Here is a 259,785-nt window from a genome sequence, read left to right on the forward strand (position 1 = left end):
CCCCGCTTTCGCACTTTCTTTATGCTTTCGTTGTGCCGCCCGGTTGTTTATTCTTCCACTTCCCGGTCTGTTCGTACCCTTTGCGAAAGAGTACTGTTGCAAGAAAAGGAGGTCGCACACGCGCGAGACCACAATTCTTCGGCCAGCCCCTGTAGTGGTCGCTTCCCCCTCCGTGGGGCAGCGTAATTCCTGTTTGCGAGAGGCCCCTCAGATACGCCGTTCCCGAGACGCACCTCTTCTTTATCTCTTCTCTCTGCAATTCCTTCGGAGGCGCGTCCACATCGCCTACTCGTTCGTGGAATTTCGGCTTTTTTGTTCTTTTTCTTTTTTCATCGGGCTCTTCTTAATTTCTTGTTTGCTTTATTTGTCGGGCAAACAGATCGACGCGGGCACCGCGCACTACGTCTAACTAAACTATAGTCGAACAAGTCGAGAATAAATATGTATATCGGCAGTCGAATCGGACGGGCACTCGGTTAAAAAATTGAACGTTCGAGTTTATCCCGCCTTACCGCTGCAGTCTCGCTTCCTCGCCCGTGCTAAAATTGGTTTAGCCCCTCCTTGTTTGTTCGTTGTTGCTGTTCACGTGCCCGTGTAGAATCGTTGTTGCTTTATTTCCACCTCGAACTTTTCTCTCAACGAGATTTCCTGCTGCAGTGGCTGCTTCCGGCCATACAGTTGTCTCGAACTCGCCCTTATTTTGTGTTTGCGCACGTCCGAGTGCGTGAGCCTTCAGAACACGGGAGCCAACAAATATATATATATATATATATATATATATATATATATATATATATATATATATATATATATATATATATATATATATATATATATATATATATATATATATATATATATATATATATATATATTAAGCATTCTCGCGGCTTGCCTGCGCAGCCTGGAAAATGAGGTTCGCGCTGTGGTTCTTTTAACACGGAGTATAGGCCGAACCTTTCAATTCTAGAGATGACGGATCGGTTACGAGGAAATTTTGCTTTACTCTAGGGATTCGCGTGTTTGGTTAAGCTCCACTGTAGACAGCGCGTCAGCAAGTATGAATAATGCCCTTAAGCGGGCCACTCTAGATTTATAAATGCAAAGTTAATCACTGCACTCGTTAGAGGCGCACACGGAAGAAAAACAATGAAAGAATGAGAAAAAAACAAGAAATGAGCGTGTTAGTTAAATCAATGTGTGCTTTGACTTTCCCCCCTCTAACTATAACCTGCGTGTTTGATGCATATAACGAGCGCAGTATTGGGCTTTAATTTGATTGGCCGCCGTCTCGCGATGTCCTGAAAGTCTACTTTCAGCCTAAGAAACCAAAACTGTTCGCGCGACAAAATAGCGACATCGTCGTTAACTTTAAAACTTCCGCTATTTTGTCATGTTCTTTATTTTTTTTTCTTTATTTCCTTTCTTGAGAGTAAGAGAAACGAAATTTTCCGCCTTTCACTTCCTCGTTGCCACTCGTTCAATAAAAGATGATCTTTCTGTTTGTGCATGATTATTTTCTTGTGTGTTCGGTTGTTGTGTGTGTGTGTTTAACGGCAGTGCTCGACTATCAATTCTGTTCGTTTTATCATTTTCCTTTGTCGTCTCTCGTGTAATTCCTGCCGACTCACGGTTTACCCGATTCGCGTCCGCTCGTTACAGCGAGTCGAACGATACTGCAGCAGCGAAAACCCCGACCCTATGCTGAACACGCTGAATTAAGCAAGGCTAACAGCGGCGTTTGCTTAGTCCGTGCCGCGCTTTTTCTCTGTCTTTCGTGTATCTTCCTTTCTTTTCTTTTCTCTTTTTTTTTGGTTCTCGTGATCTACACGCCGTCCTGATTTCTCGCTTCACGCTCCGAAGCTCAAAGCCCGAAAGCTGAAAGCTCACATTTTAGGCACCAGTAAGTAAACACAATCAACTCGCGTAGGCCTTGGCGTGGGTGGGGAAATGAGAGACTTGTTTGGGGGCGAAGAGAAAAAAAAAAGAATTAATGAAGGTTGAATAAAAGTACAGCCGTTAATGGAAATTAGCGCTCGGCCGTGTCTGGCATTTACTAATGAGCTGAAGTTAAAGGTGACCTCGCTTTCGCCTTTTTTTATTTATTTACTTACTTTTATTTACTTATTTCGCCGCTTGACCCCGTGGGTTTTACTGTACGCGATTTATTCTCGCCCTTAGCGGCGAGATACATTAATATCGGTCGAAATGCTTCCGATATTTCTCTCTGGTTAAGTTCCTTTCTATTTCCTTTGTTTCGCGGATTTAGGAACTGGACCACGATGAGAAACGACAGAGAGCCCGCGCGCCGGCCCATGGTCCAGCAGCTAAAGCGGTCTCCGCGCTTAGTGCATAAGGTGCCTCGAGTAGAAGCTGTGTCCCAACGCGAAACTATGTGCAAATCTCGCTGTTTGCCCCGCTGGACCCTGAACTGGTGCCTTTTCGAGGTTCGCGCATACTTTCCGCCCTTCCATACTTTATTCTGAACGCTCCCTGCAGCGACAGCTTAGAAAGAAACCAACATATTTGATTAGAATTGGAAAGGATATCCCGAGGACGTCGAGACTTTTGCATTTATGTTTAAACTTCTTGTTTCCTGATGTGTAGTAAGTGATACGTGTACTGCTAACTTTTGATGACTTCTTCCCTTTTATTTCCTTTTTTTTTTTTTGCTGGAGCGAGTCTCGGCTCAGATTAGAGCTTCGTGCCAGTGTTTTAATGGCAGGAACCAACGTATACTGGTCGTGTGGTCACATCTGAAATAAGCGGATGGTAAAGTTCAGCCCTGGCTGCCGGGTATGCGCTAACTGACCTGTGATTATTAACCTAACGTGTTATTCTTTCTTGAGTTTCCCTTTATTATTGTGCAACTACCCCTTAAATACTGTTTTATTATAGCCAAATATTGTCCGCTCGTATCTGTAATTCTATTGGTTATATTTTAGTTTGCGAAAATTTCTTGTTCACTGACCTCTCGCGTTCAAAAGCATTCGGCCTGTCTTTTGTACAATTTTTAATGCCACATTACTGCATGTTAGCGCATTTCTTACACTGCATTTTTTGTGTATGTATTCACATATGTATTCTAGTTATTGTATAATCTTTGAGTGTACTCTCCCCCCTTACACAATGCCTCTAGGGGCCTGTAAGGTGTCCTAATATAAGAATAAAAAATATCCACTTTTCCAACTTCCTAGCTACATTTCTTTTCCGTGTGATCACATTCGCGATGACTATCTCTGACTATCTCACCCGCGCACACTGTAATATCGATTATTGAGCATTTCTGGTCCGAATTTCCTTAGCGAAGTGAAAAACTTATATTAAATACATCTGAATGACAAAAGTCAAGCGAGAAATAAAGAAAAAAATAAACAGCAGTTTCCGCCAAATAATAATCGAACGTTTGCCTCACGAAGAGCCAGAAAGTCAATGTGTTATAAGCAGTGTGTGGTGCTTTAGACCTCAATTCAGAATGTCAGAACTTCAGAATTTTTTTATTGGTAAAAATACACAAATATTGCATGTGTGTCGTGTACATGAGTAGGTCCCACAGTCGAAGGCTGTATCGTGACCTCCTGTTAAAGACACTTGTGATGGTTTACGATGTTTAAAGCAACAGCAGCGCAGATGAGAGCTAAGAGTAATATCGAAACATATTTATAGCGTACGAGCAATAACAACGCTTGTTAACAGCATGACAGTCTAGAAAAAAAACAGAATAAAATTAGAAAAAAAAACGGACGCTATAAGTAAATATGCATTATAAATGCTTTCCATTCTATTTTAAATTGGTATAGATATCTTGCATTTTTTATTATGGGTGGCGGATTTTTCCAAAGCGATATCGAGAAAAATTATGCAGTTTGTTTACCATAGTTAGTACGCACTTTAGATAGAAGGAAACTATACTGAGTGCAAATCTAGTGACTATGATATCAGGTCACAGGGTGGAAAGCAGATTTATGGTAGTTCCTTAGTCATGTATTTATAAAATAAAATCCCTAGATTATATTTGGTGAGTTCTGAAATGGTTAGGATGTTGTTTTCATGTAGTAGTGACTTTCTATTTGCAAAGAGTGAACTGGCTTGTGTAATTCTTATGGATTGGTTCTGGATTACCTCGAGGGATGCCGCGTGAGTGTTATTACTCCGGCATATTATGTCGTAGTTAATATGAGTGTCAATGAATGAGTGATATAGCGAGATTAATCTACCATGTGTAAAGCAGGAATGAGTTTTAATTAGAACGCGAATACCGTATGTTATTTTCTTTTTTATGTGAGAAATGTGATCTTTATATTTCAAGTTGCAGACAAGATCAACCCAAGGAAAGATGAGGATGGACTGGGGGAGATAGAGTGTGAGCTAAAAGTTAAGGAAAGTAAGGGTGCCGAATGTTGTTGGTGTCAGGAAAATAGGAATGTAGTTTTGGTGGCATTAATAGATAATAAGTTAGCATTACACCAACTTAAAACATTTTCTAGATCAGTATTTAACTTCTTAATAAGAAGGGACATGTTTTTATCAGAGGCAAATATGGTAGTATCATCAGCGTACAGAATGGCGTTAAATATAGCCACATATTATTTGAAGACCACTTTTGTGCCACCCAAGCCACGTTATGTGCATTAGGCAGCAGGTTTCAAAAATAGAGCGCAGAAAATAGAGCGTACAGGCCCAAGTTCAGCCTGACATTTTGAAAACTTTAGGGAGAGCCATATTTATCTGCGGCACAAAGTCGACAACTTATGTGATCAGCATTGCTGATACTCGCATTTATCAAGCTACTTTTGGTGTTTGTTTTACTTTATGTCGGCTATTTTCTGTAAAACGTTACGATTCCTACCGGAACCGTTGAACCAGAAAGTAGTAAAACCCCAATAAAAAGGTAACGCAAAGCCTTGCCTCGTCGTAACAGACCGGTAACATACGCTCCAATATTTAGTAGAAGACGGCTCTGTTATTCACGAAGATTTGCATTACCCCAACTCTTGCTTCACTCCAACACACTTCGAAAATTTCGCGAATTCGTAATTACTCTCGACGCGCTTGTTGCGGGCTCCACACCGTGCCTGCATGATACTGTATGCGCTGTATTGCTGTGTTCGTGTGCTGGAAACCCTTGTGCGCTTGTTCGCATTGCTACACCTTTCTTCTTCGTTATCCTTTCTGTCATTTCATCCCTTAACTGCCTTCCCCATCCGTAGGATAGCGAACCGGACGCGCGTCTGGTTGACCGCCCTGCCTTTCTTTTCTCTCCTTCTTGCATGGCTGTCGTCACGTGCTGGTCACGTGAATCCACTTGATGAATTAGTAAATTCTTGAATCGTTTGAAGAAATAAGATCGCTCCAAAGGATCGCTTTACTGCTGCAAAGCGGGCTTCCATCTGCTCCAAGAGGTGCTACAAAAAATGCTACAAAGTGATTACGACAAGCCACATCAATGCAGTGAATCTGGTTATCGCCTAATTGAAGCTTTAATCAGCCTCATCTTACTCTCCGTACTTTCGCTTTCCACGTATACTTCACAGGCAAAGACTACCACATCACACAGTGTCCATTTCACCATACCAAAATGAAGGGGAAAAATCAGAAAGGAGAAAGGAGAAAGCGTTTATCACGGACGCAAACTTGTTCTTTTGCTGCATGACTGTTGTGTCTCATGCCCGGGAAACTGCAGTATGATTAACAAAGCTCTATTTTAATAATTTGTCCTTGGTCGTGCACTCTAGAATCGTGGTCGTGCGCCTTTCATACTTCGTTGTTCAGGCATTTCTTTGTTTAGCGGTTCATCCAAGAGAGCGCAAATTTTCGTCCAACTGTCGCGCTGCCTTTTTGCAGACAGCTGGCGCCACCCCTCGAGCGCTTTGCCAACTTCCCTGCGTGCCCGCCATAGTATCGATCTGACCCGCTTGTCTGGCTTTTTTCCGAAATGGTCTTTCCTGATTCTTTTACTTTAACCGCGCTCTCTTACTTCACATACTGGAATAAGTTCAGCTTCTTTTTCCCCACGAAAGCTGTAATGGTGAAATAAAGCCGAGCGCGTACTGAAAGGTCAACCACACTCGCTATAGCTGTGAATTTCACAAGCTTCGTCGTGCTCGGCCAGCGCATAAAAAGTTCTCGCCGGTGTCAAGAAGCAGCGCCTGAAATTTCGAGGTGTCTGGCCAGCTAAGTTTGCAACAATGAAGACAAGTCGTCATACCAAGCGACTCCTAAAACGGACGATCTTTTTTTCCATCGTTGTGAAAGTATGGCTGTGTACCCGCTGACTTGCATGTTGCAACCGCAGGAATAATATGGAAACGGAGTCATTTGGGGCAATCTGCCTAAGTAGCTAAGAGCGGCTAAGAGTCTAGCGCTGCGTTCAGTTTTTGGTCTTTTCTACGACTGCATGGCCCTGAAATTCCAGGACGTTGTCTTGTATGCACACTGACCAGGAAGAGAAACGTGTGCTGGAGAGGGTGATAGGTGTGAAGAGGAAATTGGCCATGTCGTAATGGAAGCTGTGATTGCTCGAGCCCGGCCCTGAATAAACGGCTCTACATCGAAAAACCAGTTTCGCGCCTACCTTGGTTGGGATAGATCGCAGTCGGATTATTACAACACTCACTTTACACATGCTCTGTGTACAGGTGCTGCTGGAACACCGCCCCCATCGCCCGTCGGCCCATAAAGCGGTGAAGGCACTTTTGTGTTTCTTGAGGACGACGGGTTTGTTTGACCGCCTGTGACTATTAAGGCAATTTTTGTAAAACCACACGCGTCAGCGAACTTGCCGCAATTTCCTTCTTTCCTTCCCTCCTCTCTCTCCCTGTGATCTTTGCTTTCCCCTTTCCCATTCCCCCGGTGTAGGGTAGCAAACCGGACGTTATTCTGGTTAACCTCCCTGCCTTCTTTTCTCTCTTTCCTCCCCCCCTCCCCCTCCTACATAATATGAACGGATTCGTTAGTCCGCGAGACACCCCGAAGCCATGAATTCAATCTATTTCTTTTGGGCTGTTCTTTCTGAGAAATTAGGCAGCGTCTGAAGTGCGTGCCTGCTACCCTGAGGACACTAGCTCGGGTGTCTGTGATCGTCACGTTGTGCGCTCGTCGGGAATCGAGCCTGCGACCTCGTGCTCAAAAGCAGAACGCTGTACCCACTGAGTTTGAAATAGCCGGTCTTTCGGCGGCCTATTTTCCCTGGATCTCTCATTTAATAAGCGACAAAATAGCCACAGAGCCGCCACCGCGATGAGTATTGACGCAGTACGGTCGAGCGCATAAGCCTGATTACGTGTAAGGAAAGTGCGTTGTCAAAATAATGCGGCTCGGCAGAGGTCATCCTTCTCGCGCGATTATCGCTCTGCGCTTGTCGCGCAAGCCGCGTGTCACTCCGCCGTCCGATCGTCGCCTGCTCATTCTGGCGTTCACTCTTCAACCCGGCCTCGCACACGTGCATCTTGTGCCGGACCACGCCTGGACACTCTCGCTCCAGTGAGTTTGTTGTGAAACCGAGTATCGATGAAGGCTGAAACAAGACGAAGGCGTTCAGTGCAGCACAACTATAGCGCATAGACACAGATGAAGATGCGTGACAGCGCTGTTTGTGTCTGTCCTGTTTCTCCTCTGTGTCCGTGTACTAGTTGCGCTGTATACTAAACGCCTTCGTGATATGACATACTAGCCATACCAAATTGCAAACCTGATCGACTAAACTTAGAAACTGGCTTGAGGTAGAAGCTGCACAATGAAACTTAGACAAAAGAGAGGGTATATAGTGCTTATCCTCATTGGATGCTGGCAACACCCTAAATTGAACTATCGGTTGAGGGAATAATAGCTGAGAGAGACATGTCCATCATAGCCGCTCAACAGCTGGCACCATACCGAATTTACTCCTTATATCTTCAGTATATTCACATGTAGACGTATATATTGTGCCACAGTTCCTCTGCATCAGCATTCGTCATTGCAGCAAATATTTCAATTATCCCTAGTGACATCTTCCACCATCGCCGAACTTATTACTATACTGTCGGCGTTGCGCTTTATAGCAGCTTCATACCCAGACGCGCATCTTCATACCGAAACGAAGATGTGCACCACCTCCTTGTCGATTGTCCAAGGCATGAAACTGCAGCATGAACTTTAAGGCGTGATTTAAGGCTATTAAATAAACGACTATTCAGTGCTAAAATATACTTGGCCCATGACCAACAGCGGGGCTTCCGAAAAAAGCGCTTGTCGTGTTAAATGCTTGTTAGAAGATAGCACTACCTTAAGTCTATATTACATTTCAGTGTCCGCTGAAAGATGCATGTATGATGGCAAGTCTGTGCTTTTTACTTTGTCAAAAGTTTATGTAGTATGTCATGTATGGATATACTTATACATACGGTTTGTGCACTCGTCTGTGATACTCAGCTTTCTTGTCTATGAAATCGAACTTTTTTATGTGTTCTCGGACAATATGGAGCATATGTGTTTACGTACGCAAATGTATACCTTCTGTGGGTCACTGGACTTATGTAGAGGACTTTGTTATATTGCTGACTGAATGTTTTTTTCTGATACTTTCGTGCCGCATTTTGTTACAAATTTCGTGACATTTGTCTTTGCCCAGCGACGCAAGGGTAATCGGTGCCACCTAAAAGCACCAATCTTTCCTATTGTATTACGTGAATAAAGAGAAGGAAAGAAAAAACTAAGCGCCCTTGCACTCTGTAAAGAAGGAGGACCAGCGAAGTTGTGTATGTGGGCCACTTAATGCCTAACTGTACCTGCGCCGCGGATCGGCCCGGTATTGCACTATCTTCGGGATCGGCCCAGGTATGAAAAACTGTTGGTGTACGCGCGGATCCGCCAAATCCTTGCCATAGACAGCATCGCTGTGAAAATAAGGCACAAGAACGACAGACGCGAGCGCTGGCTTTCAACTCTATTCAAGACGGCGCTCCAAGCATATGTGCGAAATGCAGCCATCCCGAAAGAGAAAGGCAAAACAATAGAAAGTCGTTTTATTTTTAGAAATTGAACCCGCGGCTGCATGTTATAACGTGAAAGTTCGCAACAAAAACGGAAAAAAGCGATGGCTAATCTTTCGTTTTTGTGTCTGCCTTTTAACGCGATGGCATTAACGGCCCTGTGTCGAAGAAAACCCGGCGCCGGTGTTTTAGAAAAAGATTATTTCAACAAATGACAGTATACGAACACTCAGTCACAATGACGGCACAATTCACTAGGACGACGACATATATACGAAGTACGAAGTATTGCATACACATCACCTTTTGAAAAAAGTGTCCGAGTCCACACTCACTACCATATAACCACATAGACCTACGGAAACGCACAGTTACACATAAACTAACTGTCACATTACACGAAATGCTGTTCAATATATAGTGTACACAATGGTTATGTACAGTGATGATGTGACTTTACATAGTTTTGTAGCGTTGCTATGAGATGTGTATACACAAAAGATGATAATGCATACGAGAGCACACAGAAATCACGGGCACCTGCATACATGTATATTCAGTGAATACTTTTGATGGCGTGGCTGCAAGAACCAGGCTGGTCGGAAATTAAACCATACGCGTCCATCAACCACTGACCGGAAACGGCATGACCGCTGTCGAAGGAATCGCTCTTCCCCAACCAAGAACAACTCCTCTGACAGGAACGACAGTAGCTCAAAGTAGAGCCTCTGCAAAAGTGAAAACAGAGCGCAGCGACGATGTCCCGCGGCAACTGCGTCCCGCGTCCGGTGTCCAACGCTGGACGTCGCTTCGGCAAAAAGAATTTCGGACCACGCATATCAAACCACGCAGGTCATCCATGTGGCACAAGAGAATTACTGAACGAATTGAATTCCTCAAGGTAAAATACGTAGAAAAAAAAATGACTGTGGCTTCGCTCAGCTAACGCTGGATACGCAAAACGAAAGCTTGGTTTAGTCTGGTTAAGTCTTGGTTTCACTTGGTTAACCTTTGATTTAGGTGTAATTATTATACTTAGGTATACAACCATCGTTAAGTCAGGTATGACGGCTGTGCCTAGGTCGGTGGCTAGACATTACTGTGATTAGGCTTGGGTAGGCATGCATCGTTCGACGGTGCGACGCCTTGCTTTTCACCACCACCACCTTTGTGCCACAGGGAAAGCGCAAGTGCTAGACATGCAAAGAGACGCCGCGAACATGCGCAGCGTCGAAGCACAAACGGACAGGGCGCGAACGCGGTCGCTACATTGATCTCGACGGTGCGACGCCTGTGGCATTCCGGACCCTCTCCAGTGAAGCAGCTCGCCAGGTGATATCCGCGGGGTGGTCAGACGCCGCTTGGCGACGGCGGCTCAAAGCCTCCCGCTCCCGCGCAACGGTCAGACAGCAGCGATCAAAGGTCGCACTGTAGGCGAGCGCGGCGCTCCAGGCGCTCGGCGAGTCATGTGCTCAGGCGGAGACCCAGCTTTGGAGAGCGCATGCGCCAAGCCGGCGGCGAGTCGCGTGATGCGTTGCGAAGGCTACGGCGCAACTGCGGTCAAATGAAGGTCAAATTGCTGGTAACGGCGAAACTCGGCTCGACGCAGTTTGTAAGGCTTTCGCTTTAAAATCGTAAAGCATGAACACAACCTACAGACATGATAGCGTCGGATTGTAATTTGAATATAGGAGAAAACTTAATTCTGTTACGCGTAACCTAAAAAAAATGGCTGTGGCTTAGGTAAGGTTAAGCCCAGGATGCGAAGCATACTAGCCTTTATTTTAGTTGTTGAACCACTGTTTAGCCTGGTGAACTGCTGTTGCTTGGCTATATTTGGTTCGGCTAGACGAAGAAACAACTCATGCATTACTGCTTCGCCTTCAAGAGTGGAACGCGACAGCGTTCCCGTCGACCCGCCAAGGGGTGTAAGACAATGGGCTACAGGGCAGCGACTACGCCCCGCATTGGACGCGGTGAGCGTCGAGCAAAGCAGCGTTCGGCGCGGCAACGAAATGTGCGCCTGAGCAAGAGACGCACGCCTTAGAAACAGCTCGTTTCTAAGGCAACACCGCATTCACTAGAGGCGCTTTTGTACCGCTTTGAAGCATCGTACTCGTGGCTCAGTGGTAGCGTCTCCGTCCCACACTCCGGAGACCCTGGTTCGATTCCCACCCAGCCCGTCTTGCAAGAGTTGAGCCAAAGCCACTTCTCCTCTGTCGTGACGTCACGGTGTCACGTGGTTTCAAGGCGACACCGCCGCGCCTGAGGAGCTGGGTTGAGCTCTCGTAATATGCTTCGCATAAAAACGTTTTCCAGCGTTTCTACCATTCATAGAACTACCATGGCCTCCCAGATTTGCGTGCACAAACCTCAAAGGCCATAAAGCGGCGCGCCCGGTCCGTTGCAACATCTCCAGCTCGCGCTCGCCTCCGCCGCATCGCGGCCCACGCAAGAGGCCGCGTTTCTACCGGAAAGCTCGCCTTCGTGCATGCGTTCGCCGCCAGCGTTTCCCGGTAAACATTACAGCTGCCGGGAAGCGTGAGAAGCACCCAGAACTCTTTGAATACCATCGCGTCCCACTCTTAAAGGCGAAGCTTAAGCGTCCTCCAAATTTTCCCCACATTTAATTGCGCACTTTTTATCTGATGGTGACATGTCACCGACTGGCGCGACACGAACTTTTTTCATTGCAAGAAATCGAACCGTTCTGTACACCGTAGTAACCCCAAGCCGCGCTGGTTTGCTTCCCCACGTGCCGGCGAAGCAAGGCGGGAGCCAGCTAGCTGTGTGCAGCGCTCCTTTTAACAGGTTCAACTCTCCGCGTGCTTTGTTTCCCGGCCATCTGTCTTGCAGGCCTGACTGCTCCCGCTTGTGACGTCTGCGCTGTCCATGCTTCTTGCACCTACACGATAATTCGTGCGTGTGTCGTCACAAGGCATCAACTCGAATCCTGCTCATCCCTCCCCGCGGCTCCCGAGAGAGTATAGCGTTGCAAAATAAGGGTAACGTATTCTAATTTATTCGTGAAACGTGAGTTGGCAGATTAAGCAGGGATCAGGGCTGGTGAAAAAGGAGCTGGGGAAAATTAAACCGGTCTTAGAGATGGCGGTGGATGTTGCGCACATCTATGTGTTGCGCGCCTAACTCTAAGACACATGATAAATTGCTCTCTCTCTCTCTTTTTTTTTTCCACAGCCTGTTGCGAGACCGCTTCCTTGCACTTGTTTCGCGACGCTCGCTCTGACGTTTAAGGTTTCTTTGTACTTGGTGCTACGTGCTTCATTTCTATCTGCCTTACTTGCGACAAGTGAACGGGAGCGGGAACAGGCTACTGCGATTTCTCAACTATGCTGCTCTGAGGAGGCCTTTTTTAAAAGATTTGTTCTCGTTTTGTGTTATTCGTGTTCTTTTTCTTTCTTTCTTGGAGTCCATGGCGAAATGTGTAGAAACAGTTCGGCGATTTTGTTAAAAATTAACTTTTGAAATTTTACGTGCCAGAGCCACGATATGATTATGAGGCACGCCGTATAGGGCGATTCCGGAGTAATTGTAACCACCCGTAGTTCCTTAAGATGCAACCACAAATAACAACACGAGCGTTCTTGTCGTTCGGCTGCATCTAGGGGAAGGGTAATTTGATTATGTTTGACCACATGTTCTTTTCTTTCTTTTTATTTCTTTTTTGTGTCTGAGTGTGTGTGTTTGTAACGTGCACTTACATCTAAGTACGCAGGCGCTTCTACATTTCGTGCCTCTTAAACGCAGTGCTCAATCGCGGGGGGAAACGAATTAGCATGCCTAAAGTTTAGTGCTGGTTTTCCAATGTACGTGCTAATGGCCGACTGCTTTGTCATGTGAGACAACAGCCAAAGTCAAACCTTTTGCGGTGAAAGCCCTTTGTGGTTTTATTAAGGCTGCGCTATCAATAGCAACGCCCTGGGTCTCAGGGAACACGAATGCAGGCCGATCTAACCGAGAAAGAAATAGTGTACATGGAGTTTCGGTGGCATCTCAGCGCCGTCTGCACCGCGGTTCGCGCATTCGCAGTTGCAGTAATTTTTTACGCAGTATTCCTGCAACAGTAGTGGCGTAGTGTAACGTTATAGAATGATGAACTCCGGGTTCCTCTTGAAACCCCATCCTACGGGGTGCGATGTCTCATCTCTGCCTCAAAAAGCAGTGTATGCTTTCAGTGCTGTAAAAAGCAATTTTTCAAAGTGAATTTTCTTTTCTTGGGAAGGGGTGCTATTAGAACGGTCTCAGAACACTGCTTTGTGTTATTCTTTCTTTCTTCTGGAGGGGGGGGGGGGGGGGCAGGGAGGTGAGAGGGACTGGGGCGTGTGACTCAACAGAGCTTTCGCTTTTAGGTACGCCGCGCAAAACAAAGTTATTGAGGCATCGCTAGAAATAAAGCGCGAGCTGTAAAGTTAAATTCAAGAAAGTAAAGAAAACAGCGAGAAGAGTACCAGCGGAATCTCATGCGCCCGAGGACAAGAACTATATACACGTTAGTGAGATGGGAGCAAGGAAGCGCGCACTGGAGTATACTTTTCCGAGTCTTTGCCTCGAAAAACAGTTCCGCGGGTTCCTGCGTCCGACGCGGCGCTATTTCTAACTTTCCCGCTTCCACAGATTCACGGCTACGCCTCGAGGCAGAAACTGCCGACTTAGAAGCGAGCGCTCTCTCGCGAGTTGTGTTTGCTTACCGAGCGGAGAAACAGGAGTGGTGTCCCGTTCTTTTGTACGAGCTGCTCGTCCCAGCATGCGCTTTGGGTGCAAGACACGCGCATAGCGAAAGCACTCGTTGTGCGCCCTTCTCTCCTCTTGACTTTGTATTGTCGGCCCCACGAAAGCCGTGCAGGACGCGCGGTTAAATACCCCGCTGATATCAGTTTATTAAGAACGCAATTTCATGTAGCAGTGGTCGCACCTGACTGCTCGGGCTTGACCGATGTCTGCACCGTCCGTTGAACGCGATGCCCAACTCCGCAGCGATCGAGGCTGCCTTCAGTCAGGAAACGCTCGCAATGAGCGTCTTGGCATAAATTGGGCTCGTGTGATTAGCTGTCGCCATCCGTACAACTCTTAACAGTGCTGCGCAGTATTAGCGAACGCCGAGTACAACACCGGCACAGCCGCTCCGGCTGCGGCCCTTCTAGCGCTGTGGGCAGTTCGCGGTAGGCGGCGCACTCGCATTAAGAAATACTTCGCCGTTGCGTATGCGAAATGTGATGAAAGTGCGCGCTGTGTGCGATCCGGATGAGCGCAGTTGTGGACTTAAGAATTCCTTCTCTCGCTCCCTTCTTTCGCGCGCCGCTGTCGCCCGTCCGCGCTGAAGAGGAATCGCGAGCACCCACTAGGGAAGATGCACGCCCCCTTGTATGCTTCGCAGGGTGCGTGATCATCATAAAAACTAACCATATATGTATATGCAGCAGCGCTCTCTACTCTGGAGACATCCTCTCAGCCCACTCCTTTCCGCCTCGGGCTCTTCCTCTCCTTTTGTTTGGTTCCCTTTTCTTTGTTAGTTACTTGGAGCAAGAAGAAGAGCTCGCGTTCCTCGCTAATGCGTTCCGGGGGTGCCGCGGGCGCAAAAATTTTTCACCTCGACAGGCGTGCGCGCGCTTCTACACGGCGGGGTCGTTTCGTCCGGTGCCGCCGCCGGCTGCCATTGTTACGCCAGACGAAGCGACGCAACCACGACGGGCTCGGGTGGGGGGCGTCTGGGCCGCGGAATGTGTATTTATTATCCGCGGCGCCGACGGCGAACGCAGTTTTTCCTCGTTTCTCGGCCGTTCCTTTCTCACCTCCACTCGCATTTCACGCGTTATGTCCGAGCACCAACCCCGCTTCCTCCTTATCCTCCCCTTAACCCTTCTCTTCCCGCGTCCATTTGCCTAGCTGTCCTTATACAACCCTTCTCCGGCATTTCCGGCGTTGTCTGTTGTTGTTACTCTACTGGTGCTCGCGCTTCCATCGCGCGTGAATCCTGCAGGGTGGCCTGCGCCGCTCCTTTCGACGCGCGGCTGGAAGAGGGAGCGATGGGGAGCGCGCGCTGCGCTGAAGTGTCCGAGGAAGAGAACTGCGCCACGACGGGTCAGGCGGCCCTGCATGCGTGCGCCACGTGGCAGCATGCCGCGGCATCGCGGCACGTTTGGTGCGCGCGGCGTGTGGCGCTCACTCGACGTGTCCGTGTGGCGTGCCACCTGTCAGCGGGGACGTTCCGCTGCCGCATGCCTCGCGCGCGCTTGCTCGCATAGGTGCTTGTCTTCTCCAGTGTAGCGCTTCTCGAGCACGCGCGCCATGAAGTGCTGACTGGGTGACACCGTCCACGTCGGCTCGAACTAAAAGCCCCTTGCGACTGCGTATACGTGCGCCCTACGCCAGAACGAGTTAGGGCGCACCCACTCGTCCTACATAAACCACGCGCTCACGAGGGGCTGCATCACCTGGCTTCTTTTTTAATTGGAAGTATTATTTGCCTCTTACCATACACGTTGCGATACGTAGGTAGGTTGCACGACTGCATCTGCTTCTTTTGCACGAGAGGTACGCGGACAGTGTACATATCTATACTGGTGGTTCCTCAAACAACCAGTGTTCGTCCGGTGCTGTGGTTGTCCCCGCAAGAGCTCTTACCATCAGCTTTAGGACTGACCACCCAACGACACCGACATCTGCAAAACTAGCTGCTCTTCGCGCTGCACTTTGTTTCGTCAATCGGGAACCACCTCGACAATGGTCAATCTTCAGCGACTCAAAGGCAGCCCTGTAATCTGTGCTATCAGCTCTGCGCCGCGGGCCATTCGAACAGCTCGTATTCGATATTAGATGCCTACTCCTCAATCACAGGGGAAAGGACACCACGTGACGTTTCAGTGGCTGCCAAGTCCCTGCGGCGTTATAGGAAACCAAGACGCCGATAATGCCGCTCGGACAGCTCTTGAAGACGCAGAAGAAGAGGCCACACCAGTTTCACGGTATGACGCAGCTAGCAGACTTCGAGTGCTGGCACAGGAGATCACGCTCTCTCTATGGTGCACACCAAACAGTCAGACCAACCGGAATAACCGTCAATACCACCTGCCCTCTTTGGTGCATCTCTGTATGCCAACTGGACTCCGCCGATGAGAGGCCACTCTGCTTTATCGCTTATGGCTAAGGGTGGCTTTCACGTAATCTTACTAATTTTGCACTGGAATGCCCGACAACGCTCTCTGCAATGCCTGTCTTTGCGAGGAGACGCTGGAACATATTCTGTGCGACTTTCCTGAATATAATGTTCAGCGACAGTCCCTGGCATTTGTTCTAGCGCACCTTGACACTAGACCATTGTCCCTCGAGACGATTTTCACATGCCGCCGACAGAAGACATCGCAGCTGAAGGCGACGAAGGGACTACTTCTGTTTTTGAAAGAGACGGGATTGGACAAGCGGCTGTCACAGCGATATCGCGTACCACGCAAGAGTGAAGGACTTTCACTGACAATGTGTGTGCTTTGCTATGTGCTCTCTCTTTCTCTCCCTCTCTCTCTCCCCCCTCTCTCTCTATCTCTCCTTTCCCCATCTTCCACCCCCCATCCCGCTCCCATGTGTAGGGTAGCAAACCGGTTAAGCTGAACTGGTTAACCTCCCTACCTTTCCTTCTCCACTTTTTCCTTCCTTCCTTCGATCCTTTGCCCCTATATTTTATTAGCCAAAATAAGGTATATGCAGGTCATTACAAATATACGTACTATTCTACGTACCTTACACTTTTTTTTCACATATCCCACACAAGTTCAGATATTTCTCTCGTCGCAGCACTAAATTTGAGATGCCGCTGTGGTAGAATTCGTCCGGCTGACTGTGGAACTACTGTCGGACTGCTGTCTTGGCTTCATCGTTGCACATGAGTCGTTGTCCTGCCAGGAATTCTTCAGCGGACCGAAAATGTGGAAATCACTTGGGGCGAAGTCCGGACTATATGATGGGTGGGCCAGACTATCGCAATGAAGTGACCGGAGCGATGCACGTGGCCTCCCCGAACGCTAATTGTCATGCAAGTCGTCACGGTTTTTTGCGGCTTTTGCGAACTCACAACTACCTCACATTTCTGAAAGCGAGACTCCTTTCCTCATACGTGGGCTGAATGTCCTTGTGTATTTCGACTGGCGTTCGTCCCTTGCTCCGTAGAAAACGCTGTGCCGCGGAGCTACCGGCAGATAAGACCGGGCCGTTCCAAGTTCCACAGCTGGGAATGGATATGTTGACTTCGCATTCACAGCCGTAATTCGGCTAAAAGAAATAAGGCAAAGACTTTCTGATTCGCCCTCCTATGATATTATATTTTCAGAATACTTGCGCAGCACATCTATTCAGAGTCGCCAATAGAAAGCAGAAAAAATGTCTTTCTTGCCATACGCACCTATTCGCGGTGAACTGATTTCTAAAAGGCATTTGCAGTCCGAGCTACGTCTCTCGCTCCTACCTAGGATGATCGGCGAGCATAGTTGAGCAGTACAAACAAACAACAAGAAACGTATGGAAAAAAAAGAGAGGGGGGAAAAAGCCAGAAAATCCTGCCTGAACTCCTTGCGCCTGCTCTGCGGATCGTTCAAAAATCTGCGCTAAAGTTTCAACGAGCACAAAACGTGGACAAAGCAACGGCCGGCCCCGTCGTAGTTGCAGGGCCGTGGCTTTGTGACCAGTGTCGCAGAAAGTGCCTGGTGCGGTGTCCAGAATGGCAAACCTGGCCGCCCACCGAACCGTTCACCAAAAAAGCGCTCGACTGAGCCTCTCTCTCAGCGGGGACACTTTCTTCCTCGACTCTTCGCGCGAGGGAAAGCTTGCGCAACGACTCCGCGTGTTTGTGGCTAGACGGCACCGCTCAGGGTCGCGCGCCCGCTGACACACGCACGTGCGCGCAGGCGTCTCAACCACCGCAGAGCAGTGAGCACGGACGCTCGAGTGGCTTTCCGGCGCTTAAGCGTCTCAACTCGTGAGAGCTGAAACGGACCACACTGATTTCGCCACACGCCATCTCCGCCGCAGCATGGAGATCCCGCTGCCCCTCCCAGCCCCCGCCTCCTTCTCGTTTTCTTAAAGAGGACCACGGAGCGAGAAGAGGACGTCGTTCTAGGCCGTATTGCGAAACGTTTCCCGCCTTAAAAACCGCTGCGCCGGCCCGCTCATTTCAATGTCAAATGAGCGAGAATCCGACGGCACCAGACGCCGCGGCAGTTTTCGGGGTCACAAACACGGCTGCTCGGTCGCAGCGCGCGCTGTCAGAGGTGGGCGGCGTCTCTTCACTCATCGAGACGGCGTTGACCCCCCCGGGCTTTTCTCTTCGCGCGTGGTATAGCAAAGTGGGCGTAAATAAGAATGGAAACCCGCGGTTCGCCGCTTTTTCATATCTGAATCGGGTGTGGTTCGGTGGCTTGTGCCTAAGAGGGGTGGCCGCACTTCTATCGGTTTGTCTGGCATCGCGTGGAGAACGTCATGAATAGCGGATAGTTTGCGGCAACACCACCGCTTAGGCAATAAGACAAATGCGTTTGGACTTCTGGCTGCAATGGCTCTTACAAGTCGGTAGTTTAGGTGACATTGTTCTTCTTTCTTTTTGTACTAAACATGAATATCAATCGATCCATAGAAGTGCTAGCCACTCGCTTTTCTTTATTTAAGGTAAAGCGAATCGATAAACGCATATATGTCTTACTCGTTGTGAAATGTATCAGCAAATGAGCAATTCCGTAACTTAATGAAGTTTGACCTTTAACTGAGACTTATGTAGGGAGACGTGACAGCGTCTCTATTTGCGCGCGCCAGATGTATAGCAGGCCGCCCGCCTCTTCGCACTTTGTATCATCCTTCCTCTATCTTTCTTTAAAACCAAGAAGCTATATTACCTATATATTACCCGGCGCCTGTTGTGTCCATTTTCGGTCCACGCTTTAAAGCCGCTCCCAACTCACCCCTTGCCGCGTTACTACGCACTAGGCGTTTATAAAATATTACGAGCCAGCAACTGGATGAAATAAGTTAAGCGATACTGTCAACTCTTCGCCTGCATGGTGCATGGCTCCTGAAAGTCTAGCGGATCACACCAAGTTTTTCTTCTTCCTTTGTTTGTTTTTTTTTTTCGTTCATACGTTGGCAAAGTGCAGAACCTTTATAACATTGCCCTTATCCCTTTTATCTTTCTACTTAATTTTTATGGATAATCAAAGTGATCTCTTATTACAAAGTATCTCTTCGTTTGTTAGCTTACTTCTAATTATTTAGCTTATTTCTAATTACTTGCTCCATCCCATCCTTGGGTTTTCCCCTGCTCTTTACTGTATCCTTCTGCGTGTGTGCGCGCGCGCTCTGTACTTGTAACGTAGTTGGTTCATTGTTGAATAGCATTCGCTCTATTATGTTATTTCAATACCGTCCCCCCCCCCCTTATGTAATGCACTGTTAAGGGTCCTTAAGGGTTAATAAATGATGAATGATGATGATCTGTGTTAGGAATAAAAGCTGTGCGTATACGGCAAATCAGCGCGCACTGCAATATGGCTTTCACAAGCGCACGCCTTCGCTGTGGTTTGATTGTTAATGGTCCGATGCGCGTTAATTATTTATTTCCTTCCTTCATTTTTTTTTTCTTTTCTCTCTCTCTGTCTCTCTAGTTTCTTTTTTGCAACACTCAGGCTTCAGTCGGCATACCCTTGCGTTAGCGACTCAGTGTTGCACGTATCTGTAACAGCTCCCCGCACGGTTCTCTGCTTTAATAACTAGATAAATGCTTGAATTAATTAAGCGCGCGGTTGTTCAGCGGCGTATAAATATGTAATGCTCCAGGTGCAAACGACCCAAGCTGCACGGCACGCCTTCGTACAGGCGTCCCACGTGCAGAATGGCGCGGTTTTCCACGTCAACACACCCGGGAACTCGCACTTCGCAGCACACGTGCCCGTCCATGCACGAAAGGCCGCGTTGAGTCGTTAGGCGTATACTCACATTCCCGCGCGAACTCTTTGAGATGGGCAGCGCAGCGCGGCAAGCACTCGTGGCGTTGTTTACCGCGTGGTGTTTCTCGTAGATGATCTGCGGTGACAGTGCATTTCCGTGCAACGTAACCAAGACAGGGCCAAGTGAGCGAGCGAATATGGCTTTGCCGCACTGCACAGCCCTTAGCGCTGCATCCTGCCGGCTCGTTTGGCGTAACACTTACAGAAGACACTAATATGTCACACCTAATGGCAAGCCTTCGTCGATACGCGATTAGGCAGAGAGAAAACAGTGAACGACGGCGTAGAAGCGTTCAACTCTGACGCGGAGTGATGCATAGTTCTGACCTACTTCTCTGGCGCGACTAGATGAGCCGTGGCGGCTCCTCCGTGCCACCTCTGGTGCTATGCATGAAACTATGCCGAAGCGAAGTACGGGCACAACTGTGAGCACACGCCCACGGCCTCTTCTATGATGGGAAAAAATGTCAACCGCCGCGTTTCATAGTTGGCGGCGCCTGATAGCCGTTGAGTGCTGGCCTAACCGTCATTTGCGACCCGTGGGCGCGATTTGTTACGCATTAGCCTCGGTCCGGGGGAGCTGTTTCTCCCTCTCGGCCCATCGAGCGTCCCTCTTTTCCCCTTTCTGCGCGAGGGCTAGCAGTTCCCCCGCATTTAAAGCGCGAGAGCGGCCGGTTCTTTCGCGTTCATTAGTCCAAAGTTGCGCATCATTAGACCGCGCGCTGCCCCTGACTGCGCCGCGGCCGCCGCCTGCCTTGCCGCCCGACGACGACGACGACGACCCGAAGTTAACGCTTCACTCAACAGATGGCGCCGTGTCGTGAAGAGAGGGGAGACACACGCCGGCCATGTTGGGGCACTGGCGATTCTTTCTGCCTTCCCCCTCCGCTCGGCCCACCGACTCTTTCGGCCTTTCTTTTCGGGATTTTCGCAGGCAACGCCGCGAAAACTTCTGCAGCAGCCAGCTAACCACGTGTCCCGAGGCCTGCGAGCCGTAGAGAGAAGAAAAGAAAAAGAATCCGGGAATGAGGGGGGGAGGGGGGGGGGGTAGGAGGGCAGCGCGTAACCTATACAGGACACGCTTTTGCGGGAAAGCACGAGCTTAATCTGCCGGCTAATTACGTTATTTATTGTAATTAGCGGCTGAGGCAAGTCGGCGGGAAAAAAAGTTTTGGACTTGGGTGTGCGGCCGTGGGGGGAGAGGCAGGGGCAGCATCCACAGATTTGCGGGCACGGAGGAAATGGTAGGGATGGGTGAAAGGGCAGGGGATCGGGAGTGAAAGAGGGGAGAACGCGACGCCACGGCGACAGACCAGGCAAAACAACGGGCGGCCGCGTGCTAACCCTTTTGGCCCGTCCTCCTCTCGGTGGCGCGGTGCTTTGAAGCGGAAGGGGGCAGGCCACCGGCGCGATGCTCTTTGCCGGCTCCACGGTGCGCGCTCAATGCAAGCGCGTCGAGAGCCGCCGCGCGGCCACTCTCAGGCCTCGGCTAGCCGAGGTTAGGCTGGCGCGGTTTCCGCTACTGCAGCACCGATGTCTTGCTGCTCTTTTGTCGGTGTCCCTTTTGCCGCGACACGCATGCAGTCCCCAGAGTGCATGCGCCGAGGCGGCGAAAGGGCAAAGTACGCGGTTCTGCACTAATTATGTCGCTCAGCTGGTGCCGCTGTGGAGCGCCAGATGCTGCTTCCGAGAGTCCTCTTTCTCTATATTTATTGTTTAGTTGCGCTTTTTTTTTTTCGAGCACCGCTGCGCTTGTGACTCGTTTCCGTCCTTTGGGTCTCTCGCTTTGCGTCTGTTCCTTTCGACGTCTTTCGTTCTTTTTTTCCTTTCCGGGTATTACAGCGTAGCATCAGCCGCTGCCGACGGCATATTTCGTTATGCCTGTGCTCTCTCTCTCTCCCTCTCTCTCTCTATCTGGGTCCCAAGTGCACACTTCAAACTCGCCTGCCGAGATTGCGTTCATAAGGCGGTCGGAATGCCCCCACCGTATTCTCCTCTCTTCCGCCTCTCCCCTTTCATATTTTTTTTTTATTTTTCTGCCGATCGTGTCTGTTCTCTAGCTCGCTTGCTCCGCGTCTTTTCTCCGTCTGTTTCCCCGTTCAGCCGATAGCAAACGCATCTGTTTCGCGCCCATACGCGTCGCTTCCATTTGGCGCGCGTTGGCGCTTTGCTCGGGGACAGCGCGGGAGGCGCTTCTTATTTTAAAAGGCGCGCGTGGCGCCGACGTGCCTATTCGGGAGGCAAACGCAGCGCGATCGGGACGGGCGCCTTAGTTCTTTGCGTTCCTTTAACTTCGAGTCGTTTACAGCGCCCGCGGCCTTCCTTTGGCAGCTCAAAGAGCAGCAGTAGTAGGCGGCTGCAGGCAGCGTCATATTCGATTTCGAACGGAAGATATTAAAAGGGAGTTCTCTCTTTAGTTGCTGGAAATGAGGCTTTTTTTTTAATACGTGCTTCTCCGCCGCGCTTCTTCTTGAAACACAGCTGATTTGCTTCTGTGCTGTATTTGCATTCTTTCGTTTTTCTCTCTGGCAACAAATAAAATTGTGTTAGCTACATTTCCACCAGCAACCGGGTGCTCTTTCAAGAGCATCGCCGCCGATGAAGAACCAGTCCGGCATTTTGGCCGGATGCCTGCCCGCAGTCGCATTAACAGCCGTTATTCGCCGCTTGAACACTCGCACTCGCTCGTCATCCGCTGGCAATTCGAAAAGAGGATTTCGCTTGCAGTTTGCTTCTGTTTGACTGGCGCACAAGCACACGCACGCACACGCACAGGCAGAGAGAGACGCACATGAACGAGAAGAAAGGAAAGGAAGCCGAGGGGCCCGATTGTTTCTTCTGAATTGACTGATATATATATATATATATATATATATATATATATATATATATATATATATATATATATATATATATATATATATATATATATTCATTATACACCCACGTTTTGATGCAGCTGTGGGGGCAGACGCCGTCTTATATAGTGCGGGGCCCGAAGGCGCCTTATCGTCCGATGCGGACGGCCAGTCTCCGAGAGCTGTCAAGTGATCTCTCGCCAGGCACAAAGAAGGACAAAGACGGCGCAAGAAAAGAAAGGAACTGGGCAGTTGGTATGGTGCCTGCGGGTCGATTTAAAGATCGAGCGGCCGTCTCTCTGTCCAGCTTCTCTCCCGTTGCTGTTGTGGAAGGGTACATTTTTGAGGTACGCGCTGTCAACCAAATCTAAGGTGGGAAAAGGGGAATGAGAGGGAAAAAGAGAAGCCTGGTTCGATGCGAGCGCTGATGTGTTTGTTTAGAGCATTCCGTCGAGCTTTCGGTTGTGTCTGTTCGCGATTCTTTTCACGGCACTGTTCGTGCAGCTAGCCTCCCGAGCGCGCGCGGTTCGCACGTGACGAGACTGGCGCGGCCGTTATTGTTTCGCCTTCGAGGGGAGCCCTGCTGAGAGCCGGCAGGCGCGTGACGCCTCGTTCTGCGCCTTGTCGACGCTGTCTGGACGAATGGGGTAGCAGACGGGCGTCGTTCAAGCCGTCGCACCACCCTTCGTCGTGCCTCCGGGGTAGATAGGCCTGACGCTCGAAATCTTATGGGCCCGTGGGGACTGACCACGGCGTCATTTGTTCGAAATGGTGCACTTCTTCATGGCAACGTCTCCATTCCCCTCCTTCATTCGCTGTCCCTCGACTTCCTCTCCCTCCTTTAGAGGAAGGCGGGTAAAGAGTTGGTTATCCTGAGTCCCTCGGCAACCCCTTTCCCGTCTTCGGGAGTTTTCCTATCCCCAGTGGCGACTATATGTGCGCTATGCCATAGCACTATACAAATGACAGAGCACAATTGGGTCTGTCAGCTCTGCTTCCCTGTTTGCTTTTCTCTATTTCGTGTATGGCTGACGCTGAATGGTCGTCCCCATTGTTCTCGGCTGCCTTTAATGCGGCGTGTGCCTTCCGTCGTCGTTTCTTTCCGCCCTGCCTTTCGGGCCTTTGCGTCACTTAGACGCGTTTATCTTCGTCTTCTTCTCTTGTGGAATCCTCTACCTCTACTGCTCAGCCTTGCACGTCTTCCACTAAGGAATTAAGCGAAGCATTGCAGCTGTCGACTAGCTGTGGAGTTTTATAGCGTCCAGTCGCGAGTACTGGGACCGAGCGCCTCCATGTGGTTGTGCTGCAAAAGTTCGGCCAATGCTTTTCCCTCGGTGTTCATCAGGGGAAGAAGGCGGCTGTGTGTTGGTTCGTATCTTTTCCTGGGTCTGCTTGTGTTCGCTATTACTCTTTCGCTCCTAAAAGCAATTTGCTTTTGACATGCATGGGATGAGAATGCCGAGAAAAAGCAGCTCGACACATAAAAAGCTATAGGAAAAGAAAGAGGCGACTGCAACTGGTGTTGAATAACATTACTATTATTTCATTTATATACGTTAACTTATTTTATCAAAATTCTTGACAATATGTTCATCACACGTCTAAATTACAGGTCTAGTCCCACGCTCCACTATTTAAATCTAGTTTGGCTTTACTTCTAAGCATACGGAAAACCGCCTGCTTCTTGGCCAATCTCCCATAGTGGGTATGCGCCACTGTCTGGCACACAAGACAAGACAAGACATCCTCGTAAACGGTGACGCTGTCACTTGAGTAGTCACTGCCGCTGACAAAGTTTAATAAGACAAGGTTTTCAGTCGCCCTGAAGGCGAGCAAGCATTGTTTTTTTTTATATTTCTGTCCAAAATTCCTTCTGGAAATTGGAAAAGTAAAAACACACTTCCGAGGCTGCGAGAGGCACGACTCGCTGTCAACATTTCTTTCTTTAAATCGCGGTAGTTTCACATTGATTCCTAAGACTTAAAGGGGTGGAGACATCAAAATTTTCGTTCATGCGTTTGTTGATTCAAACATTGCGTCATGCTTCAGGGAGCACGATACACACAGCGGGATTCATATATATCCGATAAATAATTTAATAATAGCATTATTATACCGAGCGATTTCGGTTTCGGTTTTTGGGCTCCGGGGGATGCTATGACGTCACAGAGGAGGAAGCGCAACATGGCTTGGTCACGTGGGCCACAAAAAATAGTGACGTAAAAAGATGCTGCGTCGTCTGCTCGCCCATACGCGTGCTCTGCCAGCAGAGGTCAACTGGCGATTCGAAGTGCATGTTGCGATTATTATAATTATAGCGAAGAGCGACAACAACGGTAAGAAAATATTGCGGCTTGTGAGAGTCGGTGATTCATTCCGAAGCGCCGTAAGTTTTAACTTCGAAGTGAACCGGAAAAGGCCTAGCCACGATATCGGCGGCGCCGAACGATCAGAGGCGGTGAAGCTGCCGTCGGTGCACAGAGTGACCACTCCTCGGACGCTGATTGGCCGCTTCGCCGTACGGCTGCCGCACAAATGGGTCCCGGGCCCGTGCTCGCTATGGCTAGGAAATCTCGCCGTTCGCGAGCAAAACCGCCGTCGCACGGGGGCCCGCGAACGGCAAACGGCGTGCGGCGAGTTTCCGTGCCGGTAACGTGGACGGGCCTTCACATTGAGAAAGGCCAAGCGAAGGAGAGACCGCTCCGAGCTGCCGAACTATGTGACTATGCGAGGAGAGAAGCGGACAACACGAACGCCGTAGCTCCTGGTCCCTTTCGGAGTCGGCCGGCTACTGTTTTACACTCAAACGTGCAAAGGCCCGTCGGCACGGCAACTCGCCGCACGCAGTTTGCCACTCGCGGGCCGCCGTGCGGCGTTCGTGCTGTCCACTTCTCTCCTCATGTGTCCGTGTCTGCACGCCTTACCCCTTCTTTGCATTAAGGATTTCTATATGCCTGTAGCTCGGTCATAGTGGAGGCTATGCTCGGTTACTCGGCTCAGCAGGCTCCGTAATCGGCATTTCATCGCTACTCATCATACGTCACGTTTTTGTGCTGGTGTGCTATGACGTCAATATTTTCGTTCCTCCTCTGTGACGTAGTAGCTGCCGCGCTAGCGATGGGTCTCGACTACGAGAAGGAGTTTTTAATGACTTTTTGGAGTTGAATTAAAATTATTTTGAAATGTTTGTAGCGTCCAATACCTCGTTCTGGGTGTCCTTGCATACGGAAGCAGCCTACAACATGCTTTTTATAGCCTCAAAATTTGGTGTCCCAACCCCTTTAATAATAATGCATGTAAAAGGCTATTTCTTCACTGTCTTCTTTTTTTTTACTTTTTTCCTATATCCAAGTTTACCTTTCGAGATGACGCCGCTGTACACTACCCCATGAATTCAACGTCCCTGCAGAAACGTCGAACAGATTGTTTTTCTCGCCTTCATGCAGTCTCTATGTTCTACATGCAATCACTTGAAGTGTGTGTTGTGTGAAAGATTTTACGCTATCTAATCAACTACAAGCCAGCGAAGCTCAACTAGAGATGTAAGGGCCGCGAAAAAAACCGTAAGGATTGGGGGGAAAGCTTTCTTTTTTTTTTTTGTCTGCACTGAAAATAAAACTAAAGTGAAAAATACCGATTCAAATTTTCACATGTAATGTTTGTCATTTTCTGCCGCGCAGCGCAGTGTTCTAGAAGTGGCGGCGAGGACGACGAAAAAGGCTAACACAGTTTCCAAGTGTATTGATTATATATCTTCAGTTTCGGTTTGGAAACGCAGCGTATACTTTTCAAACATAGCGGAATACAGGATACCCTCCGAGTCCGAGACTGGCGTCTGGAACTCCACGAAGTGCATGTAACCGTCAATATGGTGACACGGTATTTGCACTAATTAGCAACTGACACATAACTTCTAGGACGGTGCAGACACCTTCGCCTTTGAACGAAAGTGATCTTCGCTTGTAAATGTTCGTAACAAGCGTCGCAACAAACTGACAAGTGAACTTGTTCGAAAACTTGTCTATGTACAATCAAATTTTAATGGAAGCAGCCGCGAGCAATTCTGAAACGAGTGCGTCCTGCGAGAGTGAGTCGGACACTGAGTGACTTTTCCCTCATTTATAAGATTTGCAATCTTTCCTATAATTTCATGTATTTAGACATAATTATTTTTATTGCTGCAATAATGAATACAAGCAATTTTTAAAGAACTTCTATCTCTCTCGAAATTTGCAAAATTTTCTGAAGAAAAACACAGTGGGAAAAATCGTTTTTTTTTCCTTCCGCTCAATATTCCCGAAAATGTTGCATCCCTAAGCACAACGTCGATCATTCTTTGTGTTAAGTAGGGGTGTGCGAATATTCCAAACTTTTTAATAACGAATTGAATAGTCACTATTCAAAAATCTGAATATTTTCGAATAGCTTACGTTGTCGATTGTGCGTGATCAGACACGAAACCGAAACAAAAATGGTATAACCTTCATCTGTTCCATGGTGGACATAACGTAATGTTATCGCTATCGATCACGCACCCAGACATTAATTTAGACATCGTATTCGACAATGGGTATCGTTTGGTACTACTTTCAGATGCAATACCCGTGCCCTTTCATGAAATTAAATGTGAATACATTTGACTGCAACAAACTACTTGACACAACAATTAAGTTGCACAATCTGCCGGGACTATTGGGAGAAAAAAAGCGTGCGTGTGCGTGCGTGCGTGCGCGTATATATATATATATATATATATATATATATATATATATATATATATATATATATATATGTGTGTGTGTGTGTGTGTGTGTGTGTGTGTGTGTGTGTGTGTGTGTGTGTGTGTGTGTGTGTGTGTGTGTGTTTCGCCCTGCTGTCGCCGCATGAAGGCACGCATTTCTGATTCGGTCGCCAAAGTATAAACACGGCCAACAAGGCTGTCTTCCTAAAATTTACATGATAATGTACGACCGCGTATCTCACGAGGAGCCCCGAGTTTGCAGACAATCATGCCTAGTTGCTCCTAACTCTCCCGTTGCGCATTCAATAAAAGCATGCTATATGACGCGCAGTGCAATTAGGATAACTTTCTAATGTTATGAATGGTGAGAAGGCTGTACATTATTCCGCTAACTGTTTGTAAAAAATATTCGACATTCTTTTCGATTCGCTCCTGCCACTATTCTATTTGTATTCCATCCGGTTTTAAAAAACCACTATTCGCGCATAGTTTTAAGCAGCATATTTTTTTTTTAATATGCACTGTGCAAACGCAGTGACGGCAGTGTTGGATAGCAAGAAACTTCGGCTGCCAGTGTTTTGGGCCGGCGTAGTTTCGTCGTTACGTCGATAATGTGCTTACGTAATTCTGTCGCAGCACATGCATCGTCAGCTGACTGGCTCTCGCGTTTTGCTGCTGGATGACAAAGTCGTTTGATTCCCGCGTCAAAGCGACCGCATTCCAGCAGGGACTGGATTACGAAAAACACTCGCCGAGCAGCGAGATTCAGGAGTGCGCTAATAAGCGCAACATAGCTGAATTTATTTTAACGCGTCAGAATCAATTCGGAGCCCTCCAGATTGCATCTTTCATAAATCTCATTGGCTTGTATCTTTGGAACGTTGAGCACCGTCATACAACCATGCAGCAACGTGATATCATACGGGGTCGCTGTACCTGACACAGCATGTGATAAAAAGCTTTGGCTGCCTTTAAATTTATAATGAACAACCGGAGCTTTCGACAAATTCAGGGAAAACATGTTTATGTAATTATAGTGCCCCTGAAGTTTGTGACGGTGTATTAATTGTTAGTTGCCCGTTCGCTGCAGAAGCATATACGCGATGTTTTGTCTGATCTCTAGCGGATGTTTTTAAGAATCACCGTAACATGCAGCAGAATTCCATTTCTTGAGCTATATATTACTCTCAGAGTTAGGCATTTTTTGCACCAAAAATGAAAGTGCATATTTGACTAATTAACACCTTCTTGCTAATTAACATTCATACTAATTAATTTACGCTATACATATTGCAAATTACGAATTGTAACAGGCGTCATGTCCACTTGGAACTAATTCTGAGGATGACACCAGTTTCGAGATATGCGTTCCCAAAGTTTGGGACGAAATGCATCGGTGTTTCAGTAACTTTTGAGCTTTAATGCATCAGCAGTGTATTTTCTCAGCAGGTTTGACTGCGTTTATCTCAAAACTGGTGCTTGTTTCAAAATTCGTTCCAAGTGAATGTGGCTTATGAAATCCCTTGCTTCGTCTATTGCAATATGTGCGCTAATTAACAGGTTGAAAAGTTAATGGATGAAATTATGTCAGTCAATTGTGCGTATGGATTTCCGAATTGTGCAATGTGTACCTCTTTGACTATTCCTGCTCAATAAGTATATGTGTTCCAAATGCGACAGGCAATTGCGACACGCAAATACCGTGTATATAGCGCAGCTGTTGGCGCATCCGTCCGAATGTACACAGGCGGAACGCAGAAACGCGAAGCGTTTTCACGGTAAACAATGTTTCCTAACGTTCGCATGCTGTATACCTGCTGTTCGGTTGTCGCCACGAACACCGCGAGCGTGTCCCGGCCGTGCATACGTGTACAGTAAATGGGAAGGTTGCGCTGCGCACGCTGTATGCCGCATTACTTGCTTGGCTCGTGTCCTGAACGCGCGTACACACAAGTGGAACGCTCAACAGTTATTCGATTGGCGACTCTCGCGCCTGTAGTTGGTGAGCTCGCAGAGTCGCCAATTGTCGGCCGTTAAGTTTCCGCTCGAGCTTTGCGCGAACGCAAGATTAGGAACAAAAATGAACATTTTGTGCACCTTACTGTGGTATGGTGCATTTGTTGAGTAACGGCTGCCAATAAGGAGCTGAAGTCCGATATATGGTACGCGTTGGAGCCACGGAGCGTATAAATTGTCTGCTATATCGAACGCGTGCGTCATTGCCTCGGCTTTAGCTTTCGATCATTACGCGAGGCAGCATGTACGACAGCTTCAAGCGGAATATGGAAACGGGGAAATTGCTGCGACTGTGTAACATGTTTTAAGTAGCGATTTCTGATAAAGTTGTTCCGTGATGAAGTTTCCTGAACCGATGTGTGGAGCTTATCGACGCAGTATAATCACCGTTATACAGTTACCGCTGCCGCCGATGAGCATGCGCAGTTCGTGACAAGCGGTAACGGTGTAAGGGCCATCAGTATGACTGAGCTTAATAACTAAAAATTAAAATTTGGAGTCTTACGGGCCAAAATTGCGAGATGATTATGTGACACACGGGGGACTCCGGATTAATTTTGTCCTTCTGGGGTTCTTTACCGTGCGGAACTTAACAATAGTTAAGCAACCATGCGCATTATAAATGTGTAATTAACTTAATCAAGAGACCTCGTCTCAAAAGGCGTTCACATGGAGGAAGGAAAGAACTATACGAGAAAGCATTGCGCAACATGTATGACGCCAGAGGAGTCGGCCCGACACGTGATCGTCATGTCAGAGCGAGCGGTGGGTTTTAGTGCTCCCGCTCGGCGTGCAGGGAGAGCCACGGCAGAGCAGCCTAACAAGTTCGCATCTGTAAAAACTACTGGGAGGCAAACATTCTCGGCCAATACGCCGAGTCTCGCAGGCCACGTGTGAGGCCAACTTTTCGAGGGAGAAGGGCTTGAAGCTCCTTCTCTGGATCTGCCAGTGATACTAGGTCTTGTATTTGCTTCATTATTGCAAATTCGATTGGCACCGCAGCCACATGGCGCGGTCATTTATTTAAATCATGCATGTGTGTTTAATCGACTTTGGGAATAAAAATAAACTTGAGGCCAATACTTGTACCTGCCCGGGTATGTCGCCATTTGACAATTTCCTTGTCCTGTGAATTATCGAAAAATGAACCACTACATAGCCTGTTTTGAAACTTTCCTTGCTCGCAACACAATGGATGTTTTTTAGCATGCACTAATATAGTCATACTCTGCTTGCGACATGCTTGCGATACAGTGTAATGCGTACAAACGCAGTCTGCACCTCTCCGAAGCTGGTAGCAGTATGTGTTTTGACAGCCGTACGCTAAATAACATTATATACTCGAAAACCGTTCGAAATATGCTGTTTCGCCTTCACTTTCAATAAAAAAAGACTGCCTGCGTGAAGGTCGCAGGCCCGTGTTTTGTGCGTGATACAATTGTGCTGCAACTTCTTCATTTCTTCCTCCACTTTTTTTTTGTTCCCTCTCTCTGCTGCGTTGTGCAGCTTTATACTTTGCTAGATTTAGATTGAACGTCTCTTTCTACAAATTAACTTGCGAAGGGAACAAAGAAAAAGGAACGCACGACGTCAACGACCGGCGGTGAAATGCGGCCAAGTCATAAGCCTGGCCGCTTTACGTGTTTCTCCAAAGAATTAATTTTCACACGGGAGTGGCCGCGCGCGCGTTTTCGCCGGTCGGGGCTCAAATCGAATTCGCCGTTTCCAAAGGCCAAAAGCGCGCGCGCCGATGCCGCTGTAAGGTCTTTCTTTTCTTTTTTCCTGACCTGGAGAACGAAAAAGAAGAGGGAAATACACATAGCTAAAGAATAAAAGTGAGAAACGTAGCGGCAAAAAAAGAGGTCTATACCGGGTGAAGGAAAAGACGACGGGTCCGTGCGAGGAAGGCAGCAGGCGGCAGTGGACAAAGCGCGCCAGCCAGCGATATGCGTGTGGAAGGAAGAAAAATCGCCGCCGCCCGTATCCAGTGACAAATGGACGGAGCCGATAGCGCCGTCGGGAAGGGGGGAGATTTGGGAAGGAAAGGGGGCGCCGGAGAGGGAAATCGGGAGAAAGGGCGTCGGAGGCCGTTATCGGGCACCTTCGCGAAATAAACTGTCGCCCGAGGAGGGAAGAGAAGCGGGAGTTGCGCGGGACGTAAGGGAAGGAAGAGCGAAAGCCCCGGTTTGAGGGAGAGCGGAATGGAGAGGTCCAAGGGGAGCACTGGGAGAGATTGGCTGATAGAAAAGCAGCAAACGGGGTGTGCGCGGCGAAGTACAGAATACGAGTACCCTATACTTTCTGTGGTATAGTCGGCCGTCTTGCGCCCCTCCTCGACGTAGCCGAACCGAGAGCGAGAAAACTTTTCCTCTGGGGTCGCAGCTGGAGCGCGATACAGCAGAAGGGAAAAAAGAAAGAGAGAAACAAAGAAATGGGTGCAGATATAAGGTATGGAGAGAGGGGAACGGGCGAGCGAGAGGAGACAAGATGTGCCAATAACAACGAGCCGCCGGCGAAAGTCCGACGAAATCAAAGCGGGGCGCCGAGTGAAACAAGCTTTGTTCTTTCTTCCCCGGTGTGTAGTCGGCGTCGTCGCCGGCCATTTTTCTTTTCTCTTTTGACGACGTTTCCTTTGCTGGGTGTAGAAACAGTTCGAGACGGGATTTGAGCCTGGGCGCGAACACGTACACACACGGCCGACAACGAGGCCCCGATCGCGTTCCGTTTATCGCGCGGGCTGGGCCGAGATTAGGGGCCGATATACGTGGGGCGAGCCGCTCGTTCGATGGCGGCGTGAATGTTGAATGCCCAGGAGCGTGCGCGCACTTTAGCTCGGGGACTTGGACCCAAACGAAGACACCGCGTTTGCCGGAGCCATTCTGGTGAGGGCGGGCTGCGGCGGTCACATTGATTTTGCCATCAGGGAACGAGTTCGGGGATCGCTGACGAGACGAGTGCTCTTTACAACCCGACCTCGGAGCATCTCTGGCTTTTTGCTCCTCGACTAGGCATTCCTTGCAGGAGAAGACGCCACCGTGGAGGCTTTCATCGCGGCTCTTCTTTTCTTTTTTTTTTGTTTTTCCGCATAGCCGCAGCTCCTTAATCGTCGCTGGCCTGTTGTTTCCGGTAGATGTATCCCTACTGCACAGATAGTACGGTGTCATACGTCTGGCTTCTGAACGAAGCTGCGTAGCTCTGAGCGTTCCGTGCTAACCACAATGCGTGTCTCGCAGCCGCTTGCTCGCTTGTGCGGATATACAGGCACATAAGGCCACCATGCCCTCGAAGCGTCCTCGATAGACAAATGTTGGCGCCAATTCGTGATTTCAGTTCGTAGTATCAATATCCCGAGCATCAGTTCAAAAATCTCTATTATTACAAATGCAAATTATTATTATTATTATTATTATTATTATTATTATTATTATTAGTAGTAGTAGTAGTAGTAGTAGTAGTAGTAGTAGTAGTAGTAGTAGTAGTAGTAGTAGTATTGCATCGCTTGCTACTACTAAGCGACATATCTAGACCTTAATTTTAGCACAGCAAGATTGGGAGTTATGATCTCTAATAAAGAAGCAAGTAATGACTTGCTCTCAATTTAACAGCAAGACAAGCAGATTTAAACATTATAAATACTTGGAGGTATAAATAAACGAAGTGCTGCTAAGACATCCACCAAGATAACCGGAGGAGGAAGGGGAAGCGGAATTGCAGCTTTAATGGAACGTAGTCCATCTTAGGCCTTAAATAAACATTAGCTAGAGCTAGAAAATTTTCAATTCCCTAGCTCCAGCCAATGCCAATTCTCTAACAGCCACATGAACATCTGGGAATAAACCTTCAAGATTTTCACGAATTAGAAGTTTCAGGATGTCTGCCACAGAAGAACAGCCTTCGTTCCTCGCAAATGAAATAACCTGTTGAAAATAAATTAAATTAAATGAAATTAAAAGCTGAAATAAAATGAAATCACCTGTCGGAAGGCCGGACGCCTGCGGCCTTCCGACAACGCCACGCTACCCTGTAGTAACGCCAGTCGAGGTTCAAGTAACAGGCGTCGCAACACTGGGTTGAGCTTCTTTTGAAGACCGACATAAACTGAAGCGCTGAGCAACCTCAGTTTTGAAGAAAAGCTCAGAAACATGGATGAAAAGAAATTGGCGGCACAGTGCACAAATAAATCTACCCTAAAGGTGTGGACACGGAATGGAAGAAGAGGTCAAGGAAGTTGGTAACTATGTACTGGAATGTTGTAATTCAGTGCAAGTAGACAACCCGAAATCATAAAAAGAAAGAAAGAAAAAAATACGGGTGGGAGAAACAGAGACGGTAAATTGGGTGCAAGGGATAGAAACAAAAGGTCTATGCAGATTTACCAAAAAAAAAACGGTAAGCAAAAGATCAAAAGAAAACATAATTAAGGGGTAGTAAACAGTGGAGTTTGAGTTCTGGTGGAAAAAAAGCAGGGATGAGATCGAGAGTCGTTACAGGCATAAGTAACTAACTATACAATGTATGTAGAGATAGGCGTTTTAATGAAGAGAGAGATCGGCAAAATGCTAGAGTGAAACATACGAAGTAAAGCCTGACTAGTTCAAGCGGGCTAAGTGACCGTATTTGTCGCCACCCCATTCCAAAGGCGATGCCAATAGAAATCATCAACATCAGAGTGACCGAAAGAAGATCGTGAATAACACATTGATATCATATACCCAAAAGGCGGGTGACACTGACATGAAATGTCAGTGTCACCCGCCGCGGTTGCTCAGTGGCTATGGTGTTAGGCTGCTGAGCACGAGGTCGCGGGATCGAATCCCGGCTATGGCGGCCGCATTTCGGTGGGGGCGAAATGCGAAAACACCCGTGTGCTTAGATTCAGGCGCACGTTAAAGAACCCCAAGTGGTCGAAATTTCCGGAGTCCTCCACTACGGCGTGCCTCATAATCATAAAGTGGTTTTGGCACGTAAAACCCCATAATTTAAATGTCAGTGTCTCAGCGGCAGGATGTATGGGTTCTGGACGCTCTCCGTTTTTGCTATTGCCCTCATTCCCCTCATGTAAAAGCATGTTGTCGTCCCAGGTGCAAGACCTGCGGGCACCTTAAAAATGACATTAAAATTAAAAGCACCACAAATAGTAATGCCCACGAAGTGAAAACTAGATTCACTTGCACTAGTTCCGATGTGATATATATGCTTGAACGACCCTTCTGTAAGAAACAATATATCGGTGAAACTGGACAATCAATGAATGTCAGGTTAAACGGACATCGCGCGGACACAGCTAAAAAGCTTCACAAAGCCGTCGCCGAACCAACCAGGTTTTCAATTTGATGAACTTAAACTTTACACCCTGTACAGTGAAATTTTTGTTCTTCGCGAGACAGAAAATACAGAGAATCATACCACATTCATAAGTTCAAGACATTGTAACCAATAGGTATAAACGGTTCAAAGGGAGCTTTTGAATATATTCGCTATGATAAATTTCAAGCTATAGGCAACAGCACTTAGTTGCTTTTCATTGGGTTACTTGGTGTTTTTCCCCCTCCCTTTTTTTCTTTTTTTCCTTTTATTTATATACTCATTATATTTTAGTATTTTCTTTTCCCACGAGCACTATTTCTTGCCGCTTCATTTTTCTCTCTTTCAGAGTGACGATAGCTCACTGACTACCAGCGGAGCAGATAATCCTCCCCTCCTCCAGGCTCCTTCCACGAAAACACACATGGCCGGCTGACACACGGCGCTACCTCACATTCCTCCACCGATGTTGAATAGCACACTTCTTTTCTTCAATTCTGCACCCTCACCGCTAACACACCCTCGATCGTTGCCTCGCCCACGCGCCTTACCCCCTCTTCCCTTTAGAAGAACCCTACCTATATATACTGTGCCAAGGAAAGCATATGTCACCTTCAAAAGGACAAGTCCACTTGTCGAAACGTTGGCTCCCGGTTCTACCTTGTTGTTTTACTCATCGTCTTCAATTGCCATCTCCCGCCATGCCAGTGTTTTCCTTATTGTCCTTAAAGTTTATTTTTCTATCTGCTCTTCACGCATATTGTCTTTAGGTGGACGCGCGACGGTGCAACAAGAGCACAAGTTACAGGGACAAAAAAGAAAAGAGATCAAAAGCCGACGTATATTTGCTACACAAGCGTTATCTTCCAAGCGATATTTACTGAACACCATACGCACAATTTATGTAGAAAATAGTTTCCCACAACAAATATTTACAACGGCGATATTGAAACCAAGAGTAAACGAGACTCCTGCATCTGCTCGTCAAGCGGGTGTTGTGGTTTGAAGCGTGGCGGTATAACAAGCGCAAAGGCATCGCTATTATGCTCTAGCTCACGAACAATGAAGAAAATGGGGACGTTCGTCATTCAACCGTTTCTGCGATCTCGGGCGTAGTTTTGTTGTTGCTTTCCCCATTACCTCTCTGCTAATATTCATCCAACTTGTTTGTATCTGCTCATGCGACAGTGCTTATAGAAGCATGGGACTCTGTGTGTAATCGTCCACAGCGTCATGGGTGGGTTTGTGACATCGCTATATATGGTATGTGCCCAATGAATGCTATTTACGTTCATCTGCTCAATTCTCTTTCCCTTTCATTTAACCGAAGTCAACACACACACACACACACACACGCACACGCACGCACGCACGCACGCAGAGAGAGAGAATCTCGCGCCTAGCTCGGATACGAACTTCTCACTTAGTGTGTCGGAATCACCCGTGCGCCTAGACGGCGACTCAAGGGTCGTGGCGACTGTCTCTTCGCGTCCAGATCCTGTAGGGCGATTACCAGAAACACTGGCGGATTTCTGAGCGCCATCACCGCGCTTATGTTCAGCGCGTTTAATTTCGCATATAAATGTCGAGTCGGTATTGACTTCGAATTCAAATTTGGATGTTCTCTTTCATGCTGCAGCGCGTACGGTGGCCTGTTTTCTTTGAACTTCCTTTTTTCTGTTTATAGCATATGTGCATAGTATTTTTTTTTTCCTTTATATTGCGAGGTGCGCCGCCAATGAGAGATCTCATTGTCGCACAAAGAGTGTGTTGAGAAAAGCTGCCGGTTTCGTCGTAGGCTAACGCTCCCACACCTTTCTCCCGTCGCAGGTCACCCGAGCGATGCGCGGCGGTTATGACGACGACCGCCGGAGGAGCGGCGGCCCGCTGACCGCCGGCGCGTGTCCATGAAGCGCCGTGCGGCGCACGGCCGCGCCGCGGCCGCTATGCCTTCAGGGTGGCAGCTGCTATGGCTCGTCGTGGCTCTGTGCCAGCTGCCGCCGCGCGCCCAATGCTTCACGTGCAGCGACCGCTGCAACTGCATCTGGCGCAACGGCAAGACGTACGGCGAGTGTGCGCGCCAGGGGCTCTCCGCGCTCCCCTCGGGCATGGATGAAAGCCTGCAAGTGCTCAACCTGACCCACAACCTGATCCAGGCGCTGCCCAAGCGCGCGTTTTTCTCCGCGGGACTCGTCAACGTCCAGAAGCTATACCTGTCCCGCTGCGAGCTGAGCCACATCGACGACTCGGCGCTATTCAAAGTGACCAACCTCATCGAGCTCGACTTGTCGGACAACAAGCTGACCACCGTGCCGACTGCTGCTCTCAGCAGCACGCGCAACCTGAGGAGCCTCTACATTAACCGCAATCCCATCACAGTTCTTGCGGACATGGCTTTTGCGGAACTGACCGAGCTGGCCCACTTGGAGCTGACCGAGTGCCGTTTGGAGTCCATTGCTGTTCGCGCGTTCGAAGGACTATCCAAGCTAAAAGTGCTCAAGCTGGACCACAACCTCCTCGAAACGCTGCCAGGCCGAGCCATGGCGCCGTTCCCGTCTTTACATGAGATCGCTCTAGACGGCAACCAGTGGCGCTGCGACTGCGAGCTCCGGGCGTTCCGCATGTGGCTGGAGAGGAACAATATCTCCCTCTACTCGCCCACGTGCCACAAGCCACTTCGGTTGAGCGGCAGGCCGTGGAAGACCCTGTCGAGCGAGGACATGGCCTGTCCGCCGGCATTCCTCAACACGAGTACGAGCACGATGGGCGCGATCGTGGTGCAAGAAAACAACAACGTGACGCTCGAGTGCCGCGTGCGCGCTGACCCTGCGGCCCAAATCTCCTGGCTGTGGAAGGACAAGCCGCTGACCAACCAGAGCGAGCCGGGCCAGGCGTTCGTTCTCACCCAGGACGCCGGCGACCGCGAGCGTCTCTCCTGGCTCACGCTCAGCTTCGTGCAGGAGCCGTTGGCGGGGCCGTTCGCGTGCGCCGCGCAGAACGCGGCCGGCCGCGTCGTACGAAATTTCACGCTGGCGGTGAACCGACGCCCGACCGAAGTTCGTGCGTCCGCCGGGGGCTCGACGGCCGAGGTGGAGATGACGGAGCAGGCGCGCGAGTCGACCGAGCTACAGCAGCGCTCGTACACCGAGAACCCCGTGCTGGGCATGGTCATCGGCATTTTGGTCGGCGCCCTCGCCGTGCTACTCGTGTTCGGTCTTACGTTGTGGCTGTGCCGGCGCCGAGGCCGCCGCCGAGGAGCGCCAACGGGCTCGCGCAAGTCCAAACGCACGGAGGCCAACAGCAATCACAAGGCGCTGCACAACGACAAGCAGCAGCAGCAGTCACAGCCAGGGGCTGGCGACGCGGCTGACGTGAAGCTGCTGGTGAACCCGATCCAGAAGCCGCCGCGCCTGCTTATGACCAACAGCTACCAGGGTCTGCCGTCGGAGCTGGAGCCTCTGGACCCGGGCCTCTGCGTTGAGTCTTCTTCGGGCGTCTGGGTGGTCAAAGAGCACGACTACTCGACGGACGAGTCGGTTCTCTCGTCCATTCCTTCTCGCGCGGGCACCATTGACCGTCGCTCACTGGCCCGCAGCCCGATCCCGGTGCCCATGCCCGTCGTGCCGCCGCCCACGGACGACCTGCACGCGCGCTTGCACGGTGAGCTGACGGACACGCTGCGGCGCACCAAGGGCGACAGGAGGCCCCTGGTCGAGCGACCCGATGCCCAGAGTCCGCTCGAGCCGTACGCGGGCCTCGAGACGCTGCGTGTGCGAGACCTGGAGCCCCGCGGGCCCGACCTCATCGACCAGATCGGCGGCGCCGCCCAGCCCCCGCCGTCACCGCGATGGACGCCGTACGAGCACCCGTCGGCATACTACCGCGCCGCGGCTGGCACGCCCCAGAGCTGCTACCCGCCCAGCATACCCGAGGCGCCGGCGGACGGCACCGAGGTCTAGTCAGAGCGCCCCAACGCTTCTCACGGACAGGACAATGCACGCTAAACAAACACTCCGGGGGTCACGGAAAGGCGCGTTGCTGACTCGCGGCTAACACCCTTTCACTATCGTCTCTGCGCTGTTTCTAAACACTGCAGCAAAGATGTTTACTCGCACACATTGCTGCACCTTCAAACAATTGTGTGTTAACCAAAGTGGGGAAGTGCATTTGAACATGACGTGAATGGTTCATGGAACATCCCATGCTTCTTAGATTGAACTACAGCTTAGGTATTCCAACTTCCTTGTCAAAGCAAGTCCTCTGTTCAACGTCCCACCTCATTAACTGCACTTTCCCAGAGCAAGCACACGAAGCTGTTATGCTATATGATTAGATATTACATTGAGAACAATGCAACCAACAACAACAAAAAGCACAACTGATTTATTGGCTCTTTCGAGGGCTAAAACCATATTAAATCCAGGAATTTTGTATTCGAAGGGCCTGCAGGACTCGCAGCAGCAATGGAACAGAAATGTGATTGCAACAACATTATCTTGTCACCTCTCAAAGCGCCGACAACAGGTATTCTTGTCTTGTCATAACTGACGGACAGCACCAGTAGGATTTGCCTTCGATTTATGCAGTCCCTGCAATGAGCCCCGGTGATTGTTTTTCGTTAAAGGTGTTAGCCACGAGACACTCATGCACCTTTTCACATGTCCAAACTTCTCTGCGTGAACTCATAGAAGGTGATTTGATGCGGCGTTCGACACTTAACTTTTTGCGGCCGAGGGTGGGAAATGAACTTTCTCCCTCTACATTTGTTCCTTGATTGTAGTCGGCATTCGTTCGTGCATGTTTCGTTTTGGACGTAACTCCCTAAAGTGAAGCTGTGTCGTTTCTGTTCCCAACACCACACAACCCGTCACATACTGCACATAGTATTGCATTGTGTTTGCACGGAGCTGATGCCGCCACCAAGGATGTGGGTACATCGTCAGTTGCGACCGTCCCTCACACCGCTGTTCTCATTTTACACATATGCTGATCGTGCCATGTGGGGTGGGTCACTAGATTAGCCTCATTTACCTTTGCAGTGGTTGACTAGTTGCAGAGTTTAAAAGCGCCGTGGCAGTTCAATCAAGACGAATGGTGACTCGTCTTCATGAGAAGCTGAAGAAGCAGATTTTGTTCATTTTTGTACAGCGACAGGATGTTGCACTCACTTCTCATAGGGCGCGTGTGTTTCACACCTGCAAGTGAGAAATATGTTTCGCATCGACGTGAGATTTTGGCATGGTTGAACAGTGCTTCACTCACCTGCTTCGCAAGGAAAATGAACACTTTATCATATGGGACCACACATTTTTACGTCCCCACTTCAGGAGTTCCGCTGTCGCTGCACCCCATGATGGGACTTCAGGCTCGATCTAGCCACCTTCGGTGCTTTAAAATGCTCTGAAATTTCAGTAGACAAGCATTTTGCATTCCCCTCTCATTGAAATATGCCTGCTACTGCAGGGAACCAAGCCCATAGCCTCATACTCTACAGCAGACCCACCATAGCTATTGAGCCAGCACTGCGGGTAGAATTGCACAATTTCCGCTATTTAAAAAATGCAATGAATTTGGATGGCCAAGTCAGTTGTTTATTTAATTCATTCTGGCTGTAAAACGGCCTTTTCTTTAATTTGCTTTTACTTTAGATTACATAATACATTACATACACAACAAGCCACAGCTTCTGAATCATAGGGCTAATTAAATTCAAAGCTACAATTTCAAAAATTATGTTAAAAGAAATTCTGGGGTTTTCCATGCCAAAATCATGATCTGATATAAGTTATAAGTGAAGCCCACTGCAACTGCTGCATGATTAATGAGAACAGTTTCAGATGCTTCCTTTGTCTAAAGCACTTACTCATTCATGCTTGAAAGGATGCCAAGTCCACAGCTGCCGCGTTTCGATGGGGGCGAAATGCGAAAACACCTGTGCACTTAGATTTAGGTGCACGTTAAAGAAACCCTGGTGGTCGAAATTTCCAGAGTCCTCCACTACGGCATATGCGTCTCATAATCATAAAGTGGTTTTGGCACGTAAAACCCCATAATTTAATTTTTTTTTAGGATGCCAAGTGTAACATCACCATTGTCTGCAAGCACATGCTGCAGCAAAAGACAGCAGGTTTGTGAAACCTTGCAGAATCACAACCAAATTTCCAGCAAAGCTGTTTGTTTAGAGCAGCTGCAATAAGAATAATAGTTTCTGTAATTAACGCGACAGAGAGATGGAAGGATTTTTCTGACATTTCTGACTAGACGAAGGCTTACCACGGATATCCGTCATTGAGGAAAGAAGGCAGGTACCATCAACGAATGTCATACCTAATGAAGCTCACCATCAGATGTACTTTCTTTGTAATATTCAAGCACAAAGTGCCATTAATTTAAACAGTACCATAACATACTTCTGTTTACCACGTAATACTTGGCACATCTTAACTTGGTTAATGGTGTATCTAGTCAATTTCGCATTAAGGCAGTATTCCAGCTCATTCTATGCTTTGCACTCAACCTTGCTTTGTTCAATTATAACTACCTTGTCAACCACCTTTACATCTACAAAGCACATGTGGAAGTGAAGCAAAGGCTACATATTATGATAAAAGTGCAGCATCTGGACCACTTACCTCTCCAAGCTGTTAAATGCAAAGCTTGATTTAACAGTGCCAAATGAAGTTAGTCGGAGAGAACAGTGTGCACTTGCCTGCCTCACAAAAAGATAGAACATATGTCTAGTAGCACGAATCCTATTGCTAATTGTTTCTGAATGTGCCAAATTTAAAATATAGAAAGGGCATTCTTGAAGTAGGGTAATGTGTTCAGAAGCTTCAAGTATCACATATCTATTTCAGCAAAAGCAGAATGCCAATGCCTGGAATTTGGTACATTATTTTTAAGCATTATGTCGCCATGTTCAAAGCAGCATTTTAATTTTACACCTTTTACTATCGACAGGCACCAAACTTGTAAAAAAAAATACAAAAATATATGCGCACAAGAAATAAATTGTGACATCACCTGTATCTCCCTCCTGTGGCAAGGTGCCATATAAGCCAGAGAGTACTTGGTTTGAGCAAATTCATTCCTGAAAGTTCCTTAAGCAGACGGGATCAGCAGCAGCAGGACCACGGAAAATGTCAATGATCTAACGTGTTGCTTGTCGATATCTGCCGTTGTGTGTTGCTTTGTCTAAAGGTGAACAGTGTAGGCCACAAAAGGTGTGTGCTCAAGCATAATTAAAAAAAAAAAGTGCTATTACTTTACTCCCCCACATTGTACTAGAGTTTGCACAAGTTTTCACAAATTTTAATGCTTCTTGGTTTGTAGGCATGTAAATTTGATTCTTCTGCAGAATCGTAAATCTGATGCATGTCATCATTTGTAACTTCAGTAGCACACACCTCTTGCCGGCAAAGCTTTGTCCATCAAATTTTACCGCTGTATCCCCTGGGAAGCACACACACAACTCCATGCAAGAACATTAACGAGCCAATTATTTGCAGATATTAGTTTAACATTCTGGGACATTTAAGTGAAGAAGATTCTCACTTCCAAATCATTAGGTATGTTGAAGCACATTGTCCAACCATGTCATGAGCCCATGTACACAGCGAAATGAGCTGAATTCTGATTGTTACACACTGCTGTTTATTATACCAGTGACACCACCTGTATACTATAGTTCCCTACTCCAAAGGATCTGTGCATCTATACAGCTGACTGCTGCAAACTGGACAGGCCGAGTTACACCTGGGATGACTGACTTGTCTGCAATGGTCGTTTCCAAGCACGCAAAGTCTCTCCCCACAAGCAGGAAGCCAGTGCAATGAGGTTTTGCTGTTGTGCAGTGCACAGTGCTCTTTTGTGACCCCACAAGTGAAAACAGTTCTCCATCGTTCTTTTCCTGCAAGACAACAAGATGTGCCTTACAAGTGTGAAGTTTTTGCAGGCAGAGATGAGGGACACTTGACACATGGAGTGCTGCTGCTGCCGGACAGTCACATGTGAGGGACCCTTCTGAATAGGCACTGCAAGCTCAACCGATGTGTATAAATATGTGAACCATGTCATTACGTGTGTGCGCATGTGTGTGTAAATAATCTGCATTGAACAGTGGACTGAAATAAAGAAAGGCAGTGTTCCAGGATGGAATGGTATCTTTCCTATGTTCGTTCACCTGAGCCTACCTTTATTACAGGATGTGAAGTGTGCAGCATAACTACCATTGAATGATCTAGTAGTGCAGATGACTAAGGCAAACGAAATTCAATATCTGTAAAAAATCATACATTTATTTATGCACATAGAAAAGATGTTGAAAACAAGTGCACTGTTATGATGTATGCACATAGTTTCTGTGAAAAATGTCAATGGTTGTCTCATGACAAGTTCTGAGGTCATGGTCAAAGAACCCAAGACTGAATTTGTTGGCAGTTGGGCGAAAGTAATCCAGGCCTCTTCCTATCTTGATAATCCAGCCAGTATCTAGCCTGTTTAAAAACACAACAGTTGCCAAGTTGAAACCATCAGATAGAGGGCCACACCTGTTATCATGCCTTGAACAGTAAGAATCTGAAGTCACATGATGGCTTAAGGACCACTCTTGCATGCTTTCTAACCCTTCTCAGATACCATAAGGAAGCTCGCATACTGCTGTAGTTATAGCTCAGTTTTTGATTGTGCAAAATTCTTTTACCCCATAAACACAGCATACATATGTACAGACTTCGAATTCTTGTAACAGTACCAGGCAAACCTCGACTGGTCGGCATGTCAGTGCTTATAATTGTGAAGTGCAACGAAATCAGCGAGACTAACTACTCGCTTACAAGGTTTACCCCAAATGTAGCTGCCATCTGCGTTTCTCCCCACAAACAATACAGCCCCTTCCATAGATAACTCAGTGGCCAGGTTCCTCTCTGATTGGGGATAGCATAAACATGTGCAGCTGCATTGTTCATTTTTTCTTAGCACATGTTGCTGTAGGGCACGTAAGTGCACTGAACAATATTGCATAAAATGCACAAAGCAGCTGTACCATATCTTCGAACATTTTGTTCAGTATTTTCCATGCATGTGCACTGCAGCGACATACAATAAAAAAAAAAAGGGAAGAAAACTAAACCCACATGCACATACGATCTTCATTTCACCGGAAGGCTGAAAACAAAGTTTACCATGGTAAGGGCTGCATTGCATTTATTGGAATAGCCTAGTGGATAACAGTTATGCAGGGGGTGAAATTTGTGCACATTAACTTATTCTTGCTCATTTCATCACTCAACGCCATTAAAGAGCGCTGATATGCCAACCAACTGACAGTGCCACAGTACTGTGGCCTGCTGTTAAAGAGAACACTACAATCTCGGGCTTTCACTTTGCCGGCTCTATAGCTGGAAGTGCTGGCTGAAGCTATGTCAACGAACTGCGCAGGTATGTAGAAAGGTACCAGTGTTGCCAACCTCAATTCACCTGCTACAAAACCAGTTGATGGTACATCTGACAGATGGAAAAATTTGCACCTGCTCTGCAACATGTTCCCTTTAACAATGGACCACACTCCACACAGCAGCACATCACCACACACAGACAAGCCCCATCCACATCTGTTTCTTAGGTGTGAAACTGGTAAAAATAATTTCTGTGTACTTAAACATACATTAACAGGAGCCTCAGGCAATGCAGCAGTGCGCTGCCTTTCGCTCCAGCCAGCAGCTTATTGAATATTGCACGCTTCTGTGATTTCATATGTCACTTCTTGCGACATCGTTGACGCACGGCTTTAGCTTGGTGCGATCACATGAACATTACCACTACTGTACCAGCCACATGCCAGCCTTTGCATATGCTAGCTAATTTGAACTGCATTTAGCATGCATGAAGCTGTATAGTGACTGAAGTGCCACCATTAACAGTAAGCAGTCTATTCATGTGAAACTCCCAATAAAATGAATTGAAATAAGAAAAAGGTAGTCACAGGAAGACGGAGACATTAAATGATGAACATAACACAAATAAGGGGAGTCTCAGCCAAGAGCCAGAGCTTCAACAAGGAGACTTTGTTTTCATCAGGGGCCTGATGAAAAACAAGTCTCCTTGTTGGAACAGCTCTGAGTTAAGGCCTCCCTTATTTGCCCATAGTTAACCATTATATTGAAGTTGCATACATCAATGCCACTTCTACAAAAAGTATCTCGCAAAAATTTCATTGATCGATTGAGGTGCTGCTCCGACCCCTGCCCCCCCCCCCCCCCACCAATGTGTTTCTAGGTATAACTCCAAACTTTTTTTTTTTCAGTGACCCCTTCTGGTTTAGCTTAAAAATAAAAATGTGAAAAGCATCACGAGGCTAGGGTCAACAAATATTGGCAGTAGTAGTACCATCTCGGAAATGCATACAGCTGATTTCAAGTGCTTTAGTGTAATTAGCTGTAATGTATTTTAGACACACCATGACCATATATAGAATGCTAACGCTTTTCTATTTAAATATTGCACACCAGTGTCAGGAAGGCGTTTATGAAGCAGACAACTGGCCAGGAAGACATTTCTCTAGCTGCATGATAATATAGAGAAAAAAAAAATTTAAACCGTGTGGCCAAGAAAAAAAAAAATTTTTGCCCCTTAAGGGTCTCGACAAACTTGCAACTGCTGTATATAGCCACTATAGCTATTATTAAATGACTATACACATTAAATCAAACAAAGGCTGCTTAGACTCATAAGTATTAGGTGTTAGATTGAATGTGAGAAGGTTACTATCATAATGCCATTTATGCTACCGTTGATTAATCTCTTTTCAAATGAATGAATTTCTGGAGCTGGATTTAGTAAAACCTGCACCAAGCAGATCAGACCTAAAATTTTGTCAAGTCTAAATCAAACCAGTAACCGGCTGCAATAGTATGTCCTGGTGACCTTACCTTATTTCTCGATCATGCAGGGTTTCAGAATACTCTATAGCCATGGTGATGCCATTGTCGGCAAGACTAGCCTTGACTTGTGACAACCTATCAAGCTGAGACTGCTGATCACGCTGGTGAAAGAGAGCGCAAAAAGCACAATGACATCAGCCCTTCGACAAATACACACTAAAATGTGGCGATGGAAAAGGAATTGATGCAATGTACAAGCCGCAATTTGTACGGAATGCTGCAAAATATTCGGCTGTCTAGCAATGCATCGCACACAAAAGTAGAAAACCCGGCATAGAACATACTTGTACATAACAAATTACATTTATTAATTACAAGTAATCAATTAGGTTCTGGCAGTTCTGTAAGTAATCAATTACATAAATTACTTGGCAACACTCAATATAGTTGAATTGCTTTTTCACTATTCATCTACACATAACCAGTTACTTTATTGACGAGACAAGCTGTAACCAGCAATGCAGCTCTGAAGACTTGAATTTGGCATATATAGTAGAATGCCCGCAGCCGCAACTAGTCGCGCCAAGTCACACCATGCAGCAACTTTGCAAATGCACATGTTCACACAGGCAAACCCTGCGCCCAGTATTTCTTTCCTCACATTAAAGGCACATATTGTGGTTTGTAATGTCAATATTGCCCTTTGCATATTGCAATGATTTCACATTTCGTTGTGGCAAGAGCACCACCATGTAAGAACAGTCATGTCCAAGGAGTTTATAGACTTCACTTTTCCTATTGTCAGTGGATAGTTCCCAACCTTTGTTCACTAATTTTCATATCCGGTGTTGATACGTTACAACGCTCACATGCTATAACATGGCCCTCCTTTCATCGAGCACAATGAGTGAGCTTTCAGTGTCACTGTTGATGTTTTCACAAGCAGAGGTAAGATAACTGAGGAAAATTTTGAAAAGCAATTGATAGCAAACATAAACAATGTATAAATGGCTGCAGAGGAAGCACTGAAAGAACCAGGCCAGTTCATTACTGTATTTGCACAATATTTATAAAATAATGGGAGGAAAGTAAAGTAGAGGTAATAGATTACTTCCTAGTAATTGCTCAGTCAATTTCGCGCGGTAGTAATTGGTCATTGTAATCAATTACATCCTTGAATGAAGTAACTGTAATTCGCTACTTTAGTAACATGTTCAAACCTGGCGTGAAATCAGTTTTCCCGTGGCGCCCAGTTAACAAAATACGACCGTAATACACAATAAATACTTCAAAACGATTTTATTTCACAAATATGTGGTTAAGGCATTCACACAACGAAAAACGGAAGTTATGACCGCTTTTATGCACACAGAATTACTTCGTCTCACCTGATCAAGTCCCGTCGTCAGCTTGATTCGCTTAAAACATGGGCACTTTTTTTTCAGCAGCTCACACAGACGAACAAAGTTCTGAACCTACCTGCGACAAGGAAAGGGGTCGCAGATATTCCACACCTTCGAGGCCTTTGAAGCTAGCAAAATGCATACTTAAAGAACACTTGCCTGGTGTACCGACCGAACGTAAGCATCGTCGACCTCCACGGATGTCACCATGTCATCCAGTAAATGTCCGAACGTTTGATCATAACTATGGCCAGCAGAGCCGCTTTCGATATGGATTTGCTCGTGGTATGTCCCAGCTGAAATCAGAAAAATGGTTGTTGGTGCTTTAGAAAGGTACAGTCCGCGCAAGAAGGCCGACCCAACTTTAGCGCACAACTGACCAGCCTTTTCCTTTCGAACCTGTTCTTTAATTTTTTCGGCCCTGTCCATGTATTCCTTCGCCCGATTCCTAAGATGATCTCGCTTGATAGCGTCTGAAGTTTCTGCATTGAAGAGATTTGAAGATTCTACATCAGCTATTTCGCGACAATTAACAAGCCACGACTTTACGAACTACCTTTAAGTGCGTCCATAAGCAGCTGTATTCCCTCCTGGTAGCATACCAGTGCAGATGTGTAACGCGAAGCTTGGTCATGCTCAACAGCTCTTGTCAAAACGCCAACAGCTGCTTTCTCGAGACCACCGTGCTTGGGCGCCGCCATGATGCATATGGCGACACCGGGAACCTTGCGATAGAAATTGCAAGCTTGCACATCTCATAAAACAATATCACATAGGACCTTACATAAATATACTTTCTATACAAAAAAAATTTTTTTGCTCAAGTTCTAACGGAGTTATCACAGTCATCACATCACTTAAGCTTAATGTTTTGTCTAATGCACAGAGCTTTTTATGAGTTCTTCTATTCACGTTCATAACCAACGTTCTTTTCGTAGCATTCATACAGTTGTAACCCATCGCTACTAGATATTTTTGGTTACAACCAACGTTACCAGATTAGAAAAGTATCTAGTAGCGATGGTTAACCTGGTTTATTTCACTATAATACTATTATCTTTGATCCTTGTCCCTGATCTAAGAAGCGCGCCTAAAGTGACACGGAATCAATAAAATTTTCTTACGTAGTTTCATGTTGCAGATAGGTGACTTCTGTGGCAAAAATTACGTGTTTGTTTTCTCAAAGTAACACGTAATTTTTGCCACACAAGTATGGCACGCAGAAGTGTGGCACACGGAGTGTCCGCACGCGCACACTCCGTGTGCTTCTGCTGCCATCTTGCGCAAAAATAGTGAAACGCAATACATAATTCGGAGCACTTGGAGCTTTCATGAAGATGCGCCGCTTGGTCACTTGTTTTATTATGCCACCGTGAGCCAGCTAAGCGTGATTGAATGGAGGCGGGAGGAGCTTTCTGTCTTCAGGTGTATTTGTTTAGTTAGCGAGCTTTACTGAAAGTTTGCAGCCCTACATTAATTCTTGGTAGGTCGCGGGGGAAAATCGCAGTATTAAAAGAAAGGACACTGACAATCATCTGACTGTCGCTGACTCTGCAATGGGATTTTACACAGTGCTAGCGTTGACTCTGTATGTCTTGTTTGATGTTAATTATTTCGTTCAGTACATTGTCATTATGGTACGTGGCTTTCTGCGATGGAGGCACATGAAGAAGCCTCTCTTGGAGCCGGACGTCACGACTGGTAAGTTGCGATGCCTTCTTCAGAGGGTAAGGTGTTTGTTTCTTTCGGTCGTGTATCGAACATATGAAACCATATATAAATATTTTCGACCACTGTGCACCTGATTCAAGGCATGTAAATGTGTACAGTTTCACCAGAATTGTTGCATAGTTTATTATACTGGTTCATCGAACACTATTTGCAATGTTTACGATGTAACATTTAAAGCTTTATGTGTAGCCAGCATCAAGCACATCGCATGTTCTTTAAATCGGGTGTTTCACGATGCTCTTTTGATCGCCATCGAGCCCGATCCGGATCGAATTTTACGGTCACGATTGGCTTTGCTCAATCTGCGGGAGAACGCCAATCGTGGCCGAGAATTCCGATCTTGATCGGGCTCAGGTGCGATCAAAGGTGGCCATGTTACACCGGTATTACATTGGGCCCGGCTTTGTTTTGAGGCATAGACATATACAAAATTGGTGCTCCAAAATTTCTAAAAGCTTCTCAACTGTAATACGGGTGTCATGCGGTGCACTTTCAATCGCGATCGAACCCGATTCAGATCTTATTTCGTCTCCTTTGTACATGCTGGGGAAGGGAGCAAATCACGGTCGAAAAATTCGATCGCGATTGAAAATGGCCATGTGACAGCGACATTAGTTTCTATTAGAAAACCTGGTTAATTGTCATTCTATATGGGTGCAGCCAATTTTGTTAAGTGTTCGGAAGTAGATTATGTATTTGTTTAAAAGAAATTATCGAGCTAGTACTTCCGCTCAGGTAATAATATAATCACAAACACTTTACGACGATTTTAATGAAATGTCACTGTGGAGAGCCAAGCTATTGCTTATGAACTATCCACATTATTTTGTCAGGAAATCCTAAATATGTGCGAATATTTTGAAACTACATGTAAAATGTTGCAGCACTGTCACATATCTTTTCATGGTATTTTGCAGGCAGATGCTCACTAAGTGACCTTGATCACATGATGCACATGAACAACGTAAAGTACCTCCGTGCCTTTGAGTTTGGCCGAGCTGCATTTGGTTTGAAGAATGGACTGTGGCATAATGCAAAAAAATTGAAAGCTCACCTGCTCATCAGTGCTCAAGTGGTGCGCTACCGAAGGCCAGTCACGCTTTTCCAGGCTTTTGAAATTAATTCCAAGGCAAGTTTACTTCTTCCTTACTATTTTCTTACTGTGCACATTATTAATACCAGCGTTCACAACTTCACCTGCTCAGTGGGAAAAAAAAATTCAATTTTTTGTTTTAGTGCATTGGGAAGCTTCAAGCTGACAACTGATTGAGGGCAACTGAAAAACTTGACTTGCTAGATATGGTCACTCAAGTAGTGCACATAATTGTGTGCATTTTATCTATCCACTCAAATGAGACAGTCAGCTAGTTAAAACCACATGAAGCCAACAGGCAACGAAGCCAGGGAAAGCATAGTGAAAAGTAACTGTTCTTTTTAATTAGAATGCAGAAATAACAAGAACAAGGAAAATGAAACTGGACAGAAGGACAACTTTCTGCAAGGAGCTGAACCCATATATGCATTATACATGTTGTGTTCCACCACAAGCTGGGTGGATAGCCACTGTGGTGGCTGTCTGCCCAGCTGCTTTTTTGTGTATTTGTGTATGTGTAAAAGGATAGACAGTTGGGCGAGTTGGTTGTGTCCGTGTTTCACTTCGCGCTAGAAGCCAAAATCATGTGTATGTGTACCAGATATAGCAGCCAGTGCCACTCACAGCTACGGCGCCAGATGTCATACTTCTTTTCAACTACAGGCTTCATCACAGTATTGTGATCTTAGAAGCAGGAAATTGGCAAAGGAACCCTTGTATGCTACTGCTAGGCACCAAGGCTGCCAATGTTGAGAGCCCTGCCATGCAATCAGTGAGAAAAACAAGGGGAACAGAGGAGCTCTATGTATGTTTTGTTAAATCCAGTTAAGGGGAACAGAGGAGCTCTATGTATGTTTTGTTAAATCCAGTTAGTAGAAAAATTTAATAATAATCTGAATCTGTGGCATGTTCACAAGGTTGTAAAGCAACAGAAATCATTTGTAGCAAGTTTTCTGTGAGACCCAGCAGACACATATTTGAGCAAGGTTTAATTACAGCTCTGATAGGAAGGATCTCTTACGTCTCTGAGGCAAAAATCGCAACTTGCATTATGACAGATGTAAACATCTTCAGATGAAATGCATGTCCCTGTGTTTGTGATCTGCAGCTTGTGTGCTAATCAGCAGACTAGGGCCAATTATCATGTGTTACCATCAGCTCTTTTCCTTAGTAATCTTCATTGCACTGCCAACTCAAGTACATGTCCACTTTCTCACTGACATGCAGAGCTTACTTACGAAATGAGAAGACTGTGACCAAATGTCTTTATTGGGTCAACAATGTACACTAATGTGTATGTGAAATTTCACCATTTAATACTACAACTCATTTTATGGTGACAGCAGTGCTTTAAAAACACTTAACAGCAATCTGTTACTTAATCCTTTAAGTGCCAAGGAAAAATCCAGAAAAGTGTTTAGAAAATTACATTTTTTATTACACATCTGCATATCAAGTTTTTTGCAGATTCAAAATATATATATATATAACATGAGGGCAGTCAATTCACGATTTCTGTCTAAAAATACAAGGTAACAAGAACCATGTATATTGACTCACCATCATAAAATCATATTGAAATCATCATCACCATCATCTTGAAAATCACCTCCTTCAGTGCACAACTTTTGCAGCCTTGGAGTGATGCCTGTCACTGGTAAAAGATGCCGAGAGCGAGTGGGGCTATACTAATCCAGGTACAACCAAATTATGAAGGCCCACAAAGCTTCAACAAGACACTCCCTCACCAGATCAGGAATTGGCTTCCCTGGTGCAGTATTCGGCCACCCCCTCCCAAATGGCTCACTCAATTACCCAATGGCCCTCAGTCCCCAGCAGCTGCGGAGCACCTGACCAAGGCAGCGGTCAGACCTGTAATGCAGCAGAGTGTGCTTAGAATCTCTGGGTCTGGACAGGCCGCCAATGAAAACTGAACCTTGCAATGTTTAACACCCGAACCCTCGCGAGTGAGGCTAGGCTAGCAGGACTCGTTGAGGAACTATCAGACATTGTTTGGGATATCATTGGCCTTAGTCAGATTAGAAGAACTGGTGACACTTATACATTGCTGAATAACGGACATGTACTCTGCTATAGAGGTCTCCTAGATAAGAAGCAATACAGGGTAGGATTCCTAATCCATAAGGGCATAGTGGGCAACGTTGACGAATTCTACAGCATTAATGAGAGTGTAGCTGTAGTTGTAATCAAACTTAATAAAAGGTATAGAATAAAGGCAGTACAAGCCTACTCTCCAACTTCCAGTCACGATGATGAGGAAGTAGATCAGTTTTATGAAGATGTTGATTTAGCGATGAGAAAAGTGCAAACTCAAAATACTGTAGTAATGGGCGACTTCAATGCAAAAGTAGCGAAAAGGCAGGCTGGTGAACAAGCAATTCGCAACTACGGCGTCGCTTCCAGAAACACTATGGGAGAGATGTTGGTGGAATTCGTGGAAATGAATAAGCTACGAATAATGAACACCTTCAGAAAGCATAGCAGCAGAAAGTTGACCTGGAAAAGCCCTAATTTTGAAACAATAAATTAAATTGACTTCATACTTTCTGCTGATCCCAGCATAGTGCAGGATGTAGAAGTGATAGGTAAGGTAAAGTGCAGTGATCATAGGTTAGTGAGGGCTAGGATTCACCTCAACTCTAAGAGAGAAAGAGCTAAATTAGTCAAAAAGAAACAGGTTGACCTAGAGGCAGTAAGGGTGAAAGCAGACAAATTCAGGCTGGTACTTGCAAACAAAAATGGTGCCTTAGAACATAGCGATGATGATGACATAGAGCTAATGAATGAAACTGTGACTAGGTTGGCTTCAGAGGCAGCAATTGAAGTAGGAGGCAAGGCACCAAGGCAACCAGTAGGCAACCTCCCCCAAGTAATAAAGGACCTAATAAAGAAACGACAGAACATGAAAGTGTCCAGCTCAAGAGATAGGATAGAATTCACGGAACTGTCAAAACTGATCAACAAGGCGAAAATAAAAGATATTCGAAACTATAACGTGAAAAAGACTTAAGAAGCCTAAAAGAATGGACGCAGCCTGAAATCGGTGAGAAAGAAACTTGGCATAGGATAAACAAAGATGTATGCACTGAAAGATAAGCAGGGTAATATCATCAGCAATCTCGAAGATATAGTAAAAGCAGTGGAAGAATCCTATACTGACCTGTACAGTACCCAGAGGAGTCAGGATACCTCAATTAGAAACAGTAATGAACAGGATACAGGAACTCCTCCTATAACTAGCTATGAGGTCAGAAGTTCCTTGCAAGACATGAAACGAAGAAGAGCAGCAGGAGAAGATGAAATAACAGTCAATTTAATCAAAGATAGAGGAGACATAATGCTTGAAAAACCGGCAGCTCTTTATACAAAGTGTCTATCGACTGCAAGGGTCCCAGAAAACTGAAAGAATGCAAACATTATACTAATCCACAAAAAACGGAGATGTTAAAGAGTTGAAAAATTGAAAAATTATAGGCCCATTAGCTTACTTGAGGTATTATGTAAAATATTCGCCAAGATAATCTCCAATAGAATAAAGGGCAACACTGGATTTTAGTCAACCAAGGGAACAGGCAGGTTTCAAGAAGGGATACTCTACAATGGATCACATCTGTGTCATAAATTAGGTAATCACGAAATATACAGAGTACAATCAGCCTCTCTATATGGCTTTCATAGATTACGAAAAGACGTTTTATTCAGTAGAGATACCAGCAGTCATAAAGGCATTACACAATCAAGGAGTACAGAGCACTTACGTAAATACCTTGGAAAATATCTACAGAGGCTCTACAGCTACCTTAATTCTACACAAGAAAAACAGGAAGATATGTATAAAGGAAGGGGTCAGACAGGGAGACACAATCTCTCCAATGCTATTCACTGCATGCTTAACAGAAGTATTCAAGCTATTAAACTGGGAAGGCATAGGAGTAAAGATCGACGATGAATATCTCAGCAACCTTTGGTTTGCTGATGACATTGTTCTATTCAGCAACAATGCGGATGAGTTACAACAAATGATTGAGGGCCTTAACAGACAGAGTGTAAGAGTGGGGTTGAAGATAAATATGCAGAAGACAAAGATAATGATGAACAGCCGGGCAAAGGAACAAGAGTTCAAGATCGCCAGTCAGCCTCTAGAGCCTGTGAAAAAGTATGTTTACCTAGGTCAATTAATCACAGGGAACCCTGATCATAAGAAGGAAATTCAAAGAAAAATAAAATAGGGTTGGATCGCATATGGCAGACATTGTCAGCTCCTGACTGGAAGCTTACCATTGTCACTGAAAAGGAAGGTGTACAATCAGTGCATTTTACCTGTGCTGACATATGGTGCAGAGACTTGGAGACTGACAAAGAAGCTTGAGAACAAGTTAAGGACCGCGCAAAGAGAGATGAAACGAAGATTTCTAGGCATAACATTAGGAGACAGAGAGAGAGAGGTTTGGGTCAGAGAGCAAACAGGTATAGACGATATTCTAATTGACATCAAGAAGAAAAAATGGAGCTGGGCAGGTCATGTAATGCGCCGGTTAGATAACTGTTGGACCAGTAGGGTTACAGAATGGGTACCGAGACAAGGAAAACGCAATCAAGGACGACAAAATACTAGGTGGAGCGATAAAATTAGGAAATTCGAGGGTGCTAGTTGGAATCGGTTGGTGCAGGACAGGGGCAATTGAAGATCGTAGGGAGAGGCCTTCGTCCTACAGTGGACATAAAACAGGATGGTGATAATGATGATGACGATGATGATGATGATGATATTGACTAAAAATTTCAGAGTTGATGGTTGTTCAGTTCTGTCACAATCACTCGATGCAACGTATACATTTTAGAGCAAACATTTGGGGAGAAAGGCTTGCAAAAGCAAACGTCGAAGTAGTGGAAAAGTGGTTCTGAAGGATTAGAATGTTGCTTTTGTATGATAGATCACAAATCATGGTAGGAGGCAAACTCCCACACCACAATCCTTACGCCAGAAGAATGTTTTCTTGTGGCCTTTATTGCCAGTGTTGCTTCGATCTTTGCAACAGACATCGCATCGCTTTTATCAATGTTCTATGGATGCCTGCTGTGGATGGGACAAAGTCCACAAAGTGCCATGCCATCAGATGAGTAAAGCCTGCTTCTGAAGAATGTGCACACCTGAGTGCGCAGCAACATGTGACAGACAGCCACCATCTTTAAAGCCTAGCGGGGAGGGCTAAAGCAGGAACTCGCCAAAACATCAAAATGGATTGGATAAGCCTGACCTGTTACTGGCACTAGGAAAGGGCGCCCAAGCTTATGGACAAGACAGACTCGACCTTGGCACTTTCTACAAAAAAAAAAAAAAGAAAGAACGAAATTGTAACCGAGTAAGATTCGGCTATGGCACTTAAAGGGTTAAAGGGACACTCACCAGGTTTTGGCATTGCAAACGGGTGAGTTCGCTACGTAGATCACGTGGTGGCAATTGTGTTTGCAAAGTATCAAATGGCTGCACAGCATGAAAACAACTGAAATTTCAGTGAGGAGACTAAGAGCCCTTCTTCTTGAGGCAGCCCTGGTTCCAGTCAGAGTCAAAGTCACACACACATATATCTAAGACACGCCGCATGCAGCGTTACCAATTATGGCACGTGAGATCGGTAACTCGTCCAATTCAAAAGGTGCCATACCACTACTGAGTTTAATTTAAATGTTTTGAATTACGTCATATGTTATGTGCAGTAATGCTGTTTCACTTGATTTTCCTGGTTGGAAACTGTATTGCTAATTACTGACTGCACTCTTAGACTGAAAAATATTAAAAAAGCAATTGTGCATTACTCTTCCAACAACCTTATAAAATCGGCAGAACTGAAATTGGTCAGCAATTTTTAAGACCAGTTTTATTTTCATTAAATATAACAGCAACATGAGCAATCATTCATTTATCTGAAAGCACTCCTGTAACCAGCATTAGGTTAAGTGTGTTGTTGGTAAGCGGCCCAGTAATACTTCCAGTGGCAGTTTTAATTGTAACTACTAGTGCAGCAGTGTTGTTGCCTGGTGGACAAGCATGTTTAAGAGAACCTGTGATAGCAGTGATTTCTTCTTGTGAAGTAGGAGTAAAAAATAAAGAGTCAGTATATTTGTTAAAATGAATGTATGGCTCAAGGGAAGTATTCGATTGTAGATTTGAATCCGTGAAATTGCCTGCTTCAAGAAAATGTGCATTCGATTTGTTAGCAAGTGCAATGCCGTTATGATTAATAACACTAATCAGCATATCGAGAGTATACTTTTATTGTTGTCGATTAAGGTACAGGATTCAAGATTCATTTATTTCTCCAAAAAGAAAGGCCCGGTACAAAAAGCTGATTACAATTAGAATTGTAATCCCTTTCCAGAGAGTCTGATTTTTTTGCCATGACTGAATACTTAGCAATAAAAACATGACTTAACCTAGATTAGATCCATGTTTAGTTTATTTCAAAACTGCGTATGTTAGATTAAGAGGTTACGACTTCTGATTTTCAGGAAATTGGAGGACATAAAATTCTTACCTTTCATCTGCATGTACAGTTTATTAGTTATCCTTGTTTCATAGCTTTTCCGCACTTTATTATTGCAGCCACAGGGAAAGCAGTGCTGCAGTTCTGAAGGGTTTGTGTTCGAAATATATCATAAGCTTTCTTTATTTCTTCTTCTTCTTTCATTTTTATTATTATTAATATTTTTTACCATAGACTTCCGCCCAGTAAGTTTCAATCGTAAGTGCACAGACAACGGCTATGTTTTATGGATTATTCATCCCCCGCTTATAGAAAGAACATTGCTTATCTGTTGGAAAAATTGCAAAGAAAGGAATATGATCACTTAAAGGGCCCCCAAACACTTTCCTAACTAATCATAATATAGGCTCACTATTAAAGAATGATGTCTCATGAATCTCACGGCAACAAATTTTTTTAGTCCAAGTGTAAACAGAGTTCACACATCGGTACATGGCTTTCTATCTCTTTTCATCTGATTTAGTACACTAAAGCTACACATAGGAGAAGCCAAGGGGGCAAAACTCCACCTAAATGTCGGATGTCTTTACGGCGAAAGGGCTTGTCATGGCACCCTATGGCGGCCGCGGTAGACTACGCCACACATCATGCTGCTGCTGTCTTGGAGTCCGCATGCAGGAGACACAGCTACATGCAACAGTTGCATATATACCGGCACTGAAAAGATGGAATGAATTTTCTGTCGTTTTGAGATCATGGACATATATATGCTTCATTTATTTAACTCAAAATTACCAATTGTGTATTACTGAGAATGCCCTTGCTATCACGAAATTAGCCAATAGCTGTTTGTGGGTCCAGCAGCTTGCGATGCTGCTGCATGACAATGTTGTGCAAGCAGGAGAAAGTTATTTTTCTGTTTTCAACACGAAATTGTAAACTGCCTGTTGCGTGCAGTGCGATATTTGGCTCAAATGTTCACAGAAGCCTCTTGTACATATTGGTAACATTTTCTTACTATGCTCAAGTATTTCAGAAGCCCTTTATACCTGATGAAAACATGCCAAAAAGGAGCATGTCTAAAGCTTGTGCAGCAGAGATCAGTCAAAGTTGCTGATGATTTGATCACACATGTTGGTGCGTCCGTAGTATAGCATAGACATTCAGCAGCATTGTTTCTCTCAAGACTATTTGAGCAGGAGATGTTGGAAGGGCATCAATGTTGAAATCACCAAGTAAAAAAATGCATAATTTATTTAAGGACAAGCCACCAGCTCATTTATCCTTTCTGACTTGGGTTATGTACTTGCAACCTAGGGACTGACTAACACCTGTGTCTGAACAAAACCACGTCTCTGTAGAGGCCAGAAAATCGAAACTGCACTTCAACTGCTTTATTTTTGTGTCAGTTCTTTCTCTCTTGTTCCTTAGGCTTTGCACATGCACGTAATAAGACAGGCTATTGTTTGAATAGTATACTGCTCTTTCTAGTAAATCTTTTATGAATTGGGATAAATATAAGGCATATTTCAAACTGTCAGTCCCAAAAATAAGCACCAGGTAAGTTCTAGACAACTCTGAGTCATTTTTACAAGTGATGCAAATTGCTCGCGAATTTACTTCTTTCAAGCGAAAATCCTGCCTTGTCTTGACCTTTCTTGAGCTTTTGTTTTTGCAAGCCACAGTAATTTCTTATTCTGTACCAAGTGTTTTGGCAAAGTCGGCAGTTCCTTTTAGCACATGATCACGCCAGTTAAGTGAGCTTGTTACTTTGCAGAAATAACTGTTATGGGCTAGCTCCCTTGGTCGTTTTGATGCCTGCAAGTGTCACTGCTGGAATCTCAAAAGTCTGTGAAAATATTTTTAAAAAGCGAGAACAAAGAAAATGTGTCTTTATACCACAAGGATTAAAACTTGCGACCTGTAGATTGGCAGTCCAGGGTTCTACCTCTCAGCCACTCTACCAATGCTACAGCAATGTAGGATACTGATGCTGGAGAGCACGATTGCGCCAACAGCTGCCATGATTGGTTAACACCCTCTCATTATCTAGGTACTGGATAGAGCTGGTGTTTATGCTTTCTCTGTGTTGTACAATGTTGCATTCCCAGTTGCACAGGCAGTCGTGAATTAAGTTTTTTTCTTCTACATGTAGCGACAAGAATTGAGCTTGTCTGTTTCATCTTTATTAGTCTTCTAGTGCTTGGCTTCATCTCATGTTTACTGGATGGCGCTGATGTCATCTTGTTTTCTTCAAGGCATAGTGTGAGGCCTATTAATTGGGCAGCCCAAATATAAATTTGTGAAAAGCTGTATGAATCCAGCAGTAAGAAGCCACAGGGTTGTTTTAGTAGAGACCAATAGCTAAATACAGATTGGTAAGAGGAGTAAGAAAAACAGTTGACATGACAGTGTAAATTGACGTGGCACACTTTAATTCTTTTAAGCTTTGGTACATTTAATCGCAAGTGGAGCAAAAATGACATTGTGGCAGCCATGAATTTCAATGCAGAAAGTCAGTGGACTGCTCTCATTCATTTGTTCTGAGAATTGCAATGCTAGGGTGCACAATTTTGTCTCAGTCATAAAATATGGAGCATATCTAAAGATTCTTTCCCCCAAGAAGTCTGCCGCAATGGCGTCATGCACTGCATGCTTTTTTCTTTCCATCCTGGGTATAGCACATTAAGCATATTGTTACCGAAGGGTGCATTTCATTACCACCTTTTGCATTCGACAGGATTGACAGGTAGTAAATTCAGATCCTTTGAAGTAGCTTTAATGAGGTGAAAAGTGTTGCTTAGTTCTTGCACAGAGCTCGAAAAAAAATATTGTGAACAGGACTATATGATGTGCCTTTCTGATAGTAGCTAAGCTGCTAAAATCTGGTAAATTTAGCATAAATAGCCTATAATTTATATCTATTGCATCCCTTTTTTTACAGATTGTGTACTGGGAAGACAGAGATGTCTACATTGAACAGCAGTTGATTACAGTCGGTGACAATTTCATTCGAGCAGTTTGCATGGTAAAAATGACACTTGTGGATGGATCGTTGAATGACCTGCTGACATCTCTGGATGTTGATCCAAACTCCAAGCCCACACCAGTCCCTCGGGATATTCAGCTCTTCATGGACTATAATTTTGCTAGCAGTGCAAAGCTAAATGCAGAAAAAGATAGGCTTCTGAACCTTAAGCGTTCGGAGTAAATTTTTCACAAAACATGCTGGAATCCTTGAAACTGTCATTAGTTATAGTAGTCATCAAAAGGATTGCAGTAGCAGCACTATCAACTCGTGGGCTGAGGTGCCTGAGGGACCAGGACAGTGGACACTGCCAATGATTTAATGTGAAGCCTTGAACATATCAGGCTCAATACAGCATACCATAAGCAGTCTCCAACCAGCACAGCCAGTTGTCCCTTCATGTGGATGGTCGTCTATCACTAACTCTGGTTGTCATGCTCAACAAGGTGCAATATTGTTACAAAGGGTCACTGCAAGTAAAACACGGGGGAATTGAGAGTGGAGAAAGAAAAGGACGACATTTCTATTACGATTTCCACGGTTATTGTGCCTTGGTGATCATTAAAGCAGCCCCTTAACCCTCCGGAGTCCGTAACAAATTGGTGGAAGGTGCGGGGTAAGACGAAAATGAACCTAACGATGGAAGCTCTACTCCCTGGACTTAACCTCAGCCGCCGCCATGCCAGACTTCCGCCTTCGCCAATCGAGATGATGTCCCAAGTCCAGAGCACTGATGCGATGGGGGCCCGCCCCCCGAAATCAAGCGGCATAACCCCCCCCTCCCCCCCCACCCACCCACGCCACCACTCCTCACAGATTCCTAAAGCGCCGCCAGATCAATGTTGAGACTTGGCAGCTATTCAGCGGTCAACATTTTGTTGCCTTTTTCACTCCATTTAGATGGCGGTAGTTAGCGGAATCTCTTGGGATGTGAAGGCCAGTTTTCTCATAGATTCGGCGCCCGTGCGATTAACTCGATATGCGTTCAGTTGTCACCACCTATTCAACTGTCATGCGCATCGCTGTTGCTTCGTTAGTTCCACCTTCTTTGTTTAGGCTGATCCTGGGACCAGGAAAGGGATTCAGTTCTTAGTCAGCTCGCCGCGACGCTGGCAGATCCCCGGAACGATATACACGTGATATGGGTTAGATAAGGGGCAAAATAAAATAATGTGAAACAGCGTCCACCATGACACACTGCAATAACCCTTAAACCCATAAGCAATATGACTGTCACCCGTTACCTCGTCTTGTTTTTCCCTAATTGTACAGCACCTTTCGTGAAAAATTGGCAACTGGAAACAAAAATCGCAAGGAGTTGAAAAATTAAGCGATCTACTAAGAGAGAGCCAAGGCAACAGCCAAACTGGAAGGAAAAGCGAAAAATAACAAATTTAACCGTTTTTTATGAAAATATTTATGGACCAACATATTTTTATTTTAAAATGAAGAAGAGAAAACGCCGCCAGAAATGGAGAACAATTAAGTGTGTTTCGAATGACGCTTCTACAGTTATCAGTCGAGCCGCCTGACGTAGCCACTTCTCTGCTGTGCTTATGAGGGTGTTTTTATAACCTTTCGCGGTGGGCGCAGTACGTCTAGAACCGCAGTGTCGTGCGCTCTACGCGGTTGTAGGGGCTGGCGGCCGCACATCGTTACGCAACTTCCCAAATTGCAATACGAGTCGGTTTTGGCACGTGGCAGAGCAGTAAACGAGGAATCCAAAAGAACTGCGATTGTTCCGCAAATATATATTTCTCTATAATTCTTCCAGAGCTAATTCACACATCGCTACTATAATCATATACAACTTAAGTCTGCAGGGAAGCTCTGCCCCCGCCCTCATAACCGCCAGCCACTGTTCCTCCGCGAGTACTTCAAACATTTCCCGTTACACAAATAAGACGATAAGCACAAAAATAAAATTATCAGCACGGAATTTTTATTTTTTCCCTCGCCTATTACAGTGGAATGACGAAAGCCTAATTCTTTATTGAACTGAAATAAAAAGCTTGCTTTGCTGCAACTATTTATTGTCAAGTTTCACTTAAGTTGGCAGTGAAGTTCCATGAGTAAAACGGATTCAACAGTGAAATGAACTGCACCGCAGACTTTTGAAGAGTGAAATATACTCAGGCTCCATACACTTTGTCCATGTCTGTTAGACGCCTCATTGCTTCCGCCGATGAAACACTTCAAGAACAGCGGACATTCCGGAGCTATCAAGCACGTCACCATTTTGAAAAGGCCGCGTGACGATAATTTTGTTCGCTTCTGTGATTGACTGGCAGAGTAACACAACCCTGCGCGGTCCGTTTACCTTGGTTGCTAAACGCTTTTTCTTTAAGTTGTATTCTACTGTAGAAATCTTTATTTTACACTTTCGCTTGTTTACTTTTCTGCGCTTCTTTCCTGCGCGAGCCCATTTGATGTGGTTCCTTGTTTGCCAAGTGAAGGAGAGATGTATTACAGGCGTACCTGTGACATACATCTTATTTCATTTCTCTTTTGCGGGTTTCCGTGTCTTTATGACGAATGGTGGCCGTTATTCATATTTGTACTAGTAAAGGTGCCCTCCCCCCTCATTTGCATAGAAAATTACCTTGGGTGCTGTGTCCTGTGTTCAGGTCCTGTGTTCCGCTTCCAACAGTCACTACAATTCGACTTTCTCTCTCAAATGCAATAAATTTTATTGAAATTGGTCCAAGGGTTATCTCAGAAAAGCGTTTTTGCGTTTTACGTGTATTTGAATAAGCCGCATCATCGTTGGGCCCGAGCTAAAGCTTCCTCTTAAGAGTGGAACGCGATAGCATTCATAAATCCCTGTCTGCTTCTCACGCTTCCCGGCAACTGGAGCGTATGTATGTCTACCGGGAAACGCTGGCCGCGGACGCAATGGGCCTGACGGGCTGCCCAGGCGGCGCTGTGGAAACGCTAATAGGTGTAATGGTTCCAGGACTTACTTTTGGAAATTCGGTTGTGTACTTTAAATCAGGGGTACATTCAGGGCTCGATGGCAACCAAAGGTCAGTGGGTCGCCTCGCGTTGGGCGCTCACGGGAAGACTACAAATTAAGTTGTGCAGGGTGATATGGGCTGGACTAGTTTTGAAGTGAGGGAAGCTGGCAGTAGAATTGAGTATGAAGAACGACTGAGGAATATGGAAGAAAGTGAATGAGCTGGGAGAGTGTTCACGTATCTGTACGGGAAAAACATTGTTTCACAGTGGATGAAAAGAACTAGGAAGCTTACCAGCAAGTGTGCGGCCTGTAGGGTGGACAACACAGCAACAAAGAAGGTCAAGCGGAAAGTCAGAGAGGCTGAATTAATCTCATGGGTGGCGGCAATGGAAAAGAAACCTGCCATGAGTAACTACTTAAGAGGAAAAAACGAAATCAGGAAAGAAACCATTTATGATTACTCAAAGGGAAGCTCATTACTTTTCGAAGCGAGATCGAGATGCCTTAGAACACGCACCTATAAAGCGAGATATAAGAAGGAAGAAGAAGCATGTGCTTGCTGTGGTAAAGCTAGGGAAACTATGGAGCGCGTTTTATTAGAATGTGAAGATGTCTACCCAGCGCCGGCACCACTGGCCTCCTTGAAGCCCTTGGGTTCAGCGAGAGCAGTGGAAAAGTAAACATGTCCGCAATAGGCATTAGTAAGAGGCGAGTGGAGGATTGGTAGAAGAAAAGTATGGAAACGACAAAAAACGGAGACGTACAAAAGCACAGTTTGCAATAGGGGATCGGAAAATTTGGTTGTGGAAGTTCATGTTTTTTTTTTTTAAGTGTATAACCTATAGGTAGAACATTAGGCAGTATAATAGCAAGAGCTTGGTGGCGCAACCCACCGCCCCGTTCCAAAGGGGACGCTCATAATATCCATCCACATCCATCCAGCCATAGGCAGTGCACGAGGCGTATATTGTAGGGTATAGTTCGTGTCGACGAGCTTGAGCCACCTTTGAAAGTGCCAAGTCTGCGATTCATGGTGGCCGATAGGTTGCCGCTGAATTTCTGCGACCCCATGAACAGCAATACTGCGACAGGGGGTCTGTAGGCTCCGATCCATGTTCGCCGTCTGCGCGTTCGCGGCCCTTTTTTCCTCGAGTCGGTATGTTTTGGCGCTGGTCGCTGGACTTGCCACCGTAACGAATCTTTGTGGAGAGCGTTAGAGCGATTGTGGCGGCGTTCGTGCGACCTGAGTTTGCGTGCCGTTCGCTTCTTGACTGAAAAAGGGCACGGTACGGCGCGCTCACGTAATCTCCGCATTTGCGTTGGCGATGGCGAATAAACAAGTCAATGTATTGTTTATTTTGCTATGCTTCTATATACAACCTACCGAGACGTGGCTTCCGAGGCTAGATAGTGCGCCCTTGTTACTTTGTGAACGAGATACCGCGCCGCTCGACCATGGTCAGGTGTCGCTAAAATGAACAGTTAATGAACTGCAATTCAACTCAATGGTGGTTGGTGTGATTCATTGGTAAACTGCGCACGGGCAAATTCAAAGGCGACGCACACAGAGCCCCTGTGCCTGTGACCGTCGCCTATTTCCTACGTCATTTATGCTCGCGGCAATTTATCAATGAAAGCAATAGTTCAGCTTAGCCCCGAAGAGATACGGCAGCAGCTCCGCGTAGATTGTGAAAGAGGCGAAGGATGGGGATAGCAGGCGGCACCAGTCCGTGCGCGTCGGCCTAGCCCGGGGCCCTGCGTTCAGCACACGCAGATTCTCGTTCTGCAGAGCGCGCGTCGGGACGCGTGAAAGCAGGCGTAATTGTTAGATTTAATGAAGATACGCTACACTAAAGGAATTTTATACCTATCGTGGCTTGTACCCAAACAGTAATTGTCATCTATATTGCACGCATTCCTTTTTTTTTCTTTCTTTTGTATGTTTTTTTAACGCTCGCAAAGTTCCTGGCAAGAACATTGCCACGCTGTTGTGCACAAGCCGTTCCTGACTTAGTATTGGGGCGTGCAACGTTTAAAAGGAAAGCACGCAAGATAGATATATAGATGATCATTCTTTGCGAACAAGATAAGCTCTAAAGAGGACCAATCCTTCTTGGAGTCTATAATATATATGCACTGCTGGTATTCATCAAAGAGAATCTTTACATTATCACGAAGGTTATGAACTGCTTTTGTAAGTCATGCGCGACAACGCGCTTGGCAAAGAAATTGACTGCGCGTCCATTCTTTGGAGATAATTGGTGACGTTAATTGGATTAACATTGTTTCTCATAACTGGGGTGTAAATGGTGATGGTACGTTTTATATGCTATGATTATTGGAATGACTGTGTATCTGTGATATAGGAAGTAACCAGACAGCTGGAGCTGTGATATGTACAACGAGTGTTTATTAAAGAGATTGACGTTCTGTCTTCAATTTTTCTGCGCACACTTTCTCCCTGTATACATTTCTATATATACATTTTTCTCTACATATGTACAGGCGCAGATTAAGAAGTGTCCATTGTTTCATCACACGGGTCCCCATGGTGGCGGCAAGTGGCTTCGGCCTGGCGGCGCTTGCGTTCTTCAAGCTTTCGAGCAGTAAGCTGCTACGGAGACGGCAAGGGGGCTCACTGAAAGAGGCATGGAGTGGCGTCATCATGTATGAGGCGCCTGCTGCAACTGGGCTCCTCTCGCGCTTCTCTCCAGACACACAGTGCCATCTAGCCGCGCTCATCGCGGACGGAGCGAAGGCTACATGCCCCGTGTGTCATGTTGGCACATTCATTCGTGATGATTGGCCTCCCAAATGGATGCGCAGTGCTGATGTTTTTTTTTAAAATAAATTGTTGGGCTTTACGTGCAAAAACCACGATATCATTATGAGGCACAACGTTGGGCGGACGCCGGGGCCCTCTGGCTTAGCAGCGCAATGCCAAAGCCGCTACGCCACCACGGCGGGTAGTGCCGAACTTGTCTGTTCGGGCACATACCCAGTGAGCCAAGTTGTCTACTCGGCACGACAGGAGCCAGCAGGTACCCAGCGGCCCAAACTCGTCGACATCTTGGGTCATGGTATGTGAAAGAGGTTAGGTACGTACCGCAAATCGGGTCACATTAATATTCTTGAAGCGGTAAGTCATGCTTTTGAAGCTATTGTACTGCGTGTGGGTACGCGGGCTCGGCCGTGGCCCTCAAGAAAGGCACCAAGACCGCAACATCCAAGGTTTAATCTTCCGGCGAAGCCAGGATATCCCTGACCGTTGGGCGTTCCGAGCGGGCGCACGAGAGCACAGACATGTCCAAGGAGGTTATAATTGAGCGTGCCGCGTGACTCGGTCAGCCGTTCTCCCAACAGTCTGCGAAAGTCGCCCGATAGGCTAAATCTATCAACATATACAAGAACCTTGAGTCGATGTACATGTAGCTTCCCTCTCTAGTGAAGAATGTACACTAGACCTTCCAGAGCGTTAGAAATGCAGCATCCATTGAAATGAATGTTTGGCAACGTGAGTGGGTGCAGGTTATCTGTCGTGACAGAGCACGAGTGCACAGCCACGCTGCATGTTTAACTGTATGTCTGCAAAAGTTTCGTACATGCAACATGCTTCTGCGCTACTTCTAAGCGGTATTGCACTCGGAGAGCAAAGCATCTGGCGGACGGGTTCGTTCGTCCTTTCTGTACCAATGTTACACAATCACTACTTGCTAGTCTGCTATCACGCTTGCCGCTCAGCGCTTCTCAGTTTTTTTTTTCTCTGACGTCACTCTCCAACAGCAGTGTTATCGTTGATACTTACGTAAGCTTTCCGAAGCCGGGTTTGGCGGTGCTTTCTATTCTGGCTTCTACAGCAGCTTTTCGGAAGGTAAGCAGCGTGTAGTAAAACCACTAAACATTATCGCAATTTTAAAGGAACTATGTTGTATCAGTAAGATACACTTCTTGAGTGTGGAAAGCGTCAGTCTTTGGTTATCATAATCTTGGTAAGCCAGAAATGTATACACCGAGTGCGACACCACCTTGAAGTTGCCGTACAAACTCATCGTGACGTCATGTATTCTGTCGGCGTCTACTTGCGACTCGTTAACAGTTTATCGATCAATAAAGATTGCATCGCATTCTAAAGGAACCAAAGGTTCAAAGTAGTGAGCTTTTATAACTTTTTCTCAACAAGAAACTGCCCTTGGGAAAATTTTTTTTTGAAATCTGTGACGTTGCACTAGCGCAGCAGTGCTGCGGTTAGGGCGCCAAATTCATAAAGGAAAATTTTGACATTAGCCTCCCCGGCGAACAAGTAACCTTTATAGTTTATAGAATCATTCAGAACGGTCCTCACTTCTGTCGTTCTTTTTCTCTCGAGGGTCCAATATACGAAGGAAACGAATATTCGACAATACCGAATATTGAATTATCGTATCGAATACGATTCGAATAGCAGAGATTATTCGATTTGTATTCGAAATTTGGAATATTCGTACAACCCTAGTATGTATGTATGAGAGATCCATCACGGCTACTACCTTCTTTGGTGCCCAGCTGCCATAGATACCGGCCACGTTCCGTTACATAAACTCCTTGTTATTTTGAGCTTACGATGATCCGGCTGTTGCCAATGAGAATCGAAAGCTTTCTTAGACCATACTTCGAAGCATTAAATTCATAGAGGCAGTAACATTCAACAGTTGTTCCGATTATTTCGTGCAGCGTCGTTCCAGCGAACCTTATTTCTTAAAAAGTGCAATATTTTTTCCCCCTCTAGCTGTAGCCTTCAGCTTTTCAACATGAACCGTATATCATATATTCAGGCTGAAAGAACTCTTGCTTTCTTCGATATACCCTATGAATATACAAATGTACTTGCTTCTTACCTATTTTCTTAAATAGCCTTTAAAATGCTACGTTCTAACCTCATCCAACACTTACCACTCAAGACAACTTTTAGCCATTCCCCTATGCACGTATGTCTGTTAACTCCTACACAAAGACCTAAGTGTCACGACAGGAGCGCCACAAAATGACTTCTGTAATTTACAGGCTGTGAGACTCCCACTCGTAAACTCTTCCACAGCTAAATATCCGCACGTAGTTACTCCTTGTCTTACGCGCCTAAGCAAAAATAAAATAAAAGAACAGGTTTGTTTACTGACTTCGTGAGGCAGTGAAAAGAGGAACTGGAAAAGCGCATTTTCACTTTCTGCATATACCAGGAGGGAGGAAACGGTCTAGCGCAGAAATGATTTAAGATGAAAACAATCTTTTCTTCTGTGCTAACACGTGTATAGGAAATGATTGAAATATAACCTACCTAAGGCAGTGTCGCGAGCAGAGAGAGATAGATATACAGGATGGGAAAGGCAGGGAGCTTAACTGGATGAGGTTCTGGTTTGCTACCTTGCACTGGGGTAAGGGTAAGGGAAAGTAAACAGTGGAGAGAAAAAGCAAAAAAAAAACAAAAAAAATGTAGGGAAGGTCGTTAACGTCCGTGATAATTACTCTCTCCAATAGGCCACTCGAACGTAAAAATTTCAAGAGTGCCTTCAATGTCTTGTGGTGTGACGACTGTATAGGTCGGCGTTCAAGGACTGCTCCGAAAACGGCCGGTCGTCAAGACGCGCCATTCAGCGGGGTAGCGAGTGACTGCCTGTGTGCGCTGTATCGGGGATAGTAACAAAGAACATGTTCGATAGTTTCTCGTCGCCGCAGTGGTCGCACGCAGCACTATCCTACCATCCGATGCGGAAAGCAAACGACTTCGTAAATGCGACGCCGAGCCACACTCGGTAAGGTACCGTTGTCTTGGGTCAGGATAGTCCAGGTGGAGGCTGAAGTTGCAGACATGGGCCGAGTCGATGTAGACGTGTGTGCTGGAAACTAGGTGTGTTCCACAATGATTGACGGTGGGATTGGCTCCTGCACGCCGGCTTCATGAGCAGATCGAGCGGCTTCATCGGCCTGTTCATTACCCATTGTGCCACAGTGGCTAGGGAGCCACTGAAATATGACATCGTGTCCATGCTCGACGAGGCGATGAAGGAGCTCTCGGATTTGTAGCACTAGTTGTCCGTAGGGACCACGGCGTAAGGCGGAAAGCAAGCAATGTAGAGCTGCCTTAGAGTCGCTGAAAATGCTCAACTTTTGAGGTAGCTCCTCTTGAAATATGCGTAATACGCTATCGGAAGAGCAGCAAGCTCTGCGGCTGCTAATGTAGTCTGGTGCGACGTCTTGAACTTGAAGGTGGTGACTTTCGCAGGAAATATTACTGATTCTGCAGATCCGTCCACGGTGGTTGAACTGTCAGTGTTATATGGGTATGATCGTTGTACTGTTCGTACAGCAAGAGCAACGAAAGTTGCTTGAGAGTTGGTGATGAGAGTGCTGCCTTCGTCCGAATCCCTGGTACTGTCATTCGAACTTATGGCTGAGCCGAGCACCAAGGGGGAAGCCAAACTCTCGCTACAGCAGTGTATGATCTTATACACGATAAGGCAGTATCATCTGACAAAAAGAGGCACGTGGTCTGTCTTCTGGCAGTGAGGCGAGATAGTGGAGAGGGGCGCCAGCAAGGTGCATGACGTGTGCTCTGAGCGCTTCCATAACAATGTTGATCTTGGTTAGGTAGCCATGTGCAATTGCAGTGGTTTCAGATGTTGATGTACATCGTGGCAGCCCTAGACAAGCCTTACGCGCCTTGACCTGAGCACTTTCGAGTGTACAGATATTAGTTCAGCGCTACCAAGCCCTCAGATACCCGAGAAACAGCGTCCGGTACCGTTGCATCATTATGTGTACTGAAGTACCCCAGGCTTTGAAAAGATGAAACTTGAAAAGATGAGAGACGGCTGTCAGGCGCTTCTTTAGGTAGGCCACATGGGGACTCCAACAGAGGTCACGGTCGATGATTACCCCTAGAAACCTGTGCGTCCTTACATATAGGCGATAATTTGTTCATCGATGGATATGGCGTACGAAGTCATTGGCTTCCAGCTAAATGCCACCAATGCACATTTATCCGGAGATTTATCTTCCGTAAGGTACGTCAGTATAAACATCGCAGATTTTCGTAACCTTGCACGCACTTGAGGAGGACGCGTCACACCAGGTGCCCAGACGCAGATGTCATCGGCATATATATTGACAACTTTACCGTATTTGGTAGACATTCTGTGAGACTAATAAGCACAAGGTTGAAGACTGTTGGGCTCAGCACACCACCCTGTCGTACTCCACGGTGTGTTTAATGTTCAGAAGTTGGGCCGTCTTCGGTATTCACAAAGAGAGACCGCATATGTAAATAACTGCATGCATGTCCAAGGATACAGTCGGCCACCGAGGCTAACCATTTCCAGAGCCTCTAATATAGCCTCATGCAGAATATTATCATATGCCCCTTAGACATCGAGGAACATGGTGACAGTTAATCGCTTACACACCTTTTGATGTTGGACGTACGTAACCAAATCGATGATGTTGTCAACGGAGCATCAGTGCCGTCGAAATCCAGCCGTGGCGTCTGGGTAAACTTCATAGCGTTCAAAGTACCATTCAAGTCTGGCGAGGATCATTCGTTCCATCCCCTTCCCAATGCAACTGTCCAGCGCGACTGGGCGGTATGAAGGAACCTCTAAAAGAGACTTGCCAGGTTTGAGGAGCGTTACCAGGCGACTGGTCTGCCATTATTGAGGAACGTCTCCAGCTTTCCAGGACTCATTCAAAATGTGCAACAATGCACGTCGCGCCTGTTCACCGAGGTGACGCAATATACGTAAGATATACATCTGGGCCAGGTGATGATGACTGATGACATAAGGCAAGTGCCGCGTCGAGCTCTTGAGTGGTGAATGGCAGATCCATGCTTGAATCTCGTGTGCCTGGAACGTAGTTAAACGTAAGGGAACTTGAGCCCGTTGACTGGCCTGCAAGCATAGCACAGAAATCATCCCTACGTCGAAGTCTTGTCGGCGTTGGAAGAGCTCTAGGGTTTTCAATGGCAAGTGTTGTTCCGGAACAGAACGTAGGCCTCTCACAGTTCTCCATATTCGAGACAATTTTTTACGGGAGTCAAGGAATTCACAATATTTTCTCCATCGCTCGGATTCCAGTTTATCCATTATCTTCTTTTGAGTGCGATGGGCTGACCTTAGATCATGAATGGAATTCGTGTGTCGGCATCTTCGCTCGGCGCGACGACGAATCGCGTGAGGTCGCTGCAGCTCCACGTAGATGTTTCGAGTTATTCGGCGAACACATGAACGTGCGCATAGCACTCTGCGCCGCTTCTTTAATAGCTTCTTGCGATCTAGAGGACAGACCTTTCTGACAAGCGTCCCCCGGTAGGTTTTTAAACACAGTCCATTCTGTTCTTTGTAGCGTGTTAGGCGGATGAGTGCAGACATCCCGTCGATCTTAAGAGGAAGCTTTAGCTCGGTTTCTTCTATCTAAACACTTGTAAAAGGAGAATTCGTTTTTCTCGGCAACCACTGCATCAAGTTTGACAAGGTTAGCTGCATTTAAAACAAAAACTTAAAATCTAGTGAATGTTGGTTTCGAATTTTTTATTTAGCTTGTCATTTTTTTATTAAAAGTTTGCAAAAATTTAAAATTTTCAGAAAACGAAACTATCAAGCTTATAACTGCAACTCGGCAAGGAAAAAGTGATATCACAACTCTGTGAATTGCATATGACAGTACATCTAAGGTGGACAAAATTGATATGTTACACATGAATATAAAAAATTAAGTAATATGACAATACAGCTATCATAGAATTCTTGCACACAACGTAACAAATTCACCTAAGATGTAAATTGACATATAGAATTTCTCTGCTTTGAATGATCTAATGGATACCTTTTACAGAACCACGCTATCTGTTCTTGATGTAGATCTATTAATTTATAAACTTCGTGCGTCTATTTCTTTTTCAAACTTTCGAATACTTTAAAATTATTTCAACAAAATTCAGGCACTAGATCAAAATTCCGCTTCCAACAGTCACTAGAATTTAACTTTCTCTCTGAAATGCAACAAATTTCATTAAAATCGGTCCAGGGGTTATCTCACAAAAGCGTTTTTGCGTCTTACATGTATTTGAATAGGTCGCATCAGAGTTGGGCGCGAGCTAAAGCTTCCGCAGGCATACTGATTGTCGTCATGAGGTTGCGCAGGCTGGACGACGTAGACGTAAGTAAGCTCATGGCGAATGAAGACGATGACCTCGCTACTTTCTTAGTTGCTTGAGGACGTACGTAATTTATTCGTAGCCAGATAATCGGATGGGATGAGCGAGCAGCGTGCCCAGAAAATAACTCAAGAATCAAGAATAGCATCAACGACATTGCACAAGCGCAGAACTCTTGTACTCTTTCGTACTCTTGCTCAGCCAATAATTGCATCCCCTAACATTGGGTCCCCTATTTCCAACACCCCGCTATTGTGCAATATGTTGAGCGTGTGTATGTTTGTGCTTGCGTGGTCGTGTTTACGTGCACGAGTGTGGAGGGGGGAGGGGCGCAAGGGGAGAGAAGCGTTGTGCAAGATCGCACCGATGGCTATATGTTACGCTTGTTTTCGTTTCTTCGACACAAGACAGGCGTCTTCTGCGAATGGAAAAATGGACTCCTGTCTAAATCAGCTGGATGTTGAGTGAAGCGACCAAGCGAGATTTCTTGCACAGTCACAATGTCCCGACAAGGACAAGGAATATGGCAGAAAGAGATGAAACAAGGACATCAGAGGCGCCGGGCGAATGGGGAGCGCTGGATGAGCCGTCGTGTGCGTGATCTGCCGCCTGGGCGAATACCGGGTGTTTCACATAACTTGAGCCAAATTTTAAATGTATGCGAATACCACGTAGGTGGACCACCTACGGGGCATAGCCACCTAGTGGGCGCCTCCAACAGTACGCTCGGGAGCAGTAGCAGACGGCAGCCCTTTGCAGCAAGGATGGCTGAAGTTCGCGGCTGCGGTTTCTCCTTTGTTCGGGTGCCAGACTGCTGCTTCTGCGGTGATAGCTGTAGGGAAGACGCTGGCCTCTGTAGGAGCGGTATGAACCCGATGCTACCGGTGTTTGGGACAACCCGGTCCACATGTGCGACAGGTGCGTCCCGCAGACAAACTCCATGAACCCCATTTACATGAAGTGGAGCTCATGTTAACTAGCCGTTAAATTTTGTTGAGTAATGCGATGTCTCGATTGTTTCTTTTTTGAATTCTACCCTTGCCGTAATGCTGCTTCTGTACCTCAATAATAAGCACCCGTTGTTAATGCAGACTTATATCTCAAACAAATCCTCATGGTGCGATGTCTGCACATGCCGTTGTGATCTTTCTGCCGATGAATACATGTGACATCGCCGAATAAATGCAGTCAAAGACGCCTCAAGAAGAGTAATTGCGAATTTATTGACGGAAACGCGTACACTATAGTGAACGAAGTCACCAAAGGCACGGGTTAATATGAACCCGTGTTAGTGCTGTACCACCGATGCAATTCTGCTGCATACGCCGATGAACTTCCGTTGCCGTTGCAGTTTTTGCAATTTTAGGTTCCCTAAGAGAGCTGCTTGGAAACGTACAAAGCTAAAGTCTGACCAAATTTTCACTACTTTCTTAAATATTACTAGAGAGAAATGCGAGATGATATATTTAAAGGCAGAGCAGCGCCAGTCAAAGTAGATGAGCGCTGGCTGCAAGGTCGGGTTTAGTCCTCTGCAGCGTAAGCATAATAAGAAAAAATTCAGTTGAGCACAAAATTCACATGCAAAAAGGGACTACGTTGTGAAACAAACAAATCACTCGGCCGGGTAAGTCTGCTCAGACAATCTCGAGGTGTGATGACTTCCCAAACGTGACGCGAACTTTTCAGTGAAAATGGAACAAAAAATACGATGTACAACAACTATTAGCAATTCTCGTCCTGAACTACCTATATATTCTAAACACCTCTTCCTCCCCCCCCCCCCAAAAAAAAAACCAAAAACAATATCTAAGATGCCTTTGGACGAAAAGAATTAAGCTTTAAAGAAGCACTTGCTTGGTATCATTCCGATAAGACACAGCGTGATTTAGACTCTTTACAAACGAGGCAGGGTGAAGACCTCGCACGCCCCCCCCCCCCCCCCCCTCTAAAAAAAATATATCAACGACAGTTATGCGTGAAGCAACTAGCAGCAGTTCAACATACGCGAAACCACGCTTAAAATAGATGCAAGAACATGAAGTGCGCGACAGCTGGTGCCAGGATTTACCGAGCCGCATAAACCCAACAATTTCAGTTCTTGCAAGCTTCAATAGCTTTATCCACAACACAATGCGCTCGTGCAGTCATGCTGCATATCAAGCGCAACGTGGTAAAGAAGCGACTAACAGTAGAAGCGGCAAACGGCATTCAGATCTTTAGTGAAATGCCTTTAAACCGCATGCTGCGCCGCAGACGAACTTCGTCGCTTACCCATCTAAATATGATCGAGTGGAAAAAACACCGACACGACAAAGGAAAGGATGAGAACAAGAAATTTCCCGCCGAACGGCGGCGATCCATTACTACCGTTGCTACCGCGGATGAGGCTTTGCGGGGAATGATTATAACCGTATCGCCTGCGCGTTTTCGCCGGTATTTGAGCCTCCCACCCTGCAACAATTCTTCTTCGACATTCCTTGAAGCTTTGGCCACCCCTCACATGCGAAGGGTGTTGCTTATTTTGCTCTGAAAGCGTGAATGAGACAGATAAGCGCGATCAACGACAGAGCAAACTACGGCGCGTGGCGGACTCCTTTCCCGAGAGTTCTGCGCAAGGCCACCACCAGTGGCGCGTCCATCGGCGCGCATAAGAATCGGCTTATATGTAAAGTCATCTGTTCTGCTTCTACAGATGTGCTGCTTTCTGGCTATCTTCTCTGCCGAATTACGCGCTGAAACAACAGGCGGTGCCTAAATATCATCACTGCAACAAATACGCGCTTTGAAACCCATAATTCCTGTATTAAAGCGAAGCTTTCTTCGCCCTCTTTTCCGCGGTTCGTCGCATCAAATTGGTCGGTTTCTCGCCAAGTGGGCCCATTCTGGTAGCAGTCTAATTGAGTGCCTGGGCACCGTGCTGGGGGTATCTGCGCTTTACGCCTTGCCAAGAAGGCGCGTAATTGCTATGCATCAATATGCGGTGCAAAATGGGAACATTTTTATATGGAATTTATATTGTTACGTTGGAAGACGCACAGGAAAAGCTAAGTATATTACAGGACAATACGCTGCGCTTGGCCAAGAGGCAACAGCCCGCGCTAGATTCTAATCGTCGTCGTCGTCGTCTTCACACTGCTCGCCTTTTCGTGATCGCACGTATTGTTCGCATTACCCCCGGCTGCAAAAGCGCCGTCCCGGAGCGACTAAAGATCGGACTCGGAATCAGTGTAGTAGGCCTTGAGCCTACAGACATGCACGACATCACTTGATGCCAGAGGAGAGGGCGAGGTTGAACCCACAGGAGCAATTTCGTAAGTCACAGGCGTCACCTGGCGCAGCACGTGGTAGGGCCCTGTGTATCGCGAAAGGAGCTTCTCTGAAAGTCCGACGTGACGGGAGGGCGACCACAGGAGCACGAGCGCGCCAGGCGAAAACTGTACGTCATGATGGCGGGCGTTGTAATGACACTGCTGCGTGGTTTGCGAGTCCGTCAGTCGAGCACGGGCAAGCTGGTGTGCATGGTCGGCAAGGGCGATGGCGTCGCGCGCATACTAGGTTGTTGAGGTCGCAGCAGGAGGAAGTACTGTGTCAAGTGGCAAGGTCGGTTCGCGACCGTAGAGTAGATAAAATGGAGAAAATCCGGCGGTGTCGTGCCGGGAAGAATTGTGCGCAAATGTTACGTAAGGAAGGGCAATGTCCCAGTCGTGGTGGTCTTTGGAAACGTACTTGGACAGCATATCGGTAAGAGTACGGTTTAACCGCTCTGTCAAGCCATTGGTTTGAAGATGGTATGAGGTAGTCAGTTTGTGTTGAATGGAGCAGGAACGCACAATGTCAGCGATAACTTTCGAGAGAAAGTTTCGACCACGGTCAGTAAGCAGCTGTCGCGGGACGCCATGAAGCAAGATAATGTCACGCAAGAGAAAGTCCGCGACGTCAGTGGCGCAACTGGTAGGGAGATCCCGTGTGATAGCGTATCGGGTGGCTTAATCAGTCGCGACGGCTACCCATTTGTTCCCAGAGGATGACGTGGGAAAAGGACCGAGCAAGTCTAATCCAACACGAAAGAACGGTTCTACAGGGACGGTTATCGGCTGGAGATGACCGGCAGGTAGCACCTGAGGTGTTTTCCGACGCTGGCAGGGATCACAGGCAGCAACGTAGCGTCGAAGGGAGCGAGCGAGACCAGGCCAATAGAAGCGGCGGCGGACGCGGTCGTACGTGCGGGTTACCCCAAGGTGTCCTGCAGTGGGCGCGTCATGCATCTCAAAGAGCACAGTCTGTCGTAGCTGTTTTGGCACGACAAGAAGAAGATCAGAGCCGTCAGGGAGGAAGTTCCGTCGATACAGAATGCCGCCCTGGAGCACATATCGGCGAACGGATACGTGCGTCATGCATCACAAAGAGCACAGTCTCTCGTAGCTGTTTTGGCACGACAAGAAGAAGATCAGAGCCGTCAGGGAGGAAGTTCCGTCGATAAAGAATGCCGCCCTGGAGCACATATCGGCGAACGGATACGTCGGTAGGTGTTGAGCGCAGACGCTCGATAAGTGCTCGCAGCGATAGGTCTCGGTACTGCTCATCGGCGATGTTAGCGAAGGCAGACACAGAGAAAATGCCGTCGGCAGTACTACTGGCGGCGTCGTCAGGCTCGTCAACCGGGTAGCGAGACAGGCAGTCAGCGTCCTTGTGTAGTCGGCCAGATTTATAGGTGACAGTATACGAATATTCTTGGAGGCGTAAGGCCCAGCGACCAAGTCTTCCTGTAGGATCTTTCAGTGAGCATAACCAGCAAAGCGCGTGATGGTCTGTGACAACGGAAAAAGGGTCGGCCATATAAGTAGGGGATGAATTTCGCAACCACCCAAACTAGGGCCAGACACTCACGCTCAGTGATGGAATAGTTGCGCTCCGCGGGTGAGAGGAGCCTGCTGGCGTAAGCGATAACACGGTCGTGGCCACGCTGGCATTGTGCCAGTACTGCGCCAATTCCGTGACCGCTGGCATCAGTACGGACTTCGGTAGGCGCAGAAGGATCGAAATGGGCCAGAACGGGAGACGTTGTGAGAATGTCGATTAGATGTGAGAATGCAGAGGCCTCGTTATCACCCCACTGGAAAGGGGCGTCTTTTTTCAAAAGCTCGGTTAGTGATCGTGCTATGGCGGCGAAATTTCTCACGAAACGGCGGAAGTACGAACAAAGGCCGATGAAGCTGCGCACATCCTTGACACACTTCGGAACAGGGAAGTGCGCAACAACATGGATCTTGCCTGGGTCCGGTTGCACTCCGTTCGCGTCAACGAGATGTCCAAGGACGGTAATCTGGCGACGGCCGAATTGGCACTTCGATGCGTTGAGTTGCAGACCGGCTCGCCGAAAAACGTCCAGGACTGCTGAGAGGCGCTCGAGGTGCGTAGCGAACGTTGGGGAGAATACGATAACGTCGTCCAAGTAGCACAAGCACGTGGACCATTTGAAACCGTGAAGAAGGGAGTCCATCATGCGTTCAAAAGTGGCAGGGGCGTTACATAGACCGAACGGCATCACTTTGAATTGATAAAGACCGTCGGGTGTTACAAAAGCAGTCTTCTCGCGGTCGAGGTCGTCCACGCAATCTGCCAGTAGCCGGAGCGAAGGTCAATAGAGGAGAAATAGCGAGCACCGTGGAGGCAGTCAAGGGCGTCATCAATCCGAGGTAGGGGATACACGTCCTTTTTGGTAACCCTGTTAAGGTGCCGATAGTCCACGCAAAAGCGCCATGAGCCATCCTTCTTTTTGACCAGTACAACAGGTGACGCCTATGGACTATATGATGGTTCAATAATGTTCTTGGCAAGCATTTTGCGAACTGCTGCGTGAATAATTTGACGCTCAGCTGGTGACACTCGATACGGGCGGCGATGAATAGGAGGGGCATCGCCGGTATTAATGCGATGCTTGACAGCTGTTGTTTGGGCCAAAGGACGATCGTTAAAGTAAAAAATATCGTAGTAGGAAAACAGAACGCGGTAGAGTTCACGAGCGTGCTCGGATGGCAAGTCGGGCGCAATAATTTTCTGTAAGTCAGCGATCGTACAATTTGCCGACTGCGATGGTAGAGGAGTATCGGATGAAGTGTCGTCTACTGCAATGGATGCTACTGAGTGATCCTCGAATGAGCAAAGCTGGGCCAGAGACATTCCGCGTGGCAGCACTTGTGTCGTTAAGCCAAAGTTGACCACTGGCAGGCAGACGCAATTCGCCGTATATAAAACTGTATGAGGTACTGTGATCCCGTGTGTAAGGAGGACGTCTTGCATAGGAGCCGCGATGTAGGGACCGTCGGGGACTGGTGGGGAAGACACTAGGTAGGTCAACGTAGGTCAGTGCCGAAGGTGGCAAGCGAACGAAGTCGACGGAACTGAGGCGACTGGGGTGTGGTTCAGCAGGATCCAGAACAGGCAGGTCAAGGCGGAGAGTACTGGCGGAACAATCGATGAGAGCAGAATGTGCGGAGAGGAAGTCTAAGCCGAGGATGATGTCGTGGGAACAGTGGGCGATGACTGTGAGTAGCACGATTGTTGAGCGATCGGCGAAGGAGACGCGGGCGGTACACATACCAATTACGGGGGCCGTTCCGCCATTGGCGACACGGACAACAGGCGTCGTGGCGGGCGTGATAATTTTCTTGAGCCGGTTACGAAAGTCAGCGCTCATTACGGACAAATGCGCCCCATTGTCTATGAGGGCAGACACAGAAACACCGTCGACTTGCACGTCAAGAAGGTTCAGATGAGTGGGCAACGTCAGTAGAGGATTTGGCGGCGTAGGGAGCAATGCAGCGTCACCTCGAGGCGCTGCATCGTCTAGTTTTCCGGCTGGGAGCGGCGTCCGAAGGGAGTCGGCGAATAGGAGTGACGGGGCTGGGTAGAGCAAGATTGTCGTTGTAGGGGCGAAGGCGAACGAGAATAGGAGCGGTTCGGTGCAGGAGAATCAGCGGCGGCGTTATCGGAGCGTGCGGCATAGGGACGAGAAGGGCCACCTGGGGGGCGAGAGTAGGCAGTATAAGTAGACCGGGTCGGGGAACTCCAGCGACTGCGACAGTGCCGAGAAATGTGTCCGATTCGATGACAGTGGAAACAAATGGGCTTGTCGTCAGCAGTGCGCCATTCAGATGGGTTGCGGAAACGTGGTGGGTAAGAAGATGCGGGACGGGGCGGAATCGAAGAAGCCGGGCGGGTATCAGGACGATGGGCCGAACAGATGGTGTGAAGACCCATGTTTTCAAACTCTTGGCGGACAACTGCCTGGATCAGTGACACCGTGACTGCATATGTGTTGGTGGGACTGGAGTCGAAGGCAGCCGGATAGGCGGCCTCGATCTCACGCCGGGCGATCCTGGTAACCTCGGCAGTGTTGTTGGGACGAGGAGTGTCGGCCACAGGAAGATGTCGCTGGGGTGTTGGGCAAACGGGCAAACTGCTGGTCAATACGTCGGCTTTTAGCGAGTTCCAGGCGGCGGCACTCTTTTATAACAGCATCCACCGTCGCTACGTTGTTGCAAACGAGCAGGTTGAAGGCGTCATCGGCAATGCCTTTGAGGATGTGGGCAACCTTGTCTGACGTAGTCATGTGGGTGTCAACTTTGCGGCACAGAGCCAAGACGTCCTGAATGTACGTGACATAGGGCTGTGTTGACGTCTGCACACGGCCGGAAAGCGCCTTCTGCGCGGCAAGTAGGTGACTGTAGGGGTTGCCGAACAAGTCTCGAAGCTGTGTCTTAAGTGAATCCCAACTGGTGAGCTCATCTTCGTGCGTGCGATACCAAACTCTAGGTGTGCCACCGAAGTAAAAGACTACGTTGGCGAGCATAATAGTAGGGTCCCACCGGTTATTGCGGCTGATGTGTTCATACAGGCTGATCCAGTCATCGACGTCTTCCCCATCTTTGCCCGAGAATACGCCAGGATCACGGGGAGCGGGGAGAGTGATGTAGGTCGTCGAAGTGGCAGCAGGTGTCGGAGCCGGGGGAGTCCGGTTGTCGTCGCCGGCAGCCATGAAGGAAGGCTCGACGTACCGTCCACTGCGAAGCTCCGTGACGAGGTACAGGGAACGTCCACCTCCGCCAGATATGTTACGTAGGAAGACGCAGATGAAAAGCTATGTACAAGTATATTTACGGGAAAATACACTGCGCTTGGCCAAGAGGCAACAGCCCGCGCTAGCTTCTAATCGTCGTCGTCGTCTTCACACTGCTCGCCTTTTCGTGATCGCACGTATTGTTCCGTAGCAATATTGACCGCTTCATGAACCTGCCGCGGTAGCTTAGTGGGTAATGGCGTTGTGCTGCTGAGCTTGAGGTCGCCATTTCGATCCCCGCCGCTGCGGCCGCATATCGATAGGAGCGAAGTGCAAAACCGCTTGTGTACGTAGGGTTAGGGGCATGTTAAAGAACCTGATTCGGAGTCCACTACGACGTGGCTCATAATCCGGTCGTAAAGTATTAGAATTTATTTTAAACCGCTTTACGAAAACTACGATTCACACAGATACCAACATTGACGTTGAATCTGCATCTTCTTTGTTTTCTTTCACGCGCTATTGTTTGTGAAGATCTGCAAATAAACCAAAATTATGCCTTATTGCTTTAACGGAGAAATTCAAATACACAAGCGGGTCTCCAGTTACATGCGCACAAGTCTCACGCTATATAGCGAGCAGTCGCATACGTGCGTAGTTCTCAGTCTTTTGCGAAATTTGCAGATGCACGCTTAGCTACCAGCTTACCGTTACACAATCTTTTTTTCTCTTCACGCTTTCCTCGACATTTACTTTCTTTGCGACATACTGTAACAGTCTTGCCGAAATACGTGGTTTGCATGAGCACTGTCGCAAAGACATCATCCAGATATGCACATGCATATAGTAATCGTCTAACCGAGCTATGGCATATGAAGGGACCAAAGCAGCACGTTGCAACCTGCAAGAGCTTCTAGGGGGTAAAAAGCCCCATTCCATATAGATGCAACGTGTGGGCCTGCATCATAGCACAAAGTGAAATGAATATCTGCTCACGTAACCATACGCTTCATATACTAAGTAATAATCATCTTTGCAGTTGCACATTTTCACGGTGGCCTTCAATACCCTCCCCCCCCCCCCCCCCTTATATGTTTGCAGTTGAATGCGTGCTTGCCTGGTCACGGCCGCTTGCCATAGCATGCACTCGCTCGCTCCTTTTTACACGTGCGCACTAGCGCTGCGACGTAAGTCCTCGCCGAGCGAGGTCAAATGAGCACCGTGACACGATGATCGCCACCTTTCGACACATCTATTTACCTACACAGCTCATGCAATGTGCGTTTGTGCGCTGCGCGCTTGCCGCTATGCTGGCGCTCCCCACGCGCACACAGCCGAAAACGTCAGCTTGTCGTGGAAGCGCGCATGATTTAATCGTACATGCGACCTTTGGCTGGATGTACGCGGTCGGTATAACTGGAGCTTGCGGAGCCGTCCTCGCGTTCAGCGGCGCCCTTCCCCCTCCTGCCGTCCTCATTGCCGCTTCCGTTTCTCTTGCGCGTCGGTGATTGCGTCACTTGTGTGCTCTGCCCTCTCCCGGACGTGGGTCCGAGCAGCGGAGGGAGTCAACCAACGGCGCAGCTCGGGGTTCTTGACGCTCTCGACTCGCACGCCGTCCGGACGCGTGACATGCGCGCCGAGCTCCGCAGTGCGGCTACAAGAACGGGCAGCACCGGGGGCGAGCTCCGGCAAAACTTCGCCGAAGACGCCCGCCGATACGGGACGACATTGGAGCATCGTTTTACGGCCATCACTGTCACGTCCGTCATGGCCAACTTCTCCGAGAAACCTTCACCGCACTGTGCTGTTCGCTTTCTGCGAAAAGCATCGTTTTTGTTTTAAGGTGAGTCAATCCCTTTGTGTTCGCATGCAGGTGTAAAATAATGAAGACGTGCCGCTTTATAATAACGATGATGCTATTTAAGCCTTGCGTTATGTATTATCATTATTATTTGCTCATGACGCGTTTTCATTTTATGGAGTATTTCGTTTGAAAAGAAAAAAGCACTTCTGCACACGACAGTGAAAGCGGCTTTCTGAACCAAAAAAAATGTTTCCTAATTAAGGTCCCTGCACAACTTGTAACACGCATAGGCATAGCAGTGAACGTCTCATGGTGCGTTATAGCACTGGTTGCTGCTAGCTGTAAAATGTGATTCAGTGTGGGTAGCGGGCAGGAAAATAAACACAATCGAAGAGGCACGGTCACATGTAGCACACAGCGCTGTTGGTGTCCGTCCCTTTGTGCTATGGTTTTCCGTACTGTACCTACGTCGAATCATTCGTTACCAGCCCGCCCAAACCGCTATGCTTATCTTACGTGACTGGAAGACAGATGTCTAAAATTGAAGTGTGCGTCCGTGTTGTGTGCCTTTTTTCACACATTTGACCTTCATATTGACATTTCACTGCATTGTCTTTCAGCGGCACCAAAAGTGGGGATAGTTTAGTTTGCATTGTTGTGCAGACAGGCGTGATATAGGTAAGGGGAAAAAAAGCCCCATGTGGGGTCGCAAATCACGCAGTACCGTCTGTTTCTGTTTCTGAGTGGTACTGAAGGAACGATTACCATGCCGTAGCTTTTCGACTTCATCATAGGCAGTGATTCTCATATATGGTGCTGTGTATTCTTTTTTTTTCTTTTTTTCACGTTACATTCTCTTAACATTGTTATATTAGCCCTCAAATAAATAAGCGCGTACCTGTACTTCTTGGCAGTCAGAAAGGGCCTTCATTTGATCGCGCGCCTATCTATGCACCCCGTGCTGCTGCAACGTCTCGTTGGTTCAATAAATTTTGTTAACCTGAGTCAACGACACGTTATAGGCAGCGTTTTCATGACTCCAGAAAATTTGCAAGACGAATAACCCCTTTTTTATTTATTCGTAAATTTTCGTTCTTAGCTGAAACTTTTTTTTTTATTTGGTCCTGTCCGTACACAGTCAATCGTTAAAAAAAGAGAGAGAACACGAGGTAACGTATCAATTTAGAGTATTCTGTTATACTTGACTTCCATGTCCATCTGATGACAGGCCAGTATAGTATACTCGTGGGCCATCGAGTGATTCGCGCTATGCACCCCAAACTTCGCTATACGTATACTATACGAAGTTCCACACGCTCAAGATTATCACGTCTGCCCGAAATACGGTGGTTCGTGGCTATGACGCCCTGATGCTGAGGACCCGCCGTGGTTGCTCAGTGGCTATGGTGTTAGGCTGCTGAGCACGGAGGTCGCGGGATCGAATCCCGGCCACGGCGGCCGCATTTCGATGGGGGCGAAATGCGAAAACACCCGTGTACTTACATTTACATTTACTTTATTTAAAGAACCCCAGGTGGTCAAAATTTCCGGAGTCCTCCACTACAGCGTGCCTCATAATCAGAAAGTGGTTTTGACACGTAAAACCCCATAATTTAATATTTTTTTCTGATGCTGAGCACAAGGTGGCGGGTTCGGTTCCCTGCTGCGTCTGCCGCATTTGGATGGGGGTCGGAATGCGAAAACGCTCCGTACGCACGTTAAAGAAACCGACTTAAGTGGTCAGAAATAACCCGGAGACTTCCACTGTACTGTAGTATTGGAGTCCGTCGTGTAAAAAAAAAAAATATTTGTAAATGTAAAAGCTCTCCGTTAAAAAATAAATTGTCAGGAATGTTTTGTGATAATGATCGAACACCGGCGTTAGGTAAATCTTGTCATTGTCGTGTTAATGTTGCGGCGTGGTATAGCTGACAATTACGTCCGTTCCTGGGGTTTATTTACATCTGACATGATGTGAAAGACACGATAATGTAATGGAATTGACGCCACCAAGACGGTGTCGGATGAGGAATTGGATCGCACCTGTGAAAATAAAATATAGGAAAGAAAGACGCAACAGAAAAAAGGCGACAGGAAAGAAAAGGGTGATTGAAAGAGAGAAATGTTGTGTGGACAGGCGCGATAGGTGGAAAAAAAGATAGTTGGAGGGCTAAGAAAAGATGTATGGGCACGGGTAATTCCTTCATTCAAAAGACCGTATAGGTGAACTCCGCCGTTGTACGCTTAATTAAGTCTTTTGAATACAAGAAGCGTGTATGAAAGAAAAGTGAAGTTTTACGAGGAAGTAAAGAATTAACGTGAAGGAAAGATTAAACCATCAAGTAAAATATTGGTACGTAACAGCAAGACTAAGAAATGTAAGAGGTATAGAAGGGATGATGAGCTATCATGAAGGCATTTATGTGTTTAGAAAAGCTTTGAAACGCTAGGCTTGATTTAGAAGCCACCTGCAGTTTTCTACCCTCCTGAAACGTTTACGCGACCTTGTCTTATAAACTTGCCTGAGCATTCTAACTCTGAGTGCTTGAAAAAGTCGGGGAACATGTGTGTACGGCTTTCGACAATGTGCGACGAAGCAACAGCTGCGATTGTGTCGAGCTAAGAGCGCTTGCAAACGCAGCAAAAATCGCTATCGCATCACGCCTACACAGTTCTCGACAACGCCAACCATATACAGATTATCCCATCGCGCGCCGTCTATATATGGTTATTGCGCTGTAAAACGTGCTTCGCTTCTAAGACACGACTTGTTCAAGATACCTGTTCTGCAGAATGTTCGCACCATTCCAGCAATTTGGAAAGGTTCATTTGCCCAAGAAATATTTCCATTCAAAAGTTTTGCACGCGAGCCGTGCTACATATAAGTATCGCGCGCAAGCATCAGTAAAAAAAAAATGGCGGGTGGGTATGAACGTCATGAAATTCAGAAAGTTGTTGGAATACCGCGTTATAATGTAAGAGCCAGGCCTAATCGTCAAAAGCTGTTGTCCTTGCTTGCGTTCATGCAATGCACGTTCATGCAATAGGATGTATAGCCGTAGCAGGTGAGGAAAACACGTGATAGCGTGCCTCTTGTACTTCTTGCGGTTAAATAATTACATCAGTATATAGCCTAACGTATTTACCTTACTGCGTGTTTATTTGTTTCTTTAATTTATGGGGCAAGTTGTTCTTTCGTCCCTCGGACGAAATTACGTTGTCGTTTTCTCTCTCCCTATATATTTCTTGCCGGTATGTATTCGCCATATAATCTAGCACTCGCTAGTCGGCGAGGCTTTTGTCGGCTTCTTTAACGCCCTCCCCTCGTGTGCGGTTTTCATCCAAACGTCACGGCCGGCATACGGCCGGGCGACATTCACAATAAGCTACCTGAATATTCTTCCGTATATGCAGAAGTTATCACGGAGAAAGACCAGCGTCCGATCGGACATTGGTTTTCTGTATAAGTTGCATAAATCAGGCTTGTTAGCGCAGTTGTCGCTTCGAGTGTATATTTATATTTTCCCTGTCACACTGGCAAGCGCCTTATTTCCATTTTTGATTCGCTGGACAGGTTGCATTCGGTCGAGAGGCGAGAGTATGCGCTGTGAAGAAACGCAAGGGAGCTCGTCACAATCCAATATAGGCCGTGCTCTTCTTTGCCGAGTGTTTTATTGGGCACAGGCGGGTGACTCGAAAACGCTTGCCCTTGGCAAACGTTGACGCGTCAAAGACAAAGGTTTGCTTCAAGGCTCGAACAAAGGTCGCCATCGCAGCGAAGCAGCTGCGCCCTTGTACGCGTGATGCGACGGATGCCGTGTGAATGAACAGGGGCAATGCGGTGCCAACGATTATCATGTTCCGTCGGGAGCGAATTGCTGGCAGTCGAAAACGATCCAACGGAACAAAGAAAGTCGTGCTGAGGACACTAGCGGGAATATAGCTCGTAAATTCTGCGGACAAAAGCGCCAGCGCGTGAGGGAGCCCTTTTTTTTTCTCGGTGCGCAGTCGCCAGGTGAGGTCGTCGGCATAAGAGCACTTACGAATACGTGTGCGGTTACGTCAGCTGAGCTGATCTATAAGGTCACGTCGAGCGCCATGCTACTAGGCGGTTGCCTCTTGTTTACAGCTGTGGCGCCTGCTACCCAACAACGTGAGGGCCAGCACAGCTGCGAACTAAGATCTCATTTTAGCGCACGCCACAGCACGCATGGTCATTACCAAGTGAAAATGGGAAATTCGCGTTATCTCTCCACCCATTAAGTGGAAACGTTTCGAACATGGCCTGCCGGAAATGTACAACTGAGGTTTTCCCTTCTCACGGCCTACAGATACAAACGTATTCTATCGCTTGCAAGTTTAGCAGGCATTTGGCAGTCGGTAAGATTATTAAGAAGTCCGTATCACCGACGATGGCTCAGCGGTAAAGCCGTCTGCTCCTGATGTGCAGGAGATGATCAGGAGAACGACTTCGAGATCCCGCGCGAGCACAAGTTATGCGGTTCTGCTGGCCGTCGAGGCTGCAATTCAGCCGCGTGGCGAACGCTCGCCTTTCTGCAGCCCGGTATGCCGTATCCCTCCAACACGATGTTACTCACATTGCTTGGCCGCGATCATTGATATTTGTCATTATCTAGAGCCAAAGAACTAGCAACTGGTTCACAGCTACACGGTTTTAAAGCGAAGCTTTCTTTACCTTTTCCTTCGACTTTCCCAATGCTGCTGCTGTTATCTGGCACACCGCGTTGGGGGGGGGGGGGGGGGGGGGTTAGAATGTGCACAGTGTACATACATTGAAGGAGCGTGGTAAAGAAAAGAAACCCGAGGAACTCTTTGAACCGCACCGCCTCGAATGTGCACAATGCCATCTGGAGCTCCTGGGTCGTCGCCACCTTAGCCTCTTGACAGCTGTAACCATCCGCGACCACCCGCAAGCGCTTACCTTCCTACCAACGTGCAAGTCGAGAAGGGAGCTAGATAGAATGGACGAGAGGAGCGGGAGAGGAGGCATAGAATGAGTAGAACTCACGCAGTCGCGAAACGAGTGAATAACAGCCTTTCCACTTTTCGCTCGCAGTTTCCATACAAATACGAGGGAGGGGGGGGGGGGGGGTGTAGATAGGGAAATCTTGACGTGAGAAGGGAAGAAAACGCTGGATAAGCTTATAGGGGGCCCCTCACCAGGCCCCATAGAAAATTTTGGTTATACGTTAAAAGTTGTTACGTATGCTCTAGGGAGGGTTCTATCGCAAACATTTTTCGAATCGGCTCATTAATAATCGAGCTAGAAATATTCAGTGCCGCGAACCCATGATTTCAGGAGGCGAGCTCCACTGCCAGTCAAGACGCTCTCCACTCGTCCCGTCCAGCCTCCTCAAGCGAAATTCCTTCCCTGCGTTCTCCTATAGCGGGCCTCGAGGATCGCATGACGCATACGTCACGGGCACCACCTTAAGTTTTTTTTCCTCCTCGCTTTTTCTTTTCTTTTTTGGTGCGGCGCACTTCCGCTGACGGCGTTGCGCGCTTGCTGTTCTTATTGTCTGGTTTCGCGCAGCGCGCGATTTTGCGCGCTGTGCACAAGGACACATGACTAGCAGTATAATTCAGTGCTACACGAATACTCAGGCAGAAAAAGCGGATCGCAGAGCATGATGACGCGCTGGAGCACGGTAGAAAATGGCTACCTGCGCACGTGACTGCACGACCGTGGGAACAAGCAGACGAAGATGAAGTACATATCACTATTGCTTCGGTGCGAAGTAAAACAAAAAACACACAGACATTCTGTTTGAATTTTTTATTTTTCTACACTTCAATTCGTCAATTCAAGCTACGGGTCACACAAATAACGGACGTTGCCTTGAATAATTCTCGAAGACAGGCTCCACCACGAGCAACGTCGCACAGCGGACACGAGTACGTAGGCGCAGGGACACGCGTACGTCATCGTCCGGCTTGGAGCGCGATCGACGCGAGTGAAAGGGAAAAACAGCGTTCGGATTGAAATTTCAGACTTTTCCGCGGCACGTAGCAATGTAATTCTTTGCAAACACGATCATTAGCACGCATTGTAAGCTCTGCGCTTGTCAGCTCAAAATGGCCAGACCTGGTGAGGGGCTCTTTAATTTCTGAAAAATAAAACCATGCAAATATGCCTAGCGGACAACTTGCGCAGGGCGTGCAGAAGCAGAGCCGCATTAATTAAAGCGCACGGCGGGGTCTAGGCGACACAACGGAAGCAGCCGCACGTCAAATCAACACTTCCGTGCCCGCCGCGATAGCTTTCCTTCTATGGTATTGCTCGAGGTCGCGGATTTTTCCGAGCCAGCCGCATTTCGACGGGGGCGAAATAATAATAATAAAAAAAAACGCTCGCGCACTTTGATTTAGGGGGACATTAATGACATGACGTTGATTATCGAAGCGAGAACAGTGGCACCGAAGATGACTGATGGTCTTTTCACACTTGCACTTAGGGCACATTCGTGAGCCCGCCATTCCAATACGATACCTGTACGAGTTGGTGAATGCTACTCCTGCCCACAGCCGACACAGCAGTGTTGCGTCACGTCCTGAAAGGTTCGCTGGTAATTTAAGTTTCAGTGATGGGTCGAGGCTGTATTACCATGAATTACTAACGCGCCTGCCTCCCGACGCGCCTTGACGAAAGCCGCGAAATATTCGGCCACATATAGCAAAGCTCGTGTGCATTTTAACAAATAAGGCAGTGTTGGGCTGCTCAGCACGAGTTCAGGGGATCGAATACCGGCCATGGCTGCCGCATTTCGATGGGAGCGCAATGCGAAAACACCGGTGTGCTTAGATTTAGGTGCACGTTGAAGAACCAAAGGTGGTCCAGATTGTCCGAATTTGCGGAGTCCCCCACTACACGGCGTGCCTCATAATAAGATCTGGGTTCGGCACATAAAGCCCCATGGTTTATTTTCCTTCCTTTTCGGTTTTTTTTTTTTTTTACAAGTCAGGCACCATGGTTGAGCCACTAGCGCAGACAATGCATGGATGATGAACTCCTGAGAAAGTATGCAAGCTAAACCGAAAAGTTTTTCTTTCTTTTTTACTTCGTTTCGGAGTGAATTTTATTTTTTTTAAATCGTAACGTTCAGGTTAACTTCCAGTACGCACACAGACAAAAAAAAAAGGACTTTTTTTTAATCAGTTCCGCTTCGATAGTATGGTCACGGGAACACATCAAAGATGGCATGAGTATATGAAGGGGTATCTGTAGAGGAATATCTGGGCTTGTGAAAGGACGGAATAAAAGTTTCATTAAAGGCAGCGGTAGTACACATAGCAGAAAGACAGAAAAGCTGGCTAGCAATTGTCTCCTGAAAGAGATACTATGCCCACATGCTTTAAGAGGAGACAGAAGAAAAAAAGGAAAGGGAAGAAAAGACAACACATCACACGCGGAGTCCAGTTGTTGTGAACCTCGCGTTGACTTGAAGCACAGCCTTTCGGATAAAATAAATATTTGACAGCAGTTCTAGAAACGGCACACGGTAAACGCTGCATGGAGTTGTCGCACACCTTCCTCTTGCTGGCACAAATTCACAGTGAAATGACTGCACCGCCGGTAGTTACGCGTGATTTTATGGGAGTAAATGGCAGTAGTTATAGGGGAGAAAACAGCCTCTGTCTGGAAAGTGGGCGAAGCACCCGAGGAACGTTGGTTATTTATGGACTGCATGCAATCTCATATTTTGCTTTTTGAGTTTCAATATACAAAAATCGAGGCTCTTGACGCAAGCCTACGATAGCGATAATTATATCCGGTCCTATACGAGCTCCGACCTCAATGCCGTTGGCTACTTCCGGCAGTTGATGGAAGAACGCGTGCAAAGAAATTCCGGATATATATGGGTTGCTCCCAGTAACGCGGAAGCATGCTTCCGGTGCCAAAATAGAGAGCGATATTCTACAGTCTGTGCGAGTCTCGTCGTTATAATGGTAGGCTCAAAGATGCGCGCTGAACGGCCTATGGATCCTTAGTTAGCTTATAAAGCAGTCGTGTAAGCAAGCCCTCCCAATATATACACTCGTATAATTAAGAACATATTTCATCGCCTATGCTGTTTTAGAAACGTAGTTCTTTTTTTACATTGCTTTCTTGGGGTTTCTGACGGCTCCAGCAAATTCGGGTACTCTAAGCTTCAATCTTTGCTTACTTTTAATGACCTGGCGGTGTCAAGCTTGTCGTTGCAAGGCTCTTCGTCTGCGGCCGTCATTCCGTGGCTAACCGCAAACGATTCAAAGATCGTTGTTGTGTAATACAGGCCCGTTGAAAGAGAAATATAGAGAACATTAGAGATATACTTCTGTCGACGTTTGTGCCCGTCTTTATAGCCGAGGAAGTGCTTTTCGTATAGCACACGAACTCTACGCGATGCGAAAAGTCTCCCGTGTCATCTGTGCTCGCCCAGGAACGGTGCGGTGTCTGTACTTCCTTGTATAGGCAGATTTATTGGACCTGTAGTTACTTTTGCATTGCGGGCAAATAGGTGTATTATAGGGAAATTCCTAGCAGTCACCTTGCGGAACGCATTAAACATTGTTCTGGTTTCAAAGTGGCGAATAAAATGTTTGATCATCGGCTGATTTTGCCGACGTGACAGCCATCTCGTTTTCTTTAATATTACGATATTACAAAGCACTGAGTAAATTACTAGCATCAACAGCTCCCATGAAAATTGATGCACTGTTTTAAAGGCTATTTATTCGAAGCACCTGCAGGCGAACAAGTATTAGTATTCACGGTTGGCATGTAAGCAAGCAAGAAAACGAAAGGTAAGAAAAAAGATAGGAAGACTCTGCTTCTCATGATGGGATCTTCATTGATCCTAACAACGGCTAGTTGACACAATCAACAGGACAGATGGAAACCTATCTGCTGTCTGGCCCCGCGTATTACGTCACATCTTGGCATAAAAAAAAACTGCTCTTGTCTGGTTTCGTGTGACCAAGAAACCTGTACAGGTTCCACGTTAGTGGCTTTTCACTTTGGCTTGGCCAGTGACCGCGACTTCTTAAAAACAAAAAGCAGATCGACGAAGTTTTTACGACCATATGACGTTCGAATTGCCGCCGCAGCAAATATTACCGAGTTTGCCAAGTAAGTTTACAAAGTTATAAAACTGAATTGCGAAAGTCGGTTCATTACGTATCAGCGCTTTAACTTTAATAATTAATGCACAATGTTGCAATCGTTTGCACTTATGCAATTATACAACACGAGCATACTGTATAAATGGATTCCTTGAATGCGCAAACGTGCCGAGAGCGACTCGCATTAGCTCATTTAATTCAACCAATTTCATAGTGCGACAGGGTGTAGTATTACTACAAGCGAAATTACATTTCTGGTTTCTAATTTATCTTCTTACTTTCGCTTCCCACATCCACCAGATGTGCCGTTCCAGCTTGTCTTCTCCCACTGATACCTCAAGCAGAATCCTCACATCGACGTAAGTATACCTCTCGAAAATTTCCGTTGCAGTTTTCTTACCTGCCTTAGTATGCTTGAAAAGCCTGCTATTTCACGTAAACAGGTCAATCAAGTTCGAACTAGAATACATGTAGTGTAAAGTGCGTGCGCTAAAATCGTGAACGCTGGAGACTGCAAAATTTGTCGGGGTTACGCACTCTTTATTTGACGTAAATGTGTGGTCTGCACGCGTAGCATCTGTCGTAGATGTGGATAAATTCGCCAGCTGTTATCCGTCTGGTAAATTTTATGTTCCGATAACAAAAAAAAAGCAATAAAGCACTAGCTTCTTTTTTTTTTTTTTCAGAGGCATTGATTCGGGCTAGTTCCACTGTTATACTGGAATTATCAATAGCGCTAAAAGGACAGGCACAGACTTGGGAACAACAACACATGGTGCCGCGTGTTGTCATTTCTATGTCTATGTTCGTATGTTTAGTGCTGTTGAGGTTCCCACTAGTATTTCCTTGTTGTTCCAGAATATGTCTCTATAGCTTTCATGTGCGTCTTTTTCCTATTGCAGTGTGGCTTACTAATTTTCATATTTCGTGCTTATGCTTTTACATACCTACTGTTATTAATGCAAATCAGCTATGGCAGCTGATTTGCATCTGTAGCCTTAAATGTGCTTAATATGAGAATAACCACATGTCTACATATAGTGCTCTTGTGCATCGAAGTTGTCTGGAATGTGAGCATTCCAGACAACTTCGATGCACAAGAGCACTATAAGAAAAACGGGAACACCCTGTGAGATGCACGCTTACAACTTCAAAAATATCGAGAACGGCATGTGTGTCAGGATGCATACCCCCGCACCTAGTCGTTTATAATTGGAAGCGATGCCATCATCGTCTGTCACTGTTTCCCTTTTGTGAAAAGCGCGTATCCACTTCAACATGAGTGCATGCAACAAAGTCTATTCTGCGAATGTTGTTATTCAGCCAAAGGGGCAAAAGCTTGAGGGTGCAAGTATCAGCACAGCTGTCAGTTGTAGGTTGTCGGGAAGCAATGAGAAAGGTGCTTCCTGAATCTCAGCAGTTTGCCGGATAAGTAAAGCGATGCGTTGTGATTTTAAAAAAATAGTGCACCTGAGAGAAGGCTGAAGTGGGCACGCCGCGAAGGGAACGTCAGTTATCTTGGCAAATTAAATTGTGCGAGTTGGTACATGCCCATGAATAATAATTAAATAAAAAAGATGAGCACGGAAAAAAGAACTGAGTACACGGAGAAGTCGTCTTGCTGTCTTCCTCATCTCTGCATTGTGCTCATTTTGTTTCCTATTCATGTGATGTAAAGATGTAGTTGCCACACGAATTTCATATATATTTAAAGTATACGGTACGTTCACCAATGGCAATGCACCGCCGTTCGCGCAGCAAGAGCTTTTCTTCGGCGTAGGTCTGCAGCTGCCAGTGGATGAATTTGAGGTCGGTTATCCTTACATCGCCCGTACACAACAGACATCCCACTCACGCGCGTATACAGGGTATACTCGCTGAGTAAATCAAGTTCCGCAAATCATGCCCGTATGAGAAAAATAGTCGTTCAGCCGCGGGTACCTGGTCTCATAATTCCGTACTCTTGCGGTTGCGCCCGTCGAGCTCTTCACGGTTGGCGGCCGGCGCATTTGTTCATTGCTCAGGCGCGCCCGCAACACCTGTTTCGGAAGAGTGAGATGTCCGGTCGGTGTTACTCTTTCTTTTTGCTCCATTTATGCATGCGATATCTAGCACTAGCCATTGTTTCCACTCCGCAACAGATCTTGCGACGAGGGTTTCCACGTCTGCTGCAATCACCGTTTCGCGGAAGCAGGCGAAGCCGCCGGCAGCACACGTTGGTTAATTAGTGCGGTGTTGGTCGTCCCCACCTATCGGCGTCGACGTTCTTAATGTGTTGGGCACTGAGAAGGAAGCCCACTTTGAACGATAGTCATTAAGGATACCAGTCCAGATGCTTAACAGTTGTATGCGATAGTATCTTTTTATATGTAGGAAACGAAAACTGCCTGTCTCGGAGTGATCGAGTCACGACCTGACGGTTGCAAGGCGATGCAGTTTCGACTTCAATTACTATTGTCTAGAGTAGGTTACTTTTCGCAGATAACAATTTATGTTCATGCGTTATGCCTCGCACCACATGATTCACAACACCGTGACCGTGCAACACTGTGCACGGTCACGCACACCACGTGCTACATTTGTTATTTTAGTGTATTCTATTGTTTCTCTTAATTTTTCATCCTCTTTTATATCCTTTTCAATTTTGCGAGTCCGGTGTCCCTTTCAGGAGGCAATTGCTAGCGTGATACTTTCACAGTGTGTCTGTTTATATGTGTTTATATGATATATAATAATAATAATGATGATATCTGCTTAATATCCATGCCTTTCCTTCCCTCTCTCAAGATTACGTGTTCAGAGCGACCCGTTCAGGATGTCATAATGCTATCTTTTGCTTTCGTGTGAATTGGTTAGTTACCATGGCAGTTACCGTGTATATTACTCTGTAAATTGAAGAGTGCACTTAACCACGCGTTCCTCCTCTTTGCCTTGTTCTGCTGTAACAAAATAGGGACACTGCATCACATGGCGTCTTCGCGAGCTACGGCGAGCGACTTCGAACGACGTCTGACCTGAGCCACCTACTCCTGACGGGATGCACCGGAAGCTGCGCAAGAGCCTCATCTGGACCGCTCTCGGCGCGAGCGCAGTCACGCTACTGTTCACCTGCACCACCTTCAACACCTGCATCCTGCGCTATGGAGCGCCTCAGAAGAGCCCTCTCGAGGTACCCGACCTCCGGAGCATCCTGTCCACTTACACCGACGTCTTCACGCTGCCGCCGTTCAGGCTGGACTCGCAGTCTCTGTACCGAGTCCACGAGAACGCTATCGAGGGCGACAAGCGGGCGTCCGACAGAGCGATCGTGTGTTTGTCCACCATCGCTTCGCTGGACCATCTGCACTGGCTACGCGAGCTCTCTGAGCACTGGGCCGGCCCGGTGTCGGTGGCTGTGTTCTTCAGGGAGAACTTCGACCTGCAGCTCATGGTGACGTACCTGCACGTGCTTAGGGTGTGCTTCCCGGCCATCAGGGAGAACTTCAGTTTTCACTTTGTGTCGCCTGCAGAGAGGAACGACAGTGGTGCGAAAGACACGTTCGCGTGGGAAGACGTAGACGAACCGCTGTTCTGTGACAACTACCGCGCTCTGTTGCGTGCTTTTCTGTCTATCCAGCGGACGCGAGGCTGGCCTCGCTTGCTCTTCCCACAGAACCACTTAAGAAACGTTGCGCGTGATGGCTGCGTTTCCAGCCCGTATTTCTATGCGACGGACGTGGACGTGATGCCGCAGTACGGACTGTATGAGCGGCTCTCTGCGTTCCTGCTGCGGCAGCCGCCTTGTACAAAGTGCCTTTACGTCGTGCCTGCTTTCGAAGGCACCGAGTTTGTTCCCCATCCGAGGACCAAGGACGCTTTGCTCAGTAGGTAAGCGAAAGCAAGGCAGCAGTGAACGTTAGGAGAAATGAAAAAGAAGTGTTGTTGACTGTAAAAACGTGCTCTGTGCTTAAGCATATTCATATGCTAAAGGAAATGCCGCATACGAGTTTTACTGTTAGCGAATGAAAACTGGCCAAAAACGAGGAATCAATCGCGTTTAACTTCCCAAGCTCACCGCGTGTGCCCTGAGAAATTTCAGGTACTTCGCGTGACCTTCAAACCGGCTTTAATCGCTTCGACTTTTAAATATTTATTAAAACTCTTGTTTTAGAATATCGTTCGTTCAGTGGTTAATCTATCATATATGCAGGTTATAAACTGAAGACATCTGCCTCGGTGCACCTAACTATGTACATCTCTGCGCATGCACACAATGAAGAAACAGCCCCAACGAAGTGGATTTTTAGCTGAAAGCTTTTGAAGCATCCTAAATACGCAGGCGTGATAGCCATAGAGTTAGATACTGAGTGTTCGCGCTGTCTTGGGCGTTAGTTTTCTAGTCTTATCTTTGTCAGGACCATACTGAATCACGCAGCCGAGTGTTCCAAGAATGCTTTTGTTCTTGTTCCTTAGGCGCTCCACACGCGACAATTATTGCAGCCTTTTCTTAATGTTTCCTCTTTTTTTTGCAACTCGACCACTTTTCTCTATTCTAAAACATTGCTTATTTTTGTCGCATCTGGGGATACTTTGCATTTATGTCGATTTATCGATTGATTTTGTCTTTTTAACCTCCCATTCTCGCAACCAACGCCTCCCTCCCTAGAACAGGAAACAGGAAGGACTTCCGAGTATATCACGCGGTGGCGTTCAGCAAAAACCAGCGGGCCACGAATTTCAACAAGTGGAAGAAAATCCCGAGCAAGAGTGAGCTCTTCGTAGCTTACCAAGCAGTCTTCGAATTCGGCTATGAGTGCTTCTACGTCGGTCCTCACGACGTACCCAAGTTTCGCGAGATATTCATCGGCTATGGATTCACGAGAAACGTACAGGTACTTGTCAGTCGTTGTGAAGTGTTCGTACTTTGATAGTCGAGTATTGAGAAACCTTACTGTACTTACATATGCTGCATGTGCTGAACTGCTCCTAAAAAGGTTCATTCGCTTTCTATATAAGCAAAGTAATTGAAAGTCTGCATCATTTTATCTTTCCAGAAAGTAATCTCATAAAGTTAATGCAGAGATGTACCGAAGTTGGGCTGCTTAACGATGACATTAGGACATTGCGCATGACCCTTACATATTAAATTGATGACTGTCCAACAACGGTGAAGCCTTGTTCACACTGAAATTATTATTAAGAACGTGCCGCGTTGTGTTTACCTACAGCCAGTGCACAGTGACGTTGTTGTTGTCGTCGTCAACTCGTGGTCATTTCCGAGGGCTCCAAAAGTTATGGGGTTTTACGTGCCAAAACCACTCTCTGATTATGAGGCACGCCATAGTGGAGGATACCGGAAAATTCGACCACTTGGGGTTCTTTAACGTGCACCTAAATCTAAGTACACGGGTGTTACCGCATTTCGCTTCTATCGAAATGCGACTACCGTGGCCGGGATTCGATCCCGCAACCTCGTGTTCAGCAGCCCAACACCATAGCCATCCCGAGCGCTCCTGCGAAGTGTAAAAAGGCGTTCAACCAAGTAAGTCATCTTTATCGTGGCAATAAGTACGCTGCTGCAGGGTTAACAAAGCCGGGATACGGCTACTAAATTCGTTTTTCTCTCTATATATATATATATATATATATATATATATATATATATATATATATATATATATATATATATATATATATATATATATATATATATATATATATATATATATATATATATATATATATATATATATATATATATATATATATATATATATATATATATATATATATATATATATATATATATATATGTGTGTGTGTGTGTGTGTGTGTGTGTGTGTGTGTGTGTGTGTGTGTGTGTGTGTGTGTGTGTGTGTGTGTGTGTGTGTGTGTGTATATATGTGTATATATGTGTATATGTCTATATGTATATATATATACACACACACAGCTTCATCGACGTTCGACAAGACCAGTGGAATGTGCCACTAGGCTTAATATGTTTGTATTCTGGGCGATGTCATGTCATGGGTGCTTGCGGCGATAATGTGGTCGTTGTGAGAATTGCCAATTCAACTTCTGGCATCGTCTACATATCCCGCGTCCAGTTCCTGTGTACATACCTCTACTTTCATTTGTTTACAGGTGCCTACAGGCAGTGGCGTAGCCAGAAATTTCGTTCGGGGGGGGCTCATTTTGCAGCTTGGCCTCCTCCTTATAGAATTAGCCGAGGGAACAATATATATATATATATATATATATATATATATATATATATATATATATATGATTCAACAACCTTGTTTACATTTTCGTACATATGCAACGACCAGGGGAAAATCTCAATGACGCCGTCCTTTGTTAGAATGTATTGCGCAGGAGCAGCTGTCACCGGTTGTGTATTGCGAGTAATTGCTCCGAAATAATAGTCGCAACAGAGAGCACATATAAAAAGCAGGAGTTCTGCAAAATATACGAGGGCGAGGCAAATGAAAGTGAGCCAATGCGAATATATGACAAACGGGGTACTTTATTTAAAAGTAGTCACCATAAGTATTTAGACACTTGTCCTACTAACGAGTCGCGCAATTCCCCTCTAAAAAGACTCCTTGAGTTGCTGCCTCAAAAATCTGTAAATGACTACACGTCATCTTCCGACACGAATCTGGTTCCCTTGAGCAGTTTTTTTCAAATTTTACCAAATGTGGAAGACGCAAGGCAAAAGGTCTGGGCTGCATGAGGGATGTTGCAGCATTTCCCACTTGAACTCTGCCAGTTTTGTATTAACCACATCAGCGACGTGGGAGCGGGCATCGTCGTGAAGCAAGATGTTCCCAATGCTCAATTTTCCACGTCGTTTGTTCTTGATTGCGACACGCAGCCGATCCGACCTTTCACAATATCTGAAACGATTTAGAGTCTTTCCAGATTTAGAAAATTTGATCAATAATGGCCCCTAACGATCAAAAAGAAGTCAACACTTTTCCGGCAGAAATGACGGCCTTTGTTTTCCTTGGGAGTGGTGAATTCAAATGTTTCCACTGTAAGCTTAGCCGTAGTGTTTCAGGCTAGTAGTAGTGGCACCGTGAGTCATCCCCGGTCACAACTGCAGACAAAAAGTCGTCACCCTCATCTGGGGTTCTTTGACGTGCACTTAAATCTAAGTACACGGGTGTTTTCGCCTCCACCAAAATGCAGCCGCCGTGACCGGGATTCGATCCCGCGACCTCCTGCTCAGCAGCCCAACACCATAGCCACTGAGCGACCACGGCCTTTTCAATTGTGTTGAGGGTGATTGCATCGTGGCTTTGGCCCGGGCATGGATCGTCTTTGTGACTTTCATGTCCTTCTTTGAACAGTTTGCTACAACGCTTCACAGTGGCCAATGAAACGCAATCTTCCACGCATACGGCAGCCATACGGCGAATAATTTCTTTTTGGGAAACATCTTCATTTGTCAAGGACCTCACGACACCAAGCTGTTCAACTTCTGGAGTGTCCATTATGTCACGCAATCGTGTTCAACCCAGTGTATGAGAGCATTAAAGAACATTTAACCTCACCTCTGCATGTCACTTGTAAATGAGATGCGTATGTGCTAGGCGCATGCCTCGAAAATAATGAACGGAACCATGATTGCACGGCGCGGGTTGTCTCACTTTCATTTGACTTGCCTTCGTACATTAGAAATGCGAAGATACAATGGAATATACAAATGTGAAGATACAGCTTGATACAGGGCAAAAAATTGTTACTGGAAACAAAGTTCACTGCGCATATACACAAAACCTCGCAACAAGATGTTTAAATATACGTATAAGTCTCCAATAAATCTACGTACCTAAGAAAAAGTCACTATATATAATGCATCAAACAAGGCAAATAAAGATGTTGCGCAACCACAGATTCACAAATCACAGCACCCCCCCCCCTCCCTCCACTCCCAAAATGTATCGCGTGCGACGGAAGGCGGCGCGCTTCCTCCCCGCTTTTCTCACTTGCGCACACAAGACTGAGCCACCATCATCGGCTTAACCCCTCCCCCTCCACCCCACGCTTTCACTCGCACATAGAGCATGCGGTCACGATGTTATCGCCCTTGGCCTTTATTTATACGGAACATGAGGGCAACGGCAGGAATGCGCCTGGAGTCTTCATATAGCTGCTATCGCAATAATATAATAGTATCCGGCAACTGAAGCGTCCCGTGGCCCATTACTTTCCGCAAAAGAAGTAACAAAATCGAACTTTCACCATGCGACAATTCGCTGCGCCACAACAATGCCTTCTTTTTTTTCTTTTGTGGGGCGGGGGGCGGCGAAATAGAATAACGCAAAGGAAAGCATGTTGGCTACAATTGAATGCCTACTTTGGGCACCTAGTGTGGCTACCGAAGGAATATTGAAGAAAACGTGTGACGCTTGGTCCACAGAAAACCATACGCATGCTGCTCGGTATCCTACACCGGCGAGACAAAATTTTCCGGAGAGGTTGCGCTCAAGCGAATGCGTTGCAATCCGTCGAGTCCCCGCAGTGTTGGCGGCGAGCGACTATGCATTGTTTCTTTTTCTCGTCTGCTAGCCAGAAAGCGTCCAAAACTCTGCCAGGTGAAAATGCAGTCGGCCAGAGAAAAACGAACGCGCATCCAAGTGCGCCGCGCGGTTGTCGATGCAGCACGAGAGAAACGCATGCGCTCTCGTTGGATCAGCAGCCCATGGGCTGCGAGTACAAAAAAAAAAAAAATAGAGAAAGAGGCTCAATGTATCCTCGCGAATAAAAGCCTAGGTAGAAAAATAAATAAGAACTTAGTTACAATGGTGGTTTTAGTGTCTTGACATGGATGCTTTGGTGCAGGTGAAAAAAAAATGTTCATATTCTTTTCTGTGACCTGATGGCACAAATGAACCGCCACAACGCTTTGTCTCATCGGATCTCGCTACGTGCTTTGTCAACTTGTCTGATAGTATGTTGATTTGGCTTGTCTCGTTGTATGGCCCGATGTACGACTTTAGAAAAGTCGATGCACCTTTGGCGTCAAATGTTTACAACAGCATTAAACCCACAAAGTTCCGAAATTGAAAATCTAAAGCACGACTTTGGAAATGTCAATGCACCTTTCGCATCAAAATGTTATGAGAACTTTATACCCACAAAGTTTCAGAATTGAAATCTAAGCGCTCCATAGATACTGCGGCCTCCGCGAGATGCCGAGACGAGGCCGCTCGCCATCAAAACGCCCTTGAAACTTTGTACTCGGTAGGGCTCCTTGCGTTACGATATGCGAGTCCCGATGCATGGGCGTTTCCGCAAAATCCAGCCCGATTTCTCAATGTTTGCGCTAAAATGTCTTTTCGAGCGTGAATTAAGGACATTCTAGACAAAATCGAGCATGATTTCCGGCGCCGGGAGGTGTTTTCGTCGGCGGCGCATGAGAGCACGAAAAAATTTCGGGGGGGGCTGAAGCCCCATAAGCCCCCCCCCTGGCTACGCCCCTGCCTACAGGAAGTCTATATACTGCCATGCGCACTGCTGCGACGTATGCACAACGAGCGTTAGAAAACAGGAAAATGGCTCGCTCTATTAAAAAGTGAAGGCCATTAAATGTTGATCATTACTTTTTAAGGAGCCACTCTATTAAAGGGATATCATTTCGGTGGTCCGTATTTGCAATGAATTGCACGAATTTTGGTCAGTGCGTTTGTTTTAGTTAAACTTGTAATTTATTCTTCCAAAACACTTTCCATGGCGATAATCCATACAACTATCATTGCAGGTAAAAAAGAAAAAAGAAAAAAAAATAGTGATCGAGTTCATGCCTTAAATATCCAAGAGGCAACCGGGGGATTCCGTATGCGCAACTCGGGGAGGAAAAAAATATCGCGTAATTTCCTTGGTACTTCAGGCGTAGCATTCACTCAGCAAGTTTGCCCCCCGCCTGTAATGCTCTAACGCATGTATGTTATATATACAACCTGGCTACCCGCCGTGGTAGCTAAGCGGCTATGGTGCTGCGCTGCTAAGCACGAGGTCGCGGGATCGAATACCAGCTGCGGCGGCGTAATGCAAAAACGCCCGTGTCTCGTGCATTGGGGGCCCGGTAAAGATCCCCAGGTGGTCAAAATTAATTCAGTCTCTCTTTCTCTCACTCCTCCTCCTCACCCCCCCTCGCGCGCGCTACGGCGTGCCTCATAATCAAATCGCGGTTTTGACACGTGAAACGCCTGAATGGAATTCAAATATAGCCTGACTTTTTTTTTTAACACGATGTGGAGGAAAGATTCTTGTCTAATCGACTACCCTCAATCCTGTAACTTTTTATCGGCAAAAGTGTAGTCTGAGAAGTCGTTCTGTGGTGGCCGAACTTACAAGCCTGCGTATTCGAGCGGTTTAATCGATTGATACAAGTTTGCGAAGCAAGAAATTAGCAATTTATCGTTTTACTACATTCATTCAAACTCGACATGTTAGCCTTGTAGGGCTGTTCATCATTAACCTTTACTACCGGAAGGATCATCGTCACCACCACCTTTGTCGTTGTCATCCATTGTACTGCTCACCTCACCACCCACCCCAGATATAGCCCGGCGTATGAACCGAACAGAATTTATGCTTCTGTATTTCGTAGTTTCTTCGCCCCATGCGTAAGCCTTTGCAGCTACGTTTCCCTTCCCGAGGTTTCAATATTGTTACTCTGGGCTACCGGCTATTTGTTCTATAGGCTTTACGGGACGTGCCCAGATCCGCTTCTTTATTTATGTTACTGATCCACATGGGCGCTGATCCTACATAGAAAGGCGGAGCGAGACGAACATTCCATATTCAGAACAAAGCTCCAACAGACAAAGGACCTAGAAAAGCAAACACTGGCCTGCCCTACGCTGTACTGAATATACGAATGTGTACACCAACTGGCTCAGGTTTCACTTCTCTCGCAGAACATTTCCTGGTCCCATCCTTGCTTCCACCCCGTCGTCGAGCTAGCCGCGCGCTGCCGCCTCTTACCCCCCCTCTCTCTCTCTCTCTCTCTCTCTCTCTCTCTCTCTCTCGTGGTTGGGGTGACCACCATATAGAATTGCTGCGGTTTTCTCCTTCCGATAGCCATATAACTGAGCAGGCGTCGCACATGTGCGCCTGACGATGAGCAAAACGAGAACAAGGTAAAAGAGGGAGACAACGTGTTTCGACAAGTGGGCTTGTCTTTTTCGCGGCGACATATGCTTTCCTAGACACAGTATATGAAGTTCGGTACAGTCTGAAGTGCGCCAAAGAGAGAGCGGGGAGGGGAGAAAAGAAATACTGACCAACAGCTTTATCGTCAAGGCAAGGACTTATACTGAACGTCAAAAGGAACGAGGACGACAGTTGTCCAATGCATCCTTTGCCGTCGCACGGTGCCCTTACCATTGTTGGAACTATAAAGAGGAATGCGAGGATCACTGAAGTTAGAGGCTCTTTAGTATCTTTTTAAATCTATTTTATGATTATACGACTGTGGTAAGGGCCTGTATTTATGCTCGAAAAAAATCTTTCTTGCTTTCTACACCACACAAAAAAAAAGTAGAAGAATAATCCGCGCGAAGGCAGGAGCCACAACGTAACCAAGAGAAAGAGCGCTGACGTAAAGGCTGGCTACTTTGACTATAGGCTAAATGTGGTTTCTTTATTTTGTTTAGCCTGCTGTGGTGCTCTTCGAGAGTCTAATTGACAGCCCCCCTCTCGCGTGAGTTCATGAGCAGACAGAAGGAGCGCGCAGTAATATTTATGACCGCCATACGTTTCTGCGCTCCGCCTTGTCGAGAGCAGTCCGCTTCATTTTGTTTCTCTGCGGCCAACGGTTTTCGGGGATGTATATTTCATGCATGCATTCTTCGAGACATCTCGTTCACTCGTTTTCGCCCTCCCGACGTGTAGCCATTATTTCCGCGCGTCTTAGCTGGCGAGTGTAACTTTGGACAGGGCAGCTGCGCACGCCGCGTTCGGGACGAATTTTCTCGTGCAGGTGACGTGTCTCGCTCGAGACCATTATAAAGTATAATTTGGTCCGGGGTAACTTGAATATTTAGCTAGCGCTGAGCACAAGAGACCTCAATCTGTACCTGCTGAACTGAACCTGTTTCCTTTGAAATATTCACCGCTAATGTATACGCACACGACCACGCGCACAAACGAGATTTCACGGCTCTGTTGCGTAAATGACTGCCTGTCGTAACGCAAATACTTTTATGACAGCTTGTATAGGTATGCTTTCAATACTGGACCTAGCTTTTGGACATGCTTTTGGTTGGTGCATGGATTGATCACCTTTCTTCAGTTCAGTTCCGGATAGATGCGTTCGTGAGCTCAAACTCGGCTCGGACGAAAGGACGCGGTGAATCCATTATGAGTTTACGCATGCGTAGTGGTTTGGGGTACATCTACTGATGTACTTCAAGATCTAGCCCTAAGGTTCTGTGGCGACTCTTTTTGATTATACTATAGTGAACGCAAGGTAATTCCTATACCATATAAACCAAGAGAAAAATTATTTGTTAAGTTGGCATTTATTGCGCTGTGCTCATGGGTGCCACAAGTGCCCCAAGTTTATTATACCATTTTGCAATTCTCAGTCGAAAGAGGCAACACAGGAGGTTCCAAAATGGACCGAAAGTTTGTCTTAAGTATGCAAGCACGCACGTGTCTGTGCCTACATTGTGAACTTTCGTTCTCCCCATCTCGCTCTTTAATTCTTTCCACAATGAAGAGCAGCCAGGTGGAGTCAGCCTAATTTTAAGCGCCTTGCTTTTCCCTTATTTCTTCTTTATTTCTGTAACACCGACAAAAGCTTGTGTCGGCGCAACAAGATATAACAATGGATTACTACACAATTTGCTGTCGTTGAGACAGAACGGATTGTATCGCGTGTACAAGGCAAAAAATTTCTCTGTAGGAATTTGTCGTAAGAACAGTTATTTTTTATTTATACCATTATCCCCCCTGCTTTATGCACCTTGCTTTCATATGACCTATGTATACCACTTCCCGAATCCTGCTGCCCAAGCCTAACAGAAAACAGACGCTTGTACCCAACACTTTGAAATGCCGTGCACGCACGTCGACCGTGTCCATGTAGGTGGGGGTATATCGCGTGGTACCATCTTGTATGCGAAACTGCCAGAAACCAGCCTAGAGTGAAAAAGGTCTTGTTGATCTCGCCGGAGCTGCAGTAGCTCACTGACGTTCGCTTTTTCTGCTCGACACTGACCATCGCAGACCCTGGAGGCACACCTGGCCGGCTTCCGGTTCCTGGTGCTGAGTGACGCGTTCGCCATCCACCGGGGCATGCGAAACACCACCACCAACGACAGCGCCCGCAACGCGGAAAAGATGCGCAACTACCGCATATTCCTCGGCTTCCGCAAGACGCTCCAGCAGCGCTACGGCAAAGGGCGAGAGTTCTCGTGACAGCCGCTGGCCCTCGCTGCCACCCCCCCCCCCCCCCTCCGCACTGTCGGATAAATAAACCTTAAAACCTTTATTTTGCCCAATCGCTATAAGATATTGCAAAGGGATGTGACTGAACTGCCAGAACACGCGTCACTCGCCTTTAGCTACAGTGAAACGTGGATTATGTCCCTATATAGGGTGTCCCTGCTGTAAAGAAGGTACTTCGAAAAGGGCACTTCGTGAAAGTTGCAACTTATTTGTGGAAGTGGATGTTTTGCCATCTCAGCATATGTCGTTTGTGCTGGAGTTATGCTTGTATTTCATATTTCACCGGTATTTCATCATTTTCCAGCGGATGAGGGTTGCATGTAATTTGGAAGCAGAATTTGCCGGCGGGGGCTAAAAACTCTCAAATCTCCACCCGTACATACTGTTATACGAGTAGTACTTAATCTAGAGTAGCTAGTTGGTATACTTGTCAAGCTACTGAGCACAAGAAACAGACTTCCGCCTATAGCTCGAGCGTTCAGTCATGCCCACATCGTCTTCGTCGCTCAACCGTGACAATATAGTACTTACATATGTTTAGGCGAAGACTTATCGAGGCCTTGTATTCCGGCTGAAACGTCCCACTTCTCTTCTAAAGTTTTACCCTGCACACAGAAACTTCATTGCATATTTACCCCCTTCCCCACGGGCAAGACAAATAAATCATCCTGATAATGAATGAGGACTATTGGCCGTGGATAGGCTATTTACTGGAAATTTGCAACGCTTACGAGGACAAAGCGCAGTTAAACACTGTCACGAGCAAATGGTGAACATCTTCCTTTGTCGGCTTCCATGCTTCACCTTGAATGGTTGTCGGTGATGTTTATCGTCTGCCGCCAAAACCTTGACATCACGTGTCATCTGTGCCATGTGCAACAAAATGGGGCAACCTGTGCATAGAAATGAATGCATCCTCACATAGACACTGGGAGTGCCATGTCTGTGGAAAGCTACCGATATCTGTACAGAATGGGGTCGGCATACTGGTAGCAGCTTTTTGTATAGTTGCAGGGGGCCATGAACGGAAATATCCTCGGAGCGCGAGCTCACGCACTACTAACACAGCCGCAGCTTCCGTATGCCAGAAGAAACTGCGGGGAAGGCGATTTTCAGAAACCTAACCCGTCGTGGTGGCGTAGTGCGGCTGAGCCCGAGGGCGCGGGTTGAAATCCCGCCTGCGGCGGCCCTATTTCTGTGGAAGTCATATGCAAAAATGCCCTTGTACAGTGAAGTGGTGTACGTTGAAGAACTCCAGGTAGCCATAATTATTACGGAGTCTCCCACTACGGCGTTCGTCAAAATGATGTCGCGGTTTTACAACGTGAGGCACCAGTATTCTAAGCAGTTTTCAGATCTACCACACCGAAGTCGGCGTCCTGCAGTGGCTGCAGGTCTTATATCGGACACTGAAGATTTAGTGCGCGCTCCTCAGTCACTGTCGGCGTGCATCAGAAAACAAATGTTTACAATACCCAAGAAATTTCTCGAAAATAGATTCGGGGCAGAAATAATAAAATTACAAGAATTTAAGTGTACTGTGATACTGTCAATATTAGTAAAGTACTCATTGAAGGCATCAGGTAATAATAATAATTGGGGTTTTACGTGCCAAAACCACTTTCTGATTATGAGGCACGCCGTAGTGGAGGACTCCGGAAATTTCGACCACCTGGGGTTCTTTAACGTGCACCTAAATCTAGGCACACGGGTGTTTTCGCATTTCGCCCCCATCGAAATGCGGCCGCCGTGGCCGGGATTCGATCCCGCGACCTCGTGCTCAGCAGCCCAACACCATAGCCACTGAGCAACCACGGCGGGTCCGGCATCAGGTAAGGATTCGCCCCGGATTTCTTCGCTCTCGTTCATGGTATGTTCAACCAAATGTGTGCTAGGTGTTCTATTCATGAATGTATTCCCTCTGCTCTACAATCTGTCTTGCATCTTTTCCGCAAGTGAAAACTTATCGCTCGTTGCAACAAGCTTTAGCTGGGCGCAATTCGTTTGTTAATTGATTTTGAAAACGCTTAAATGAGTAAATTACGTTTTCACGTGACCTAATAGACCTATCGAACAGGACCTGTTTAACTTCATTTCTTTAAGTTAATGAGTAGCCTGCGGCTTACGGAATTTGGCTGAACGCATAGGGCTAGCGTGCTGTGGGAAGTGTCTGATAAGAATGTCAGAATTTATCGGGGAAGACATATGGTCAATTTGGCTCTTCAGCACTGTAAACTGCACCACAGTTAGGGAGCTTTAGTACTTCCTGAAATCTCTGAAGCCGCGAAAGCGTAATTAGATGAGCGGTATAGCTTGACATGAAGAGCTTTGATGTAGCGGCTGACGCTTAAAAATATCGGCATATAATCACTTATGCTGCAGGAGAGAACATCAGCCTTTTGCAATTGCTGTGCTTTGTGACCTCTTCAAAAACCTGATCGTACATGGCTGACCGAATTTTCGGTCGAATTATCCGAAATGCCCAATTAACAAATGATGACAAAATGTATTGCAGGGGAGCAGCAAGTTGGGCTAGTTGGTGGAAGTTCATCTTGTAATAAGGGGGTTATACTGCGCTATAAACCAACGGACAACAGAAGTAGCAGTGGACAGGACTGCGCGCGTCCTGTCCACTTATACTTCTGTTGTCCGTGTGTTTACAGCGCAGTAGACCCCTTATTACAAGGTGGCAAAATAAACGGATTCATTTTTTTATTATTGCTTCAAGTATACTGTCGTCGTCAGCAGACTACTTCCATACAGTATTAAGATAACTATACATGTCGTCGGTCAGTCGGTAACAGACGTCAGCCCAGAGCACAGCACAAGTCATCATCACTGCACTGCAGGTTGCAGCCGGCACTGCCGTCGCCTAGGGAAGCAATAGTTCTGTCTGCTGATTTTCTTCTGTTTTCAAGGTTTTAGTAACCGCTGCGCGCATGAAGGGGCCAAGGCTAGTGGAAGTCGAATGAACAGAATCGGCAAGCGTTTGCGTTCGAATTAACCGAAAAGTTGATTTAACCGAAGTTGAATTAGCTGGAGTTGAAGGTAGCAGGAAACTTGGCAATGACAGAGGGTAAACATACAAATCATCAGCCAAACTTACAGGAACTTAGAACAGAAGACATTAAATTACTCCATCATATCCATAATCGCAAAGTCGGCGTTCAAATAACGATGTGCCTTAATGCATCAACGTATCGTTGTAATACAAAAGAGGGCACGAGCTGGTTTTCAGCTTGGTTTCAGGCTGCGCTGCACTTGTAAGCACATCGAGTCTCTTTTGACTGTGTTTCTCCGCAAGTATCTATAGTAACGTCCCACTTTAAACGTCCCGTCAAACACGGTAGTGTTTTCATCAAAGCGGTTGTCTGAAGCTATACATTTAACTCAGAAGTGAAATGGGTGTACTTTAAGAAAGCGTAATCTTCAATTTACTCAAGGCTTAGTGTTAATTGTCTATTCCTTGCAACTACTGCACTGTAATGGCAATATATATATGTATGGAGGGCGCGTGAGCAGCGCCTTTAAGAGTGGAACGCGAAAGATTTCAAAGATCCCTGACTGCTTGGCACGCTTCCCGGCAACCGCAGCTTTCTTGCGGTTGCGCGGAGGCGCGCGCACGGGAATTGTTGCAAGGAACCGTGTGGGTCGCGCCGCTCGGAAAATGGGTTTATTCGTAACAAAATTATGTTTTCTGGTATATTCAAATTAAGCTCCGGCGCTATCATGTCTATAGGTTCTGTTTAGGTCGTAGTTTACGATTTTTCTGACAGTTTTTACTTTGAGGAGTTCGATTAGTTCAGTAACGCATTTGCGCCACGCGGAGGGCCTGCGTGGTTGCGGTTCGGAAAGATTTTTCGCCAAGCGACGTCCGTCGCTTACATAGGATTTGTTACATCGTGTATGCCGTGACTGAAGGGGATATTACGACATTCATAGTTTGTTTTTCCGGTGTCTTCGGTGAGCTGAACAAGGCATCTTGTTTATATCTGAAAATTAAGGGCATGGTATGAGTAATGTGTAGGCCATGTTCCAAATGGGTGGGTTAAATGCGCATTTTCCCAGTAGAATACGCATGCAACTGGTCCATCGCCTTATTATAGTCGGTTCTACGAGCGGTAAAGACTTTGACGGCTGCGCTGGCATAATTACAACTGAGGTCAAATTTTGCGAACATAAGGGGAACAATAGGCCAAGTGTATATGAGATAGTAAAGGCGTGTTGATCAAATACAGGGTGAAAAAAATGTAGGCAAGTGTTCGAGAGTATCACGCTGCTGCTATTAACTGCAGGTTTCCCACTGTCCTAAGAGAACTCTGCGTTTCAGATATTTTATACTGTGAAGGAATGGGAAGCATTTTAAGTGCAATGTGTCGCGTAATTTTGACGTTTCTATCTTGTTTAGAAGCGTTACGAATAATTTTTGAACCCGCATCTTTTCTTTTTCTTACTTTTTCATGCGTGATATATTAATTTCGCCTGGTGTCCTCACCGAACTAAAGGAGACAGCTTCGTTTTGTTTGGTGAGTGTAAGGACAAGTTAATCGCTGATGTGGAGATGAACTTAAAAATAGATGGGTAATTGGGGCTTTCGTAATAATTTACGTATGCAAGCGCTCCAGAGTGTTTAAGCATGTCTAAATAGCGAGGAAGAATTGAGGCCGCGGTGCCCTGGCAGAACTATAAAAGCCGCCAAGACCAAAGAAAATTTGGTGGTACACTATGGAAATTCGCTGTGCGAAGTTAAATGCCATTGGATCAAACACAACCTTTGTAAAAGAATTCTTATTCGAGTGTTACAGCGTGTGGTATGGCCGCTCTTAGATATATGCTTCCCAGTGTCCCGACATAGCTGTAGTTTACAACAGGTTTATATTGTCACGTGGTAGTGACTGGGGCGAACACAGTAGCAGAACTGTAAATGGGGGAAACTAAATCTTTATTGGGCGAACTTCTGCCCTCAAAAGCAAGTTACACTTAAAGCACAACGATAGAGGCGAACACATTCGGCGATCGTCGAAAATCTGATCAGCGGGTCAAGCGCGTCGGCTTTTATACATCAATCGTCGAATGTTCCAGCGTGCATTCCACAAAGTTCTACATTATTCGCGTCGCGCACACATGCAATTAGATTAAACAAGGTTCGGTCACAGACAGCGGATGGAACCATCGATAACATTCCAGAGACTTCCGATACATGCGGGCGCGTCCTGCGCTGTGCGATAACATTCGTTAGGCGGTGAAACGTGTCGCCCGATAAAGACAAGTACACGTGTCAGTATTTTGTGGAAAGGGGAGGGAGACATGGTAAGTTCAATGTGCGACAGAACTATTACGTTCCTGGTCCGGTTAGAAACATTGCAAATAATTACTGAGCCGTTGTTTTACTTTCCCTATTTTCAGGTGGAATACCACGTTCTTAAGTTTCAGCGATGTCCTCAGTGAACTAACCAAGTTATTTTGTTTAAATTTGGCGAAAATAAAGGGCGCATTATGAGCAAGCTGTAGGTAAACTTCAAAGACAATGGACTTATTATGACATTTGTAGTAAATTACGGATAAGCTATCCCGAGTGTAAGGAATGTGCGTTTGCAAACGAAGAATTTATCCCGTTGCCTTGGAAGAACTGTGAACTCATCAGATATGAAATCTAGCGGAAATTGAAGGTGGGGGGCAGCTGCCAAAAGGCAATAAAGCATCGCATACCCCCCTCAGCAATTGTAGTGGTGGTTTCCAACAGCTTCGCTGGACATCCACCATGGCAGGGCAGGGATGGCGAGTCATATTTTTTTTTAATATTGCAACTAAATTATGTTGATTGGGCTTCGTTGCGCATAACCTCAACAATACTATTACCTAAACTAGCGATACGTTTATGCTATAGACTTGAACCCCAAGTGCAACTCTTTGTTGAATTATTCAAATTCTTTGTAGCAAATGTGAATTTTTATGTGCGCTGTACTGTGGCTACTGAACGGGAACCGAGACCTATGTGGGGCACTCATTGCCTTTTGTCCCTGCATTCTCTTGAGATTTTACATAGTTGCAAAAGATAAATGCAAGTTCAAATAATTTTTCGGGTCCCCAAGGTTCGCCATGTGTGATTGATAAATAGATGTATGTCTGTTAAATATAAATATAACTGAAAGAAGCATTGCCAGGCTATTTCACTTATTGTAACAGTAATTCGCAACACACATATATATATATATATATATATATATATATATATATATATATATATATATATATATATATATATATATATATATATATATATATATATATGTAGAGAGAGAGAGAGAGAGAGAGAGAGGGGGAGAGATCAGATCGTCTGCGGTTTCGCCCCTCCCACACACATCCCCTAAAATAGTTCGTACGTCACTGCAAGTAGCACAGTGTGCACAATACAAGCAGAACGAATAGAGCGCAGTGTCCTGGAACAGACCTTGCCGCTAACCAAAGAGCTGCGCCACCGTACCATGGTCGTACCTTGGAATTTTCGGAAAGTGAACGGCTGACACTCGCCTGTAAGATGTATTTAAGTTCGATGCGCGCGCCCCTTTAGAGTGCTGCCATTCTTTGAAGGGGCCAATGCCGCCTCGCCTCGCCGTCCTTGGAGCGTCTGCCATGTTTGGGTTGCGCTGGTCGCCTTGTCGCCCTTTTGATCGGTCGCGAAGTTCGCAAGATGCCTGGATGTTGCACGCTACAGTGCACGAACCACTCCAGGAATGGCCGGAAGGTGTTCTCTTTCCCAAGGGATCCTAAAGAAGACTCCTGTGGACGGTGAAGATCAAGCGTTACAAGTGGCAGCCGACGAACGCATGCAGCATTTGTCGGCGCGAGTGTTGCAAGCTTTATCGCTATTTCCTATCACTTTTCCTTTGTTACGCGTGGTACTTTAGGGGCATTTTTGAAATGGCCTGTATATTGCAAGTAACGAAGGCATGGATTAAATTATTACAAGTTATGTTTGCGGCTTAAGTTATGCTTTGGTACCGCCTCACCTTGCACCTATCGCAAATGAACACGAACGTTTCGCAAAGTTGGAATGCCAAATTCTTTCATCACGTTCGAACTGTTTCCAGGAATTTGGCATTGTTTTGGGGGTCAGATTCAAAAACATACTTTCTCTGTCGCGAGCGTCTTCTTCTAGTTTTTTTTTTCCTTCACGAAGGTATTATTATACATATTGTTACGCGAAGGACGAGTCAGTAAGACGAGCAACTTTTTACAGGTTATCTTTACAACAGCTGTTGCAGCGCTTACCGGTTAGATTCCCAACGCGAGGCCAGTTCGTTCTTCCTCCTCTTTTTTCGAGTGATGGCGCCCACGCGCCTCGTTCAAAGAATCAAATACCACACGCGTGTAGCATAATCCCCCGGCAGCAGAAGCGATGCCCCGGAGCGTCTAAACGTCATCAATGGGAGGGTGATACTAGTTCAGTCGTGTGACGTGCACGATATCACTGGACTGGGAAGCAGATGGGGCGCCAGCGGCGATCTCGTAGGTGACGGGAGTCACGGCACGAAGCTCGGCACGAACCAGACAGCAGTTTTTGCGACAGGCCGACCTCACGCGACGGAGACCATAGAAGCGCCAAAGAACCAGGCGGGAAGTGCACGTCTCGGTGTCGCCGGTCGTACAAACGCCTTTGGCTCTCTTGGGATTTCATAAGGCGGTCACGGGCAAGTTCCCTTGCGTGGGCACAGCGGGCGATGGAGTCAAGTGCATATTCACTGGTCGGTGCCGCGTGAATAAGGAGGGCTGTGTCGAGGGGCAGTGCTTGTTCTCGGCCGAACAGAAGGAAAAATGGGGAATAACCGGCTATGTCGTGGCGCGAGGAATTATAAGCAAATGTGAGAAACGGTAGAGCGAGGTCCCAGTCAGTGTAGTCTGAAGAGACATATTTCGCGAGCACGTCTGTGAGAGTGCGATTGAGACGCTCCATGAGGCCATTTGTTCGCTGATGGTATGACATGGATAGATTGCGCCTCGTGGCACAGGACTGTAGGTTGTCCGCGATAACCTTTGATAGGAATGTCCGGCCGCGGTCTGTGAGAAGTTGTCGCGGAGCCACCGGAGCGCCATGTAATACAATCACGTCGCGTAGAAGAAAATCGGCGACATATCTGGCGCATCTTGTAGGAAGCGCTCGGGTGATGGCGCAGCGCGTGGCGTAATCCGTGGCTCCAGCGATCCACCTGTTCCCAAAGGTAGAAAAAGGAAAAGGGCCAAGTAAGTCCAAACCGACCCGAAAGAATGGATCCGCGGGCATGTCGAGTGGTTGAAGCTACCCAGCAGGGAGCGTCGATGGTGTCATCCGTCGCTGGCATTTCTCACACACAGCTACGTATCTTCGAATGGAGCGAGCAAGTCCTGGCCAAAAGAAGCGTCGGTGTATTCGGTCGTAGGTACGTGACACACCCAGGTGACCGGCAGTGGGGAGGTCGTGAAGTTCGTGGAGAACAGCCGAGCGAAGTTGTTTAGGGGTCACAAGGAGTAATGCAGGGCCGTCGGGGTGAACGTTGTGGCGGTAGAGTACGCCATCCTGAAGTGTGAATAAGCCAAGGTAACTGTCGGCAAGTGACGATTCCAGGCGGTCAATGATGATACGCAAGGACGGGTCACGGCGCTGCTCGTTGGCAACATGGAGCAGTGGAAAAATAGAGTGAATACAGGCGTCGGTGTCAGTATCAGACGTAGAGGTCGCGTCTTCGACTGGTTAGCGAGAGAAGCACTCTGCGTCCTGGTGTTGGCGTCCTGACTTGTAAGTCACTATGTAGGGATATTCTTGTAGTCGGAGAGCCCAACGACCGAGCCGGCCAGTAGGATCCTTGAGCGACGAAAGCCAACAGAGCGCGTAATGATCTGTGATTACTGAAGAGGGCTTGCCATGTATATATGGGCGGAAATTTGAAACAGCCCAGATGATAGCAAGACATTCGCGCTCGGTAATCGAATAGTTGCGCTTTGCAGTTGTCAGGAGCCGCCTAGCGTGTCCGTGTTGGCGTTGCGGTACGACAGCGCTGATCCCATAACCACTGGCATCGGTTCGGACCTCTGTAGGTGCGGACGGGTCAAAGTGGGCCAAGACCGGTGGATTGGTGAGAATCGTGATAAGGCGTGAAAATGCAACAGCCTGAGGGGAACCCCACGTAAAAGGCACGTCTTTTCTCAGAAGTTCAGTGAGTGGTGGAGCGATTGCTGCGAAATCTTTCACGAACTGTCGGAAATAAGAACAGATCCCCACAAAACTCCGGACGTCTTTGACAGGTTGAGGTACAGGAAAAGCCGTTACTGCTCGAACCTTCTCTGGGTGAGGTTGTACACCGGAAACATCGAAGAGTTGGCCTATAGCACTGTAATCTGTCGGCGCCCGAAGTGGCACGTTATCACGTTATTACTGAACTGCGAGCGTTCACTCCGAAAATAGTTTTTTGCCTAGCACCAAATCCAATGAGAAAACTTTTTTTTGCGTTATTCGGTGGAATGAGTTCCCAGAAGTAGTTTCACATGAGCAGACATTTTCGTTTCTACAATTTCAAAGCGAAATCGGCGGCGCTGAAAAAAATTATGAAACATCATACATGTACGGTCGCTCTTGCTGCGATATAGGTAAATTACATTTTTATGTTTCCTGCATTTTTTCACTGCGCCAACGAACTGGCCTATACACGCTTTCAATTTTACATTCTGTACCCTTATGTAGAAAAATTTCAACTTCAAACCTCACTTACAACTGTGGAAGTGAGGTTTCACCTTCAAACTCACTTCGAAATACAACAGGGCAGTGCTGACACCATTTGGCATCAACTTGAAAGAGATCGCGTAGCTTAATGTAAAGGAAGTGAGTATGGCAGATAGCTCATTGTAAGGGAAGCTGATCTCTCCCTTCTCTCTGCTGAATTAGCGCTTTCATTGACAAGTCGCATATATTGGTAACCACATTCACCTTTAGCAGTCTGTCATACAAAAAATAAACAGAATTTTTTCATGTCGGTGGTTCTTTTAAACACATTCGGACGGGTTTTAATTGGACGGGGAGAGAATTGTATTATGGTACAACGTGTTAAATGGCATATGCATATTTATATCCTAGCCAGCACCTGCTAGACCGAGCCCGTATTCAGAGCCGAGACGAAACTGTTGTGCTCCACATAATTATTCCATTTCAGTTTATTTTCTGTCCATATCTGTAGTACATACAGCCGTCGTGTCTGCGAGTGCAGTGCTTTACTTCTTTATTCCCGCTAATTCGCTTGCTTGTGTAGTTGCCTTGCTTGTTGAAATCAAGAGAGACTGGCAAATTTTCACTGCGTGCATAAATGTGCGTTGCTCTTCCGTATTATACAGTCCCGTGAAAAATACCTTTTCACTATTGCTTTGTGAAGGAGAGTATTTCGCAGCTCTCACTTGCATGAAAAAAGCTAAACATGACGCTAACACACACACACACACACACACACTTGGAAGTAATCAGTGATGCCTGCAGTAGCCGCGGCCGCGCCGGCATTCAGGACGATTACTATCTGCAATACCGTTAGACGTTATACATCCGATTACTTATTATAATGCGTGTTTGGGAACCTACTGACAGCGATATCTGCGAATGATATGGCGTTTGTAAAGACCAGCCCGGCACAAAACGCCTTTACAAACGACCATTGTCATGATTCTAACGGTGCGCAGGCATGTAGCGACATCTATGGAAGCGTCGACCACACATCAGCAGCGCTAACATAGCCTCCGCAATAAACGCAAGCACTCCCAATGATAAATGGTTTTTTGCAGTCCTAAAAACTTAAGCAACAACTGTGCTTAAACATTTAGAACTGTGAAGACATTAGAAAAATTTTCTGCCGTAAAACTTCTTTTTGCTTCTTGCATGACCGCCTGGATTGGGCGCCGATCTAAGCAGCCGTGCTTCTTGGTGGTCTGTACCACGATCTGTACTTATGTTTAGCAATAGATGGCACAACAGCACTAACAAAAGTAGGCGTCTAAGTGCTTATTGATCTAGTTACTTAAGGCTTTAAGGTTTCATTAAAGGTGTTTGTCCAGCAATGCGTATGCGCAAGGACACGTGGGGCACGTCGGTGTTTCGTTGTTTTGGCAGCTTTGTGTGTTGACCTTTGGCTGGTGTATTTGGTGCGGTGTGGTGATAGGTGGCTAAATGGCTAAACCCGGGGCCTAAAGTAGCAGTGCTTGTTGTCAGTAACGTGGCCGATTTCGCTCGATGGTTCTGTCGACAACACACATTCTTTGTAAACGTGCCGTCGTGTGAATAACTTTCTGTGAAAAGCTCTAGGAAAACTGATGGCAGAGTAACTGAAGTCGCGCCAATACCCCGATATGGATGTCGCACAGTCTTTTCAGAAAAAAAGAAAGATGCTCTCGCCCGTTGAAAGTGAGTCGGAAAATTCTACAATTCGGAAGTCCAAGCGTCGACGTTTTGCCGCTGGCAAGCGCTCTAGAAAGGCAAAAGCGAATGACGACCTTGACGTGACGAGTCTGAAACCTAGCCTGCTACCTCCGAAGCGTAGAGGAGTCAGCCAGACAAGTGACTACGTTGAGAAAAAGAAGAAAGCGAGACGAGAAACTAGCGTTGAAGATAATGCCTCTAGTGTTGCGCGGTCTTGCGAGCGCAAGAAAAAAGTAACGTGTCATGTAAAAAAGCAGGTGCGCAGTCCAAAAAGCGACGCAGACGATGCTCAGCTAATCGAAGAGCTCAGAAATGGTGTCACGTCAATCTTGAGGGGCTTGGAGCCAGATGAAATGACCACCACTTCGTCCGGTATCGCTTTATTACGGGACAGTGCCGGCGGAGTTATGGAAAGTGAGAAACGAAAAAAGAAAAGGAAGAAAAGGAAAAAGAAGTCGCCAGAAAACGACACGTTGACTCAGGGAAGTTGTGGTACATACCCTAAGAATACGTCATCAATGTCAACTAATGAATGCAAGGCAAAGAAGCAAAAAACGAAAAGGATAAACAAGGAAACATCATCAGCGGAAGAAGAAGCACGCAAGTGCTTCAGTGACTTTACATTAGAAGAGAGAAGTGAAAAGGCACTGCCAAGTACCCACATTGACTTTAGTACTCGCAAGGAAGTTTCTCAAGGACCACAAATAGTTGCCAAGCAGCTCGTCCCAAACTCTGGAGCAGGGAAGGCCGCGAGTAAAAAGAGACGTGCTCTTTCCCTAGCATCGTCTGCCGATGTTCGAGAAAGGGCACTTGCCGTAATACGGGCAGCGCAGTTTCGTATGTTGAATGAAGAACTTTACACAACAGCGAGTGAGGACGCAGTGCAGTCATTTGAAAGTGATCCACAGTCATTTCAAGTTTACCATGAAGGTTTTGAGCAGCAAGTATCCAAGTGGCCAGTAAACCCTGTGGATGTCATCATTGAGAGCTTGCGTAGCATGTAGGTTGCATTCTATTTGCTTCATGTTGTGTATCTCGGCGCTGTAGTGAGTTTCAGTAACAGTAAAATGTAGCTTTGGGCTAGTTGGCCTTACGTTGTTGGGACCAGTGCATTAAACTTGGAACAAAGGATGTAAGGGGTTGAGTATGTGGCTGTGCCCGTCTTTTCTTCTGAGTTTAGCACACCATTACTTGTCACCACAATCTTGAATGCCAATTAATTTAGATCAGTTAAGAGCAAGTAAAACGCACATTACATCTGCTGCAGCCAGAATCGGGCCAAAAGCTTGTGCAAACCCACTAGACTGAATCGCTACTGAACAGCGGGTTTCTTAGTCCATCTACTTGCACAGCAATGACATTATTTACGCAGAACTACCCTGTAATAAACCTGATGGTCCTTTAACATTATGGACTGCTCCAAGTGCTCATGTGGTAGGGTTCCAGTTTGTTGGCTTCCTGTCGATGCTGTTGTTCAGGTCACAAAATTAAATGTGCAGGCACAATTGTTTGATTAAATTGATTCTAATGATAGTGCTCAGTGTTGTGCTGCCTGTAAAATATGTCAATCGCATTTAAGCGTAGATGCTGCCATGAAGGTAACAGCTCATTGCAATGTTTTCTTCAGGCCGAAGTCAACTGTTATTGCGGACCTTGGCTGTGGTGAAGCAAAGATAGCTCAAGAGCTCACAAGAAACAAGGTCCATTCATTTGATCTCATTGCTTTGAACGATCACGTCACAGTCTGTGACATGAGTAAGGTAAGTTTGCTGTTGTTTTTACAAAATGTCTCTTGTATCAAAATTTACATTAATCATTACGATGTGGGTGTTCTGGAAGTCATTCTAGTCTGCAGAACAGTTTGCACAAGCTTCCCTTTGTTTTGCTATGATGTACAGCCATCCAATTGTTTAATAATATATTGCACGAGTGCTGGCCAGAAAGTGTGTCATTGCCTTATGGCAGGCCAAATGTGTTGCAGTGAATGGAACAGCCTAGCAGGCTAGTGACTTGTACCAAGTGCGGGCACATTATGCAGTGCACTGCTGTGCCTCAATATTATTGCAATAATTTGAAAGACATTGGTGTTCATACACAAGCTGACATGAGGCAGAATTTTCTATTATGATTTAACATCATAATGATGTTTAACGAATGCTTGCAAGGTCATAGCTATTTACGGGAAGCTGTTTAGCATTCTAGCATGCACCCATTAAGAGCAGTGTGCATGGAGACATGTCAAATTTATGTGTGTACGTGTTTTTGTGTGAGAGAGAGTACTAGAGGCAGATAGGCAATGCTTGGTGTGAGCAGTGGTCTGCCATCTCCCAAAATTGTGTGGCCCATAATTGCAGTGACCCACACAGCTTCTGGCAAGAGATATTACGACTGTGTCTGCATACAAACTATGTTAACGCCAGCTAGTGCAGTGCTACCACAAATCCTCATCCTCACTGTGGGTAATGGTGGGCTACATATCTTGCAGCTATAGCAGTTATACCCACTCAACAATGGCAGATTCAGAGGGGGACCCTGGGGTCCTGAGCCCACATTGAAGCATGCTGGCTGGCAGTACTGAGCATGCAGCAAGTTTCACAGTTCTGTAAATTGGTGATGTTTGACTACATGTGGAGCCAAGCTCATAAAGCCATGATGGGTGATGTCTGCTTTAATATACTGCATGCATTTTAGAACATTAGGGCTCTAGCCAAACAAGTTGACATCTAAAGAGCTTGCATGTGCAATGTTCACTAAACTGCGTTTGTCAGATGTAGGCCTCATGACAGGCTTTGGTGGCTTTTAGCCACCTTGTACTGTGGTAGTAAAGGCTTGCCAGAGAATAAAGTTATGGGGAAAGTGGAAACTAGAATTGTTTCTTATGCATTGAATATGTTGCGTGTACATGGTATATACAGGAGGAGGTCCAGTAGTAAAAATTGAAGGGGGGGGGGACTTCCTATAACACAAATTAATTGTTTATGTGATGCAGCTTCTGTGGCACGGTGGTAGAGTAGGAGAGGTGCCAAACGGCGCTGCTTTACCAATGCTCCAAGCGTTTCGCGACTGCTCTCAAGTTGCCGCTGCTTTGCACAAGGTGGCAGCACGAGTAGACCAGGCCCATTCCTCCATTTCCCCGTATGTGAAAGCGCACAGTTGCGAGCCATCTAATTGTATTTTTACGTTTCAGCTGTTTGAGATGGAACTTCACGTCATATTGTTATACTAAAGAGATGTTAAAGGGCACTGCATGGTTTCCATTGCTTAAAACAAACTGCTAGCGCAGATTTGCACAAATGCTGTGCCTGTAGGCAGGGTGTTTGCTTCTTGCTTGTTTACATTTATTTATTTATTTATTTATTTATTTATTTATTTATTTATTTATTTTCCTTGATACAGATTGTTTCTAGGGGCTGAACTGCGCCGTTGCTAAAAGGCCAATAGTTGAAATGGATGATATTTTAATATGTTCATGATCAAGTGCATCTTTGTCGCAAGTTTGCAAAGTGCAAACTTGCATAATAGCCATTCTTAACTGCTTACTACAAACATTAGTAGTAACATGTGTTAAAACTACATTATTATTAATACTAGTATTATTTCTATAAATATTTTATTATTATTAGAATAATTATTATTATTACTATTATTATGTTGTTGAAGCCGCAGTTTGCATTCTTTAGAGAGCAAGCAAGGGTGTTAGAAAATATGAAGCACTTCAGAATTGCAAGGTTGTCCAATGCTGATTGTAAGTGAGTGTGACGACCAGGGTTGGATTTCATGTTCAAGGTTCCAACTTTCAGGAAATGGAACACGATAATATGGCAAATTTCGGACATGAAATTGAGGACCTCTATCATCAAATTTATTGTGTATGTGCGGCAGGAATAAAAACTCTACTTTATTATTGTTGTGTTAGTCGCACCTATGTAACAAGAATTCTACTTTACTATTGTTGTGTTAGTCACATATATGTATAAGTTATCTTTGCAAGATGACAAGCAAGTGATGATAGCTAATGTGCTGCACGATTTCGTGTGAATGAGAATGCGCCAGCCAGTATGCAAAAGAAGAAATCGAAAAGCAGAGGACCAAACTTATAACACTCGGGAGGCTGCCAAACTGGCGTAAACAGGTGCTTTGCAACAGTAGGCATAACTAACTCGCAGCGTCGTTATATCCGCACCATTTGTTTTCATTGTGCATTGTGAAAGCTTGAACAATTGTTTATTTACTAGTGTATTCTAAGTGTACTCACAATCAAGTACCATGTAACCAATAAAATTGTTTGTTTCTTATGCTTTAGCAGGTTATTTAGTGAGCTTCTTTAGTGAGCTTAACAACAGTTTAACAAGTGTTGACTGTGCAACTGAGTAATTAACTTGCGCTCTTGCTTAAGGCAACATTGTCCACAAAGTCAATACTGTGTACAATAAGGGGTAAGCCAAATATGTTTGGCACTGTGTGCTCACTCGTAAGAATTTTCACACTTCTGGAAAAATCAATGCGCATTACTCACAATCAGCAGCCTGTGCCAGTTGTGTCAAGATTGCCTGCGCATATTTGTAATTTCTAAGCTCTGTACAGCTGGGTACACTCATTATAGTGTATAAGGCCGACTGAAAGTCTCAGCATGCTATTAAGAACACAAAATACTCTTAACGCAAGAAAACTTGCCAGAAATTGTGTTGTACTTTCCGAAAGCAAAGCAGAACCAGCGATTACACTGGAGCGTTCGATGAATCATGTATAAAAGCCGGTGCGCTTGACCCGCAGATCAGATTTTCAACAATTGCTGACTCTGCTACATGCCTCTCTCAAATTCCTTGCCTCAATGTACCGTGAAATGAAACTGCATATATAGCTGTGCTGAAATTTCGCATTGGGAGTATCATAATCGTTGGTGAAATTTTTTCTCAGTTAGCGATAAGTTTTCCATTGAATTTTGCATCAGAATACCTAGTGAGAATTTGTGAAGCTTTTGCACAGATAATATGTTGTGACTATGTAGAAGTGGGGAGACATCAGTCGTTGAACTGCTAGAGGTTATGACGCACAGTGCTTGGTTTTGTGTTTGTTGCAATGAGCAAAAGTGTGACACATATGTATTATCTCAAGAGGAAGTGCAATAATTAATATGACTATGAATAAAGCCATAGTAAAGAGAGATAAGGACCATCAATCTAAAGTATGATCCAACTTTAACGAGTTCCGCTTATAACCAGACGCAACTTTTTTTGTTAATGCGGAAATATATATATAAAATATAAAATTTTTGTGCAGTTTGAGCCTAAATCCTTAGCATAGTCAGACGCAACGAGAACACTGTTGCCATTACATATAGCGGGACTTCCAAGGACGTTTCTCTATGGAGACGTGAAAATTATAAGGCGAGATTTTTAGTATTAATTAAAAGCCCACTTCTTTGACGCCAGTTTATTATATTCTCTGCATCGGTATACAGTTTGGATAACAAAATATCTACATGTTTATGAGAAGAAAAATTGGTAGTGTCGTCAGCATAAAGTATCCAGTCACAAAATGTTAAACACGGGGTAGGCCATTGATATAAATTAAGAATAAAAGTGGTCCAAGTATCGGACCTTGTGGGACACCGGTGTTAGTTCTAATACGCTGAGAATAACTTCCACATACAAACACAATTTGTCCCTGATCAATAAGTAGTCGTGGATTCATCTTGAGGCTGGACCAGTGATCTCAGTGGCATTTAATTTGTTAAACAGTACTTTGTGGACAATAGCATCAAATGCTTTCGTCAAACTTATACATAATGCACCAACAAAATTGCCTGCGTCAGTAGAAAGTTTAATTTTGTCATTTCAAGCTACTAATGTGAGTTCAGTAGAAAATTATTGTCTGAAACCACTTGCTGTGGTTGCTCAGTGACTATGGTGTTGGGCTGCTGAACACGAGGTCATGGTATTGAATCCCGGCCACGGCGGCCGCATTTCGATGGGGGCGAAATGCAAGAACACCCATGTACTTAGATTTAGGTGCATGTTAAAGAACCCCAGGTGGTCGAAATTTCTGGAGTCCTCTACTACAGCGTGCCTCATAATCAGAGTGTGGTTTTGCCACATAAAACCCCATAATTTAATTTGAATTTTTTGTCTGAGATCAAATTGCTGTAAACATAGACAGCATAGAAATTCTGTAATGCAAGAGCTTGACCAAGTCACTTGTGTATGTATCAAATATGTAACTGTCGACAGCACAGTGAACCCTCTCTGAACCAATGTGGTGGTGAAGTGTAAACCACTGAGGCGCTGCTGCGTTTGTTTAGCTCTCTGCAGGTAAACAGATGTGTCGGCACTTCTGTGTTGTATTCTAGATTAATGAACAATTTCCGGAAACTATCAAAATATTTTATTTTCTTTCCAGCTTCCTCTTCCCAGTCAAACCATTGATGTCGCCGTGTTTTGTCTGTCACTGATGGGAACCAATCTGAACATGTTTGTTCTGGAGGCAAACCGCATATTAAAAAAAGGGTAAGTGGCAAAGAGAGAGCCTGGTCTTCATACTCACATTATGCATTATGTTCAAGGCATTCCACAGAATGGTAAACTATCTGATTATGTTGAATCATTCGTACTGTTGTGCTAACTCAGGCAGAAAGTTATAGACAAGGTATATTTACAATGCTGGCACAAACCCGACCAGGATAGCATTGAGCAGGAATAGGAATGAGCTTGTCTTCCTAGTCATTTTCACTGCAACCATACTGAGGCAGCTTTCATCTGTTGCTCATCCATTTCATGAAGCCCAGTGATATAATCACTGTCCCAGTCGATCTTCTACACGTTGGGGTTGTGGGGTAGGGCATGATCCCTGCTACAAGAACATCACTTGATACTGACAGAGTCGTGGAGAGGACATAAGTATGGAACAAGATAAATTTGCACTTGGCACGCTCTGTTGTATTCAGTTGTGTGGCAAAGAACACAACAAGGCTTGCACTCTTTGCTTTTGGCATGTTAGTCGCACAGTATGCAGGCATGCCATATTCATAGGATGCAATTCAGAAGAACAGTGTTGCACAAGTGTAGAAGTTAGTTGGTTTCAGATCAGCACTAAAAACAGTGCCTCAGTACAACATCCATACTAATAAACACAAATATAACAAATTATCTGATATGATGAGGTGTTTTACTGCATGATGAGGTGGACCTAAATTGAAAGCATTTTCAAGTCAGATGTGACATCATCATAACGAGGTTCAACTGTGCTGTCAACTTACATTTTATTCAAGTAGGGTCAAGTATACAGAGATCAGAAAATGCAGACATGGCGACACAAACAATAACCTCAGTGTATGCACGATGTTGCTAAAAAACAACTAGGCCAATGCAATGTCTTTGTAGGGGAAAAAAAAACAACTTGATTCTCTTTGCACTTCCTGCAAGATAGTTGTGCTGGCACTAGCCAAGGGTATGACAAATTTTCATGTGTTGTGTTGTGTCATAATAAGCTAATGTGTTTGAGATGTTTTGTGGTGCTTCTGGGTTAATTTTTGAAATAGCATTTAATAACTATTTATTTTATTTGACAATACCGCTAGCTTCTTTTGGCAGCTGGGAAAAAAAGAAAAAGGACACTTTCATAAAGCAAAATAATGTTGCAATACAATTCAAACACAGCAAAACCAAAAAAAAGTAAAGGTACATGTATGCACCTGTGCACAGCAATAGTGATAGTTACTAAGGATGAGAGTTCAATTAAACAAGCAAAATAATGGCATGTAAGATATAGTAAGATCACTGGCACATGTCTTGGAAAGACAGCACTTTTCTTACAATCGGTATTCAATAAAAAATAAATAAATGAATAAAAATATAATGTGCTTCCCTCATAAATGACCAACTACTGCACAGTGGAGTGACTGTTTGCAACTTCTTTTGGAAGCATGTTACAGTGTCTTATGGTTCTAAGAAAAACTGAAAATGGTAAGCATTTTTTCTAGCCTGGGGTATAATGAAGGCATGTTTGTGTTTTGTGTAAGTACTTCTAGACATTTTAAACTCTAAATAACTGTCAAGATTCATTTCAGTTTGACCATTGACTACTGTGTGAGGCATCTTGGGACAGTGTAACTTACAACGTTCCTGCAGTGTTGGGAGACGAGACCATGAACAAAGATCAGAAATTGACGTTTGTCTTCAATATATGTTAAAAATGAACCTGAGTGCATTTTTCTTTTTTGGTACTTTTTCCAGCTTATCTATATTAGCCTTTGTGTGTAATTCCTAAACAATGTCGCCATATTCAAGTTCACGTAGAGGACAATGAAGTGTAACAAACATGTTTTGGTCTACTTGTGCAGTGCTTCTGATGATGATGAATCAACCAGTCCTTTTGATACTGACGAAACTATGCATTTGATGTGCGCACTCCGTTTTAAATCATGAGCTATTACAATCCCCAGATATTTAGATGCTTTAACAGACTTGATGTCAGGGTTGCTAATTTTGTATGCATGCAATAGTAGGTTCCTTGTTCTTCTTATAGTCATTTGGCACATTTAGAAATGTTTAGACTCATCTTCCAGGTGTGGCATCAACTAGAAATTGAAGTAAAAAATTGGTTAAGGTTAACTGGTAATATTTAGACATGAAAGGCGCAGCCAATGGCAAAGAATCTGCTTTGTACAAGAGTGTCAAATGAGAGATCATTTAGAAACCAAAGAAAAAGTAGGAGTCCAAGGATGGAAGCCATTCTTCGAAGTTTGCATGATTTGTTAAACTTGTTTGAAAGTAGTCATACTGATTCTATGATACACTGGGCAGTCGAGGGCTTGACAGAGGGGCCCGATTTTTATTAATCATGTCACAAGAAGTCCACAAACATTGACACAAAGGACAACATAGGGGAAATTACTTGTGCTTAATAAATGAAACAAAGAAATGATAAATTAATGGAAATGAAAGCGGATGAAAAACAACTTGCCGCAGGTGGGGAACGATCCCACAACCTTTGCATTTCACGTGGATGCTCTATCAATTACGATACCGGGGCACCGTTTCCCCATCCACTTTCTTGGTTATTCATGTTTCCTAGTAGAACACTGGGAGTGTTAGCCAGTGCCACCATTCACAGACCTTGGCGGCGGATGTGGGACATTCTTTCTGCCACAGGCGGCACAAGAACGTGATCATTTTTGGGTAAAGGCAACCGGTCAATAAACTCACACATGCTACCTGAAGGCATCAATGTTGCCAGATTCGAGACCTTCGTTATGTAATAAACGAGAAGAAAGGGGGTTAACCTAGGGGTGGGGAACGATCCCACAACCTTTGCATTTTGCGTGCGATGCTCTATCAAATGAAGGTTGCAAAGGTCCCAACTGTCCCAACTAAAATTCCAACTCTAGTTGGGAACTAGAGTCCCAACTATAGAGTTGGGGCATAGGAGAGCTGGTTCAAAGAAGCATGCCTGAGTGCACATGTGCTTGGTCCTTAAGAACATGCATTGGGTCATTCTTGATGCAGCTCTAAGGGCCCTAGCGGGGTACAGTAACTCAGTCAGTAACATTGCACCGCGTCACAAGACAACTGTCGGCCCTGAAGAGAGGAAATGCAAGTGCTCTGAGGGTGCGCACGCTCGATGGGCCAATGAGATTACTGTCACGCCTGAAGCTTCTCTCACCAGAGAGCGCACCAGCCATGCCAAGACGGCTAAAACTCGCAAGGCCTGTCTCGTATTGTGCTCAGCAGTAGCGGCAAAATGACAAGTAGTGTTTGGAAGCCCTGGAGCAGAACAGTGTCACCTTACACAGATGCATGGCTGCTGAGACTTCTGAAAATTACAGCAGGTGTCTTCTACATTTTAGAACGGCCAAGAAGATTTAATTGAGGTCGACGCAATTGCATGTGAAATACTATATGATTAAGATACAAAATGAGTGACAAATAAACACGAAGAAATGACAGAATAGAAACGTATAATCAAGATTTCATCATTGAATATGTTGAAGCATCATATACATTGACCTTGTCTTCTTTAGCATCAGCACTTAGTTTACCCTTTATTTTTCAATTGAAGTTAGTTGTGAGTTCAGCAAAGTGTCTTCCTTCATTCTTGGACCGTGTTTCTGTGCACGGGTTATTCACAAAGTATAACTGTACTGCAGAGGCCGAACCTTATTGCTTTTTTCTACCAGAGATTGTAATGGTATTGCATGTTAGACAAAATACAGCTGAACATTGTCGTCATCAGCATCATCAGCATATTTTATGTCCACTGCAGGACAAAGGACTCTCCCTGCAATCTTCAATTACCCCTGTTCTGCTCCAACCAATTTCAGCTAGTGCCTGCAAATTTCTTAATTTCATCAACCCACCTAGTCTTTTGCCATCCTCGACTGTGCTTTCCTTCTCTTGGCACCCATTCTGTAACCGTTTATCTAACCTACGCATTACATGACCTGCCCAGCTCCATTTCTTTCTCTTAATGTCAATTAAAATATCGGTTATCCCCGTTTGCTCTCTGATCCACACTGCTCTCTTCCCGTCTCTTAACATTACACCTAACATTTTTTGTTCCGTTGCTCTTTGTGCAGTAGCTTCTTTGTCAGCCTCCAAGTTTCTGCCTCATATGTCAGCACCTGTACAATGCATTGATTGTACACCTTTCTTTTTAATGATAATGGTAAGCTTCCAGTCAGGATCTGACAATCTTTGCTGAATGCGCTCCAACCATTTTTATTCTTCTGTAACTTTCCCTCTCATGAATAGGGTCCCCTGTGAGTAATCGACCTAGGTAAACGTGCTCCTTCGCAGACACTAGAGGCTGACTGGCGATCCTGAACTCTTGTTCCCTTGCCTGGCTATTGATCATTATCTTTGTCTTCTGCATGTTAATCTTCCAACCCTGCTCTTATGCTCTCTTTGTTAAGGTCCTCAATCATTTGTTGTAACTCGTCCCTAGTGTTGCTGAACAGGACAATGTCATCTGCAAATCGAAGGTTGCTGAGATATTCACAGTTGATCCTTACTCCTAAGCCTTCCCTGTTTAATAGCTTGAATATTTCATCCAAGCACGCAGTAAATAGCATTTAGCATTGGAGAGATTGTGTCTCCTTGTCTGACCCCATTCTTTATAGGTATCTTCCAACTTTTCTTGTGGAGAATTAAGGTAGCTGTGGAATCTCTGTAGATACTTTCCAAGATATTTACGTAAGTGTCTTATACTCCTTGATTGCGTAATGCCTTTATGACTGCTGGTATCTCTACTGAATAAAACGTCTTTTCGTAATCTATGAAAGCCATATAGAGAGGCTGATTGTACTCTGCAGATTTCGCGATTACCTAATTGTTGACACAGATGTGATCCATTGCAGGGCATCCCTTCCTGAAACCTGCATGTTCCCGTGGTTGACTAAAATCCAGTGTTGCCCTTTATTCTATTGGAGATTACCTTGGCAAATATTTTACATAATACCTCAAGTGAGCTAATGGGCCTACAATGTTTCAATTTTTTAATGTCTCCATTTTTGTGGATTAGTATAATGTTGGCATTCTTCCAGTTCTCTGGGACACTTGAAGTCGATAGACAGTTCGTATAAAGGGCCGCTAGTTTTTCAAGCATTATGCCTCCTCGATCTTTGATTAAATTGACTGGTAGTCCATCTTCTGCTGCTTTTCCCCATTTCATGCCTTGCAAGGCTCGTCTAAATTCATCGCTAGTTATAGAAGAAGCCTCTGTAACCTGCTCATTATTACTTCAAATGGAGGTATCGTGGCTGCTTTGGGTACTGTACAGGTCAGTATAAAATTCTTCCACTACTTTTACTACATCTTCGAGATTGCTGACATTACCCTGCTTATCTTTCAGTGCATATATCTTGGTTTGTCCGATGCTTAGTTTCCTTCTCACTGATTTCAGGCTGCATCCATTTTTTACTGCTTCCTCAGTCGTTCTCATGTTATAATTTCGAATATCCCTTATTTTCTCCTTGTTGATCAGTTTTGACAGTTCTGCGAATTCTATCTGATCTCTTGAGTTGGACACTTTCATTCTTTGTTGCTTCTTTATTTGGTCCTTTGTTACTTAGGAGAGCTTACCTAATGGTTGCTTTTGTGCCTTACCTCCCACTTGAATTGCTGCTTCCGAAGCCAGCCTACTTACAGTTTCATTCATTGCCTCTATGCCATCTTCATCCCTCTGTTCTGAGGCTGCATATTTGTGGCAAGTGCCAGCCTGATTTGGTCTGCTTTTACGCTTACTGTGTCTAGGTTGGCCTGTTTCTTCTTGACCAATTTTGCTCTTTCTCTCTTCAAATTGAAGTGAATTCTAGCCCTCACTAACCTATGATCACTGCACTTTACCCTACCTAACATTTCCATATCCTGCACTATGCTGGGATTGGCAGAAAGTATGAAATCAATTTAATTTCTTGTTTCACCATTAGGGCTTTTCCAGGTCCACTTTTTGTTCCAATGCTTCCTGAGAAAGGTGTTCATTATTCATAGCTTATTCCTTTCCGTGAATTCTACCAACATCTCTCCTCAAGTGTTCCTAGAATCCAGTCCGTAGTTGCCAATTGCTTGTTCACCAGCCTGCTTTTCCCCCACTTTTGCATTGAAGTCACCCATGACTACAGTATAATGAATTTGTACTTTTTGCATCGCTAATTCAGTACCTCATATTCAGCTTTGTTACAACTACTGCTACCCTATCATTAATGCTGTAGAATTTGTCAATGTTGCCCGTTATGTCCTTGTGGATTAGGAATCCTACTCCTAACTGCTTCTTATCTGGTAGTCCTCTATAGCAGATGACATGGCCAATTGTCAGTACTCTACAAGCCTCACCATTTCTTCTAATCTCAATAAGGCCAATGATACCACAAACAATGCTTGATAGTTCCTCAAAGAGTCCTGCTTGGCTAGCTTCACTCGAGAGGGTTCGGGTGTTAAACGTTGCAAAGGTCAGTTTCCAGGCTGAACAGCAGTCATTTGTTTTATCCTTGTATTGCAAAAGTGTGAGCTTTTTTGTATTTTCCTTCTTGCAGTGGTATTTTGAAGGTCGCAGAGGTGAAAAGCAGATTTTCAACGACTCAAGGATTTGCAAAGACCATGAAAAAGTTTGGATTTGAGCTTGAACATCTGGTAAACCAGTTTCTATTAGTTCTTTTTATTGAATTATGTTGCTTCATATATGTGACAGTTTCTTTTTTTATATTTGCATAAAGAGTGGGTATGTGTGCATGGCTAATGAAATCATGGTTAATAAAATCCTGTCACCACACTGCGAACCACAGTTTCCTTGCACAGTTAAATAGGCTGCAGGCTGCTGGTTACCCAAGTGTGGTGGTGACGTCAGTCTCGGAGGTATTGCTTCAGAAACTGAAAGTGAAGCGGCACAAAAGTAACTGTATTACACAAAAGAAAAGGCCTGAAATTGTGCCGTATTGCCATAGAGTGGCTCATAATCTAAAGAATGTCGCCACTAGGTGCCAAATCCCAGTAGTGTTTTCTGCTCCTCAGAAACTGTCAATGTTGTGCAGCCGTATTTCTAAAACAAGTAAAAAACCAGATTGTGAAAAGAACCGTGCGAAGTTTGTAGATCGCAGCGTCAGTGTGGTATATAAGATTCTATTGTCATGTGGCAGAGGGTATGTCAAAGGCCGCTGTGTTAACGAGCGCCTCAGAGAACATGAGCAATCCATACCGACAGGCACAGGTGCCCATTTGGCTAAACATTGCAATATATGCAAGTGCAAAGCTATGTTTCGTGGTATACTACGATTTTGAAAAAGAGGCGTGGTACCACTGCCCGAGAATTATCGGAAGCTTTCTTCATACAGTCATTGGGGTCACAGTGCATTTGTGTGCCTTCTTTAACCTTGTGCAGTGCTAAGTATGGTTTTTTTGGATTCTGCCACATGAGTGTGCCCTGTTGATCGGTTGTTGGTGGTTCCTGCACATGGCACACACTGCGCATATTTTTCTAGATTTTGCTCTCTATAAAGGAGTGACGCAATAAAAGTGATGTCAGTTGAGAGTAGCGCCTTGTCCTGGGGGGGGGGTCATCTTTCTTGTATCCGTTGTTTTGCGCTAAACAACGTAATTATGGACTGCTGTTGATTGATGCTGATTCATGAGGCTTCTTCCCAGTAAACTCACTGCAACACATATGCTTGAAAGCACTTGAGGTTTTTTACATTAAAGCTTGGTGAAATGTCTGTTCAGATTGCTGATAAAAATTTATTGAGAGAACAAATTGAGCTAGCGTAACGAAATTTGAAGGGGATGTCGGGCTTGTTAAGGGTAATGTATGAGGAACCTTGTGTGCAATAGTTCAAAGCTTATGGAAAATTACAGGAAATTTTTTTATTGCACTGTAAAACTCGATGGAGTTTGCAGCTGTGTGGTGCTTTGTGGGTGTTGTAGGGAATTGATCAAATTAATTCCTGTTGCTGTTCCTCACAATGTTTGTTAGAATTAAAATGTTTTAGGAACTAAAAGTTAGCAAACAGTTTGGCATATTGAGATGATAATTTCCTACGAATTACACAAATATAGGAAAGTGCTGGATAAATTTCAATATTGTAGGCACATGGTACCATAGAAAGTTTCATAAGCGTCGAACAGTAAAAAATTTCAGCGCTTGGAACACACTTAACAGCAAGTTTTCATAAGTGTGATAGGAGCCTATCAAATGATCTTTTGAGCAATGATTTAAATTCTTGAATTGCTACTGCAAGCAAATGGTTTAACATTTCTGCTTTAAACTGTGCTCATATATGTACTGGGAACCCTGTACACTTAGTCAACTGTTGAATGTGTATTTCCAAGTTCAAAAGGGTTACTTTATGAGCCCTAATTGTAACCAATTGTGTGTTAAAAGGTGCTGGCACTGTCGTGACACGTGTCGTGCAGTGCATCCCACGAAGGTGGTCAAGACGGCATACACAGGCTGTAAAAAAATTCCAGCAGAACCAGCAACCTGTTTCAGCATGCTGGGTGCCGTGATGACTTATCTTTAACACCGCTTCGTTGGAGTTCAGTTTGTGATGCTGCAAAGTTGTGTAAGCGTGCTCAGTTTTTTTTTTGGAAGCAAGTGCAGAAGTTGTCTTATGGTAGTTTTTCTTGTGGGTCTCGTTGCCGTGTTTAGGAGATGTCGCACAACAGTCCATGTCGAGGAAATTAAGGTAGAACAGAAGTATACTGTATACAGAGTGTCCTGGCCAGATTTAGCCAGTATTTAATAATATTCAAGTTCACTACAGGAGGATGTAAGCAAAAGCATGTTGACCTTTCTATAGATCAAATATTACAAGATTGCTTTCATTCTTTTTAATTGTATGATTAGTCATGATTGATGAAACAACTGCACAAGTCCTAAATTTACAGGAATGCTTCCACAAAGAAATTTTAGGGCATTCTAGGAAATGCCTGATTCAGCAATATTTAAATTGCTACCTGTTATGCAAGAATTTTTTTCCTTATAACTAAATCCTCTGAAATATAAAAAGAGCCTCTGTGACTGCTGTTGTGGCTTAGGGTCTCGAACCTTAGAGCTGCCACCACTGTTGGGAAGTTTAGAAGGTGCATCGAGCAGGGTTGAATGAGCAGCGTTTAGATTAATTGTAGTCTGTCTTTATTCCTAAAGTGGTCGCACAGGTAGACTGATTGTCGGAGTTGGTGAAGGGGAGGAGAGAGACAGAGAGCATAAACTTTATTTTCAAATCAATAAGATTAGAGTCCGTCGTCTTTTTAGTGGGTCTGGGACACCCGCTGCAAACATGGTTCCGAGTCCTTGTCTCGAAGTGGCTTCTTCGGCTTGCTGGACGGCCAAAGTTGTGCTGTCAGCTTCGAGCTGAGCAGTGCCGTCTCAAAGCCCGAGCGGAGGCTGGCGGTGGAAGATATGGAGGGGTCGGCACTGCCCGACTTGTTTATTAAGTGCTGACACTCCCATAACATGTGACTAAGGGGGTATGGTAGAGTAAACCCCCCCAAAAAATTGAATTTGCAATTTTGGCACAGAAAAAACGACTGCAATATGAGGAACAAACCTGCAGAAGTGCGACCTCGAGCGCCTGTTCAAACCAGTTCAAATGTCATGCCGAAGTGTGCTACACAAGCCCTGGCATTTAAAAATGGCATGCAGAGGCCGATTTGTTTATCATTGTCGTTCGCGGTTTTCTTCGTTATGGCGTGATTCTTTTTTTGCTTGTGTGTGTGTGTGTGTGCATGTTTGTGTGTGGTAAGTAAATGATTTCTACTAAAACATATATTAATTTTAAAAAAAATGAGACATCCACCCAATCATAGCAATTGCCACAAAGGAGTCCTATGTGGGTTCCTCGAAAGGAAAGCATTGCAGTTGATGAAAAATTCGTCCTGGTTCAGGGCTCGAACCTGGGACTACCACCTTTCTGGGGCAGTCGCTCTATCGTCCGAGTTAACCAGGCGGCTAGTAGATGGCAGGCGAAGTCAAATTTGTTAACAACTCGAAGCAAGAGTTTGACCTAATAGTCCTTTGTAGAAAAGAACTATTACGTTAAACTCTTGCTTTTGCTTATGTGGTCGCCTCTGTTCCGAGTTTCAAATGTATTACTTGCCCAGCTAGAAGATAGCACGATCATCGAGCAAATGGAAGCAGAAAGAGAAATTTCAAAGGTAATCAGCTTTCTGAGCAAATGTTTTCATGGAAGAACATAGAACATCAATGAGTCGCTCAACGAACTCATCTGGTGTCGCTGCCTTAAGAAAACTTTGTCAGTGCTTACACATTGGAGACAGCAACTAACAATGCTGTAGCCTACCACAATGACGGTAATTCTGCACGAAAAGCTGTTCTGGAGGCCCTTGGAATTGTTCCAGGTCTGTTTTGTAATATTGCCCTCGACAGGATGGATAAAGAGCGTGTTGACAGGGCAGACTTCTATGACTCTGCCGAGAGCAAGAAAGGATGACAGATAAACGGGAACACTAAGAAGGGTTTTGGAGACACCTGCAAGCAAGTCAGAAGTGAAGTGTATTCTCGTGGGGCATTTTGAGCATCCACAAGCAGTATTCGAACATAAAACTTCATTTTCCTCAAATTGAATTTTTTATGAATTTGTCAAATTCAATGTACCTTTTCTCAGAAAGTATTCATCCCATTCCAGTGAAACTTTGTACACATGCACTACAACCAGCCATAGATATTCTGAACTAAAGAAATCTCTGATGATGTGAATGATAACACTGGAAAAATTTATACTGCAAGGCATTTTGTAATGCAAATGCATTGGCTTTGTGCAAGCAGAAATATTACTTTTATTTTTGGTGCGAACTCCACAGTGGACATGATATCTCTTTAGTTCGGATGCAACCTATGGGTATTTAGAATAACTCCGTGTAATATCATCACATTCCTCTGCGTGATTGCAGTGAAATCGTACATCAAATAATTAAACACACCTGAAATTTTGGGAGTGGGCCACAGGAAAGGCAAACCATATAGACACAAACAAAGTGTCTTGTGTTGTACCCAAGAGCATCTTTTGTAAGTCCGTGAAATTTGATGCGAATATCTGCAGCCGTTTCTAAAATATTACGTTAAAAACTAACGTGTACCATTTACCCTACCGTACCTCCTTAAGCGTGGCAACCTCGTCACACGATGTGCATCTGTTTGTAGTGTACATGTCTGGATAGATGGCTTGCATGAGTCTGGGGTTTCTGTAAGAATCCATTTGTAGTTGTCTGAAGTGTACTGCCTGCATCTTGTCTAAAGTAGCATGAGGGAATGGGTATACGCATCTTTGTAACTGGTAGTGTGTCGTGATGTCGTGGAACCTGGTCATACAATCCTCCCACGCCCAGACGTTTGCAGTACCCCACGGGGGCTCTTCCTCCGATGATGCTCGGTGAGTGAGGCCTCGAGCAATGCGGTGAGCTGCTTCGTTGGGGGTGCTCAATCCAGTGTGTGCGAGGATCCATAGCAAGTGCCTTCGTTTATCGAAGTCGGCCTCTCCCTGGTGTATGGGATGTCGCTGGAGTACGTGATACGCCTCTTGTGAGATGCGCCCATTTGCAAAATTGCGAATTGCCATTTGCGAATAGCAGATCACATATGTCACTTTGGTTTGTGTGAGGGCCAGTGCTATGGCCGCTTTCTCTACCGCTACGGCATGTACCGTGTTCGCGGTGACGCTCGTGAGGTGGTTGCCTCGGTGGCTAGTAACTGCTGCCACGAAACTCTTCCTGTCTCGATAATGGGCTGCGTCAGTGAAGACCGCCTCTTTGTTGTTGGAGTAACCTTGGTTCATGTGTTGTGCCCTGGCTTTACGTCTCCCCGTGTGGTGTTGGGGGTGCATGTTGCGAGGCAATGGGGGTACGTATAATTGCTCGCGTATGGTTCTTGGAATTTCTACTTTGATGCCGTGCTGGGTGTGACACGTGATGCCGAGCTTTTCGAGCACGTGTCTTCTCAGGTGGGTCTTGGATAGGCGCTCGAGTTGGGACACTTGTTGCGCCTCCACGAGTTCCTTGAGCGTATTGTGTAGACCTAGTTCTAAGAGCTTGGTGGTGCTGACTCTGGGCGCAAGTCCCAACGCACCTTTGTACGCCTTGCGTATGAGGGCATTGAGCTTATTTCTTTCCGGTACCGTCCAGTTGTGAAACGCTGCCGTGTACTTTATTTGAGAAATGATGAAGGCTTGTATGAGTCGTATGACGCTACCTTCGCGCATGCCCGTGTGTTTGTTGGTGATGCATCGAATTAGCTGCTTCGTGCTGGTGGCCTTTGCCGTTATCTTGTAAAGTGCTTCGCCATTGCCGCCCTTGTGTTCAATCACCATTCCTAATACATACCCGGATCTTATCTACCATCGGGATGGGTAGGCCGTTCGATGCCTTTAATTGGATCTCCTCCTTTTCCGGGGGGTGTAGCCTTTAGGTGGGTGCCCCTTTCTGACCGGTCTATATAGCAGCAGTTCGGATTTTTTGGCCGAGCAGGCGAGTCCCGTGCCCACGAAGTAGTTTTCTACGCATTGGATGACCTGCTGTAAATGTTGCTCGATCGGTCCGTCGCTGCCTGTTGTCGTCCAGATTGTAATATCATCCGCGCATAGCTGTGATGCAGTCCTTCGATTTGAAGCAGTCGATCGGGTAACCCCAGCAGGATGGGATTGAAGAGCATTGGCGAGATCACCGAGCCCTGCGGGGGGGTGCCCGAGCTCCCGATATTGATTTGATCTGACTCTTGTCATCCCACTCGCATGCGAACAGTTCTTCCCGTGAAGATGACTTTATAACTTTATTTACAAATAGTTTTACAGAAGACACTGACAGGTCGTAGCAGGCTGACTATGCTCACTACAGGTGTCTCTCTGGTGTAATTATGTGCCGGTTCACCTTAAATACCCTTTATGACATCTCCATCTTTGTGCATTACAAAGTGGGGCAGGTGGTGATGTGACCCTGGCCAAATTCGTTTTCCAAGGGAATGTAGTCAATCTTGACGATGCTTAACAAAGTCGTGGGTGCTGGGTGATGACTGGGTTTCCTCACCCTGTTTGTGGGAGTGAAAGGCATTTCCGCAGGTGCCAGTTAGCCGCCTGGAGGATTACAGGGAAGCACTTGTCTTCCATTCCCGTGATGACGCATTCAAGGTGGTGTGGCACAACGCTGCCCACTTGCGTGCCATGATCCTAGTACTACTTTCTCTATCGTGCAGTGCATGAATGAATGATGCCATTAAGCTAGTGCGCTGCCATTCAGAAAGTGACAAGTTGTCATTCTGCATATCTCTGTCACAAAAGGCCACATCTGTTGCTTTCAGCAATGCAAATTAGACTAGTTGCCAGCGTTAATTTTGAAGCGCTGCCCTGTCACTGCCCTGTCACTTTCTTAGTGGCAGTGTGCTTTATTAAAAGTGCCATTTGTTCATGCGTGGAATATTTGAGAACACTGTGATTGCAGCCCACAAACAAATCATTACATGTTTTTCTTTTCATACTTTGCTGGCTTTCTTATGATGTGGTAAAAATGATTGCAGAATAGGTACAAAGTTAATGCTGAATTTAACATTTTGTAGGACACTACACAACTTTCTCATTGAATGTACTTGTCTAACTGTAAGACTTGTGAAATTAATTAATCTTGTCTAACTTTGCTAATAAATGGAATGTAAGAAGTGCTGTTTGCCTTGTAGAGTCACAAGGTAATGTTCGTTTAGTTACTTCTTCCTAATGTGCACCCGATTATTTTTAATCCTCTGCCAAAGTTAGCTGAGACCTCCTGTACAATATTCATTCTATACATTGATTAGCCTTACATAGCATTTCACTTTTGCACATTAAAATTGAAAGAAAAATGTGAGAAGCTTAGAATATAGGCAGGGATGGTTTCATGTTAATAAAATAATTATTCTCTGTGTTAAATGCCCCCACTGTGTTTGGGCATAGCAATCAAACAAGAATATTCATCTTTCTGGAAAAAAAAAAAACTTTTGTTTGACTTTATTTGTAGTCATTAAAATTTTTAAATATTAAACCTCTTCAGAACTTCAGCAAATGACAAAGAATATCATGTGATATTGAAGTTGATTATAAACAGACTCAACCCTTCTCTAAAAAGCATGATAAGCTATCAAAATAGAATAGTCTTGTGATGTTTTTCTTAGTTGTGCTACAAATATAAATATTTCTTTACAGGATGAATCCAACAAGATGTTTGTACTGTTTGACTTCAAGAAGGCCAGAAGCACAACAGAGCATCCGCATCTTCCTATACTCAAGCTGATGCCCTGTCTGTACAAGAAGCGGTGAATTGTTCATCTGTGAAGTTAGAGTTCCACACCACTGTGAGCCGAAGATGGTGAAAAGAAAATGTTTTATGCACACACCCCGCATGCTCTATTCAACCTGTATGTAATAGTGAGACTGATGTGGTGGAAAATGCAGATAAAACAGAGCCCATATCAGTATCATGGCCATGTTTATTGGATCTGAGTGAGCACCTTGTGGAGAACACTAGTAATCAACATGTTATAACTTTCTCTTTACAGTAACAAAATATATTAAGGCATGAGCAGTAAATCTCTACTGTGCATCACACTCATGAGCTGTCATGCTGCAATGTACAAAGCTCATAGTGGGCTCGCAAACTACTCAATGTGTAAAGCAAGACTCATTTGCTGTTCCAAACAGTGGAAAAAAACGCATGTAAAATCTATGTGTAGTAAAATATGAGATGTTGATATTCTCCATGATCCTTGTTCCTTATAGACAATGCACTTGTGAAATATATAATTGCACAGTTTTGACTCAGCTGAATCAGGCAAAATTGTTTTCACAAGCACATACCTCTGACACAGTTAGAATGTACTTTGTGTGCTACCTTCTCTCAAATGAGCTTAGACTGCATGACCGTGATCATTTAGATTATTAAGACAATTGATGCAGTTTTACATTCATAAACGACACCTGGTATCTAAGGAATGCTGTAGTAGAGGCTTCCAGGTCAATTTTTACTACCTGAGGTCGTTCATTATACATTCAGATATAGGCATGTACCAAGTGTGTGAGTTATTTGAGAACATAATGGCTTCAGGAATAGCAATATTTGAGACAGAATGCAATATATTTGTGGAATATGTTTTGTGGTGTTTTTTATACTGCTGTTTGCTAAGACAGCTGAATAAAACAATCTTTAACCTAAATTATTGAGTGAATTCAGCTTCGACAATGACTGCATGCTCAGACTAGATAGCATGCATTGATGATGGGCAGCGCTTCCACAGTTTCAGCCTTTTGGGAATTTTTAGGATAGTGTGGTTGTTTGTTGACCTCCCTTTCAGTGATGCCCCTCATGAATATCAGTGTAGCAGGTTTCTGATGGAAACTACAGACGACACACCGAGGGTGACGTAGCTGCAGAAGTTCACAGCCAGCCACTCTTGGGTCGCGCGGGCCCTTTAAACCAAATTCATTACTTAGGAGTGCCACCTAATGATGTCATGCACATGAAGCTTGGCTGTTGGCTCTGCCACCCGAAGCTGCTCAGCAATCCCATAGTTGGCTTCTTGGAGTTCTCACTCATAGTGGCTTGCAGCTGCTAGAGAAACTGAGCCACCTGAATGACATCTGATGGCGCAGCACTTATTTCTCATTGTCAGACATAATTGACCATGAACTCTTACCACACCCATAAAGCAAAGATTTCGCAACATTCAAGAAGGTAGCTCTCAAAATGACCGTGGTCTATTAGGACAGCGTACGACTTTATCTCCAGTGTCAGACTGGAAGCTGCTGCCTTGGAATAAATCTGCTTTATAGGTGTCACAGGAATTAATGAAGACAAAGCTAGGTGCCTAGATTGATAGAATAATATTATTGATTTCTATAGTGATTCTAAGCTGTGTCCTCAAATACCTCGCGCACTCTGTATCTACATTCTTGCATTCTACACCCATTTGAAAGTGATGGCAGCATTCAAAAATCAAACTTGGTGTCTTTTTTTTTTTGTTGAATATATTATGCAACCTGCTGCCACTTTTGGCAGGATTCCTCACTTGCTTGAAATCAATTGTCACACTCCTGCAAATGTGTGTATGTATATATTTTTTTACATTTTAAGAAACTCTGAACAGTTTTCATGTAGACAGAAGTAGGTCCCCTACATACATTCCAGTGATCGTCATGTTTTAACTTGACAAAATATTAACTTGTTAACTAAGATGTCGACTTTATGTAGTGACATGATTGTTACAGGATTGTTGTGACTAACATCCAACCATAAGCTAGCGGAGGTTTAGTAAAAATTTGTTCTCTACAGTCGATTACATTCTGAACAACATTTCTTTAATGAACAGTGCTTGTAAAGAGGTGTAGCGCAGAGCACTGGCACCCTCTTTTGACAAACAGCTGTGCTGACCTGTCAATTGCCAAACTGTGCAAGCCTTGCAACCTGCATAATGCAGCCAGTTTCAGTGTTGCTTGTGGCCAATTCCGTACAAGCCACCATGCATTTGTATCACTCACATGCAAAATACCATGCACAGAAACAGGTTTGACCATAGATTGCCCTAAACTGTAATGACCCTTATTCTTTTTTTCATTGAATATAAGTAATCACATTGGAAATTAGTTTGCAACATTATATATATATATATATATATATATATATATATATATATATATGTAGCAATGTCCAGTGATAATTTTGTGGTTGCCCCCTGTGTTTTCATAATTATGTTGGAACAGGCATTCCAGTCCTAAAGCAATATGTTTTCTTAACTTGCTTTTTGATGTTCTCTTCAATTCTCTCTACTACTTGGAAACCAATCAGTGGCGGTGATATTAACTTTGTGGGCTGCTCAAGTAACGCATTTAATCTAAAGACAATGCAACACTGTAGTGGACAATGTAGTAGAGAGAACTGAAGATAACATCAAAAAGCAAGTTAACAAAACATATTGCTTTAGGGCTGTAATGCCCGTTCTAACATAATTATGAAAACACAGGGAGTAACCACAAAATTTTCACTGGACATTGCTTCCCCATTTGCTCTCTTTTTCTGAAATACTAGTATTTTTACTGGTCTATCTTTTTTGGGCTCCTAAAAGTTGCACCGTAAGGAAGGAGGTTTGAGCTCTTATTTGGAGAATGGAAACATGGCTTTACGTACAGGATACGACAGCTTGTGGAAAATGTATATGGGCCTTACTTAATCACTGGCAGCTGATGTAAAGCTGTTCTTCACAGAGATTGTGTTGATGAATGCAATATGTAGAAGACATACAGCTACCCTCTTAGCAGATCAAGTAAGCTATAAACAAACATTTACCAAGAGAAAAATTGTGGGACATTATGTTTTGGTAATTTTTGTGATTGTTGCACTATAAGAGTGAAACATTGTTGCAACATAAATGCCAGATGTGGGCTATTTGGAATTGAACATGTTCGGCACGGAAGAGACACCACAAAGACGACGGACAAGGGCGCACTACTACCAGCTGGTTTTAATTCAACTTGATCGACACCAATGTATATATATATATATGCACAAAAATGAGCACACCAGGGTAAAAAAAAACAATAACGTACAGAAACATGATAGGAAGTTTTTGTTTATATTGCCATATGCAATAACATCACTTTTTACGGCGTAAGCTGTTACGGGCTCATTCCAATAGCCATTTCGGTTGGCGAGGCTGTCTGGCACTGCCTCGCAGGTATTGTCGGGAATGAGAAAAAAAAAAAAGAACAAGTTCCCGCCGGGATTGAACCTGGGCCTGCTACATGGGAGTGAGCTACTCTACCACTGAGCCACGCCAGTACTTTTTTTTAAATTCTGTGACTTCCTTTTTTTTAAACATAGCAGGTACCATGCATTGAAGTGTTCTTCTTCTTGCGAGCATGCAGTGCAAGAATGACATATAAATGCATCCTAGCATGCGAGGAGAAACGCAATGTAACATGTGCATCGCATAGCGTTGGTATGTGCACATTTTTCATTGCCGTTGCATATTATTACACCAGGCAGAACGCCATGTAGCAGATGCCCAGGTAGCGGTAGAAGGAAGCTTAAGGAGCTGTATACAAGAATGCTAGAAAACTTTATATTGTGTACCTGATAAAATCAAGCTGGCTAGGTGACTATGTCATCGCCGTTTCAAAGGGGATGCTAATAAATCACTATCATCATTTGCATCTGTCGTGCCACTTGCCTTGTGATCTGAGATGTGTGCCATGTAGCACCTGTACATGCACCCTTTGCATTGAAGTTGCATATTATTACACCAGGTGGCATGCCATGTAGCAATTGGATAGGTAGCGTTAACAAGGTGGATAGAGAAGACTTGAGGAACAGAAAGGAAGTTGTGGAGGTGTATAAGCAATTGATCTAAGGGAAAACATATATGGCGTACCTGATGAATTCAAGCAGGCTAGGCTACTGTTTGTCACTGTCCCATTTCGAACGAAATAAATACCATTAAATCATCATCATTAGCATAGTATCATGCCATTTGACATGTGTGCCCTGTAGTGTCGACACATACAAGTTTTACATTGCAGTTCCGTTATATTCCACCAGGTGTCTCAACATGTAACATTTCTATATAGCAGTTGCATGCTGCATGCAGCTGGACCTCGTTAACTCAAGCAGGCTAGGTGAATATTTGTAACCACCGCATTTCAAAGGGCATGCCAATAAATCATCATCAACAGCAACGTAGTGTGCCACAGGTCAAGGAATGTGACATGTATGCCACGTAGCCTGCATACCTGTGTTTACTCTTAATAGACGTTATGGTGCCTCCTCGCAAGGTATGAACCACTGTTGAACTGAATCATAGAGCTATGCGCACGGCTGCAACCAGGCGGCAACAGGCTCAGCAGACTGCTATGCAAAGAGCAGGACAAGCTGCAGCACAAGCCACAACTCGCCATCGACGCCGGGAGGACAGCTCAGATCATTCTTTTGAAAACAACGCGAAAAAAACTTCGCCATGAAGACCCTGCAGTGCGCAGTTGCAAAACTGGAGCTCCTATGGAGCTGCTCCTCCAGCTTACATTGCGACTGTGCTGCGAGTGCCATGCAGGCCTGTGACTTTTTTTTTGTTGTTGAATAATTTACAAATGTATCACTATGTACCTGCTTGTGCCTGTATATGGTGTATATGGCCTGCTTGTGCCTGTGTATGGTGCCAACGAAGCAGCATTAAAACAAGTTGGTTGTTCGTCGTTTCTCTTGTGGTGCCTCTTCTAAGCTCAACATGTTCAATTCTGAACACTCCAGCTAGCCCAACACCACAATGTTTTGGAATGGGCTGCCTGCAACTGTATTTCATACGATGATGTTGAACTGTGCAGTGTTGGCATTTGGGCTATTTACACACAAGTGCTCATTGAACACATCATGTCATACTTATGGTTTAACTCCTAAGGCAGCACTGCGAGTATGATGGTCGCCTTAGAACAGGGCTACAGCATTGTACAAGCTGGGGTGCCTTCTTGAGCGAATATAGGAAGGCATTTTGTGTGTCACTCCCTTGAAATGCACCAAATGTAGGGAGAAATCCTGTTGTGCACACACGAGTATGCCATCCATCGTGATATTGTGAAAGCTTTTGTCAACATTGTGCTTCCGTTGCTGTTGGCAAGTTGCAAAAATGGCACGAAAATCATTAGGCGTACAATATCATATTTCTTGTCCAGAGCAACATGCACTGAATGACCTTATGAATGTATACTCGGGAATAGAACCTGCCATAAGTACTCAAGCTAGATTCTCCATGCACCTTAGCATTTTGTCAACGTAACTGTAGATTGTGCATGCAACTGCTAAAAAGGCACGATTGCAGCTCATGCAACCATTGGACGGAACTGACGTTTTCTTGCAGGAGCAGTTGCACACACTAAACTATTTCGTGTGATTTGTCAGTATAACAGCACTCTTTTCAGCCTTCAAGTACTTTTGCAAACACTTAACCAGAAAGTTGTTACACATTCTTCAAAGGCTACCAAAGCAAAACACTAAATCAGCTAAGGTAGACTAGCAGAGTGTACTCTTAAAACATCTATTTACATTTTCTTCTGGAAGATTGTCTGTGAATGAAGAAAGTTCTGAGCTTTAACTTTGTGGTATGACCATGGCAAATATGGTGCCAGCGTGACCTCGCAAATTTCAATAAATTTTCAAGTATTCTGTCAATTTTAATAGTAAAGTCCCTGAAAAGTTGCCAGTATATTTTGCTTTCTCAAACGTTTCTTTTTTTTTAATTATGTAGGCCCCAGGAGATGCTGCGAAAATTCAAAATGCATCATGGTGTAGGAATGCTGGTGTGGGAATCTTGAATTAATGTTATTTAATTGTTTGCATCATTTCTACTTTATGAACATTCCACTTTTTTATAGGGGCCCTGTAACTTTTTTTGAATGTGGCAAGTAACCTGCTTAGTTGCTAGACAGCACCTTCATAAACAGCTGAGGTAAATATTATTATTCTACTTTAAACTGGAAGCGTACAGTTCCGTTCAAAAGACTGCCAGCTTTTCCCTTCAGCTTCCTGAAACCCTGCTTCATTTTGCACATATCCCTTCACATATTTAAACACGGTGGCCAGTGGCTGGATTTCTTTTGATGTGTGCTTTCAGCAAAAGCGATGAATTCTTATCACTTATAGGCAGTGGAAATCATGCCAAAGAATAATACCACTGCATCGATGATAAATGGCCTCCAAGATTGAGAGGAGTAACATAGGGATGTGCCACACGTTACCAAGGTCAAGCCAAAACATAAGCTTAACACTATGGATGGATGAGTGCGGCAGCATCATTTCACCTGGGTACAGTGCCGCAGCTTCAGGAGCAATTTAAAGGGGAAAGCCAGGGGTGTGTGAGACTACCCTACTGCGAGATTCATACAAAAACTTTTTGTTGGAAAAGTTTTGTGAAGGAGTGCTTTTGACGCCAGGCTCATTGCACACTTTTCACAAAAGGTTTTGCAGGGTCCCTCCAAGAGCAACTGTATTGGTACTATTTCAGAAGCATAATCTAAGCTTCTTGCTATTACGCAAAACTTTTCTATTACATGTTCTTATGATGTAAAAGTGAAGAAAAGAAGTGGCTGGAAGATTTGAAAAGCTGAAGGAAAAGGCTGGCAGCGTTTCGAGGAAACTGTTTGGCTCCCAGCTCTTCAGTATCTTCGTCCATGTTTATAAGTGTTGCAGAGTCCCTTTAATGTTATTCCTTTCTTACTGTCTCCCGAGGTCATATATTAAACAATAGTATCTCACAAATGCCCTATGAGAGATTTCCATGCACTATGTTCATCTTCTTTTTCTTTTTACTTTTTCTTTTGTTCTTAACTTCGAGTGCACAAAGGTAACAGTGGTTTGTTTGATCGAACGAAGTAGACAACATTAGTTGCCATCATTTTTCTTTTCAGTGGCATGTTGGATGCTAGCAGCCACAACCTAACTCCATTTTATTTGTGGCTGTGAGGCTCCTACGTAAGTAGAAAATGCAGGAGGTGATGTAGTTAACTGATAGTGTGCAGAGAAGCCAAGTAAGGAAAGTCGCTGAAAAAAACAAAAATAAATATGAAATAATATGAGCAACGTATCCATATGATGTCAGCGTGTCATCATTGAAAAAAGAATCCGGATTGGTTAGACTCGCTGATCGCCGTCGCATCTCGACTCTCTTTTCGTTTTCATAAGTTTTATCATACTTCCCTTAATCAACCACCATACATTATTCCCGCTGCCCGTATATCACATCGCACTCGGCACACGTACCAAGTTGGCCGCCGTCGCACTGCCACTTTTTCAGGCTCATTTTTCTTTCGCGCAGCAACAGATTGGAACAATCTGCCCCACCAAATTGCTGCCATTACCTGTGTACCTACATTCATGCAAAAACTAACAGACCATTCTTCAGAACAAGAAAAAATGTACGGGATAAGCTATCTATGTGTGTACTAGATGGAATTATGTACCTAATTTTCATGTATGTTGTATATAAAACTTGTGCTCTCTTATTCTTAAACAGATGTATAATAAATATATGTATGCCCACCCCTTATGTAATGCCCCTATGGGGCTTCTGAGGTAAAATAAAATGAAATGAAAACATTGGAGCTGCATGCACTCAGGAGTTCAGCTTTTCAATTAACAAAATGGGTTGAAGTAGTGGTAAGAGATGGTCTTTGTTCGGCGATAGTTGGGCCAATCAACCTCAAAAGCACTTTTTGGTTGTTTTTAACACAGGAAAAACTACCTCGCGACGAAACGACCCCGAGTTCCACCAGTGCTTAGCATATTCAATGGACACGGACAAAGGTGAAGGCAGCAGAAAAACGTCATGTTGGGCTTTTTGATGTGCCTTCACCTTCGTCCGTGTCCTTAGCAGTGTTCTGTCCCGAGTATGAACCAACTAGTCGGTGCTTCCACGTTAATCTACCCCGTACGAGCAGTGTTACACCACGAACAGTCTGTCCAGTCGATTACGGGTAGCCCGACAGGTTGTAAGCGCGCGAACCGGGGAATCGGGTGCCCGGGACAGAGTGCTGGCACTCCAGGTGTTTGTACTGTTCAAGCGTCCATGAAGATGACCGTGCTTCGGCGGCGCCTCTTGATGACAGACGCGGTCCTCTGAAGCGAGGCTGTGGCGAAGGGGATCCACGCGACGGTCCTGAACGAGGTGCTCTCGCAGCAGCTCCCGGTGGACGATACCAGTGGCGCTGCCCGGTCCTCGTGTCATTCCTCGCGCGTCAGCGACAGCTTGCGTCGCAGTGGCTGCGCGGCACCGGCCGCGGCTTCGCCAACGGCGTTGGCCGTGGCGGCTGCGCTGCCCGTCTGGGAGGTCGTGGCTGTCGAGCCACCGAGAAGTCTGTCCTGTAGCGTGGCCACCTTGGCCATCATGTGCGACAGCAACTGCCGCTCCTGCACGCACGCAATGGTGACGCGGCGAGAGCCGTGGGGTATATATAGACAAGCTACATGCGTCTGGACAAAGTTAAGTGCAGACAGATAGAGCAGAGTGAAATTCTTCGCTGTTTCAAAAGAACAGACCGCTGGGCTAGTGGTATATGCATAACTTCAGGTGTAGTGCAAAAGGGCACGCATGATGACGGAGACGACGAAAACAGTACTGTGTATCCGCCTCATCCGTCGTCCTGCGTCCCCTTTTGCGCTATTCGATCCTCAAGTTATCCGTATTGACTTAAACCCAAACAAAATGCTAAGTGTAATTAAGCGCAAAGGAACACAATCACAAAAGAAGATGCGATGGACACACAAGCGCTACTATCGACAATGGTGTTTATTAAGTACCTTCCGTATACGACGTCGCATATCACGTGAACAACCCTTACAACAAAAGAACCTTGCCTACGACAGCGGCGCCGCCGGAATATAGTGACGCCAGGCACTGCTTCTGATACGAGTGTCGTGTGCCAAGTGACTTGCCAGTTCGTGTGAACATGGACGAAATTCTAAACGAATGGCACATTCATGTGTAATTGGGTAATTTATCGTGCCCCGATCATTGTTCACTGTAGGCCTATCTGTTACGTTCTGTAATGTTGAATAATTAAGAGTAACTTTTACTGACACGATAATAAGTATCAAAAGCCATTTCAAGGTCTCAGGTTCGTCCAGTTCTACGAGAACTACATGTCATTTATACCCATTGAGACTATGAAATGAAACCTCTCGCTGATAGCGAACGCGCACGCCCAAGCGCAATGCATAACCATGATTATGTGCAATTTGGCAAGCCATAAAGGAATGGAGAGCTGCGCAAAGCGTCAGGAAACACACGTGTGCGACAGACAAATGTAAGAATTCGCGCAGTGGTTAAGGGGAAGCTTTAGCTCTGGTGCTCCTATCCAAGTACATGTAAAAGGAGAATTCATTTTTCTCGGCAACCACTCCATCAAATTGGATGAGGTTTGTTGCATTTAAAATAAAAACTTAAAATCTAGTGACTGTTTCGTTCCAATGTTTAATTTAGGTCGTCAATTTCTTACTAAAGATTGGCAAAAATCGCATATTTTCATAAAACGAAACTATCAAGTTTACAACTATGTAACTCGGCAATGAAAAATGACATAACAGTTCTGTAAATTGAATCTAATAGTACATCTAATGCGGACAAAATTGATATGTTGCACATGAATCTAAAGCAATTTAGTACCATGGAAATACAGCTTTTGCAGAAACCCTCTACACAACGTAAAAAAATTCACGTAGTAAATAAATTGACATACTGAATTTGTCCGCTTTCAATGATCTAATGGACGCCGTTTACAGAATCGCGATATCTGTTCTTTTTGGAGGGCTATTAATTCGTAAACTTCGTGCTTCTATTCTTTTCGAATTTCGCAATCTTGGAAAATTTTTTCAACAAAATTAAGCCCTAAATCGGAAATCCGCTTCCAACAGTCACTACAATTTAACTTTCTCTCTCAAATGCAACAAATTTCATTAAAATCGGTCGAGGCATTATCTCATAAAAGTGTTCTTGCGTTGTACATGTATTTGAATAGGCCGCGACGGAGCTGGGCCTGAGCTAAAGCTTCCTCTTAAGGCTTTCATGATGTGCACGTGACACACAAATATATCTGCAAATATGTACGACTTTATCGAAAATGTCCGATCTTTAGCGCTCATTTACGATTGTATTAAGAAAAATATTCTCAGATCGTTGCACTTGCGTGTAATTTAGGGCAATACCAATTTCAAAATGGACAAATACAGTAGCGAGTGATCTTTTATGGCCTATTTTTCGGACCCGTCGATTCTACGGACCAACCCACGCGGCAGCGAACTCAACTGGTGAAACTAATGTAGGAGGACGAATCAGAAAGTCTTTGCCCCTATTTTTTATTAGCCAAAATACACGTAATTACCAATATTCGTACTATTCTACGTACCTAACCCGCCGTGGTTGCTCAGTGGCTATGGTGTTGGGCTGCTGAGCACGAGGTCGCGGGATCGAATCCCGGCCACGGCGGCCGCATTTCGATGGGGGCGAAATGCGAAAACACCCGTGTGCTTAGATTTAGGTGCACGTTAAAGAACCCCAGGTGGTCGAAATTTCCGGAGTCCTCCACTACGGCGTGCCTCATAATCAGAAAGTGGTTTTGGCACGTAAAACCCCATAATTTAATTTTTTTTTACCATTTTTTCACATGTTGCCCATATCGGTTGAGACATTTGTCTCATCGCAGCACTGAATGTGAGAAATTTCTGTCAGCAACGCACTTGGCCTATCAACGCTCATTGTCATGTAAGTTTTCACGGCCCTTTTGCGATATACAACACCACCACCTCACACTTCTCAAAGCGAGACACCTTGATCCACACGTGGACTGCATTTCCCCGTGAATTTCGATGGGCGTTTCTTCGTTGCTCCATAGAAAACGAATCGCATTTCGTTGCTCCTACGCCGTGGAAGTGTGAAGCACAACCGTCATCTTCAACAACTTACAGCAGCGTCGTGCCGTGGAGCTATTGCCGGATAAGGCTGGGCGGGTCCAAGAAAGGTCCACCACTGGAAATGGTTACGTTGTCTTCGCATACGCAGCCGTAATTTGGCTAAAAAAATAGAGGCAAAGACTTTCTGTTTCGCCTTCGTATAACGGCAAACGAATCGTCGATAATCGTTATGTGAATATTTCTTTAATAAGCGTCACAAACATCTCTGCTTATATGTACCACGGATTTCTGTGCCTGTTCACAGACACCCCCCCCCCCCCCGCCCCCCTCTCACAGAACAAGGTCCGCGATCCTTTAAAAGTCAACATATTGAATAATCAAACAAATTTGGTTCGTTTCGCCAAATTTTAGTTCTTTCTTTCTTTGCTGTTGGTCTAGTGTTCATGAAGTTATAAGGTTGGCACATGTATGTAAATAGGAAATACCCTAAGGATACGAACTTTCTTTCTGTCATCATATTCGCGGATGTAAGTCTCAGCAATTCGCGGATGTAAGTTTGAGCAATATCACTAAAAAGATATTTAATCAAAATTTATAGTTATCTTTCAGCAGATTACGCGACCTGTCTATGCGTGTCTTCGTGTGGCTGAAATATACCAAAGCCCGTATTATGTAAGGATTCTTGTAATTTTCTCATTCTTTTTGCCTTTTGTCATTTGCGTGCTCGAAGCTGTGCCCCGCTATCTCCGCGATTGGTCACTCAGCGGGGCCTATGATAAGAAATGAATACAAAAATGAAACGCACACGAAGAAATAAAAGAGAGGACGAGACCCATTGTTACACAGTATGACCCCAGGTGCGATGACACGAATTGCACGACGCTAAATAAACATGACCGGCCGATGTACCAACGCACGTTGAAGGCAACAAATGCTTCGGCGTCTTGCTTACTTTGCCTCTTGTGAATCAGGCGGGAGCTCCCCCTTGTCTGCCAAATTGCACACAATAACCCGCACACCCACAGTTTAATTAATGACCGGCTTTCTTCCTTGTTGTGTGTATACCGCGATCTACCATATAATGTCGCCTGTGCTCGTAATACGTTGCTCACCTTTGTTTTGGCGTTTTTCACAGCAGCAGGAGTGTCAGGAATGGCGAGGGTGAGGATAAACTTGACGCCGAACACGAGGTGCTGCGCAAATGCACATCATTTAACACAATTTGATTCGTTCATGCGGACGCGTTCCTCATTCTTCATTCAAGGAACAGTAAAGAGGAATGCTGTTGATCTGTATAATAGTACTGTGAAAGGATGCTATGTGAGCCAGAAAAAAATACGCGAACGAAAAATAGCAGTGGCGCCGAAGCCTTAAGATCCTACTTTCAGTGTCGTCATAAATTTTGGCAGTGTCTCCTCGGATCGCTGAATTTATGTCATATAAAAGAAGCCATGCATTGCATCCTGAAAGAACACGAGTCTGAAGATATTTTTCCGGCTCCAAAGCAGCCCAAATAATGAAGATTGGAATATATATGTACAGGTTGGCTTTCGCGCAAAAAAAAGGAAAGTCTATAGCCTGTTACAACGTCGGCGCAGAAATTTCCAATCACTTTACGGGAAAGCGCTGCTTCTGTGCGTAAACGTCACTCCACGTGTTAAAGCACGTGCTGACGCCTATTTATGCCATCTATAAACGAATATGTACAGGTTGGCTTTCGCGCAAAAAAAGATAAGCCTATAGCCTGTTACATCGTCAGCGCAGAAATTTCCAATCACATTACGGGAAAGCGCTGCTTCTGTGCGTAAACGTCACTCCACGTGTTAAAGCACGTGCTGACGCCTATTTATGCCATCTATAAACGAATATGTACAGGTTGGCTTTCGCGCAAAAAAAGATAAGCCTATAGCCTGTTACATCGTCAGCGCAGAAATTTCCAATCACATTACGGGAAAGCGCTGCTTCTGTGCGTAAACGTCACTCCACGTGTTAAAGCACGTGCTGACGCCTATTTATGCCATCTATAAACGAATATGTACAGGTTGGCTTTCGCGCAAAAAAAGATAAGCCTATAGCCTGTTACATCGTCAGCGCAGAAATTTCCAATCACATTACGGGAAAGCGCTGCTTCTGTGCGTAAACGTCACTCCACGTGTTAAAGCACGTGCTGACGCCTATTTATGCCATCTATAAACGAATATGTACAGGTTGGCTTTCGCGCAAAAAAAGATAAGCCTATAGCCTGTTACATCGTCAGCGCAGAAATTTCCAATCACATTACGGGAAAGCGCTGCTTCTGTGCGTAAACGTCACTCCACGTGTTAAAGCACGTGCTGACGCCTATTTATGCCATCTATAAACGAATATGTACAGGTTGGCTTTCGCGCAAAAAAAGATAAGCCTATAGCCTGTTACATCGTCAGCGCAGAAATTTCCAATCACATTACGGGAAAGCGCTGCTTCTGTGCGTAAACGTCACTCCACGTGTTAAAGCACGTGCTGACGCCTATTTATGCCATCTATAAACGAATATGTACAGGTTGGCTTTCGCGCAAAAAAAGATAAGCCTATAGCCTGTTACAACGTCGGCGCAGAAATTTCCAATCACTTTACGGGAAAGCGCTGCTTCTGTGCGTAAACGTCACTCCACGTGTTAAAGCACGTGCTGACGCCTATTTATGCCATCTATAAACGAATATGTACAGGTTGGCTTTCGCGCAAAAAAAGATAAGCCTATAGCCTGTTACATCGTCAGCGCAGAAATTTCCAATCACATTACGGGAAAGCGCTGCTTCTGTGCGTAAACGTCACTCCACGTGTTAAAGCACGTGCTGACGCCTATTTATGCCATCTATAAACGAATATGTACAGGTTGGCTTTCGCGCAAAAAAAGATAAGCCTATAGCCTGTTACATCGTCAGCGCAGAAATTTCCAATCACATTACGGGAAAGCGCTGCTTCTGTGCGTAAACGTCACTCCACGTGTTAAAGCACGTGCTGACGCCTATTTATGCCATCTATAAACGAATATGTACAGGTTGGCTTTCGCGCAAAAAAAGATAAGCCTATAGCCTGTTACATCGTCAGCGCAGAAATTTCCAATCACATTACGGGAAAGCGCTGCTTCTGTGCGTAAACGTCACTCCACGTGTTAAAGCACGTGCTGACGCCTATTTATGCCATCTATAAACGAATATGTACAGGTTGGCTTTCGCGCAAAAAAAGATAAGCCTATAGCCTGTTACATCGTCAGCGCAGAAATTTCCAATCACATTACGGGAAAGCGCTGCTTCTGTGCGTAAACGTCACTACACGTGTTAAAGCACGTGCTGACGCCTATTTATGCCATCTATAAACGAATATGTACAGGTTGGCTTTCGCGCAAAAAAAGATAAGCCTATAGCCTGTTACAACGTCGGCGCAGAAATTTCCAATCACTTTACGGGAAAGCGCTGCTTCTGTGCGTAAACGTCACTCCACGTGTTAAAGCACGTGCTGACGCCTATTTATGCCATCTATAAACGAATATGTACAGGTTGGCTTTCGCGCAAAAAAAGATAAGCCTATAGCCTGTTACATCGTCAGCGCAGAAATTTCCAATCACATTACGGGAAAGCGCTGCTTCTGTGCGTAAACGTCACTCCACGTGTTAAAGCACGTGCTGACGCCTATTTATGCCATCTATAAACGAATATGTACAGGTTGGCTTTCGCGCAAAAAAAGATAAGCCTATAGCCTGTTACATCGTCAGCGCAGAAATTTTCAATCACATTACGGGAAAGCGCTGCTTCTGTGCGTAAACGTCACTCCACGTGTTAAAGCACGTGCTGACGCCTATTTATGCCATCTATAAACGAATATGTACAGGTTGGCTTTCGCGCAAAAAAAGATAAGCCTATAGCCTGTTAAATCGTCAGCGCAGAAATTTCCAATCACATTACGGGAAAGCGCTGCTTCTGTGCGTAAACGTCACTCCACGTGTTAAAGCACGTGCTGACGCCTATTTATGCCATCTATAAACGAATATGTACAGGTTGGCTTTCGCGCAAAAAAAGATAAGCCTATAGCCTGTTACAACGTCGGCGCAGAAATTTCCAATCACTTTACGGGAAAGCGCTGCTTCTGTGCGTAAACGTCACTCCACGTGTTAAAGCACGTGCTGACGCCTATTTATGCCATCTATAAACGAATATGTACAGGTTGGCTTTCGCGCAAAAAAAGATAAGCCTATAGCCTGTTACATCGTCAGCGCAGAAATTTCCAATCACATTACGGGAAAGCGCTGCTTCTGTGCGTAAACGTCACTCCACGTGTTAAAGCACGTGCTGACGCCTATTTATGCCATCTATAAACGAATATGTACAGGTTGGCTTTCGCGCAAAAAAAGATAAGCCTATAGCCTGTTACATCGTCAGCGCAGAAATTTCCAATCACATTACGGGAAAGCGCTGCTTCTGTGCGTAAACGTCACTCCACGTGTTAAAGCACGTGCTGACGCCTATCTATGCCATCTATAAACGAATATGTACAGGTTGGCTTTCGCGCAAAAAAAAGGTAAGTCTATAGCCTGTTACTACGTCGGCGCAGAAATTTTCAATCACTTTACGGGAAAGCGCTGCTTCTGTGCATAAACGTCACTCCATGTGTTAAAGCACGTGCTGACGCCTATCTATGCCATCTATAAACGAATACGTACAGGTTGGTTTCGCGCAAAAAAAGGTAAGCCTATAGCCTGTTACAACGTCAGCGCAGAAATTTCCGATCACATTACGGGAAAGCGCTGCTTCTGTGCGTAAACGTCACTCCACGTGTTAAAGCACGTGCTCACGCCTATTTATGCCATCTATAAACGAATATGTACAGGTTGGCTTTCACGAAAAAAAAAGGTAAGTCTATAGCCTGTTACAACGTCGGCGCAGAAATTTCCAATCACTTTACGGGAAAGCGCTGCTTCTGTGCGTAAACGTCACTCCACGTGTTAAAGCGCGTGCTGACGCCTATCTATGCCATCTATAAACGAATACGTACAGGTTGGTTTCGCGCAAAAAAAAAATGGCTGTGGCTTAGGTAAGGTTAAGCCCAGGATGCGAAGCATACTAGCCTTTATTTTAGTTGTTGAATCACTGTTTAGCCTGGTGAACTGCTGTTGCTTGGCTATATTTGGTTCGGCTAGACGAAGAAACAACTCATGCATTACTGCTTCGCCTTCAAGAGTGGAACGCGACAGCGTTCCCGTCGACCCGCCAAGGGGTGTAAGACAATGGGCTACAGGGCAGCGACTACGCGCCCCGCATTGGACGCGGTGAGCGTCGAGCAAAGCAGCGTTCGGCGCGGCAACAAAATGTGCGCCTGAGCAAGAGACGCAGGCCTTAGAAACAGCTCGTTTCTAAGGCAACACCGCATTCACTAGAGGCGCTTTTGTACCGCTTTGAAGCATCGTACTCGTGGCTCAGTGGTAGCGTCTCCGTCCCACACTCCGGAGACCCTGGTTCGATTCCCACCCAGCCCGTCTTGCAAGAGTTGAGCCAAAGCCACTTCTCCTCTGTCGTGACGTCACGGTGTCACGTGGTTTCAAGGCGACACCGCCGCGCCTGAGGAGCTGGGTTGAGCTCTCGTAATATGCTTCGCATAAAAGGTAAGTCTATAGCCCGTTACAACGTCGGCGCAGAAATTTCCAATCACTTTACGGGAAAGCGCTGCTTCTGTGCGTAAACGTCACTCCACGTGTTAAAGCGCGTGCTGACGCCTATTTATGCCATCTATAAACGAATATGTACAGGTTGGCTTTCGCGCAAAAGAAAGGTAAGTCTATAGCCTGTTACAACGCCAGCGCAGAAATTTCCTATCACATTACGGGAAAGCGCTGCTTCTGTGCGTAAACGTCACTCCACGTGTTAAAGCACGTGCTTACGCCTATTTATGCCATCTATAAACGAATATGTACAGGTTGGCTTTCGCGCAAAAAAAGGTAAGCCTATAGCCTATTACAACGTCGGCGCAGAAATTTCCAATCACTTTACGGGAAAGCACTGCTTTTGTGCGTAAACGTCACTCCACGTGTTATTGCGCGTGCTGACGCCTATTTATGCCATCTATAAACGAATATGTACAGGTTGGCTTTCGCGAAAAAAAAAAAGTTAAGCCTATAGCCTGTTAGAATGTCGGCGCAGCCAATTCCACTCAGTTTATGGGAACGCGCTGGAGTGGCGCATAACGTGATTCCACGTGCTACTGAACGAGCTGGCTCCCAGTTACGCCATCAATAAACGAATATTAATAAAGGGAAAATCAGACAGCCACCCATTCGTAACAAGTGCTACAAAGGAAACCCAGACGCGTTCCCCGAAAGAAAAGCCTCAGAGTTGAAGAAAAATTCATCCTGGTCCGGGACTCGAACCCGGGACCACCGCCGTTCCGGGGCAGCCGTTCTACCATCTGAGCTAACCAGACGGCTAGCAGATGGCAGGACGAAGTCGAATTTGTCGACAACACGCGAAGCAAGGGCAAGTGTTTGGCGTAGTAGTTCTGCGGAAGCCCACAAGGTGGAGAGAAGTAATTAATAAAGGGAAAATCAGACATCCACCCGTTCGTAGCAAGTGCTACAAAGGAAACCCATATGGTTTCCTTGATAGAAAAGCCTCAGAGTTGAAGAAAAATTCGTCCTGGTCCGGGACTCGAACCCGGGACCACCGCCTTTTCGGGGCAGCCTTGCTACGAACGGGTGGATGTCTGATTTTCCCTTAATAATTACTTCTCCCCACCTTGCGGGCTTCCGCAGAACTACTACGTCAAACACTTGCCTTTGCTTCGTGTGTTGTCGACAAATTCGACTTCGCCCTGTCATATGCTAGCCCCCCTGGTTAGCTCAGATGGTAGAACGGCAACCCCGCAAAGGCGATGGTCCCGGGTTCGAGTCTCGGACCAGGATGAATTTTTCTTCAACTCTGAGGCTTTTCTTTCGAGGAGCCCGTATGGGTTTCGTTTGTAGCACTTGCTACGAACGGGTGGATGTCTTATTTTTCCTTTGTAATTACTTCTCTCCACCTTGCGGGCTTCCGCAGAACTACTAAGTCAATAAACGAATATATGCGCAGCTTGCTTTTTGCACAAGAAAGGTAAGTCTATAGCCTGTTAGAATGTTGGCGCAGCCAATTTCACTAACTGTATGTGAACGCGCTGGAGTGGCGCATAAACGTCATTCCACGTGCTACTGAACGAGCTGGCTCCTAGTTACGCCATCAATAAACGAATATATGCGCAGCTTGCTTTTTGCACAAGAAAGGTAAGCCTATAGCCTGTTAAAATGTCGGTGCAGCCAATTCCCATCACTTTTCTAGAAAGCGCTGGTGCGGCGCATATACGTCGTTCCACGTGCTATTGCACGTGCTGACGCCGATGTACACCATGAATAAATGAATATGCGCAGGTTGGCATACGCGCAAAAAAAGGTAAGCCTTAAGCTTGTGACAACGTCGGCGCATCAGTTTCCAATCACTTTACAGGAAAGCGCGTGTTTGGTGCGTATACGTCACCTCACGTGCTATTGAACGTGCTAGCACCGATTTACGCCAACAATAAACGAATATATGCACAGGTTGCTTTTTGCACAAGAAAGGTAAGCCTACAGCCTTTTAGAATGTCGGCACAGCCAATTCCAATAACTTTTTCGGAATCCACTGGTGCGGCGCGTATATATGCGTCCCTCCACGTGTTATTGCACGGGATGACGCCGATTTACGCCATGGATAAATGAATATGCGCAGGTTGGTTTTCGGGCAAGAAAGGTAAACCTGTAGCCTGTTACGATGTTGGCGCAACTAGTTCCAATCACTTTCTGGGAAAGCTCTGGTTTGGCGCATATACATCACAGTGTTGACGTCACACTGACGCGACGACACTGAGGATTCGGTGCGGAATTCAAGAAAAGTAAGTTCGGCCTTCATTTTTTTCAATTAGAAACATTTGTACACCTGTGCATCAAATAAAGGAAAATAGAGTTCAGAAAGAATAAGAGCCTTAGCTGATTTAGCGTCACTCTTGAGTGACGTACCATTAACAAAAGAGTCCTAAATGAAGGTATGTGTACCATGCACGACCTCCCAAGTAACTTCTTGGATAATTGAACGAGAAGAAAGGAAACCGAGGGCTCAATTCTTATTAGTCATATCATAAGAAGCAAACAAGCAACGACACCATGGTAAACATAGGTGAAATTAAATGTACTTATAATTGAACCAAAGAAATGATAAGTTAAGACAACAGAAAATTTGAAACATTGGTACACCGACTGCGTCTTGGTACTGCATCTACGAAACACTTCTTGTGCAGAATAAAACGTGTCTCTAGTCCGCAGTGTTCTTGTGGCCATGCAGACGAAGATGTGCATCATATTCTCCTCGAATGCACGAAATACGATACACAAAGAACGGTACTGCAAGATAATTTGTGCATATTAGACAGAAGACCATTCACTCTTAAAAAGATACTTGGCCCATGGCCAACTGCGGGCCTTAAAAAAAGAGCACTTCTTGCTCTGAAAAAGTTTTTAGAGGACACCAACATTTTGGGAAAATATTAGGTACCCGATGATTCGAATACGCTAAATGAGTTACATAAATGTTGTTGTTGATTCATAAGTGCTTTATGTGGTGAGCGCAACTTTTACGCTATATGTATGATTCTGTTCTGTACTTGCAGTGTATTACATGTGCTGTGTGTTTCGGCTGTTCAAAACATCTGACTTTATATATGTGTACGTGGACTGAACAAATGCACAGAACTTTGCGACTCATGTACTGTTGGACCGTATACTTTTTATTCACCCAGTGTTCTACTGAGTGTTATATTTTGTGTCGCTATTCTCCCTTTTTGCGCAAATTTGTTTCGTTTGCCAAGTGACAAGGAGTAGCCGGTGCCACCATAAAGGCACCGGCTACCTCTCCTAACATTCACTTCAATAAAAAAAAAGTTAATAGAAATGAAAGTGGACGAAAAAAATCAACTGGCCGCAGGTGGGGCCCGAACCCACGTTTTCGCATTACGCGTGCGACGATCTTACCAACAGAGCTAAGGCGGCGCCGATTCTCCGTCTACTTTTTCTGGGGTATTTATGCTTATCTACTAGAACACTAACCCAGGGAGTGTTAGCCAGCGCTACACCTTGCGGCTTTGAAGGCAAATGTGATTTTTTTTTTGTCGCATGCGTCACGCGTACGTGTATTTATTTTTTTTTTGTGCAGGCAGCTGATTAATAAACCCACACGTGCTACCTAAAGGCATCAATGCAGCCGGATTCGAGACCTCGCAGCAAGTCCTCGAATGCTTTCAACTACGCGCGCTCGCTTTCATCTTTACCTGTGCTCGTGCGCTCGGTTACACCGAGGTACAACTAGGCACGCCGACGCTCAACGCAGCAATGGGCGCCTAAGAGCTGCGCTCTGTAAAATCAATTTCATCGACAATTAATATACTCAATGAAGTGAATTTTGAGCGCATGCAGCTGTTTAGGTGTTAAGAATTCGCGAGATAGTGTGGCAAATAATTTGATCTTGAAGGACAAGGTGCTCTCGGCGGCGGCGCTGAGACTGTGGTCCGGACATGGCAGCTTGCTTAGCAGCAGCGGCAGGCGAAGCCTTTCGACCGGTTGGGTCGCTCGTTGTTCAGAAAAAAAAAAAAAAAGCGTGAACACGGGAAGCGACGGCGGCACTGCAGTCGAAGTAGCTCATGGCCAGTGGGTCCGAAGCCCACTCCAGCGCTTTAAAATATTAAGTTACAGGGTTTTACGAGCCGAAACCACGATCTGATTATGAGGCACGCCGTAGTGCGGGGACTCCGGACCACCTGGAGTTCTTTAACGTGCACCTAAATCTAAGTACACGGGTGTTTCCGCGTTTCCGCGAAATGCGGCCGCCGTGGCTGGGATTCGATCCCGCGACCTCGTGGTCAGCAGCCCAGCACGATAGCCACTGAGCAACCACGGCGGGTGCCAGGACATTCGTTCCGCGCTGGCCGCATGCCTGGTGGCCGCTGGCACTCCCCTCTCCCCCTCAGCGTTTCGCCATCCCCTCCTCCACTTTCAGCCTCAAGTTCCGCTGAACCCTACTCTCCGCTTTCTTCCTCGCGCCTCTTCGCTCACGCCGCTTTTTTTCATTTGCTCTCATCTTTCGCTGCGCTCTTCCGCTCGGTTACAAGTGACGCCGATGCTCACCGCAGGAACGAGAGCCTAAGAACTGCGCTCTGAAACTGCACGACCAAAAATGCTGCATTGATTGGGAAACTTTAGACGACTGCGACGAATTCTTTCAAAGGGTCGCAGATGAAATTTGGACTTACGAATACGACAGCGAAAAGAAGACGCAGAGCGAGAAGTCGAAAAAAAAGATGAGCCAGGGCCAAAAGAACTATTTAGCACAACTAACTGCGAGGACATACCTAGAACGGTGGTTATTGTGACATCGCGACAGCTGTGCGCGCACACGTCACCAGAGACGCTCTAATTTAGTGAAGTGACGTTTCTATACCTCGTATCTCTCACAACTTGCGGTTTCGTGTACACTGTGAAGCCCCCGCTCGCGCACACTCAGATGAACACAACTCGAGTTTTCCGTTGGACACCTGCAAAGTTGGTGAAATCCGCCTATAACGATATAAAGAAATGCGTGACCGATGGTGAAATCGCACCTCTATCTTTCAGAACCGCAGCCCAGTGCCCTAACCATTATAGTCCACGATCGAGCGCATGCTCTTTCGTACCAAATTCGCTCTTTGACAGGTCTGGCGCATGTCACGTGGCATTTTCTCGCATTCTTTCCTCGTGACAACTATCCCTTTGAGACGCTGTGTTAGACTACACTGCCTTCGGCGTTGGTTAATACTTTTTGCCAGACGGATGCCTACCAAGTGGTTGAGGTCCACCTATATGTACCTGAAGGTCAAACTGACAATGCAGCTTTCTACTTGGAGGTTTTGAAGCGTCTGAAAGATCGTGTGCGCCGCGTGCGACCAAATTTGTTTGAAGAGGGGCGTTGAATTCTCCATTATTAAAACTGCATTAATAGTGCGTGAGTTTTTTGCACGGCCTTCCGTCACTGTGCTGGAACACCCTTCCTATTCACGGGATTCAGCCCCCTCCCACATTTTTTGCGTTCCCAAAATTCAAACATGTGCTCCAGGAATCACATTTCGGGGATGTAACGCCAATTCAAAGGAAAGTGACACCGCTGCTGAATCACTGAACAGAAGAGTACTTGCAAGGGCGCTTCCAGCAATGGAAGAAGAGATGGAACCAGTGACTGTATATAATGGGGAGTATATTGAAGGTGACCACATTGGTGTATATTAAAAACTGTGAAAAAGTATTTCATGCGAAAGCATCAAATGGCCCGTTGAGCGAAGAAGCCGGCGTCTGTAGCTGCGAAACCGCACCTAAATTCCCGCTGGCTGCGACGCCACGTCACTAGCACGCCTCAACGGAGCAAAGCGGCCGAATCAGAACACCAGCTGGTGCGATGGCGCGCCAGGTGTTGGGTGAAGGGAAAGGGCATCGCCGCGACGCCACGTCACCAGTGCGCCTCGACGGAGCAAATAAGGTGACCCGACGCCGCCGGACGAGACGTGCTGTCGTCAGCGAGGCAGCCGCGTGACGTGCGCGTGCGGGTGCCACCATCTCGCTTTCGGAAGCCGGTGGTGGTGGTGAAAAAATTTTATTGATGAGAAGGCCAAAAGTAAAAACAAATTAAAAAGCAGCGTTGTGGGCGGCCTTCAGGCTGCCGGTTGTGGCGTCCATGGCCATGCCTAGTCGCGACGTCCTCCGCCCAGTTCACCAGCCGGAGTTGGATATCCGGCTCGGTGCTGGACAAAGCAGCCTCCCACTGCTGCGGATTGCTTAGGCACCAAGAGGCAGGGGGCAAGTGTGCCGGGCAGGAGGCGCGTGGTCCGTATCTCTCTCTGCCAACCCCACTGGGCTTAGCTGCCGCGCACGCCTGCCGGCCTTGGTTGCAGCTGCTGCTTCAATAGGTCTCTCATCGCGCCGGACGTCGGTGGCATGCGGCTTTCTTGATTTCTCTTCCTTGATTTCCGCATGATTCCGTTCTACAGCCAACATGCTAACGTACAAACTGTGCGAAAAAAAATAATAACCTGCACCAGTTTAATCCGTCGAACTCTATAACACATACCGCAGCAAGTGAGTGAGATAACTTTATTTGGAATCGGGTGATTGGGAAGCCCGCGCCGTTAGATGGGCACTGGGAGCTGTTGCTCCCGTACAGACTCGATGGCTCGCTGGACAGCCCAAAGCTGATCTTGGAGTTCTCAGCTGAGCACCGCGGCCGACCACCACACCCGCAGATTTTCAGGGGAGATTCCATTTTATCTTGATATATTTTACGTTCCCACAACATGTGTTGGCTATAGCTGACTTGCATAGCTCGCATATATTGTTCTCGCATATCTGGGGGTAGAAAGTTTTTAATTGCACGGGACTCGTATAGGTAATTGCCTCCAAGCAACAAACTCAGCTCTGTTCAGTTTAGTGTGAGGCGATGGTAAAATTCGCCTCCCATTTTGATACAATTTGGTAATATCGCTAAATCTCGTTAATCTGTCTTTTTCTCTCCAGATCTCCTCCTCCGCGTTCTTCTGACCGATGGAAGTCACTCCTTGCTCAGCTCGGCGAGTAAGACTTCGAGGCTCGTGTACACAGATTTAGTCATGCGTTTAAAGAAGAAGAAGAAAAAAAAAACAAGCCTTTTAATACGGCGTCGCTCATAATCCACTGTGCAGTTTCGGGACGTAATACCATACAATTCTTTAAATTATGATTACAAGCAATATCACAGCACAATACAATCCCCTAACACACCAAAAACGAGTAGCAGACGAGTGAACTATACGGGCCTTTCGGCTCAAGTTCTACTGCGTAACGATTTTTCGGAAGCAAGTGGTATCCCCTATTGAAGTCTTTGTCCTTTCACCACTGACCTCGAATGCGATGACGAAGATGAACCGCCTGTAGTCGCTCTTGAGGTTCCTTCCGAAGGTGGAGGTGAATGCTATGAGGAACGCGTTGCTGACGACACCGCACACATTGATGAAGCCGAACAGATGGAACCACATACCTGCGAGTACGTGAGATTCAAGTGCATTCAAGTATATCCTAAAATTCCGATAAGCAGTTCGTATGCGTAATTTTTGCCACGATGTTATAACGCGATAGCGTTAAGGGCCCCGTGTCGCAGAAAATCCGGTGTCGGAGTCGGCGTCGGGCGACGGCGTCCCCGTGAACAAAAATTCCCGTATATATTTAGGTATACGTGTATGTCACACCTTGCTATATGACATGCGGTATATGCGGGTTATATTGCCACACCATTTTATCACTAAAGTTACTTATACTTTGTCTTATATTCTTGACAAATCATATCGTAAGAAGCCAACAAACAATGACACCAAGGACAACATAGGACAAATTACTTGCACTTACTAGTTGAATTAAAGAAATGATAAATTAATGAAAGTTAAGGTGGATGAAAAAGCAACTTAGCGCATGTGGGGAACGTTCCCACGTCTTCGCATTACGCGTGCGATGCTCTGCCAATTGAGCTACCGCGGCGCCGTTTTCCCATCTACTTTCTTGGGCATTTATTTGTTACTGCTAGAACCTTGGCAGTGTTAGCAAGCGCCAACACTCGCAGACCTTGGCGGCGGATGTGGAAAATCACGTTCTCGTGACGCCTGTGGCAGAAAGGAGGCTCCACATCCGCCGCCAAGGTCTGTGAGCGTTGGCGCTGGATAACACTCCCAAGGTTCTAGCAGTAAAAACATAAATACCCAAGAAAGTAGATGGGAAAACGGCGCCGCGGTAGCTCAATTGGCAGAGCACCGCACGCGTAATGCGAAGACCTGGGATCGTTCCCATCTGCGGCAAGTTGTTTTCAACAGCGGAGCTGTTTAAGCTTTTAGTTACACGCCGTGGTTGCTCAGTGGCTATGGTGTTAGGCTGCTGAACACGAGGTCGTGGGATCGAACCCCGGCCATGGCGGCCGCATTTCGATGGGGGCGAAAACACACGTGTACTTACATTTAGGTGCACGTTAAAGAACCCCAGGTGGTCGAAATTTCCGGAGTCCTCCACTACGGCGTGCCTCATAATCAGAAAGTGGTTTTGGCAAGTAAAACCCCGTAATTAATATTTTTTAAATTAAGCTTTTAGTTCCGCCGTGGAGCGTTACCAGGAAACTCAGCCCAGCTGTGCTCCGCCTCGCGTTGCCCAGAAACCACCTGCGAGAGCACCGAGCCACGCAACCTCCTCGCACCCCACGCGCATAGGGCGGAGTCGTGACGTCATAGACGAGTAAACGCTCGGAACAGCCGGCACGGTGACAGACCTCTAGCGCCTCCGTGCGTACGTGCTGCTGCCACGGCAACACCGAAGGAAGTCCGGACGCCCGAAGAATAAGCGGCTTACCAGGAAGAGCGCCGTACTGCCAAGCGAGAAGCGATGCGTCGCCGCCGAGCTGATCCGGAACACCGCGCCGAAGCGGCGGCTGAGACGTGGCGACGCGGAGTCGAGGATCCCAAGTTCCAGCCCAGGGAAGGCGAGAGTCAGCGCCTGAACGCTCTACGTCACCGAAAAAGTGATCCCGGCCTGCGACTGCTCGAAAACTTCCAGCGTAAAGCCCGTCGAGACAACAATTTAGCAAAACCTAGCATAACCTCGCAAGGCCTACAAGCAACTTAGGCAAGCCATGTAAAAGCTGGGTGATCACAAGCTCCACTGTTGACTCCTGCCTTGCACCACTAGTGCAAGCTGCGCACGTTCTTTTTTCATCCACTTTCATTTCCACTAAGTTTTTATGCGAAGCATACTAGCCGCACAACCACGCTCTTCCTTGCTGCGCCGCGCGCGGCCGCGTAGCTACCATATGACGTCATAACAGCTGCAAAAGCGGAGGCTCAACTCGTGCGCTCGCTTGCGGCCACGTAGCTACATAGCCGGGTCTCAGCTCGTGCGCTCGCCTGCATGAGTTGTTTCTTCGTCTAGCCGAACCAAATATAGCCAAGCAACAGCAGTTCATCAGGCTAAACAGTGGTTCAACAACTAAAATAAAGGCTAGTATGCTTCGCATCCTGGGCTTAACCTTATCTAAGCCACAGCCATTTTCATTTCTTTGATTCGATTGGCAAGTACAAGTAATTTCCCCTATGTTGCCCTTGGTGTCATTGTTTGTTGGCTTCTTATATGATCAATAAAAATCGGGCCCCTCGGTTAACCCCCTTTCTTCTCATTCTTGACAAAGTTATTTCTCGGAACTTTGATAATACCAGCCCAAAAACAAACGTCATGAAACAAAACACAGAAAGAGCATGCCTTTTATGTTAAATAATCTCAGACTGAAATATTAATAGTGCGAAACAATAACAGAAACCTGAAAATGATGTAATTTCTTCAGCGTGGCTGTGTACTACTTCCGGGATCGGCCTTCGTACATAGCGTTCGCCACCAGCGTTTCCCGGTAAACATTGCCGTTCATAAGTTGCTGTTGCCGGGGTTGAGGGGGGGGGGGGGTCGTGTGAGGCCAAAGCCACCAAGAAAAACAAACTTTGGTGAAGCCAGTCAGGTATGCTCGAATACTATCGCGTTCCACTCTTAAAGGCGAAGCTTAATCGTTCTCCAAATTTATTTTTCTCCCGCCTGGTTTCGTGCACCATTGAGGTGCGACGCCAGTCGCGGCGCTCCTGATCAAGCCAGCCCAAAGTTATGTAGAGTAACTCTGCGTGATCCGTCATACGCACGCCTACTCCCATCGGTTGAGCGTGTGGGAGTGCGCGTGAAGGCTCCTCACGCCACCGTTGTGAGACGCCTGACAGCTTCCAGAGCGATGTTTCTGCTGCGCAGTATCGCCGGCAAGTCACCGCAACGCTCAACCTTGCTATATGTGTCAATGCTTCGGCTTTGGGCGAAACGCAATTTTTACGCGCACACAAACATGCCCCGTCTGTGAAATCGGCGAGACCACGTGTGTCGCCGCGACGAAGCGAGCGCCGGAGGAGGAAGGCGCCTGGGGGTGCATGGAGAAGAGAATCACGCGCCGGGGAAAGTACGGAACGCGCTGAGATGATGATGATGATGATGATGATGATGATGATTTATTGGCATCTCCTTCGATACGCGCGGTGACAAACAGCCACCTAGATGGCTTGGGTTACTCAGGTATGCTATTCATGCTTTTTATTCTAGCATTTTTGGACATCTCTTTAATCGTTTTTCTCTTCCTCAAGACTCATCAATCTAGTTGGTACCGTCACGCATTTCTGTCACTAATCCGGTCGTATTCCCTGCTCTTCCCTGCTTTTTTCCCATCTGTAGTCAAAACGCCTCTTGCTTATTTCGACTGATGACCGGTTTATGTTTCCGTCCACCTTAAACTCAAGGGCTTCTGGAAGATGTACGTTACCTACGGTTTTCACTGGGTGAATCCCTTCGCATTCCATTAGGATGCGCTCAATGGTCTCCGAATTTCCGCTGCAACTATATGACGCATGCGTCATATAGTTGCGAATATTTGCTCCGGTATGTTTTTGTCCTTAGGCAACCAGCTTGAGCCTCAAACAGCAAGGCACTTCCCTTCGTGTTATCTTACAGATTTGACCATCTAATTTCTTTCTTCATAACCTTGTAAATCTCGATGGTCTTTTTCGTTTCCATTCGTTGCAGCCAATCCACTGTCTCTGTTTGTCTCACTTTCTTTCTGATGGCTCCTGGCTGTCAACTTACAGTTTCAATTATCGTGTACTTAGTTTCCAACTTTCTTGACCTCTTCTTCCATTCTGTGTCCATGCCTTTCAGGTACAGGTACTTGTGCACATTAGCCATCATTTATTTGGATCAATGTCCGCAAGTCTTTCTTCAAACTAATCTTGCTCTGCGCTTCTCTGACTTCAAACGATGCTCAACCAATGTCACCCTGCACCGCCTCATTTGTGGTTTTGTCGTGGGCTCCCAAAGCCAACCGGCCTATCGATCTTCGGTTAATTTCCAGCCCCGACAAGATATCCGATTTTAAGCACAGAATGTTCGGTGATCTACAGACTGACACTTAGCAAATCAAGGATTGTAAACAAGAAGAGGAAAAAGGAGAAGAAGGGGAAAATAAATACTGCGAATAGTGCGTTAGCAAATTTCTTGAAATAATAAAGGCTGTGCATTTCTTACAATGTCTTACCACCTTTCCCAATTGCACTTTAAACTTTATAAAAATAAAGAAAAACGGAATAATAACATACAAAAGAAAAATTTGCCTTAGAGAAACCGCCGCACTTACACAAAATCACATCATTTTAAAACATGTTACGCGAAATACACAAAAAAGGAATAGCACCCACGCGCTTGCGCGTAGCTTGCGTTCATCAATTGAAATGCCACTGTAATTTTATTTCTAGTCACGTCTATTTGGGCAACTCTGTGTTGCGTATGGCTTTTTGCCTTTGACTGTTCGTTATAACTTTGCTGCTCACTTGATCGACGCACATGCTTGGATAGCGCAGTTTGAAGCCATTAATGTGTCGCCGTAGATAATCGAACGTACCAAGGAATGTGAAAATTATTGTTCCAGTTAGATATCTGGTATTTTTTGAAATCCGCAGTAGCTAAGCAACTGTGTTTTCTAGCGCGGCCTTGATTACCTTTTAAGGAAGAAAAAGAAACAAGGGAGAGGGGAGGAGTGCGAAGCAATGCAGATGCGAAGCGCGTGTTCCTTGCGGTCCACACGAAAACTCTTCTTTTCCCAAAAACGAGGCAGTCGTTAACGACTTCCTCGTTCTTGTCTTCTGAGATCCTCATAGGAGCGAGGTGTCTTGATCTGAGAACTCAAGCCAGACGGCACGTCGGCCGGTCGCGAGCATTTCCTAGCATGAACGGCTTCCTTCGGGCCTTCGCAATAGATCGCAGTCCTGACGTGACCATGAAAGAAATGTACACGCGTGCACCACGCAGCGTGCATATTTGCTCATGCAGCTGGAGACGCGCCAGACCGCATGGAAGACTGGCCCACGAGGCAAACAATGACTTTCCGTGGAGAGACACGCCAAATCGATACCTTTCTTATCGGTGCCGCCGGCTTTGTCTCAGTAGCGCGCCAGAGGTCGTTACGGCGCATAGACGAGATCTAGCCGGGCACGCAAGCCACCGAAATGCCGTTACCATGACGACAGATTAAGTCATGTTGTGCATCTTTACCGATCTGTTTTTATTAGTATTTTTTACGAGGGCTTCTTTCTCTGTGCATTTTCGCATGTCGTAGTTGACCAGGACAGACCAGTATCTGCCGAAGGACGTAGTTGCTCCATGTGCTGCACTGTGCTACTTGGGTGGCGGCTACCTGTTGCGCAATCGCGGCCAAGTAAAGACAAGGGCACAGTTTCTCTATCTTACTTTTATGCGCTGCTAAATTTATGCGGTCTAACGGATTCGGCGTTCCTTCTAATCGACGTTCTATGTTTAACATTGTCTGTCCATAGACTATCATGGAGTCTCTCTCTCTCTCTCTCTCTCTTTGCTAACTACCCGCCGTGGTTGCTCAGTCGCTGTAGTGTTGGGCTTCTGAGCACGAGGTCGCGGGATCGAATCCCGGCAACGGCGGCCGCATTTCGATGGGGGCGAAATGCGAAAACACCCGATTTAGGTAAACGTTAAAGAACCCCATTCATTCATTCACAAAACTTTATTAGTATCCTGAAGCCCGGTCTTTTCAGACCGAGGCGGGCCGCGTCCACGTCGGCACCGCCAGGCCGAGCCTTATGGCGTCACCCCACGTGGTCGAAATTTCCGGAGTCCTCCACTACGGCGTGCCTCATAATCAGAAAGTGGTTTTGGCACGCAAAACCCCATAATTCAATTCTTTGCTACCGTCACCTCGTATACTGTCAAGTATACAGAAACTTTCTCATTTGGCATTCATTGTGCGGCGTATTTATTTTTAATTTACTAAGATAAGTAAGAAATTGCAATTTTACGCATCAAGCCCCTGCACTAGAATCCTTAAAATTCTTTCACTGAACTGCAGGAAGGAGAAGCAATTGTTGGGAAACATATTACGCAAACAGTGGTAAGATTAACCCATCTAAAACTACATTTATGATCTTCAGCTCTACCTCTAAAACTTCAACCTATTCTCCAGCAATTATGTTTCAATCACTAAATTAAATGCTGTTAAGCAATGTTCCTTCTGAGGCGTTATTATAGACTCAATATTAAAATAGTCTAAGCACATTTTGCACCTAAAACAAAAATGGCCTATGGGATAAGAATCCTAGTAAACGCGCTACGATACTTTAGCGGTCCTACTTTACTATCATTATACTACGCCTTCATTCATAACCATTTTACTTACTGTGTATCATCCTGGCGTAACACGTATCCCACACATTTACTTCCATTACAGCATTTACAGAACCAAGCCATCCGGTTAATTACCTTCCCTCCTTTCCGCGCCAACAACGCCATTGCACTCCTATGGGAATATAAAATCCTTCCGTTAACACTTATGGTTAAATATCACCTAAGCATCACAGTATTCAAGACTATAAACAACCTCACTCAAATTAATGTATTTGACAAGGTATGCCTTTACACCAGGTTTGTTACATCAGGAATAACACCAGGTTTGCTGCGAATAACAACCTTCTGCTACCAAACGTACGCAGTAACCTTGGGAAACACACGGCCCAATTTGCAGCTGTAGCATTCTGGAATAACATGCCTAACGATTTAAAACAATGCATATCCTTCGTTACATTTAAGAAGAAAAAAACTAATCATGTTTCTAATAGAAGGTTAACTTCACGATTCTCATGTTTACTAGTACTGTTTTGTTGTATGGGAATTATGTGGAATTACGCTGGCTGCCGTTCCACAGTCTATAGACCATCGTGAGAAGAGCTTTCGCAGTAGATCATCAAGATTGCAATAATAGCGCAAAAGACTGGACAAAGCAGAGCAGTCGCCGCAGGTGTCCGTGCCGTTCGACTAGTTTTTTTCGCATCTTTTCTGCTGCTATTACTCTTGATCTTCTACGAAATAGTCAAGCTTCGTACATTACTGCAAACTGAAGGGAAGAAAGAAGCAGTAATTGTGAACACGCGCGGAGGAATGTTAACTGACAGTCACAAGCGGTCCTACTGTCCAGTATCCTATCTATGCCCATTTTTCCTACGCCAAGTGTAAGGTAGCCAACTATGCGCGACCTTGGTAAATCGCCTTGTCTTTCTTCCAATCACCCACTATCTATCTATCTAATCTATCTATCTATCTATCTATCTATCTATCTATCTATCTATCTATCTATCTATCTATCTATCTATCTATCTATCTATCTATCTATCTATCTATCTATCTATCTATCTATCTATCTATCTATCTATCTATCTATCTATCTATCTATCTATCTATCTATCTATCTATCTGTCTGTCTGTCTGTCTGTCTGTCTGTCTGTCTGTCTGTCTGTCTGTCTGTCTGTCTGTCTGTCTGTCTGTGTCTGTCTCTGTCTGTCTGTCTGTCTGTCTGTCTGTCTGTCTGTCTGTCTGTCTGTCTGTCTGTCTGTCTGTCTGTCTGTCTGTCTGTCCGTCTGTCTGTCTGTCTCTGTGTGTCTGTCTGTCTGTCTCTGTCTGTCTGTCTGTCTCTGTCTGTCTGTCTGTCTGTCTGTCTGTCTGTCTGTCTGTCTGTCTGTCTGTCTGTCTGTCTGTCTGTCTGTCTGTCTGTCTGTCTGTCTGTCTGTCTGTCTGTCTGTCTGTCTGTCTGTCTGTCTGTCTGTCTGTTAACCATGTTCCGCGAGTGAAGTGTAAAAGTGCACTCATGTGAATCACCAGTGATGAAGTCTGCACCCGGCTGGATATACGAAGGGAAGCACAGCCCCGCACGTGACATGGACGCCAACTTACCAATGTCGTCGTCTCTGAAGGGCACGGGCCTTCGGTTGAGCCAGAGAAGCCGGTTGCCGTCTATCCGAAGATCGAACATGTTGTACAGCAGCGCCAGGAGTGGGGCCAGCGGGAACGAAGCTGCGAACAGCTGCCACGTAAGCAAGAACGAATACCAAGAGTTGACATCCGCGGTGTTGTACATAAGGCATTGTCAGACACATGTAGCGAAATAAAGAATTTAAAAAAAGCGTAGTGGAAGTACATATGAGCATTAGACAGTTGCTTCTCAGTCGTTAAAGGTTCTTCGGCCATGTTTAGTATCCTGTCCGTGATTTTTCTCCGGAGGCAGATCGTATCTCTGTGTTTCACCATGCGTAGAAGTCACTATGACCGTGACGTCTTCTTTAGATGCTTTGTGCGACTGGCCACAACGAACATTCGAGGAGATGGCTTGAGAAATCATCATGGTTGAGAACATCTATTCCATACACGTATAACGTAATCAAAGAAAGTATGAGGATCAGACACTAAATATTGAGAAAAATTCCAAAAGTGTCTGAGCAGAGTATAAAGTTATGAAAGGGTATAAAACCATTTTGCTATTTTCAACGTGCTTTCGCAATAGACCTGCCATGGTGGCTCAATGGCTACGCCGTTGCGCTGCTGAACACACTGCTGGTTCGATTCTCAGCTACAATGGCCGCATTCCAATGGGGAGCAAAGTTCAAATGCGCTCGTGTACCGTACTTTGGGTACCGGTTAAAGAACTCCAAAATTAATGCTGGTCCTCTACTACGGCATCGCTCATAACCAAATTTGCAGTTTCGGGACGTTGAATCCCACAATTTGAATTTCAAAATACGAGCCGTTGCACAAGCAACAGTTCTGCATCATGGAAGTGCATCATTGACCATGACCACGGCTGTACATGGTGTTCCACGAAACTTGAGCCAAACATTAAAAAATATGCAAATGCTACGTAGCTGGAAAGAACCAATGTAATGTTGCTTGCCGTCGCTTGGAGATATTCAGAGTATTTTCTTCATTCCATCTAATTAGATAGTTAGTCATAATTAATTAAACAACTTCTCAGATATTAAAATTAGATGCCAAGTGTCAATGAGAAAATTGTAAAGCAACATGAAAAGCTCCCGATACAGCTTTCTGTTGCTCAATACGTGCTACATAAAAGTATTTTTCAGAGCGTGAAAGAAGCCTGCGAATAAACGTAAAGTGCCTCGAGCGCCCAGTCGCGCGGCAATTTTGCGCGTACAGGGATTGTTTCCTCCAAATGTTCCCCCGAATTTTTTTTTTTACGACGCCGTGTTGTCTATTTACACTTTCAATTTCCCTGCACTCTACTGCCAATTTTCATGAACACTTCCTCCATTCTGTGTCCACGTTTTTCAAGTACAGCTATTTGTGCATTTTAGTGGGTCATTTAATTTCATCCATATTCCTGAGTCTTTCTTGAAAACTAATAAAAAGAGGAGCCACCAGTGCTCACAACGAAAACGTTTTGAAACCATAATCTCCACACTTTTTTTTTTGACATGATAGAAAGAGATGTTAGCGCACGAATTATACTGGTCATACTTACCGGCATTTCATTATAGGGGATGGAACAATAAACATCTTTTACATCGAATGAAAATTATGAAACACTCTGGCACGGCAATTTTTTAAGAAAGAAACATACAAAAGAAGGGTAAGATAAAGTCTTCCGACCTTTTCATATGAAAAAAGTAATTTATGTGTAAAGTGTTCAAGTTGCTCGAAAAACGGGGCGGGAGTTTTTTTGTCATGATTCTTCCAAACAATCATGTGTGTGATACGGTTGACTTCGCGTACTTGAACGGTGAATAATAGTTCTGGACAGAGCGTCAAATGACGGAGACAGTTTAACAACGGGAAACATTCTACGTGGCTCTTTTGCGCCTTTGTTATCCTTCTCCAGCGGAACGGCTGAGCAATAATGTTGACATTTCAAAGTCTAAGGCTCAAACCGTATAGAAAGAATCCTTAGAGTGGAGGACAAACTCCGTTTCCATTTTCTTGCTATAGCAGCCGACAAGGAATTGTCTCCTGCCAGCAAAATGTACGCTACAGTCTCTCTAAAGGAAACGTTTCTCGAATACAACTCACAGCGCAGTATAACGTCGACTCCTGATGTCCAGCGCTCGGCCTCGGGCTCGGGATCAAGTCGTAAAACCGAGAACAAGCGCGAGAAGCTCATAAGAGGACTTCGTAGGTTGAGACTCGCAGCTGACACGGAACACTTCGTCAGGGATACGGACATATGTCACCCGCGGTGCGCGCACGGTTGCCGAAGGCTTTCATAGCTTCGTGTTTCATAGCTACGCGTTGATGCTTGCGCAGAAAAGGTGATGTGCACAAAGTTATTCGCACACTATATAGTGCACCTTGTGAAGTGGCTAAGGTATTCTTTATAACATTCGATCCGTGCACCCGTGTACCCAGTGCTCACTGCCTCCTCATTTCCCTCTTCCCCTTTTCCATCATGCCAAGTGTAGAGCAGCAAACCAGAGTCATCCGGTTGGTCTCGCTGCCTTTACAATCCTTGCTTCCTCTCTGTCTGCTGACACGTCAGTATAATTGCAGCCACTCTAAGTCCCTTGATTCTGGGAGAAGCTGGGTGAACACGCCCAAAATACGCAAGCACCTCCGAAGACAACAACAATGCTGCTGTAAATGTCTATTGAACTGGCCCGTCAACTGGCGCTGAAGTACCCTGATTTTTCACTCATGACTATGGAAGCGCGAAAAGACGCAAGACGGTTGAAGAACGGGCGACGATTGTTTCCTGTCATTATTTTAGTAATGACATTGTCATTATGTCATGATTGTGATCGTGAGTGTTATTCTTATGATTACAGAGCTAAGGCCATTTTGTCGCTACGCCATTTATTATTAAAATTCATTTCGAATAAGTTCCTTATTTTTACAGCGTTCCTTAATTTGTGCTTATGATTCAAGGCTTTTTGTGGCGGTTTACGTCCGTAAATGCTAGAGAGAGTCTCCCCTCGCTCGAAAGACTTTACGTCGATGGCGAGCATAGTAGCTCCATTAGCAGCATGTCTGACACCTTGGCCTTTTGCGTTTAAGATTCCGGTAAAATACCAAAAATGACCGCTGACATGTTGGTGGCATAATCTCAGTCATGAAAGAAAAATAAATTCAAATTTAGACCAAAACAACAAAAATGCCTCCTAATCTTCATTTGTGTTTTACCATGTTTTGACGTCTCCCTTTCATGTAGACTACTTTACGGACCTGTCGGAAACGTAAGACTTAACTTTTTCATTCTCTACCTTACGGAAGTAAGTAGCTAAGTCATGGAAAATCGGGTTCTTAAGTATAGCGTATACGTAGCGCGTCACTCTCATTTCACCAACTTTCAATAGTCGTCAAAAGCGCTCGGGAAGAGATACGGAAAGGGGGTTTAAGATCTAGAGAGTAGCAAATATTAAAATATACCAGACGCATGTGCGGCAATCCATATTGGTCTAATTATATGCTAAGGATTGATTAATTGAAGGCAGGGTGAATAAAAAGTTCGCGTAGAAAGCTATTAGAGAATCGACGCAGCATTGAGCAGGAGCGTTCCGCAAGCTCCTCGTGGTGGTTACAACATCTTTGTTCAAAATCATGGCGGAGTCTCAGGGTGGTCTCTATGTGGGGGGTGACTCCCTAGAGCCAAGTGACAATTTTCAGTTGTTCCCCGAGCTCGGCGGCAGTGCTAAGTAAGACCTCCCAGGTAAGTTTCGAGGGGGCTGGCAAGAGCGTTTTGGAGGGAGGTGAACACCTACATCCCCAGAGGATGTGGTCTTGTGTTGCCAATTCGTTCATGTTACAATTTTGACATGTGGGGGTAAATTCCCCAGTAGTGATAATCGTCAGTCTTTGTGGACTGAGAAAAGAGTCTGTCTGAAGCTGGCGAAGGACGGTGGCTACGCTCTGGTAAGGTCCCGATGAGGCGCCGGTCAAGTGCGCCTTATTTACTATGGAGAATCAGCGAAAGCAACTTAAAGTCAAAGTGATTAACACAGAAAATGATGACTTAAGGATGCAAAGAGTACGCGTTTGTCGTCTTTAGCTGTATGCACGTGTCCCACGCACCAATCGCGCAATTGGATTTGAATCCCAAACATCATGTCGTTCTTAAAGACGGGTAACAGCGTTAACAAGAGAGGCACACTTTCGTTTCTTGTTGTTAGCGTTGTTACTTTTTTCTCAAAGCGTGAATCCCAACAAACTAGCTCGACTTGCTGCCTTCATAGCTTACAGTTATGATTGACCAACTTTTTACCAGGTACTGGCACGTGGTAATAAAAAAAAGTTAATAAGGGGAAATGAGACGTCCACCCAAACGTAGCTAAGGGCTACAAAGAAAACCCATACGGGTTCCCTGACAGAAAAGCCTCGCAGTTGAAGAAAATTTTTTCTTCAACTGCGAGGCTTTTCTTTAGAGGAACCTGTATGGGTTTCCTTTGTAGCACTTAGCTACGTTTGGGTGGACGTCTCATTTCCCCTTCTTAATTACTTCCCTCCACCTTGCGGGTTTCCGCAGAACTATTACGTCAAAAACAGTTGATTAAAAGTTGATCGACCCTATCACTCGTTGTCGAACGAATGCAGTGCGAGCCATTAGTTATTTGCACACCAAGTCAGCCTTTCTGCGCTTAACTTTGCCAGGATGACAGCGAAGAGGAAAATCATCCCGTGACCGTCTCCGCCCATGCTGCGCCGAACCTTACCAGCAAGTGGTGGTCGACGCGACGCGAAAGTGGGGGGGGGGGGTCGCCGTCCACTGCTTGGACAGATGCGCTCGGATGGTCGATGCGCAAGTTGGTCGCCGCTGTCGCCATGACGATTCATGGCCGCTCATTGATTGGTCCCGACTTCCGCACTCTCTGCCTCACGAATGCGCCCCGTGTCGTGCGAGAGAGAGGAGCCGCCGCTAATGCCAACACACCTGGACGCGGACCCCAATCAGTGTTTCCAATCGAACTAAATCGGGCTCTCGAGCGAGGCGGGCATATTGGGGGTAATGGTCAAGGCCTCGTGAACACTGGGCGGCCGGTCTTACAGCGCGTGCAACGAAATGACGATACCCGGCTGAAGTGCGCGCTGAAATTAAGTTTCGTTTCCATAAACCCGTGCCCTTAAATGCTATATATTTCGTGTTTGCATGCGTTGGTAAAGATACGCCGATATTTGAACTCAATGTACTTCACAGTATTTTCCCTTAGCAGCTTTTCCCTTAGACCCCAATACTCTTAGATCATGGCGACGAATATCTTGCGGGAATTCTGTGAAACGAAGCTCTTCTCCCGCGGCTCTATACGCACTGGTCACATCTCTTTCTATTTCAAGCGTGTCTTTAGAGTTCCCAGCACACAACACACAGCGCACGTAATGTTTTTCCCATAATTGACGCTAGCACGGATTTTCCTGCATACAGCACAGCTATCACCAAACACCAGTTTCCTTATATATTGTGCTCTGCGTTATTTCTACTAAAACGTCGCAGCGGGTCGCTAGGAATAACTTTGACTACGTAAGCTGCAGTTTCGATTGCAGGGTGTTGTTGCACACCGGTCTTACACTCCGCGAAACTACATCGATTGGTGATGGAGAACGACGAATGAGGACCCTGACGCCGGTGCTAGCGATTCGAAAAAAGCACATGTCTTCATACTTTACAACAATACAATCAAACAGGGACGGAGAAGGACACGAGAACGACAGGAACAAGGCGCTGATTTTTTATGAATCGGTATCAACTTGCCCAGTTTAATATTGTCCTATAAATCTTGGTCAAGGCTGTCATCCTTGTTAGGATGCTCGAACACTCTGTTTTCCAATGAGAGAAAGCCCGACATTTTAGCATTCCACACTCCACTATACTAACTCACCGATTGTTGAACTCTACACATTCTCTAGAGACTTCTCACAAATTAGCAAAATTTTCCTTCCCCACAAAGCGCCGAGCGTAAACACCAGCGTCTCCCCTCAGCGTGTGTAGAACAAACTAAACTTTTCCAGGGGTATCTGTTGCTTGGCGAAGATGTATTTTTTTTATTGTAATATAAAGACGAAGGAAAAAAAATGGCTGTGGCTTAGGTAAGGTTAAGCCCAGGATGCGAAGCATACTAGCCTTTATTTTAGTTGTTGAACCACTGTTTAGCCTGGTGAACTGCTGTTGCTTGGCTATATTTGGTTCGGCTAGACGAAGAAACAACTCATGCATTACTTCTTCGCCTTCACGAGTGGAACGCGACAGCGTTCCCGTCGACCCGCCAAGGGGTGTAAGACAATGGTCTACAGGGCAGCGACTACGCGCCCCGCATTGGACGCGGTGAGCGTCGAGCAAAGCAGCGTTCGGCGCGGCAACGAAATGTGCGCCTGAGCAAGAGACGCACGCCTTGGAAACAGCTCGTTTCTAAGGCAACACCGCATTCACTAGAGGCGCTTTTGTACCGCTTTGAAGCATCGTACTCGTGGCTCAGCGGGAGACGACTTCCGGCCACCGAGCGTGACGGACGTGTGCTTCATGGGCTCCCAAGGAGCGGCTTTAGCGGCCCAGCCGGGTCGCGGTATCAGGAGCACTGAAATGCCTGCCCAGGATTATGAAATGGTTGTTCCCCATCTGCCATCAGGTTCGAGTGTTTTGAACACAGTATTTTTGCATGGTGATGTCACCGCCAGGCCATATCGCGTCGAGCATTTTCGCGACGCCCTAGCGCGTCTGTCATTGCTGCCGGATGTGGTTGCCCTTGGGGCATATCAGATGAACCACCTGTGGGCCGTTACTTTCAACAGCGAAGGAGCGAAGGCAAAGATTCTGCAGGCCGAAGCTTTCAATGTAAAAGACCACCGCTGCGTGGTTATTGACCCGACCAACCGAGGTGTCAGGCTGAAGCTGTTTTGGCTGCTCCACGGCGTGCAAGACGACGACGTGCGAGTGGCATTAGCAGCGTTCGGAAAAGTGACTGAAATAACCCGCGATAAATGGAGGGTTAAAGGCTGCGTTGACAAGGCTTCAACAACACGGTCGGTTACACTGAAACTGAAGGTGGGTGTTACCATCGAGGACTTGCCCCATCAGTTGCGTGTTGGTGAGGACGTTGCTCTCGTCCATGTTCCTGGGAGGGCTCCGCTCTGCCTTCGGTGCCGTGGAAAAGGACATATACGCCGTGAGTGTCGGGTGCCACGCTGCGGGCTATGCCGGCGTTTCGGCCACGATGAGAGCCAGTGCGTGCGTAGCTACGCTAATGTTACGGGCCAGGCACGAAATGATGAAGTGGCCGAACACATCATGGATGAAGCAGACGCGGTTGAAGCAACCCACGGAAGTGAGGGAGATGATGCCACCAAGGAGTCAACATCCAAGGAAACCGCACCCGCACCCCTTGCAGATACCAGCCAAGCCGGTAAGGACCAAACCCAGCCGGCCGTCGCATCAAAGCCAGCGTTCCTTCCGGAAAAAGCGGATAGCGTGACAGCTGTAAGCCTGGTTACGACTGGGCAGCAGGGCGACAACCAGGAAGACGCCGATACCGAGATGCCCGCCGCGTCAAGTGTAGCAGTGAAGCGGGCTCACGAGGATTCGGATATTCAGGAACCGAGATTGGTCGGTGAACGCGGCGAGGAGCCTCCGCCGAAGGCACCTTCAACGCGCCGCGGACCGTTCAAGCCCAAACCGAAATTGCCACCGGAACGCAGTACTGCGTCTGCTCTCCCTCCGCCTTAGCGGAGGCTACCTTTGCCACAACGGTTGAAGCCCGGTCTTTGATCGGGTCAGTACTAAGCTCAAACGCCTTAATGGATATGGTTTCACTCTGTTTGATGTGTGAGTAGTCTGATCGGCGTCTCCCTTTTCCTTAGATGGCTACCAACCTCACGTCCAGCCTACGTGTTGCTACGCTTAATGTAAGGGGCCTGTCGGCGCGTAGAAGGCAACTGCAACTGAACCGCCTTCTGCTGGAAAACGAAATAGATTTGCTCGCGGTTCAGGAAACTAAAATTGAAGACGAAGAACAAACAGACAGAATGGTAGCGGTCTATCGTAGCAGATATAGCGTTTGCGTATGTCATGCTGTTGGAAGAGCGGGTGGATGCGTTATTTTTTTAAGAAATGGTATTGGGGCTGTTGATACTGTGTTCTCGTGTGAAAGTGGGCGCCTTGTAATGTGTGATTTTGAATCGGATGGAGTGGCTTGGAGAGCTGTGTGTGTATACGCTCCGAATGCAATTGCTGAAAGGGAGAGTTTCTTCCGACAGGTGAAGCCTGTCCTGCTTACTGAAAGGCGGGTGATCTTGCTTGGCGATTTCAATTGCGTCTGTAGACCAGAGGATAGGACAACAAGCCGTTCCTTTCGAGATCGGAGCGCCGAGTTACTGTCCGAAATTGTAGGTGAGCACGACCTTGAAGATGTAGGCTTGATATCGACGCATGAAGGCCGGGCAATGTACACTCACTTTCAGGGAGGCAGTCATGCTAGATTGGACCGTATATATGTTCCTGTCGAATGTTCGCTGTTATGTTCTGACTACCAGACGATCTATGTCTCTTTTAGTGATCACTGCCTAGTCATGGTTACAATCGGTACGAAGAGAATAGCTGCGAAATTTAATTGGGACTTGTGGAAGTTTAATGATAAATTACTGGAAGATGAAGAGTACGTGACTAAAGTAAAGGATTATATAGCGAACATGCTGCGAAGTAACTCCGGAAGTTTTATGCAAGTATGGGAACAGTTCAAATGCGATATTAAAATAGCCGCTATTGATAGGTCATGTGCGCTCCGGCGAAAAGAAAAACAACGAGTTAAAGAGCTGCAGAGTGCTCTAGATTTTATGCTAAGTACGGAGTGCTACGAGCCGGGATTGTTCACAAGGGAAATTAAAGAGACTAAAACTAAGCTCGAGGCAATAGACGAAGAAATGTACCGTGGCGCAGTGATAAGGGCGCGTAACGAGAAACTGTGGTCCGGAGAGACGCCTACCAAACGCGCGCTCAGTGATGAAAAAAGGCACGCTTTGTCGAAAGAGATAACGGAAATATGCTATCAAGACGAAATCACAAATCGAAGAGAAATAATCAAACAGGCATTCGTCGAACATTACACAGATATTTTCAGCCTTAATACTCCGGACACTGACTACTTCAGAACAGAATTCCTATCGCTGATGCCGAGATTAGAGGATGACCTTGTGCACGCTCTAGAAGCCAATATTACGGCTGAGGAAATTGAATCAGTGATTCTGGAGCTTAGTTCAAACAAGTCACCTGGGCCAGACGGTCTCGGTGCATCTCTATATAAAGCCTTTAGAACAGAAATGGCAGTCGCACTTGAAAGACTAATTAGTGAATTCTTTGAAACGAAAACAAGTCCTCCATCCTTCCGAGCGTCCCACGTAGTACTAATTCCTAAAACGACTGATCCGATTAAGTTACATTCTGTTGAATCATACCGTCCCATCAGTCTAACAAACGTGGACTATAAGATATTCATGAAGATTTTAGCTCGTCGCCTTCAAAGTGTTATTAAGTCACTTGTAGGGCCACATCAGACATGCGGCATAAAAGGCAGGTCAATCTTTACCAATGTTCACACAGCTAGAACTGTCCTTGAATGCTGTGACGGAACGTATGGGCGCGTGGCCATGTTGCAATTAGATCTCCACAAGGCGTTCGATAAAGTCGTACATGAAGTTCTGTTCTTGATCCTAGACCATATCAATGTTGGAACTGTTATTACAGAAGGTGTTAAAATGATGTACAATGGTTGTATAGCGAAGCTGATAATTAATAGGCAGTTAAGTGATGGTATTCCTGTGCTGTCGTCTGTGAGACAAGGCTGCCCTTTATCCCCCCTGCTTTTCGCTCTCTACCTCGAGCCCTTTTGTTTGCGGCTGCTGAAGAGCCCAAACATTCGGGGTTACACTTTTCATAAAACTGAAGTTCGAGTTTTAGCATATGCTGATGATGTAGCAGTGTTTTGTACGGACCATGACAGTGTTAAAGCAGTTGTACAAGAGGCTGTAAAATTTTGTACTGCAAGTGGAAGTGCTATTAACTGGAACAAGTGTCTTGGTTTTTGGCATGGGAATTGGCAATACAAGCCCGAGACTTTTTGTAACATGCAATGGGCAGTAACTCCAGGCACCTACCTAGGTGTCCCCCTCGCACATTATCGAGATAGCAAAGAATATTGGGACAATGAAGTAGTGCGAATGAAAACCCAGACCGGCAAATGGGGAGGGCATAAATTTTCAATGTTTGCAAGAGCCACAGTGTGTAATTTGTTTTTAGTCGCGAAAATCTTTTATGTGATGCAAGCGTTATGTCTGACGAGGATGTCTGTGCAAAAGCTACATAGAGTATTTGCGATGTTCATTTGGGCTTCAACATGGGAACGTACAAGTCGTAGTAATCTGTTCCATAGAGTGTTGAATGGGGGGCTGGGGTTGTCACATTTGTTCCTCAAACAGATTGTAAGCAGGTTTCTTTTTTTGCGTGATCAAAAGGATGCTTTTCTGAGAACAATGATTCAAGCTAGACTGCGTGATTCATTGCCTGATTATGTAGTGTCGTCCATGCATACGGGGCCAATGCCTTTAAGTGCTTTTTTGCGTGAAGTGGTCGCATCTTTCCGAATACTAAAAGCAAGATTTTCCAGTGAATATTTGGCCGTTGTTACTAGTAAGAAGTTGTACAAAGATCTTGTTGATGTATTCTTGCCTGTACCGTTGTATCGTACAGTATTTGTTTTAGGTTCAGAACGAGATGTTCTCAAGAGAGTTAAACGAATGCCGGTAAGAGCTTCTGTTAAATCTTTCTTTTTTCAACTACATACAGGCACTCTCCCAGTGAAACCGTGGCTGCAAAGCAAAGGCATTTTTGTACCTTGGTCTGTGAATTGCTTTATATGCAATAAACCGGAGACGATTGAGCATATCTTTTTGGACTGTCATGACGCAGTGTTTTTGTGGGATATTCTAAAACGTAGCCTTAAAAAGGAGTTGCCCTTAAGTGCTTTCGGAATACGCTTCCTGCCATGCGCGGAACCAGAGGGAGTGCCTGTCGATCTGTTAATGCTTTTGTGCATGCACAGTGTGTGGCGAACGCGCATGGATATCAGACATGAGCGCATTGTTCAGGCCCCTGCACATGAATATTTCATTGAAAGTGTGTTATATATACGCGAATTTTTCTGTGCACAGAGTGACCCTCCTGATTGGCTAAGTGCTTTGGACAAAGTGACTAGCCTACATCGTTCTTATCACACCACACTGATCCGGCATTGAGTAGTTGTTTTTATGACCATGTAATACTCACATTGTACCTTCTTTTGCCAAGCCGGTAATAAAAAAAAAAAAAAAAAAAATACTCGTGGCTCAGTGGTAGCGTCTCCGTCCCACACTCCGGAGACCCTGGTTCGATTCCCACCCAGCCCGTCTTGCAAGAGTTGAGCCAGAGCCACTTCTCCTCTGTCGTGACGTCACGGTGTCACGTGATTTCATGGCGACACCGCCGCGCCTGAGGAGCTGGGTTCAGCTCTCGTAATATGCTCCGCATAAAAGAACGTTTTGCGTTGACTCATGACTGCGGCTGATCCCTCTTTCCTTTTCTAGTTTTGACTACCATATATGGATATCACATACATTGCACAGGTTGTCAGAATATCAAAAGCCGTTTTCGCAACATCACTTCGTGAGAAATGGTGCCGGCCCACTGTGCCAGTCAAGAATATAGCAGAGGCGCCGGCAAGTGAAGCAATTCTTACGAAAGAAAAAAAAAAGTTTTGTGAACGGGACCTGCGACGCTGTGAACCGGAAGGGAAGTGGGCGCTCACCATCAGGTATCCGTACTGGATGATCTTCTCTGCGAACTCATCCCTGCGGAACTCGGGATCGTCTTGCTTGTACAGCTCGCGCAGCAGGAAGTGCTGGTCGGAGACCTTCTCGTCCGCCACCCTGTACATGATGCCCCACTTGCGGAGCACCTTCTTCATCAGCCTGCACAGGCGCCGGCCGCTTGTGTGTCACCAAACATTTGCACTTGTGTGGTACGCTTGGTGCGATGATCCGCGCAGTTGCTTGCAAACAGTTATTGAGACACATCTCGAGTCTCCGCGCTCAGTGCGTTCCATTGTTAAAGGGAGCACTCAAATGTGCGCTTATTACTTTGCTGGTGTCCCATGTGCAAGTGGCTGCGGAAGCAATATCAGTGCTCGGCACGGGTACGTCTAAAGAAGTCAGTGTTACCGACCGCAAGTTATCTGCTGCAAATACAGGCAATTGTGCTCTTGCGGGAGAGCAAAATTCGGACATGCGCTGCACACAAGTGTTCGTTTTGTACTTGCATGAATAATGTCCTCACATGCTACTGCAAGTTGACTGGACGTCATATGACAGAGGTCTCGCTTTACTATAAAAGTTGCGGCATGATTTTGGCAAAACGTATAAGTATCATGGAATGAAACTACTTGGGCCCTTCAAATGATTTTTCATTTCGTTTCTTGCGCTGTAATAGGAAGTCAGATTTCACGCAGTTCTGCATTAGTATACGAATTTTTATCTATATTTTATTCCTTCTTCTATCGCATTTTATTTTCCTACTCTTTTCTCCAGCACAGGGTAGCCGGCTGGTAATCACTGCGCACCAAACTATAACGCGTCACCCCTCATGTAAGGGGAGTAGGAGGAGCATAGGACTACTTCAATTTTTTTTTACTACACAGTTCCTCGGGTTTGAAGTAGTAAAGGCAAGGCGCAGAAGACCAGGACTCAGGAAGAAGAACACAAAGGACAGCATGACTTGCATGACAGCATGACAGCACGACTTCAAGCATAAACCAACTAGCCCAAGCAAGAGTTTTACTTGAGCAAATTCCTCGGGATCGGCCCACATTTTCACACTGCACATACCCACATGAACGGGCCACATTTTTAGACTGCCCCTACGCACGGCTCTAGATTGCACTACCTTCGAGATCGGACCACATTTTTAGACTGCGCTATCACTGAAATCGGCCCACGAAGGATGCTGGAAACACACATACCCGATACGAAAAAGGGGTGTTCATTGGTAACTCACTAAGATAGTGTCTTTAAAAGCTAGTTTCGTCTCCACCGCAAAATGAGCCTAACAGTGAGGGTGCCGTCAGCCACACTCCTAGTGCTTTTCTTTTACTTGTTCTTTTCATGCATTGCGCACATCTCCCTGAAGTTTTCTTGTATTCTCTTTCTCTTTTTCACTTTTCCTTATGCGGCTGAAATTACAAATAGCATGAAATTACGCGTTGCTTGGGATGAAAATAGCCACAGTTGTACGGATCGCATTTAGTTCATCTATCTCTACACTAAATGCGGCACTAAAGCTTCGTTTCACGTAGCTTCCAACACATGTGTTGGGTATGCATAATTTTTATCATTTTGTTAAATATATTTTTCGTGCTTGGGTCTCCTACAATCCGCCGTCAAATAATTAGCGTAACTTAACGCTGACGCCTGTTCCAATCACCTTGCTCCCTTAGCTGTGCCCCTAATTTCGTTTCTAAATAAAGAAGGACGATTTACCTCTACTCGTTTCAACAAAGGGTCGCAAGAGCACCGTATACGTAGGTAACGCTCGCTAGCAGTATGAAAGGGAACACGAAATTCGTTTTCAAGCAACTATTCATCGTGACGCACTGCCGAGAACCTGACAACGTACGTATGGATCATGTATAAGCTTCACTCTGAATATAATTTTACTTCGGTGTAGAAGTTCAGCCGAGGGCTATGACCTCTTGAAAGCGAACTTTGACTTTTTCCTGATACGTTGCCTGCTGAGCCTATTTCCTGGCATATTTAATGCCACGCCTTCTTTTTTCATTTCCTACATCAATGGCCAGAAGACCCGCTAATGGCAACCACTCCGAGACACTGACCGGGTGCGCGCGTGCGTCCGATGCTGTGCAGTGCTGCGCACAAAGCAGTACACGGGTGAGCGTATCTGCACGGAGCAGCACGCTTCGGGTCTTACGGCCAGATGACGTCGTAGCAGAACTTGGGGAAGGGCTTGACGATCATCAGGATGAGCAATTGCAGGGACAGCAGGGACATGCACGTGTCCCTGCCCGGGTGGCCGCACCGGTCTTTGAATTGGTCGCCCAGTCCGAACAACCCCGACCGACCCTGAGTGAGAGCGGAGTGGTCGCTCAACATGGAGGCAGATATACAGTAACAGAAGAAAATGTACACACCATGTAGTGAAGTTATGTGTTGCGTAAAAGTCTTGGGGCTGTAACCACAGCCAAGCGTTAAACCATACCCCCACAGAGCGTTACGTGCGCGTCTGGCTACGCACCTACATTGTACGTGTGTAAAGGGAAAATCAGACATCCACCCGTTCGTAGCAATTGCTACAAAGGAAACTCATACGGGTTCCTCGAAAGAAAACCCTAAGAGCTGAAGAAAAATTCGTCGTGGTCCGGGACTCGAACCCGGCACCACCACCTTTCCGGGGCAGCCGCTCTACCATATGAGCAAACCAGGCCTCTAGCAGATTGCAGGGCGAAATCGAATTTGTCAACAACACGAAGCAACGGCAAATGTTTGACGTAGTAGTTGTGCGGAAACCCGCAAGGTGCAGAGGTGTAGAGGTTCTGCGGAAACTCGCAAGGTGGAGAAACCCTTGCGGGTTTCCGAAGAACTACTACGTCATTGTACGTGTGTGCTATACGTACGTGTGCGTTAGTGCGTGTGTGTTGTACGCGACTCGCGCGGCCAGACGCGTGAGTGGCTGCAGGTCTGCATGTGCCAGTTGTCGGCGTACGCGTCTGGGCGGTAAGTCATATGTGTGCGAGTCCAGAGCAACCGGCGCTCAAACAGCGGCCAAAGCGGTTCGCACGCCTGTCCAATGGATGTAGACGGTATGACTGACCAGCACTTGTATACGGGTTGCGCACTGTGCTTTGATGCGTTGGCAGGACCTCCTGAGAATTTGCTCGCGCGCTTCGATGCGGCTGTAGTGGCGGCAAAAGCAACGAGCGCCGGAGCTTATGGTAAAGCGTATCGTGAACCACAGTCGCCCTTTCCACATTCAGACACGCGCTGCCGGACTCCAAAACGCGTGACCAGCAAAATAGCTAGAGGGGTGCGCTGTACTTCGTTCGGTTCGCTGCTCTCACCAACCGTAACCATGCGCCTTTGCGCCCCTGCATGCACATGCAAAAAGCTGCATACTATTAAATAAATGTCGCAGTTTCGCCCGAAAGGCGAAGCATCGATTGAAGTAGCAAATTATCAGATAGTTATACGAAGTAAGCATATTTGTTATCTCGGCCGTATAAACTTGCCCACACTAGCTTAATAAATACGCAAATAACAAGTATGGTGTCACGTGCGCACAGGCAAACATGAACACATCTCCCTCGATAGCCGCGGACACTCGCTGCAACGGCCTGACGTAGGGTCTGAAGTGTTTTATTAATAATAATATAAAACCCTGGCATGAGGAACAGTGGCAGCAGCAGTGAGCGAATTGCCCTTCGCGCTGCCTCTCGCTTCAACGTGAACTAAGCAGCGAGAACACAGCGCACACGAAGCGAACCGCCCTCGGCTCGCCTGGTCGCTGCACCCACAGCAGATGGCTTTCCAGATAGGGCCCGCGCGTCCACGCTCAGTCGCGCCGCACTCAACCCGTGCTAAACCCGCTGCTGGGGTGCCTCGAAGTCCTCCTCGCCTGAGCGACGGGCGAGGAGTACATCGAGGTACCCAACCCGCTGCTACCCGCTGCCGGAGTGGAGCTAGCCCCGCTTCCTTGTGCGCGATGGAAGACGGCACGTTTCCTTCCCACCTTCCTCCGTGGCGCGCGTCAGATCGAGCGTCACGCTTCTCGGCTCACCCTTGCACGCTTTCACTTGCACCTACAGCATTCGGCGCGCAGCGGCGATGTTATCGAATTTTCGCTTTGTACGGATATCACGGCGACGCCGACGGCGGCAGTTCGCCTGGAATGTCCATATAATTGCGCAGTAACAATTAAACTTGTCTACAAAGACAAAACAGGGGATGTGGAATGTGTTTGCGCGAGGAAAGTCATAGCAGAGCCACGACATTCATTTTATTTGTTGACTTTTGAAAATGTCATATCAGGCAGCGAAAGCAGTCCACTCAACGGAACCGGATCACCAAAAAAGAAAGAAAGTGATTATGTGCAATACGAAAGGACAACTGATGTAATTGCACGGTGCCGTGTATTTGAACGCACATAAAATAGTTCGCTTATTAGGCGCCCATGGATGCAAGAAGAAACCTGGGTTGTGGAGTTCTACGCTTGACCTCTTTATCTAGCAGGCTGGATGACACGCAGGCAATTGTAAGCGCAATGATCCGTACATGGGGTCGGTGTGTGTGTTCAGGACGCACAGTGCAAATAAGCATGACAGATATTTCCGCTTGTTTGAACACGATGTTCTCACTTTTCTACATTAAAGCCTTGGCATTGATGAGCAACTTCAAAGTTAAATAATAATAATATTTGGGGTTTTACGTGCCAAAACCACTTTCTGATTATGAGGCACGCCGTAGTGGAGGACTCCGGAAATTTTGACCACCTGGGGTTCTTTAACGTGCACCTAAATCTAAGCACACGGGTGTTTTCGCATTTCGCCCCCATCGAAATGCGGCCGCCGTGGCCGGGATTCGATCCCGGGACCTCGTGCTCAGCAGCCCAACACCATAGCCACTGAGCAACCACGGCGGGTAACTTCAAAGTTAGGGACGCTCATTACAAACACAGTGAGTGCTATAAATAAACGTTTTCTGTGTAGGATGATGGGTGCGCTTGACATTTTCGTCCCCCGCTTCATAGGAGATGTATAAGAGATGGCTGCAAGAACGATGTAAAGCGAACATTTACATACTGTGGTAGCGCATCTTTCCAGCATGTTTTAGTCGCAGTGTGACATCTAATAATAACACTGTATTATTATGACTCATAAATCGGACTATCATTCATAGGCAACGTAAGCGCAACAAGTGCACATATGGCTTTGAGCTTATATAGTTCACGTAGATCGTTGAGTGTTCGTATTGCGATGTATGATTGCATGTGCATGGTGCATGAATCGCGTGCTAGTTAAGCAAGCGACGCCCCAAATTCGCTTACCTCCCTGAAGAAGGCAGTGTAGAAAAGTGATGCGTATGTGTTGGTGAATTGGAAGGCAAAAAGCTTGATGACTAATGCGTCATTGTACATACTTCTCGTTCTGTGGTTTTCTGAAATGCGAAAGGAAAGACTCAGTCCAATGTCATAAACAATGTGTGCTAATATCTGTTTATTTTTATTAGTTTGTTTCTATATTTACTCTAAATAAGCTTGTGATTAGGCGCGAGCAAAAACCACCCCGCTTATATAACGCGTTTAAGCATACTTTGACTGGACTTACCCCACTCTGTCAGCTGGATTGCAGCGTATGAATATATCTGCAGAACAAAAAACCGCAGTCATTTAGAACAAGTAACAAATTGTCAGGAGTTTATTAATGTACTTTTGGGCTTAAACAATACTGTACGTATGCAGGAATTACTATTTGCTTGGTGATATATTCTTTAGTGAACCATTGTCTAAAACGCGTACTTGAGTTGATTTAGTTGCTGTCAAAACTGCTACTCAATTACTAGAGTTAAATAAAGAAAGCGTGGCTTCTAGCGAAGTAAATACATAACGGCTGCGAATGGCGCGTCTGGGTGGTCGTCGTACCTTTCCCAAAACCATGATGGAGATGGTGTTGAGCATCGGTGCGACGATGGAGCCGTGCACAACTTCACAGGTTGTCTCACCGTTGCAGTACGCGTTGTACATGTATACTTGATATAAAGTTACGGCCAGCACGCTGATTAATACCACGATGGACTGAAAGAGAAAAAAAATGGCGTACGTAACACATAGGCTCGCTGATAGGCTGGCTAATATGCTTACTGAGCAGTTAGATCCATGTCACTATCAAGGCCCGATTAGACTTCTCTTTATTTCGATTTTAGAAATTACTGATTCAGAGTTGGTTTCCTTCAAGCACGACCGAACGTGAGTTAACTTGTGCTTGAAATAGAAAGAATAAGTTATTTGAACAAAAATGTGACAGTTCCTTCTTGGAAATGCACCACAAGACCAATTTAAGTAATCTGGTGGGATTATAATATATCCTGTACAAAACATGTATGATCGCATCGGATTATTAGATATGCTGCTTATGTGGTTTGTGTTATTTTTTTCTACATAGGGTTAAGAAAGCAAAGCGGAGGTGGGATGGGTTGGGAAATAGAAAGCGAGAAGGAGTTCTAGCATTGGCATAGCTGTGACATGAGGTATGGAGGATGGTTAAGCTGTAATTTGTTCCTTGCTTGATACACATAAATGCTTTCTTTAGGCAGCCTCTAGTCCAACTTGAATGATAAACATGACTCATTTCAATAGAGAAATTGATGAAACCGGGTAATGCACCAACCGGCAAAATGTGAACAATTAGAGTATGAAGTTAACAATTCTTAACTCTGCAGCAAAAAGCGGTTGCAGTTTCAAATGGTTCAAGAGGTACAAAATTATTTATTTCATGTGATTCCAGCAAATACTACCATTTTGTATATAGCACGTTCGCATAACCCATGCAAACAAAGACAGTATTTTAAGTAAACCATAAAATAATTAAGTAAGTTTGCTCGCTCTATGCACTCTGTGAGGTGATTATGGAGTGAAGATGTCTGTCTTCATAACAGAATCGTAGAGGATGTAAGCATGATACTTCTTTGGGATGGTTCATTTTCGTCAGTCCCAGCAGCACTATTTCAGAGCATATATCAAAAGAATGAAAGTCTCCGCCCACTATAATTTGAAAACCATTGTCAGAACACGCCCTTTTTGAAGGCCGATATCATAAGCTATCTCAGCAGATGTTGTCGAAGGCATTACTACAATTCTTGAAGACAAGAAACCTGCGAAAACGGTTTTATCATTAAGATGTCTTTATTGTGCTGTACGTGGTCATGTGCTGTTGTAGCCTGCGTTGACCGCTACCTGTGGGGATCATGTGACTGCGCTCTCTGACACTACATCTATCTACTTTCTTCTTATCTTTGTACCTCCACCTCTCCTTGTCTTATCCTTCAGTGTACGGTAGGAAACCGTATTTTATGCTGTGGTTAACCTACCTGCTTTTATCCTTGTTTACTCTCTCTATCTGTTAAGTCTTTATTTAAATACAACAGATCGCATTAAGATCGCTTTAGTAAGTTTAGCATCCTGTCGTTGACAAGCCACCGTGCTTACAGAAATACTGTACTTTGGGACATTCTCCAGTGCTTTCTTTTCTTCTTTTTTTTTTTCAGCTGGTGCAAGTAGGAAGGAAACAACGCGCACACATGTCACGCGCCATTACGTAAGAAGGAGAAGCTGTAAATTTCCACACAGCGAATCAGTGAATGTTGTGTCATCTCCGCGTCCGACGAGCCTGAATCACATGAATATCACAAACACTGACAAGCGAGCAAACGTAGGATTACATTTCATAATAATACGTTCGAGTTTCAGTTTACGCCACTAGCCCGTGTACATTTGATGTTCGTTTTCACGTGTTATAAGGTCCATGCGCGGGGGAAAATGCACGTTGCCGCATAACGACAAAAAATAATTTTTTGTTGCTTGAAAAGGAACGATGTGAAAGATACCCCAATAAATTATTCAGTAGCCTATTCTAAGTGCTGTAGTCCATTTAGTTCTATCAAGATGTCAAAAACTGAACTGCTCTACGCTCTCTCGGTGAGAATAAAATAAAGTTGAGAAGAACTAAACATAGAGACAGTAAACTTTGCATGCGGGGTGTGGCAACTGCCCCAAATTGTTTTCTCTTCTCTATCTTCTTTACTGCTCAATCACAGAACGGCCAAGAACGTAACGTAGCGTGCTGTAGCAGTGGTGACTAAGGCTATTCGAATTATTCCCCTTGATCTAAATGAAAAGAGTGTTTATATATGATGAAAGGATGAAAGTCTCCAGGATTATAAATGTTACTTACGTCGACACAAAATCATCTCTGGTGTAAAAAAGAGAGTCGCAGTTTCGCCAGAAAGGCGAAGCATCGATTGCGATAGCAAATCAGTAGACAGCTATACCAAGTTAGGATAGTAGTTTTATCCGCCGTAATAACTTGGAAAGATTCGCTTGCTAAGTGAGTTAACTAGCATGGTATCAGCGCGCACAAGCGAACATGAACACACCCCACTCGATGAGCCCGGATATACTCGCTGTCAAAACGCCGGTGTGGGCCGGTGTGATCAAGCACCGCGGCAGCAGCGAGCGAAGTGACTTTCGTGTGGTCTACCGCTTCAACGCAAGAGCGAAGAGGACGCAGCGCGCACAAAGGTATGAGCCGTCTGCAGATCACTTTCAAGATACGGCCGCGCGGCCGTGCAAAGTACGCACTTGGCAGAGTCGAAGCCACTTCCCCATCCCTCCCGCGCTGCCTCGCGGTTTCGTCCATATATGTCGCGCGACATTGAGTGGCGATCGTCAGTTGCCCTTGCGCCCCGTCGCGAAATGCGCCATTACAGCCGGAGCACAACGCCCCCCTCCTTCTATGGTCTTTAACGCGACGGAATACGGCGCGTTTTTTCCCTCTTTCTTCCTTCGCGCGCGCCAGATTGGGCCGCGATCGTCAGCTTACCTCCTCGCGTACTTTCACTCGCGCATACAGCCTACGACGCGCGGCAACGGTGTTAACGCCCTTGGACTTTATACGAAACATCACGGCGACGGCAAAAATGCGCCTTAAGTGTACATATAGTTGCTATCAATAAAACAAAATTAAGGATGAGGGAAAAGTGGGAGATGATGAGAGGTGAGCGGTCACTGAACGAAATGTAAGGCGCACCGCGTCATATACAACCCATTGGCCAATGTTGCCGACGTACCATCATTACGAAGAATCCCACCGAGCAGCAGTACTTGGCGATGCGGTGCGACATGGGGTAGTGCCAGCTGAGCTCGCCCGTGATGGGGTCCCGCACTGCGACGGTGCCGTAGTACTGCGGCATCTCGGGCTCCTCGGCCGAGAAGTGGTCCACGTTCCAGCGGTGGGCCAGCGACGCCTGGCGCCGCTTCCAGATCTCCAGGAATACGGTGCCTGTGCCCGCGAGCGCAGAACGTGGTGAGGAGGCGAGCCGTTTACGGCGCACCCAAAGTGTTTCACGCAGGCACCATACTCGATAACAGATTGGCGTTGCTTGGCTCAACCACGGGAGAAATATTTGTCGCTTACTTTGTCATGGCTTGATCAGTTAGCGTAAGTATGACGTTTTTCGTTGCTAACTTGAATTTTACTTCATTGTTTGCTTCAACCGAAGCTTCTTTTATTATTTGTTTTTTACAGCTACTCAGAATTATAACTCGTTTTTTCACAGGTCTCCAAAAATGCGAATTCTTTGGTGCGTACACATTGCTTTACTTGGGCGGCACTGGAGCTCGGTGCAACACTAGTAGCCTCTTTATATGCTCTGCACGAAGAACGAATGTGATTGGCATAATGTACAGCTTGACCTAATTGGAAAAATAACATATTTATGACTGCAACTTGGCTTCAGTAGAGCTAATATAAGAAGCCACAAGTACCCTCGAAGCCGACTTTCTTCGCAGCCATCTGTACCACCATATTTGGAGCTGTCGCAGACACAACGTCAGCCTTCTAACAATTATACCATAAATCATATGTACTGCCTTAGCGTCTACTGTGGAATGCGACCAGTAGTTCATTGATCTTCCTGCAGGCAACTTTGCCACTCGTAAAAGAGCAAATATCAGGCACAAAACGCTCTGCCGTGTCGGCTTTTTTTCTTTTCTGCGCATGAAGCAGTATGGGCAAAGCTATAATGCTACACTAGAATGGTTCGTAAGAAAACATTTCAGCCAATGCTGGTGCCGGAAATATTATTAGCGATGGTGTCCGGCCAATGCCAAAGAATACTTACGAAGGGAAACTTTAGGAATGAGACCCCTGCTGCAGGTTTTATTACCGACCGCATCAGCCGCACTGGAATGGAGGTGCGATGCAAAAATGCTGGTGCATTTAGAGTTGTGTATGTTGAAGAATTTTGGGTAGTTAAATTTAGCCAGGATTCTCCGCTCTGGCGTCTCTCACAGCCACAGTGTTGCCTTGGCGCGGGACTCTCCTCAAACCCACGCACTAAACCCAAATGATCAACTGAACCAGTCATTTGTCCTTGTTTATATTGTTAGAAAAGTGATGGGTGTTCTGTAAAGGGATAAGTTAGCATGCAAAAAATATTCTAAAAGGCCGTACTAATATAATCCGTAAAGAGCGTGCTCGGGTAAAGGAGAGAACGAATTGGGACGAAGAAAAAAACAGGAAGATGGAGTGAGTGAGTGAAAACTTTATTGTAAATGCCCGGCGATTTGGGCGGGGTGGGGCCATAAGCACCCCAACCTAGGTGACAGCCACGAGTCCTTGGACTCGGGAGGCTTCCTCGGCGGCCGCAAGCTAAGCAGCATTGGGCTCGGTCAGTACTTGGGAGGGAGGAAGAGGGAATAAAACTGAAATACTCTCATATACACAATGATCATGCGAGAGTACCAGCAGCATGCGTAGCCTGCCACCTCTGTCAAAGGGATACGTCACTACACCCACGACACTGGAGTTACCGTATGCCCACGTGAAACCGATGCGCACGAACCATTTCACCAGAATTATGAACTTTTCCGATCCTGACTTCAATAGCCATGGTACGACCGGCACTGCCGTGTTCATAGAGTGTTGGTATTAGGCGCATAATTATATTTTAGCTCAGCTTTATTGATACGCTGACAAGTAAGTACGCTACAAACAGGGCTAAGGTGACTCAGAAACGCTGGCCAACGTTTTTTCTTCTTCAAAGGTGGCCGCGTCATTCTCGTCAGGTTAGTTTTAACAGGTTAATGGAGTGACGTCACTTATACGGTCGTTATCAGTGACGGCTGGTTGTAAAGGGAGACTGAAAAGAAAATGAGCGATGTCGTTTGACGACTCTAGGCGTGGTTCTTCTCAGACATGGGGACAAGAGCAGGAGAGTGGGAAGGGGTAGAAAAAAATAAAAGAATAAGAAAATAGAGAAAGAGAAGCACATCGGACGGTGGGGTGCTGGGGAAGCGAGAGGTTAGGGAGCCTCCGGAAGTGTCGTAGGCGGCGTGCGTATGTGGTTTTAGAAGAGCCGGTCGGTGTGCGAGTAACAAAAAGACGAGTTGAAAGAATGACTTTTGTAGCGTAGCAGCAATGTGTCGGGTAATTTTGAACGTGTTATGATGGCGACACACAGTCTGGGGGCAATGGATAGAGTAGTTGGAAGGCTTGGTCTTACAAGGAACGTTAGCCTCAGTAGCTCGGCGTAGGCGTCGTCGCAGCAGCATGCAGAAGTGGCGCGACTCTGTATGATCGAGGCGCCGAAAAAAGGTATCCTGGCGTCTGAGACTTTAGCATGTGTCGGTGCCGGCCTTTAAAAAAATAATAAAGGCATAGAGTAAAAAAAGAAATAAAAAAAAGAAAGAACAAATAGAAGGGTGACAGCACAAACAACGGGAGGGGGCAGGTGTACATGGGAAAAGGGGTCGTGCGTTTGATATATGAGTGTTAGGGGGGAGGCAGGGAAGAAGCGGAAATGGAGGAATAGGTGAGATTGCGAATCGAGGTTAGCTGGCGCCATAACGTGTTTTGTGCGTTTGTTAATAATGTGAGAATTTCTGGTTCAAGTTACAGCTTTTAGTGATTCTAAGTTGCATGTGCCAAATTGATCCCCGTCGGGCGTAGGTGCTTAAACTTGTGTCTACAAGTGTAAGAGGCATGATTCTGTATATTTTCTCTCACGAGGGGAACGGAAATTTGTTTGTAGTATATAGAGCCTTACTTTATCGAATATATGACCATGTTCATTGAAGTGGCTGGTTACTGCTTTAGATAAATTCTGTTTTGTATCTGCGCGATGGCCGTTGAGTCTTGCATGGATTTGTTGTCCAGTCCCACCTATGTATTGTTTGTTATAAGTGGCACATTCAAGACAGTAGACTACGCTGATTGACGTGCAGGTGCCCCCCAAACATAAACAACATCCTACGAAAATACCACCCGATATTATAACGTAACGAGTGTCTGAGGAAGGCCTTCCCGGTGGTACCAAAGGCGACCTGTCGCCACAATAGAAACTTTAAAGACATGTTAGTTCGCACAAAAGTCAGCCGAGATCGTTCCCCCGTAATAAAGCATGTTCTCGCCCCCGATGCAAAACCTCCAGGAACCTTCAAGGTGACCTTAAAATTAAAAGCGCCGCAAATAGCCATACACACGATGTGAAAACTAGCTTTACTTGCACTAGTTCCGGTGTAATTTGTACGCTTGAACGGTCCTTCTTTAAGAAACAATATATCGGCGAAACGGGACAATCAATGAATGTCAGCTTTAACGGACATCGCGCAGACACAGCTAAATAGCTTCCCAAAGCCGTCGCCGAGCATTTCAACCAACCAGGTCATAACTTTGATGAAATTAAGCTGTACATCCTAAAGTCAAATTTCCGTTCTGCGCGAGACAGAAAATACAGAGAAGCATACCTCAGCGATAAGTTCAAGACATTGAAACCAATAGGTTGCAGTGTCAATGTTTCAAAGGAAGCTGTAGAATCTATTTGCTATAATATATTTCAAACTATGTTTCAGAGGAAGCTGTGGAATCTATTTGCTATAATAGATTTCAAAATATAGACAACAGCACCTAGTTATTTTTATTTCTAATTGGGTTGCTTAGCTTTCTTTCCTTTCTTTCGCTTTATTACTTATATATTTATTCATTTTTTGTTCTTCCACGAGTACCATTTCTTTCCGCTACTTTTATTCCCTCTTTCAGAGACACGATAGTTCACTGACTTCTATATAATATTTGGGGTTTTACGTGCCAAAACCACTTTCTGATTATGAGGCACGCCGTAGTGGAGGACTCCGGAAATTTTGACCACCTGGGGTTCTTTAACGTGCACCTAAATCTAAGCACACGGGTGTTTTCGCATTTCGCCCCCATCGAAATGCGGCCGCCGTGGCCGGGATTCGATCCCGCGACCTCGTGCTCAGCAGCCCAACACCATAGCCACTGAGCAACCACGGCGGGTTCACTGACTTCTAACAAAGCAGATAAAAATATCCCCCTTCCCCGCCCCTTGTCGTCGTCCAGGCCCCTTCCACGAAAAAAAAAGGGATCCACGTTGACTCGTCAACCGACTGACACACGACGCTACCTCACATTCCTCCAGCGACGTTGAATAGCACACCTTTCTATTAAATTCTACACCCTCGCCGCTAACACACTCTCATTAGTTGCCTCACCCCCCCCCCCCCCCCCCGGCTTATCCCACTCTCCTCTTTAGAACTGTACCTATCGGAGGAAAGCATATGTCACCTTGAAAACGACCACTTGTCGAAACATTGGCTCCGGCTTTCACCTTGTTCACGTTGTGCTTATCCTTTATATTGTATCATAGTATCTGACGCCATATTGCTATCTCGAAATTTCTAAGTATATGGTGTCTCGTTCCCTTGTATCCAGTTCTCCTCTAAGCGTTATGTCGCTCTTGTTTCTTGGCGTATGATACTCACGAGCAATGAATAACTACTGGGCCACCTGCTTCCGTTCAGCAGAAGCAGTGCGAGGAGCAGGCTGCGCGCTATCGCTTTTACATCTGCGTCCTTCAATGCTGTGTCGGCGGCACTCTTCGATCTTATTATGCCCTATTTATGGCTTCTGTGTCAAATAGGATTGACGGTCCCCTTGACACGGTCCCATTCTACGAAATATCGATTACGAATATGGATTAATAACAGCGACCATGCTCTTGTAAGCCGTTTCCGTCCGTTTCGGTCGGAAATGATGGTCTCTGGTAGGTTCCTTTTTGACATTAGACTTGCCTGCAAGAATAAGAAGGGCTGTAATAAAATAGAAGCACTTAATACGCTTGTATTATTATTTATCGCAGATTGCCTTCACTTTACGTCGGTGAAAAAAGGGTAAAAAGAAAGCCGCTTCTCAAGCGTGAAAGCATTATTTGGTCAGAGGGCACTCTAGTGTTCTCACGTAGAAAGCTATGTACACTTAGTCTGCGCAATGTCTCCAAATAAACGGAATCGTCGAGTGGATGAGGAAAAAATTACAGCGTGCGAAAGGGGCCCTTCGCTTACAGTGATCAGCGCCCCCATACAACGAAAGAAGTTACTGATTACGAGTCACTGGATTCTTGGAGGCGATAATATTGCCCTGAGTGAGGAAAGACACGCTATCGCAGCACTAGCAGGCAGCTGCGGTTCATACTCTAAAGCTTGAATCGGTTTCATGGTCTACAGTAATTTTTGTAAGGAGAGATTGACACAAGCGCCAGAAAAACTATTTCTCTGGGAACAGCTGAAGCGCGGATGTTAATCATGACATTGCGTGCAAGTGAGTGCACGTGTCGGTCTGTGCGTTTGTGCTTGTGTTCATGAGCGCGCGTGTATATGTTCGGACGAGCGGTTAATTGCTCTTTCCTGCGCGCATACTTATCTTGTGATTTCTCATAAGCGCGCTGCCTACGCCTTGTAGTCCCACGAAACACGCACGCGCAGCCATGTCGTGTGTTTAGACTGAAAGGCTTCGACAGCATCGCTTTGTTAGGCGAAAATATTGAGTCGCTAGAACATGTGGTGTCGCGGAGCAACGTCCCCTTTCTTGTCGCGCCTGGGGAAATGACGGCATTTGAGGGCGTGCAACTGCATATTCGGTCATCAGAACAGGCGCGTATTAGACGCTGCGAGCATATTCAGAAGGCAGGTGCTCTAGCCAGCTGCCCGGCGCTATCGAGTAGGTGCTTACGGATGCTCGCAACAGTGCAGTGCGAATTACGGTGACAGTCAGGGAGCACTCGTCTATAGCTGTCGTTTACTCAGACCTGCGCTCCGAAGCGCAAACACTAGCGGGCTGCGTAAGTAATACAAAACAGGTTATTCACTTTCTACGTGAATGTCATCAAGCAGTCCGAAAGGACAGCTACAGTTTTACCGGGGCCCTTCACTCTTGCCTAGCAATAATCCGGGCCGGAACCGCGATATTTTTCACACGCTGGGCGTACCGTAAACTAACATCTCGCTTTCACGGCGAACGTGCTGGCGAGAGAACCAGCGCAGCGTCACTTCAACGACCGGTGCGACTTGGCCATTTTCCGTGGCCTTGCATGCAACAAATCGTCGAGAAGATCGGTCGATGAGCACCTCCGGTAATGGACTCGACACACGGCGGAATTGAGGAAAGAGAGAGGGCGAGAGGAAGGGAACACAAAGCCGTGCTAGCCACTCACCCCACAGGCAGACCGTGAAAGCGAAGAAGGGTGTGAGGAAGGTGTCACCGGCAGCCTTGATGACGTCCACGGTGTAGATGATGGCGTTCACGTCACTGCGAGCGAAATCACGGAATGAGCGTCGGCGCATTGACCGCGTGACATGCCGGCAGCTTTAGTTCCCCTCTCTCTCTTCCGTGGAACTGGCCTGCGTCTACACGACTCGCCACTTGTGCGTCGATGGTCTATGCTGCTCGAGTTACCGTAGCTGAGTGCGATTAATGGCGGTGGCGAATCAGACATTCTTGTACCCTGTATTTCTTGCGAAAATACCCGAGTGTCAAAACGACCGGTACTTCTGTTCAGTTTCCAATGTACTTCGATTTTCAAAAACCAGGCAACTGAGCTCTCACTCTGTTCTTCGAAATTTATTTCTTTTTCAGAAAAAAAATATAGATATAATCATTGGAAGAGAGGAGTCTGAGGCATATGTCGGCTTAGCAATAGCGATGCAGCAGTGTCTCACACGCAATCATGGATCGACTACTGAATTCCATCCAACTAGTTTAATTCTCCAAAGTGTTCCTTGTTATAATGCATGCAGATTGTTCAATGGAATAAATGCAGATACATACTACGAAGAAGTGGTGTTACGCATGGAGCATCTTTTAACAACGTTTCAAATCATAATTTTCGTGTGAGGAATTTCATCGCATCATACGCATCCGACTCAGCTAGAGAGAGTGAAGAGGATATAAAACTGGACGAGTTGGTATTTATTCATGGCAAATAAGCAATAGTGCACTGAAAACGAGGACGAATGAAGACGTGAACACAGCACAAGTACTGGTGTTGTGCCTACGTCTTCCTTTGTCCTCGTTTCCAGTGCGCTGTTGCTCATTTGCCATGAATAGAGACAGTGTTCGAGTTTCGCGGTACTGCCAGTCGGAAAAAGAAATCTAATAAGAAAGAAGCATTTCCACGTGTAATATACCGCAAATAAAAAAAGAGATAGATAGATACGATAAAGAAAGTGTTGTCATTGATTACTCACGTGTAATTTACGGTGCTGCTGTCGTTTTTAAGGACGTCCTTGTCACTCGTCACTCTGCAAGTATAACAAACGCCAATATTAGTAATATCAGGTTTATACGAAGGTGGGCTTTTGCGCACAAACTGGAGGACGAATACAGGTTTATAAATTTGACGCATTAAAAGGAGTTGCGCAATTCGAGCGCCTGCTGAAGGAGCAACCTAAATGCTATACCACAATACATTCACCAAGACGGAAAGCTTAAATGGCGAATATAGAATAAATGTGGGCTCAATACTGTATGCAGTATGTTGCACAGTTTTCTTTCAAGCACATGAATGTGAAGTACATGACACAAGCTCCAAGAGGATGCATTTGAAAGAAAGAAAGAAAGAAAGAAAGAAAGAAAGAAAGAAAGAAAGAAAGAAAGAAAGAAAGAAAGAAAGAAAGAAAGAAAGAAAGAAAGAAAGAAAGAAAGAAAGAAAGGAAGGAAGCGTACAAACAAACGTTAAAACGGCTCAATATGTCATTCGAAAACACTAAACAAGTGCTCTTTGCAGAAGTTAATCAGGATAACAAGGCCTTAAATGAAAGTCCGCAATAGGCTTCTAATAGAGAAAAAGAAACATTCACGATAAGAAGGATGTATAAGTTGCATAGAAAATCCTGCTGTTCTGGAGTAAGTGATTAGAAAACAAACGGGACGAGGAAGAGAGAGACAGGAGGGGATGACATATTAAAAAAATAAGCACTCTCGCGCACATATGAAAGCCTCCAGGGTTGCGTACTTCCGCATTCGGAGTTATGTGTTTAACGTTCGCAAATTTGTTCGCACTCGGGCACCGAATGAAGTGAGAAGTATACCATCAAGTGCAAATAGATTGAAGCAGGCACGTACCCAGGATTTTTTTTTTTCGGTGGGTGCCCAACCCAAGGTAACATTTCTATGAAAATGAGGGGCGGGGGTGGGGGTGAGGGGGAAGCTTTACTAGTACAAACATGAATAATGCCTACCGTTCGCCATAAAGACGCGCAAACCTGCAAAAAAGAAATGAAATAAGGTGTATCTCACAGTTACGCCTGTGAGATGCACCACTCCTTTACTTGACAAACAAGGAACCACATCAAATGGACTCGCACAGGAAAGAAGCGCAGGAAGAACACTGCCAAGAACAAGTAAACAAGCGAAAGCCTGAAATAAAGATTTCTAGTAGTGTCTTTTGAATTAGCTCTGGAAGAAATGTATAGAAATATGTTTTTACGCAACAATCACAGTTCTTTTGAATCCATCTTTTAGTGCTCTACCAAGTGCCAAAACTGACTCGCATTGTGATTTAGGAAGTTGCGTAATGATGCGTTGCCGCCGGTCCCGTATAGCTGCGTAGAGTGCCGGACGCTACGGTTCTGAACGTACTGCGCCCACCGCGGTAGGTTAGAAAATAACCCACATAAGCACAGCAGAGGAGTGGCTACGTCAGGTGGCTCGAATGATAACTGTAGAAGAGTCATTCAAAACATACAGAATCGTTCTCCACTTCCGGCGGCGTTTTCTGTACTTACCTTTTTAAATTAAAAGATGTTGATCCATAAATGTTTTCACAAACAACGGTTAAATTTCTTAATTTTCGCTTTTAATTCCTGTTCGGCTGTTGCCTCGGCTCTCTCCCTTAGTAGATCGCGTAATTTCTTAACTTCTTGCGACTCTTGTATCCAGTTGCCAATTTGTGCGAGAAGTGCTCTACAATTAGGGAAAAACCAGACGAGGTAACGGGTTACATTAATATTGCTCATGGGTTTAGCGGTTGATGCAGGGCTTGATGACGGACGCTGTTTCCCATGATCTTATTTTCCTCCTTTCTAACCCATATCATGGTTCCGAGGATCTGCCAGCATTGCGCTGAGTCGTCACTCGAGGAAGTGATGAGGCAAAAGCAAAAGTTAAAGGCAGCTGGCATTTTCTCCAGCCGCAAATTGTTCCAAGAGCATGAGGACCAGCTTACAACGAACTGAATCCCTTTCCTTGTCCCTGGATGAGTCTAAACAAAGAACGTTGAATTACCCAAGAACAGCGATGCGTGTGACCGTTGCAATAGATGGTGACAACTGAACGCATCTCGAGTTAATCGCGCGGGCACCAAATCAATGAGAAAACTGGCCTTCACATCCCAGAAGATGCCGATAACTACCGCCATCCAAAAGAAGTGAAAGATGCAGCAAAATGCTGAGCGCCGAATAGCTGTCAAGTCTCAAGCTTGATTTGGAGGCGCTTCAGGAACGTGTGTAAAGAGTGGTGCTGTAGGCAGAGGAGGGGGGGGGGGGGGTGAGGGTATGCACTTAACTTCAGGGGGGGGGGCCACCCGGGCCCCCCCGGGCCCCCCCGGACCCCCACTTGGGCACGTGCCTGGATTGAAGCGATCAAGCTGGCACGTTTGTTCCTCCAATATTTTAAAAGACGTGACAATGTGCTTTACTTTATGATAAAAAAAAAATTCCTGTGGTATTTTGGGTGCTAATTTATTTCTAAGCCTAGCAAACCACGCATTGCGCCTCCCACTTGTAAACTGTTATCATGCTGGCATTTTAAACTGAGCAACTTTTCACATTTAAAGGCAACAGTTTTCTAGCTGCGTAAAAACTTGTTTCAGCCGTGCTGGTTTGAACATTTAGATTATTTTTGTTTAGCATCGTCCGAAAGTTAGATGATTTAGAACAACAGTTTATCGGTAGTTATGGCACTGCGTGCCATGTCACGCACGTTATAATGTGATGCGTGCCCGTTGCGTTTACCTATAAATTACCTACCGTAATATTTACTTCAACGGATGCAACCTCCAAGCCCGACTCAAAAGCAGTGCGACTACTACCTTCTGTTTAAACTAACAGCACCGCTATCACCTCTAAACGTGAAAAATTGCGTGCCTTCATAAAGGTTTCCGCGCAAACTCGCTGGCAGCCCTCAAGTGTTGCCCCGCTTCGCCTTGTGGCGCACTCCAAGCCCGCGAGACGACTCACTTCTCGATGATGCCAAAGAAGAAGACGCCGAGGCCGATGACGGCGGGGACGACCAGGGAAGCGATGAAGGTGCCCACCCACGCGAAGTAGAAGGAGATCTTCTCTCCGAAATAGTCCCGGATGCTGTCCAGTGGCTGGCCGCCCATCAGCTTGCGCCACTGGTGGTCCAGTGCAGCGCGCGTGTCCCCGGATGCGGCGGCGGCGGCGGCCGGCGCCATGGGCGAGAAACGATCGTCGTCGAGGACGTGCACCGAGTCGGTCACCTTGAGGGCGGACAGGGGCTGCGGCCGAGCAGGCGGCGCCTCGCCCGGCACCCACACGGGCTCCAGCGTTGACCGCTCGTGGACCACGAACGCGTCCAGGTACACGTTCTTCATCAGCAGGTACGAGAGCCCTGCCAACGAAGAGCACGGTTCCGGCTGTCGACTGTACACGGCGCGGTTTGTACGTACGCGAACCGCCCGAATGTAGCATGCACCTACAAAGGATGTGAGTGTAGGTACAAGTGTGGGCCCCTCATGGTTGAATCGGTTGAGAGAGTGACTTGCCTGATCAAGAAGGCGTCCCACGTTCTACACCAGGACGAGGACGATTTTCTCTTCAATGGGAAGCTTCTTTGCTAGAAGCGTATAGGGGTTTCCCTTGTGGATTCGGGCTACATTCACGTGTATATCAAATATTTTAAAAGAAATCTGGCTACACATTATGGAAATAATTATACATAATTATTTCTCTTTTCTCATTAGGTGCGCAATGTTTTCCTTATTCACTTCAATTATGTCACTGTACCGGCAGACTCGAGCAGGTTACTCGAATCTGCGGTTGAGTACTTCGGCGCGAATCTACGTCTACGCGAATCAATGAGTAAATATTCCCCGCAATTTTTCAAGAAAATTTTAATTTACAGGCGTGACACTGGCAAGCAAGGAAAAAAATTAACGTTTCCACAATTGTCACGGTGCTGGCAAACGTGGCAAGGGTCTCATATGCGTTCAATAATGATGAACCTGAGTTAATAATCTTCACGTAATGTATTGTGGTCAACCTTGTTATATATGCGATAACGGACTACAGTTATGCATCCCCGGCGCGTCCTGCTTCGGGAGCTGCCAACCCACGGTCCAGTCCCGGTCCCAGATTTAGTGTACCCGTTGCCCCTTTTGTTTGCTAGAGACGCCACCAAATATTGCTAAGTAATGACAAGTTGTGTACACTCACTCACGTCCGCCATTCAATGCAGCATACGTGATAGATTGCGTATGCTTCATTGCATTACACAAATGTGCTGCGGTGAAGCCATTATAGATAGTGTGAAAAGTTTTTTGGTCTGCAAACAGACGGTAATACGTTCTCAAAGGAATCGCTTTACTCCCGCATTTAGTTCTTAAGGGAAGAAATTTCTTCTGTTTATACCGTAGATAACTATGAGATAACTTAATAACATATTTGCGAAATCTCGGTCGAATGGTGCCATTTCTAAAGAACTAAAAAGTTCAGCGGAATATACAAGCAGCAGTCGGTGTAAGGAGACAATATGGCTCCCTAAAAGTTGTGACAACAGTGACTAAAATAACATGAGGTGTCAATATAGTAACGCTGCTCAGCGGACTGGGTTGTTTTCGTTCATGTCGCGTTCGTCCCGTTCCCTCACTGTGGGTGCCTCCCGGCATGCTGGCAGAGCTGTTTGGCCAGCCGAAAGGGCAAGAGTTACCTTTCTTTTTGTGGAACTCTGCAGGATTCGAAGTTTCGTCTTTGGCAATGTCGATGTTCGTAAGTACGTGGTGAGTCTGAAAAAAAAAAAGAAGAAACGTGCAGATCCAACGCACATGTTCGAGTCTTTGTGAAGCGATGCTATAGTGAAGCGGTTAAATAAATGCTCGCTATGGAGCCAGTTGTCGTTGACAGAGAGCGCTCTGCATAATTTAAAAAGCGGGTTAGCTTACCTGAGTGCCTGACTGGTTGGGTTTAACACATAAAAGCAAAGCGATGCCCGTGCTGTGGGGGACTTCATATAGTGGTTATGATGTCGTTTTGTCCCGTTAAAGTTCTTGAACATGCACCAAAACATTGACACAATCGCAGTTTTGCGACCACAAGTGGGAGTCGGAGCTGCGACATTATGCAGCAGCGTGTTGCGTTCATTTAGTCGCGTCTACTGAGCCCCTGCTCAGGGCTGCTGAATTAATAGACGAATCTGGGAGCGGTAAACGCCAGCGCGCAACCATCGCTCGCTCTTTCATTTACAACGAAGCTTGCGATATCAACAATCAAATCAGCATAGCATTCTTGACTCTTTTCTTTCAAGGTAGAGAAGCATAAAAAAATGTGATCGCGCCAGGTGCACTGCCAAGCGCAGGGAAAGAAGATAAGTGCAAGTGAGGGAACGAAAAATATAAATGACGCGCTGCCCAGTTTAGGAGCTATTTTTATGCACCGATTGCATCAACGAACGCGGAACAATGAGTGGCGTGGAAGCGGGGTGCGCAGTAGGCACCCTGCGTGCGCTTAGGCTGATTCTATAAAAAGGATCGAGCAGCATTTCCCGCAGTACACAAGGCCTATTCGGAGGCCCGCCTCTCTCCTGTATGGAAAGCGGTGTGTTTGCGCGTCATTCAGTCGTCATACGGTGACGTCGTGAAATGCGCTTCGGTGCCAGTGTACCGCTTCGGTGCCGGTTGTTAGCGCGCCACTGCGTGGGGCCCCTTTGGTTTCCAGGTAGCTCGCAAGGCCGGTCGATCGGTTCGACCCATTGTCGTTACTATGTAGCCGAAAGCATTTAGGTGTTCCTTTTCGTTTATTTAGGGGATGTTGTCTTGACACGTGGCATAAGCATAGGTGGTATACTCTCTGCTGGATGAGGGCGGTGAACCGGTGGTAGCCAACAAGCCCTGTTTGCGCGAGCTCTGAATTCCGATATTCGTTTATGCGAGAAAATTCATTGTTGGGTGGCACGGCTCAGGCGCTTCTATATTGTCACATTAGTTTCGCGTGACAGGCACGCTATATATAATTCGCACGGTTGCGGGGAACCGGCGCCAAATCGCTGCGGGAATTCACTGACTAAATTCATAGCAGCCTGTCGTTTCTGCTGAAGACACGCCAAGGTCAATAACTGGGTAATCGACCAGAGTGTGAAAACGAGTTGTCAGAACGAGTTGTCCCTCCAGCATCGGTATTGCCATGTACAGTGGCAACGTGTTCTTCTTCTTTACGTTCTGTGGCCGCAGGAAACAAATAATACGACGTATCGGCTGCTAAGGAATAAATTGTGCAAGAAATTCAATTTAGTTTATTTTCTATAAAACTGCCTCGATAAATTGTTTCGCCTTAAGGCTTCTGTACAAACAACGTCGGCCTCGGTGTCCCCATATAAACAGGCAAAGTGTCTATCTCCTCCCCCCCCTTCCCGTTCTATGGCCAAAGGAAATGCCTAATTAACTAAGATGTATCGGCTGCTAAGGAATAACTTATGAAATACATTCAATTCAGGTTATTTCCTACAAGAGTGTCTGGATAACTTAATTAACCTAAAAGCTTCTGTGCAAACATTTTTACAACACCTACAACAGTTACAACACCTACGACAGCTACAACACCTACTGCATCTACAAATACCTACATGCGTTCGGGGGAATCCTTGTGTGGCACAGCAACACGGCAGACGCGATGTAACGCCCCATTACTCTAAAATGTTAAAGTATTTCAGAAAGAAAAGAAAACATATGCGAGCTTTGTCCTTACAGGTGCACACTTGTTACCTCATACCATTAACATTTTACTTCCCTTCCTTCCCGAATTACGAAGCTTCGCTAGGAACACAAATTCCCGGATGAAAAGATTCTTAGGTTCAGTTTTGTCAAACGGCAGGTCATCATTAGGAACTTGAGGTGTGGAATTATGCATGGTGCGCACATGTGGAACTGTGACCAAAACTGTGTTTCGTTGGCTTCCCTTGTTTCCTCGTCAGCGTGCGATGCTGTTACTTGTATTGAGAACACAAGCAATAAAATAGAGTTCATAATTACCTAAAGGCAAAAAAAAAAGAACGTTGCCTCATCCCAGTTTTTTTATACGAGAATAATAGATCAAAGTGAGAAAGCCACGCACTTTTGACCTATCTTCAATATAATACTCAGTAGAAATGTGCTAGTAAAACATAAGGCTTCCCTTTTACGCGGACCAAGTCTTAACGCTTTTGAAGATACAGGTACTTCTCTCAAAGATTTGTGCATTCGTATAAAAGCTGATAGCAGCGTCAGCGAGCGCGTTGTGTCGCTTACCAAAAGGCAGCGCACGGATGATCGGAAGTAGGTCGATTGCTCTTTTCCAGCGAAAAACCAGTCTTTGCACCGGCATTGGAATGGGGCGCTGAGTGTCCGTGCTGGGATACAAAAAGAAAAAGAAAAACACAGGTCTTACTATGTAGCAACAGCCACTGCAGCGAATAAAATTGAACTATACACGAAGCTAGGAAAGCGGCTTCGATAGTCGATATTAATGAAGGAACATGTATAACTAGAGCAGTCTGAGCAGAACAATGCCTAACTTAATTTTGCATTTAGTAAAGCTGCGCCTATAAGGCATCAAAATCTTGAGTGCATTCTTATCAAGATTCCGTAAACGGAAAAAGAACGGTCATAGAATACAGCTTCAGCTAAATGACATGCTTTAGAAAACACCAAGAGCCTTAGCAAATTTACTTGTGATGCTTTCATACTGCTACAAAACAGCCACCACAGTGTGGCTGCACTGAAGAGGAGGAAGATGACGTGGACCCGCTTGATATAGCGTCGCCATTGTGGCCTTCCATTAGCTTCCTCTGAATAAATGTAGATAGCATTGGGCTACAGCTACACGTAACATTAATTTGGTGGAGGTGGACGTTCCCCGTACCCGTCATGGAGCTTCGCAGCGGTCGCAACGGCGACAGTGCAACTTCGGCTCCTGCTGGCAGCACTTCATCTACACAACCGTCTCCGCCTGCAGCCCTTACCTACATCGCCGTTCCCCCCCCCCCCCCCCCCCCTCGGGATCCTGGTGTTTTCAACGGAGTCGGCAGTCCTGATCTTGACGACTGGCTCCGCTTATACGAACGCTTATACACTGAGACGAGCGCAACTGTGAAGAAAATGCCGGAATCAAATCCGAGCCCTAAGCGTAAGCGACAGACGTAGGACAATGTAATGTGTCAGTATTCATGGGAACTTTCGAGCTAACTGTCATCGCTAGCTGGTGGCTTCGATTTTCACCCTGTTTTCCCGGTGAAATGACTCGCATGGAGTATTATTCATGCAGTAGATTCAATTTGACGTGCGTAACAGTAGTATTATCATACTTTATGTTCTAATAAATCATGCCTTACAAGAAAATATCGTGTGGTGAAGCGAAACTTAGATTAATCTATTCGTAACACTGCCAATATTGCAAACAATTATCCTGCAACCAACTAGTTGTACTCTTGTCGTGTTTTAACACAGGCTGAGACTGGTCAGAAATATAAAAAACACTATAAAGCAATTCACCACCTTCGATGTTCATTCTCAATAAAGCTATCCGCAAATAGCCGATGCGAAAGAAAAATACGAAATACTCTTGTTTACTTCTTAGGATGACATACATGATACCAATTGTCCTTAGGTGGGACCCGATAACGTAAAACTAGGGTGCTATAACGTAAAGCTATTTCAAACTTTTCTATTCCAATTCGGCAATCAGCCCTCCGCGATTGTTCAAAAACTTTTTTGGACCACGCCATTTCGCCTGTATGTCATGTGACGTCACGAAAACCGCGATAGCTCCCAACATGACCTCACGTGTACGCACTGATTATGTATGGTTCGACCGAGCAAAAGAAAAATAATTATTTCTGATTCGACGCCTTTTCGCTATTAACCCTCTGCTTTTGGTCAAAAGGCTTCAGGCGGCACCCACTTCACCTGTCTATGATTCGACGTCACAGAACAGCGAAAACTCATTGCGTCAAAGTGACGTGTATGCGTTAAAGATGTATTAATAGCAGAACAAGACAGGATTTTTTTCTGAATAGCCGTAGACTGCCCTGTTCCGAAAGGAATAAAAGATGGCTGCCGCCGATCACTCAAGCACTGGCTACTCGCACCTGCCGGAGAGCATGGGTTTATTTGCGTACAATAAAACCTTTTGCGGGGCCGTATAACGTTATCGAGCCCTTTGAGCACGTAAACGGTATCGCTCTGCCAACTCTCCTTTGCTGAGGATCCGTTTTAGCGGCATTTTTGAATGTCCGTTGCACGCCGCCGCGATTTTAGAGAAGGCACCGCAAGCTGTGTAAAAGAAAGCGGACCAATCGCAGACTCCGGTACCTCCCTCTCCATCTGGTTATCTATATTCCGTTCACTGGCTCAGCCCCATCGAACCCTCCCTACTTGAGCGTGCTCCTCGCCTCTTGTCAGCCAATTAGATAAGAAAAACCGCTCAATCTAGGCAATGTTATTCGTTTTGAAAGCAAACAAAAGTTACCTCCTACAAACGAGGAGAGCGTTTGATTGGACTGTTCAGGCAACGCTGCGGGTCACCGCCCGATGCTTGCGTCAGCGGTTACGTAAATTTGACGTCAGAAAATTGGAATAAAAACATACTGGAATAGTTTTACGTTATAGGGTCCCTATTCAAATCTGTTTTTATTCCGCTCTCCTAACGTCAAATTCAGGTAACCGCCGATGCAAGCAGCGGGCCGTGACTTGCAGCGTTGGTGGAATAGGCTAATGAAACGCTCTCCTCCTTTAGAGGCAGTCATTTTTGTCTGCTTTCAAAGCGAATAGCATTGCCTTACCTCACAGATTTTTCTTATCTAATTTTCTGACCAGAGGCAAGGAGCACGCAGAAGGGGAGAGGGTTTCAGTGGGGCCGGGCTAGCGCAGTGAAAGTTGCTAACCGCATGAGCAGGCCAATCGCCAGCGTCTGCGATTGGCCTGCTTCTTCTGGCATAGCTTTCGGTGTCTGGTAGAACATCACGGCGGCGTGAAACGAAGGGCAAAAATGCACCTAAGACGGATCGTCAGCGAAGAAAATTTGGCAGAGCGATGTTGGGTACGTGCTGATAGGGCTCAACAACGTTATGCTGCTACGAACGAAAAGTTACATTGAGCAAATATATCCATTCTCCCCAGCAGCTCCGAGTTGTCAGCGCCAGAGCGACCAGCAGGCAGCCATGTTCTGTTCATTTCGTAACGGGGCAGTCTCCGACTATTCTGATTAAAACGCAGCTTTTTTTCGGCATATAAATGCATTTTTAATGCGTACACGTCCCTTTGACGCAATAAGCTTTCGCGGTTTTGTGACGTCGCGTGACAGACAGAGGAAATGGACTGAGCCCGGAAAAGATTGACCTATTACAGAGGGCTGATGATGAAAAAGGTGTACAATCGTAAATAATTTTTCTTTTGTTTGATTTACTCATGCATAATAAGTGTGTACACGTCATATCAGATGATGAGCTTTCGCGGTTTTCCTGACGTCGTATGACAGACAAGCGAACTGGGGTGGCCTGAAAAAAAACAACAATTGTGTAGGGCTGATTGCTGAAGTGCAATAAAAAGTTTGTAATAGCCTTATGTTATAGCGCCCCTGGTTTCACATCTTCGAAGAAAATAACAATGGGCATGGACGGGGCAGTATAACAACTCAAAGGCGTTATGGCTCCATTCCAGCGAATGCGAAGGAAACATCTAAAAACGGAAGAATAAAAGCAGGTAAAGACAACAAACTACGACGTGATTGACTATCAGAGAAACTGATTCTGCCAATTACGTGAATGTAGAGCCAAGAATTCATACATAACTCTACCAAGCAGAGCGATCGAATGTGCACCGATGAATGAAGTGCCTTCCTTGTGTGCGGTATACACGATAAAAGCCCTCGAGTGCAACCAAGCCCTTGAGTTGCTAGTCGGCAATTCAATTTGTCTGTTGTTTTTTTTGTTTTTTTTTGCTCTCTGTTGGCGGCTCATACCCACTATGGGAGATTCCTCAAGATATCCGTCTTGCCTTCTCCCTTCTGTCTCGTCTACACGCGCTGTTATTTCCTTCTACGATGTACACGACTCTGAAGATTAGGCATAACAAAGTGATCGTTTTGGTTAGTTTTATTTGTTTGGCGGTAAGGTAAAAAGAAACGTTGCATCTACTTACAGTTTACACCCATGTCGAACATCGCCGCTACTTTCTCGTGTATCCATTGCTGTTCTTCGTCGTCTTCGGTTTCTTCGATGAGAAGCTGCGTTGAAAAACGAACGTGAGTTCATATTTTCCTTCCCTTTTATGTAGGTACGGAAAGGGTGTAACCATTAAGCGCGTGTCCTAACCACAGAAATACAAGCCGATTCCTGAAATAAATGAACGAATGAAAAGTGCGTATGTAAGTAAAAGAGCACAGAAAAATGTTTCTCGTGTCTGCTTAGCCGTCTAACTATATAGATTTGCATGAGACCAATTTCGGCCCGTATATTCACAAACAGTACCTGCGCTAGAATTGTTAGTAAGCGCAAATGTCAGCCAATCAGGGTGTTGAACATGTCACTAGCGAAGACGGCCGACCAACGGCTGATAGTCCTTACGAACGAAGAATTTGTAAATTTGGCCCCTGGCCTATTACGGTGCTATACGCAGATTGTTAGCATCGACAAGTGAAAATCACATCCGCCGTATCAGCGCACAGGTCGACTGTCTCGTTATGTAACCAGTGCGCGACATTGCAGTCAAGCAAGTCTGGCATGAGAAGAAAATTGCCCTCAAGGGAAACTGTCCCACTAAACGCTCAAATTGTGTGAGTGTCGGTTCGAAAAGCTATGAAAGCGTACATGGGTCAGAAAGCCTGGTTGAGCGTGACATTCTTAAAAATCGATATCCTAGCTGCGACTGTTTTTTTTTTTTGATGGGGGCAGATTGCAGAAACGCGTATTTGCTTAGATTTAGCTTCTCGCTAAAGGACCGCAAGGTTGTTAAGATTATTTCGGAATCCTTCACTATGGCATTTTTTAGAGCTTTGAGACCCTGTGTTGCTTTGAGATGTTAAGAATGTATGGATACAGCAACTAATCGTCGATAACTTCGTGCGGCGTGGTTAGCGTACATTTTGCGTGTGTATCCGCATTTCCTATGATTCCACAACGTCGCTCTCTGTGCACTTGAGGAAGAACGCATAGGCGGCGCTAAGCCATTGCAAAACACTTTCATTGAGCATAGCCATATGAAGATAATTAATGATGTGCCACATCCGCCGCCATGGAGATGAGTAGCGCTGGCTAACATTACCAGAGTAAGATCTTGTACACATACATAGCTAACAAAAGTATTTGGACGTTAAAACAGCCATCTCCGTGGATCAATTGGTAAAGCATCACCCGCGTATACCAAGATGTGGGGTTGAATTCCACCGACGGCAAGTTGTCTATTCGTCCACTTTCATTTCCCTTTCCCTTAACCTTGTTACATTTCAATAAAAGCACCGAGCAATTTCCTATATGCCTTCCTTAGCATAATTCTCTGTTGTCTTCATATGGTTGGGAAAAACAACAACCGTGCCCCCTCGGGTTTCCTTCTTAACGTTCATTTCATTGAGTATATTACTCACTTTTGTAGCAGATCACTACCAAGTGGGTCGCGCCGATTACATATGTTAAAATCAAAAGTGACATTTCGCAGCAAATCGCCAGATCCGAAGGTATGGGATGCTGAAAAAAAAAGGAAATTATTTTCTCTTTGTTCCCGTTTGCTAGTCTTTGTGAAGTTTTTACCTCTCATGTTTCATCATGCATAACAGTTCATTCCTCACGTTCCTCAGTTCTGGCATGTTCCGCATGCGTAAGGTATTGTATTCACGTCTCCACGAACAAATACAATGTGGCCGGGAAAAGGCTTCGAACCTGTCCCCGCGTACTTTTATTAACTCTGGCCCCTACAGAAGAGTTTTAGTTTATGCGGGTCTTTTACGTGGGAAATTCAGCATATGAATAGTTATCCTGGGGTTTTTGTTTGCAAATGTAGTTGCATAAAATAAATATATTGAGATATCTTTAAATGACAACTATTTAACTATTCTGGCTTGAGCAGCTCGATAGTTGCGCGTTGTTGATCTGCGTTAGACGAATGCCTCGAGCAGAACGTTGTCTTTACCTTATGTCACCGTTACTTAACGGTAAAGCACGCTTTCCAGAGGAATTTCGAATCCCCCGATGGTTTTACGCCCAGAATTCTTCCATGCGCACTACCTTTTGTGAAGTCGTTTTATCAAATGCGTAAGCATTTCTTTGCTTACACAACGAGAAAACTGTCCGTTCGCCCGTCCATCATGTAAGACGATCGCTTTCAATATAGAGCCCGCAGCAACGAGCGACTTTACATTCGTGCTGCATGTCGCTTCAACGCGAACGAAGCGACGAGAGCACAGCGCTCACCGGGCTCTCGGTACACGTCGCACTCTGCCCCTTTTGCAGATCGCTTCCAAGGTACGGGCGTCTCTCTTCAACGCTAAGTAAGCGGCGATAGCACAGCGCGCTAAGCTATCAGCAGTGGGCACTCTCTGTTGGCACCGCGGGTCGCTTTCAAGATGTGGTCCACGCGGCCGTGCCATACGCAGCCGCCGGCGTGGTACGTTTGGTCCGAGGAATGAGGCACTAAAGAGCGATAGCTGCTTATAATGATTGGAACGTCATCAGTGCGCCTTGTGCCGCCGTCCGCGCCAGTTCGTTCCGCCGCAGCGCTGTCGTTTGTACTAGCCGGACCAAGTTTCATAACACTGATGATGACACCGAGCTGCGTGGAGATGAGCAAGTGGCACAACGCTTAGGCATGCTTAGACAACTCCCACAGGAGCTTCTGCCAGAATCTTTTTAAAAAATATTTTACGTTTCAAAATAAACGTCGCAAACACTCTAAATGCGCATTATCTTTACAACCTAAATACAGCAAAAACAAGAAATTATGGAGAAACAACCTTTAAGCAATAGTAAGAATCTCATACTGTCCTAATGACTGGAGGAAAGCCCAGACTGTGCCGATATTCAAAGCAGGTAACTGTGCCCTAACAAGTAATTACCACCCGATATCACTTACAAGCATTCCCTCAAAACTAATTGAAGATGTCATTGCATCAAGCCTGATGACTCATCAGGAATCAACAAACTTCTTTTTACGTCGTTAACGCCGATTTTAGGAAATTTCTTTCCTGCGACACCCAGATAGGCGAGTTCACGCACGTACATGGATGACCATCTCCGAGCAGATACTATTTTTCTTGACTTCGCGAAATCATTTCGCCGTGTCCTCCATAACCGCCTTCTCACAAAACTTTCGTGTCTCTGTATCTCCTAAATTCTGGTATCTTGGCTGCAACATTTTTTACTGACCGTACGCAATTCCTCTCAGCTAATAACCGTCACTTTTCACCGAGCACAGTGCTTCTCTGGAAGTTAAAAAACTTGCCTACAAGACGTTCATTCGACCTAAACTACAGTACGCGCCATCGGTCTGGCATACATCACAGTCTTAACTCACTGCGGACTTGGAAGCAATTCAGAACCGTGCGGCACGTTTTACAACGTGCCGCACGGTTCTGAATGATATCAACATCACACTACTAAACTTATCGCTAGCTCCCGTCTCATCGCCTCATACCGCTTCATCTCGCGACTGTGCCTTTTGCGCGCCTTCTATTATAACCCAAACCCTCGGAATCCGCTACTAAAACAACCATTAAGCAGATCTTCCGGCATCAGTCACAGTCATTTTGGAGCGTCCATTAGAAGCCGCACGTCTGCTATGCAAAGCTAATTTTTGCTTACATGCTATGAACTTCTGTAATAGCCTACCCGATATCATTACAAACAAAAGCGTTTTATTTAACTATGTTACTATAATGCCTATTCAAACATGCCTCGCGTTGCTTGTTATATGTCGTTACAGTTTAAGCACCAACCTAGAACACATTTTTCTGGGCTATCCTTACTTTTTATGCATTTTGGGTTTTTTGTGCACAGTTTGTTTTCACAGAATCTTGTGAACACTGTTACCTTTGTTACACTTTATAAGCACCTCATGGTGCTTGCCTTTTTTCTTCTTTACCTTGCCCTTTACCATGTTTTTGCAGTGATTACTTTCCCATAGAACTGAGCCCCCTTTCCACCCTCTCTCTTTACTTTAATGGCTTCAAAACCTTAAAGTGAAAATAAAAGAAAGAAATGCGCAAACTCACATGGCTGCCAACATATATATGTTGCGTGTGTGTTACCCAAATGCCTTCCTAAGCGACAAGAAGACGGGCTGTAGAATGTAGACATGAATATCAAAATCCATGGGAATAAATTCTGAATATTAACAACCAGCGCCTCCATCGACCGTGAGCTGGGAACAAGCACTGCAATGTTGTCTATCATGAAGAGCAATAAAATATGCAACATATCGTGGTTTAGGTGAGGAAATCGATCCTGTTCGTGCAGCACCATGTCACACATGCCGCAATGCTATCTTTCGCTACCAAACCTTATGTGCAGGTGCTTGGGAAGTACGAGAGTCCATGAAACTCCACAGTTAAATTACGCGCAGGAAAGAACGATTTGCGATGGATGAACGTACCGCACGAAGTCAAAGGTTTAAGTGTACAAACGCAATTTAAGGTTATTGCTCTCATTTTGTTGTTGTTATGTTAGAGGTTGCCTACAAAGTAGATTGTCGCAGTTCGGTAAGCTGGCTTTTGAAAACATGGCCACAAAATGTTGCGGCAGTGCAGGTGCAAATCTGTCCGCTTCGAGACCTGCTCGCGTAAGTGTCCTAGAAGTTCCGACTGTAACGACTGTACTTAAGGTCTACATTTGCGATAAGGCGCGAACGTGACCTCGGTGAAGATGGAAGGCAAGCTGTAAGCCGGATGTCCATAATTTCACGGTACGTGAAGGAAAAAAAAAAGAAATTGAATTGGTCGGATTCTGGAGCGAATCTCGTTTAGGACTACTAAGCCTGACGCAGCGATCACGTCGTCAAGCTGCGACGAAAGCTGTGTTGTTTTGCCTCTTCCCATTTCGAAGCCTGACGTTCATTACTCTACGCCGAGGACATCTCGCTACTAGCGCGTGTTCCGCTTTCCATTTCTCAACTGCTCATAGCGAAGGAGACAAGAGATTTAGACTACGTGGTTGTTTACGTCTGCGCACTGCTGGGGTGGTGCAGGGGCTCGGACATTTTGCTCCCGAGTACAAAATCTCGGTATCGTAAATACCTATCGCGGTGGCCGGGCTCCAGTGTAGGCTGATAAAGAACGCTCGTTAAAAATTAAATCATGGTGCTTTACGTGTCAAAACCACTTTCTGATTATGAGGCACGCCGTATTGGGGGATTCCGGAAATTCGGACCACCTGGGGTTCTTTAACGTGCACCTGAACACGTAAGTACACGGGTGTTTTTCGCATTTCACCCCATCGAAATGCGGCCGCCGTGGCCGGGATTTGATACCGCGACCTCGTGCTTAGCAGCCCAACACCATAGCCACAAAGCAACCACGGCGGGTCAAAGAACGTTTGTGTACGTAGACTTAGGTGCATATATATAATAAGCCCCACACTTCACATACATACTCTTTTTTCCCCGTCTGAAACACCTAATGCTAACGCGTTAACAATTCGGAATCCTCTATCATGGCACCTATAATATTCGAAAGTGTTGTTCTGGAGCAATGTAAAAACTAACCGCGCGGCAAAGACAAAGGCAAGCAATACAAAACAAGCGGTGACTATGCTGTGCAGCAAGATGTGCAGTAAGATGTATACATTAAGCCCTTTCCCAGTATAATATCTAGTCGATAGTTGAATAGGCAGAGCTTGTGTTGTATTGCTCGCCTTCGTCTTCGCTGCGTCGCTTTTAGCTTTATCCACGAACCAGCATACCAAATTGTCTAGTTCTTTCGCCTCTTCGCTATGGGACGTCGAACACGAACAATTATTATTTCCGCACGTCGTTAAGGTTCGGCGTGGAACCGCCTTTATTACACGTTTCACCCACTTTTGTGCACTATAGTTCAGTACAATATCTTTTTGTTTTTTTCATCTTGTGTTCGAAGGTTATCGAGGACGCGTAGTCACAAATGCATTTACAAATTTTGAGACAAGAAACAGCTGACATCGTGTTCTCCAGCGCACTTCCGATTGAGATTTTCTCCTGTCGCTGTGGTATTTAGCCGTCGCCGCTTGCATATATTTGCACAAGTGACGTTTTCCTGTCACTTCAAGGTAAACAAGCATAGACACGACGACGACTATCAGCGTCCTTCATCAAATCCCCGTGTGCCACACAACCCCTTGCCCGTCACTGTAATCTCGCAATTACTGTAATGGCGCAGATTTTACCATACGTAGCTGTCCTCTCCGTAGACATATATTCTTCCTTTCGACGATAGCATCGAGCGCGCAGCGTACGGGCTGGGGACCACCACTCAATGTACACCCAAATGCCACCGCGGGCGTGTATGTCTAGGTGTCGCTTGTGTAGAGAGGACCGACGTTCGATACAGACCGCGGGCTACAGGTGCAGCGTGTACGAATGGACGAAGCGCTGCGGGGAAGGCGCTTTACTGGGGGAACTTTCCCGAGATGGCTACGAAGCTGACGTGGTGTGTCGGCCCAAACAGATCGATTCGAACGGCACGTGCTCAAGCTGCTTTCTTGTTTTCTGGCTTCACGTTTTTTCGCCTCTTCTAGCTTTCGCATAATGCTTTGCAAATACTGCGGGCCACCCACGGAAAGTCGAAGAACGCCGCGACCGGCTGACACTAAATATGAAGGTGGCCCGTGCTCCGCCGTCTTTTTGCCCTCTTTTTTTCTTTATCGTCGTCACAAAGAGAGGGACGAGGCTTTCGTCTAGCAGTGTTTCGCAATCTTGCGCATCTGCCGGATCGATATCTTGATTTGTCGCGTGCTATCGTGACTGCACTGCTGCAAGACGACAAGCAAGAAAAACAAGCAGATGTAGGCGGTAGGAATTCCTTTTTCGTGGCCAACGCATTCGCTTTGCAACGGAAACACAAAGAGAAACGCGAGGCAGCGAAGATTGCCTTTTGCAAAGAACAGAGGGAATCGCAACCCCTATTATGTCTCGGCTGGTATGGTCGGATAGCTCTGATCACACGTCGGAAGGTGTTCATGTCTCTTATCCCTATTCTTTACCTGTGGGCAACACTTTAAGGACATGGAAAAAAAGAAGTGGGAACGGGTGGAAGGTCCGCGAATATATCTAAATACAGTGATTTTACTGTTTTACTGGGCCACATCGTGAACACAAGTCCACTGGTGCACAGACAGATAGCTTGTAAGACCGGTCGGTAAGACCGGTCTGTCTGAATGGGTCCGCTAGTTCTGTGGAATTATTCCTTTCTTTTCGAAGCCAAAATCAACGGTAGAAAATAATCTCGCGCCCTAGCCAATTAAATAGAAATTGCCAACTACAGCTGAACCTATCTTACAACTGTTTGAACATCTGCTATTAATATTTTTAAATACATATTGAGGATTGGTCATTCCTGTGCCCCCCCTCCTCCCATTATTTTGTTATTCTGCATATTTTCCTGCTGATTTATACACAGCTCAGTCCGAACACTTTAAAATGAGTTGTCAATGGACGCGAATAAGCAATGATGAGCTTGGGAGAACTGACGCGACGATATCAGACAAGCTATATGCGCCAAATTTAGTTTTCCTTGTAGTCTCAACATGGCGTTCTATATTTAGAGCTCCTACGAAAATTGAATGAAACATACATAATTTTCCTTAGCATAGAAGGAACCAATAGTAATAAGCTCTGTGACATATAAACGAGAAATTTAAGATTCATTTACTCTTGGGATCAGATTTCATGTCGTTGTGTTCTTTATAAAAATTCCTCAAATAGAAATAAAATTCTTTTAACATTTGGATGACGCTTAACCTTCGCCTTTAAGAGTGGAAGGCGACAGCGTTCAAAGATCCCTGACTGTTTCTCACACGTCCCGGCAACTGCAGCATCTGTAACCGCGATGTTTGCCGGGAAACGCTGCCGGCGAACGCTATACACGAAGGCGAGCGAGAGATCTCTCTGGTAGAAACGCGGCCTCGGATGCGCGGAGGCGAGCGCCATCTGAGTGATGTTGTTGCAAGGAACAGAGCGCGGCGCGCTGCTCTGTGATTGGTATAAACGCTAGAAAAGGGGTTTATCTTTGAGTTCCCGCGTAATATAATTGTGTTTTCTGGTATATTCAAATTACAATCCGACGTTATCATGTCTGTAGTTCGTGTTTGTGTCTTACTTTACGATTTTCTGACGCATCTTACTTTGAGGAATCCAATTAGTTCAGTAACGCCTCTGCGCCGCGCGATTGTGGTTGGGAACGATTTTTCACCATACGACGTCCGATGCAAGAGGTCGACACCGGGTTTTTACGACACGGGGCCTTTAACGCTGTGGCGTTAAAATGAAGCGTCATGTTTATGCTTTGTAGCGAAGAAGAACCGCCGGTCAGACAGGCGCCGTCGCCAGTATTTCAGGGTTTCAAGCATAACGAACAAGAAGCGTTTACAGTCGGGGACAGTTCTGGCAGCTCGCAGGGATAAATATCCGCAACGAGTTCGAACTCTCCTATCTCTCGTACCCAGTAAATGAACACCTTAACAATTTCTCTAACTCAGCAATTATTCTCAGCCCTTTCTAATGCAACTTAATGCGTAGGAATTACTGTGCATGCCTATGAAATATGCTGGCGGCTTGTCGAGAAGACTTTTGCGAGATTAGTGCTTTTGCAAACAGTGCTTCCAAGGCACCATTGTCTGCTGCGTGAGGGGATCCAGGTCACGGGCCAATAAAAGTAAGTTTACCCACTGGTTGCAGAGCTCAAGCAGTAAAACTGCGCAAATTTCGAAGGGAAACTTAAGCAAGACAAGGCGACGTGTGACGATCGCTCGAGTGCGACGCGTGACGCCACCGTGCGCGCCCGACGAGTGGACGTGGACGACGCGGACAGGCAAACGCACGCACGCGCGTCCCAGTATACACAGTTCGGGTCGAACAGCTTCGACGTCAAGCTAGATTGCGCACCGCGAGTTCGTGGAACACGGACGAAGCAGTCGATACCGAAAGCTGCCGCTCGTTTAAACCTTGAGATCAAAATCTCGGAACTGACTTGGCAAAGAAGCCGCGCTTCCATCATGAACGTCTTGTACACGTTCGGTCTGCGGCACCCTTTCGCAACCTTTCCCCAAAGGCATGAATACAGAACACACCAAGTCTTCTTATTCTTTTTCATTATGAATATTAATGGACCTGTAAGGCAGTAAGTGTAGTCATCAACATATACGTCACAAGAATCCAGAAAGAGTTATCGGCTACTATTGATGTTGCCACTGGCTTTGTACATCTCGTCTTGATATCTGTCTCTCGCGATCCGCATGTGAGGCTTTGCGATCCAGAAAACCGCTGCGTAAGGCGGATTTGTTTTAAGAATGAATATATGTCGCTTTCTGCATGGACATAGTGACAAGTGGAATACAAGAAGTACTACTGAACTAGACGGCACGCTGCGAGTAAGGTGTTGGCTTGGGCTAGTTGAGTAATGTAAACTCATTCAAAAGTCAGCCCTGATAGTAGCATAGGTTAAACACTAGAAAACAGCTCGGCAAACACGACAAGCTATGAGTTGCGAAGAGAATCGAAAATGATCCTGAATTGTCATCGTATTTATGCCTGCTGGAGTACAAAAGCCTCTTTCTGAGATCTCCAGTTGCTCAGCCGACTGGTTGCTATGTATGCATAAGTACAATGGGCATTATCAATATTAAGAAGGAATAATTATGAGTGGTTGGAAAGGTTAAGAAAGCCAACCGCCATCGCTGCTGACGACAACACTGGGCGGCATCCATGCTTGAAGGGCTTGTGCCCTTATTACAGGAAATCAACTCACCGCCTGAGAAGTTTCTGGCTCGAGATCATGCAATAAATTATATCGCTAAAATTAGCCATGTCTTCCGTTTGGGAAATTACGAGCTTAGTCTTGTGAGTCGGGAGCAAAGAAGATCATCGCTTTGGAGTAAGTGGCGTGCATGCTTCCAATGAAAATGATGAACAAAACTTTCGTTAAAGATAACAGCAAAAAATAGATGTTTAACCATTCCAGAGGTTTTCTTTGGTTTTCCACTGAACTAACAGTCGCGAAAGAACGCGGACTTCAACTTTTTCCTTAGCTCGGCCATTGAACATGGGTGACGGCGACCCAAGAGCACGGCGCTCTATTAACGGTAAGGTGTTATTATCACATAATAACAACCTTATATATCTCCTTTCCTCGGGTCATTGCACCGCCTTCGGGATCGAGTGAGGTCGTAACGGAACGAGTTGTCGTGTTTCTTCACCGGAGTTCAATAAATCAATCACCATGCCATCGTCGTAGTGCAGGGTGCCGCCTTGCTGTTGTCGTCACACACGCGATCGCGTCACGCACCATTGCTCGCATGATGATGGTGATGATGATGATTGGCATCCCCTTCGAAGCAGGGCGGGGACACGTAATCACCTAGCCCGCTTTAATTAAGCTTTACATCATCTATCGCTATCTAGCCTTTTGCCTACCTGATATCGACCTTAACTTTCGTATTTAAAATCCCTACTATATTGTACCATTACCTACACTTACAATGACTCCGGTTATACAAACGTATTCCCTCTTTTCTTTCCACCAATACTCTAATCGCCTCTTACTTATCCCTATTGCTGACCAGCTAATCCTACTATCTTCTTTGAATCCCAACGCTTCAGGAAGGCGGACACTCCCTACGCACCTCGCTGGGTGAATATCTTGGCATTCCATATGGCTGTGCCGACTCGTTACCGGGCTTTTTCTTTTTTTCTTTTTCAACACACACATGCCTCATCCTGGGGTGCATATTTGCTCCTGTATGTTTTTGTCCTCAAGAAGCTGGCTTGAGCCTAAAATTCCAAGGCACTCCCCACTGCTTTATCATATAGATTCTCCCTCCTGATTTCTACGTTACCGTTTTTCTTAATCTCAACGGTCTTTTTTGTTTCGATCATTTACATCCAGTTTGCCGTATCTGTTTTTCCCGCTTTCCTTTTGTGACTCCTGTTTGTCTATTTACACTTTCAATTGCTTTGTACTTGGGTGTGCCAATTTTTTTTTTACCTCTTCCTCTATTCCGTGTCACGCTTTCGAGGCAGAAAAATCGTGCACTTTAGCCGGCCATTTATTTTCATATATGTTCTTTAGTCTTTCGTCAAAACTAATATTGCTCTGCGCTTCTCTGACTTCAAAGGAAGAACAAACCCATACCGCCTTGCACGGCCTCATTTGTGGTTTTACAGTGGGCCCCCATAGTCAGTCGGTCCACCGTCCTCTGGTTAATCTCCAACCCCGACATGATTTCTGGATTAAGGCACGGAATTGCATTTGCAAACGTTAGCGCTGGCTTCATAACATTTTTTACAAATTCCTGTCACCACCTCGTACTTATTGTAGACCCGAAGTACTGTATGGTTCATTATAGCTTCATTCTGTTGGCACATAATTTTTAGATTATCTTGCTGGACGCTTGAGGAGGTCTTTCCTTCGTTTATGTGTACACCCAGGCGTTTATATTACTTGACAATGGATAGGACTTCATGTTGAATTGATATCACGTTATTACACATATCTTCGTTAAAGATCACAATTTCTGATTTCTCTGGGGTAAACTTAAGGCCTAAATCAGTTGCTGCATTGCCACTTATATTCGCAAGTCTCTGTAAATATATTGTATAGTCCGCCAGTAGCACTGTGTTGTCCGCATACATCAACCGAGGGAGCTTCTCTGTACGACATGTAGCACCATCCGGTAACACTTTGCGCAAATCTAAACTACGCTAAACAGCAGCTACTGGCAAAAGGCTTATTAGTTATTTTTAGTTATTATCAGTTATTATGTAAACATATGTAAACACCACAAACTAAGAAAGAGAAACGATGTAAAAATTGTCCCGTAATAGGAACACCATGCCCATCTGCTTGAAGAGGAGAAAAAAACAAAATAGGAAATATAAGGGGAAGGACATAAAAAAAAGTAGATACGGACGCCACAACACATCACACAGTCACATGCAGGGCACAAGCATTATAGACGAGAGTCTAGCCCCACAGTTGACAAGAATTTCAGCACAGCTTTGTGAGCCTCGTATCGAGTTGAGGCACGACTTTTTGGAAACAATAAATCATTATGCGCAGTTAGAGCAACATTCAGTTCCCGGAATGTTCTCAGCAGCACACAGCCACAACTGCGGAAAGTTGAACATTCCAACAGCAAGTGCGCAAGCGTTCCGCTGTAGTGTCCGACGCACGTCCATGTCGTTGAAAGCGATGCGCTACATTAACACATCCGTTGCGCAACTCAAGCAATAGAGACCTGCGGTGGCGAATCAAAACACTGCCAGAGACTATATTGTATAGGGTACGCTTTCTTGTGGACACGTTCATCCGGGTTTAAGCGCTGTAGCTGGTGGCGTATATGCAGTCGAGTGCCGTGAAATGTGCATAAAATATAATCAATGAAAAAAATGCTTTGCGCGAAATCGATTCCCACAGTGTAAATTGCCTAACATTTATTTATTTATTTATTTATTTATTTATTTATTTATTTATTTATTTATTTATTTATTTATTTATTTATTTATTTATTTATTTATTTATTTCAAGAGCGCAGCTCCAAGGCACCCGTTCCTGCGGCGAACGTCGGCGGCCCTCGTAACCGTGCGAACGAGCACAGCGAAGCATGAAAAAGCTAACGCGGAGCGCAGCGGGAGATGAAAGACGGCGATAGCGAAGAGAGCGCGAGGAGGAAAGCGGAGGGGGAGGGTGAAGCGGAACCGTGTGGCGGAAATTGGAAGGGGAGGGTGCGGCGAAAGCGTGAGAAGGAAAGCGTAGTGCCGCGCAAGACGGGCTCTGCGGCGACGATGGCTACGAGATGGCACCAGAGTTGCGTGCGTCGTTTGTATGGAAAGAAAGCGCTGCATGAGTGGAGGTCTGGCTGCAGCGGTTGCTCTGAATCGCGCCCACACGTCCACCATAGGCTGCCCCTCGCGACACACCGATTAGCGAGGCAGTCGCACCACACTTCGCCCCGTTTGCAATGTGCCGCACGAGACAGATCGTCCGCGCCAGCCAACATAACGCGAAATGAAAACACGTATAGAGCTGCGCTCAAATTTCACATTAAGGAGTATCGTAATCGTTGGTGAATATTTTTGTCTTTCTGTGGCGTGACTTTTGTCTTATGTACCTTTTCTTTTTGTTCACATTATTCATATCCATCTCAAGTAACAAGCCCTGCGGATAGGTGCTCTGATACCTTGGTATTGCGTTTCACGTTCATTCTTGGAACTGCTTGTGGCAAATGCTAGCAGGCGCAGCACGTAGGAGTGCTAGGGAGCTGGGGAATAAATTAGGGAGAGTCATTTTCAATACATATGCAATTTACATGCCACGCTGTTAATATTACGCAGCAATAACGAGGTACCAGTGCGAAGGTTTCTTCGTCTTTTCTTGTAAACAGGTTGTTAACCTATTATTGACCGCGTCCAATAGAGCGCTACGACCACGTGGCTATGTCAGTAGCGTTCGCACGTTACCACAAAGTTGCGCACTTACGCACCAGTGAGGAGTTTTCTGTTCACGTCGTCTTTACACCACTGAGCAGCCATTATTCGCAACTTACACCGGATCGCCAGTGACTCTGGTGAGTAACTGCATATAATATATGGCTGTATTTATGAATGCATTTAAAAAACAAAGTGGTTTCCATCGAGCTGGATATGCTGTATGACTGCTCGTAAGTGTGTTCTCAGGTACTGAACCCGCACTAAATTGTCGTTTGTTGCGTTAAAAGCGTTTTTGCGCTTTTTGTGGACACTTCGGCTGCGTCACGTGCCACACTTAGACTATATATATGGCAAAAATACGAGAACACTGTGTAATGGCTGCTGCACGTTGTCTAATGTGTAGTGTGTGCTCGCACAATTATTTTTTCTTAGCGCTTCTCCGTTCGGTTTCTTCACCTAGCATTGTTCTGTCGTTTGCTACACTCGGTCGTGGATCAACGACAAGCCCAAACTTGTGCGTTGCAGACTTATACTCTTTTTGTCTTTTTTCGTTTTCTAACCATCTTATTGCCTGCCTCCTAAGTCCGTTAGGTTACTGCTGTCTCCGTAACTCAGGTAGAAGTGATGACGAGTAATGCGAGCATAGTAGTGCATCACTCACGCCGTCTAGTGGCAGGTCCAGGCGCACGTTCTCGGCCTCCTGGCAGAGCCTCTGCACGGGGCAGTGCACCTTGAGGAAGACGTACTCGCCGATGTGCTCCTGGTCCATCTGCAGCCCCTCGCTGCGCATGGCGTTCTCGTAGAGCTCGCGGTAGTGTCGATGCAACTCCCACTCGGCCTCCTGGTAGCTCCGACTCACATCGTCGCACTCGTAGACCAGCACGTAGTCCACCTCTCTGGCACTGCGAGCGATGAATGCAACTCCTCACGCAACTCCGCGTGCACTCGATTTCTAATTTCTATAGAAGCTGTTACGTTATGAGTTCGTGCGACCGACAACTACATTTTATGAGCTTGCAAACTTTGCAGCTAGTGTTTTATACTAAAATTGGTGGAGTTTTATACCTTGTGCTGGAGTCGTTCGCCAACCAGGGAAACCATGGGTAGCAGACATATTTTTCTGCACAATAACAAGTGTTGGCGCGATCCATTCCTGTGCTTTCCGCCTCGCTAGAAGATCGAATACACGTTCGACACGCTCCTCTAGCGTCTACTCTTAGACGAAGCCTACATGCCTCGCTACTTGTCTCGCATCAAAAAAAAAAAATGTTCTCACATTGTAGCTAATGGGATAACTCCGGCGCTTCTATGTCCTCAATATGAACAACAGCGGGTTCGTCTGCATTATCGCTTGAACACCCTTGGGAGACATCCTGTCACAGTGAGCAAAATGCTTGGACCGTGGTCATGCCCTGATAAGCAAGTGCATGGCGTGAGTGCCTTTCGCAATTTATACAGAAAAACTGTATATGGCTAGGTTCCGGAAAAAATTGCATGTGTCTATCGAGCCGTGTAGATAGATAATTTCTCCCCATACGTGGGCCGATGCCTAAGATAGTGCAATATCGGGCTGACCTGCGACGGAGGTGAAGCAAGCTTTAAGCACTCCGCCAAGTTGCAAAATAAGTTTAATATCTTAGGTCCAAGTACAACCCGTATCAGATATTGAGCTCATAAGAACAGATACTACACTTTGACCCGCGTCGACCATATCTACGTTCGCATCGCCCTCTCTTTGTCGGCATTGTACAAAAAACTATTGGGCCTGTAGCCAAAAGCAAGTGTGGGCTCACAGTCAATAGGCATATATCAGCAGCTACAAAATTTAGTACATCTCTATTTCCTAGTAATAAAATTTAAAACACTTCAACGATCACAAACAGATGAAGCTAACAAAAAATACAGTAGATGATAAAAAAATGAATGAAGTAATTTTAGATTGGTACAGCTTTTTGGCAGCGATTACAAAATTATTTGCTATTTTTACTTCATGAGGAATTGAATTCCAAATTTCGTCACCATGAAACTCAATCAGTTGTTGACCATACGTGTTACGAGAGAAATGTAAGTTAAAATTTATATTTGTTGCATTTCTTGTATCACGATTAGGTATAATGTACAAGTCTGGCAGCAATGAGTGATTTCCGCGTATAATGCTGTTTTTCAGAATCGCAACTTTCAGTTCGGATGCCAGGGAACGTGGTGGTATGCCGAGATGGCTGAATAGCATGGTGTTATTATAATGTGGGCTTGTGTACGTTAAAATACGCAAGGCCCTTTTTTGTAACCAAACAAACGGATCTATGTAGGTTTTATATGTACCAGCCTATGATTCAAAGCAGCATATGATGTGGCAATGGAAGAGAGCAAAGTAGATAATCTAAAGTATGCTAAGATTATAGCATGCTCTACATTTAATTAGTACATAGCAAACAGAGGCTAATTTTGAGCATATACTGGATACATGTAGTCTCTAGTTTAGGTTGCGATCTAATAACACTTCAAAGTATTTTATGGTGTCTAATTGTTAAATAGTACCACCAAGCTTCAACATAAATTTGCATACCTGTTGTGTCACGTTGCGAATATCGGGAGTGGAATACCACGTATTTCGCTTTATGTTAATTCATTCCATGTAAACCAAGTTGATATGTTATATATACTGTTCTGCAATCCCTTAAAGCATTTATCTGAAAAGATTAGTGTGGTATCGTCAACGTAAATAACAGCTTTTGATGATATTAGTGCTGATGGAAGGTCATTAATATATAGCGAGAAGAATATGGGGCCCAAAACTGATCCTGTGGACTCAATATAGTGTTATATTGAGAGAAAAAGGGGCCAAGACTTGCATATTGCTTACATCCGCTAGAAAAGAGGTTCATAGTATAGTTTCGTTAAAGCCGTAGACCTGTAATTATTTAGAGGTGTGGTCTACTGCATGATCCCTACTCCTATTGAATTCACGTTTATAACTAGCTCCACCCTAATCAGCACCACTGGTGCGGTAGTTAATGCGTCATCATTCTGCAAGAAGTTCAAGATCAGACACGTCATAACATCGACAGGGTCCGAACTTGTCACCCTCCGTGGCGCAGTGCTTTATGTGCACCAGCAGTCACCAAATCATTGGGCTTTATTATGTGATTCAAAGCCAATCACTCTGATCAGCTCTGCGCCATAGCCCACGTAAACTATTAGTAGCAGAGATACGATTATGCTACCATCAAGCGGTGGACAGAGACCACGACATTCTAGTTTGGTGTCGACCTGGGGCACTGCAACATCACTGGCAATGAATATGCCGACAAAGCTGCTCGTGAGGCACATGGAGGATATGAAATAACCTCGACACCATTGTCGAGAACGGGTGCAGCGCGACACTTCAGCGGTCTTACCTATATCATAACTCTCAGAAAATTACCAACGGAGCCTATATGCTATGGATTCACATATGAAATTACAACTTTTACCGAGATTTAATTGATGGGAAGAAACATTGGGTTGCCGCCTCTGAATAGGACTTTCTGTTACAAATGTATACTCATTCCTAATTGGAATGGTGGACAGTGCCAATCGCAGCACATGTGGTGTTGAGGGAACCACCAAACATCACTTATGCGGCTGCCCCACATACGAAGATGAGAGAAGTTCCCTTCGGACAGCTTTGGGGCCCTTAGATGACAGGCCTTTTACAGAGGAGAAGGTCCTAGGCCCGTGGCCTCGTGCGTCTGCTATGTGCAAGGCTAGAAAGGCGCTGGTGCGTTTCTCAAAATGCACTAGCTTGTATGACTCTGTTACTGATTCAGCCATGGACGCTTGTCTGCGTAACTGTGCAAGGTGTGAACTTTCCTCTTCCTTCTCCTCTTTCAATCCTCCTTACACAGTGCAGGGTAGCCTACCGGACTCAGCCTGGTTAGTTTCCCAGCCTTTTCCTTATGATTTCTATTTCTCTCTTTGTCTTCTACATTGTGCTTATTTTTTAGCGAGCTGATCTCATGGTCGTGATGTCGTAATGCGTATGTAGAGAGACTCGTGTCTTCTCCTCCATTCCTGTGTTATGGGTGACCATCGCATAGTTAGTGGACTGAACTTTCGGTGATATTGCTCGTAGGCACATTCTTTGTGCTCGTCGTGTGTATAGCGCTTTGTGAAACTTTCTTCTTTTCTATTTCCTTTTTTACTATTGCTTGAGTAACGAATTTAGAATTCTGGGACAGCCGGCACCGACGTAGCCTACCTTCGTATGTTTCTACATCTAAATAAAAGTGCAACTGTTCTTATTGTTCTGTATGGTCAAAATATTATCACTCACAATACATTGTTCTAGGATAGGCATTTTCTTAATAAACGTATACTCGTTTCTTAATTCGTTTGCTAAACTGGAACCTGTTTTCTAGCGCTTCATTACAACTTTTCTCATTCTGTGCACTTGTGCTCCATATATAGTTACATAAAATGCCAAAAGGTTCTGCTCCTCTCCTTGTATTGGTGTTTCAAACCTCTCACCTATATTTCACCTGCGTTTCTTTTGTCAATAAAGTGTATACATCATGAATGTTTCTGTTTTCTTTCTTTCTTTTTTGCAGAAGGTTCTCGGGCCGCTCTATTCCTTCGGACCCTCTTTTATATGTTTTTGCGGATGTTAGTATTAAATAGTGCGTAAAGTAACATAGTTTGTGTGTACAAGACATGAAATAATTTCAGTCAATTTAGTAACCACATTGCCTCTGAGCGTGTATATATATATATATATATATATATATATATATATATATATATATATATATATATATATATATATATATATATATATATTTCAAGGACAACATAGGGGAAACTACTTGTGCCTAACAAATGCAATAAAGAAACGATCAATGAATGGAAATGAAAGTGGATGAAAAAAAAACTTGCCGCAGGTGGGGACCGAACCCACAAACTTCGCTGCTCCACCAATTCAGCTACTGCGGCGCCGTTTCCCCATCCACTTTCTTGGGTATATAATGAAATTTGCCCTGTGAATATATTTAAATATATTGTGTATGTGCATAGTGTTTACAGAGCAAATTTAAAACAATGATGAAGTGAGAAAATACATGTGGGGCAGCCGTCACGGGTGCCTTTAATGAGCTTGTCTTCCTATTGTCAGGATTTGAAGAAATATGGTGGAAGTATTAATTAGAAGCCATGCACGTCCGCGCCAACAATGATCTAGTAAGCTATTAGCCAGAACAATATATTAAGTGAAAAGGTCGAGGCAAGTCAAAAGAAACCTCAAATGATGTGGTTGAAGAAACTCTAGCAATGACACTTTAGGTGTGTGGGGAGGAGGGAGGAGGGGAGTCCTCGGCATAAATGGGGGGGGGGGGGGGGGGCTCGGACCCCGGAGCCCCCTCGTAGTCGGCGCCTGTGGTAATCGATCTCACATGTTGAGCCTTATGCAAAAACAAAAGCGCGAATTCAGGTCATGACAATAAGGGCCTGATGACACTACGATCGTTTTCCTATTGTAAATAGTGACGCCCCCTATGTTGGCTTGAGCGGTGCCTTGTCTGTAAATCTGCCAGGATACGCAATGAGGGTAAAAATGGTTTCTGTGACATAGTTGCAAGTGCGAACAAGACTAACGAAAAAATGGGTGGCATAGGAGAGAGCACAAGCTCTCTGGGGTGAAAACAGCGCGAAGGATAGGACTAACCCAGAGACAACCTACACAGCGCTGACTGAAAATCAACCTTTATTGCATTTACAGTTGCAATGTACAGGAATTCGCGCAGAAAGCTACAAATATGTATATGTGACATACCACTTTGTTCTGCAGTTTATCATACATTGGATAAGTCGCACATTTTGCTGCGATGTAGAGATTGAATATATTGCAAATGAAAATGCATTAAAGAGTGGTTGTCCGTCAGCGCTGCGTACATGGTTTCTGCTTTGGTTCTGTCCTTCGCGCTGTTTTTACCCCCTTCGTCATGAACCAACCAACCAGTCCAATTCAGCCCACTCCTCAGGACAGGAAATTTGGTGGTGCGGGGTGTATTGCAAACCAATGAATGAAAAAGGAAGCATTGTCACGAACAATACTAGCGTCAAAGTTCAACTAGCCAGCCGCCATTGTATATATATAATGTCTCTCGGCACGGACCTGTCCCAAACGCGCTGCGAGTACCTCATGTGCGATGCCTTGCACAATGTCTAAGTCAACAATTATTATAGCCTCAGCTGCTTGTTTTGCCTCACGTCGTTCCCGCTTCCTTGCATGACTCCATCCGTACCGCCAGTGGTGGTGCTGGACAGGTGATTTAACTCAACACGTACCAAGAGGAAAGGCACTCTAAGCACCGGCGCAACCAAGTTCCAGACATAAACAACAGGTTCATCCCAGTGGAACACCAGTGTTCCTGCAATTGGCCTCACAGATACACCGAAAGTTGTTTTCGGAATAGCTCACTTCGCTACGAAGTCATTGTGTTTGTTGTGCACACGTAAAGATGAAGGCGGGTAGACCTGCTTTTGTTACGTAGCATGCGGTATACAGCTCATGACAACGAGGGAGTGACATAGACAACACAGTAACAGAAAACGCAATCAGCAGCAGTAGCAGCAGCAGCATTCTCTATCACCGCGCCTCCGACATACCAGCCTGCTCGACTGTGGCTTCCCGCCTGTGCAACAAGTTGGTTGCCCATTTAGCAAAGGGATACGCACGATGTCACTTCAACTAAGCGGAGCACGTCGCCACTAAATCAACGCACTGTTTGCGATGGGCGAGGTGCTCTTACAGCGGAAACACGGACGGGCTTCGCTGCTCCCCGATAGTATCCCGATCAGGGCGCATGTCGTCACACCGCTTTCACGGTTGCGTGCCTCGACGCGCACTGAAGAGCTTTCAGACGCTCATCGACCCACGAGCTTGATGCAGCCACGCAAAGCGTCACGCAAATGTCACCTGTGGTTGAGGGCCACTTCTGCGTCGCGTAGCACGCTGGCCAGCGAGTTCTTGCGCTTGGCTGCCGCGGCAGAGGCCGCAGGCAGCGTGACCTTGGAGCGCGCCTCCAGTGCCCACTGTGAGGTCTCTTCCCAGCACGTGGTGCCGCCGACAGGCATCGGGGCTGCAACGGCTCGGGCTTCCGCCGGCACCCGGCACCGCCGCCAGCTCTGAGCAGCGGCCGCGTATGGGGCCCCACATCGATCTAACGACTGGCCGCTGGGCAGCCTGTCGGCCGAAAGCGCCGGACCGCTTGACGACGCCGCCAGGCGGACCCGCGTCGCCGCTGGGGTTCAAACACGGCGGGTACTTCTTCACCGACACCGAGAGGGGACCACCCATTGTCAACGTGCGATGGTCAGCTAATGTGGGCGCTGCTGTGAAGTTATCATAAAGAATGAAAGAACTGGTGTCCCCACTCCTTTGTGGTCCGCTCCTTCGCGTATCGAGAATGATGGCAGCACCCTATCAAGCCGCTGCTCACTTGGTCTCAATAGCGACATTTAAAGCTTTGGAGCGGCGGCCATATGAAGCTCTCAATTCAGAAGCTCTTTAGCTACGCTGCCTTACGAATGGCGTTAAGGTCAATCTTCGAACGACAAAGAAGTCATAATAACTTGTTTACGCTGATTTACGTGCAAGCGACTGTACGGTTGCTGACTGGCGGGGGGACTTCATCTCAGATGTCATCGCGTAACCCCAGCTACTGTGACATGCGCAATGTGGCTGGACAGAAGTGCGTGCGAGCAGTTGGTTCTATTTTCATATTTTAAGGCTAAAGCCTTAAGCGGCTCGTTACAATGGCTCATACCCGAAAAAAGCGGCATCTGGTCCAGGGATACAAAACAAGTTGACGAGTGGTATGAAAAATATCATCGGCAATGGCTCATGCCCTAAACAAAAAACATTGGCAGCATGTTACACTCCTGTAACACGTGAAGGCGAAAGCCTGCTGCACGCGTGGTAATGCATTGAGTTATCCGATCGGAGGGGTCAAAGTGCTTGCAAGACCAAACAAGCTGCGCAGTGTGAAGTAAACGTATTGCGTTGTAGGTCGATCTCCTCAGCGACACATGCGAGCACCTAAAGCACTATCTAAAGGTTCTTCTGTTCTTTCTTTCGTTTTCCCTTTCTTTCTGTCTTTCCTGTTTCTTTCTCCGATTCTTTTTCTCTTTATTCTCTCTCTATTTCTTCTTTTGTTCGTTGTTTGTTTCGTTTCTTCTTTCATACTCAGCCATTCTATCTTTGCTTCCTTACGGAGGTATGAGCCATTCCAGATTTTTCTTTTTGGAGGAAGGGGGTGCGGGTATTAGTCATTGCTGATGACAATATTTTTTTTTAGTATCATTGGACCAGACGCCGCTTTTTTCGGTTATGAGCCATTGCAAGGAGCCGCTTAGGGCTTTCGCCCTCAAAAATTTATTTGTTGAAAGCCGATTTGCACGAGCTCAAATATGAGAACTGATTGTTAACAGCGCAGTTGGACAAAGTCGTAAGGCACCAGGATGACCTTGAACATAGGTCACGCAGAAACAACTTGGTCTTTTCGGGCTTAAGGGACACATCGAGTGAGGCTTGGAAAGGTTCTGAGCGTCAAGTGCTGTCGGTTTGTGCAGATCATTTGGGTGTCCAGGTGACAACGGTTATTGAGCACGCACACAGGACAGTTCGCCTTTTTGCATCAAGGAAGAGACACATTGTACCGAAAATTTGTTCCTTCAAAGAAAAAGAAAATGTACTTGGCAGTGTCCTGCATAACGGTATACGACACTAACCAGCGAACAGGACTGGGACGAGGCCATCTCAAGTATCGAACTCAACATCCAGTCCACGGCCGTCCAGAGGGCCAGTAAAAGAGCGGAGAGGCTTGGCCTCCCAATTCCTACATAGGAGTAGCCAGCGGCGAGCCGGGGACCCCAGCGGATCTCTGCCGGCTTGTCTCTCGGGACCTCAGCAGAGTTCTTTGTCTCTCAGTACTTGTGATGACGCACAACCTAAGAACCACCCTGTTGATAAATGAGGATTACTTAATTAGCGTCCGTTTGGAAAGAAAGAAAGCTGGTCGCATTTGCCAAGAAACACAATCAAACTTTCAAGCTTCGTTTTGATAAGTAGGTTATGGGAGGCAAACATTTATTTATAAATTGTCTAGTGATAACGTAGAAACAATGCAATAACAAACAAAACCGTCCGTGTGAAGCTAAAAGCGCAATCAGCAAGAACTTTTCTTCGTCGTGGTAAATTGCCGGAGCTCAAGAAACAAGATGGGTCCGTTTTTGGATCTCGTGGCTACTACGAATTCCGATATCCTTTTGGGCACCAAATGGCAGTATTTACGATGCATAAGTTTTTACATCTCATGTGAACGTCTGTGGCAAAGATAGCGATGCCTGTGGTGGGGGCGTTTTCATTCTGTTTGATAATAGATTGAAAAGCGTATCAGTGCATCCCTCGACAACCTTCAGTGTGAAGCTGTGTGGTGTAAAATTGAAATGTATGGTGTGCGACACGTTGCTGTGGGTTGTTTTCGTCGTCCTCCTAACAGCCACAATGTGCAACCACTTGAAGCCTTGTGTGAGTCATTGGCTACTTTAGTTGCTGAGCACGTTCTGTAAGGAGGCCACTTCAACCTTCCGAATACTGCCTGCATAAGTTACGCGCCCGTCTTGCGCTGGCGGTCTGGCCCGTACTTGACACTTAAGGAACTTATTAACGTGCATGCATAACATTAGTTTGTTAATTCCCCAACAAGGTACAGTGGGTCACGTGCTAACATACTAGATCGTGTGTTTTGGAATAATCCCACTTTTATAAAGTCAGTTACAACGATGACGGGGATTAGCGACCAGTAGGTAGAGTTGTTGGTAGAATCGCTTTCGAGCCTATAAAGTTAACAATATGTAGCCGCGAAGAATTTAATTTTAATTTTATGAAAACGGTAACCGTGACTCAATATCGTCATCTTACGTTGTTTTATACCGAATTTCACGAGTGTTCTTTTGTCATGAACAATACCAGTCTCTGGGTTCTCTTTAAACTCTTCTTGCCAGCTGTCATGTTCTTTCCAAGGTTATTAAAAGGAAGCGTAGTGTTGATAAACCTTGGATTGGTGTGAACTTAAGTAAGTCAATCAATATAAAGAACCGCCTTTTCAAGCGCTTCCGGCTAACAAACTGCTGACATGCATAAACCTTGGGTAACTAAGCATAGTGCTAAAAAGAAAACAAGAGAAGCTAAAGACACTTTTCTGGCTTTCTTAGAAAGAAAACTTATTACTAATCCCAAGGAGGTGTGGAAGTATGTGAAATCGAATAACATGGACTCAGTTGGTATCGAGAACAGGATCGATGATCAACCAAACTTATTGGAAGACTCAGACAAGGCAGCCTGATTTAAAATATATTTGTATTCGGTGTTTTCTGACCCATTTCATGGTGAAATGCTGCCTGTTACGCGCCACGTTTTTGAACCTATGGCTGACATTGTTGTATCCACAAGTAGTGTGGGCACTCTTCTGGGTTGCCTTAATTCAAGCTCGGCTTCGGGGCCTGACACTATTTGCAATCACGTATTGAATAGACGTGCAAGGGCCTTGGCGTCCCTTCTTGTTAGTTTCTTTTATAATTCACTATAGATCAGGAACTCCCGTCTGAGTGGAAGTTTGTGAATGTTCTGCCAATACCAAAGTCCGGTAATAAAAATAACTTCACTATAACTACAGAGCGATTTCTTTGACTAGCGCCTGTTGTAAAACCGTTGAGCAAGTAATCTATAGCAGCAATATACAACATTTGGAATCTAATTATTTATTTTCTTCAGTTCACTATGGTTTTAGATCAGGTTTATCGTGTGTCACCCAATTGTGTGAATTTTCGCATAATGTTTTAAGTTTATACGATAGGGGGTTGCAAGGTTATGCAGTATTCCTGGATGTTCAGAAGGCATTCGATGCTGTTCCGGATACTCTTTTATTGCATAAATTTTCACCTTTAGGCCTGCCTCCTTCTGTTCTTGGTTGTTTGAGGGATTATCTAGCTTGTAGAAAGCAGTCCGTTGTCGTGAATCGTTCCTCTTCGTATGTTGGCATGACTTCTAGGGTGCCACAAGATTCAGTGTGCTTTCTTAATATATATATATATATATATATATATATATATATATATATATATATATATATATATATATATATATATATATATATATATATATATATATATATATTCATGATTTGTCAAAGCTGTTAACTTCAAATGTCAGGCTGTGCGGGGTTGACTGTTTCATCTATACATCCATACACGGCACGGATCATATTGATTTCTTACAACCTGATCTTGACATTGTGGTGTGGTGTCATGATGCAAAAAATGGAAAATGCGCCTCAATGTAACTAAGTGTTACTTTATCAGATTTATCAGAAAACGCAAGCCCTTCCATTCTTGTTATACCCTCTCTGGTACCCCCCTTTACCGCATTGAACATTTTAAATACCTTGGTGTCTATCTTCTGACTTATATTGGAATAAACGTATAGGTTATATAACTGTCAAAGGCAATGGTGTGTTAAATTTCCTTGAACATAACTTCAAATCTGTCACAAAAAGCGCTAAAGGAGCTCTACGTTACCAATATGTGTTTGCAATCCTTGAATATGCTTGTACAGTAGCAATCCTCATGGCCAAATGTTAAATATGTAAACTTGAACGCCTACAAAACCGTGCTGCACGCTTTTTGAGTTGTCGTTATAACGTTGATTCCAGTATAAATCACATTAAGAATGAACTGCGTTGGAAAGTTGTTCAGCAAAGAAGAACGCTTTTGCGAATAAATTTCTTTCATTCCATTTTTCACGATGAAACTGGCATATTGATAAAGCTTTCGACATAATGAGCCTATACTACTTATCACACAAAAATTATCATGCTAAAATGGTTCGAGAAATATGATGTTGTACGGATGTATTTGCGCCTTCTTTTTTTTTCCCCTTTTACGATTCGCAAGGGGAATCAGCTGGATGCGAGTACTGTGGATGTTCCCGCAAATATGTTTTGCGCATCCTTTCGAGATCTATGTTTTAGTTTAATGTTCAAGTGACAACTGTGCCTGACTGTTTGCTTTTTTTTAATTCCTGCTTTTCTTTCGACCCCCTACAATAATGCCCAATCGGGCGACGTAGGTTCCTGAATAAAAAAAAATATTTGTTTGGTTTGCACTTCTGTAGTTTGGTAATGGATAGTGGGTATTAAGGGGCTTGTGCCTACTCGGCAAGAGAGCCACCCGTAGCAGCAACAGCAGCGAGTAGAGCAAGTGGCAAAGAAGGCTTCGCTTTAAAAAATCACTATGAAACACAGATTTATCAATGCGCTCTTGTTCTGGAATATCGCCAGCCTGTCGTGCGCCGTCTGGACCACTGTGATGGGAACACCTTAAATCAAATCAAATCAAATCAAATCAAATCAAATCTTTATTCAGCATTCTTCCACGTATGAAAAAAAGAATGCTAGGACAAGAGCAAAAAAGCTGCTACAAGCAGCTTGACGAGGCCCTTGCCCCTGTTTGACTGGCAGCGAGAAGGCTTTACACTCATTGTAAATACATATTGTTTACATATATGTGTTGCATCTCACAGAAAAAAAAACAAGACAAATGTATTCGCGTACAATAGAGTCCCACGTATAGGCCAACATGTCTGAAAACATATGCAGGAAAAGGAATATATGACAAATGTATTCACGTACAATAGCATCCCATGTACAGGCCAACATGTCTGAAAACATATAAAGGAAATGGAAGGAAAAAAAAACGCATTTCTGGTCCAATTTAGACCATTTTCACTCAGGTTGTACAGAAAATAAAGGATCATACAAAGGTAATACGAAAACAAGTGACTGCAATATAACAGAAAACGTTTACATTAAATTTTTCCCTTAGCCTTTTCGCCCTTTCTTTCTTTTTTTTTTTTAAGTTGAAGACCGTCGTTCGCCATTAAAAATTCTTTCCATTGTTTTCTAGTGATGGTCCTCGGGTCTATATGCCTCCTTTCAAGGCTATTTAGCAGGAATGGTACACGATATTGTAACCTGTTAAAACCATTATTGGTTCGGGAAAATGGCAAATCCCATATTTCTCTTTGCCTTGCGCTGTACGGCAGCTGCAATGATTTTTTGAGGCGGCTCATTCGAAGAAAAAGCTCACTTGTGCGTCTTAAGCTGCTCTGGTATTTTAAGAACAGGTTAAATATGTATGCATGCTTGACAGAAAGGACATTAAGTGACTGAAACAAATCCCGCGTATGGGAGCAGTCGTGCGCTTTTAAGCAATATTGCGTCCCCCTTTCGCCTTCATGAGTATTCAGGCAGAACGACCCCTTGGTGGTAGAGCTTGAAATTACTGTTGATCAAAAAAGCCCACCAAACAAAAGTACTTTGAACCGCGCATTTCTCCCTTTCTTGATTGGATATTTCAAGTTACGAACAAGAGTCTGCGTCAGAGCTTCGAGAATGCTTGTTGAAGGACAGAACGCGAGGAACAGAAACACACGAATAGTGAAAATGTCCATGGAGGCATCCGTTGATTAGTCTCGGCACGTGCTTGCGAGCAATTCAATGCAGCAGCCGACACGAGTTCCAAAAGTTTAATCACTCACTCACTCACTCACTCACTCACTCACTCACTCACTCACTCACTCACTCACTCACTCACTCACTCACTCACTCACTCACTCACTCACTCACTCACTCACTCACTCACTCACTCACTCACTCACTCACTCACTCACTCACTCACTCACTCACTCACTCACTCACTCCGCCTCGTAACGATACCGCCTAGCGTTCGATTCATTATTTGCCGCTCTTTTTCAAAGGTGGCCCAGCGACAAAACAACGACTCAAGCGTCCCTATAGGAACGAGACGTGCACAGCTCAATGGCAGGAAGAGAAAACTCAGTGTCCGTCTGGAACTGACATGGTGCCTTTATCACCGCGAGATCGCCAGCCGCGAGGCTATACTTGCAACCTGGTCGATGCGGGAATCGGCATGTTCAGCTCGTGGCCTTCAGACTTGCCCGCGTTTGATTAGGATCATTGAAAAGGTTTTCAAAACTCTATACCCTCTGCTAGAAAAAGAGGAAGCTCTGATCGTGACTAAAGATGTCATCCTACTTTAAAGCTCGCATTGCTCTTCCACTGATATGAGCCACACAAGTGGAAAGAAAGTTAGGAGTAGAAATGGCTAAACAGTGACTATAATAAAGTGAACGCTCCCATGATTTTAATTGCCATCTGATTCTGATTCAGAATAAATTAGAAAGGAGAGGGCGGCGGAGAGGAGGAGGAGGCGGTTGGTGACGCGTTAAAAGTAATACGTTACGAGCTAACTCCACGTGCCCACAAGAGCCCTTGGTTGCATGAGTGAAAAAAAAATACTGAGATAAAGAGAAAGAAGAACTTAAAGGTAACAAATTGTTGACTGTCTTCAAGCTTTAAAATATTGCACAGATCCGGCGCACTGTGGGAATAAATGTTATGCGAAGCATTTTGCAGGTAGTTGGCTATTCAGCATTGCTTGTGTTTCCGCAAAACGTTACCAGGAGGACCGACGCGTTTATTTAAATCGAGTAGTCGTTTATGTGATACGAACGGACCTGTGCGTGATGACAGCCGAAGTACGACGATCGTATGACGGCAACGTCCTGATTCCTACTGCACCCGTTCGACGCGACTTTATACGACGTACCGGTTTTTCGGTTCTGCACAGGTATTGAACGGTCTTAAGCGACAGATACATGAATTTTGACGTGATGTTCTACTTAGTTTTATACGATGGTGCGTACCTATGTCTATGTCATGTGGTCTTTCTTAAAACGGTAATGGCGTTTGTACCCCAGCGAAGAAACGTTAGAAAGTGTTCAACCAAGGCCTATCATGAAGATGGAACAACGTCGCACAATTTCTACGTAGCGTAAGCGGCTACGAGGAAACTACTGGAGATTGTGGGCCGATATCGAATACGGGTGTGCAGTCTGAAATACACGCTGACGTCTCAAAGCTCCAGCTGTCGTGATGAAAGAACACGAAAATTGGCGCTTGATGCACGCACCTAACGTCGCAAAGAGCTAGTCTCTTCTCTGGCACGAGAGGAAAAAGATATCGTAGCCTAATAATTCGAGCGCGTTAACAGGAAAAGATTGATTAGCGCATTGAGCTGCTCTGCTCCAAGGTGCGATGCCACTGTCGGTCATGCATTCCCTTCTTTAAGAGTGGTTCAAAATAAGGCGAAACAGGAATCTACCCCTCTACGTATACCTACCTATCCACCCACCACAAATTTCATGGAATGTGGCAAAGAATGCTTCGCAATAAAATGAATAAAGCAATGAAACTTTTCTATCAGTGAGGACTACTGCTTACGCTGTGAGTGCATGTCGTCATGAAATTATGCTTATTACATGATCAACACGAGCACCTTAGTTCCCATTTATGCTCAAATCATGCATCCAGTCTGCGCCAATCTATCAGCACAAGATTAGCGTTTAAGGAAAGCAGTCGGTTCTTCAGCTGTTGCCCTGCAAGATTTGGCTGCTTTCCAGACGGAGACGACGACACTCGTTGGTGCTTCCTTGAGACAGCCTATAGGGCTTTATTACAACTGCAGTTGATTATGGTGATGATGACCTCAAACTTTATCGCATAAGCACTCGCCGTTTTGTTGTTGTCTTTAGCACATGGCATTTACCCACGAGGGGGGTCGCCTAAAGTTCCCAATGAAAGCATAATACAATGCCTTCCTTACCGCACACTGCACTGAGGCGTACTTCTTATGCATAATTTGTTTATTTGTTGAGTCCTCTTCATTCTCTTTCAGTCCTCATGATTACTCCTGATTTTCGTAGTGCTATGGTTTAGGTACGCCTTCATCATCCAGCACGCACCTGGAGCTTTTGCAAGAGGCAACTGACGAAAACCGCAGTACACCTAACAAAAGAATGAAGACAAGAACATCTTGCAAAGGACGTCCTTGCTTTGTATTTCTTCGTCGCTACCTTTTCTTTCTTTTTGTCGCCTTCTTGCTATTCGCAACATACCAACCACCTCATGATAAATGTTGCTGCAAGCAGCAGTATCTTCTCCAAGCATGTGCTACGGTTGTTGGGCTTGGGGCTCAGCTGGTCGAGCGTCTGGCTCACAGCCAAGGTCATCTTCGCCATCTTCATCATAATGACCGCTAGCCTAATTAAGCGTACTGCAGAAAACACTTTTCTAAGAACTCATTCTTGTATAGCACAAAATGAAATTGTCATATACCTGCTGACTTCCTAACTTCCTAATTACTTCACCCAATGCAATTATCTGCCTCGACTACGCTTATTCTCACTGCCATCTATCTTTTAGGCTAACGTACTACAGATTACATGTTATACGCTGTTTTACGCGTTAAGTGCACTATAAATCTTGCTCTCCTCACGTGACCCCATGAGATGGAAGAATTTTCACTCTAGGCACCTATACGCTTACAAAATTTTGCTTATGCACTCTATATAAGGTCCGTACCTTTCTACAGACAGCATCTGAACTTAGGACCTTACATTGCCTCTCGGTTGATGCCTACAAACTTTCTGTAAGGAAACCGTTTGGAAGTCTTTGTACCACTATGCACCAAATAAAACAGACTTGTTAACAACTTTGGCATATTAACATGTTAACAGTTTGGATTTCTGAAAAAAATATATATACAAAGAAGGGCAAGCCAGTCTAAGAAAGGTATAAGGAGGCTCTATACATTAAATTTGCTGTTGTACGGGTGTATTCGACTTTTGGCTCAATGAGCGATGCACATAAGCTTTGTTTCTGTGCCTTTCGCTTCCTTGTTTTTGAACAAGTGACCAGTGGCGAACGTTGTTTGGCAAAACTTTATGAGATTTCCAAGAGGGAAAAGGATCGCTCTGGTAAAGTGAGGAATGCTGGTGGGAACACGACACGATCTTACCGATTGGTTAGGTCTAACATTCGAGGCTAGCGCCAGAGTTCTCTGCACTCCATGCGGCATCCACAGGGCGGCACCCGACGCGGTGGCCCAGTGGCTACGATGTTGCACTGCTAAGCACGAGGTGTCGCGATCACGCACGAAGGGTCACGCACACTAAGAACGAGGGGCAGTGGCCGGGATCTGCACCCAGTGCACAGTAGACTGGGCGTTTTTGCATTTACATGGTGGCGAAATGCAAGGACGCCCATGTACCCAGCATTGGGTGCATGCTAAAGAATTCCAGGTGGTCGAAATTAATCCAGAGTCCCCCACTATGGCGTGCCTCATAATGAGATTGTGGTTTGGGACGTAAAACTCCAGAACTTAATTAATTTTTTAATCCACGGAGAGGAGCCTTCCTGGTCACTTTCACGCGTGTTTCGAGTGCTAATCAAAAAGCGAACATACGTGACCCCTTTGAGCAATAAGAACGCCGGACATGGAGTTTTTGCACACTTGAAAAACTATGTTGGTTTAGACAAACTGGCAAGAGAAATTCCCCTAGTTCCTGCTCTCCCGCCTACAGTCACACAAAAGGACTAAGAAGCCGATCGTGAAGTTAAGCACCGGGAAAATATCGAAGGATATTTTAGCATTGAGACGTCTTTCGTCGATTGTGTGACGTTATTGGAAGAAAAGAAAATATTTGCATTTTTCTCTTGCGCTAGCAGCCTGTTTTGCATGTTCTACGCCTGTATATTTTGACCACACTAATTCCTAAGTGTATGGTTGTGACCAGAATGAGAGATGATATACTCGCATTTCCTTAACGGTTGGCAGACTGTCATTCAGAAAAGTCGCTCTTCAGGAAGACGAATATTGAATCACTGGCAAATGTAGTCCTGCTTTTGAATATTTAGAAGCCTGTTACCGCGGCTACAAGGCGCATGTAATAAAGCCTAGTAAAAAAAAATTATGCAGACCACCACGCACTGTGGGGATCAAAGTAAGCGAAGCCTTCATGAGCCAGCAAGGCAAAATTGCGTATTACGACAACAGGCATGCTGCAGGTTTCCATAACGAACACGTCCCTCCGCCACCATTGTGGACCTTGCAGAGAAAGTGTAACTTTTATTAGGCACCAAAACGTGTTGAATAACACGACACGACGTGCTTTATTTTGTAGAAACGCGTCCAGCGCCACCGCATGATGAAAGACGCGTAGCTAATTTCGGCGACGAATGTGCACCGTAACGTCTATCTTCATCGTAATCTAGAATATGAGTGCGTTCAATTCTTAAAGCGAATCCTTCTTTGCGAATCCACTTGGACTCTACTGACCGCGGTGGTTGGATGGTGCTCGGCGAAAAGAATCAGGGGAAAGAGCCAAAAAATTAAACATTCATGGATTAGATTGTGAACACGTAATATGATTTCGTTCAGACAGTGACAATGGTGGATAAAGCTCAGGAATAAACGCTACAGAGAAGGACGCGGTCACATAGAGATAAAAAAAGAGAGCTTTCGTCACGTTCTACTTTCTTTGCTCTCTTCGTGTTTGGACGGACGTGAAGAGTTTTATCACGTTTCTTCAAGTTTTATAACCTCATGCGTGCGTCCTGCAGGTGTCAATGCCTGGACGCGTACGTGAAAGTGGTTGCTCCGGGCCAAATATTTCGGTTTACTTTCCTTCTTTTTGACATACATATGTAATTTCTATTAAGCTGAAATAATAACATATCAGCAGAAAGGACATACGGTCATAGAGTATCATTACGGTGAGGGCCCCAAAATAACCCTCCTAATAACCTCGTCAGTCGATCGTTCATTTTCAGGCGAAGAACAACGGTGCGGTAGACTTGTCCTTGACTAATGCAAGTTTTATGTCTGCGGAGGACTGATCGGGTAACTAGTAAGGCGTTCCAGTATGTCAATAGTCGTTTCTGGTAAGCGTTGCACAGTCGCTTACATTAACCAAACCTGGTTTGTGTCCGACCAGCGTGACCGAACTCGGGAGCAGATACGTCGATTGTGCATACGCACACGTTTGCTGTGCACCGAAGCTCGATCGCACCTGTGATAACTCGTGTACAATTGATTTTTCCACTGTGAGTATAAGCGGTGACATGCCGCTTATGGCAACGCTATAGTGTCGCGGTGTAGGCTCCCGTAGGAGGGATCGGATACAGGAACACGGGGCAATAGTATAGAGTCAACCATGCACGATTCCATGGGCACGAAATCAAGGGGTCGACACACCACCTCCCGACGTCAGGGAATGAGCAAGGCTAAGAGAGCAGATGGGGAACCTGATGTAGCTGTAAGACTCATGGACGGGAATATTTCGTTTAAACAGTTGGTCAGGCTCTTTGCTAGGAGGTCGCGATCCACTGGCACAGGAGATAAAAAATGATCACCACCAAGCGAGAGAGAGAGAGAGGTTAACTAGAGACGAGTTTCCGGTTTGCTACCCTGCACTGGGGCGGGGGGGGGGGGGTTGTAAAGACGACAAAGGGCGAGATGAAGAAAAAAACAAGAAAAAATAAAAAAGAACAGAAAATACAGTAAAACAGGTAACAGAAAAGGCGTTCCGATCACAGGCGTCCGCACAGGTCTGTCGATTTCAAGAAGCGCAGCACCACTTGCACGGCCTTCTGATGAGATGTTAAGTCGCGTCGATGTTTCAGAATTCTTTCTGCCGACAGAGGCTGGTCGTCAAACTGGTTCAACACGACGGAAAGCGATTGTCTCTGCACACTGTACTGCGGGCACTGGCAAAGAACATGACGAATTGCTTCCGCGTCGCCGCAATCGCCGCGTGATGCGGTGTTGGCCATCCCTATGCGAAACGCGTAGGCATTGGTAAACGTGTCGCTCAACCACAGTCTACACAAAAGGGTCGCGTCTCTACGGGGAAGTTTTGGTGGAAAAAAAGCTCGTGATAAAGGGCACGGCCTAGTATTTCAGTGGCTGCCAGGACATAACAGTATCACTGGTAATGACTTCTCCGCTGAGGCGGCCCGTCCCTCCCATGAGGAGACTCGTGTTGTTCCGATTCCACTATCAAAAGCGGACACTGCAAAGCGACCTTATTTCCTGGCTCAGGCTATCACGTACGCTTATTGGACGCCTTCTAGTTCCCAGAAGTGTCGCCTACAGAAAATTCGTCTTTCGCTAAAGCTGCAATTACTGTAAAAAGCTTCCCGCTCTAATGCAACGTTGTTATGCCGCCTCCCGATCGGAGTTGCATTCGTGAAAGCATACTCGTTCTCCATTGGAATATCTGACACACTACGTGCTACTGCTGCGGTATCGAGGCAATATTGAAGACGTACTGTGCTTTTGTTCTCTCTTTGACGTCCAGCTCCGCCTTCTCCGGACAGCATTCAACCAACTAGACTCAATACCGTTACCAGAAGCCAAGAGACTTGGACCATGGCCATGCGCGTCACTTGCGCAGAAAGCAACGAAGGCGTTGTTGCAGTACTTGAAGCCGACCGGTCTCTGCAACTCTTTGCACGCTTGGTGGGCTCCTTCGAGTGTGCACACGACTCTTCCCTTCTTTCTCTTTCTCACTCCTTTTACTCATTTCGCCCAGTGAAGAATAGCAAACCGGACGCGCGTCTGGCTAACCTCCCTACTTCTCCTTCCCTCTCTCCTGCTAGAAGGTTTCATTTGCCTGAGGGATAAAAGGTGTCATCGGGCTATGCAGCGAGACTGGTATGGTACTCTTGACGGAGGCTCTAAAATTCCGAAGAGTGAGAGAAACTGTCCCTCTGACACAGCTTTGGAGGACCATAAGCTGGTATGCGATTCTTCGATGGCTGTCGTCCTAAGCCCAGTAACTTGGAAAGTTTTGGCGGACTACCTGGGTCTCTTTGCAGAGACTGCCAGATTCAAATTTTGAAGCGAAAAAATATCTGGGACGGTATTCGAACCAACTGGAAACAGTACATAACGAAATTACTGAAACTGAAAGTAACACAGTTTGTACTCGTTACTGCTAAAACAAATTAAAGTTTGGCTCCAATACTGTTATAACAATCATGTCTGAAGACGCATGGTGAACCAAACAGATGCACAAGCGAAAAACGCTCAGTGGCAGAAGTATCTAAGAGTAAACGCAAAAGATCTACAGACGTGGGCTGAGAACGTCGGCACTAATTCGTTAACACTGGCATTAAGAGCCAATGTGCGTGATTAACAATGGTGCAGGTACGAACAGATAAATTTATATCGAGAACACGTGTCCACGTTAGGTAAGTGTTTGATAATGATCTACTGCATGCGAGTTGCAATGCGGGAGAAACTTCATACAGGATGATCATTTTTAAGTTTTATTGAATTTTTGAGAATCGCCTGTGGCAGCATTATTCTTGTCCTTGGGCTGGATTATGGGAAGAGGCGAACGTTCCGGGCACAAGAAATTGAAACATATATTCAATTACTTAATGAAAAACCCCTAAGTATCTTTTGAATTAATTACTTTACGGCACATGAGTTTAATGTAATAGCTCTGCGCAAACCCGCAAGGTGGGAAGAAGTAATTATTAAAAGGAAAATCAGACATCCACTCCTTCGTAGCAATTGCTACAAGGAAAACGCATACGGTTTCCTCGAAAGAAAAGCCTTGCAGTTGAAGAAAAATTCGTCCAGGACCAAGATGAATTTTTCTTCAACGGCGAGGCTTTTCTTTCGAGGAACCCGTATGGGTTTCCTTTGTAGCAAATGCTACGAACGGGTGGATGTCTGATTTTCCCTTTATTAATTTGCGGCACATATAACAATTTACGAATGGTAGCCGGTGAGCTTGCAAGACGTATTGACTTTAATTTCCAGGATGACACCAGATTCCGGAAGTATGGCGTTCCAGTTATTTCGTTTGAGCTTCAATGCATAAAAGAGCGTTTTGTTAAAGAAATAAGTGGAACAACAGTGCACTTTCATGGCAAGTTTGATGGTGCATATCTCCAAACTGGCATCATTATGGAAATTCGTTCCAAATGACACGCCTTGTAATCTCACCCGCTAGGATTCGTACATTGGAACATTTGCCGTAATGTCACTCATTTAAAAGATGACTGGTACATTTTTGTTAATTAGTTGAATATGTGCACCCGCCGTGGTGCTTCGTGGCAATGGTTTCAGACTGCTAAGCACAAGGTCGCGGGATCGAATCCCAGCCATGGCGGCCGCATTTCGATGGGGGCGAAATGCGGAAACGCCCGTGTACTTAGATTTAGGTGCACGTTAAAGAACTCCAGGTGATCCAGATTTCCGGAGTCCCCCTTTATGGCGTGCCTCCTAATCAGATCGTAGCCTTGGCATGAAAAACACCATAATTTTTTTTTCAATATGTGCTTCAATTTACCGTGCATGTAATGTCCGCCTCAATGAATAATCTAGCACAAGGTTTAGAATTATGTTATCTGCAGCAGGTTATATTTTAAAAATTCATACAGCTTAAAAATTATCCATTTGTACATTGGTTATGTGAATATTAATAAGGACATAGAAGATATGCTGATGTAGAATTGGGCTATATATTCTACTGAGCGCGCAATCATAACGTTTGTGGAGCTATCTTTCAAGACGCATTAATTTTGTTCACTCACAGAAATAAACGCCCTTGAGAATTGTGTTAGCCAATTATCGCTGTCGTTGCTTCACAAGAAAATGAATTTCTCAACACCGGACCTGCTTGTGCTGACTTATCTTTATAAGATCTCATCTGCGGATTCATGGTTCGTTCATTATTCTCTTCATATATTTGTGATTTCCTTGAAAAAAGATTAGTTGCGAGTCAGTGCTCCTTTCCGTTGAGCGTCTCTCTGTAGAACACTCGTCACCCTCTTTCCCGCTGAATTTCCCCCCAACAAATGAATCCCTGCCAACGCCAAACTTTACTGCAGGCTAAATAAGATGGCGTGATTCAAAATTATATCAAATATATTAATTTTTGTGGATGTTCCGTTGACATAGTCCTTAAGTGCAGTTGCAGATAACCTTTGTTAATACACATTTAAAGCCACCTCCATTTTTATTATGAAGGTGGGAGCTCATCTATACTGCTCTGACCAACGAACTTGGGTTCTCATTTATTGGTTCAGCTCTTCGAAGAATGAAAAGAGCGTTTTTCGGTTTGCTTTTGTTATCAGACAAACCTTTCCGTTGTAACAGAAGAAGGAGAGGGTCGTTTATTCGGATTCCACTATATATATGAAACTGCTGGAAATTCAGAACCAATCTCCAAGCGCCGTGCCGCTAGACGTAAGCGGCTTATACAGTCTACAAATATTCAGATGCCCGTTGAAGAGCAGAAAAAGAAAGCTGCTTTGAAACAGCACTAGCACGATCGATAATTAACTAACCCCTTTGTTCAGCACATGCAGCTGTGCGCCATGCTACATCTGACCTGCTTTGTTATCCCGCCGTCGGACAAAAAGCCTGATTATTGCTTTAAACATTGATTTTCTCGGTCACGAAAGCCCGTGCCAACTACGAAAGTCAACTTCAGATGTGTGGCTGCATATTTAACCGCGTTCAGCGGCACAACATGCGCTGCGGGACGGCACGAGCTTTAATTACTGTCATGTCACGCGCGGTTTTGAGCGGTATAGAAACTGACGTGACAGCTTTGTGTCGCCACTGCGTCGTTGTCATGACGACGTCGAATGCTCCCCGAAATTAACTTGTACTGTGCTCAGGTCGGGCTGAAAGCATTGTTTGACAGGAAAAAAGAAGAAGAAAGAAATAGCGATTCTTCAAAACACCTGTCGTGGCTCGCTAAGCATATGTAGCACAGGCTGGACATAACTTTATCCCTGAGCTGCCAGAGCACATATATAATGAAGCCGCCCTTTGCCGTGTCGTGTGTAATAAAATATAGTATAAGACGTTTTAGAGCAATATAGGTATAATGGTGTGTTTTCATTTCATTTACTGCTTCTTATTTGCCCCTTTCTTGAGCAGGTTCCACATACGTAAGCTACTTTTCTAGTATGCTTACCTAGCGCATGGTGCAAGTAGGGGCACACAAACGGCAAAATAGTTATGCTAATGTAATTTCCTGAATTCAAACAGGAACAGGTATAAACGGGTTAACACCTTCTCTCTGCGTAACCGGTCGCCAAACATGACGTGGTCGAAAATCGCCGTGTGCGAACACAAAAGCATGCATCCATAGCAACATGGTATCGGAATTCTATGGACAACACTTACACTGAATACTTAGTAATGCACTTATTTCTGTGATTCACCGCGCACTCACGCGCATCCCTGCCATATTTTGTTTTTCTTCGTTCGTCGAACCGGCATACTTTCCGTAGATGAACACTTGCCGAAAAAACCACATCGACGACAAAGCGCTCTGCGATCTTCTTAATGTTGTGTGAAAATCTATGCACGTATGGGATCGCAGCCTTAGTATTTTATTCGCTTTCTCTCTTTCTATGGTTACCTTCCGTTTATTTTGGCTTACTTAGCTTCTCACACAATTGAGCTATCACGTGTTCTGAGTATACAGACGACCGCTTACTTGTCGTCTGAGACCTGAAACTATCTTGCACTTCATGATGCTTGATTTAACGAATGCGGGACGCAGGATGTTTCGATACCGTGCTTTATCAGCTTATAATGGCCCAACAGTAATCTCAAGAGTGGCCTTATGGTTCTACATTCAGCAAAGACGATCCTTAAACAACACATTAAACATCCCATTAAATAACAATATCATTTGCGAGTGCATCTCCACCAGCCCACATGCGAAATCATTGAGGCATATCACATAGAAAGGAAGCTGAAATGTCTGTAAACCAACTCCGTTTCACTACATCAAAAAATTAAATATCATTTATAGATTTGTCTTGATCTTTACGTTAGCTATTTTTTACGTTTGGTTTGGTTTGCTGTTGTTGCTTTGTACGCGCAGCTATTACCACCTACCTGAAATCAGCCTTCATTTTCTGTTTCCTTCAATAAAATTTTCAATTGATAGTCAGTACAGTCTCCCGTCGCACTTCTGCACGTTCCTTTATTTCACGCTGTTCAAAATAAATACCTCAATTACATCTACGCATGCCACAAATGTTAAGCTTTAATTTAATAGCGGTTACGTGTATCCGGAAGAGGACCACTTGCGGCGACGTCTTGTGGCACTTTTATGAACTAGCGTCCCGGAAAAGTTTCTGTGTCATACTGTTTTCTTGCTCACAAAAGAAGACATGCGTCTTGTCTGCCTGACGAGTATTCTTTCTTTCCTAATATTTACACTACAATCCGACCACGAACTCTTCGCGTTGCAGGAAGACTTTTCTCACATTTATTAGCCAAATGGTCGGCAGGGAGCTCGACTACCGCGACAAGCGTAACTAAAAGTTTTCAATAATGCAAGCTCTTGGGCCAATTGGTGCATGATGAACTTGAAAACGGGGAGTGCCAGCGAACACGCGAGTGCACGTGCACAAGAAGAAGGCGTTGGACACGGACGTGTGTTCTCAATTTTAACAGTTTTCAAACACGCGTGGCATTTCTCTGCTCACGTGGTGCATAACACTTTGGCTCTGCAATGCCCAAGTGCACACCTCCACTCGTCATCTAAAGGGCTGTTCGCTGTTTTTTTCTTCTTCTAAGTATGCGTATTCACCAGAGTAGAGAATGTGCAAGGATCACAATAGTTTTAACTTTTGTATAACATGCTTTCGATTCAGCGTCATCGAACTCAGTCCCTATCGAATGGGTCATCGTGTTATGCATAATGTGTACCGTTACGCCGCTATACAATAACCCATATGGACGCGGCACGCGCACGTGGCAAAACACCGGACCGCAGCATGCGTACAATACAATACAATAACGCCTGTTGCAAAATTAATTTGTCCTCTTCGTAGGGCAGCCGTCATCATAAGTCCTGCTCCAATCCTCACGAAGGCGGCAAAGAAGGCAGCGAGAAGACAACATCGAAGTCGGAAGCAATGCAAGGCGCTTAGTTGCAGGATCACGTGCACGAAATGCAGCTAGTGCAGTTAATCCAGACTTATACGATCGTGTCGAATACCTGTTGTTGAGGTGTAGGCGTCAAGCATAAAGCGCTGGAGCTGTTTAGGCGAGAATCACAAATACGTGCGAGTGGCGAATATCGAAGCTGTGGCGTTTTGCGTATGTGCGCTCTGCATTGCTTTGCATTGCTTTATGTGTGGCAATGGCCTCGTCGCCACGTGTGTAGTACTTTACCTCCATCACACGTGTCGCCGACTTCGGATGTTAGGCTGACTTAGGCCTAATGTGTCGTATTACTATTTTATCAATGTTGACACGTCTGGCGGCAGTTGCTGTCAGGAAACACGTTCCATATTTCCGCAGAATGGGCGTCGCGTGAGCAACGCTGTCTATCGCTGAAAGCACCGGCTGCTGCGTAATAGACAGGTAGCTAGACCACGATGACTGACCTGTGCACTTGATGACAATGCCCATTACACTGATGCGTACCCAAGCGAAGTCGGCGGTTTGTTCCTTGATCGCTGTGGCAATCTGGACGCATCGGCGGAGGTGCTTTCTTGGTGGCACGCGATTTCAGCGTGTTACCAACACGTTGGTCGTCTGCCAAGTTACGCGTAATATTTTGCACGGTTGGGTCCTTAATGCGATGCATGTATTTGCTAATATCCACTCTATTTTCGGCCATTGAAGTCTCGGTGAAGGTCATTGCTGTAAGGTGTGTCATTTAGCAGCGTGGTATGTTCATCTGTCCTTTCTTAAAGTATTTCGGTTAGTTGGTTTTGCAAACCATCAGAAAAGAATAAGTATTCTCAGAGCAAATGGATCGGTGTTATAACGTTATCGGCTGGCACGTTTCAAACACTTTCTACGCTCCAACCTTGATCAGTTACTATAAAAAAATAACAAATAAAGTGTTCTTTATATATTCTATGCGTTGTTATTTCTTGCAAACATAGTTTTTAAAATTTGTATGGAGCCTTTATCGGAATTCAGCCAGTCCAGGTAAGTTATCTGGACATCCGGACTTCCAAAACACATCGCAATGTCCAGGTGCTCAACTAAAAATATTCACTGTTGCCTTTAATTGTTCATTTCAGGGCATCTGTTGCAATTGCAAAATTTAAACCGAGAAGTAGTGGAGTATCGCCGCCAACAAAAAACGCGAAGGGAACAAAAGAAGACAGAATCAAACAACACAGGCGACGCAGCAACCGTGTTATTTTCCGAGTCCTTTGTTTCTTTTTCATGGTTTGATTTCGACGAAGTGAAGGTATGCAAACTCGCCTAAGTCACCGTTTGATTAAAAAAAATAAAGGAAATTAGTGGAGCCATCTTTGTTTAGCAAAATTTGTCAGACTAGCATCACTTTCAAAATATTCGTGTACAAAGTATATACAAAGTATATACAAAGTATATTCACGTTCCCTTTAACATTTCCTCAATACCACTACTCTATGGTTCGAGATGATTGTAATTTGAATATCACCGCGTTTTATAGCAGATTTTGTGGGAAAATACCTCGAAAAGGGCTGTAGTCTTATAATTTCTGCTGAGCCGTGCATGACTGCCGTGCTGCCCCCCATTTTTTCACTGTTGCAACATGGGCTCTAACATGAATAGTTAAATCACCAATTAACATAATGTGTTATTGGATATCTGTACATTACAACTTCTCATGCAGATTATTACCGCCTCTTTCAGCAATCCACCTAAAAAGCGGAACAGCACCATTTCTTACACGGGATTTATGAAAAATGTGTTCGAACTAAAGTGACGCGCAGACACTCACGCGCGCCCACGCACAGATTTGGTAGACAAAATTCAGCGCCAGACGTTATAAGGCCGGTTTATTCTCCGATATAGTAATGAAGCTGGCAAGTGAAGAATAACGAAAAACATAGCTCTTGTGCATACGCTATGTACAAACGTGTTGCCCGAATGCCCAAAGTATGAAACACGTAATGTCCATTGAACCTGTATTACCGATCGATCCTCATGACGGGAACACCGTACAATCAACGCCACCTAGTATGCGAGCCAGAAAACTTTCGAAGCGCGGGATATTAAAAAATACATATTCCTTAATAGCCGAATGCTTTAGTTTCATTGTCCTTAGCTGGTTGACTGACTGAAGACCTGAAACTGACTTTCCAAGCAGCTCCCCATGTAGGATTATTATAGCATGAAATTGCTCCTTCCATAAATCATTTCTATACTTTGACGTACGTTTTCCCTAGGCTTTCTCGAATAGCACTAACTTTTGCATTAATCTCGGTTTCTCTATACCGCCATTCATTTCTACCAGCAATAGACTGACAGCGGTTGAACAAGGCCTGGTACATTTGGGGCTCCGGCTTGAGAGATTCCTTAATTCGACCACTGTTGGTCGCATGAAGTTTCCATCTCCCTTTAATCACCTGCCTTGTTTGGATTACATCAATAGACTTTCAAATGAAAATATACGCTTACGTTAACAATATTTCCTCTTCTCTAAATTTTTCTGCATCGCAGCTTTCTAGTCAAACTTGATTTTGTTTCTTGCCACTGCCTCATAAGTTTCAATTCTATTTAGCGACGTCAAGGGTCTTGAAGGAAGCCTTTTCATTATTATTTTTTTGGAAATCTTCACCATTGCATTAACATTTGTGGCGAGAAATAAGACATCAAAACGCTGTCTACGAGTCGAGTTGCCGTGACGCGTGACCTCATGCGTCACGCATGATGCATGATCATGATGATCATGCATCCTGATCATAATGCGTAGTCTGGCCATCTGTTGTCCACCGTAATGTGAGCAGGATTCAGTTGCGAACTCTTTGTTGTGAACTGTGTTGTCACGAGCGCATGAAATGTCATATGAACAAAAGAGGTTCACTGTAGCTTGCTAGGCGTATGGCTGGGCAAACATCTCCGGCATTTTTTTAATGTATCTCGGCCTCGCTTTCTGTCTGTGCTGTCAAATCGCAGTTGTGGGGTAAGCACTGGATACCTGTGAAGTGCACTTCGCACACCTTTACAAATGTTACAATTTATAAATAATAATTTGTTGACTACCTATTGACGTTATTTTGTCATCAGTAGATATTCCGTGTATATGCAACATAAATAAAATTATGGAGTTTTACGTGCAAGAACCACAATCTGATTGTGAGGCACGCCATAGTGGAGGACTCTGGAAATTCGGACAATCTGGAGTTCTTTAACGTGCACCTAAATCCAAGTACGCGGGCGTTTTCGCATTTAGCCCCCATCGAAACACAGTGCGGAAATATTTTGGGTCTAGTTCAATGAATGTGGTCCCTCGGCAATGCTGCTAACCTGCGAAGCCTGTTTTCCCCCAACTTAAATAAGGAAACCCCTCCATTTCTCGAGATTTTGTAAGACGTTGTTCAATTTGTCAATGTGGTTTTTGTAAAGGTACACTTATTTCTGATGAAAACGGAGCGCAAACTTATAGTTTAAATTTATTTCCAAGTTTGTTTTTTATAAATTTAGATATGAAATAGCTGCACTCAAGCTTAAATGATGTTGCAGCGCAAGTTGTGCTAACCGCAGTTTCTCGTGCTAACAAGACAGCCTTCTGCTTGCAATTATATTCACGAAAGAAGACATCAGCACCTTTATACTTCGCTAGACATGCGAAACAAACTTGGGCAGCAGCAAAATGGCAAGATTCACACGGAAGCCTGACCGAATTTTGAGGGAGCTGGCACTGGACGACTCTTACAGAGTGCAACAGTGTCAGAACAGTTTACCACTTCACGACGCCAATATAAAGTATATGCAGTAGATTTGCTTGCATGCCGGGACTTAGTGACGTAGCCTGCAGATACGCGTTCATTTTTTTTTTTACTTTCCTCCTTGCCGAAACTCACCCAAACAAGAGCACTGGTACTCTACTATGCGACTCTGTACGATGTTTATCAGCCTGCAGACGGTTCAGGATACATTTGCGTGCATAGATGGCAACGCAGGGCGCCGACCGCCTTGTCATTTTCAGCGCTGCGTATTCGTGTACACGTTTGTCGTGATTTGCATGTGCTGCGATGTTTGATACTGTAGCGAGTTTGTTTTGCCGGTTACAGATAAACATTTCATTAAAAGGGCGTCTAAAGTGGCAGCATAGCTGTACTCCATTAACGAGCCCAGGACGTCCACACTTTGTTGTTTGCTTGGCGAGAGCCATTTGCTTCACCGGCAGTACGACCACAAGTAAATGTTCGCATGCCAGTGCGAAGGTAACTTGCGCTGACTGATATCAAAACACGCAGTCACGTCAGCAGTTCCGCGCATCGGTCATCGCAGGGTCGCATCAGTGGTTTCTCACGCTTCTTTTTATGCGAAGCATATTACGAGAGCTCAACCCAGCTCCTCAGGCGCGGCGGTGTCGCCTTCAATGACCTTTGACCCCATGCCATACCACGTGACACCGTGACGTCACGACAGAGGAGAAACGGGGATCCAACTCGCGCCGTCGCTCGCGGCGTCGCGGCGGTATATAAGCAGCTGCGCTTGTTTCCAGGTGGCTTTGGCTCAACTCTTGCAAGATGGGCTGGGTGGGAATCGACCCAGGGTCTCCGGAGTGTGAGACGGAGACGCTACCACTGAGCCACGAGTACGATGCTTCAAAGCGGTACAAAAGCGCCTCTAGTGAATGCGGTTTTGCCTTAGAAACGAGCTGTTTAGGCTCAGGCGTGCGTCGATTGCTCAGGCGCACATTTCATTGCCGCGCCGAAGAGAGAGAGAGAAACAACTTTGCTGCGTTGCTCGACGCTCACCGCGTCCAATGCGGGGCGCGTAGTCGCTGCGCCGTAGCCCATTGCCTTACACCCCTTGGCGGGTCGACGGGAACGCTGTCGCGTTCCACTCTTGAAGGCGAAGCAGAGTAACGCATGAGTTGTTTCTTCGTCTAGCCGAACCAAATATAGCCAAGCAACAGGAGTTCACCAGGCTAAACAGTGGTTCAACAACTAAAATAAAGGCGAGTATGCTTCGCATCCTGGGCTTAACCTCAGCTAAGCCACAGCCATTTTTTTCTCCACGTATCAGCACAAATTTACCTTAGATTTGGGAAATATTTCCCAAACAAGGTCAAAAATCCCTTGATTTGGGAAACTTTTTTTGTTGTTGGCAGCACTGTGCCTCGGTTACCATTTATCTGAACTGTCAATATGGTCGCCGCGTCTAGCATCGCTGGCCGTGAGAAGCGGAAATGGCTGAGATATCGAGTTTGATGGGTCGTTTCACAGAGGAAAAAAAAAAACGCAAGAAGGAGCGTCACGTGAAAACATTCAAGCCTAGTCATAAAAAAATGGCAGTTTCGCCTAAGGCCAAGGAAGGAAGGAAAATAAGAGGTTAAAGGCAGAGAGGTTAACCAGATGAAGTGTTCGGTTGGCTGCTCGGCACAGGAGGATGGCGTAAGGGATACAAAAGATAAGGTAAACAAGAGAAGACAAAAAAAGAGAAAAGCATTTAAAGCGATAGCAAGGTTAAGCGTTGCCATCGAGCTCCTCACACGGTGTTCGAACAATAAGCGGAGAAAACATGGCGCGATGCACCTGCAGCTCTGCAGCACAGTGCCCAGGCTGATACCATGGCATGTTACAACGCTGGCGTCGCAACTCGGTGGTACGCAAGTTGATGCCGACGGAAGACCGCCGACGTTTGTCAAAAAAAAAAAATTATGGGGTTATAGCGCCAAAACCATGATCTGATTATGAGGCGTGCCGTAATGGGGGACTCGGGAAATTTAGACCACCTGGGTTTCTTTAACGCGCTCCTAAACCTAAGGACGTTTGTCAGCGCCCAATGAAAGGATCAGATATAGATTTACCGTGACCTTCACTGTACTTTCCCTCCAGACGCACCACGGTGCGATATATGCACACAGCGGCCCAGCAGCAGCGCTAACGTGTGTGCGGACCACGCGAACAGCACAAGGATTCAACACGCGATGCACGCATTTCGCGAGTGAAACCAGGCAGAGAACGGCGTCATTTTCTTGCCGTTCAGATGCGCTCCGGCAGCGAGAGAGACAGATAAGGGCAGCGGCAAGGAAAGCATAGCGTGGTGCTGGAATAATAATAATAATAATAATAATAATAATAATAATAATAATAATAATAATAATAATAATAATAATAATAATAATAATAATAATAATAATAATAATAATAATAATAATAATAAATTGGCACATTGTTTCTGTTGTGCGTAGGCAACGTTACTAGATTAAGTATCTAGTAGCGATGGTGCGTAGGCTCGAAGAGAAGGGCAGTCTTCTAAGGGCTCATGTGTTAACAACGAAGACGTGTATTGAAACTGAAATATATTTTCATGAAGATAACGAGAGTAAGGAAAAGACTATTAGATTACAGAGTCACCTAACTCCGCTTACAGTAGCCGCTGCCAATAACTTTCAAAAGCCGATGAGATTGAGTAAAAACGTTACCGTGCTTAATGTCCAAAAGCAACTCACAGGCTCTACCAAAGACGATGTAGTGGGGTGCACCGGGTTCATTTCGACCAGGTTCATTTTAACGCGTACCCAAAGCACGGGTACAGGAGCATTTCTGCACTCTGTCCCCATCTAAGTGTCGCCGCCACGGTCGAGAGTAAGACACGTGACCGCGTGCTCAACAGCATAACGCCATAGCCCCTAACCCACCGCTGCGGGCGAGATTCGGTAAGATACCTGTGTATCTGTGTGTCTTAGCGGCGCCGCCACTATGTGGCGATGTTAACGGATAAAGTGAGCAGCCGCACACATTTCGGAGTGGCATGCTCCACTGTTGCGGTCCCTTTGCGTCTGTTTCAACTCCACTCGTCATCTTTCAATTGAAGACGTCCCACGCTACATCGTCGATGGCGACAGAACTCGCAGCTATCCGTGCTGCTTCGGAGTTTATTGGTCCCGAATCACCGCAGCCATGGTGCATGGACTCGAAGGCAGCTCTCCAGTGTCTGCCGTGCCCTTTCAATCACGGACCTAAGGCGCAATTAGTCGCAGGCATCCGACTACTTTACGTTCACGCAATCGACAAGAGGCACAACATCTACCACTGGATACCGGGTCACTGCGGAATTTCGCGAAATCACAGTGCGGATGATGCTGCCCGATTGACCCACCATGGTGCCAATATTATATCAATACCATCGTCGGAAACACATACGTCCACAGGGTTTCACTCTCCCGCACGTGAGCTTACACAGGCTCTGTGGAACACCAGTGAATTCACCAAGGCAAGTCTCCACAAACTGGATCCATGTCTCCAACTTCGTCTTCCACCAGGGATACCACAAGCGGAAGCAACACTTCTGCGCCACCTGTGGCTCGGCGTGGCATTCGTGAACGCCTATTCCTTCCACATTGGTATGGCTGACAGCCCTGCTTGCGACAACTTTGGCTGCGAAAAGACGATCAGGCACCTCCTGTGTGATTGCCCCCGTCACAATGTGGCAAGAAAAGTGCTCGCGACCGCGCTAGAAAAAGTGGACGATCGCTCCTTAACAGAGGAAGAAGTCATATGACACTGTTCCAGACGGGTTTCAGCACTCAAGGTCTTAAGTGCTCTGGTCAAGTTCTTAAGGGCTTGTGAATTCTGCTACTGACTTTGAAAATCGTAGCACGTAGCATCGCGTTAGTGTCTGAAATTTTCTCTTTATTATTTATTTGTTTCTTCTATCACCTTTTATTCCGTTTACCTGTTTCCCCAGCAGAGGGTAGCCAGCTGGCACTTACACTGGCTAACCTCCCTGTCTTTTCTACATATTTTTTTTCTCTCTCTCTACTCGTCTGCGATGTTCCGTGCCGTCGAGCTGGCCACGCGCCGCACTTTTGTTTGCTCATCTGATATTGCGACGAGTCCCCAAGAATCCTACGAGGGCCTGGACCAGGGTATCAACGGTGCCCGGTTAAAAGCGTCACGGGCGAGCTGATGGGCAAGCTCACTGCCGTCAATCCCCGAATGCCCAGGGACCCAGCGGAGGAAACGGTGGAAGATTGAAGTGCGGAGACCGCTCGCTCGACCTCCTGTTGCAGTGAATGGGGTAGGGTGCGGTTCGGAAGTTTACCTACTGAGCCATCTCGACAAGCGCCTCTAACCCTCCCCCTCATTCATCACTCAGTGTGCCGGAGGCTCGCTTTCTGCGGCACATCCAAGTGAATGCACTGGTTACCCCTTCCCGCCTCTTTCTCTATCGCTATCGTTCCGACCCCTCCTGGCCCAACTGCCCCTCTACTTATGCAGACCTATCCCATTACCTATTCTACTGTCCGGCTGCTCAGCAATCAAGTTCCTATCGTCCCCTTTCACTTTCTATCACCACCTGACTGGACTTGCTTGGCGCTGAAGGTGAAGAAGAACAGCGCTGACTCGCCACCCAGGTGGTCGATATGCTCGGCCTGTAATTTTGGGCTGAATAAAAATCTTATACTACTACCACTTTGCTCAACTCATTCTACTCTCATTCTTTCACCATTCCCTTTCCCCAAAACCGTCCTTGAGGCGTCCACCAGTGTGTGAGACCGTTAACGCTGCTTGCCTCTGTTTATAGACACTTTCTCCACGTCCTCCTTTCTCCTGCAAGTAGGCTCCGTAGCAATGACGTATTACAGTAGTGCACCGTGGTGCAGACACTCGCGCAAAATATTGCAGCGAAGCGCGACAACCTCGTCCTGCTGATCTGCTCAGCTCGCAAGAGAAAGCGTACGCACACACATCACTGGTAGGCGTCGACAAAACGTCATCAAAATCTTCGCCAGGAGGTAGTTTACATCCGGTCGCGTGAGCAGACGTGCGCGTAGTCACAGCTAAGCACCACTCACACATCTCATACAGATGTATACCGGGTGTCCCAGCTAACTTGAACCAAGGGTTTAAAAATGAAATATTGGGGTCAGGAGAGTGAAACTACCTGCATATTGGTGACAGGCATTTGGCGCACCACAGGAAATTTTTTGTATTGCAATTACTTAACTAGTAATTAAGATAATTTTTTTAAAATTTTTAATATTGACTTTAGACACTAAGTGTGATTCGCAAAGTTGGAGAGCACTTTCAGAAACCCCCATTCCATTATTCGCCATAAAGAAAACCTTACGTGTACCTCTTTTTTCGAGCTCGAAAGAAAGCCCGCGAAATACAAAAAAAACCACGTGACGAGCGCATTCGCGCGCCGCGATCGTGCTGCTCTCAACCGTGCTTTCAGTGAACGAAATCAGCTCCGGTATTCATTCGGCGGCCCCGTTTCAGAGGCAGGCCGATATCTTGGTGGTGGTTTCTTCGGCCGTGTCAGCCAGTTCGCGCGTGACGGTGTAAATTGCAGCGAGTGCGCTGCGCTTTGCAGTCGCGATAAAGACTGAAAGCACTGAAAGTTCACTGAAAGCACGGTTGAGAGCAGCACGATCGCGGCGCGCAAATGCGCTCGTCACGTGGTTTTTTTTGTATTTCGCGGGCTTTCTTTCGAGCTCGAAAAAAGAGGTACACGTAAGGTTTTCTTTATGGCGAATAATGGAATGGGGGTTTCTGAAAGTGCTCTCCAACTTTGCGAATCACACTTAGTGTCTAAAGTCAATATTAAAAATTTTAAAAAAATTATCTTAATTACTAGTTAAGTAATTGCGATACAAAAAATTTCCTGTGGTGCGCCAAATGCCTGTCACCAATATGCAGGTAGTTTCACTCTCCTGACCCCAATATTTCATTTTTAAACCCTTGGTTCAAGTTAGCTGGGACACCCGGTATAAAGCGAACAGATAATGAAGCCTCACAACTTACCTTGCATCTTGAAAGAAGGTAAGGCGCGCAAACACGGACACAAAAGAACCAGACAACACAAACGCCGACTATCAATTGAAGGGCGCACTGTGGCGCAAAATAAAGTAGACACAAAACTTATCTGCGCATGCTCAGCTATTTCCGCCACAGCGCACTCTTCGATTGATAGGCGGAGTTTGTGTTATCTGGCTCTCTTATTTTGTGTCCGTGTTTGCACGCCTACCTTCTTTCAGAATGAATCCCTGCCAGTAAGCTCAACTTTCTGTGGTTCTACACTTGCGATTTTTACATTTTCATTTCAGTTAGAAACAAGTATTTCGCCTATGGATTCCTTGGCTTCATTATCTGTTGGCGTCATATGGTTGTGACGATGGCCCCTCGGTTCCCATTTCTCTCGTTCTCATGCAAGCTAAATACGATACTTGACGTACCTCGGCCACCTACGGCCACAGTACATCCGACTCGAACAACGGTGTGTAAAATTTATATCTTATAAAAGCAGAGTAGACAGACTCGAAGAACAGTCAAGTCTCTCCTAGCAGCGTTGTGCATGAGAAAACTAAGCACCGAATACAAGCGTCGTGAACGCACTGAAAGCTTCGTTCATATGCAACACGTCCGACTTTTATGCTACTCCCCCTCAGCAGTAGCTGATACCACCCCACATCAACTATCTGCCCTGAATAAGAATAAAAAAATTCTGGTTTGCCCTTTCTATCCAGCCTCGCCATTTCGAATTCTTACAAGGCATAAAGCCACAACGCAAGAGCGTGGTTTTTATTTCGTCGCTCAGTGATAGCACGTCAGCCAGCTAACTTGTGCAGACTGGAGTCTAGGATGCGCGCCGACTTCTAGAATTGCATAACTTTAATGATTTAAGAAATAATTTGAGGCAGCGTTCTTTAACACAACGCCCGATGCCGATCGCCAGCTAGGAACACCCGTTATCGTCGTGACTTCTGTGCTTTCAATCCTGTCAGCGCATCGAACGAAACGACGTGAATAGTGTGACACGAAATCAAGGCTGCCGAGAAATATACGTGCCGACACTTTTCCTTCGTCACGCCCACGTCCGCAGACAAAGCCAAGAGGCGCACATAATCAATATTTACAAAAGTGATTAACTTAGAAATGCGGCTGCGATAATTGGCCTCTCTCTAGCTTTTCCTTCTTTTTCTTTTTTTCGCTTGACAGGCAGTACGCATTGAAACAAGCACATGTGCAAACGACTTCGCTCTGACGTAAGTGAAAAGGCGTGCGCCTTAATATTGAATTCCAAGACAAATAGCAAACGTTTTGTCTTTCTTGAACGTTTTTCTCCTTGCATTTTACAATAATTTATGGCCTGGACGGTTTTGCTTACTGCTAATTTTGTAATAACGCGAACTTCAGTCTATTAGTTTTGTCGCGATACAGGGCTCTCATTTTTGCGCCGCGTCGTTAATTACGTTCGTCGACTGATTAAACAGAGTGCTCTATACGTCAGCGTTTGTGACGTTACAGTAATTTCTAAGTTTTGCTAGTATTAAAGGACGCGATACGCGGGAATCGGAGCCAAATTCTCACATTAAAGCTCGTCTGGTGAAGCTTTGGTTGCGTAGAGATTGCGTTGAGATTGACAAAATTTTGGTACCACGACCATGAAGAAACGTCATCGGTATAAGAGAGAGCCAAAGTGGACACAAACGCAGGATGTTATTTGAACTGCGTTCAAACAGAGAATTGGATATACAGCAATTTCATAATCTGTCTATCGCTCATGAATACTCTCTTGTAACTGAATGCAATGAATACTGCTATTCAATGTATTCGTTCCGTCGTCCATGCGAACATCCTAGTACAATGAATGGCTGGCTGCTTACTGGCCCCTTCAGGCACCCACAGTACGAAACCTAATCTTGTCCAGGCTACCTTGACCTAGGTGACACGGTCCTGGACTCATGCCTGTGATACCAGTTGTGTAATGTGTCCTTCACCTCATTATTCCCATTATCATCCCCCATTGTGACCTTTGTTCTTCCCCTTTTCCCCTTCCCTTACGTAGAGTAGCAGGCCAGATGTTCCATTATCCGGCCGACCTCTCTACATTTTCCAGTCATTAAAATACTTCTTCTTGACTTAATAAAACGTAAACTTCAGGAAATGAAGATATCTCCGCCAACAATTGAATTTGGCAATCTTTCGACTGAATGAGGTCCCATACAGTGAACATATGTACAATACTATAAATATCTATTTTTGGACATTCCAAGTACATAGAATGAGACTAACAGCATCCATGCTATCTCGTTCTTTGTTCTGCTAGCTTCTATTGCGGTGGGCACTCCCAGATTAGCGTTTTTTTTAACCCACCTAGTATTCAATGCGCAACGTGTAAACCACCACCGTCGAACTGTAATCAGCGTTCGTTGTAGTCAATTACACGTCTAGAATGAGAAACGGCTAGCACAAAGTAGGATACAGTCGGCACGTCATCTTTTTTTTTTTTTGCGCCATCACAGTCACCGTAACGGCGCTATCTCGTCGTTCTCGTCATGCCAGCTATTGCTGTTTTCGGTTACACTCAACACTGTTTTATTCTGAGTGACCCATCGCATTTTTTTATAATTAGGGTT

General features: G+C 45.6%; 7 protein-coding genes and 1 pseudogene across 19 annotated transcripts in view; 5 read left to right on the forward strand and 3 right to left on the reverse strand.

The window, feature by feature from the left end:
* The window catches only part of LOC135903907 (leucine-rich repeat-containing protein 24-like), a 1,007,861-nt gene extending 964,818 nt beyond the window's left edge, over positions 1-43,043 (forward strand). For all 12 annotated transcript variants that reach the window (XM_070535219.1, XM_065434365.2, XM_065434370.2 and 9 more), the window contains one exon: positions 36,722-43,043. In XM_070535219.1, the coding sequence (XP_070391320.1) occupies positions 36,799-38,850 (2,052 nt within the window). In that variant the 5' untranslated portion in view covers positions 36,722-36,798 and the 3' untranslated portion in view covers positions 38,851-43,043. The remainder of the gene's footprint in view (positions 1-36,721) is intronic.
* A 123-nt stretch (positions 43,044-43,166) lies between these two features.
* LOC135903904 (MIT domain-containing protein 1-like) lies at positions 43,167-47,898 on the reverse strand. The gene is made up of 6 exons (XM_065434359.2): positions 47,731-47,898; positions 47,555-47,656; positions 47,334-47,470; positions 47,160-47,246; positions 45,820-45,932; positions 43,167-43,386 (listed from the first exon to the last, which is right to left on the reverse strand). Exons 1-6 carry the CDS (start codon positions 47,873-47,875, stop codon positions 43,230-43,232), a joined length of 741 nt encoding a protein of 246 aa, XP_065290431.1. The 5' UTR covers positions 47,876-47,898; the 3' UTR covers positions 43,167-43,229.
* Positions 47,899-48,450: 552 nt separating this feature from the next.
* On the forward strand, positions 48,451-59,732 carry LOC135903906 (protein THEM6-like). Its single transcript, XM_065434360.2, has 3 exons — positions 48,451-48,875; positions 49,823-50,034; positions 59,449-59,732. Exons 1-3 carry the CDS (start codon positions 48,731-48,733, stop codon positions 59,713-59,715), a joined length of 624 nt encoding a protein of 207 aa, XP_065290432.1. The 5' UTR covers positions 48,451-48,730; the 3' UTR covers positions 59,716-59,732.
* A 21,184-nt stretch (positions 59,733-80,916) lies between these two features.
* Positions 80,917-104,156, forward strand: LOC135903903 (beta-1,4-glucuronyltransferase 1-like). The gene is made up of 5 exons (XM_065434358.2): positions 80,917-81,577; positions 90,962-91,020; positions 93,615-94,528; positions 95,307-95,532; positions 103,892-104,156. Exons 3-5 carry the CDS (start codon positions 93,699-93,701, stop codon positions 104,081-104,083), a joined length of 1,248 nt encoding a protein of 415 aa, XP_065290430.1. The 5' UTR covers positions 80,917-81,577; positions 90,962-91,020; positions 93,615-93,698; the 3' UTR covers positions 104,084-104,156.
* An 11,004-nt stretch (positions 104,157-115,160) lies between these two features.
* LOC135903902 (uncharacterized) lies at positions 115,161-136,758 on the forward strand. Of its 2 annotated transcripts, XM_065434356.2 has the most exons (5): positions 115,164-116,541; positions 117,169-117,301; positions 121,941-122,047; positions 128,569-128,665; positions 136,207-136,758. In XM_065434356.2, exons 1-5 carry the CDS (start codon positions 115,472-115,474, stop codon positions 136,318-136,320), a joined length of 1,521 nt encoding a protein of 506 aa, XP_065290428.1. In that variant the 5' UTR covers positions 115,164-115,471; the 3' UTR covers positions 136,321-136,758. The 2 variants fall into 2 exon arrangements, with proteins under 2 accessions (XP_065290429.1, XP_065290428.1); XM_065434357.1 differs by lacking the exons at positions 128,569-128,665; positions 136,207-136,758 and adding an exon at positions 118,531-118,676 and having other exon boundaries at positions 115,161-116,541; positions 121,941-122,002.
* Positions 136,759-138,721: 1,963 nt separating this feature from the next.
* LOC135903914 (anoctamin-7-like) lies at positions 138,722-228,551 on the reverse strand. Its single transcript, XM_070534901.1, has 18 exons — positions 228,394-228,551; positions 222,103-222,343; positions 207,981-208,065; positions 204,093-204,193; positions 201,524-201,599; positions 199,813-200,206; positions 196,822-196,875; positions 195,789-195,883; positions 189,348-189,559; positions 186,145-186,297; positions 185,831-185,867; positions 185,551-185,660; positions 182,422-182,573; positions 180,248-180,410; positions 168,381-168,510; positions 160,424-160,560; positions 148,555-148,635; positions 138,722-144,943 (listed from the first exon to the last, which is right to left on the reverse strand). Exons 1-18 carry the CDS (start codon positions 228,549-228,551, stop codon positions 144,758-144,760), a joined length of 2,565 nt encoding a protein of 854 aa, XP_070391002.1. The 3' UTR covers positions 138,722-144,757.
* On the forward strand, positions 174,912-179,860 carry LOC135914405 (uncharacterized). Its single transcript, XM_065447244.2, has one exon. It carries the CDS (start codon positions 174,940-174,942, stop codon positions 176,137-176,139), a length of 1,200 nt encoding a protein of 399 aa, XP_065303316.2. The 5' UTR covers positions 174,912-174,939; the 3' UTR covers positions 176,140-179,860.
* Positions 222,974-223,154, reverse strand: LOC135903932 (U2 spliceosomal RNA; annotated as a pseudogene).
* Positions 228,552-259,785: the final 31,234 nt, after the last annotated feature.

The sequence above is a fragment of the Dermacentor albipictus genome, chromosome 3 (assembly GCF_038994185.2).
Source record: "Dermacentor albipictus isolate Rhodes 1998 colony chromosome 3, USDA_Dalb.pri_finalv2, whole genome shotgun sequence".
Classification (NCBI taxonomy): domain Eukaryota; kingdom Metazoa; phylum Arthropoda; class Arachnida; order Ixodida; family Ixodidae; genus Dermacentor; species Dermacentor albipictus.

Coding starts and splice junctions, on each gene's coding strand:
- LOC135903904 (XM_065434359.2), bottom strand. CDS start 47,875: ATGGCGGCGCCCAAGCACGGTGGTCTCGAGAAAGCAGCTGTTGGCGTT. Junction 47,657..47,730: donor GCTTATGGACGCACTTAAAG/GTAGTTCGTAAA, acceptor TCTTCAATGCAG/AAACTTCAGACGCTATCAAG. Junction 47,471..47,554: donor GGTTCGAAAGGAAAAGGCTG/GTCAGTTGTGCG, acceptor TTCTGATTTCAG/CTGGGACATACCACGAGCAA.
- LOC135903906 (XM_065434360.2), top strand. CDS start 48,731: ATGGGATTTTACACAGTGCTAGCGTTGACTCTGTATGTCTTGTTTGAT. Junction 48,876..49,822: donor GGAGCCGGACGTCACGACTG/GTAAGTTGCGAT, acceptor GGTATTTTGCAG/GCAGATGCTCACTAAGTGAC. Junction 50,035..59,448: donor CTTTTGAAATTAATTCCAAG/GCAAGTTTACTT, acceptor CTTTTTTTACAG/ATTGTGTACTGGGAAGACAG.
- LOC135903903 (XM_065434358.2), top strand. CDS start 93,699: ATGCACCGGAAGCTGCGCAAGAGCCTCATCTGGACCGCTCTCGGCGCG. Junction 94,529..95,306: donor AAGGACGCTTTGCTCAGTAG/GTAAGCGAAAGC, acceptor CTCCCTCCCTAG/AACAGGAAACAGGAAGGACT. Junction 95,533..103,891: donor GATTCACGAGAAACGTACAG/GTACTTGTCAGT, acceptor TGACCATCGCAG/ACCCTGGAGGCACACCTGGC.
- LOC135903902 (XM_065434356.2), top strand. CDS start 115,472: ATGGATGTCGCACAGTCTTTTCAGAAAAAAAGAAAGATGCTCTCGCCC. Junction 116,542..117,168: donor ATTGAGAGCTTGCGTAGCAT/GTAGGTTGCATT, acceptor TGTTTTCTTCAG/GCCGAAGTCAACTGTTATTG. Junction 128,666..136,206: donor GATTTGAGCTTGAACATCTG/GTAAACCAGTTT, acceptor ATTTCTTTACAG/GATGAATCCAACAAGATGTT.
- LOC135914405 (XM_065447244.2), top strand. CDS start 174,940: ATGGGCTCCCAAGGAGCGGCTTTAGCGGCCCAGCCGGGTCGCGGTATC.
- LOC135903914 (XM_070534901.1), bottom strand. CDS start 228,551: ATGCCTGTCGGCGGCACCACGTGCTGGGAAGAGACCTCACAGTGGGCA. Junction 208,066..222,102: donor TGGACCTGCCACTAGACGGC/GTGAGTGATGCA, acceptor TTTTCAACGCAG/CTTCTCATCGAAGAAACCGA. Junction 201,600..204,092: donor CATCCGTGCGCTGCCTTTTG/GTAAGCGACACA, acceptor TTTTTTTTTCAG/ACTCACCACGTACTTACGAA.